General features: G+C 48.2%; 8 protein-coding genes and 2 non-coding genes across 25 annotated transcripts; 5 read left to right on the forward strand and 5 right to left on the reverse strand.

Annotated features, from left to right (window-relative positions):
• Positions 1 to 971: 971 nt before the first annotated feature.
• Positions 972 to 36,082, reverse strand: UNC45B (unc-45 myosin chaperone B). 2 transcript variants are annotated; one of them, XM_047758518.1, is made up of 20 exons: positions 35,983 to 36,082; positions 35,506 to 35,673; positions 33,984 to 34,020; positions 32,161 to 32,336; positions 30,313 to 30,402; positions 27,752 to 27,919; positions 27,044 to 27,212; positions 22,221 to 22,391; positions 18,453 to 18,624; positions 17,506 to 17,806; positions 15,820 to 15,914; positions 15,533 to 15,674; positions 14,375 to 14,515; positions 11,511 to 11,638; positions 10,553 to 10,619; positions 9,784 to 9,897; positions 9,075 to 9,190; positions 8,277 to 8,394; positions 6,124 to 6,279; positions 972 to 1,617 (listed from the first exon to the last, which is right to left on the reverse strand). In XM_047758518.1, exons 2-20 carry the CDS (start codon positions 35,671 to 35,673, stop codon positions 1,357 to 1,359), a joined length of 2,790 nt encoding a protein of 929 aa, XP_047614474.1. In that variant the 5' UTR covers positions 35,983 to 36,082; the 3' UTR covers positions 972 to 1,356. The 2 variants fall into 2 exon arrangements, with proteins under 2 accessions (XP_047614474.1, XP_047614475.1); XM_047758519.1 differs by lacking the exon at positions 35,983 to 36,082 and having other exon boundaries at positions 35,506 to 35,677.
• Positions 36,083 to 40,768: 4,686 nt separating this feature from the next.
• Positions 40,769 to 49,606, forward strand: NLE1 (notchless homolog 1). Of its 2 annotated transcripts, XM_047757995.1 has the most exons (13): positions 40,769 to 40,823; positions 40,975 to 41,118; positions 42,541 to 42,758; positions 43,338 to 43,417; positions 44,451 to 44,527; positions 44,705 to 44,802; positions 45,376 to 45,568; positions 46,074 to 46,209; positions 46,375 to 46,421; positions 47,090 to 47,292; positions 48,335 to 48,494; positions 48,595 to 48,665; positions 49,264 to 49,606. In XM_047757995.1, exons 1-13 carry the CDS (start codon positions 40,806 to 40,808, stop codon positions 49,274 to 49,276), a joined length of 1,458 nt encoding a protein of 485 aa, XP_047613951.1. In that variant the 5' UTR covers positions 40,769 to 40,805; the 3' UTR covers positions 49,277 to 49,606. The 2 variants fall into 2 exon arrangements, with proteins under 2 accessions (XP_047613951.1, XP_047613952.1); XM_047757996.1 differs by lacking the exons at positions 40,769 to 40,823; positions 40,975 to 41,118; positions 42,541 to 42,758; positions 43,338 to 43,417 and having other exon boundaries at positions 44,505 to 44,527; positions 45,376 to 45,452.
• Positions 49,607 to 51,318: 1,712 nt separating this feature from the next.
• Positions 51,319 to 57,948, reverse strand: FNDC8 (fibronectin type III domain containing 8). Its single transcript, XM_047757997.1, has 4 exons — positions 57,740 to 57,948; positions 54,426 to 54,792; positions 52,321 to 52,557; positions 51,319 to 51,471 (listed from the first exon to the last, which is right to left on the reverse strand). The coding sequence occupies exons 1-4, from the start codon at positions 57,946 to 57,948 to the stop codon at positions 51,319 to 51,321; spliced, it is 966 nt and encodes a 321-aa protein (XP_047613953.1).
• A 1,598-nt stretch (positions 57,949 to 59,546) lies between these two features.
• On the forward strand, positions 59,547 to 73,928 carry RAD51D (RAD51 paralog D). Its single transcript, XM_047758049.1, has 10 exons — positions 59,547 to 59,823; positions 60,122 to 60,183; positions 60,373 to 60,491; positions 65,149 to 65,230; positions 65,468 to 65,602; positions 66,105 to 66,200; positions 70,007 to 70,097; positions 70,222 to 70,292; positions 71,938 to 72,099; positions 72,255 to 73,928. The coding sequence occupies exons 1-10, from the start codon at positions 59,703 to 59,705 to the stop codon at positions 72,333 to 72,335; spliced, it is 1,020 nt and encodes a 339-aa protein (XP_047614005.1). The 5' UTR covers positions 59,547 to 59,702; the 3' UTR covers positions 72,336 to 73,928.
• Positions 73,929 to 81,052: 7,124 nt separating this feature from the next.
• On the forward strand, positions 81,053 to 157,726 carry RFFL (ring finger and FYVE like domain containing E3 ubiquitin protein ligase). 6 transcript variants are annotated; one of them, XM_047759260.1, is made up of 8 exons: positions 102,741 to 102,990; positions 103,974 to 104,050; positions 136,794 to 136,981; positions 146,170 to 146,580; positions 149,834 to 149,917; positions 150,839 to 151,049; positions 152,123 to 152,146; positions 155,206 to 157,726. In XM_047759260.1, the coding sequence occupies exons 3-8, from the start codon at positions 136,802 to 136,804 to the stop codon at positions 155,385 to 155,387; spliced, it is 1,092 nt and encodes a 363-aa protein (XP_047615216.1). In that variant the 5' UTR covers positions 102,741 to 102,990; positions 103,974 to 104,050; positions 136,794 to 136,801; the 3' UTR covers positions 155,388 to 157,726. The 6 variants fall into 6 exon arrangements, with proteins under 6 accessions (XP_047615220.1, XP_047615214.1, XP_047615215.1 ...); XM_047759258.1 differs by lacking the exons at positions 102,741 to 102,990; positions 103,974 to 104,050 and adding an exon at positions 81,054 to 81,264; XM_047759259.1 differs by lacking the exons at positions 102,741 to 102,990; positions 103,974 to 104,050 and adding an exon at positions 81,300 to 81,846.
• TRNAG-GCC (transfer RNA glycine (anticodon GCC)) lies at positions 113,644 to 113,714 on the reverse strand. Its single transcript has one exon. It is a non-coding gene; the product is annotated as a tRNA-Gly (tRNA).
• Positions 157,727 to 160,230: 2,504 nt separating the features above from the next.
• Positions 160,231 to 209,627, reverse strand: LIG3 (DNA ligase 3). Of its 8 annotated transcripts, none has more exons than XM_047759050.1 (20): positions 209,514 to 209,627; positions 186,449 to 186,999; positions 184,256 to 184,399; positions 181,097 to 181,294; positions 179,988 to 180,139; positions 179,142 to 179,308; positions 178,950 to 179,027; positions 178,305 to 178,473; positions 170,912 to 171,067; positions 168,873 to 169,004; positions 168,275 to 168,354; positions 167,240 to 167,327; positions 165,151 to 165,228; positions 164,821 to 164,944; positions 164,112 to 164,254; positions 163,742 to 163,816; positions 163,173 to 163,319; positions 162,482 to 162,674; positions 162,058 to 162,140; positions 160,231 to 161,052 (listed from the first exon to the last, which is right to left on the reverse strand). In XM_047759050.1, the coding sequence occupies exons 2-20, from the start codon at positions 186,993 to 186,995 to the stop codon at positions 160,819 to 160,821; spliced, it is 2,988 nt and encodes a 995-aa protein (XP_047615006.1). In that variant the 5' UTR covers positions 186,996 to 186,999; positions 209,514 to 209,627; the 3' UTR covers positions 160,231 to 160,818. The 8 variants fall into 8 exon arrangements, with proteins under 8 accessions (XP_047615006.1, XP_047615004.1, XP_047615003.1 ...); XM_047759048.1 differs by lacking the exon at positions 209,514 to 209,627 and adding an exon at positions 188,888 to 189,005; XM_047759047.1 differs by lacking the exon at positions 209,514 to 209,627 and adding an exon at positions 188,884 to 189,002.
• LOC125115397 (U6 spliceosomal RNA) lies at positions 190,230 to 190,336 on the forward strand. Its single transcript, XR_007132104.1, has one exon. It is a non-coding gene; the product is annotated as a U6 spliceosomal RNA (small nuclear RNA).
• On the reverse strand, positions 208,135 to 210,838 carry ZNF830 (zinc finger protein 830). The gene has a single exon (XM_047759057.1). The coding sequence runs from the start codon at positions 210,784 to 210,786 to the stop codon at positions 209,683 to 209,685; it is 1,104 nt and encodes a 367-aa protein (XP_047615013.1). The 5' UTR covers positions 210,787 to 210,838; the 3' UTR covers positions 208,135 to 209,682.
• Positions 210,839 to 210,864: 26 nt separating this feature from the next.
• On the forward strand, positions 210,865 to 235,956 carry CCT6B (chaperonin containing TCP1 subunit 6B). Of its 2 annotated transcripts, XM_047759054.1 has the most exons (14): positions 210,865 to 211,099; positions 213,065 to 213,128; positions 213,840 to 213,974; positions 217,651 to 217,824; positions 220,167 to 220,270; positions 222,130 to 222,240; positions 222,395 to 222,554; positions 224,378 to 224,460; positions 225,164 to 225,260; positions 225,557 to 225,704; positions 230,398 to 230,531; positions 231,598 to 231,700; positions 234,411 to 234,483; positions 235,767 to 235,956. In XM_047759054.1, the coding sequence occupies exons 1-14, from the start codon at positions 210,963 to 210,965 to the stop codon at positions 235,837 to 235,839; spliced, it is 1,596 nt and encodes a 531-aa protein (XP_047615010.1). In that variant the 5' UTR covers positions 210,865 to 210,962; the 3' UTR covers positions 235,840 to 235,956. The 2 variants fall into 2 exon arrangements, with proteins under 2 accessions (XP_047615010.1, XP_047615011.1); XM_047759055.1 differs by lacking the exons at positions 231,598 to 231,700; positions 235,767 to 235,956 and having other exon boundaries at positions 234,411 to 234,477.
• The last annotated feature ends 46,430 nt before the right edge of the window (positions 235,957 to 282,386 follow it).

The raw sequence follows: 282,386 nt of genomic DNA on the forward strand, positions 1-282,386 counted from the left end.
GTGACTTTGTATCTAAATTCACTTATTATTTCTAAGAGTTAATCTGTAGATGTATACATATACAGTCCTGTTGTATAAATAATTGGAGAGTTTTATTTCTCGATTTTTTTTTTTTATACCATACCGGCAGCCTGCAGAAGTTCCTGGGCCAGTGATCAAACCCACACCACAGTTGGGACCCAAGACGTAGCAGTGACAATGCTGGATCCTTAATCCACTGAGCCATCAGGAACTCCTACGCCTTGATTTTCAATCTTTGTGTTTTTCATTTCCTTTTCTTGTCTTATCATACTAACTCGAACCTCCAGTACAAAGCCAAATAGAATCGGTAATAGCACGTATTGTTGTCTCATTCTTTATCTCGGGGGATCATTAATCATTTGGGCTCTAGCTTTTATGTAGACAATCTTTATCAAACTAAGGAGTTCTCCTTATTTTAGTTTACTGAAAAAAAATTTTTTTTTGCCTTTTTAGGGCCGCACCTGGGGCATATGGAAGTTCCCAGGCTAGGGGCTGAATCGGAGCTGCAGCTGTCGGCCTACGCCATATCAGGGGATGAAAGAGAGATAAAGGCATTCACACAGAAAATAATATTGATGACAGCATTTGAGCCCTGGGTCTAACAATGCCAGAACTTTCCCTGCATTGACAAAATACATGAAGCAATGCTTTTTTTTTTTTTTTTTTTTGCTTAAAGTACTTTGCATTGGCTGCACCTGCAACATGCAGGAATTCCCAGGCCAGGGATTAAACCCAAGCAGTGATCCCTGGCCTCACTCAGTAGCTTAAGGATCGGGCGTTGTTGTGAACTATGGTGTATGTCACAGACGCAGCTCGGATCTGGCATTGCTGTGGCTGTGGCGTCGTAGGCCGACAGCTGTAGCTCTGATTAGACTCCTAGCCTGGGAACCTCCATATGCCGAGGGTGTGGCCCTAAAAAGAAAAAAAAGAAAACCCAGCACAGTTCCGCATCCAGAGGCACCAGCACTAGCTTTATAGTCACACACCTGTTAGGTTCTATCTTACCACACGATCCATTTTCCAAAACATAAACTTTTCAGCCCATTATCCTGGCCTTTGGAATGGGTACAGAAAGAATTATCCAATTTGTCTTCCTAATCACTGATGAAAATTACTCTAGGAATTTCTGGAGCATGACAGATATAAGGAGCAAGAGAGCTAATGAAACATCCGAACTTTCCTAGGGCAAAGGGGACAATTCACAACTCGGAGAACAATCAAGTCCTTCTTTGAAATGGAGACTTCATTGTTGCTGCTATGATCCCTGGCTGAACTGACAGCCCAGGAGTTCTCAGCTCAGAACTCAACACAGTATAGAAGCGGCCCTCTGGGCCTCTAAGACACTGGTTTAATGAAGCCATAGTCCATGCATTTGATGAGACATTCCCGAGCTGTCTGAACCACTGCTGCCTTCTTCTCATCGGGCTCCTGTTTGCCCACCACGGTCAGGATCTCCAGCAGCTCACTCTCCACCAGCTTCTTGGCCAGCTCAGCATCAGCCGCCAGCAGGTTGTAGGCAATGACCAGGCCCCGGTGTTGGACAGACAGCCGATCATGTAAGCAAAGCCGCTGGAGGATCTCCAACCACTGAGTCGTCTGGAGGTGGGAAGGAAGATAGGGAAGGTTGGAAGAATCAGTGAGGGGGTGGTGGTGGGGGAACACTGAGAATGGAGATTTGGGGCCAGATAAACAGAAGGCATTGGCCAGGCTCAGATTCTGAGCTCTGAAAGGACAAGCATACATCTGGTTTTCTGTGTGGGACCAAGCATATGCCTACTGAGCTCCTTGGGACCAGCTGGGTAACCCCCATCTCCTTCCCAGGGCGAAAGCAGGAGTTGGAGAACTAGAAGGAACTCCAAATAATCCAATCCCTTTCATTTTATAAGTGGAGGGACAGGTTCAGGGAGAAAAGAAGAACTTAGCTATGGTCACAGTAAATAGTAGAGAATAAACATCCACCCATCCATTTATTTATTTATTTTTTTAATGGGCTCAGCCTGGAATTTTGTGGTGGGTTTTTTTGTTTTGTTTTGTTTAGGGCAGCACCCCTGGCATATGGAGGTTCCCAGGCTAGAAGTCCAGTCAGAGCTGTAGCCGCCAGCCTACACCACAGCCACGGCAACTCCGGATCCTAGCTGCATCTGCAACCTATACCACAGCTCATGGCAACACCAGATCCTTAACCTACTGAGCGAGACCAGGGATCGAACCCGAGTCCTCATGGATGCTAGGATCCATGTTTGTTAACCACTGATCCACAATGGAAACGCCTTTTTTTTTTTTTAATTTTTAAAATTTTTATTAGAGTACTGTTGATTTACAGTGTTGTGTCAATTTCTCCTGCACAGCATGGTGACTCAGTCATTCATATATATACACACACACACACACACATTCTTTTTTTTTTTGTCTTTTTGCTATTTATTGGGCCGCTCCCGCGGCATATGGAGGTTCCCAGGCTAGGGGTCAAATCGGAGCTGTAGCCACCGGCCTACGCCAGAGCCACAGCAACGCAGGATCCGAGCTGCGTCTGCGACCTACACCACAGCTCACGGCAACGCTGGATCGTTAACCCACTGAGCAAGGGCAAGGACCGAACCCGCAACCTCATGGTTCCTAGTGGGATTCGTTAACCACTGCGCCACGACGGGAACTCCACACACACATTCTTTTTCTCATACTACCTTCCATCATGTTCTCTCCCCGGAGATTGGATATAGTTCCCTGTGCTATACTGTGTGTAGGACAGCTGTTTAATTTTTAAGCATCATGAGACGCAGAGGGACAGGCCCACTGCATGTCTGAGTGGAACGAAGATGGAGGGTGCTCAGAAAGAAGGATTCTGACCCTGAGCGCATGTGCACTGCCTGTTTCTGCCATCCCAGGAGTCCTTAGAGACCTGCCCTAGACATGCACTCCACCAGCTCTGACTTCAACTTGAATTAACACTGGAATCTGGGAGTTCCCCTAGTGGCTCAGTGGAAACAAATCCAACTAGCAACCATGAGGCTGTGGGTTCTATCCCTGGCCCCGCTCGGTGGGTTAAGGATCCAGCGTTGCCGTGAATTGTGGGGTAGGTCACACACGTGGCTCAGATCCCAAGTTGCTGTGGTTGTAATGTAGGCCAGCAGCTGCAACTCTAATTCAGCCTCTAGCCTGGGAACTTCCATATGCCAAAGGTGCGGCCCTAAAAAGCAGAAAAAAAAAAAAAAAAAAACCCTGGAATCTGGACTGTATCTTCTCCTCCAATCCCAGTTGTGACGCAGCCCAATCACATGTGCTAGACCCCTCTGATCACCCCAGGAGACAGAGATGGAGCTGAGAAGAGAACTAGGAGGCTTGCCACATTCAACAGACACACATGGGCAATAGAGTAGAACAGTTATCAGCATGGGTTTTGGAGTCAGAGGGCCTTAGTGCTCAGGTCCCAGCACAGCCACTTACCAACTCCATGGCCTTCGCTAGATTATTTAACCTTTCCAAGCCTCAGGAGCCTCGTCTGTCATCTGCTATGCCTACCTCCTAACACTATGATGAATTAGTGATCGGATGCATGGAAAGGGCTTAGCATGGGGCTGGAGCATAGCAAGGGCCCAGCAGTACAAGTGGACAGGAATGATACTTTTAGGCACTAATCCAACGATTTCCCCTTCCTCATACCTGTTACCCTTCACTAGTCAGTGCAGATAACCTTTTTACATGCACTGCTCTCAGATAGGGAGACAGACACAGAGAGGAAGAAAAGCAAATTATTGCTTCTGATTTTTTTTTTTTTTTTTGCTTTTTTAGGGAAGTTCCCAGGCTAGGGGTCGAATCAGAGCTGTGTAGCTGCTGGCCACAGCCACAGCCACAGCCACAGCAACTCAGGATTGGAGCCACGTCTGGAACCTACACCACAGCTCTCAGCAATGCTGGATCCTTTAACCCACTGAGCAAGGCCAGGGATCAAACCCACATCTTCATGGGTCTAGTCAGTTCATTACCGCTAGGCCACAATGGGAACTCCCCACTTCTAAACTTCTAGGCAGACTTTTATAAGCTCTGCACTGAGACTCCTACCACAAGGAAAGGAAGGGAAGGTTCAGCTAGCCGTGGCAGGGTTCAGGGAAAGATTTAACGCTGATGGATAACTGACCACTGCCTGGAATAGGAATGCAGCCAGGATTTCTGAGCCCCTTGGGAGGACAGAAGAAGTGGCCAGGTGTGGGCTGCAATCAGGAAGGATTCCAGTCCTCTCCTAACTGGCTGTGTGGCCTTGGGCTATTCTGAGCTCAGTTTCGTCTTCCTACATAAGGGTAATAAAAATCATGCCCACCGCACAGGGGTGTGGAGAGGATGGAATGATGCAATAGATGGAAACACCTGGAGCAGCGCCTGGAGCACAGTAAGAGGAGGGGTCACACAGCGCCCTGTGGGAGGCCTCATGACAGGGGTGTGTGACCAGTTACTTCAGCAGAAGCTGCTTTAGGGCAGCAGCCTTTGGTCCCTGGACTGGCAGCACCTCACCTCTGATCTGCCGAATCAGAATATCTTGGGGAAATGTTTTAGCCCGCCCTCCAAGTGACTCTTAGACACCTTACAGTTTTGAAAAGCTTGCCTTAAGGAAAATGCTGAAGGCCAAGGCCAAGGACCAAGCAGGATGAGAGAGACCCCTCCCCCAATGCCGGGGCAGCAAAAGCCCCTGTGGAACTTAGAAAATACACAGACACACACACACACACACACACACACAGAGACACACACACACACACACACAGACACACACACACACACACACACCCCTGCCTTAAGCCAGCTATCTAAAAGAGCCTGCCTTGGGAGTTCCCGTTGTGGCTCAGTGGTTAACGAATCTGACTAGGAACCAGGAGGTTGCGGGTTTGATCCCTGGCCTCACTGAGTGGGTTAAAGGATCCAGCGTTGCGAGCTGTGGTGTAGGTTCCAGACGTGGCGCCAATCCTGAGTTGCTGTGGCTCTGGCGTAGGCCAGTGGCTACAGCTCCGATTCGACCCCTAGCCTGGGAACTTCCATATGCCGCGGGTGCAGCCCTAAAAAAGACAAAAAAATAAAATGAAATAAAAGAGCCTTCCTTGGAAGCAGACCTGCTTTAATACATCAGAATCAAGATGTTTACATTTTTCACCATCAGTGAATATGTTGGCCACGAACTAAGTCCAGCTTGAGGAAATAAGGAAAATTTCATTTTGCATCCCTGTGCTTATGACTATGTCGATATCACACCCATTACACCTACTGAGATGGCCACAGTCCCACCAAAGGGTCTGCTCATCATGTTCACTTAAGAGTCTCTCCAACCTCTTTGCCAAACCCTGGAGTGCCCCAATCACATCCATGCTTCTCTTTTTTGTTGTTTTCTTTTTACATCCGCGGCATATGGAGGTTCCCAGGCTAGGGGCTGAAACCAAGCTACAGCTGCCAGCCTACGCCACAGCCACACATCCATGCTTCTCTTGGGGAGCTCAGGGGCTCCAGGGTAGTAGTTAGTGCTGTTATTATTATTGCTATTATTCTTTATTTTTATTTATTTTTTATTTTTTTATTTTTATTTTTTATTTTTTTGTCTTTTTGCCTTTTCTTGGGCCGCTCCTGCGGCATACGGAGGTTCCCAGGCTAGGGGTTGAATCGCAGCTATAGCCACTGGCCTACACCAGAGCCACAGCAGCGCAGGATCTGAGCCGCGTCTGCAACCTACACCACAGCTCACGGCAACGCCGGATCGTTAACCCACTGAGCAAGGGCAGGGATCGAACCTGCAACCTCATGGTTCCCAGTCAGATACGTTAACCACTGCGCCAGCACGGGAACTCCATATTGCTATTATTCTTAAGTGATGAGTTACAAGCACCACCAAAGGCAATGGATGATCTGAGTTAGCACCTTAGGGAGTCCAAATAATGAGGCTAAGGAGCCGAAGCATAGAGTGTCCTCTCTTTAGGTGGTAGGAATGGATGGATACCCAGGAGCTGGGAAGGGTTACCATAGAGGGCTGGCCTCCCCTCAGGAGATCTTACAGGTGTGGCCTGGGTGTAGGGAGATTCCTGAGAACCCTCCCAACCCCTCCCTGCCCCCAGGGTCCCTCCTCACCACTTGCGTCATCTTGAAGCACAGTTTCTTATGTGCTGCTGTCAGCATGGCCAAGGCCCCCGCGGCCGCATTCTGCACCTTGTCATCATCCTCCCCGCAGAGCAGCACCACCAGCTTCAGCCGGTCATTCCCATCAGCCAGGAACCTCTCCTGTACCTGTGGGAGGCAGAGAAAAAAGTCCCCAACTGCACAGGCTGCAGAGGGAAAGAGGCATCTGCAGCCATGGGCTCCGACCCAAAATCCCTCGGAGCTTTCCTTTTTTTGTGTGTGTGTTTTTGCCATTTTCTTGGGCCGCTCCCTCGGCATATGGAGGTTCCCAGGCTAGGGGTCGAATCAGAGCTGTAGCCGCCAGCCTATGCCATAGCCACAGCAACGCTGGATCCGATCCGCGTCTGCAACCTACACCACAGCTCACGGCAACGCTGGATCGTTAACCCACCGAGCAAGGCCAGGGATCGAACCCGAAACCTCATGGTTCCTAGTTGGGTTCGTTAACCACTGCGCCACAACAGGAACTCCGGAGCTTTCCTTTGAGTGCCTACCCATGACACCTCCTCCAGGAAGTCTTCTCTGATTAGCTGGATGAAGGGGCTACAAACTCCTCCAGCTAAAAGGTTAAAGGGAATACGGGACTCTCCACCCAGCATTCGCTCTCACCTCTATTTGCCTTCAGCTATCCAGCCCTGGAAGGAGGGCAGGCACAGACTCCTGAAGGATGGATGTTGCCTGAAGAGCTGTGTTTCACATCTGTTTGGGGAAGCCTGAGATGTTTCTTCCCCAACAGATGGGCCTTCAGGGTCTGCCATAAAATGAATGTGTAGCCCCTGGAGGCACAGAGGCTCGGCAAGGTCAGGGGACCTTCAGGTGGCTTATGTGGTATTCAGGAGCTGCCATACATTCACCAGGCGAGGGATGAGACTTCTCAGGACCGGAAAGCCAGGAGAAGAGACACCCAGAGCCCAGGGTGCTGACATGGCCAAGAGTGCACCAACCCTACCCCCACCCCCACCCCCCTTTAGAGTGAAAATCTGGTTGGTTAAGTATAAGGGCATTTTGTTGGGTCGGGTGTCCTAGAAGTGGAACACCAAAGGGGTCAAAGGTCACAGCTGCCCAGGTTATAAAACCTCTACCTGCCTCTCCTTGAAGCCAGAGCAGCCTTCCTCTGAGGTAAGAGCGCGGCGATGGGCAATACAGTCCCATTTCCCGGGAAGCAGCTGCCCCCAAAGACCTACATCCCCCCGCCCCCCACTCTCTAAATGTGTCCTTGACCTGGTTCTTCTCTTAGAACATGAATGGAAGTGATGTATGTCACTTCCAGGCCACCCTGGCAGAGAGCTAGTGGGCTTTCTCCCTCCCCACGCCCATCTGAATGGAGACCACTCCCGAGGCGGCAGAAAAGGAGACGGTTCTCTTTATTTTGGAGGGGGGGATAGTTACTGATGATCGAAGAAGCCTGGATCCCCACTGGATCCCCTTCATCGCTTGGAAGGGAGTCACCTGATCCCAATGTGAGTGAGAAATGAACTTCTATCCTGTTAGGACCACTGTATATATTTTCCTTTTCTTTTTAGGGTTGCACCCTCGGCCTATGGAAGTTCCCAGGCTACGGGTCGAATGGGAGCTGCAGCCACCGGCCTACATCACAGCCACAGCAACACGGGATCCAAGCTGCATCTGTGATCTATACCACAGCTCATATCAACGCCAGATCCTTAACCCACTGAGCAGGGCCAGGGATCCAACCCACATCCTCATGGATACTAATTGGGTTCTTAACCCGCTGAGCCACAACAGGGGAACCCCATAGGCTCTCTTGACTTCTCAGAGGCCCTGGCCTTGTATCCTTTTTATGAGATTCTTCAGTAAATAACTTGGGGGACATGGCACTTCCAGCCCATCCAGCCCACGCTTTGGGGTCGAAGCCCGCTCTAAGGGATGCTATTATTTTGTACATTTTCTTTTATCGCCGTTCCCATATTCTTGGGGTCCCTACAGAGAGGGAGAGCGTCATCCAGGAAAGATTCTGGATTCCCGGGTTCTCTGGCAAAACGCTACTTTAACACCATTGTAGCAGCCCCAGTGTAGTGCCAGGCCCTGACCTTGACCTGACCCTCTAAACCTCGATCACTCTGGTCCCCGTCCCGAGCCCTCACCTCCTTGATCACCACCATGTTGCACATGCACTCGGTGGCGGCCTGCCGCAGCTGGTCATGGTTCTCGAACATGTAGTTCTCGATGTCCGGCAGGGCCTTCTCCTTAAAGATCTTCTGCCTGGGGTGGGAGGGGTGGAGGAAGAAGGCACTGAGTCCTCTGTGCCGAGCAGTCGGGGTTTGTGGCCACGAGGCGCCACGCCCCATCCTCGACCAGCAGGGTTTGGATGCCATGGATCCCTCCTCAGCTCCGGGAGGGCCACACAGGGACCCAGTTCAGCACCCTGGCCATAGCAACAGGGTCTGGGATGAACACGCCCCTCCCCCCATTGGAGATTCTTTTTTTCTTTTTTTTTTTTTTGTCTTTTTAGGGCCGCATGTGCGGCATACGGAGGTTCCCAGGCTAGGGGTCAAATCAGAGCTATAGCTGCTGGCCTACACCACAGCCACAGCAACGCCAGATCCAAGCTGCATCTGTGACCTACACCACAGCCCACGGCAACGCCGGATCCTTAACCCACTGAGCGAGGCCAGGGATCGAACCCACAACCTCACGGTTCCTAGTCAGATTCGTTAACCACTGCGCCATGAATGGGAACTCCTGTATATCTTTTTTTACTACTTCAGAAGGATGTGTCTTTACAATCTCCTTTGTACATTCATTCTGGTTTTTCCAAGCACTAACTCGAATGCCTCCCACGGTCATTTCTACCCACGGATCCTGGATCCCATCCTTAGGGCCATTTCCACCACCTCATGGGACCCCTCTCTCCACCCCTGCTCCCTCCACGCCCCGCTCACCGGAGTTTGTCACTCCGTCCAGACAGGTTGGTGAGGCCTAGGAGAGCCTCGTAGTTCTGGAGCCCATCCCTCTGTGTGTCCAGGAGACGCACCAGGGGCCGCACCACCTCATACACCTGTGGGGGAGGGGTCGAGGACAGGTGGAGACTGTTCCCTAGTCTCTGCCTTTTAGGTGCCCCCAGCTCTAGAAATTTCCAAAGCACCTGCCCACCCAATGTCTAACTCAATCTTTTTTTTTTTTTTGCTTTTTAGGCCTGCACCTGCATCATTTGGAAGTTCCCAGGCTAGGGGTTGAATCAGAGCTACTGCTGCTGGCCTACACCACAGCCACAGCCACACAAAATCCAAGTTTCATCTGAGAACTACACTGCAGCTCAAGGCAATGCTGGATCCTTAACCACTGATCAGGGCCAGGGATTGAACCCGCATCCTCCTGGATACGAGTCAAGTTCATTAGCACTGAGCCACAAAGGGACCTCCCGACTCAATCTTAAGGGATGGGGTTCCTTTCTTTACTTTGCTGATGAAGTAACTGAGTTTCCAAGAGGACAGTCTTATTAGAGGCAGAGCCAGGCCTGGAACCCACACCCCCCTGATTCATTGCCCTCTTTGTGACAGCACCATGCCCCCTCCCAGGCCAGGGGTAGGGTGTCAAGGGGAAAGGCTTGACTCCTCCCATAACCACCCCCTCCCCGCACCCGTTACCCACCCGCTCCCCGGGGAAGGCGATGTCCGGATTGGAGATGGCGGCGATCTTTGCTAGGGCGTGGGCTGCCTTCACCTTGCCCACATCTGTGCCCTCCAAAGCCAGGGGAATCAGGGCCTGCAAGGAAGGGCACAGTCACTCCTCGGTCACAGACGTGCAGAGGCCTCTCTTCCCAGCCTCCCTCTGCTGCTGCCTGTTCCATTTGAAGTTCAGGAAGACTGCAATATAGTCAACGCTGGAGCATCACAGAAAAAAAAATTTTTTTTAGGGCCGCACCTGCAGCATATCCAAGTTCCCAGGCTAAGGGGCAAAGCAGACCTGCAGCTACCAGCCTACACCGCAGTCATGGCCACACCAGATCCTAGCCACATCTGCGACCTGCACGACAGCTCACAGCAATGCTGGATCCTTAACCCACTGAGCGAGGCCAGGGATCAAACCCACATCCTCATGGATACAAGTTGTGTTCATCAATCGCTGAGACACAATGGGAACTCCAAAGCCCGCTTACCTTTTTATCTGCACCAGGCTTCCTTCCAATAGCAAGGAGGATAGATGGGATTCCACAGACTTGGGCAGAAATTGGTTTTGGGCACAGACAGTACAGAAACCTGAATGACCACATTCCAGTGGTCGAACTGGGATGGGGAGTGCATTACTCCGGGGCCAGGCAAAGAGTGTGCATGCACATACACACAGACACACACACACATGGGTGTGCTCCTGCCCAGTGGAGGGCCTTCTAGGTGAGAACCTTCTCCCACCCAATTACCTTGCCACCGCCTTGAGCCACAATGGTACCTCGGTCCTTTGGGTTGTCACACAGTGCCAGGAATACCCTGGAAGGCAGAGATCAAGGACACTCAGTTCCGAGCCCACCCTTCCCGGGCATCAGGAGGCCAACTGGTCAGACCCTGTCAAAGCCTGGAAAGTGCTACCAGCGTGCACGTGCCCTGAAACTAAGCCTGGAAGTGGACAGAAGTGGCTGGGGAGGAAGTGAGGCCTCATGCAGCTGCTAAGAGCGGCCCCATCCCTGTTTAGGGAGCTAACAAACAGCTCCCGCTGCCCACCACCCAGGAGAAACCCTTCCACGTGGAGGCAGCCCAGGACCTCTGTGACCTGGCCCTTGCCTCTCTCTCTGCTCTTATCCAGCACTACTCTCTCCTGTGCGCGCCATGCTCCACGCGCATTCCAGAACCTCGTCCTCATTCACTTATTCTCCCTCCATGCTCAGTGTCTTTGCATACGCTGTTCCCTCTGCCAGGAACCCTTCCCTCCCCTGCATTGGAGTGGCTCCTTTTTGTCCTTCAGGGTGGCCGAGAGTTGTCCCATGTTCCAGAGGCCTTCGTGACCGCCCACCACCTACCCTTCAGTCTGACCAGTTGGAGGACATGGCTTGCACCCCAACCAGCCCTCTGTATGTCCCCTATCACAGCACCCCCCGCACTGTATTGTAATCGTGAGCCTGTCTGCCCCACCCCTCACATCGGCCTGCCAGAAACTGTGCCCTTCATCTCTGGAACTGCGGGACCTGAGAACCAGCTAACCCGAATGGACAGTGACCTCTTCCCTCCCAGGGCAAACTTGCACCTGGGATGGCCGGCCAGCCATGTGGGTCCCCTTCGGGCTCCTCTCCCTGCCCCCACTGGCTCATTCCCTCATTCATTCCCACGCCCAGCCTCCTGCCTCCAGGCCCCTTGGACCCCAGCCCTGGTATGCTGCAGCCGCACCTTGCCAGCAACTCTTTGGTCTGGTCGGTGAGAATGGCATTGTCTGCTTTCACCATGCAGGCCAGTGCTGAAATGACACCAGCCTTCAGAAGCCGCTTCACCCGCATGTCTACAAAGTCCTTCTTGTCCTGGGAAGATGAAAAGGCGGCGGCAAGGAAATCAGTCGCGAAATAGAGGTGACAAGGATGGAGTAGACACAGGTATTTTTAGAAACCCCAGTAGAGGACCACAGATAACAAGGGAAACTTAGGGGCCATTGGAAGATCGCTGTAAGTAAATAAATTGCTCAAAAAAGCCATCGGAATAAGGCAGGTTTGCTTCTTTAGTGGAGCCTTGAGAATCGCCTCAGGTCATTGGGTGGGGGGGTGGGATGAGGCCTGCATGCAGAGTCAGACCAAGGCCAAGAGTTTGAGGACCACCCTTCTACGGATTTGAATGCACCCCTTACCAGATACTAAGGAGGAGCTACTACTCCCAGAAAGGAAGAGGCGGGCTTTTCCCACCCCCACCCCCACTGGATGATAAAAACTGTAGCCCACCAGATCCTTGGGGCAGAGCCTCCGTGCCTGCAGGCTTGCATCTCTCACAAGCGTCCTATCTTAATAAATCTATGTCTTGCCTATCACTTTGTCTTTCTCTGAATTCCTTCCACGTGGAGACATGAAGAACCTAAACCTCAGTGAGTCCAGACACAGGGTGAGAGATTCTAATTTAAAACCTTGGGTGGGAGTTCCCGTCCTGGCCCAGTGGTGAATGAATCCAACTAGGAACCCTGAGGTTGCGGGTTCGATCCCTGGCCTTGCTCAGTGGGTTAACGATCCGGCATTGCTGTGAGCTGTGGTGTAGGTCGCAGACGTGGCTCGGGTCCCCCGTTGCTGTGGCTGTGGCCTAGGCCGGCAGCTACAGCTCTGATTCGACCCCTAGCCTGGGGACCTCCATATGCCACGGGTGCGGCCCTAGAAAAAGACAATAAAATTTAAAAATAAAAAAAATAATAAAACCTTGGGTTCAAGTCCCAATCTGGGTTCTGGCTTGGTTCAGGCTGTTAATACTGTCAGTTTCAGAGGGAAGATCACTCATAACACCAGATGACTTATATGTTACTTTTCTTGCAAAAGGCTGGCTTTCCCTTAGGCTGCACTTGGGGGCAGGGTGGGTATGGCAGGGAGTGGATTGGAGAGGGAGCAGATGAAGCTGACACAACAATGGATCGGGTTTTGCTGGAAACCCAGGTCAGCCTGGGGGTTGATGAGTCTCTGCAGGTACTCCTCAGGGTGGCTGGGAAGAGGCTGACAGTCCTGGGCAATCTTTAAAAGCCAAATTTGTCTTTTGTCTTTTGTTGTTGTTGCTATTTCTTGGGCCGCTCCGCGGCATATGGAGGTTCCCAGGCTAGGGGTCGAATCGGAGCTGTAGCCACTGGCCTACGCCAGAGCCACAGCAACGCAGGATCCGAGCCGCGTCTGCAACCTACACCACAGCTCACGGCAACGCCGGATCGTTAACCCACTGAGCAAGGGCAGCGACCGAACCCGCCACCTCATGGTTCCTAGTCGGATTCGTTAACCACTGCGCCACGATGGGAACTCCTAAAAGCCAAATTTGAACTTCACAGAAACAGAATATGCTACACACACTTGCCTGCTTGAAATCCCATGCAGCATTGAAAAACGACCCAGAGAATGACATAGCAGGGTGGGAAACACCTATTTCTGCCCAACTGGGTACAGAATGATAACTACATTCTGATTACAAGTTTTTTTTTTTTTCTTTTTCAGCCACACCTGCAGCATATGAAGTTTCTGGGTTAGGGGTCAAATCCAAGCCGCAGCGGCAACTGCAGTTTAACCTGTTGCGCCACAGCAGGAACTCCCTGATTATAACTATTAACAGAAAAAAGTGTACAGAAAAAAAGGAGCCTCTGGTAGGTAATACAACATATGAAAATGCCAACAGTGGTCAGGGGAGATAATGTTACTGCAAGTGGCTATTTCTCCCCCCTCTACTGACTAACTTTTTGTTTTGCAACATGGTTATGTTACTTTGATCATTTCTTTAAAAATTAACTATTTTATTGGCTGGAAATAGATGCATATACATTTGTAGGCAAACTACATACGAAGTATACAATTGTATGCAAGGAATCACTGGGGAGGGCCCCAGGGCAATTTGCACCATCTAGTTGGCTGACAGAGGGCCCTTCTCTTCTCATTATTCCTACTTAGCACCCATATATCCAAATCCAGATTTCCCAGAAAATAAAATCTGTATACACATTGGCAACATGAACCATAGCTGTCTGATGTCCATGAAATCAACAACGTGAACTGCAAAACGTCCATCACGGCTCCATTTGGCTTCTCAGACTATAATTTATTTTTTTGTCTTTTTGCCTTTTCTAGGGCTGCTCCACAGGATATGGAGGTTCCCAGGCTAGGGGTCGAATCGGAACTGCAGCCGCCGGCCTACGCCACAGCCACAGCCACGCCAGATCCGAGCCACGTCTGCGACCTCCACCACAGCTCACGGCAACGTCAAATCCTTAACCCACTGAGTAAGGCCAGGGATCGAACCTTCAACTTCATGCTTCCTAGTCAGATTGGTCAACCACTGCGCCACAACGAGAACTCCTCAGACTCTAATTTGTTGATTTCTCCGCCCCGCCCCCGGAGAACATCAAAACCAAAAAAAAAAAACGCGTGCCACCTAGTGGAGGAAATTGAGAATGCGCTCCTTCAATTAATCTGCATGTGACGCCACATCGTCCCGGATACACGCACAGTGCACAAGCATCCCTAACCTTCCTTCCCACCTCTCTGGAGGGCTGGTAGCATAACCCACCCCCCTCCAGCAGTCCCCTTCCCCACCTTGGGGTGTTCCTCGGGCACATGCTGCTTGGAGAACTTGGCCAGCTGCACCAGCTCGGGGATGACCTCCTTGACGTCATAGCTGTTGGTGCAGTTCACCAGGGTGGTGGCCACCGAGTACAGGATGGTCTTGTCGGGGGTCTGGAGGCAGGAGGTGGGGGATAGAAGGGCACCAGGCAGAGAGGAAACTTGAAAACAAACTGCTGCTTCTAAGAAGCTCCCTCCCAGGCAGGCTGGTGTGGGAGGTGCGTGGCTGACATGGCCCCACCGGGCGGGGGGGGGGGGGGGGGGGGGGGGGGGGGGGGGGGGGAGAAACTGACTGGGCTCGCACAGCTGTCAGGAGAAATTCCGGCCCCCTGGAATGGGGGTCCTCTGAGAGTGCTCTTTGCTTTGGGCCCCTTTGGAAGTCCAGTCCAGGGATTTCCTGTTGTGCCTCAGCGGTAGCATGTATCCTCAGTATCCATGAGGGCACAGGTTTGATCCCTGGCCTTGCTCAGTGGGTTAAGGATCTGGCATTGCTGTGAGCTGTGGCACAGGTCACAGATGAGGCTCAGATCCCATGTTGCTGTGGCTGTGGCATAGGCCCCCAGCTGCAGTTCCAATTCAACCCTCAGCCTGGGAACTTCTGTATGCCACACATGAGGCCCTAAAAGGCAAAAACAAAAAAAACAAAAACAAAAAAAGAAGAAGAAGAAGCCCAGTCCATCCCACTTTTCATCAGATTTGGGTGGGATGTGGGGGGGAGCTGGACATCCGCTGGTGGAAACTCCCTCCCACACCGCTGCTCTTTAGTGGCAGGAAAGGAGTCTGGGAGGGTGGGAGGGACTGGGAAGGGAAGAAGGGCCCAGAAGAGGCTAAGTACCTACTGCTCTCCGAGCCGTCAAGACCTCACTCCCTAGGGGGTCCCCGGAAAAAAAAAAAACAAAAACCATCCTCTTGTTCATCCTCCCACTGCCTGGAGGGCATGAAGCATTATGAGCCCGTTTTACAGTCAGGAAAGATGAGGGCCAGACAGAGGGAAATCAAGGCTCAACCCAGGTTACTTGAAGAGGAGGGGTGGAGTCAGGATGAGGAAACAACTGCCCAGGCTCCGCCAAGGACGCCGGGAGCCTGCATCCAGCCGACGTCCCTGAGGCCAGAGCCCGGGGCCCCACTTGCCTTGGCCAGCTCAAACATGGCCTGCAGGGCAGGGATGTCCTGAACAAAGTCGTCCTTCACGTCAGCATCCAGCGTGAGGTAGGCCAGGCCCTCCACTGCCCACCGCCGGGTCCGGGTGTCTATGGCCGCGTTGCACAGCCACCTGGGGGAGGGGAGGCATGGGGAAAGGTGCCGGGGCTCAGGGCGAGAGGGAGGTGATTCAAGGGGGCGGCTTTTTAGGCTCTGGCATCCACCAGGGCACATCCCGGAGAGGAGATAATGGGCCTGGGGAAATAGGACCCCCTTACTTGCGACACTGCTTGGCCAGCTTCTCGGTCGACCCTTCCGCAAACTGCCGGAGACCGTAGTCCGTGCCGCCCGCAGAGCCAAGTTTACAGAGTCCCTGAGGAGGAGGAGAGAGAGATTTGAAGGATGAGAGGCACCAAGGCTCGGGGACAAGGATTTGCCCAAACAGGTCCCTGTGGCCAGAACACTTTGCCCCTTTTTTTGCCTGCATAAACTTCTCTGCATCCCACAGAACCCAGGTCAGGTGTCACCTCTTCCAAGAGGGCTTCCTGGAGGCTTCCAGGTTAGGGTGGATCCCCGAAAAGAAAGCTGGAGGTTTTTATCCTACCCCTCTCCTCCACCATCCCCCCCCCACCGCACCGCATGTGTTTTTTTGGTCTATCGTTTTGAAAAATCAACACAAGATATCACTAACCATATCTGAAACCACAATGATAAAACCTGTGGTCCAAACAACAGGCAGTGAAATCGTATTTTGTGGGGGGCAGACTCAGATGCGCAGATTTTTCACCCAGGAAAAATTGGACTCTTGCTCGGAAAAAATATCTTCCATAAGAGAAAACTCACAAAGGCAGAAGCTAAAATCAGTTTTCTAAAAATTGATATGAACAGCAAAAAACCAACAGATCGGTGACTCAAATATTTACTGTAACTGTCGACAAGAAAAAGGTCAAGGAGGAGTTCCCATCGTGGTGCAGTGGTTAACGAATCTGACTAGGAACCATGAGGTTGCGGGTTTGATCCCTGCCCTTGCTCAGTGGGTTAACGATCCGGTGTTGCCGTGAGCTGTGGTGTAGGTTGCAGACGCGGCTCAGATCCCACGTTGCTGTGGCTCTGGTGTAGGCTGGCGGCCACAGCTTCGATTAGACCCCTAGCCTGGGAACCTCCATATGCTGCGGGAGCGGCCCTAGAAAAGGCAAAAAGACAAAAAAAAAGGTAAAGTTAAAAAAAAAAAAGAAAAAGGTCAAGGAAAGTAATTTCTGTAAAACGGAAATGGAAAAAATGCAGCAGGTTTAACGGTGCTATATGGAAACCGATTAAGGAAACGAAGGGGCTTTTTGGAGTTTGCATTGAAATGATCTACTGGACAAAAGCTGAGTATTTGCATCATTCAAAAGCAGGGAGAGGAGTTCCCATCGTGGCGCACTGGAAATGAATCCAACTAGGAACCATGAGGTTGCGGGTTCGATCCCTGCCCTTGCTCAGTGGGTTAAGAATCCGGTGTTGCCGTGAGCTGTGGTGTAGGTCGCAGATGTGGCTCTGATCTGGTGTGGCTGTGGCTGTGGTGTAGCCTGGCAGCTGTAGCTCCATTAGATCCCCTAGCCTGGGAACTTCCATATGCCGTGGGTGTGGCCCTAAAAAAAAAAAAAAAAAGGCAGGGAGAAAGAAAATTGACAGAACACTGTGAACCAGTAATAATTCAAAAATTGTTATATATAAAGTAAAATAAAAAATAAAAATAAAATAGAAAAAAAAAAGCAAGGAGAAGACCATTACCAGGGCTAAACCGAGGGTCCCTCATTCTGCATCTGTGTTCTCACAGCCTCTTGCTTATCACCCTGCTCTGCAAGGGCCTGTGGGTGCATCTGGCTGCCCCCTGTAGTGTGGTCTCCTCAAGGCCGGGGCCACGTCTCATTCATCTTGGTGTCCCTGGCACCTGCCTGGTGTCTGGTACCCAGCCCACTCACCACCAGGGTGCGGATCTTGATCTTCTCGTTCTTGGTGGTCTTGTAGATCTCTTTGAGCAGGGCCACGCCGTTGGTGATGATGAAGGTGGCACGGCTGAGCTTGGTGGAGGCATGGATGAGGGCCTCCACGGCCACCAGCTGGTCTGTCTCACGCTCCGAGCCACACAGCGCCACCATCATCTCCATCACACCTTTCAGGCCCAGCAGCTGATTGCCCAGGTCAAAGGGGCCCTGCAGGATCCCTGACACGGTCTGGATGGCAATCACATTCTTGTCCATGTCCTGGGGGTCAAACTTGCCCCTAACACAGAGGGCGAGTGTAGTCAAGGGAACTGGCTGAGGGGGGTGGGAGGAATGTGAGATGTGGGAGGAGTGGGGGCAGACAGATTTGGATTTGCATCACAGATCCACCACGCATGTGCTGTGTGACCTTGCATAATTCACTGACCCTCTCTGAGCCTCAGCTTCTTGATCTGGAAACAGGATAATAGTACAACTTCTCAGGTTTATGACAAGCTAGACTACTGAGTCATGGTGGGGGAGAGGGTCCCAGAAATGTCAATTGTTTACCAGTTTGAAGATCACTGGAATCAAGGAAGGGGGAGGCCAACTACCAGGAGTCTCCTGGGAGACTCTACATGGAGGCGAGAGGGAGGAACCATGGCCTCCCCCCAACAGCCAGCAACAACGTGCTAGCCTCATGCATGCACCATCCTGGAAGGCTGGACCGCCCTGGTACCTTCAGATGATGGCAGCCCAGCACCATGTGACTGTGATTTGTAAGCACCAAAGCCGGGACCACCCAGCCGAGCCTCTGCCACCTTGCTGTCCTACTGTGAAATAATACATGCTGTGTCTTCTTTTAAGCAGCTCAATTTTGGAGTGAGTTTTCATTGTTACACAGCTACTGATGACTGTTAGAGAGCCCACCCCTTCCGGAAACTCACGTGATGTACTCCTCGCAGATCTTACGGAAGTGATCGCGCTCCGGGTCACAGCGCAGGTCGTCGTAGAGCTTGTTGATGAGGATCGAGGCCAGCATGCGGGTGTGGTCGGTCAAGGGCAGGCAGGACGGCAGGTCTGGAACCTGCCCCACCACCTTCAAGATCTTCCTCAGGCCTGCGGCACAGACGGCCTCAAGTGTAAGATCCCTGCTGGGCTCTGTTTGCAGACACCTGCTCCTCGCTCTGTCGCTCAGTCCTGTCTTATCACGAGCTCTCTCCAGCCCGCCTTTAGGGAGCCGGTGGTTTATCCAGAGCGAACGGCACTGGGATGGGGCCGAGGGAGCCAGGTGCTACACCTGACTCTGTTCCTACCCGAGCCCCCTACCTCCTGCTAGGGGGCCTCTGATTTCACATTTACCAAGTCAAGACGAGTTGATCCCAGAGGACCCTACAAATGCTAACACTCTGTGAGTTGATGCATAATCTTCCTCAAATACTATTTTATATTCTCTTTTCCCCAGGCCTCTGTTTCTTTGTCTCTTTTTTTTGGTTGTTGTCTTTTCGCCTTTTTGCCTTTTCCAGAGCCGCTACCTCTGCATATGGAGGTTTCCAGGCTAGGGGTTTAATCAGAGCTGCAGCCGCCGGCCTATGCCACAGCTACAGCAAGGTGGGATCCGAGCTGCATCTGTGACCTACACCACAGCTCACGGCAATGCTGGATCCTTAACCCACTGAGCAAGGCCAGGGATCGAACCCTCAACCTCATGGTTCCTAGTTGGATTCGTTAACGACTGTGCCATGATGGGAACTCCTCTTCGTCTTTTTTTAATGGAATGGGAAAATACTACCTACCTTACAGAATTTGAAGACTCAACAAGATAACATATGGAAACTGCCCAGTGCCAATTCAGACACATCATGACACGCATTTATTTAGTAAATATGATATTTACTCCTTATGGTCATTATCCATTCTCTTCTCTTCTGTTGAAAAATATCTTCCATGGCTTCTTGTTACCCACCAGGCTAATTCAACCATTAAGTATTTGTTGAATGAATGCGTGAATGAGTAGACAAGCATCTTTTAGGTACTGGCTACCAAAAAAAAAAAAAAAAAAAAAAAAGGACAGCCCTGACCTCAAAAAGCTCAGAATATAATAGAGAAAAGAGTGACGTATAACGATCACAACAAAGTGTAACAAGAACAGAATAGAAACGCCGCTGATGGTATAATTCACTCGAAAAAAGCAATTTCAAGTAGTTCCCATGTGCCAAGAACTTTCTAGACATTATCTTATTTAATCCTAACATTCACCCTACTAGTTAGTAGCAATCATGATTGCCATCTTTCAGAGCAGAAAACCAAGACATGGAGAACTCAAGTAAGTTGCCCAAGATGACACAGCAAGCGAGAGAGCCAGGACCCTCTCCCAGCAACGTCCCATTTCAAAGCCCATTTCAATGTGAGCTGTTAGACTCCTTTGCCTCAGGGACAACAGCTTGATTTTTGGAGAGGTGGCTTGGAATTGGTCAGGCCTTGGGTTGGGTGGGGCAGGTAAGTGAAACAAGGCACATTCAAAGTAAACACTGGGATGGAGTTCCCATCGTGGCGCAGCAGGAACGAATCCAACTAGGAACCATGAGGTTGCCAGTTCGATCCCTAGCCTCACTCAGTGGGTTAAAGATCTAGTGTTGCCATGAGCTGTGGTGTAGGTTGCAGACGTGACTCCGTGTTGCTGTGGCTGTGGTGTAGGCCAGCAGCTACAGCTCCAATTTGACCCCTAGCCTGGGAACCTACATATGCCATGGGTGCAGCCCTAAAAAGCAAAAAAAAAAGAAAGAAAAGTCAACACTGGGAGTTATGAAACTCTGGATGTAGCAGGGAATTAAAAGGGCCTGGGGAGTTCCCGTTGTGGCGCAGTGGTTAACGAATCCGACTAGGAACCATGAGGTTGCAGGTTCGGTCCCTGCCCTTGCTCAGTGGGTTAACGATCCGGCGTTGCCGTGAGCTGTGGTGTAGGTTGCAGACGTGACTCCGCGTTGCTGTGGCTCTGGCATAGGCCGGTGGCTACAGCTCCGATTTGACCCCTAGCCTGGGAACCTCCATATGCCGTGGGAGCAGCCCAAAGAAATAGCAAAAAGACAATAAATAAATAAATAAATAAATAAATAAATAAATAAATAAATAAATAAAAAATAAATAAAAGGGCCTGGAAATAATTTTGTGCTCTGTGTATTTTACCACATGCACAGAAGCACTGGCAGGACTGGAGAGTCATTGCAAGGGGCCTGATAAACCAACCCAAACCCCCCATCCTGGCTCTCAAAGGCCTCCCTCAAATGCACCTGCTCCACCTCCTGCCATGCCCCCAGCCTCACCTCCATCCTTGGCTTCCACTCTGCCCTCGCCTTGAGCATCTCATGGCACTTCTGCCAGGACACTCTAGACGTCCTCCTTGTCCATCTCTTGCTCCTTCCAGAAGCCCAAAACTCACATCAGGCTTGACATCCCAGTGGCTCCCTTACCCAAGTCTCCCAGTCCTGTTTGCACAACCTACAGACTCCCCACTGCAGCTTTTCACAGATACCTCGATTTTTAAGTCTGTATCATTTCTACCTAAGTGCTATTCATTTGGGTGTTTAGAATGACAGATATGGCTCCCCACCCACCCTAGCCCGTAAGCCATGTGGTTGGGCCTAGGTCCTGGTGCAGACAAGAGTCTCTTGTCAATGTCCAGCCTTTGTAATCCACGCAGAGAAGACCAGAAGTGGGGCCGGGAGAGTAATTCCCGGGGCTTGAGCACTAGAGTAATTTTGTTCAAAGCTAAGCACTTGCACCTGAACTTTGCTGGGATCTGAGAAAACCAAACAAGGGAAGTGTGACATCCAAAAAGAATAAATGTCAAGCTGATAAAGGCTGACTCGAACCTTTTAGAAGAAGATATGGTCAGAGTTCCCATCATGGTGCAGCGGTTAACAAATCTGACTAGGAACCATGAAGTTGAGGGTTCAATCCCTGGCCTCACTCAGTGGGTTAAGGATCCGGCGTTGCCGTGAGCTGTGGTGTAGGTCGCAGACGAGGCTCGGATCCTGCGTTGCTGTGGCTGTGGCGTAGGCCGGCGGCTACAGCTCTGATTCGACCCCCAGCCTGGAAACCTCCATATGCCGAGGGAGCAGCCCAAGAAATGGCAAAAAGACAAAAAAAAAAGAAGAAGAAGACGAAAATATGGTCTACATGTCATTATACCTGCGGAAGGATTTATCACAGCAGATTTTAAAGCCACAGGTGTGATTCCCAAACAACTGAAGAAGGTGATTTAGGAGAGGGGTGATGCCCTAGAGCTGACAAATTTAGGGACTCTCTCCTAGAACAGTGTCACTGGGCTTCGCAGCGAGTGCACGGATGCCATTTCTCCCTTCTGGAAGGCCTGTGAAAAATGTTATCAATCGAGAGACCTCAGGAATGTTACCCCCATGGAATGTGGAATCTGGTTTGGTTTTTTTGGCACTTGCCTCAATTGTCAGGAAACTCCGCCCAGACAGGTTTGGCGGTGTCCTGGGTGTGTTCAGGCCCTGAGATCAGAGCTTTGGCTACACCGGCACCAGCCCCCTGGTGGATTCAAACATGCTAATGCCTTTTCCTGGCGTTTCAGTTGGAGATGAGGACCTCTCCCAGACAGGAGCCCCAGCCCTCCCTCTTCCTGCTGGGTGTGGGGTACCCGGTGCCCGCTGGAGAGGCTGGAGTGAGCCCCGGCCCCGGCCCCTCCTCACCGTTATCCACCACGTAGATGGTGCGGGAGTTGTCGTGAATGGCGAGGTCCTTCCGGGGGACGTTCTTATTGAGCAGGTTCAGGGCCTGATCCCTGCCCTGGCCAGACACCTTCTTACTGACCAGCATGTCGAGCAGGTGGTTGGTGATCTGCCTCAGGTCCTTCTTGGTGTCTGGGGAAGGAGAGGACAGGGGTCAACAGAGAGGACCAGGGCGTCTCAGGGATATAGGACCAGGGATGGTAGAAGCTTCTGGAAGGACTCGGGAAATTTCAAATACACTGCTTCCTAGATACTGGATTTTCCTAGGAGTGTATAGTATGGCCCATCTCACTCCACAAAAGGGAAGGAGGCATTTCCGTTGTGGCTCAGTGGCTTAAAAACCTGACTTATATCCATGAGGATTCAGGTTTGATCCCTGGCCTCGATCAGTGGGTTAAAGGCTCTGGCATGGCCGTGAGCTGTGGAGGAGGTCGCAAACATGGCTCGGGGTTGGGGTGGTTGTGGTGCAGGCCAACGGCTGCAACTCCAATTTGACCCCAAACCTGGGAACTTCCATAGGCTGCAGGTCCAGCCCTAAAAAGAAAAAAAAAAAAAGGGAGGAAATCTCTAGACAATATCCCCAGTGAGTCCTCCAGCCACTCTGAACACTGACTTTTAGGGCAGCCCATTCCATTCTTTTTTTCTTTTTTCTTTTTTTTTTTTTTGTCTTTTTGCCATTTCTTGGGCCGCTCCCGAGGCATATGGAGGTTCCCAGGCTAGGGGTCTAATCGGAGCTGTAGCCACCAGCCTACGCCAGAGCCACAGCAACGCAAGATCTGAGCCGAGTCTGTGACCTACACCACAGCTCACGGCAACGCCGGATCCTTAACCCACTGAGCAAGGCCAGGGATCGAACCCGCAACCTCAACTTTCCTAGTCGGATTCGTTAACCACTGCACCACGGCGGGAACTCCTCTTTTTTTTTAAGTGAAGTATAGTTGCTGTACAATGTCATGTTTGTTCCAGGTGCACAGCACAGTGATTCTCTTACATACACACACACACACACACACACACACAAACACACACATTTATATCTTTTTTCAGCTTCTTTTCCCTTATAGGTTATTATGAAATACTGAGTATAGTTCCCTGTGAAATACAGTAGGTCCTTGTTGGTTATCCTTTTTATTATTATTATTATTATTGATTTTTAGGGTCGCACCCACAGCATATGGAGGTCCCCAGGCTAGAGGTCTAATCAGAGCTACAGTTGCCGGCCTATGTCACAGCCACAGCAACGCCAGATCCTTCACCCACTGAGCAAGGCCAGGGATCAAATCTGCAACCTCATGGTTCCTAGTCAGATTCAGGAACTAGGGAACTCCAGTTATCCATTTTACATATAGCCGTATATATATATGATAATCCCAACCTCCTAATTTATCCCTCCACCCCTCTCCCCTCTGGTAACCATAAATTTGTTCTCTATCTGTGAATCTGTTTCTGTTTTGGAAGTTCTTTTGTATCATATTTTAGATTCCACATATAAGAGATAGCACATGACAGTTATTATTATTTGACTTACTTCACTCAGCATAATAATTTCATGTTGCTGCAAATGGCATTTTTTCATCCTTTTTTATCGTTGAGTAATATTCTGTATATATCACATCTTTTTTTTTTTTTTTTGGCTGCACCCGAGGCATGAGAACATTTTCAGGTCAGGGATTGAACCTGAGCCACAGCAGTGACAACACTGCATCCTCAAACCCCTAGGCCATCAGGGAACTCCTATATCACATTTTTTGATCCATTCACCTGTTGCTGGAGCATGTGATAGCTCAATTTTTAATTATTTAAGGAACCTCCATACTGTTTTCCATGGTGGACAATACCAATTTACATGCCCACCAACAGTACAGGAGGGCTCCTTTTTCTCCACATCTTCTCTAGTATTTATTATTATTTAATTTTATGGCCACACACACAGCATATGGAAGTTCCCAGGCCAGGGATCGCATCGAAGCTGCAGCTGCAACTTAAGCTGCAGCTCCGGCAGTGATAGATGCTTTAATCCACTGCACCAGGCCAGAGATCAAACCCGTACCTCTGCAGCAACCCAAGCCACTGCAGTGAGGTTTTTTTTTTTTTTTTTTTGTCTTTTGCATTTTCTTGAGCCTCTCCTGTGGCATATGGAGGTTCCCAGGCTAGGGGTCTAATCAGAGCTGTAGCCACCGGCCTACACCAGAGCCACAACAACATGGGACCTGAGCCGCGTCTGCCACCCACACCACAGCTCACGGCAACGCCAGATCCTTAACCCTGCAGTCAGATTCTTAACCCACTGCAGGGACTGGCAGGGACTGGCAGGAACTCCCAGTATTTGTTATTTGCAGACTTTTTGACGATGGCCATTCTGACCAGAGTGAAGCGATACTTCACTGTAGCTTTGATTTGAGCCCATTCCATTCTAGAATAGCTCTGATGCTTAGAAAGTTCTTCACTCCCAGGCTGCCCACTGGGGATTTTTTTTTTCTTCATCTTTTTAGGGCCTCACTCGTGGCATAGGGAGGTTCCCAGGCTACGGGACGAATCAGAGCTGCAGCTGCCGTCCTACACCACAGCCACAGCAACACCAAATCCGAGCGGCATCTGGGCCCTACACCACAGATGGCAACACTGGATCTTTAACCCACTGACCGAGGCCAGGAATCATGGATATTAGTCGAGTTCCTAACCTGCTGAGCCACAACAGGAATTCCAAGATCACGTTTTCTTTTTCTTTTTTTTTTTTTTGTCTTTTTGCTATTTCTTTGGGCCGCTCCCGCGGCATATGGAGGTTCCCAGGCTAGGGGTCGAATTGGAGCTGTAGCCACTGGCCTACGCCAGAGCCACAGCAACGCAGGATCCAAGCCGCGTCTGCAACCTACACCACAGCTCACAGCAACGCCGGATCGTTAACCCACTGAGCAAGGGCAGGGACCGAACCCGCAACCTCATGGTTCCTAGTCGGATTCGTTAACCACTGCGCCACGACGGGAACTCCCCAAGATCACGTTTTCTATGAGTGCACCTGCCTCTGTGACCTTCCCAGGCAAGGCAATAATGTGTAGAACCTGGATGTACAGGGAGAAGCCTGAGTTTGCACGTGCATATATGTAGGGATGAGACAAAGGCTAATAATTATTCAAGTAGAAAGGAATTCTCTTTAGGCCTATTAAATGGTATGCAATACTAATGTAACGTTCAGAAAGGAGAAAAACACAAAACTCCCCATGGCTGAATTCCAACTTTGTTGAATAGATATTTATATGGATGGAGAGCAAAAAGCCTAGAGGGAGATACATGGCACTGATAATGGTGATTATCTATAGGGGTGATTACAGGTTGGGGTTTTTTTTCATTTACTTATTTCTAAATTTTCCTGATATTTCCAATGAGTCTCTGGTACTTTTTCAAATTGTAGTAAAACATACATAAAATAAAATTTGCTCTTGTAACCACTTTAAAGTGTACAGTGTATGGAGTTCTCTTGTGGCACAGCGGGTTAAGGACCCAGCATTGTCCCTGCATCAGCTCGAGTGGCTGCTGTGGCGCGGGGTCCGTCCCTGGCCCGGAAACCTCCACATGCCACAAGTGCAGCCAAAAATAATACTCATAGAATAAAGTGTATAGTTCAGGAGTTCCCATCGTGGCTCAGTGGAAACGGATCTGACTAGCATCCATGAGGACGCAGGTTCAATCCCTGGCCTCACTCAGCGGGTTAAGGATCCAGCAGTGCTATGAACTCTGCAGTAGGTCACAAGCGTGCTTGGATCCTGCGCTGCTGTGGCCGTGGTGTAGGCCAGCAGCTACAGCTCTGATTCAACCCCTATCCTGGGAACTTCCGTATGCCGTGGGTGTGGCCCTAAAAAGACAAAAAATGAATACAAAATAAAAATAAAGTGCACGGTTCGGTGGCATGAAGTAGCTTCACATCGCCGTGCCACCATCACCACCATCCACTCACAGAACTTTTCTCCTCTTGCAAAACCGAAGAGTCAACAGCTTCTCATTTGCTCCTCCCCCTGCTCCTGGCAACTGTCATTCTTCTTTCCGTTTCTATGAGTTTGACTGTTTTAGAAACCGCGTGTTCATGGAATCACAGTATTTCTTTTTGTGACTGGCTTATTTCACTTGACATCATGTCCTCGAGGTTCATCCACGTCATGGGCATGGGTCAGAGTCTCCTTCCTTTTTAAGACTGAATGATATTCCACTGTAGGGACAGACACCACAACTTGTTTATCCGCTCAGCCATCAGTGGACACTTGGGCTGCTGCTACCTTTCGCTGTTGTAAATAATGCTGCCGTGCCTGTTACTTTTATACTCAGAAAATAGCTGTAAAAATAAAACTGGACCAGGGTTCCCATTGTGGCTCAGTGGGTTACAAACCCGGCTAGTCTCCATGAGGATGCAGGTTCGATCCCTGTGGCCTCCATCAGTGGGTTAAAGATCTGGCATTGCTGCGAGCTGTGGTGTAGATCACAGTCACGGCTCAGATCCTGTGTTGCTGTGGCTGTGGTGTAAGCTGGCAGCTGCATCTCCAGTTGACCCCCTAGCCTGGGAACTTCCATATGCCGTGGGTATGGCCATCAGAATAGAATAGAATGGAATGGAATGGAATGGAAGGGAATGGAATGGAATAGAGTAGGATAGAATAGAATGGAATAGAGTAGGATAGAGAAAATAAATAAAATAAAATAAAACCGGGCCACCTCCGGCAACACCCAGTCTAAGGTGGTAACTGACACTTCCCGGCCTCCACCCTCTGGAACCAAAACAGAAGCCTGTCTCCTACCCAGAACCAGGGCCTCCTCCTTCCCTCGGTGCTCCCGCTTGTCCTCCCCGGACAGAGCGTCAATGATGGCCTGGAGCAGGTTGCAGACGGCCAGCGACATCTCCTCGTTCTCCACGGCCATGAGGCTGCAGATTCGGTCTATCCGGACTGCGTGGAGAATCGCTGTGGCCTAGATGCCCCCGGCAAGAAGCACAGTCAGCTGCCTGCCCTTCCCTTCCAGCTGCCATGCAGGCGAGGGAACGGCGACAGCCGGCCGGTGCAGTTGGGACTTAACGCCCAGGCCTCGTGGGGCCGGTGGCCTGGGAAGGCCCCTGACACAGCCATGCCCCTTCCCAGAGGTGGAGCTGCGCTGTTCAACTCCCAGCCATTGTCACAGGGGAGGCACAGAACACGTGCAATGCGGGGAATCCACACAGAGATGCTGCCGCAATGCACACTGGATTTTGAAGACTTAGGAATGAAAGGTATAAAAGAGCATAGCCTTTGCATTCAACTCTTCCTCATAAACCACTTTCAGTCAAATTCTCAGACCCATTCCCAGCTCCAAGGTAAAACAAAAGGGTGGATCTCTGCTGAATCTGGGACTAGACCACCCAAGTCATGGGCAGGAGATACTTTATCAAGGTCTATTCATGCCAGCCCCACCCCGCCCACATGTCAAGGCCAGGTCCTCAGACTGGCAGCCAGGACCCCACCCCCTGCCCTCACCCTAGCTCGGTGGCCACTGCACATGCCCGACAGGGTCCGCACGGCCGCCAGCATCAGCTCAGGCCTCTTAGTGTCCACAAGCTGCAGCAGGAGGGCCACACCATTGTTCTGGAAGATTCTCTCGGCCCCTGCTTCCTCACGGCCTAGGACAATGAGGTTGTTGGCGGCCTGAGGGAGGGAGGAAACAAGGAAGGTCATGAGGGACGTTTGGCTCTGGAGGCCTTGGCCTTGAGCCAAGGGCAGGGGCTGGTGCAAGGACTAGGTCTTCCAAACAGCTCTCTATTTTTTTACCCCATGATCTGATCCCTGGGGACATAGTCCAAGAACATAATTCAAAGCAAGAAACAGAATAACTTGCAACAAAGGCCAACTGGGTGAAATATATGGTAGTCATTAAAGTCATAAATGAAAAGACTCAGGAGCAACTTGGAAAAAACCTTGGTAAGCAGAAACAGATGGCAAGTTCACTCTGATTGTATGTAGGCTAAAATAAAACTGTGTATATATACGCCTGTGGATAAGGTCTTTTAAAAGGGAGAGGAGTTCCCATCGTTGCTCAGTGGTAATGAACCCGACTAGTTTCCATAAGGACCCAGGTTCGATCCCTGGCCTTGCTCACAGGGCTAAGGATCTGCCATTGCCGTGAGCTGTGGTGTAGGTGGCAGAAGCAGCTCAGATCCCACGTTGCTGTGGCTGTGGCGCAGGCCGGCCACTGTACCTCCAATTCGACCCCTAGCCTGGGAACTTCCATATGCCATAGGCGAGGCCCTAAAAAGACAAAGGGGGGCGGATTTTAAATTTAAATTAATTAAACAAGGAGGGCATTAGTCTGAGGTGGTTTCAATGCCTAAGTGTCTATATAGGCAAACCCAAACCTAACCCTGCGTTGCCTCAAGGTTAAGAAGTTGAAACGTAAGGACAAACAATCACAAACAGCTAATGAGCCTTTCCCAAATAATGCAACTGCTTAAGCTCTAGCCGATCAAATAACTCCCTTGCTTTGCTTCCATTTCTTTTTTTCCCTTTTTTTCCACCAGATACAAGCCATATCTGCAAACTACACTGCAGCTTGCAGCAGTGCTGGATGCTTAACCCACTGAGTGAGGCCAAGGATCGAACCTACATCCTCACAGACACTATGCCAAATCCTTAACTCGCTGAGCCACAACAGGAACTCCTGCTTCCACCTCTGCCCTGGGTTTGAGTGCTGATTCTGCCACATGCTAGCTGTGTGGCCTTGGGCAAGTCACAGCACCTCTCTGGGCCCCAGATTCCTGTCTGTAAAAAGAGACAGTTGAGTTGGGTTTTCGAGAGTCTCCCCACCCTAAAGCCTTCCACCTTGGGGATATATATATACATATACAGTCATGCACAGGGGAGTGGTTCCAGGATCCCCTAGGATAACAAAATCTGCAAATGCTTAAGTCCCTTCTATAAAATGGTGTAGTACAGCTGGCCCTCTGTAACTGTAGCCAACCAACCATGGATGGGAATCTCTTAAAAGGGCTGGGATCCAGTGGCGCAGGGAAAACGAATCTGACTAGGAACCATGAGGTCGTGAGTTCGATCCCCGGCCTCGTTCAGTGGGTTAAGGATCCAGCGTTGCCCTGAGCTCTGGTGTGGGTCACAGATGCGTCTTGGATCTGGCGTTGCTGTGGCTCTGGCATAAGCTGGCAGCTATAGCTTTGATTAGACCCCTAGCTTGGGAACCTCCATATGCCATGGGTTTGGCCCTAAAAAGCAGAACCTGAGATCCTAGGGCTGCGGGTGAAGAAATTATGAGGCAGGAAAAGAGGTGGTGGGCAAATAGATGGGGAGAAAGATGCTGGGTGGAGGCTGATTAGAGAATTTCAGGTAAGCATCAGCAGAACCATCTTCGCTCTGTCAGTCAAGGGCTTTGTATTTTTCAAAGAGCATTTATCTATAACAACTCATTAAGTCCACATAAGAGTTTGTTATTAAAGATATTTGCATATTAGGAGAGACTTACAGACCATAAAACATAGTCAACAAAAATTCCCCATTGCCTGTCAAGTTCTTATAAATATTCAGATGTTCATTCTTTTCCTCTAAAGAAGGACTAAAAGGGACATTAAAAAATGCAACAAAAAGGCAACAAATTTGGCTAAGAAGATGATATTATGAATAAATATTTTCATATTTCAGAACGACCCTTTGCAATATTTTGAAGTGGAATAAAACAATTTGCATGTATCATTGTTTCTCAGGGCCAAAACACGGGTGAAGATCTCCCTTTGTGTGCAGAATGTACAGGGGCACCAAAAACCTCTGCAATCAAGATGAATTATATTTAATGCGATATTGTAAAATATCAAAATCAATGCAATGAAAAAAAATCCAGGATCCGACCCCGCTGCATGACTCTCCTCACTGGTCTCATCTTACTCCTGGACCTTCTACAGTTCACGCTCTTTTCTAAAGAGCTTAACGTTTGGCCCATCTTTGCCCACTTTGTCCCAAGAGCTGCCTCCAGCTCCAGCTCCTGCATAGCCATGGCCCGAGTGCGCCCTCTGCTGGCCTGCTGGTTGCTTAGCACGCACCTTCTCCAGTCGATCAGCGTCACTGTTTGGGTCCAGGAGAATCTCAAACATCTTCTGCACTCTCGAGTCTGTGGAGAACTGCACACGGAGCTGAGGAAAGAAGAGGGAGATTGTGGGGAAGGAGGCAGGGCAGGGGTCCACATTATTTCAGTCGGTTCCACATAAAGTTCATCTCAGTTAATATTTGAGTATCTAGTCTTCCTGCCTCCCTCCATCCTTCATTCATTCATTCAACAAACACTTACTGAGCAAATACTATGGGTCAGAGGCTGGGGATAGAATGGTGAACAAAATCAAGTCCCTGTCCCACACAGCTTACAGTCTAGTTACATTTGCTGTCCCTTTGGGGCTTCGCAAGTCTTGGAATGCAAAGAATCATCACCCCCAATTTTTTTAATATGTTGAATTATTTTTATGTTTTAAGGATTTTTAATTTTTCCACTATAGCTGGTTGACAGTGTTCTGTCCGTTTTCTCCTGCACAGCAAAGTGACCCAGTCACACATACATAGAGACATTCTGTTTCTCACATTCTCCTCCATCAGGCTCCATCATAAGTGACCACACATCATTCCCAGTGCTATGCAGCAGGATCTCATTGCATCACCCCAATTTTGCAGTCTGGTAAACAATTAGCTATTAGACATTTAAATAAGGGCAAAAACAGAGATATGTCTCCAGGATCAGAAATCTGTGGCAGTTTTCAAGCGCCTCTTCAAGAAAATTAAAACCATTCTTTTTGACGGTCACATCCCTCACTCTCCCTACCCCAACCCTGATGCCCTGACGCTTTCATAAAATGCCCTAACCAGTCATCAGCCCCATCCTGCCAGCTCCTCTGTACCTCCCACTGGTTTGTGCCGCTGGTCCACAGGGCCACCCAGTTCCATCCTGGGTTCATTTCCTTTTAGGGGGTGGGGTATGTCTTTCACCGCCCCTTCTCTGATCACCCTTTTTTTTTTTTTCTTTTTTTCAAGTTTAGTTGATTTACAAGGTTGTGATCATTTCTGCTGCACAACAAAGTGACTCAGGGACACACGTTCACACACCCCTTCTCTTTCAGATTCCTTTCCCACATAGAAGATCACAGAAAGCTGGATAGCGTTTTCTGTGCTACACGGCAGGTCCCCGTTGGCCAGTCACTCCATATGCCACAGGGTGCGAATGTCAGTCCCAAACCCCCAGTCTATCTCTCCCCTCCCCCGTCAGTCCCCTTTGGTAGCCATAAGTTTTTCAAAGTCTCCGAGTCTCTTTCTGTCTGATCACCCCTCAGTCTGCAGTTTGTCCGCCCTGAGGGTGCACTCCGGACAGGATGCTGTGTTTCCATCCTAGAGCTGCCGCAGGCACACAGGACCAGGACTAGGGGCAAGGAGCTGTGTGATCAATTACCTTCCTGTTCTTACAGTGGGGGAACCGATTGCCCCAAGAGACCCCTCAGAAAAGTGGGAACTAAGCCAGGACAAGGATGCAGGATTCCTCACCTCTGGTCCAAGTTCTCCAGAGCGTACTCCACTTTTCTTTTTTTTTTTTTCTTTCTCTCTCTCTCTCTTTTTTTTTTTTTTTTGCTATTTTAGGGCCACACCCGTGGCATGTGGAAGTTCCCAGGCTAGGGGTTGATCAGAGCTGCAGCCGCCAACCTACACCACAGCCACAGCAATGCAGGATCTGAGCCACGTCTGCAACCTACACTACAGCTCATGGCAACGCCAGATCCTTAACCCACTGAGTGAGGCCAAGGATTGAACCTGCATCCTCATGGGTCCTAGTTGGGTTCATTAACTGCTTCCCTAACTGCTCCTACCAGGAACCAGGAGAGGTCGCCAAGGCTTATGGAAGGGCTTCAACTCACTTTCTCCTGGATGCTGGTGTTGAGCCTCCTCAGCGTCTCCTGGAAGTTCTGGTTCCGTGGCTCCAGGGTGGCACAGCGCTGCACGTCCTTGAAGGCTTGGTCCAGCTTCCCCAGGTGCTCCAGGGCCTGGCATCGCCGATACAGAGCCTTGATATCCGAGGAGTTGATGTCGATGGCTGGTGCGGGAGACAGGCCAGGCCTCAGGGGGCCGGGCCGCAGACCCCTTTCCTCCCTCCCCCAAGGCAGCCCCCAACTCCAGGGCTTCTGTGTCTCTCCTGAAGAACATGCACCCACGTGGGGTGTCTGGTCCAAGGCTCCCCTTTGTTAGGGAGGCGGTGAGAATCACAGCCTCAAGGGAGAAGGCGAGTTTAAGGATTATCTTGTCCAACCCCAGCTGCTCCTGTCTCTGCTCTATGATCCTTGCCAAGCGCTCATCCAGCTTGCATACCTCCAGCGGTGGGGAGCTCCCTCCTTCAAGGCAGACAGCTCCTTCAGAAAGCCCTTCCCTCTTCCTCCCCAAAATAAATCTCCCCATAACTTTGCCCTGTTATCTGAAGTCCTGCCCTGGAAGCCCTGAGTTGAAATCTGATCCTTCCTCCTTGTGACAGCCTTTAGGTATTTGGACGCAGTTTCCCGGCCCACCTGGGAGTTCCTTCCCTGAGCTAAATATTGCCACCTCCCTAACTGCTCTGCACAGGACGTGCTTCCTGTCCCCTCTCCAGCTGGGTCCCTCCCTTCTGAAATCACTCCAGAGACTACCTCTGTTTCTCCTAAAAAAAAAAAAAAAGTAGTGACCAGATCAAAACCCAACACAGACCCATGCAGAAAAGAATCCCTCAATTCTGCAGTAGTATATTTCCTAAAAATGCAACCAAGGGAAGTCCCCCCCCACGCCCCCCCCAAAATTTTTTTTGGTCTTATATAGGGCCGCACCTGTGGCATTTGGAAGTTCCCAGGATAGGGTTTGAATTGGAGTTGCAGCTGCCAGCCTGCTCCACAGCTGCAGCAATGCCAGACCCGAGCCTAGTCTGCAACCTACACCACACCTCACAGCAACACCGGATCCTTAACCCACTGAGCGAGGGCAGGGATCGAACCCGCAACCTCGTGGATACTAGTCGGATTCTTAACCTGCTTATCATAGTGGGAACTCCAAAGCCTTCCCATTTTGATCATGCTCTTAAGTCTAAGTTCTCATAGAACTTCTGGCAGTCCAAGGCTGCCGTTGATGTAGGTTTATTTCTCCTAGTGTCCATGGAATGGAATAGCGCCTCCCTCTTCCCTTCAGGAAGCCCAGCCTCCCAAAGTAGACCAGGTTGCTGCCCTGGTTCTGGGGAGCCCCCACCCCAGCCCGCCTCCCATGAACATATCCTAATTTACAACAAAGTGGCTGTGTCATGACTGTGACCAAGGGCTTCTGGAAGCATCCTTCTAAGAAAAGAAACTGCCCCAGCATATCTAACATGTAGGGACTTCCCGCTGTGCTGCAGAAGAATCAGTAGGTGGTGTCTCTGCAGCACCAGGACACAAGTTTGGTCCTTGGCCTGGCATAGTGGGTTAAAGGAGCCAGTGTTGCTGCAGCTCAGATCTGATCCCTGGCTGGGAACTCCACATGCCTCAGGGTGGCCAAAAAAATTTGACTTGGGGTGGCTCATCTGGTGCTCGCCTTTCACACAAGGTTGGGGCATCTGAAGCCCCACCTACAACGGGGCAAGGACGGCATTTATACAGTTGTAATTCCTGTGGGTATCAAGAACCTCTTAGGCAAAACAGGATGTGAAGGGGGCGGGGAGGGGGGCAAGGTCAGAGCGAGGGGGGCTCACCTCTGGAGGCGTCTGAAGCTGCCTGAACATAGCTCTCCTGAGAAATGGAGAAAGAAGAAAGCTAGTTAGTGTGAGCCCAGCACAGAGACAGTTAGAGTGGGTCCCCGAGGTGAGGAGAGCGGGCTTGCTGTCGGGTGCTGCTGTCAGAGGCCAGGGTACCACCCCTCACCGGGCATGGAGAACTGGACCGGCTTGGGCATCAGGCAAACTCGGGTTTGACCCCAGCTCTGCTACTAACCACCTGCAATTTGGGTAAGTTATTGAGCCCTCCTCTGGGTCTTGAGTTATTCCTTCCTCTCTCTCTCTTTTTTTTTTTTTTTTTTGCTTTTTAGGGCCGCACCCAAAGCATATGGAGGTTCCCATGCTAGGGGTCGAATCGGAGCTACAGCTGCCGGCCTACGCCACAGCCACAGCAACGCCAGATCCTTAACCCACGGAACGAGGCCAGGGATTGAACTTGCATCTCATGGTTACTAGTCGGATTCGCTTCTGCTGCACCACAACGGGAACTCTTTTCTTTCCTTCCTTCCTTTTTTCCTTCCTTCCTTCCTTCTTTTCCTTCCCCTCTGGTCTGCAAAGTCTACTGAAAAGTCAGCCAATGGTAATGGGAGTACCTTGTACATAACTAGTTGCGTTTATTTTACTGCTTCTTTGAGTCCCTCTTTTTAATTGTTGACACATTAATGTGTCTTGGTGTGGACTTCTTTATCTTGTTTAGGACTGTGTTTCAGAGATTACATTCTCTGATAAATTTTCTGCCCCTTTCTCTTTTCTCGAGTCTTAAGTTTCTTTCTTTTCTTTTTTTTTAATTTTTTAAAAATGTTTACGGCTGCATCCACAGCATATGCAAGTTCCTGGGCCAGGGATTGAATCTGAGCTATGTAGCAAAGCTGGATCCTTTAACCCACTGCACCAGGCTGGGGATCAAACCCAAGCCTCCCAAAGCAACCCTAGCGCTAGGTCGGATTCTTAACCCAGAGCACCACGGCGGGAACTCTGGGTCTTGAGTTTCTCACCTCCGATATAGGCATGACAAAAGCAGTGAGTGGCCTCACAGTCTCTAGTTAAGATGCCACAAAATAATTATACGTTTTTTTAGGGCTATACCGGAGGCATAGGGAGGTTCCCAGGCTGGGGGTTGCATTGGAGCTGTAGGCCCAGGCCAATGCCACAGCCACACGCCACAGCCACAGCAATGCCAGATCCAAGCCACATCCAAAACCTATGCCCTAAGCCTCGGCTTGTGGCAATGCTGGATCATTACCTCACTGAGCTAGGCCAGGGATTGAACCTGCATCTCATGCATCCTAGTCAGGTTCTTAACCTACCAAGCCACAAGGAGAACTCTAAAAAGCCTCTGTCTTGATGCCGGTTCCCATTAGGCTAGTTCCCAGGGGAGTGGGTCAGGTGATGGGAACATAAACAGTGCGAGGCACCCTTCTCCAACCTGAGGGGTCCAGGGGATGGGCGTGCCTGCATCCCAGCCCCAGCCCTCAGCCCCGCGCCCCTCCCCACCCCAGACCGTTTTCAGGCCACAGGCCGCCCGGTTCCGATAGAGCGTGGCCTGCAGGGCCTTATCCTTGGTGAGCTTCAGGGCCTGGCTGTAGCTCTCTGTGGCCGCCTTGTAGTCCTGGAGCTGGAAATGCCGGTTGCCCTCCTCCTTCAGCTGCACGGCTTCCGCCTCGGCCATCTGTCAAGGGAGAGGAGCATGAGGTCTGGAGCTCCAGGGTCGCCACCCACCAGGCTGGAAGAGGAGGTTGCTGCCCCGGAGGGACCCACCCCATCCCCTGCAAACCCATTACCCCGAGGACATCCCAGCATTTGCTCGGAGCGTGGCCGGAGCTGAGAGGGGTCTCGGGGCCCCTGGGGCCTCCCTCTCTCTCCCTCCCAGCTGGACGGGTAAAGCCACCACACCAAGGGCCTGAATTCTCAATTCTCAAGGGTCTTAAAAGGGCTGGATCCCCCTCGCCACTCAGGGGAACACCCCAGGCCAGCTCACTTCTCAGGAGGAGGATGCTGTTGGTCTGTCTTCCCGGGGTGCTTCTCCTCTGAGCGCTCTGTGCACCCCCAGCCGGCCAGCGTCCGCCTGCGCCTCCCAACCCCCACCCAGGAGACTTTATCACCCCCGCCAGTGGCTCCAGACCATATTTGGCCATAGGGGCAGGTGCCCCTGGAGTCTGTCATTGATACTCAGGGCCCTCCCCCGCCCCAGACTGGACAGTCATTACCACGTGGAGGTTCTGAGTGACCTCTGCCCTGGCACCCAGCCCAGGGGCAGTCCCAGCAGCCCAGGCACTCAGACCCCACAGAGTGAGCGAAAGATCCAGAAAGACAGGAACCCCCTGGCACACACCCCCCCTCCTCAGCACAGCCATGGTGCCCCTTCTCCACCTCCCTCCCAGATAAACAACCTCCTCTCCCCTCCCCCCACCACTGCTATTTTGGGAGCAGAGTGACAGCTGAGGGGCTGACAGACCTAGACACAGAGAGCAGCTGCCCAGGTCCCAGACCCACTGGAGACTTCCAGAAATGCCCTTCTGGAAGAAGGAGGGACGGAGAGGGGGAATGTCCCTTCCCTGCTTCCCCTTGTCCACAACCGCCCTGCCCCCGGCCCCCAGCATTCACTTGCTGAAAATGTCCTTGCTTTTCAGAAAGACCCGTGGACTCGTCGCCTCATTTGAGTGGACGTGGGTTGCTTGTTTCATGCTGCATGTCTTCTCCGGCTCCTCCCCATCCATGTGGAGTGGCCTCCCCCTCCCATCAGACTGGGGGCCCCCTGAGAACGGGCTCTGCATATCCCCCACCAGACTGAGATCTTCTCCCACAACCAGAGCTGGGACAGCTGAGACCAGGGACTGTCCCCCTCCAACTGATGGGGACAAACTGAGTCCCCCTCCTCAGAAGGGGGTCTTCCTGGGATAGAAAGCATAGGTAGGATCCCTCACGCTAGACTCTGCTCTTAGCTCTGTGACCTTGAAAACCCAGCTCTGTGACCTTGGACAAGTTCTACTGCTTTGCTGGACACAAGGTCCAGCCCTGATGCACTGGTTGTTGACTGAATAAACAAGTGAATGAATGGAGGGGCGAATTCCTGCCCTCATGACGTCCCAAACCCTGGGCCCTTTTGTCTGCTCTCTGTAGCAGTGATTATTTATGCTTAAGGATCCTGCAGAAAAGAACTTCAGGTCCAAGAGATATTAGATTCAAGTTCTGATTTAGGGAGCGCCTGCCATGTGGCTCAGTGGAAATGAGTCTGACTAGTATCCATGAGGACACAGGTTCCATCCCTGGCCTCACTCAGTGGGTTAAGGATCTGGCATTGCCATGAGCTGTGGTGTAGGTCGAAGACGAGGCTCGGATCTGGCATTGCTGTGGCTGTGGTGCAGGCCAGAGGCTACAGCTCCAATTCAACCCCTAGCCTAGAAACCTCCATATGCTACAGGTGTGGCCCTAAAAAGACAAAAAGAAAGAAATATATATATAATTCAGTAATTCATTCCACAGGCATTTCTTTTTTTTTTTTGTCTTTTTGCTATTTCTTTGGGCCGCTTCCGCGGCATATGGAGGTTCCCAGGCTAGGGGTCGAATCGGAGCTGTAGCTGCCGGCCTACGCCAGAGCCACAGCAACGCAGGATCCGAGCCGTGTCTGCAACCTACACCACAGGTCACGGCAACGCCGGATCGTTAACCCACTGAGCAAGGGCAGGGACCGAACCCGCAACCTCATGGTTCCTAGTCGGATTCCTTAACCACTGCGCCACGACGGGAACTCCTCCACAGGCATTTCTTAAGCATTTGCTACACGCCAGAGACTGCAAGTGACAATGGAAGCAGAGACTACTCCGGAGGGCAAGGAGTAGTATTTGTTGAGGGAATGCATGACAGAATTCCATGGATCTGTGGTTTCTAAACATGCAGAATACCAAGATGGTTTGCAAATGCATCATCAGGAAACATGACATTATTTCAGAGGTTTCGCTGAGTGAAAGATGAGATGATTGTCTGTAGAGCTCCTGCAACAGTATTTGGCCGTGACCTTTGTTAAATGATTCAGTGAATATTTAAGGCCAGACCTGAAGAATGAGGAATGGTGCCTGCATATATTCATCAGCTCTGGCCGCTGTAACAAAAAACCACAGACTGGGTGGCTTCAGCAACGAAAATTTATTGTCTCACAATTCTGGAGGCTAGAAGTCCAGGATCAAGGTGCCATCGTTAGGGTTGGTTTCTGCTGTGTGTTCACAGAGCCTCTTCTCCGCTTCAGAACATAAAGAGGTGGGGGGAGAGCACTCTGATGTCTCCTCCTTTCTTTTTCTTTTCTTTTTTTTTGGTCTTTTTGCCTTTTCTAGGGCCGCTCCTGCAGCATATGGAGGTTCCCAGGCTAGGGGTCCAATCGGAGTTGTAGCCGCCAGCCTACACCTCAGCCACAGCAACGCGGGATCCAAACTGCATCTGCAACCTACACCACAGCTCATGGCAACACCGGATCGTTAACCCACTGAGCAAGGGCAGGGATCGAACCCGCAACCTCTTGGTTCCTAGTTGGATTCGTTAACCACTGCGCCACGACGGGAACTCCTCTCCTCCTTTTCTTTTTTTTTAAATTTTTTTTTATTTTTATTTTTTTTTTGTCTTTTTGCTATTTCTTTGGGCCGCTCCTGCGGCATGTGGAGGTTCCCAGGCTAGGGGTCGAATTGGAGCTGTAGCTGCCAGCCTATGCCAGAGCCACAGCAATGCAAGATCCGAGCCGTGTCTGCAACCTACACCACAGCTCACGGCAACGCCGGATTGTTAACCCACTGAGCAAGGGCAGGGACCGAACCCGCAACCTCATGGTTCCTAGTCAGGTTCGTTAATCACTGCGCCACGACGGGAACGCCTCTCCTCCTTTTCTTATGAGGACATCCATCCTATCAAATTAGGCTGCCATCCTCATGACCTCACTTAACCTTTCTTACTTCCTTATAGGCTCCGTCTCCAGATACAGTCACACTGGTAGGGGTTAGGGCTTCGACATAGGAATTGGGGGTGTGTATGCGAGAATCAGTCCATACCAGTTCCAGAAAACTCCATGTGCAAAAGCACTGACACAGGACGGGCCAGGCCTCTGAAGAACTCAGATCAAGCCAGGAGGGTGTGATCTTAAAGAGAGAGGAGTGGCTGGAGAGATAAAGAAGGCTGAGTGGACCATTATAAGGAGTGCAATTCTTTCCTGCCTGTCGTGGGAGCACTGCAGGGTTTTAGGGCAGAAAGTAACAGGACAGGAAATCCCTTTGTGGCTCAGTGGTTAACGAACCCGACTAGGATCCATGAGGTTTCGGGTTTGATCCCCGGTCTCGCTCAATGGGTCAAGGATCCGGTGCTGCCGTGAGCTGTGGTGGGGGTTGCAGACATGGCTCAGATCTGGCGTTGCTGTGGCTGTAGCATAGGCCGGCAGCTGTTGTTCCAATGCAGCCCCTAGCCTGGGAACCTCCATATGCCACAGAGTGCGGCAATAAAAAAAAAAAAGAAAGAAAGAAAGTAGCAGACCAGATTTTCGGTCTGAAACATCACCCTGGTTGTAGTGTGGAGAACATACAGGAGGAGGCAAAGTGGAGACTGGGACAGGAGGAGGCAAAGTGGAGACTGGGAGGCAAGTGAAGAGACTGTCGTAGGAACCGTGGTGCCTGGGACCAGGGGGTGGCCGTGGAGGTGAAGAGATCAGATAGGTTAATGAGGCAGAACTGGCAGAGCTTGCGACTGCCTGGATGCAGGGATGAGAAAGAAGGGAGAATTGACAGGAAATTCCCGAGTTTCCGGTCCGAGAGCTCATGGTCTCTGCTTTTGTTCCTCATCTCTAACGTTGGGAGGAAAGCGTTGTTATGAGGATTAAGGGCGTTAAATGTGTGAAGGACTTAGGACAAAGCCTGGCCCGTTGCTATCATTATCATTATTATTGTTATTGCTGTACACTGTTGAAAATTGTAAGAATTTTTTGTTTCTGTACTCATCAAATATTACTGATCTATTTCATCTGTTTAAAAAAGAATAATAGGAGTTCCCATGGTGGCGCAGTGGTTAACGAATCCGACTAGGAACCATGAGGTTGCGGGTTCGGTCCCTGCCCTTGCTCCGTGGGTTAAGGATCCGGCGTTGCCGTGAGCTGTGGTGTAGGTTGCAGACGCGGCTCGGATCCCGCGTTGCTGTGGCTCTGGCGTAGGCCGGCAGCTACAGCTCCGATTCGACCCCTAGCCTGGGAACCTCCATATGCCGCGGAAGCGGCCCAAAGAAATAGCAAAAAAACAAAAAAAAACAAAAAAAAAAGAAGAAGAATTTTTGCCCTCAACCCAACGGGCTCTGGGGTTTTGTTTGTTTATTTGTTTGTTTGTTTTGGCCGAGCCCACGGGAGGTGGAATTTCCCAGGCCAGGGATCCAACCAGCGCCACAGCAGTGACCACATAGGATCCTTGAACTACTAGGCCACCAGGGAACTGCTTAGGGTCCAGTTTTGTAAGATATCATTTCCGAACTTTGTGATTTGGGGGAAAGTTAACCACTCTGAGCCTTGATGTCCTCATCGATAAACTGAGGACAGGCAAAAATCCCTATTCTGAAAAGACGAAAGGTTGTGTCCTGCAAGGCACTGGGAGGGACTGAATGTGTAGGCCCAGCAACGGGGAGGATGTGGAGGCCGGTACCAGGGGAGCCCATGCCCATCCCCTGAGGCAGGCGACACTTCCCCTCCGCAACAGCAGAGGGCGATGTCGCAGACTGCGGCGCCGCAGGACCACGGGGGCGGTGCTCCGTCAGACCGGCGTTTTCCCCTCCACGTGGGGACGCGGGATGGCGGCGGCCGTGGCGGTGGGTGTGCGTGAGTGGGGGTGGGGGCGTCGCGGCTGGGCGCTCGGGCTGGGGTCCCAGAGACTAGAGTCCCAGAGGCGGGAGGGAGGCGGAAGTGGGGACCCTGCGGTCTGAGCCATGGGAATGACGCCTCCGGCGCTGGTTCACACAGGATGAGGCGGCGCCGCGCGACGTGCAGCGGCTGCTCGTGCAGTTCCAGGATGAAGGCGGGCAGTTACTGGGCTCCCCGTTCGACGTGCCGGTGGACATCACCCCGGACAAGCTGCAGCTCGTGTGCAACGCGTTGCTGGCCCAGGTGAGCGGCGGGCCCGGGGGCCCCGCGTCTCCTCCTCCGGGCGGGCGGCGCTGCCCTGTTCGGGAACGCAGGGTATCAGGAAACCTAAGGTCTTGAGTTGGGCTTCCATCCCTCACCCACAAGGATGATAACCTGGCAGTGCTGTCTACCTGGGGGAGGGTCGAAAGATGGGATCGTGTGAGATCGCTTCACACGCCCACCATCGGGGTACACCTGCGGAGAGAGACCGAGTTTTGAACGCATTGGCTGCACTGTCATAGTGATCCCTGGTCACAGCCCCTAATCATATCCCCGTTCTCATTAGAATCCCCATTTTACAGTCTTGCCTGAGGCCATTAAGTTATTTGTACGATACTGCGCAGTAGGTGGTAGATTTGAAACCCAAATAATGTCAGACTGAAAATTTTTCCTCACTTAAGCCAGCGTTTATCAAAACGCTGCTCTCTATTGGGAGGTGAGAGGGCTGCTTAAAAATACAGTACCGGCCCTCACCCCACGCAGACCCTGGAGTGAAGCAGAAAGGATGCTTTTTGGATGCTTCTTACACATTGGTGGTTTAGAAAACGCTAAATAATACTATATACTAACCCTTGGCAGTTCCCTTCATGGGTCAGCGGTAACGAACCCAACTAGTATCCAAGAGGACCCAGGTTCGATCCCTGGCCTCACTTGGTGGGTTAAGGATCTGGCATTGCCCTGAGCTGTGGTGTAGGTCGCAGGCGTGGTTCAGATCTGGTGTTGCTGTGGCTGTGGTGTAGGCTGGCATCTGCAGCTCCGATTCCACTCCTAGCCTGGGAACTTCCATATGCTGAGGGTATGCCCTAAAGAGACAAAAAAAAAGCACTGTATCCTAACCCTAATCCTGGACTTCAGGGGGGTTTTTTTGTTTTTGTTTTTTTGTGGCATATGGAAGTACCCAGGCTAGGGCTCGAATCAGAGCTACAGCTGCCAGTCTTTGCCACAGCAATGCCAGATCCAAGCCGTGCCTGTGACCCACGGCAACGCCAGATCTTTTAACCCTCTGACGAGGCCAGGGATGGAACCCACCTCCTCGTGGATACTAGTCGGGTTCTTAACGCACTGAGCCATGATGGGAACTCCTGGACTTTAGTGCTCTTTTGAAGAACCTGAATTAGTTGTTAGCAGTAGGACATTGAGCTAATCACTCAGGTGCTCTAAGCCTCAGGTTTTTTGGTCGATCAGTTTTAATGCCTACCTTCCAGGGTGGCTGTAAGATGCAGATAAAGGATTTTAAAGTGGTTTGTAGGTGTCCTGCAGTTGCTCTTCGGGGAGGAAAAGGGTCGTGCTCACTGGGGAAGGATGAGGGTGTCCCAAGCAGCTTGGGGTCAGGGGTGGGGTTCTCTGGTGGAGACAGCCTTGCCCGTCCTTTGATGGGGGGTTCCCTTTGCCGCTGTCCTCCAGGAGGATCCCTTGCCACTGGCTTTCTATGTCCATGATGCCGAGATCGTCTCCTCCCTGGGGAAGACGCTGGAGTCACAGGCAGTGGAGACAGAGAAGGTTCTCGACATCATCTACCAGCCACAGGCTGTCTTCAGGGTCCGCGCCGTGACCCGCTGCACCAGCTCCTTGGAGGGTCACAGTGAGGCGGTCATTTCCGTGGCCTTCAGCCCCACAGGAAAGTAAGGACAGCTGCAGAGGCCTGGAGGGAAGTGTGGGTGCAGCCTCTGGCTGGGGTAGGGGGTACCCCCAAGTGATGCTCGGTGGGGCTTCTGGCTGCCTACCATAGACCAAGCTCTGGACTCAAGTTGGCAAGTAAGGGACTTCCCCAGTGGAGGTTGGTCCCCAAAGGCCAAGGATACATGCCCTGGAAGAGCCCTTCCTGGACTTGACCTCGGGGTTCCTAGCTGTGTGACCTAGGCAGGTCACTTCACCTTTTAGAGTTAATTTTTCTTCTGCAAAACAGGGTTTATTTGCCTCTCACAATCCTAGGAGGATAATGGGAGGCTTTAAATCCAGTTATGGCTGTGGCCATTCTTTTTAGGAAAGACAGGGAGGGAAATGGCCTCCTGGGGTCTTCTCCCAGATGGCATCCGTGTTACATTTCTCCTTCTCGGAGGGGAGGGAAGAGTCCATTACCTGATTCTGTTCCCAGAGAGTGAGTGATTGAATAGGCAGCAGAAATGGACGCATGCAGTGTTTCGGATGGCCCTGCCCCTTGTCCTCAGTGCAGAGGTCAGGCGGCCCCTCTTCTCTCCCAGGTACCTGGCCAGTGGCTCCGGAGACACTACCGTGCGCTTCTGGGATCTCAGCACTGAGACACCACATTTCACGTGCCAGGGTCAGTACGTGCTTAGCTGCTTAGGGGGTTAATGTGATGGTGGGTGGGTGATAGCTCAGCTCTTTAGTTCCTGCAGAGGCCCAGAGCAGAGGCCAGCCCCCAACCTCCAGTTAGCAGCTGCCTGTTCCTAGGTAGGGACCTTACATGTGAGCCCCACCAGCCACTTGCAAACAAGCAGAGGAGTTCCCCCTGTGGCACAGCAGGTTAAGGATCTGGCATTGTCTCTGTGGCCATGCAGGTTCCATCCTGGCCCAGTGCAGTGAGTTAAGGATACAGCATTGCCGCACCTGTGGCATAGGTCACAGTTGCAGCTCAGATTCAGTCCCTGGCCAGGAACTTCCATATGCTGAGGGTGCAGCTAAAAAAGGAAGGGGGAAAAAAAAAAAAGAACAAGCATGAACTGGATGGAAGTGTCAGTGTGGGGTTGCAGGCAGAGACTGACTGACTGGTAGCAAGGAGATCCGGGCTTAAACCTGGCCTCTGCCACGGTGGTTCTCAAACTTGAATGTGCATCAGAACCATCTAGTGGACTTGTTAACATACAGATTTCTGGGTCCCACCCCCAGAATTTTTGTCTCTTGAGGTCTGGGGTGTGGCCTGAGAGTTTGCATGTCACGTTCTCTGGGTGGTGCTGATGCTGCTGGCCTGGAGACTTTACACTGGCTGGGGGGACCTTGTGTATAGGGCCTGCTTCCTTTCTAAGCTTCAGTTTGCTCATCTGGGAAATGGGGACGATACTTCTTGCTTTGCTCCCTACTCTTGAGCTGTCATGAAAATGACATGGGCTGCCATGTGTGAAAGCACTTTATGTCACAGAGCCCTGAGGACCCATTAGAAAGTGGTGGTATTATCTGTGCAGCAAGATGCAGGGCTCTAGCTCCTGGGGAGGGGTCTCCCTTTGCCTGGGAAGCCGCATCTCTTTTGTCATTTCTTTAGCAGCTAGCTGATGTGTTTCTGCAGTGTGTCAGGCATTGCTCGGCATGGGGGACAAGGACAGATGTGGTCCCCCTTTCTCCCTCCCCTGCTTTCTTAGGACATAGACACTGGGTCCTTAGCATATCCTGGTCCCCAGATGGCAAGAAGCTGGCTTCCGGCTGCAAGAATGGCCAGGTAGATGGTGCTCAGGGTAACTAGGCAGGCACCCTGGGGCTCCCTTCCTGGGAGGCGGGTCAGAATCAGGTTCCGGGGTGTTTGGGGGCAGGGGGGGCATCCTTGGTGGGCCAGGGTGGGCCGGGCTGGGCCGGGGGAAGGTTGGGGAGGGACGTCTGGTGAGCTTCTGTCCTTCAGATTCTCCTGTGGGACCCAAGCACAGGGAAGCAAGTGGGCAGGGCCCTTGCAGGCCACAGCAAGTGGATCACAGCCCTGAGCTGGGAGCCCCTCCATGCGTGAGTGACACTGAATGACCTGGGGCGAGGGGTGGGGGGGCTCAAAGCTGTACCCCTCCCCTGCTCGGTGCAGAGGAGTCTTAGGTGACAGTGTGTGGTCTGAGTGGCAGGCAGTGGGGAGGGTCACCTGGATGTGTGTTGCAGGGAAGGGGTGCTCATCACCAGCCTGAGAGCCGTCTTGCAGCACAGCCCGATCTTGGGGTTGAGAAGCTGTTGAGTTCCCGTTGTAGTTCGGCAGTAATGAACTCAACTAGCATCCATGAGAATGCAGGTTCAATTCCTGGCCCCACTTGGTGGGTTAAGGATCCGGCCTTGCCGTGAGCTGTGGTGTAGGTCACTGATGTGGCTCAGATCTGGCATTGCTTCGGCTGTGGTGCAGGCCGGCTGCTGCAGCTCTGATTTGATCCCTAGCCTGGGAACCTAAATATGCCTCAGATGCGACCCTAAAAAGACAAAAAATAAAGAAGAAGCTGATGAGACATCATCTCAGGCCTTGGGGCTGGGATTGGGAGGGCCGTGGGAAGACAGGCTTTGCCAGGTCAGAAGTGAGGGCGCGTCTCCCTTCCTCTCCAGGAACCCCGAGTGCCGCTACGTGGCCAGCAGCTCCAAGGACGGCAGCGTGCGGGTCTGGGACACAACCGCTGGCCGCTGTGAGCGCATCCTCACGGGGCACACGCAGTCGGTCACCTGTCTCCGGTGGGGAGGGGACGGGCTCCTCTACTCCGCCTCCCAGGACCGCACCATCAAAGTCTGGAGGGCTCATGATGTGAGAGCTGGGGGGATCCCAAACCAGCCTGGGGACATCTCCGGCCAGGGATGCTGGTGCGGCCAGGAACGCTGACCAGTGTTTCTGACCATGTTCTGGGAACTGGCCCGGGAGGCACTTCGGGAACGAGGGGTCCTGCTGGTGGTGCTGCATACAGCAGAGGTGCCAGGGGCCGTCAGCAGGCTCGGGCTCTGGGAATTCCTGCTGTAGGGAAGCCTGTTGAGGTTTATCGAACCTGCTGTATCCCACAGTTAGTAGACTAGAGCCCTTATTTTGTGACATTTCCCTTTCATGAAACATTTTCAGAAACGTCGATCTGGGCGGGTGCCCTCATTTTGCACATGAGGAGAGACTTGAGCCCTGGGGGTGGTTTGATTCGGATCCCACTGAATGAGGGCCTTCTTTGGAGTCCCACGGCGCCCGTCTTCTGGGGCTGATCTGGGGGTGCAGGTTCCCTGAGGGGAGAGTGCTGTGTGCGCGTCTGACCTGTCTCCTGCCGCCGTAGGGCGTGCTGTGCCGGACGCTGCAAGGCCACGGCCACTGGGTGAACACCATGGCCCTGAGCACGGACTACGCCCTGCGCACAGGGGCCTTTGAGCCCGCCGAGGCCTCCGTCAACGCCCAAGACCTCCGAGGGTCCTGTGAGTGAGCGGGAGGCAGCAGGGAGAGGGCCGCTTGGGAAGGAGCCAGTCCTCTAGCCTTAACGTGCAAGAGGCTGGACCTAGGCTGGGGGGGACGGGGGGCGCCTGCTGGTTGTGTTGGATTTCTGATCAGCCTTGTCCCTCCCCTTCGGTGCCTGGACACAGTGCAGGAGTTAAAGGAGAGGGCCCTGAGCCGCTACAACCTCGTGCGGGTGAGTATCCGCCAACCTCCCTAGCGCTGTGCTCGTCCTCTGCTGGTCCCTAAAACACTGCTGGCCCCAGCTCAGGATGTACCTTTTCCCGAAGGTTGTTCTGTGTAATCCTGGTTTGCAGTCCTAAAATCTTAATGTGCTGGGGATCATCTTATTTTATTTTGTTTTATTTATCTATGTACTTGCAATCTAGGGCACCTCTCTTTTGAAAATTTTATTTAGTTTCAGTAACACATGCACGTTGGTCTAAGGTTCAAAGCACACGAAAGGTAGTTGATGGAATGTCTCATCTCTGCTGCAGCATCACCCATGCCTTCTGGAAGCATCCAGTGTACCAGGATCTTAGGTCTCCTTCCAGAGAGACCACATGCATACACTACGTGTGTGTGTTTGCTACACACAGTACAGATATACACACACCCGCGTATAGAGACCCAGGTGTAAAAATCCTTCTTTTTACCGCTTTGCTTCTTTGTGTAATCATATGTCACAGAAATGGTCCCGCCCCGTGTGCGTGAAGCTGCCCTGGGACGTAAGCCGTGCAGGCTCGCACTGACCCAGCTTCTTTCTCCAGTCCCTGCCTCCGTGCTGACGTTGAGCGAGCAGGGGGGTGATTGCCGCCCGGGTCAGGCTCTCCCCCCTGAGACGCGGGCTTCTGCCTCCCCCAGGGCCGGGGCCCAGAGAGGCTGGTGTCTGGCTCAGACGACTTCACCCTGTTCCTGTGGTCCCCGGCGGAGGACAAGAAGCCCCTGGCACGGATGACGGGGCACCAGGCCCTCATCAACCAGGTGCTCTTCTCCCCAGATTCCCGCATCATCGCCAGCGCCTCCTTTGACAAGTCCATCAAGCTGTGGGATGGCAGGACGGGCAAGTGCGTGGGGGGCATGTCGGGGGAGGAGGGGCACCCTTCTCATGGAGGGACCTTGTCTCTGCTGCTTCCCAGCTGTGTGGCCTGGGCCAAGTGTTTGGATTTTTGAGCCTCATCTGAATGTGCAGACCTCCTCCTCAGCTTCGATACAAGGGTGAAATGAGCTGGCATCTTTAGCACCACCCCTGAGTGGGAGCTGCAAATGCTCGCTCATTCACATCTGAGGAGAGGAATGATCTCGAAGCTGGCCAGGGGTCTGGGAGGCAGCAGTGTAGGTTTGTGGTCCAGTCATCATCTGGCCCTCTTCACGGTGGGGCCCACAGACCAGGCAGTGCATCACCTGGGGGCTTGATAGGAACCCTGGGCCTTGGGAATCAGAATCTGCATTTTAAGGTTCCCTTTCAAGTCTGAGAAGTGCTGGTGCGACAGGCCCAGTGCCCTCAGGGTTAGTTGGGAGGAGGGGCAGAGGCAGAGCAAGGAGAGGGAAGGAGCGAGGAAACTCTTGTTGGGGCCAAAGGGCACCTGAGTCTGTCTCCTGTATTTTCACACCGCAGCCCTGGGCCCTGGGAAGTAGGTCGTTCAGATCCTTTGTGAGATAAGGAAACTGAGTCTTAGAGAGGCACAGTGACAGCCAGTTTGTCCGGGCCAGGTTCCAGGTGGGCCTGGCCTCCTATTTCTCCAGGCCACCTGTCCGCAGGCGCTGTTGGGGCTGGAGGTGGTCGGGGTTGGGTGGGGAGTGTGAGGCGTGCAGATGGGCTCAGCGGATGGTGGCATTGGATTCTGAGACTTGCCAAGCTGTGCAGGTTTGGAGGCCTGGTAAGCATCCTGGAAGCAGGCTCATGTGGAGAAGTTTTATAAAGTCATCATGACCAGCAAAGATTAAATTGGCCGGGGGTGGGACCAGGCAGTGAGACGCTGTGAACGCTGTGAAAGTGCCCGGGTACTTCTGACCTGCGGCCAGGGCTGAGAACCACCGCCGCGGGCATAGAGGACCCTTCAGACGGGTTCGAAGAGCTCCCCTCCGCCATCCTCTTCCCTGGCCCAGGTACCTGGCTTCCCTGCGCGGCCACGTGGCCGCCGTGTACCAGATCGCATGGTCGGCCGACAGCCGGCTCCTGGTCAGTGGCAGCAGTGACAGCACGTTGAAGGTGTGGGACGTGAAGGCCCAGAAGCTGGCCGCAGACCTGCCGGGCCACGCGGATGAGGTACCACGGACCCTCATGGGCAGGTTGTGGGGATGACACTGAAGCCTGGTCCTCCTCCCCCACCCTCCTCACTGTGCCACTGTCCCCCTCCTCCGTTTAGGTGTATGCTGTCGACTGGAGTCCAGATGGCCAGAGAGTGGCAAGCGGTGGGAAGGACAAGTGCCTCCGGATGTGAGTCTAGGGGAGGTGGCGGCTGGTGTGCTGGGCTCTCTCTGGCTCTTGGTGACTTTGAGTTCAAGGGCTCTCCCGGTACCCAGACTGGCCCGAGCCGGTGTGCAGAGCCAGGGGCAAGCAGGGGACCTATGGGAATGGAAGGGATTCTGGGCGGCCGTGACGGTACCCTCCAGGGCGAGGCAGTAGTTCTTAGCGTGCTAGATTGTGGAGTCCTGAGACCTAGTTCAAGTCCTGGTCCTGCCTCTCCGTGTGCAGTCGTGGTTCCCCTGTTTCCTGGAGCTCTCAGGAGACAGGAGGGTCAAAGACAGGCAAACATACTTTGGAACCTGAGCGTTGTGCACTTGTAAAGAATTGTGCTTGTGTTTGTCATTGGACAGCCTTGCTGGGCATCCGAGGGGCCAGGCCCTGGAGTGAGGTCCTGGCTGAGACGGTGGTGGGTGTCTAGCCTGGGGTTGGGTGGCTGGAGCAGAGACAGTAGCCAGGTGCTTGATGGCAGGAGGAACCACAGTTCTCCCCCGTAGTGGGCTCCTGGGATTGTATGGAACTACCCTGTCCCCAGGTGGGGTCCCCATCCTGTTCCTCCCCCTCTCCACAGATGGCGGAGATGAGAACTCCCAGGTTTTCTGGGCCCCCCATCTGGACTCAGCCTCTGGCAGTTGCCTTCCCTGATGAAAACCAAAGACTTGGGGGTGGCTGTGGCCAGCGCTCCTGGGACAGACCCAGCGGGCTCTCCCCAGAGCAGGAGAGTGAAGGTTGCAGGAGCTTATCGCTGAGCTCGGCCACGGACACCACTTGGTGCCTCACGGGTGCCGGCCAGGGTGGCGGGCGGCCAGGCCGTGACTAGCCCCTTGTTGCTGCCCGTCTCCTTTCCTAAATGCCATCCCTATTCAGGGTCAGACCCCATATTCTGTGACCAAATAAATAACTTACATTTTGTATGTTTGGGTTTTATGTGTAGATGTGTTTTTGGTTGTGTTTGCGGGAGAGGGCGAGCGCGTCCCCCTACTCTTCCGCCAGCTTTTTCCCTGTCCCTTGATTCTTTTGTGTTTGGGTTTTAATTCCTCATCCTAGATTCTCAGGGCTCCACCAAGGACTGTGCTAAATCAGTCAAGCCCCCTCTGAGCTACACCAAAACCACACTGCCCGGGAAGGTGCCTTTCCTCTCTCCCCCTGTGCCGACAAGGAGTGGCATTTGAGCCTGGGGAGGCTGGCGGAAGCCCCCGGTGGTGGCCAGAGGATGCTCTAAGGCTGTGCCGTCCCCTTCGAGGGTACCAGCCACGTGTGGCTGTTTCTGTTGAGCAGGATCCAATCCTGTTAGCACTGCAGTTGTCACACTAGCTCAGGGATAGCACAGACAGGACAGTGACCATCACAGGAACTTGTGCCAGCCGATGCTGCTCTGGGGGCGCTCTCCTCAGCCTCACAGCACCGCTGGGCTCTTGGGGTACAGAGAGGAAAGTGGCGGCTTTCCAGGAGGCGCCTTCTCACAGGCCACCCAGTGGTGAGCGCTCTGGCAGAAGTGGAGCTGGCGTGGAGGGAGGAGGGTTCTCTGCCCCGTGAGGACTTTGACATCGTGAAGGAAGCCCCCACCAGGAGGTCCTCGGACCCTTGGCCAAGGTCTTGCCCTCCACGCATCTTGCCTCTGCTTTCTCCTGTTCAGGGCCGAGGTGCATCTCCTCAAGGCTGAATTGCAGACAATCCTTGTATGGACCACAAGGGGCCACAGCAGTTCTGCCGTCTTGTTCCTTCTCACCCTCCCCCGCCCCCATCTGTGCCTTCATGGTTTTGCACGCCGCCCGGCTGTGGCTCTCGGCTTCCACCTGGCCCCCCTCTGCAGTGAGACTGCATGAGGGTCAGGGAGACACCGGGGCCTTAGGTCCTGCTCGGTGCCGGGCATCGTTCTGCTCTGCTCTAACGGGAGCCTCAGAGGTACCCTGCAGCCACGCTGGGAAGGGTCCCATGTCTGTAATTTGGCTGAGGAAATTGAGCCCAGGAAGCTTGAATGGTTTGTCTGTGTCCTCACAGCCAAGAAGAGCCAGGATTAAATCAGACCCTCCCCCCAACGCTTGTGCACTTTGCATCGTGTCCCCCAGAGCACAAGTCTGAGGCTGACCGTGCCGGCTGCCACTCCCTCTGTCTTTCCAGTGTGAGGGTTCCTCCGTCTTTGTGGACAGTCTCTTCCACCCATGGGACGAAGGTGATGTTAGCAGAGCCAGGCAGTAGGTGGGGGTAGCCTCTCATCGCCCCGTCCCCCCACCCACCTGGGCTCCGTCCAGGCAGAAGCAAGGAGGGTGGGAGGCAGCGGCCCCCTGAGGCTGTCAGTAGCGTGAAGCAGAATTGCGGGGTGCTGGGTGACCTGCAGGTTTTAATGAGGGACCTGGACCATTCCAGATCTGGGGAAGGAAGCCTAGCAGCTGCGGGCAGTGGAGGCTGGCCTGGCCTGGCCTGCGGTGGCTCAGGTGAGTGGAGCTCCCATAGCCTCGGCCCCAGCCCAGGGGTGGAGTTCTAGGACCACTGCCACCAGGCCCGGGGCCAGCAGGGTGGTCAGCGGTTGCCTGGCTTGGTGCTGGTGGTACGTTTCGTGGTTCTGGTTCCCGAGGGCCCTGGGCCGAAGCTGAAGGAGGTGAGGGGCTTCCTGGGGGTCCCCCCCTTAGTAGGGAAAGAGGTACTCCAGATCTTCCAGCCTCCGCATGTCCTCTATCCCGATGGACACGGTTTTCCGCTGGGGCTCCTTACGCTGCACCGTGATCTGGATGGGGTTGTTCTCGGGGAAGCTGTTCAAGTCAGTGGCCACGGTTGCAAACTGAAATAAAACACAAGTCTTCAGTGTGGCCCACCTGAAACTGTCACGACAGTGTCAATCAACTGTGCTCCAGTATTAAAAAAAAAAAAAAAAAAAAGTCCTCCGAATTCCTTCGCAGACCTGACCCTGACCTCACCTCTGCGACTCTGCTACCCTGTGTGCTTGCTAAATGGGGTCTCCGACAGCCTTACCGACCTCGTTGTTGTCACCAGAAAGGAACGGGCCTGGTTCAAATCTGTGCCTCCCCAGTTGTGTGCTGTTTCTAATCCCGGGGCTGTCTTTACTCAGGCTCCCCTGATCACCCCCAGGCTTTTTCCCTTCTTTGTCCCCTTTTAGCCCCTTTCCCTCAGTGCCCTGGACTTCCCCGACGCACTCACAATTATTTTTTTATTATTATTATTTTTGGTCTTTTTAGAACAGTACCCTCAGCACACGGAGGTTCCCAGGCTAGGGGTGAATTGGAGCTGCAGCCACAGCCACAGCCACAAGGAATCCGAGCTGCGTCTGTGACTTAGACCATAGCTCACAGCAATGCCAGATCCCTAACCCACTGAGTGAAGCCAGGGATTGAACCCCCACTCACAATAATTGATACTAAGTCAAAGAAGCCAAAACCAATGGCTTTGGGAGATGAAGAGTAGAGATGGATGAAGAGATCAGTTTGCATTCCCAGTGGGCTGCAGAGTGGCTCAGCAGAGGACAGCAGCCTGGGTGTGATGCTTATTTGCCCAGGGGGAAGGAAAGCCAGCAGGATGACGAATCCTGGGGGTGTAGGGGCGCTCTCATCTGCCAAAGCCCCTGGTCCAGACCTCTCCCCCACCCCGTGGGCCTCCCTTCTTCCAGGCTCACTTTGTAGGGCTTGCACCACTTCCCCACCCCAGCAGTGTTGGCTGCGCGGACGGTGAGGCAGTAACTCGTGTTAGGCTTCAGCTCCATCAGCTTGACAGTGGTGCCTAAGATCTTGTTGAAGATCCACGGGCGATTCTTGGCCTTGGGCAGTTCATCGTCATTCTTCCTGATCACCTCCTGCAGCAGGACCTGGTAGAAACTGACCTGCTGCTTGCCTGGGGCGTAGGTCCAGGAAATCTAGGGAAAGAAGCCGCCCCCCAAAGGATTCCTTAGACCAGACGTGGCCTGGCCTGACCGCCTCATCACCGCACCACCCCCAGCAACCTAGGTCAGAAGACCCCACTCCCATCCTTGCTCCTGCTGGAGCTGAGCCAGTTCTGATGGATGGGGTTAGACACCCCCAACCCACGGATCCAGAGCATTAGCTACGCTCCCTGGGCAGCCCCACTGACCTCAGAGTGGACCCCCACCCTATATTCTAGACTGAGTGACAATGAAAGAGACCTAGCAATCATCTTGTCCACCTTGCTTATTGCAGATGGGGTTACAGGTTCAGACAGCAAGTGCCTGGCCCGTGGTCACACAGCAATTGAGTGGCAGAGCCAAGGTTCAAACCAATAGCTCCAGAGTCCAACAATTTGTACTACAACAGTGGTTGCCAAGCCAGGCTAAGGATCTCAAGGGTTTTTAACAACACTGCTGATTCCTGGCCCTGCTGTCACCTGTCTTGTCTCCTACTTCCAGTTTCTCCTCTGTCCTAGCTAGTGGCTCTCCAACTTTGGTGTGCATTGGAATACCCTGATGGACTTGTTAAAACGTGGACTGCTGGCCCCTGCCCTCAGTTTCTGATTCAGGAGGCCCAAATAGGGGAAGGGGAGGGCGAGAATGAAAATTTCTAATAAGTTGCCATATGATGCTGGTGCTGGTGGTGGTCTAGGGACCACCTTTGAGAAACACTGCTCTAGGCCATGCAGCAATGGAACTTCCAGATCTACCATCCAAAACAGAGCTCAAACTGCACCAATCACCTGAGAGAAAGCTTTGCAAAAAGCTAATTCTTGGAGTTCCCACTGTGGCACAGTGGAAGCAAATCCAACTGGTAACCATGAGGTTGCAGGTTCGATTCCTGGCCTTACTCAGTGGGTTAAGAATCCGGCGTTGGAGTTCCCGTCGTGGCGCAGTGGTTAACGAATCCGACTAGGAACCAAGAGGTTGAGGGTTCGGTCCCTGCCCTTGCGCAGTGGGTTAAGGATCCGGCGTTGCCGTGAGCTGTGGTGTAGGTTGCAGACGCGGCTCGGATCCCGTGTTGCTGTGGCTCTGGCGTAGGCCGGTGGCTCCAGCTCTTCTGATTCGACCCCTAGCCTGGGAACCTCCATATGTCGCGGGAGCGGCCCAAGAAATAGCAAAAAGACAAACAAACAAACAAAAAAAAAAACAGCTAATCCTTATTGCTTACCAAAAAAATCTGTAAAGTAGCCTAACATTACAGGACCTCTGGAAAAAGACCCCAGGCTACTTCCTGCTCTGTTCCCTTCCTGTCTCCAGTACAGTGCTTCTCAGCTTGTGATCCTGTGGTCCATGGGCCACCAGCACCACTGGGAATTTGGTGGCAGCGCAGATTCTCAGCCCCACCCAGACCTACTGAATCAGAACATCTAGGGATGAGGCCCAGGAATCTTGGTGGTAACAAGATGATCAGAGCTGCAGGCACAGGAAAGTGTGAGAAGCCCTGAATCGGGACTAGGGCTCTTCCTCCCACACTTTCCACCCATGAGCCTTTGCTAGTGTCAGCCCCCCACCCGAGGCCTTTCCCCATCTGTGTCCCAGCTCAATGTCACTAAATGCCACCACACTTATTCCTACACCTGGAAGTAATGTTTCTTTCCCTCTGGATCCCCAGTGGCACTTGAGCTCAACCTTTCCCATAACACTGAGCCCTCTCTAGTTTGTGCTGGAGTTCTTTACAGACATGCCCTCTCTCCTGACCCATGAACTTGAGGTCAGGAGGCAGGCAATAAGCATCTTCACACTCCCCAGTGAGCTCAGCCTGGCACGTCAGGGGCGGCCAGTAAGCCTCTGCCAAATGCACAAGGAGGGAAACGCACCACAGCCGTGGAATCGCTGACTGTGTGCTCACAGATGAAGGGCGCCTCTGGCACATCCATGACCACGGAGGACTCTGAGGGCGTCGAGGAGGTGTCTGTGTCCACCTCGGGGTTGTCAAGGTCCAGCAGGCCCCCAGGGGCTATTTGGGACTTAGACTGGGGGCAGAGGGCCAGGTCCCCCTTTTCTGTTCTCTTGGCCATCGAGGAGAAGCTGAGTTTGTTCAGCTCGCCCTCCAGCATCCCTGCAAAGAAGCTGCTGTTGGGCTGGGTCACGGCCAATTTGATGGGATTCAATAAGGTGGATGACATGGGGGAGATGCTGGTGTCATCAGAGCTGCATTCAGAATCCTCCATTGGCATCTGCTTCCTGGAGTGGGAGGGGAGACGGGCGACAGAGATGAAAGAAGCAACCCCAGCCCTTGCTGCCTAGAAGCTCCTGGCAGGCAGGCCTTGGGCCCAACTTACCTGTGCTCTCAGCTGCTTCTGAACAGCTCAGAACTTTCTTGCTCTTGCAGCAGTGTTTCAGACTCATCAGGGCACTTACTAGTGAAAAATGCATCTTCTCTGTCCCTGGTCCCCAGTTGGGATGGGACTAGGGAAGCTGCTCAAGCATCTTTTTTTTTTTTTTTTTTTTTACTGCACCTGTGGCATGCAGAAGTTGCCAGGTCAGGGATCAAACCTGCACCACAACAGTGACCCACGCCACAGCAGTGACAACACTGGACCTTAACCCACTGAGCTACCAGGGAACTCCCTGAAGCATCTTTAATATGATCTCCAGATGATTCTGATTCAAGTGTTCTGAGAAAAACTTTTTTTTTTTTTTTTTTTTTTTTGCTTAGGCCTGTGGCATGGCGAAGTTCCTGGGACAGAGATGGAACCCATGCCACAGGAGCAACTCAAGCTGCTGCAGTGACAACACCAGATCCTTAACTTGCTGCGCCACAAGAGAACTTACAGGAAAACCTTTTTAGAAACACTGGCAATACTTTAAGTCCTTCCTTAAACACTCCAGGGAATGACCACAGTGATCTACTGGGATGTGACAAAATATCTAAAAATATCTAAAAAAAATAATTAAGCTTTATAAATATTTATTTCCTATTGTTCAATATTTAACATAATTACTAATTTATTGACTTAAATTTTATAACACTTAACGGTATTTATTAATATATGGCATGTAAAATTAACAGTACAGATAAACACATATTGAGGTGAATGCTCAAAAACATTTTTGTTCCATCTTAATTTTTTAAAATTATGAAATCGTTGGAGTTCCTGTTGTGGCTCAGCAGGTTAAGAGCACGACTAGTATCCATGAGGATGCAGGTCTGATCCCTGACTTAGCTCAGTGGGTTAAGGATCCTGCGTTGCTGTGAGCTGCAGTGTAGGTCACAGATGCCACTCAGATCTGGCCTTGCTGTGGCTGTGGTGCAGGCTGGCAGCTGCAACTCCAATTTGACCCCTAGCCTGGGAACTTCCATATGCCCTGGGTGCAGCTCTAAAAAGCAAAAAAAAAAAAAAAGAATTTCAAAACAGTGACATTTGGGAGTTCCCACTGTGGCTCAACAGAATCGGTGGCATCTTGGGAGCACTGGGACACAGGTTCACTCCCCAGCCCAGCACAGTGCATTAAGGATCTGGCGTTGCTGCAACTGTGGCTTAGGTTGCGACTCTAGCTCAGATCTGATCCGTGGCCTGAGAACTCCATATGCTGCCAGGCGGAAAAAAAGAAAAAGAAAAAAAAAAAAGAAAAAAAAAAGGACAGTGACATCTGATCATTAAACTGAGCACAGAGCCCTTCAGAGCATCAGGCTGTATGTGGCTGCACAGCTCACACACCACGATATCTCCCTGCAGATGATCCCCTTAACACCACTCTCCCTCCCCTGGCTACTTCCTCCCTCTTCCTATGAGATTCAGCTCAATTATCACCTCCTCCAAGAAGGCTCCCTTTACTTTACCCCCTCCCAAGCCATACTAAGTCCCCTCTGGTTCTTCCAGTTGTCCTGTCATATCGCAGACCATGCTATAATATTCTCGATGCTTTTTTTCTTTTTTGGCCACATGGCACATAGAGTTCCCAGGCCAGGGATCAGATCTGAGCTGTAGTTTCAACCTATGCCTGCGGCTGTGGCAACACCCAGTGCTTTAACCTGCTGTTCCAGGCCAGGGATTGAGCCTGTGTCCCAGCACTCCACAGATGCCAGTGACTCTGTTGCACCACAGCAGGAACTCCAATATTCTTTTTTTTTTTTAAGGGCCATACCCGTAGCATATGGAGGTTCCCAGGCTAGGGGTTGAAACGGAGCTGTAACTGCTGGCCGACACTACAGCCACAGCAACACAGGATCTGAGACACATCTGCAACCTACACCACAGCTCACTGCAATGTCGGATCTTTAACCCACTGAGCAAGGCCAGGGATCGAACCTGTGTCCTCATGGATGCTAGTCAGATTCATTAACTGCTGAGCCATGACGGGAACTCCTCTTCCAATATTCTTGATTCTTTCCTGACACCCCTCCCCTTCACACACACACCAGAGGCTGCGAGCTCCTTGAAAGCAGAGGTGCTTTCTGGCTCTGCATTCCCAAAACTTAACCTGGGGCCAGACATCATGCAGGTCTCAAAGAATTTTGTGAAATGAGGAGTTCCTGTTGTGGCTCGATGGTTAACGAATCCAACTAGGAACCATGAGGTTGAGGGTTCGATCCCTGCCCTTGCTCAGTGGGTTAACGATCCAGCGTTGCCGTGAGCTGTGATGTAGGTTGCAGATGCGGCTCAGATCCCGAGTTGCTGTGGCTCTTGGCATAGGCTGGTGGCTACAGCTCTGATTTGACCCCTAGTCTGGGAACCTCCATATGCTGCGGGAGCAGCCCTAGAAAAGGCAAAAAGACAAAAAAAAAAAGAATTTTGTGAAATGAAATCAGGGAAACCCAGAATCACTGCGGAGGTCCAGTAAACCTCAGTCTGAAGACAGGCAGGCCACAGGGGCTAGTGGGGCCATAACCAGGCAGGTGGAGGCACAATAAGAAAGATGGAGGGAGCAAAGCCAGTGGGAATTGAGGGGGCAGAGGTGTCATTGGCGGTGAAGACAAAGCAGAATGACCATCAGCAAATCTGACTAATCCCAGGGGGCCTCCAAGAATTGATGTGGGGTCAGAAATCCATAGCCCCCCCTGCTGTTCCAGGGGAGGGGGGGTGTCTCAACTGTGTTAATCAAGGAAGTACCCCCTCTTCAAGCCCCTCTCCACCCCACCCCCAGCGCCGGCCTTAGAAAGGAGAAAAGGACCAGACTTGTGTCTTACGGTAGATTGATGGCATCCTCCTCCAAGAAGTTAAGCAAACTTCCCCTGGAGGAAAGTGGGAGCCCTTTGGTAGTGACGGTCCTGTTCATAGACTTGGGGTTTGGAAAGGCCTTCGGCATGTGATGGAGCGCGTTCAGGACATTGAGTGTTTCCTTCCTCAGCAAGGCCTCCTCCCCGTCTCCTACTTTGTAGAGTGTCTCTGACGCCATTGTGTTGGTTTGGGACCAGCCGTCACCATGCAGGACAACCAGGCTGACAGGAAGCAGAGAGAAACTGGACGCAGCAGACACACCCTTAGTTTGGGTGGGAGGAGGTGCAATCGGCTGACTTCATAATGATCACAGTGTAACAATTAGGGGCCAGCCTCCCCCTTGATCTGAGGCTGCTGCTGCAGGGGGGCAGCGGGCAGTGTCAGAGTGGGGAGACCCGAGGAACAGACCGCACTGCTCCTTGGGTCCCTTCCAGCTCTGAGCAGCCTCGCCCTTCTCTGAAGATCTCAAAACACTTCCTGCCTGTGCCCTTGGGACCTGCCCAGAGAAGGAGGTGGATGGTGAGACAGAGGCACCTGGGCATGAAAGGAGGCTGGTGATACTGGAATGGGACTCGGGGAGTGACTTTGTCTACAGGCTCTATATCCAGAAATCCTAGGCAGCAAACCTCATATGTCTAGCTCTGCAGGCACAGGAAAAACCCAGATGGTTCATAGCTCACATATACCCAGGTTTACTGCTAAAACTCTAAATTCTACTGAGCCCTCACCCCAGTGTCATCATGTCTTGAGGGATAGTGGGTGCTTTCAGAGGAAGACAGAAATGGGCCAGATGTCGTTTCTGTTCTCAATGAAACCACTTCACAGTAGGAAAACATATACACAACTTTGGGGATGGGGGTGGGGGTGGGGAGGGGGCGCTGTTAAAACAGCACTGGCTTTGCACCAGATATAAATTTGTCTGCTCCAAGTCCAGCTCTGTCCTTACAGGCTGTGAAACCTTTGGCAAATGACTCTACTGCACTGAGCCTCAGTTTCCTCGTCTGTAAAATAGGGATAAATACAGCACCTACCTCACTGGATTGTAAGGGGATAACTTTGTAAAGTTGTTTTCTCTCTTCCAGAGGGTAAGGTTAAGAAAAGGATCTTTCAAAATACCAAATCACACGGTGTTCCTGTCGTGGTGCAGTGGTTAACGAATCCGACTAGGAACCATGAGGTTGCAGGTTTGATCCGTGGCCTCGCTCAGTGGGTTAAGGATCTGGTGTTGCCGTGAGCTGTGGTGTAGGTTGCAGATGGGGCTCGGATCCCGCGTGGCTGTGGCTGTGGCTGTGGAGCAGGCTGGTGGCTACAGCTCCAATTAGACCCTTAGCCTGGGAACCTCCGTATGCTGTGGGAGCGGCCCTAGAAAAGACAAAAAAAAAAAAAAAATTAAATCATTGTGTGTGTGTGTTCTATATACTCAGGGTTTTTACTGTTGTTCATTCAAAATTACTTTTATTTGGAAAACAGAAGCAGATGTCCTCTCTGCGCGCTGCTGCTTTCAAGCACCTATCAGACGACTGGTGAGGATCTGATTAGATTCCTTGTCACTGTCTTCCCTCACCAACAGGTAGGTCCCTGAGAGTAGGGACGGTGGGTCCCATCCAACGTTCTGGACCAGCGTTCATTATGGAAGGTGGCACCAGGGAGGCTGGTGAGGAGGCGTAATGGGGAAAAGGCAGGGGACTCAACTTCGCGCCGCCCACGCCGGGTCGCAGGAGCCCGCGCGTCCGCCCCGCGGTCGGCAGGTGGCGCCGCAGGCAAGGCCCTGGAGCCTGGAAACCGGAAGCGGCGGCGGGGCCGGGCAGGCAGGCTCCTGGGCGCCGGAGACCAGGCAGGGTCCACACCCTGTGCGCCGCCGCCTCCCGACGCCAGCCCCCAGCGTTTGGTCCGGAAGGGGGTGCTGCGGGGTGTCTGGAGAGGGCCTCGTGGATGCCCCCAGGACCAGCGGCCCCGGGGCCTCCAGGGAACATGGGCGTGCTTCGGGCCGGACTGTGTCCCGGCCTCACTCAGGACATGGTCCAGCTTCTGCGGAGCCGCGGGATCAAGACAGGTGACCGCGGGCGCGCGCCTGTGCGGGCCACATGGCTGGGCCCAGCGCGGAGGCTGGCCCCGGCCCTGGCATACCGGGTGGGGCCCCTCCCCTGCCTCCGACGCCCATAGCCTTCTGGCAGAGCTTGGGAGGGTGGGACTGGGCAAGCCCCGCTCCAGGAGGGCTAGAACCCCCCACTGTGGGCTAGGCGCCGCGCCAGCCCCTGCGGCTCCGCTAGTTCGCGTAGGCGAGGAAAAGTCACGGGCGGGAGTCTGGGGCCTCCCTTGCCGCGCATCAACTCCGCGTGTTTTGTTTTCAGTGGTGGACCTGGTTTCTGCAGACTTGGAGGAGGTAGCCCAGAAATGTGGTTTGTCTTATAAGGTGAGCTGGCGGTCTTCACACTCCAAACATGGGTGTCTCTAAATGCCCATCCCCGAGCAGAGTGTCCCCAGAGATTGATAAGGGGGGGGGGTGCTAGGAGACCCTGGATGGCCCCCTCCCTTGGCGGGTCGTTGCCGCACACTCCCGGCTGCTCCGGCAGCTTCCTGAGTTGCCCCGCCCCTTCCGCAGGCCCTGGTCGCCCTGAGGCGGGTGCTGCTGGCTCAGTTCTCCGCTTTTCCCTGCAATGGCGCTGATCTCTACGAGGAACTGAAGACGTCCACGGCCATCCTGTCCACCGGCATTAGAAGGTTTGTGTGTGTGTAGCTGGGGGAGAAGGCGAGAGGCCAGAGGCTCTGGCCGGGCTTTTGATGCCTGAGGAAGAGCAGGCTGCTTCAGCTGTGGTTGAAGGAGACACGGGAGGGGGTCAGGATTTCTGAGTTCTCTTACCCTGTAACAGAGTTTCTCTGACTCCTAACTTAGGATGCATAATTTTGGGGGGGTGGCTGTCTTGTGCATATAGTAGGATGTTTGGCAGCATCCCTGGCCTCCACCCCACTAGATGCCAGTTGCACCCCTCTCCTTCATAGGTCATGACCATCAAAAATGGCTCTAGCTGTTGCCAAACGACCCTGGGGGCCAAAATTGCTACTGGTTGAGAATCACTGTCCTGTAACACAAGATGTCAGCACTTCCACAGATATTATTCCACAGATCAGAGCAACTTTTCTCTGGCCCTTTCTGCCCTTTCACTTAAGGATGGGGCAGGGAGTTCCCGTTGTAGCTCACTGGGTTAAGAACCTGAGGTGGGTTAAGTATCCATAAGGATGCATGTTTGATCCTTGGGCTTGCTCAGTGGCTTAAAGATCTGACATTGCTGTGAGCTGTGTAGGTCACAGACCGGTCTTGGATCTGGTGTTGCTGCGGCTGTGGTATAGGCTGGCGGCAGCAGCTCCGATTTGACCCCTAGCCTGCGAACTTTCATATGCTGCAGGCACAGCCCCAAAAAGAAAAAAAACAATGGGGCAAGAGAGCACAACTGAATACCATTTATTTGAGTGCCAACTATATACCAGCCAGGGCTCCAGCCCTGGCGCACTTGATCCAGAACCTGGTTCCTTCACCGTACTTTGCAGCAGGAAGGGACAGGAGTGATTTATGTTCTGCTGTGCAGTTTGGAGAGGGAACGCGTTGGAAGAAAACAGGCAGCTTCTGGCCAAGGAAGGCTGACCTCTTTCCTGGCCTGTTTGTACAGAATTTGATAAAGAGCACTGCCACCACCAAGGTCTTTGGATTGGTTTGGCCTTTGCTCTTTCCCGTGCATATCCTCTTGGCAAGGTTCATACAGCATGGCACCTGCTTTCTGCGGCTGGGGGTCCAGATCTGTCATTCATCAAGCACTGGCCGAGTGCCTGTAGGTGACAGATGTATGCCAATGATACGAATATGGGTGAGGCAAGGCCCTCGCACTTAAGGAGTGTGGGGTCTGGTGGGTAGAGAAAAGCAAGGGACAGAAGAGAGGGGTGTGGGCACGTGTGTGTTGGGGGTGGTGACTAACAGGGAGCAGCCTTGGCCTTTGGGAATTTATAAAACCAGCCCAGGCATTCCCACTGTGGTGCCACAGGACCAGCGGCATCTTGGGAGCCCTGGGATACAGGTTCGATCCCCAACCTGGCACAGTGGGTTAAGGATCCGGTGTTGCTGCAGCTGTGGCTTAGGATATGATCCCTGGCCTGGGAACTCCATGTGCCATGGGGCGGTCAGAAAAAAAGAAGGGGGGTTCCCGTCATGGCGCAGTGGTTAACGAATCCGACTAGGAACCATGAGGTTGTGGGTTCGGTCCTTGGCCTTGCTCAGTGGGTTAATGATCTGGCGTTGCCGAGAGCTGTGGTGTAGGTTGCAGATGCGGCTCAGGATCCCGCATTGCTGTGGCTCTGGCGTAGGCCGGCGGCTACAGCTCCGATTAGACCCCTAGCCTGGGAACCTCCATATGTCACGGGAGTGGCCCTAGAAAAGCCAAAAAACAAAAAAAAAAGAAGAAGAAAAAAACCAGCATATACTGAAGCAGCATTCGGAAACAGTCAGGTGGAAAATTGGCAGAATGGCAGCTGCCATGGGTCACTGCAAGGGACTTCACCGTCTGGGAGGCTCTGTGGAGGAGGCGGGCCTTGGGCTGTCTGGAACGGAGGGGCGTTCTGAGCACTCACCAGGAACCAGACACCGTGACCTGAAATAACCGGGTACCTCCTTGCATTTATCTTCACAACCACAATGAATGTGTTCCCCCTGAAAATCACCATCCTGTAGATGAGAAAAGCGGGACTCAGGTAGTGACTTGCTCAAGATCCCCCAGCTAGTAAGTGGCAGACCAGGCCCTTGAAGTCATGCCTGTCACACTCCTAAGCCTAAGAACACAACTCCAAATAGCATGTCTGCCCTGTTGCCCCCTCTCCGGGTGGGAGGCTTTATTGTGCAAGTGGACGTACAGGTGTGGTGTCGAGGTACTCCGGTGGGTGGAGGCAGGGAGGCTGGCAGCAGAGAGCCCCGGGAGGATGTGACAGGGGAGGGCATGTGAGCTGGTTTAGGGCTGGTGATAGCAGGAGGCATGTTGAAGAAATGTGATAAGCCTGCCCGCCCGGGGGATAGAGAGGTGACTCGCCAGGAGGTCCCTTCATGGCTTAGCGGTTAATGAACCTGACTGGGATCCATGAGGATGTGGGTTCGATCCCTGGCCTCGCTCAGTGGGTTAACGATCTGGCGTTGCCGTGAGCTGTGGTAAAGGTCACAGACACGGCTTGGATCCCGAGTTGCTGTGGCTGTGGTGTAGGCTGGCAGCAGTAGCTCCAATTTGACCCCTAGCCTGGGAACCTCCATATGCTGCCAGTGCGGCCCTAAAAAGAAAAAAAAAATGACTCACTAGGTTTCTAGCCTTCCTCGAAGTGTTCTGTGGACACTGGGTGGTTGTGACTTTACTGTGGGAGGGGAGTCAATAGTGTGGGAAATGCTAGTTGACCCAAATTAAGCGGGTTTCTCTATTGCGGGCTTTCTCAGAGCCTTTAGTGCCGGTGGGCGCCATGGATCTTTACGAGGACGAGGGACTACGCACCGTGGCTGGGAAGAGCTGCGTTGACTGGGGGAGGTGGGTTGTTCCTTGAAGGCCAGAGCTATGTCTTATTCATCTGTGCCTCTGCCTTGTAAAAGGCCTTCAGGAAATGTGCTGTTTGAATGAATGACTGAAAGCCAGTTCAGAGGGAAAGGTGGGGGATAAATCCTAGAAACCCTTTGTGTTCAGAACAGGTGGTGCTGGAGTTTCCTGGTGGCTCAGTGGGTTAAGGATCTGCCATTGTCCCTGCTGTGCCGTTGTCACCCTATGGGTATGGGTTTGATTCTGGGCTGGGGAACTTCCTTGTGCCTAGGATGAGGCCAAAACAAAACAGGTGAGAAGTTCTTGTCATGGCTCAGTGGTTAACGAACCCGACCAGTATCCATGAAGACCCAGGTTCAATCTCTGGCCTTGCTCAGTGGGTTAAGGATCCGGCGTTGCCGTGAGCTGTGGTGTAGATTGCAGATGAGGCTCAGATCCCAAGTTGCCGTGGCTCTGGCGTAGGTCGGCAGCTACAGCTCCGATTGGACTCCTAGCCTGGAAACCTCCATATGCCGCGAGTGCCGCCCTAAAAAGACAAAAGATAGAAAAAAGGGGGGGGGTTCTTTAGGTGGTAAGAGACGTGGAATGTAAACAGGTGAGAAGTCAGCTGGGAGGTGGATTTGGGAATTCCTTATGCAGACTGATCCTCATGGTCAAGAATGCGACTGATTCTTTTTTTTTGGTCTTTTTAGGGCCACACCCGCAGCATATGGAGGTTCCCAGGCTTGGAATCGAATCGGAGCTGTAGCTGCCAGCCTACGCCACAGCCGCAGATCCGAGCCACGTCTGCAGCGTACACCGCAGCTCACGGCAACACTGGATCCTTAACCCACTGAGCAAGGCCAGGGATCGAACCGGCAACCTCAGGGTTCCCAGTCGGATTTGTTTCTACTGCGCTACGACGGAAACTCCTGTTCGGTGTCTTATTTCTGACCATTACATAAACCCAGGCATGTGAAGAAATGGCTAGATCTATACACACAGACACATGTGGAAGTACTGGTGGATCTGAATAAGGTCGGCGGATGGCTCCAGTGTCAGTTTGTGAGGTTGTACTGCAGCACAGTACGTCTTAGGGTGAAAGATGCTGCCATTGGGGGGAATGAGGGGAAGGATACAGGGGACCTCCCCATACATTGTTTTTGGGGTTTTTTTTTTGTCCTTTTTTGCCATTTCTTGGGCCGCTCCTGCGGCATATGGAGGTTCCCAGGCTAGGGGTCAAATCAGAGCTGGAGCCACCGGCCTACGCCAGAGCCACAGCAATGCAGGATCCGAGCCGCGTCTGCGACCTACACCACAGCTCACAGCAACACCGGATCCCGGATCGTTAACCCACTGAGCAAGGGCAGAGATGGAACCTGCAACCTCATGGTTCCTAGTCGGATTCGTTAACCACTGAGCCACGACGGCAACTCTCCCATACATTGTTTTTTGCAACTTCTTGTGAATCTGTAATTATTTCAGAGTTTTTGTTTGTTTGTTTTTAATGACAAGTTAGGGGAAGTGCTCATGCAAAGGGCTGAGATGGAGAATGAGAGGAGACCTTTGGATGGGGCGGCAAAGGCCTCTGTGGACGGGTGATCACCCAGAGGTGATCTTGAAGCCAGGAGTGAAAGGATGAGTGGCCAGAGGAGGAACATTTAGCTGTGCCCACCTTCCCTGAAGGAAACCCCACCTGGAGAAGCCTCCTGGCCAGAATGTTAGACGGTCTCTGGACAGAACAGTGCTTGGAGGGAACGTGCAGCTTTTCTTCCTGGTTCCAACCCCCTCCCTTCCCACCAGTCCCCCTTGATTGATTATTTTCCCTCTTCCTCTGCCGCCAGCCTGGACAAACTGCTCGATGCCGGTCTTTATACTGGAGAAGTGACTGAAATCGTAGGAGGCCCAGGTAGCGGCAAAACCCAGGTACACGCGTGGCTGGCAGCTGGGAGGGTTGGAGGAGGTGGGGGTGCCTAGCCCTGGATCCCTGGGGCCGCTTCTGCCGTGTGCTCGTGGTTCAGAGCTGGGAAGGGAGAAGAGGGGTGGGCCTCGAACTTGGCCCATTGGTGTCTCTGGGATCTGGGCACAATTTGGTGTTTGGAAGCTCCCTTTCTGGGCATTCCTTGAGGGTTCACGTTGACCCGATGCCCCGTCTCTACTCAGGTGTGTCTCTGTGTGGCTGCGAACGTGGCCCACAGCCTGCAGCAGAAGGTCCTGTACATTGATTCCAATGGCGGGCTCACAGCCTCCCGCATCCTCCAGCTGCTTCAGGCCAGAACCTCAGATGAGGAGGAGCAGGTAAAGGGCAGGGGGGGTGGGGTTCCTTTGAGGCTCTGATACTGTAAGACCCCGTTATCGAACATGGCAAGAACGGTGGCCGTTTGGGTAAAGAGTCGTCTCTGTCTTTGAAACGGGGTGTTCTACTAACACTTGCTGTTTGCTGCAGGCCTCCCCATTATGACATCAGCCCAGCTCAGATGCCACCTGCTCTGATCCAGGAAGCCCAACCCCAACCTCGTGCAGGGCTGCCACACACCCCACCTCTGTTTCTACCTCATTTTTTTGCCCATGGTAGACACACTCATCAGTCCTGTCACTCCTTCCCGTGGGGCTCTGACTTGGCTTTACAGCTCGGCACCCCTTGGTCGGGAACTGGCCCATCAGAGAAAGCCCATTTGCCATCATGGACCTGAGTCCTTGCATCTAAGTGCCTCTTCCTGCTCAGCGTCAAAATCCCTCTTCATCTTGCCCGACCCCCTGCTCTTCTCCAAAGCCTTCTTTCTCTTTCCCACCCCTCCAGGCGGGAGCTCTCCAGAGGATCCAGGTGGTGCGTGTGTTTGGCATCTTCCAGATGCTGGATGTGCTCCAGGACCTGCGAGGAGCTGTAGCCCAGCAGGTAAGCCTGCTTTCCACCCCTTCCTGCTTCCCCCGGCTCGCCGGTGCGGTCTGCCTGTGGGCAGGTGTCCTATGGCAGACTCTGCTTGGGAATGCAGCTGTGCAGTCTGGTGACTCCAGCTGTGCCCGCCACTCCCAGGATGGGATTCCTGAATGCTTCATTCATTCCTGAGTGCCTCCTCATTGACATGCTCATCTTCCCTACTAAACACTTAGCTCCTTGAGTGCTAGGATCATGTCATATTCATTGCTGCATTACTCTGCTGGCTCAGTTAGGATTGCTCTCAGCTGCAAGTAATAGAGTCTGTCTAATAGATGTTTGACCCTTGAGGACGTTTAATTGTCTCACATGAGCCTGGAGGTTGGCAGGTCCATAATTTGAGGGCTCCAGGTTGGTGTGCCTGGTTCTCTGCTCTTCTCCCTCGTGATTGCAAAGCGGCTGCTATAGCTCTAAGCATCATGTCTCCGCACATCCATATCACATCCATATTCAGGGCAATAAGAGATACGTGCCTCTTTTCTGTGCCTCTTCCCTTTTATAAGGGAAGAAAAATCTTTCTCTGTAACCCGCCAGTGTACTTCCCACCTCCTCTTACATCTAATTGGCCAAAACTGAGTTATATGTATGTCTTAGACCAGGGAAGGGGTTGGGCCCACCTTCCCTCTGTCAGGAGAGTTCTGCCCAGTACTTGAACATACTCAGAGTCCTGTTAACGAGGAAGAGGAATCTGGAAAGGCATTTGGGTCCATGCCCTGCTACACCTGATAGGTGCGTAGATAGGATTTGGTGCACTGGTTTATACACTCTTCGGTTTGGAAGACCTTAGAGAGAACAGTTTAATTCTATTTAATTAGTTTAATTCGTCTTAACCTTTTTTCTCACCCCAAGGCATGACGTTTTCCCAAGGGCATCCCTAGGGCGGTAGATGGAGTAAATCGTTTTTACAAACATTACACCATGTGATAGTTGAACAAACACTTGCTGTAGGAATCATAGCTGGTTATAACCCTCCTGTGTGTTAAGACATGGAGTCCAGTAGTCCTGATCGAAGCCAACCCTCTCATGCTAGAGACATGCAGTGAGCTGCTCAAGGTCACCACATGTCTAGGATAAGAACAAAGCTTATAAACCAACTATCTCAACTCAGGAGTTCCCATTGTGGTGCAGTGGTTAACGAACCCAACTGGGAACCGTGAGGTTGCAGGTTTGATCCCTGGCCTTGCTCGGTGGGTTAAGGATCCGGTGTTGCCGTGAGCTGTGGTGTTGGTCACAGACGAGGCTCAGATCTGGCGTTGCTGTGGCTCTGGAGTAGGCCGGCAGCTGTAGCTCTGACTAGACCCCCAGCCTGGGAACCTCCATATGCCATGGGTGCAGCCCTAAAAAGACAAAAAAAAAAAAATTCAACTCACTTGTCAAAGGACTTTTTTTTCTTTTTCTTTTTTTTTTACTGTAGCTTGTATATATTCTTTTTTTTTTTTTGTCTTTTTGCCTTTTCTTGAGCCGCTCCCACGGCATATGGAGGTTCCCAGGCTAGGGGTTGAATCAGAGCTGTAGCCGCCGGCCTACACCACAGCCACAGCAACGCGGGATCCCCAACCCACTGAGCAAGGCCAGGGACTGAACCTGCAACCTCATGGTTCCTAGTTGGGTTCGTTAACCACTGCGCCACGATAGGAACTCCAATATTCTATTGTTACATAACAAATTACTACAAACTTAGTGACTTAAGAGGACACGTATTTATCACCTCACAGTTTCAGGAATCTGGGCTCAGCTTAGCCTGCTCCTCTGCTTCGGAGGGTCTTATTAGGCTGGAATCAAGGTGGCAGCTGGATTGTGTTCTCATCTGGAGGCTCAACTGAAGAAGAACTGCTTACCAGTTCATTCACATTGTCAGCAGAATGCATTTCTAGAGGCTTCAGTTTCTTGCTGGCAGTTAGCCAGGGTCCACCTTGAAGTCGAGTCTGTCCATTGTTCCTGCCATATGGCCCTTTCCATAGGTGGTTCACAGCACGGCAGCCCTTGCTGCACGACAGCACAAGAGGAGTTCCCATTGTGGCTCAGGTAACGAACCTGATTAGTATCCACGAGGATGTGGGTTTGATCCCAGCCTTGCTCAGTGGGTTAAAGATCTGGCGTTGCGTGAGCTGTGGTATAGGGTGCAGATGCAGCTTGGAACTGGCGTGGCTGTGGTGAAGGCCGGCAGCTACGGCTCTGATCGACCTAGGCTGAGAACTTCCATATGCCGTGGGTACAGCCCGAAAAAGAAAAAGACAGCGAAAGAGTGAGAGCAAAATGTAACACGAGGTCTTATATAACATGATGTAATCACAGGAGTGGCAGCATATTACCTTTGCCTTATATCATAGCCCAGTCCAGAGAGTGACAGCCAACACCTTCGGCATTTTATTTTTTTCTTTTCTCTGCAATGCCGGATCCTTAACCCACGGAGCAAGGCCGGGGTTGAACCCACATCCTCATGGATACTAGTTGGGTTCATAACCTGCTGAGCCACAATGGGAACTCACCACTTTTGGCGTTATTAGAAAGCCAGACACAGGACTCCCCCACGGTCAAGGGAAAGGGATCATAGGGGGCTTGAACACCTAGAGGTGGGAATCGTGGGGTCTGTCTGGCACACGTGACCTGATAGCTCCGTAGTTACAGGCGGTGAAAGCCTTGCTGTCCCATCTTAGCCAGAGATTTCAACCTGCCCGCCCAGAGAGGAGGAAGGGAGGGCTAAGCCAATCTCTCTCTCCTCTGCCATCGCCCCTTAGACAAGACGATGACTGGTCAGAGTCAGCAACCGGGAGACAAAGGGCGAGATGTACCAAAGACCAGAGAAGCTGAACATCCAAGACTTGGCTAACATGAAGTGAAAAAAAATTTGTGGAAACAGAATTATCCAGGGCATCGGATATAAGGAGAGAGGGAGAAGAGAAGGGAGGCGTCAAGGACAGGTTAGGTGCAAGAACCTGGGAGGATGCTCGTGCTCGAGTGGGGACAAAACGTGGTTTCAGCAGGTGGCTGTCTGTATCGTCTGTATTTGGAAACTTTAGATATGGAAGATGAGGCTCGAGAGGCACCACCTAGGAGGAGTCAGTGGACTAAAGAGAAGGCTAACCTCCTTACTAGCAGAAGTTTTGAACTTGGAGAGTAAGCAGGAGAGGCAAGAGAGGAACCTGACAATGTGGCGAGGGGCTGGCCATAAGGAGAAAGATTCCACGAAGAAAATTCCTGACCAGGGGGCCCCGGGATCTGAGCACAGATTTCTTCAGTTTATTTTATTTATTTATTTTTTTTGTCTTTTTGCCATTTCTTGGTCTGCTCCCACAGCATATGGAGGTTCCCAGGCTAGGGGTCCAATCGGAGCTGTAGCGAGCCACAGCAACGCGGGATCCTAGCCGAGTCTGTGACCCACACCACAGCTCACGGCAACGCTGGATCCTTAACCCATTGAGCAAGGCCAGGTATCGAACCCGCAACCTCATGGTTCTTAGTCAGATTCGTTAATCACTGCACCACGACGGGAACTCCCTTCAGTTTAATTTTTTTAGGGTATCTGGGATGACCTGTGATTTCAACTCCCTCTGGCCACCCAAGTCTTCGGTAAACTCTGGTATACATACACATGGGGATGGGCAAGAAAGGCATTGATGCAAATCCGTCAGACCTGCACAGCTGTATTTGGGGTGGAGGAGGTTATTTCTTAGCAGTTTCTGCTACAGGAACAAGCTCGTCTTGTAATGGGCGCCCCCTAGAGGCCATATGGTTCATGGCATCCGCTTCCCATCATCCCCCTCCAGGTGAGCAGTTCTGCAGGGACTGTGAAGGTGGTGGTGGTGGACTCGGTCACTGCGGTGGTCTCCCCTCTTCTGGGAGGTCAGCAGAGGGAAGGTGAGTGGTGTGGCAGAGCCCGGGGTTGGGGTTGCGCTCTTGCCTCCTGGCTCTGGAGTCCAGTTTTCGGCCATCCTGGTCCCTGCTGCTCTGTTGCCCACCCTCTCTGCTGTTTCTCCTCCAGGCTTGGCCTTGATGATGCAGCTGGCCCGAGAGCTGAAGACCCTGGCGCGGGACCTGGGCGTGGCAGTGGTGGTAGGAAGCGGGCTTGGCCAGCCATGCTTGTCTTACCTCTGTTTCCTGGACTTCACCAAGTGGGGAGATGAACTTTCTAGTTATAGTTCTTTTTTTTTTCATTTTTGATATTTAGGGCCTCACCTGCATCCTATGGAAGTTCCCGGGCTAGGGGTCAAATCTGAGCTGCAGCTGCTGGCCTTCACCACAGCCAAAGCAACACCAGATCCAAGCCACATCTGTGATCTATGCCACAGCTCATGGCAACGCTGGATCCTTAACCCACTGAGTGAGGCCAGGGAGGTGAACCCTCACTGTCATGGGTACTAGTCAGATGCATTAGCTCCTGAGCCACAGTGGGAACTCATAGTTATGGTTCTTTACTTCCCTTAAACAGCAGCTTCTGAACCCCCAAAATGACCCTATGGAGAAGGGTCATCACCCAACTCACCTTGACATCTACAGTGCGGTACTGGGAGCGAACTGGACCATAAATAGCTAAGGGGAATTCCCTTTGTGACTCAGCAGGTAACGAATCTGACTAGCATCTATGAGGACGCGGTTTCGATTCCTGGCCTTGCTCAGTGGGTGTTGCCGTGAGCTGGTGTTGCCGTGAGCTGTGGTGTAGGTTGCAGATGTGGCTCAGATCCTGCGTTGCTGTGGCTGTGGTGTAGGCTGGCAGCTGCAGCTCTGATTAGACCCCTAGCCTGGGAACCTCCATATGCTGCTGGTGCAGCCCTAAAAAGCAAAAAAAAAATAAATAATAAATAAATAGCCAAGGAATCAGGGACAGTTTTCTTTTTTTTTTTTTAATTTTTTTTTTATTTTATCCACATAAGTGGTCAGGGATCAAAACCAGATCCTTAACCTACTGTGCAAGAGAACTCCTTCTGTGTCTTAGTTTCTTTAAGAATGCCATGTTGATGGAGTTCCTGTCGTGGCGCAGTGGTTAACGAATCCGACTAGGAACCATGAGGTTGCGGGTTCGATCCCTGGCCTTGCTCAGTGAGTTAAGGATCCGGCGTTGCCGTGAGCTGTAGTGTAAATTGCAGACACAGCTTGGAGCCCACATTGCTGTGGCTGTGGCGTAGGCCAGTGGCTATGGCTCTGATTAGACCCCTAGCCTGGGAACCTCCGTATGCTGCGGGAGTAGCCCTAGAAATGGGAAAAAGACAAAAAAAAAAAAAAACCGTGTTCAGCAGCTGCATATTATTTTGTTTAATACTTATGTTACAGGGGATGGCAAACTATTTTCCCTAAAGGACCAGATAGTAAATACAGTTGGCCTTCCTTACCCGGGTGTTCTGCATCTGTAGATTCCACCAACTGTGGACTCAAGCTGTGGTAGGTTGAATTCATGGATGCGGAACCCACAGATGCGAAGGGCCAACCAACTAAACAATACTATTTTATATAAGAGACCAGTATCCATGGTTTTGGTATCCCTGGGGGTCCTGCAACCAGTCTACTTGCAGATAATGAGGGACGGCTGTATTCGAGGCTTTATGGTCATATGGTCTCTGTTGGAACTGCTCAGCTGCTCTTTAGCATGAAAGCAACCATAGGCAATCCCTAAACAAATGGGCATTAGGACGAAGCAGCGGGAGCAGCTGTCCTCTGTCCTAGCATCCCCAGATCTACAAGCCTTTGCTTTTTCCTGCCGCAGGTGACCAACCATGTGACCCGAGACAGGGACAGCGGGAAGCACAAACCTGCCCTTGGACGCTCCTGGAGCTTTGTGCCCAGCACCCGGCTTCTCCTGGACATCAGCCAAGACGCAGGAGCAGGCAGCCGGCGTGTGGCACGTCTGACCAAGTCTCCCCGCTTGGTGAGCCGGCCCCAAGGGGAAAGCCAGGATTCTCGGCCCCTGAGGGTGGTGTCCGGGCCCACAGGTGTCTCACTGAGGAATTCTTGGATGCTGAGACCCTGCAGCCGAAGAGGGTTATGCCGCTCCTCTCACCGTCCCCTCCTGTCTCCTTCCAGCCAACAGGTTTCCAGGAGATGGTGGACATTGGGACCTGGGGGACCCCAGAGCAGAATCCGTCACAGGGCGATGACATATGACTGTGCTGGCAGGCAAAGGGCGAGGTGTTCAAGACCCAACCCTCCTGCACAGTAATGCCCGCCCTTCACTGCCAGCAGCCCTCAGGCAGCAGAGATGCTCTTGGGCTGGGCAGACACAGTCCTCAGCTCTTCTCTCTCGGAAACGCAGCACCACTGGCAAGAGAGGATGCCGTTGTGGAAAGACCCAGAAATTCACGCTGGTGCCAGGTTTTCTGCCCTTGTTTCTACCGTATATGTTTCCAAGGGGAGCCGAGTTCTCCCTGGCTTGGGCATCAGAAGAGGCATTCTAGTGACTGAAAGGGTGATCCTGTGTGTCCATATCATACCCTGGCTCCATCCTAACCCAGTGGATGAGCCTGAGGCCTCTAGCTGGCCGTTGCTCCCCTCCTTCTTCTTTTTGCCTCTGTTTTTCCGTCTGTAAGATGGGGCTCCCTTTCCCTGTGCTCTGTCTTTGAGTTACTGGATGGAAGTAACCTTGTAAATGCAAAACTCTTCTTCATGCAGGTCCTGCCCTTAAAAACATAGAAAAGGAAATTCCCTGAACCCCAGAACCCTCTAACTTCTCCCCAGAAGGTCATTTTTCAGTTTCCTCCAGAGGGGGCCGCAAAGAACAGTTATTTCTCTTTTCCGCTTGCTGATTCGGTTTCACACACACCTGCATGCATCACCGGGACCCGGTGAGACCAGGAGCTCACCGCAGTCCCAGGGATATAATTTAACTGGAAGGGAAGATGTGACCTGCGCCTGGGGCATCCAGCTACTTGTTAACATGCATGGTGCCCTGTGGGGGCCCCTCCACAGTAGAGAGTAACCAGAGGTGCTGAACCATGGCCTTGCCCGTCAACAGACAGGAGAATTTGCACAGTAAATAGATCCAGCTGGGAAAATTGATGCTGGCGTAAATAATACATGGCAAATCTAGTCCTTTATGCAGAAATTCATTGCCGGTGGCTCCAAGATGCAATATAATTACCCTTCTCTTCCTGCCAGCTGTACCACAGCCTGGTGCCCTAGTGGATGCACTAACCCCCGCTGCCTGTTACCGCCATCAAGGCCATCCATCTGCGAGCTGTAACCCTGGCTGGGGCGTAGGGAACAGCCACTGGGGACGGGGCAATAAAAGGCAAAGGAGAGAAATGATCAGGATTGTTTACTGACCACATTTTTTTAAAGGAAGCCCACCTTTCTTGGTTGGAGAGCCTGTTGGGTAATTAATTAGTTGTGTCTTGACTGCAGGAAGGGGGGTCAGAGTTGCAGGCAGAAGATACACCATGAGAGGCAATGAGCAGCAGGGGTAAAAGCAAGATGCATTGAGGATGCAAACAAGTGGCAGACAGGCCCGAGGGTATCTGCCTGAGTGAGGACAGGCTTGGTGAGCCTAAAGCTGGAGGAACCCTGGTGCTGCTGCTTTCACAGGCGCCCAGGAGAAATGAACCTTCAGCAGCCGACACCAGGAGTGGTTGGCACATATTTACAGCCATAGTAGGAAACAAAACATGAAGCTGGGAATGGCAGATCTCTGCCACTTGTACCATTTGGGCATCCTGAGCCCATGCACACGCCACCAATAAATCAGTCGTTCTTTTTTGCGGAGCCCAGAGTCCTTTGCAGTTTTTGTTTTTCTCCATATAGCACTCCGGGCAGCTGCAACCAGTCGTGGACTTGGCATTCAAGGTGGAGCCTGGTTGCCCTCTCTGCCCTGGGCAAATCTGCCGTATTTCCTGTGTGTGATGTTGCGTGCTTCGTCTGGACCCTAGGGGAGTGCGGCTTGAGAGGCCTGTCAAGATCATATGCCCCGGAGTTCCTGTTGTGGCACATGGAAACGAATCTGACTAGGAACCATGAGGTTGCAGGTTTGAGCCCTGGCCTCACTCAGTAGGTTAAGGATCTGGCGTTGCCGTGAGCTGTGGTGCAGGTCGCAGGTGTGTCTCGGATCCTGTGTTGCTGTGACTGTGGTGTAGGCCAGCAGCTGCAGCTCCGATTGGACCCCTAGCCTGGGAACCTCCATATACACAGGTGTAGTCCTAAAAAGACAAAAGACCAAAAAAAAAAAAAAAAAAGATATGAATGGGTCGGTTTTAAGGCATTTTCGAGATGGCAAAGGAGGAAGGCAGGAATATTTTTCACCTGATCAAAATAGTCATTGAGTTCCCCCCAGACCGTCTTTATTTTGTCTTTATAGGGCCATACCCACAGCATAGGGAAGTTCTCAGGCTAAGGGTAGAATCAGACCTGCAGCTACTGGCCTACACCACAGCCACAGCAATGTGGGATCCGAGACACATCTGTGGCCTACACCACACAGCTCACAGCAATGCCAGATCCTTATCCCACTGGGCAAGGCCAGGGATCGAACCCAAGACCTGGATACTAACCTGATTTGTTACTGCTGGGCCACAACAGGAACCCCCAGAGTGTCTTTTTACACATCTTTCTCCAAGAGACTGTTGTATGTGCTTGGTTTGATGTTAGACAAAAAGAATGTTGAGTCCCTTCTATGTGCTAACACCTGATGGGTTTTTTTTTTTTTTTTTCAGCTATTTCTTGGGCCGCATATGGAGGTTCCCAGGCTAGGGGTTGAATCAGAAGAGCTGGAGCCACCGGCCTACGCCAGAGCCACAGCAACGCGGGATCCGAGCCGCGTCTGCAACCTACACCCCAGCTCACGGCAATGCCAGATCCTTAACCCACTGAGCAAGGTCAGGGACCGAACCCGCAACCTCATGGTTCCTAGTCGGATTCGTTAACCACTGCGCCATGATGGGAACTCCTTTTTTGTCTTTTCTAAGGCTGCACCCTCAGAATATGGAGATTCCCAGGCTAGGGGTCTAATTGGAGCTGTAGCCACTGGCCTACACCACAACCACAGCAACACTGGATCCAAGCTGCGTCTGCGACCTACACCACAGGTCACGGCAACACCAGATCTTTAACCCACTGAGCAAGGCCAGGGATCAAACCCAAAACCTCATGGTTCCTAGTCGGATTCACTAACCACTGAGCCATGATGGGAACTCCCTTGATGGCTTTTAAGTCAGGCACTTGAACTCCCAAAGACTGACTCAGGCTAAAGGTTAGTGTATTGTTGTGGCTGCTCTCTGCTGCAAGTAACAAACCGTGGCTGAAGGAGGCTTAAACAGAAGCATTATTATCTCTAGTAATATGAAGTCCAAGATTGGCTCTTTCAGTGGCTTATCTTCAAGGAGCGTAGGGCCTTTCTATCTCTCTGCCCTGCTCTGTTCTTTTGTATTGATTTGTCTTCAGGCTCCCTCTCATCGAAACAGTCATTCTGAGCATCAGTCCAGACATGACAATATCCACAGGCAGAAATACGATTGCCTCCTTGTGTCCTTTTAAGAACGAAGAAAATGCAGAACTTTTTTCCAATCTAATCAGACTTATATCACATTAGTGCAGAACTGCTTCATGCACCCACATCTAAATCATGGCAAGGGAAATGGGACCATTGTAATTGGCTTAGATCAACTGGGAAGTAGCCCTGGAGCTGAGCCTGGGGGCATGTGGCCATCAGAAGGAAATAGGGATGCTACTAGAAAGGGGGGAGTGTGCAGGGTGGCATTGGACTTGGGTGGGCAACCACCAGTGTCTGCCAGAATCCAGGAGCCACATTATCAAGGCTCCTGTGCTTAAGTCCTCGGTGTACATGTCAGACCTCATGGAGAGTAAATGGGAGTCCAGCGAGGTTAAGGACATAACGCTTGTAAGTGAGCAGTACGAGAATCCAAACTTGGGGAGTTCCTGTTGTGACTGAGTGGGTTGAGAATCTGACTAGTATCTGTGAGGATGTGGGTTTGGTCACTTGCCTTGTTCAGTGGGTTAAGGATCTAGTGTTGCCCTGAGCTGTAGTGTAGGTCACAGATGCAGCTCGCGGGATCTCGTGTGGCTGTGGCTGTGGCGTAGGCTGGCAGCGGCAGCTCTGATTCGACCCCTAGCCCAGGAACTTCCATATGCCACAGGTTTGGCCCTAAAAAAAGAAAAACAAACAAACAAACAAACCAAACTTGAATCTGTCTGATTCCAAACCCTACTTTCCATCCTCATGCTGCCTTAAGCTGTGAATATGTAAATATTTCAATTAAATTCTTCATATTTTGCCCTCATAGCAGCCAAGGCTATCCATCTCCACCTCTTTTCATCTTTGCTCACCATAAAGATTGGATCAGAGATCTATTTTCTCAGCATTTTCCAGTTTTCCCAAGGGAAATTTATGAGAATGACACTCACTCAAAGAAGGGAGATATCGTTGGTGTCAAGGTGAACTATAAAGCTGAATAAAAGACAGCGGGGTCTGTGAATCCCTGAGATGTGAGCCAGCAGGAGATAAGGGATTTAGATGAACATTCCAACTAGGTGTTTTTATGTTTTTGTTTTTGCTTTTTAGGGCCATACCTGTGGCATATGGAGCTTCCCAGGCTAGATCTCCAGTTAGAGGTCTAATTGGAGCTGTAGCTGCTGGGCTACGCCACAGCCACAGCAACGCTGGATCTGAGCCACGTCTGCAACCTACACCACAGCTGACTGCAAGGCCGGATCCTCAACCCACTGAGCAAGGCCAGGGGTGGAATCTGCATCCTCATGGATCCTTGTTGGGTTCCTTAACTGTTGAGCCACGGAGGGAACTCCTCCAACTAGGTTTTACTGTGCTCGGGTACCGAGTTTCACACGGGGGAGAGTGAAAACTCTCCACTTGCTGGGGATAGGCACTGAAGAAGGCTTTGTGATGTATGGAGCTTAAATTAGAGCTTGGCAGTTTATCCATCCAAGCTTACCTTCAAAAAGGTGTTTCCCTCATGTTTTCCTGTCATTCTGCACTGGCTTGACTCACTTCCCGTGCTGAGTTTAACAGAAGCAGCGGGAGTCATCGTCCTCGGGTTGTTCCTGACTCCAGCGAGCCGTTTGCAATATTTCATCATTAAGCAAGATGCTGTAGGTTTCCTGTAGTTACCGATTTCCAAGGTAAAGACCTTGTGTTTCCTCTCTATCCTGGAGAAGGAGGCCAGATACTGGCCTTTCTGTTTGGCACGCAGAGAAGTCTCTGCTAGCCAGTGGAAGGTTCCATGCATCCCGGAGCTGTGTAGGTGCACTTCGGCTGCTCCACAAGCTTGACTCCTTGAGTAGCCTTTGAATCCTAGCTCTTCCCTGCCTCTCTGGTTTCTGAGTGTCACAGTCGCAATGTAAACCTGAGTTTTGCCAGAAGCCAATGAGCATATGCTGAAAAGGATACAACATCAAGCAGTAAGATTTACATCTCATCTAACCTGGCCTTTGCGCCGACACTTACTGTATGTCATTGGACAAATCAGCCTCTTTAAGCCTTAGTTTCATCCACTGGAAAATAGGGAAAATAATACCTACTGCATACAATTGCTTTAGGGTCATACAGCTTCTGTAAAACACCAAAGACTTCCCCAGGCATATAATAGGCCCCCTATTTCACATCACTGGAAGGCTCAGGATACCTGGGGACAGCTTCCTTCTGTTCAGGCCAGGCTGGCTTCACGGTAGTCTGACCAGTGCAGTTGTGCAGAGCCCATGCTCTGCTATTACCGTCCTGAAATTCCTAATACTTTTGAACAAGGGCCCCACATTTGCATTGTGCTCTTAAAACTTTGTAGCCAGGAGGGAGTGCCTGTTGTGGCTCAGTTGTAATGAACCCGACTAGTATCCATGAGGATTGGGGGTGCAATCCCTGGCCTCACTCAGTGGGTCGGTGATCCAGTGTTTCGGGGAGCTGTGGTGTAGGTCGCAGATGCAGCTCAGATCTGATGTAGCTGTGGCTGTGGCTGGCAGCTGCAGCTCTCCAATTTGACCCCTAGCCTGGGAACCTCCATATGCTGCAGGTGTGCCCTTAAAAAAAAAAAAACAAAAACCCACTGGGCCCTTTCTGGCCGCATTAGTTGGACAAGGTAATGTCTTTGTCTCTTTGGTAAAATATATGTTGCAGGGGAATTACATTTTCCTTATTGGTAAAATATATGTCTCGGGAATTAAACAGATAATTTATGTAAAGTGCCTTTCACAGAGTCTGGCACTTAGTAGGTGCTCAATCACCATTCATTCTTCCGGCTCTTGCCCAAAGTAACAAAAATCAGGGCTCTAGACTTACAAGCCATGCTGCTGCTAATAATAGAAATAATATGATTTATTTTTTCATTGCTGTTGGGAGAAAGGCATGTGCTTCATAAATATGTATTGGAAAGTACTTAGCGAATGAGTAGAAATAATAAAAATACGTCAAAGTAAACAGCGCCTATCAATGTGTCACTTGGTAGACAAATTAGTGTTTTATTACTACTAAATACTATTGCTCTCTGAAAAGGATTTCACATTACTTGTACAATGGGTACATTATTGAGTGTATCTGCGGAAGGGCACGATAAAGGTGAAAAATAGTGATTACAGATAATCCTAAAGGTGGAGAAAGGAGGAGTGTGTGTGAATATAGCTCCGAGCCTTCCTCACTTAAGTGACATGCACATTACTTAGCAGCATTCCGATGATTTTGCTGTAATATGGACCAGGGGGCCCAGAAAAAATGATTTCCACAGGATGCCATGAGTTCCAACTCCAATTATGAGGCCAATCAGTGGCTTAAGTGCCTCCCTTTCGGAACTGAGCACTCAGCTTGGAAACTAAGGGTACAAAAAGATATCTCTGGATCTCACCCCATCCTCGTTCTGGATCTGTTACCTTTCTATGATTATAATTAACATCAGGAGGAAAGATTGGGTGGAGAAAGCTGTGCCTTCTTCACGGGTCACAAATCCCTTTCAGTGCCTGTGGCTTGGAGTTCCCTTGTGGTACTGTGGGTTAAGGATCTGGCATTGCCACTGCAGTGGCTTAGGTTGCTGCTGTAGCACAGGTTTGACCCCTGGCCTGGGAACTTTAATATGCTGCAGGCATATAAAAGAGAGTATGGAGTCAGGGAAGGGAAAAGTGGAAACAGCACATGCCTTCATGGGGGAAACTAAGCCCCTGGTGAGAAACAGAGAAGACAGAGCATTGACTGCACTGAGGAAAATTTACCAAAACAGCGAGGTAGGAAAAAGATGGGCACACTTGGTTCAGGTGTGAGTGGCCTCTAGCAGGCCAGCGTTTCCATGCATTTCCGGTGGTGGAAAGACCTGGTTTCAAATTCCAGTTCGTCCTTTTCCTAACCTTATGGCTTTGGGTAAATTAATTCCTTCCAGCTTTCCTTCCGCTTCCTGCCTCCTTCCTCCCTTCCTCTCTCTCTTTCTTTTATTTTAGGGCTGCACCAGCGGCATATGGAGGTTCCCAGGCTACGGGTGGAATCGCAGCTGTAGCTGCCAGCCTATGCCACAGCCGCAGCCCTGTTAGATCCAAGCTGTGTCTGTGACCTACACTGCAGCTCACGGCAATGCCGGATCCTTAACCCACTGAGCGAGGTCAGGGATCAAACCTGTGTCCTCATGGATACTAGTCAGATTTGTTTCCGCTGAGCCACGACAGGAACTCCCTGGGTAAATTTCTTACCACACAGATCTTCATTAATTTGCTGGGCTGTGAAGGTTGGAAATAATACTTGTAAAGTGACAGTGTGCATGTATAAATGATATTGATTTTAACTCACTTTTCCTTGTGATAGTCCTTATCTTAGCCCATACTGGCTATTGATTCCCCCTCCCTATGCAACCCTAGTGCTTTATAGTTAATTAAGGACTTCTATATGTGTTAGCTTATTTAATCCTCATACAAACCTGCCTCACACAACCATACCAGTTTCTTCAGGGAGGAGGAACAAGTTCAGAAGGGTTGAATACCTGCCAAAATGTACACAGCAGCTAATGAATGGCCGAGGTGCACTCCTCCTCTCAGTCATCTTCATTCCATCAGGGCCTTCCTCTGAGCAGTTTCCTCTCTTTTTTTTATTTTTATTTTTTTGCTTTTTAGGGCCGCACCCATGGCATATGGAAGTTCCCAGGCTAGGGATCAAATCAGAGTTGCAGCTGCCAGCCTACCCCACAGCCACAGCAAGGGCAGGAACTGAGCTGCGTCTGGACCTACACCACAGCTCTTGGCAACGCTGGATCCTTAACCCACTCAGCAAGGCCAGGGATCGAATCTGCATCCTCACGGATACTTGGCAGTGTGTAACCCGCTGAGCCACTAAGGGGACGCCGCCCCCCCCCCCTTTTCCTCACTTTCTTAATGTACAAAGAGCTAACTAGAGGTGCCATAGAGTGAGCAGGACAAACATGGGTCTTGCTGTCCCCAGATCTGCCTTGTAATACCTTCCAGCTATGGGACCTTGAATGAGCTAGTGAACCCTGAGGGTCCTGGGTTTCTTCCACTGTATGTTGGGGCCCATCACCTGCCGATAGCCATTGTAGTGAGGAACGATGGAATATGCAAGCGAGGCAACGTTCAAACTTTTATTATGAAACCAGTTCTGAGATGTTATGGGACTCACTCAGGGTCCCCAAGCCGGACCGTGTACCTGGACCTTTCAGCTACTCGTGCAGAGTTCAGTGACCAAAGCAACAGGGACAGCTGAGGCCCCGACCTGGAGGGCCCGGCCTCTGGCGGCCTAGGCTCCGCCAGGGGGCGCTCGCGGAGGCCACGCTCTAGCCCGCCGCGCGCCTCGCCCCTCTCTATGGTGGCTCGGGCGCTCCAGGAGCGGAGGCGCGCTCCCGAGGGGGGGCGGGGCCAGGCCGGGGGTGGGGCCGCGCGAGGGGCGGGAGCGACCGGGCCGGGCGGCCGGGAATAGATGGGGGGGGCAACTTCCTGGGGCCGCCCGTGAGGATGTCGCGACTGCCCCCCGGTGCCCCTCAGCCCCGGAGACGCGGCCGCGGCGGAGCCCGCAGCCCCCCTGCCTGAGGCGTCTGCGGCCCGGATCCGGCCCCTCCCCTCCCCTCCCAGGTGCGGGCCGGACAGGCGGCCTCGGCAGGTGAGGAGGCGGTGGGGCTGGGATTCGCGGTGCGCCCGGTCTGGGGTGGGGTCCTGCGTGAGGCCGGGGTGAGGACCGCTGCTTGGCCTCGGGTCTCACCAGACTGTGGTCCGGGGGCGCCTCTTCTGTGCGGGGCGCGGCCTGGGACTCTCCCTCCCTACAGGGGATGAGGGAAGCCCTGCCTCGCTGAAAGTCTGCGCATTCAAGGTAGCCCGCACCTGTCCCATTAAAAGCCTCTTCAAAGGAAGCATTTCACCTGCGGGAGGCAGTAACTCAGACGTGTACCCTCAAATATCTCCAAACGCCCTCGCGTCGGCAGATTCAGTTGGCTTGTGGGGGAAAGATGCTGCTTTACAGCGGTGGAAACTGAGTCAGGTACCGGGCGGCCTGCGTCTTCATTTAAAGGAACTAGCCTGACCCTGCTTCTTGGTGCGGAAGCCCTGCGAGCATCGTGGAAGGAGGCGGCTGGAGTTTGGAGGCTTGATGGAGAAGTTTGGGGATGTGGTTCTCTCCTCTTAGAGGAGTCCCCCCGCTCAGGGTCCTGTGGTCCCTCTTCTGGGAGTTGTCTTCTGTTCATTTGAGGTAATGTGTGTGAGGTCGCCAGTGGCTAAGATGCAGAGGGAAGTGGGGCCTCTCTGCAGCTGGCTGCCCATGAGACATTTGACCAGGCACGGGGCAGTATGCTAGACCCGGGGTGCCAGAGCGTCGCAGGCATCTCTCTGCTCAGAGCTTGACTTCAGGCTGGCAGAAGATAGAAACCACAGTATATTTTCACGCCTTTTTGTTGGTCTGTCATTTGTTCTAGGGGAAAGCCTGCTTGTGTAATCAGGGAAGAGGGTACCATGTTCTCCCAGCCTACCCCAGGGAAGAATAGTTGTCAGCTTGGAAATAAGGCTTTACCCACAACTGCCGCTTTGCATCCCGGCTATAGGCCACAGTAGCCTGGTGCACAAACATCCCCAGGTCCATGTGGCCTTCTAAGGAAGTAAGTTCCTCCCTTTTACAGGTGGTTTGGGGGACAGAGACTTCCTGTCACCCTTGTCGTGCAACCGTTTGGGGAGCAGTTGTGGTTTTCCCAGCGACAGTTCAAGTTACTGAAATGAAATGTCGCTAAGGCTGTCTACTTACTGAAATATGTTTCTAGGAATGAGAGTAAGCAGGGGACATGGTGCTGGGGTGAGTTTGTATTCAGAATTCTAGGGTGGGAGCTAGCAGTAATAATTCTTTTCATTCAGGGCATTTCAGGTTTGACAACTTTTTATCCTTTTTTCCTGATTGCCTTCTTTTGCGCATTCAAGGCAACAGATGATAGCAGGCATCTCTGAAACTTTACGGTCTGTTTCCTAATAATCCTGAACTTCAGAGTACAAGTCAAAAATTACAGTTTACTTAGAAGTATTATTTTTCTTAAGTTTGAAAACCGTGTACAGCAGTTGCAGGTTGTTGTGGCAGGGCTAACTGATAAATTGATTGTGCAAGAAGAAAATTTCCATGTAACCTAGGACACACACATTTTAATGTCTATTTACTTAGGAAGATCAGCCCATTAAAACTTGTGTATTGACCAGGAAGACAGCTGTTATCCTTTGGGTGTGCTCAAGGGTTGTAAATCTTCTAAATTGACTTAATTTAACCAATTACTAAAATAATACCCACAAAGACAAAGCCGTTCTCAGGTTAGAAATTAATTTGCTTTCCAACTTTCTCATGGCCAAGCCAGTTGAACTCTTAGCACCATCTAACAGGAATGCCTCTTTAAGGACTCTTAAAATTGTGGAAAAAAGCATTTTGCAGTTACCAGCACCGAAAAAGACAAAACAAACAGCCACAATAACAAAAAGGGCAGAGTTTCTTCTCTTAAGTACATGTCCATTGTGATGTTTAATAAGAGCCACTTCCATCTGTAAGAGTGTTGTGCCCTGGGCTTGATGAAAACACCTACATAAACCTAAGGAGTGAGAGGGGGACTAATTCCACCTTGATTTTTCATTCTTAAGATAGAACCTTTAATACTGCTGTTGTTTTAAAGGTAGATTAGAGACTTTTATATTAAACTGGTACTGGCTGTAGTGTTTATATTTTGGGGAAAAGATATATAAACTCTCCATCTTGAAATGTCAAAATCCCTGCAGTACCCCTGCTGAAGTTATTTCTTTTTTCCCATGAGCGTCATATGGAAGTTCCTGGGCCAGGGATCGAACCCTCGCCACTGTAGTGACAACCCGGGATCTTTAACCGCTAGGCCACCAGGGAACTCCTGGAGTTATAATTTAGAGTTTATGAGAATGCATAGTTTAAACTGCTGTTGGTGAAGTTTCAAGGGACGAGCTGCATCCTGTTATTGTTTGGTAATGGTTCCTAGTTATTATTTTTGTTTGGTTACTGATTATTGGTAGTAGTTGTGTTTATATAAGAATGATTCTGGCAGTAATAAGGGCAATATTTTTGTATCCAAACACACAGATTTGCTTTCTTGTTTTGTGACTTTGTATTATGTACGGGGTTTTAAAATCCGAAGACCAGTTGGGCTCTTAATAGGATATCCCATTCTATCTCACATCGAAGCCAGACTAGATAGGTCGGAATCATCAGCCTTAGGTATTGAAAGATCTCCCCTCTCCCAGTTTCCAGGATTTATCAGTTGTCCCTGGCCGGGACAGTGGTTTTATCGAATCCTGTGATGCCATTCTTAGCTTAAACCTATTATCCTCCTTTATCTTCATTAAGTTCTCCTCTTTGCCTAGCTCAGGTTGAATATTCTACATTTTTGAGGCATCTGGGTCTGTTAACGTTTTGAATTGGTTAAGAGAATCTGCCTGTTTTTAAGCATTTTTTTCTTTTTCAAGGCAAGCATTCAATCCGAGTTTACTCTGGGGAAAAAACAGCTCTTAAAAAAAAAAAATCTGATGGTAAAAAGCTGGAAAAACCAGCTTACGTTTTCCTAATATGAAATCATCTTAAACTTTTCGTCCCTTCTGGTTTTGTCAGCATAGTGACTAGTTACTAGTAGTGAGAGATGAACTAGTGGCATTGGGAGATCCTGAAGTCTCCTGAATCATCAAAAGAAGGTCACATTGTATTCATGCAGCTTTAGCTTTTTTAGTGTGTTGTATTGCAAGGAGTTCTCCAAAGCCAACCACTCCTTAAAAGATTCCATACCTAGGAGTTCCCATCGTGGCACAGTGGTTAACGAATCCGACTAGGAACCATGAGGTTGCGGGTTCGATCCCTGCCCTTGCTCAGTGGGTTAAGGATCCGGTGCTGCCGTGAGCTGTGGTGTAGGTTGCAGACGCGGCTTGGATCTTGCGTTGCTGTGGCTCTGGTGTAGGCTGGTGGCTACAGCTCCGATTCGACCCCTAGCCTGGGAACCTCCATATGCCGCTGGAGCGGCCCAAGAAATGGCAAAAAGACAAAAAAAAAAAAAAAAGATTCCATACCTAGCAGTTTGCAACTGAGTTACTGAAGGGTCCATTAAAAATACAGATTTCCCAGCTCCACCTCCTGGAGTCTTCTTTTTTGAGTGGATAAGTGATGACAAAGCATCTGCATTTTAAAAGCCACTCTAGGCATCTACGTCCACAAAGCTCCCCAAGTGATTCTGATTTGCCGCCGGGTTTGGGAGCCACTGTTGTATTGCCTTGAAATTCTTTATAAATTGGTAGTCCCTTTAAAAGCATCATTATGTTATTCAGGATGCTTGATTTGCTAGAATAGCCCATTTCCTAGTCATGACAGATAACAAAGAGCTTTTATAACTTGTATGTAAATTACTTTACCGAGAGGCCCCCTCTGCTGTATTATCTATCACGAGTCATGAGGGAGGGTTGGTGAAAGTAGCTTCCTTTATTTCCTGAGTGGACAAATGAATGATAATGTGGAAACCACTGGAGGTCCGAATGGGTCATCAAATCTCGTTCTGATCCGTGTTGGCTAGGAGAGCTGCCTGGGAATTCTCTGTAGGTAGGATTTGAAAAATACAGCCAACTTGCCAGATGTTTCATTTCTCCATAGCTGATGCGCTTATTGGAAATAATGGATGCTTAATAGGCAATACAGTTTAGTCACAGGTCTTGGGCTGAGTTCTTGGAAGGCAGAAAAACTGCCGAACTATAGAACCGTCTGATTTAAAGCAGAATGGGATCGCGAAATACTAGTTAGGGAATTAAACTTGGGGAAAGTAACAGTTCAGGAAATAGATAAACGTAGTTTTGAATCCCACTGTGTTTGAATCCCACCTCCTGCCTATGCTACTTTAGACCCTTTTACTGAATCTCTGTGGGCTTCATTTTCTTCATCTGCCAGATGAAAATAATACCTGGTAGCATTGTTCTGTGGATGAAAAGAGAAAATCTGTTCTTTGTACGCTGTGCGGAACTCAATGGATGTTCTCGTCTCCCCCTTTCTCCTAGGGTTTTTTATTCCGTAGGCTTAAGATGTCTTTCGAAATCCGGCCTGGTCTTTATCTCTTTCCAGGAATATCTACTCAGTCAGCTTTTTTAGAAAACGTATGAAAGAGTGAGGACTAAAGTGAAGAAGTAGAGAAGATGGGTAAGAGGAATGAGTCATGGGGCATTTGAAAACATTTTTTTCAATGCGTGGAGTGTCAGAATTACTGTCTGCAGGAATAAATTAAAGACATTTTCCCAATTCTGCCTCAAGGATCTGGGCCCGGGCCGGCCGGGAGCTCAGATCAGGCCACCAGGCTTTGAGGGTGGCCCCTTGAAGTAGCACCTGACGTCTCTTTTTTCCCTTATCTCTTCCCCACCGCCTCTGCCCCGGGCGCTTTTGTTTCTCTTTCCCTCTCGCCTCCCTTTCCACTCGCCAATCATGCTGCAGTCATCACCGACCAGGCCCCTGGAACCCCGGGCTAAGAGAGGTTGCTGGTTGCTAACACCTGTCTCCCAGCTAAATGAATAGGCTCTTTTGTGAGCTAGATGTTAAAAAAGCTGATTAGTACAATACTGGCTTAAAGGACCTATTAATGGTACAACATATGGAAATCACGGAGAGATTAAAGCCATTGTAGAGATTTGTTTCTCATACTCTACTTTAAATTTTTTTTTTTTTTTTTAATTCTGAATTAGGGATGCTGGCTGAATTTTCCCTTGTAAACTGTGACTCTGTTTATTGCCCAGACTAATTTTTGTCATATCGATTGGGAATCATTTATATTCTAAAGAAGTTTCTACCCTTAAGGGCCTTTGTATTCTTCGGCAAATGTCAAACTAGTGTGTAATAGAATTAAAGTTTTGTTCACTGTGCTGCTGACATAATTAGTTTAATTTCTGCTCCTTATATGCTTCTCTTGGCAGCCAGGAAATTAAAATACTAGATTTTGTATAAAACTGCTTTTTTGAGGGGGTGATTTTACTGTCAGCTGAATGGATTTAGGCCCCAGGGTACATTTTTTTTGAAGATGTCTTACTCAACTTTCCTGTAATAGTCTCTTTCTCTCGACAGAATTAATGTATTAAGACACATAATTGGCTACTTAAGCATTCAGAAGAGACAATATTTGGCCTTTACCCCGTGATTATATTTTTTCCTATATCTCTTTTGAGGAAGTGTATGTAATTTTTGGAAACCCCTAAGCATATTACAGTTACACGAGCACGTGAACTTTTGCAAAGACTAGAGAATGGAGTGGTTTTCTCTGATAAGCCATAGGATTTAATTCTCTCCCCAAATCATTGCTCTGTTCCTTTTAGATCATAGCGTTTGCAGACCTGATGTGAAAGTAGAAAGGCTGTGATGCCTTGGCAAATCCTCTTCACAGGTTTTCTGTGATACGAAAGAAATGGCTCTAGTCTACAGGGACAGAAGTCGCTCTCAAGGAGACTTTACATTTAATTATCCTAATCCACACTTAATTTCCTACAGGATTCTTGGAGAGATTTTTTACCACGCTCCTGATTTCATGGAGTTATGACCTATGAAGTTTTTTTTTTTTTTAAAATCTTGGTTAAAGCTGCTAACTTTTTTTTTTTTTTTTTAAATGGAAAGTGACCTTGGTCTGGTAATTTCTCCATTGTCCTCTCTTATAAAAAGAGAAGCAAAACCTTCTTGCTCTCTCAGCAGCCTTTTTCAGTGTCTATCCCCCATGTGCTGGATTCGAACTTTACAAAAGTTGTGTTGAGCTAGTGTTACTTGACTTTTGAAAGCTGCCCCCTCCTATGCTACAGGTTAAGCCTGCACCTCCTGGTTTAACATTCAAATGCCTTTTCTGGAAGTGCATACCTGTGGTTGTGGAGTGGTCGGTTCTCCCTGGGGCGGCCCTTTCTAAGGGTAGGGGAAAGCTCACCCCTGTTTGAACTACTTGGAGCCAGTTCTGATTTGCTGAAACATTTTAACTGTCTTGATCCACTTTGAAGAAATGTTGCCTAGTCATCCTGAAACTTAACAGGAAGTTAGGCCCACTGGAGGCTCTGTTGGCCTCTGAGTGGTTAAATGTAATTTGCCAGTAATCAGTACCATTGTTTATTTGCAACTGCTGGATTATGTTAAAGGACTTGGGGAGAAAAAAGCATTTCTTAAGCAAATGGAGCAGCCTCTTCTTGTTTTTCCCTTTTCATTTACTTTGAAAAATTGGTCTAGTCTTAGTCCTGATCACATGTCTGCAGACTTAATGGCACACGATTCACTGCATTTTATGATATAGGAAGGCCTGTTGTCCCTCCAGCTATTTCTGTGAATCTTCCCTTTAAAAAAAAAAAACAAAAAAAAACAAAAACTTTCATAGTGATTAAGATGTCTACTTGAGAAATAACCAAGCTTCATCCTCAGATGACTTCCAACCTTCTCCTAGGTCCTGAGTCAGTGGGTCCATAGCCAATGAATCAAACCCCCTTTTGACCATGCTAAATTATTATTTTTTTAATGTCAGTGGTTTTTAGTAATTATTAGTAGAATTAATAAACATGGCTTGGGAGTTCCGGTTGTGGCTCAGTGGAAACGAATCTGACTAGCATCCATGAGGACTCAGGTTCATTCCCTGGCCTTGCACAGTGGGTTGGGGATGCAGTGGTCTGTGGTGTAGGTCGCGGATGCGGCTCAGATCCCACAGCATTGTGACTGTGGTGTAGGCCAGCAGCTACAGCTCCAATTCAACCCCTAGCCTGGGAACCTCCATGTTCCTCAAGTATGGCCCTAAAAAGACCAAAATAAGTAAATAAATAAACATGGCTTTTTAATTTTACTTTTTATTTTTTTTAATCTTTTTGGCTGCGTCTCAGGCACATGGAAGTGCCCAGGCCAGAGGTCATACTCCAGTCACAGCAGTGACAGCTCCAAGCCCTTAACCACTGGGCCATCAGGGAACTCCTGACCATGCAAAATTATTATCTTGCCTAGTGTGAAAGAAGATCCACCGGAGCATGAGCCTTTATTCTAAAATGCTGGACAAAAGGAGTGTTCTGATTTGGGGGAAGAGGGAGGAGTGTTTCCCAGGGCTTTAGAGGAATGAGTCAGCTGAAGTACAGCTACTTTGAGGAATCCTTAGTCAAGGATGTTTATCAGGATTGATTTTGCAGGCCAGCAGCCCAATTGTTTGGGCAATTTGGATTTTATGGAGGTGAAGAGGAACGGTTAGGGGTTAAAATGTGGGGCAAGGGGTGTGGGGTAAGAAGGAATAACTGCAGGAGTTCCCGTCAGCAAAACAATGACTAGCATCCATGAGGATGTTGGTTTGATCCCTGACCTCGCTCAGTGGGTTAAGGATCTGGTGTTGCCATGAGCTGTGGTGTATGTCGCAGACATGGCTTGGATCCCATGTTGCTGTGGCTCCGATTTGACCCCTAGCCTGGGAACCTCCATTTGCCGTGGTGTGGCCCTAAAAAAAAGACAAAAAAAAAAAAGAAGGAGTAACTGCAGGGACGGGACCAGGACTTGCCCAGCCCACTGTGGAAAATTCTTAGGCCTTCAGGTTCTCTCACTTTTGTCCACCTCTCTTTCTACCTTTTGGGCGTGACTAGATTCAGATACCCTCCTCCATCGTTTGATCATATCCTGATGGAAGAAACTGCATAACCATTCTGTGTCAGAGCCGAAGGTGACCTTAGCCAGGGTTTGCTGTAGGTCAGATGGGGAGAGGGGCGCCCAGATGTTCCCAGAGAGCTGGACAAGGGGCCCTCCGCCTTCCCTTCCACCCTCCCCACGTGGTTGGACCCAGCACTCCAGGTGACTCTGAGTCATCGCCCGCACGCCCATTGCTCTAGCTCAGTGTTTCCCAACTGTCTGGACTGTTGACACAGTTGGTGACCAGCCCTTAAGGAATCCTGATGGCGAGCCAGCAGTTAATGGGGACATAAATATGATCGTTCTGCAGCTTTACCTCCGGGTGATGGTCATCAGATCCCTAAATTGTACTTATTTGATGAAAATTTTTATTTTATTTATTTATTTTTGTCTTTTTGCCTTTTCTAGGGCTGCTCCAGTGGCATATGGAGGTTCCCAGGCCAGGGTCTAATCGGAGCTGCAGCTGCCAGCCTACACCAGAGCCATAGCAAGGCGGGATCTGAGCTGCATCTGCCACCTACACCACAGCGCATGGCAACTGAGGCCAGGGATCGAACCTGCAACCTCATGGTAATTAAAAATTTTAATACAGCTTATTGGAGTTCCCTTTGTGGCTAAGCGATAACGAACCCAACTAGTATCCATGAGGATGTGGCTTCAGTCCCTGGCCTCCCTTAGTCGGTTAAGGATCCAGCATTGCTGTGGCTGTGGTGTAGGTCTAGCAGCTGTAGCTCCGATTAAGCCCCTAGCCTCGGAACTTCCATATGCCACACATGTGGCCCTAAAAACCAAAAAAAAAAAAAATTTAATACAACATATCAATGTGTCCAAAATTAATATTAAAAATGAAAATTTGGAGTTCCCTTCGTGGCGCAGTGGTTAACGAATCCGACTAGGAACCATGAGGTTGCGGGTTCGGTCCCTGCCCTTGCTCAGTGGGTTGACGATCCGGCGTTGCCGTGAGCTGTGGTGTAGGTTGCAGACGCGGCTCGGATCCCGAGTTGCTGTGGCTCTGGCGTAGGCCGGTGGCTCCGATTCGACCCCTAGCCTGGGAACCTCCATATGCCGCAGGAGCGGCCCAAGGAATAGCAACAACAACAACAACAACAAAAAAGACAAAAGACAAAAAAATTTAAAAAAAAAATGAAAATTTGTTGCCAGTTACATCTAATTTTTTTTTTTGAGATATCAGCCATCCACACCTGCATGGTTATTTGTGGAAATGCTCACAAATAGCCACCTGAAATCCTCTTTGTTTCATCTTTTTAGAAACAGCACAGATAAAAATAAACCACTAGTTTTGTTGGGGAGGGACTTGTACAGATTCAAGAGTTCTGTATATCATGTCAAAAAAGTAGTTCTTGATGCCATAGCATGTAAAGGTTTACATGTGTTTTATTATACACATGGTGTTCCCAACCAAACATTTTTTGGAAAGGGGGAAAATTTGAAATTTGTTAGTATATATTACTAATATTATAAAAAGATATTAAAATATGCTTTCCATAAGTTTTTTTTTAATTTTTGGAGCTGAACCCATGGTATATGATGAATTTTTCATCACCATGAGGTTGTGGGTTCGATCCCTGGCCTCGCTCAGTGGGTTAAGGATCCAGTGTTGCCATGAGCTGTGGTGTAGGTCGCAGACGCGGCTCGGATCCCACATTGCTGTGGCTCTGGCATAGGCCGGCAGAGGTGTAGGCAGGCTAGGGGTCCACTTGGCGCTGCACCTGCTGGCCTACACCACAGCCATAGCCATAGCAACGCCAGGTCCAAGCGGTGTCTGCAACCTATACCACAGCTTGTGGCAACACTGGATCCTTAACCCACAGAGCGAGGCCAGGGATCTAACCTGCATCCTCATGGATACTAGTGGGATTCTTAACCCACTGAGCCACAATGGGAACTCCCAGAACCACAATTTTAGTACTTGAGGATTTGGTGAGGATACTTAGTTCTAATACATTTAAGAATATATTGACAGACCTTGCATTTGGTGCCTATATCAGGAGGGATATTTACCTCTTTTGACTAAATATTAGAAAGGAGTTTCCAGGAGTTCCCGTCGTGGCACAGTGGTTAACGAATCCGACTAGGAACCATGAAGTTGCAGGTTCGGTCCCTGCCCTTGCTCAGTGGGTTAAGGATCCGGCGTTGCCGTGAGCTGTGGTGTAGGTCGCAGACGCGGCTCGGATCCTGCGTTGCTGTGGCTGTGGCGTAGGCCGGTGGCTACAGCTCCAATTAAACCCCTAGCCTGGGAAACTCCATATGCCGTGGGAGCGGCCCAAGAAATGGCAAAAAGACAAGAAAAAAAAAAAAAGGAGTTTCCAGCTGCTTGGCCTCTAACTTTACTTATAGGTAACAAAGACGCTTAAAGGTGGGGAACAGAAAATAGAATTTGAGGGTGTGCCATTTCTTTGAGGCACCTCAGTGTGTTTGGTCTTTAGAAACTTTTTATAAGTAGCCTAGGAACAGGCATTATTAGTTTGTGTGGCTCTAATGTCAAAACTAGTGTTGGGAGTTCCCGTCGTGGCACGGTGGTTAACGAATCTGACTAGGAACCATGAAGTTGCAGGTTCGATCCCTGGCTTTGCTCAGTGGGTTAAGGATCTGGTGTTGCCATGAGCTGTGGTGTAGGTCGCAGATGCAGCTCGGATCCCACGTTGCTGTGGCTGTGGTGTAGGCCGGCAGCTATAGCTCTGATTAGACCCCTAGCCTGGGAACCTCCATATGCGACAGAAGCGGCCCTAGAAAAGGCAAAAAGACAACAACAACAAAAAAGAGTGTTGGTTTAACGCAGGGGAAAAAATCCATGCATGTGTGTTGCATCCTCGTTTAAATGGCTTAGTTGGATGATATGTCAAACTTGATAGATTATTGGAGCTGTTATTTTGGTGGTTAAACAATAATGAAACTGTTTCGATGTTTGCAAGGAACACTGCTCTCTGTGTCTGGACTTTGCCCTGGAGAAAGTTTCAATTGTTCCGAAGCAATACTAGTTGGAAAATGCAGCTTCTGTGGCTCCTAGCCCAGCTGTCTAAATTACTAGCTATATCAGGCCCTTTGGACAAGCATTGTTTGACGCTTTTGGAAACAGTTTATGTTCCCGATTCCAAAATGTCTGTGGTTGTTCCTGAAGAGTTGGGAAACCTAGAAATGGGAGAAAGGTATTGCCTGTGTCTAAGTGGTCAAGGGTTTTTTCTTTAAGCATCTCTAGAGCCAACTCCATCTTTCTAATGGGGCGGGGGGGAGGTGGGTGTTGGGCTGTGGTGAGGCTCCCTGGGCCTTTCTTTCCTAGTTAGTGACTGTTGAATAGACTAGCGTGTTCTCAGGCTGTGTGCCAACCTACAGAGGACTTTGGTCATTATAGCCTTGTGGTACTTTTTGCCTTATCTTACCTGTATAAAAATGATCGGTCGTTACTATGTGTGGTTACTATGTGCCAGAGACGTTGCTGTGTGAGCTCTCTTAACCCTCCCCAAAATTCTGTGGGTTGTAGGCACCATCTGTGTTCCGCAGATCAGGAGATGCGGCACAGAGGAGTTGAAGAACGGGCCTAAGGTCACACAGTGCTGGAACCCAAGCAGTCTGGCTGGAAAGGCCTGCTGCCAACCACCAGGCTCCAGCTGCCTCTTACCCCGTCAGCTTCTCAGAGTATGATTTCTTCTCAGAGTAAGTTTTTAGAAATAGGTTCTGTTTCATATGATGTAGGCTTAAAATAATCTTTTTATACACGGGGCCTCCTCATGTAAATTGTGATTTTAGAGTGATATCAGCAATATTTGTTACTTGCTTTACTGGTTTTAATTCTACTAGCACTGAAAAATTGTTTTATAGTTTGTTCCTCATTCTAAAATCGTACCCTTGGAGTTCCTGTGTGGCTCAGTGGGTAAGGATCCAGGGTTGTCACTGCTGTGGTTCTGTTTACATCTGTGGTGCAGGTTTGATCCCTGGCCTGGAAGCTTCATGCCTTGGGCATGACCAAAAGGAAAGAATCAAATTGTAATTGTATTTGATATATCACCCAGTCACCCTCAAAGTCATGTTTGGCTAAACAGCTAAGGCATTGGGTTCAGGGAGAATTTGTTTGTAGTTTTCTTTTTCTTTTTCTTTTGGAGTGTCTTCCTCTTTGTCACCTGTAGGTGTTAGTGCTCTGAGGGGCCCGTGTTGGACGCGAGGGCGGAGTAAATGGTGATAGACCACTTTCAGGTAAGAAGCCCTGATGAGTATAGGAGTATAACTTTGTTATCTGGGCTTGAGACAGTGTGTCTTGCTCTTGGTACATGTGAGGGCTGGCCTGGCGAATCACAGAGGAAACATCATTTGCATTTTTTCCACTGACCTCTCCCTCGCATTTTGGAGACTGCTACTGAGACTTTTGCAGGAAAAACTATTTGTAGTAAGAAGCCTGTCACATGTGAGGTGCCCCACATCTTTCACAATCTATTTGTATAATTGCTGCAGTTTTCAGATGCTTTTGATTTCAAGCAGGACACTTTGGGCTGCATGCTGAGCCGAAATTGCAGCAGGAGTTCACTCTGCATGAGTTACTTCTGTTGCCTCCTCTGGCTTATTGCTCGTGGACCTGGGAAAGCTCAGATAAAAATACTGGGAGGAATAAGGCACAGGTAATGCCTGAAATATATTTCCGGTGGCTAAAGTCAGCAACTGACCCATGCTTAAAGAATCTTTTTTTTTTTTTTTTCATTTCTAACATAGTAGGGATGGCTGAATATTATGAAATGTGCTTTGCTTTGTTCACCTTCCTAAGTTCGCCTTAGTGGTGGGACAACAGAATGAATAATACTCATTTGTGATCATGTACATCTTTCTCCCCCAAAAACCCCGCTCTCTTCTCTCGTGCTATAATTTTGTCAGTTCTGAAACGTTAGGGAAATGGAATTATAACAATACGTGGCCTTCTGAGTTTGGCATTTTTCCCTTGGAAGTAGCCGTCCATCCAAGTTGTATTCAGGATGGCCCATTCCTTTGTATTGCTAAATTGCATAAGTAGTACAGTATGGATGTACCATGTTTTTTTAACCATTCACCTATTATTGGTTGTTTCCAGTTGGGGGCTGTTACAGATAAAGCCATTATGACCATTTATGTATTAGGTGTTTGTGTGGACACAGTTTTAAGTTCTGGGTTAAGTGCCCAGAAATGTTGAATTGCTGAGTCTTAGAGCAAGGGTATCTTTAGTCTCTTAAGCAAACTACCACACTGTATTCCCAAGAGTCTGTCCCACCAGCAATGTGTGAGATCCACTTTTTCTGCATCCGTGCCGGCATTTGGTGTTGTCCCCATTTTTAGTTTTAACTTTTTTAATAGGTAGCGTATCTGGGTTTTAAGTTCCTCAGATGTGCTTGTAAAACTGATTTGACAGAGAGCAAAGATTTGTGAGTTGTGGGTGTTTAGCCCTCCATGTGGCTCTGCCTCCGGGCAGTGCTCAGGGGTCTGTTGACCTGCTTCTTTGTGTGTGAGGGGTGGGGGGGCAGGGAGGTGCCCCTACAGCATGTGGAAGTTCCCAGGCCAGGGATCGAACTCGCACCACAGTAGTGACCCAGGCCACAGCAGTGACAGCACTGGATCCTTAACCTGCTGAGCCATGAGGGAACTCCTGTTGACCTGTTTTTTTAATCCCCTGCTGTGGTGTCCTTGAGAGAGGGGAGTCTGACCAGGGCTAATCTTGGGGGAAGCAAGGACTGTGAGCCCAACACTCACCCTCCCCTTTGCCTGGTAGGACCTAGCACAGCCCTGTTTGTGGCTCGGTACTGCCAGTGATGATGAAGGAACGATGTTGTCTCAACACCGGGAATTCTGGTTAATTCTCTGTAAATTTGCTGCAATGATCGTAGCCTTGAATGTTTTGAACATTTGGCACAGAATGGCCCTAACAATGTGTTCAAGTAGTTTTGTTTCATTTTATTCGTCCACATGATCTTGGGTACTTTATTTTTGGTAATGCTAATTAGCTCACACTGCACATTAAAAAAAAATACTAAAATAGCCAAAAGTGTATGCGTAAAGCAGAAAGTAAGCGTCCATCCCTACCACAAGTACCTACTATTAAATGGTTCTAGACTTTAACTGTATGTGTTTTGTATCTTTCTGTGTATCTATGTCTGTATTGGGTGTGTATTCCCCACCTGCTATTTTGTACTGCCCCCCACCCCCGCTTTTTTTCCCAGTGCCTAATATATTATGGGCATTTTCCCCTGTGATTCTTCAAGTGCTGAATACCTGTGACGAAGCTTTGGGTTCCTTTCTCTAACCTTTTTTGTTGTCTTGTAAAAGGGACAAGAGAAACCTTTGAAAGACCTGAACAATATCTATTTTATTCCTTATTACATGGGTTTGGCTTGAAATCAGGTTGTGGCTTTATTTGCAAGTACACCAGTAGAATTCTGGGTGTTAGGGTCTATCCACTTTATTAGAAATAATGCAGGTCTGATTTTATAATGTGATCTCCTGCAGAACCTGGAGGAAAGCACGAACTGTGAGCACAGGAATCTTTAGGGATGGCGTAGTCCTCTGGGTATTTGTCTCTTCATCAGCTGCTTAGTCAGATGGAGTGTTTTCTTAAGTGCTTCTGAAATGCACAGCCCAGTTTTTATTTTGAAATCATTCCTTCCGTCTTCTCTCCCCTCTTCCATTACTTTGATTACCTTGATGGGATGTTCAAGCTGTGCAGTCTTGTCCTTTTATTCCCATAGCCTGGGAAGCCAGTTTGAAGATTAACTTTAGGTGCACAGGGAATCGTATCTGCTTGGCTAGAAGTCACCCATCAAGATGAAACACGTGTCAGCAAAGGCCCCACTAGACTTGGGCACCTGAATAAAGGTAACTGAATCTCGTGGCATCTTCAGTGGAAACTGGGGTGAAAATTTAGCAGAGCATGAGTATGAGGAGGTAGAGACAGAAAGAGAAGGGGCGGGGAGGAGAGAGCAGATGAGAATGTATCCAGAGGTATACAATAAATAAAACTCATGAATTAAGGAAATCTTCAAAGCTGAATTATAGAATCCTTGTTCCGAGAGGGTGGCTACTGGGGAATAGGACATGAGCTTACCAAGTCGCTTCATTAGGAAGCTACTAGAGTTTAGGTGATGGAATTTGATGACAAGGGCCTTTTCCCCTGCCCTTCTTCTGTATTCGCAGATCAGGGGAAAAAAAAATGAAGAAATAGTTTTGTATAGAAAATGGCAGTTGGGGAGTTCCTGTCATGGTGCAGTGGTTAATGAATCTGAATAGGAACCATGAGGTTGCAGGTTCGATCCCTGGCCTTGCTCAGTGGGTTAAGGATCCGGCGTTGCCGTGAGCTGTAGTGTAGGTTGCAGACACGGCTCGGATCCCGAGTTGCTGTGGCTCTGGTGTAGGCCAGTGCCTATGGCTCCGGTTAGACCTCTAGCCTGGGAATCTCCATATGCCACGGGAGCAGTCCTAGAAAAAGGCAAAAAAAAAAAAAAAAGAAAGAAAGAAGATGGCAGTTGGAGTTCCTGTTGTGGTACAGTGGAAACAAATCTGACTAGTATCCATGAGGATGCGGGTTCAGTCCCTAGCCTTGCTCAGTGGGTCGGGGATCCAGCGTTGCCGTGAGAGCTTGGATCCCATGTGACTGTGACTGTGGCTGTGGCTGGCAGGTGTAGTTCTGATTCGACCCCTAGCCTGGGAACTTCCACATGCCAAGGGTGCGGCCCTAAAAAGCAAAAAAAGAAAAAAAAAAGAAAGAAAATGACAATTATCCAAAGGTTCCAGGATTTCCATTGCCAGGTTTCTAAAGCCAGCTGCTTAAGATAGCAGTTTGGTCATGTCGCTGATTTCCTTTCTCCCAATCTTGTCATCAGGTCATCTGACGGTGTCCTGTCAGCTTTGGAGTCTTCCTTTTCTTATGGGCTTGCTACTTTTTCAATTCCTGACATTTAGAAATCTAGTTTTTCATTGTGCCTGAGGTAGGGATACCGGATACCTTTCTGCTCTCTGAAGTATTAATGCACAGTGGCTAGTAAAGTGCCCTGAATTACATGAGAGAACAGATTCTGGTGACTGCACCTGTGGGGACGGGCTGGGCTCACTTGCCCTCCTGCAGCTTAGGGGTGGTTTTGTAGCAGAGTGCTGTGAATCGGGTTGCGTCTCCTTCAGTGCTGGTGCCTAGATCTGAACACTAAAGTGACTCGTTAAAGTTTAAAGGGACTGCCTGGTCCTCCTGGCCCCAGATGGAATGATCCCGCCATGGTGACAGCCTCCGTCTCCCAGGAGAGGCCATCTTATACGGCAGGCCTGTGCTTCCAAATGGCACACAGGCCTGCGTTGGCTAATGCTGCGGTGATTAGCTGGCTTTTGGGCACTCGAGACGTATGAGCTGGATAGCATCCCATGGTTTGAATTTCTGGGCAAAATTGCCTCCTCAGGAAGTCAAATCCTCTGCTTTCAACAGGTGCCTTTGGCGAGGTGTCTGCCTTTGTTTTATTTGACTATAGTGCCGGGTCAAGTGAACTTTAATTTTCACAGCCGTAAAAATGCCCATTAAGCCCCTTGTACTGCATCCCAGGTGTGAAAATGTCTTAGTCTAACACGGTTGTAGGTGACAGTGAAAATCCTTAAGAGTAGTTAGGATAATTGCCTAGGAGGCTTGAGGCAAATAATGGTCCAGCCAACAAAATAAATACAGTTCAGTTGTGATATTCTTGATGGTTCTTGAAGGTGAGGGCACGAAGGTCTAAGATCTGCTCTGTGAGCCTGTTTTTTAGTTTGGGTGTCTTTGGAGGGAGGAAAAAAACTTAAAATTTTTATTAGAGTATAGTTGACTTACAGTGTTGTATTCATTTCAGGTGTACAGCAAAGTGAATCCATTCTTTTTCCCCAGACTATTGGGGAGATTTCCCTGTGCTATACAATAGGTCCTTGTCTATTTTATTTATTTTTATTTTTTAATTTAATATTTTGTCTTTTCTAGGGCCGCACCCGAGGCATATGGAAGTTCCAGGCTAGGGGTCTAATCGAAGCTGTAGCCGCTGGCCTACCCACAGCTCACGGCAATGCTGGATCCTTGACCCACTGAGCAAGGCCAGGGATCGAACCCGCAACCTCATGGTTCCTAGTCGGATTCGTTAACCACTGAGCCACGATGGGAACTCCCGGTCCTTGTCTATTTTATATACAGTAGTGTGTATATGTCATTCCCATTCTCCTAATTTACCCCCAGTCCCCCCAACACACGTGACTTCCCCTGTGGTAACTGTAAGTTTACTTTTGAAATCTGTGAGTTTCTTTCTGTTTTGTAAATAAGTTCTTTTTATCATTTAAAAAATTAGATTCCACATATCAGTGATATTAAAAAAACACTTTTCATTTTACTGTATGTAATTAGTGCTTAGGGGAATTTTCTTGTGGTGCAGCGAGTTAAGGATCTGGTGTTGTCACTGCAGTGGTTCAGGTTGCTGCTGTGGTGTAGGTTCCATCGCTGGCCTGGGAGTGTTCACTTGCTGCAGGTGTAGCCACAAAAAAAAAAAAAGTAGTTCTTAGGAAACAGCTATGACCTGTCTCTCAAAACATGATCCAAGGCCTGTCTGTATCAGAATCACTTGGGGGAGTTCCTGTTGTGGCTCAGTGGGTTAAGGACCTGACATTGTCTCTGTGAGGATGTGGGTTTCATCCTTGGCCCCACTCAGTGAGGTCAGTATCTGGTGTTGCCACAAGCTGCGGTGTAGGTCACAGACGGGGTCAGGATCCGGTGCTCCTGTGGCCGTGGCTGTAGGCCTGTAACTGTGGCTCCAGTTCAGCCCCTCGCCTGGGAACTTCATGTGCTGCGGGTGCAGCCATAAAAAGAAAAAAAAGTCCCTTGGGAGAGGGAGATGATTATTATAAATTCTGGTTCTGGGGCCTCCTTCCACTTCTGCTAATTCAGAGAGTTTGAGGGACGAGGTTGGGAAGTGATCATGTTCAGTTGGCACCCCTTGTTGATTCTTAAGTACCCCTAGAGTTGATTCTTGAGTATACTAAAGTTTACTTCGTTTTTCATGCTTAATTTCTGTGATTTATTACATGATAGGTATTTCGTTGACATTAATTGTCTTTTTTTGAAGAGTAGGTACTCTAGTTTAAAAAAAAATGTGTAAGATCCCTCAACACCCAAGATTAGAATTTGGCAGTGTCCCTAATTATCACCAAAATGAGAAGGCCACTGGTTCCTGGAAATTTGGGTTTAATCAGTTCACTGTCTTCTCAATCAGAAAAAGGATGTGGAGGGAAAAAAAGGAAAAAGATGTGGACGTAAATAAAACTAAGTTTGTTGAAAAGAGGAAATGTGTGGTATTATTTAGGATGCTGGGAATGGGGAAGTAGGTAAAAGGAAGGTGTTGAGGAAAGCGTGAGAAGGGAAAAGATGAAAGTAGTTTATAAACAGTAAAAAAAATTAAAACTAACTGAATTTTAGATTTCCAAGTAATACTTAAATAGGTGCTTGTAAAAAACATTCAAAGAGTTCCCACTGTGGCACAATGGGTTAAGAATCCGACTGCAGCTGCTGCAGAGGTGCAGGTTCAATCCCTGGTCCTGTGCAGCGGGTTAAAGGACCTGGCATTGCCACAGCTGGGGCTCAGATTCAGTCCCTGGCTCGGCAGTTTCCATATGCTGAGGATGTGGCCATTAAAAAAAAAAAAAATTCTAATACTGCTAAAGCTAAAGTACCTCCTTGCTCTGCTCCCATTGCTGTTCCTGCCCATATCTTTGCTGTTCCCTCCCGTATCTTTTTGTGTGTGTTGATAGCTTTCTGTGGATTTGGAAGACTACAGAATCCTGAGAAATGAATGTTTTAACTTCTCTTTTGATATCTGCTTATTGTTTGTAATGTTAAGATCTATCAGAAAAAAACCAAATGTGGACTATAAATGCCATCACCTACTTCTGCTCAAGTAAAACGATGGGTATTGTGTTTGCAACGTGTGTGTGTATCTACACACACCCCACACACCCGTGTACATACACACACACACATACACATGTTAGAATAACTCTTGTGACCACACAAAAGAGGTCAGCCTATATAGCTTTGGGTGCTGAATTACTTGTCTGGGTTTTAAAATAATATATTGAAAGCGCTTAAGCATAGAGCCACAATTATTTTTCTTATTTCACATACAGTCTCATATTCGTAGAGCTTTCATACAAGCTTATAACATCTCAAGTGCCTGAAGCGGTTAGTTCAAATTTAGCATCTTTTTAAAGCTCCATGTGTGTAATCCTCAGTCTTTCTCATCTCAAAGAAGGAGTTAGGCTGGAGTCTGGTTATATTTGGAGACACTGATGGGAACTGTACAGAATCCCAGGAGGGAAATGATGGTCTGAGAAGGCTCCCCTCACCTGCCGAGTGCTCTTCATCTTAGCAGAAGTGGGAAGTTCTGGTGCTTCTGACCCTCACGCAGCTCTTCGCATAATTTACATTGACTTCCTGGGCACAGTACCGACTGGATTTTCTCTTCTTTATTTAAAGTTTCCTAATGTAGAATGAGTCAGAAGCTTCTAACAATACTGTAGTTTTTTTTTTTAATCCAGAAGAGTTTCCGGATTCGTCTGTACTGTATGTACTTTGCGAGTTGCTCCATATTAGGATGTTTATGACTTATCATCAACTACAGAAATATTTTTTAAAGTGTGGTCCATGAGATAATGGTTGTCAACTGCTGTAAAGATGCCTTTTATCATTTGAAAAAGACTAATTAACACACACTGTAGGAAAACTTCTTTAAACGCGGCTATTTTCTGGGAGTTCCTGTCGTGGCACAGTGGTTAACGAATCCAACTAGGAACCATGAGGTTGAGGGTTCGATCCCTGGCCTTGCTCATTGGCTTAAGGATCTGGCATTGCTGTGAGCTGTGGTATAGGTCACAGATGCGGCTCGGATCCTGCGTTGCTGTGGCTCTGGCGTAGGCCATTGGCTACAGCTCCGATTCCACCCCTAGCCTGGGAATCTCCATATGCCATGGGAGCGGCTCTAGAAAAGACCAAAAAAAAAAAAAAAAGTGGCTATTTTCTGAAAAGGAAGGCACTGAAGGGGAGGAAAGAAAGGAGGGGCATTTTATAAAACCGTCTAAAAGCCCAGTGTGGTTATCCTGCTGGAATAATATAATTAAGGGAGATTGATTTGGATAAATAACTTAAAACTAGCCTCATGAAAAGGAATAGAATTAAATAGCATAGTTTTTTGGAGTTCATATTGTGGCTCAGTGGTTAATGAACCTGACTAGTGTCCATGAGAACTTGGGTTTGATCCCTGGCCTTGCTCAGTGGGTTAAGGCTCTGGCATTGCCGTGAGATGTGGTGTAGGTCGAGGATGTGGCTTGGATCCCTCGTTGCTGTGGCTGTGGTGTAGGCCAGCAGCTACAGTTCCATTTTGACCCCTAGCCTAGGAACTTCTATATGCTCTGGGTGCAGCCCTAGAAAGCCAAAAAAAAAAAAAAAGCATAGTTTTTTAAACTCAAAATCTGATGATCTGCATGTACATTTTAATCAATCTTAACGTTTATTAAATGACAGGCCGGATTGGCAGCTACACCCAGAATTGGTGCCTTATGAGACCTGCCTCACAGGATGGACTAGGCTAGGTGTGGCCTTGATGCCCGCACTAAGAGACAGCTGCTTACCGTGGGAAATTCTGAGCAGAGAACAGAAGGATCTGATAGGAACTGTAGTTTCTTTCTTGCAAAGTGAAAACACATAGAAAGCAAGGACTTAATATTTTGTTTTCTTTGTCTAGCACCCATGCCAGTTCTAGCCTGTCAGGGCCAATTCAATAATAATTAATACATGTTGATAAGCCAGTCATTCTAGAATTGATTTTTTAAAAAGCTGACCAATAAATGAGAATTGACATAATCGAAGGCTTTTTCTTTTGAAAGTAAGTGTTAGTGCGATTTTAGACTTCTCTATTCCTTAAACACCTAGTAGGTGTGAGGGTGAGTAATTTAGCCTTAGCAGAGAGAATGTGGCAGCTGATTAAACAAACAACCCCTCCTGTATATCTGTCTGTTCTAGAGAACATGAGTTGGCTAAGGAAACAGAGGTCAGAGGAGGCTTGGGGGTGGGGGGGAAGAGCAGTGATCTGGTCAGAGCTGACAAAATTCACCCTGATGATTTGACCAGCTAGCTGCCACTGGGCAAATCCCCCCAGCCCTCTGACCCCAACATTCTAATTCGTAAATGCTAACTTCTTTATCAGTCCCTTGGGGAAATCTTCAGAGCTTGAGAACCGCTACCTTCAGTAATCTTGCCGTCTGGAGCCCCAGGCTGTTCTCAGATGAAATTTCAGAAGGTGGCCAACCACTGGAGCTTTCTGGGTGACCAGCAGCTGCGGAATAAGATTCACCTGCCCCCTGCCACCACCCTGTAATCAGCTTTCAATTTAAAACAAAATCAGTGGAGTGCCTCCTCTTTTCTAGGTTGCAGTCGATTGCAGTTGGCTCAGGCTGAGTTGTTTGGGAAATAGAGTTTTGCCTGGCGTGAGTCAGCACTGCCCTGGGTAAACCGCCTGCTCTGTTGCAATCTTGCTTACCAAAGATACGTCCCCAGGCAGCACCATTCACTGCCTGAAAGCCGCTGCTGTTGGTTCCTGAGATGATCTCATCTGAAACGGGGCTCCAAGGACCTCAGCAGCGGCAGGAATTGGAGGCAGCCTGCTTTCTGCCCTGGCAGTGTTTTGAAACAGGCAAAATCAGGTAACATTAGCAAGACTGGGCTGCAGTAGAAACTGCCGAAGCGCCTCAGTCTTCAGAATGAGTCAGTGCTTTTTCAGTTTGGCTATCCTAAAGTTGGTCCTTCAGCTCTTTGGAGGGGATGCTAGGGGAAGTTTCATTTCCTTTGGGACCTGGATGTGGCTTTGGGCCTAGAGACCGTTTATTACATAAACTTTAGAGAAATCAGGCATGTTCCGTTGACAGCTTTATCCATCTTTTGCTCTTGTATTTTTGGTTCTTTTTGTGTCCTGTGAGAAATAGTTTATTCAGACTAAACCATTGTTAAAGGAAGAGAGAGGCAAACATATCGGCTTTTCTCCTAATTGTGTATATTGACTTGCAGAGAATACTAACTTACCAGCACGTTTCTGAGGTGCTGTGGAGACCGAGAACCTTTCATCCCTGACTCTGTTCAGGTTGCTGTTCTGTCTCCTTTCTGCTCTTCCCTAAGCTGCTGTTGCTTCTTTTGTTTTTTTGTTTTTTTTTTGCTTTTTAGGGCCGCACCTGAGGCATATGGAAGTCACCAGGCAGGGGTCTAAGATGGAGTCACAGCTGTTGGCCTACACCACAGCTCACAGCAACGTGGGATCTGAGCCATGTCTGCGACCTACACCACAGCCACAGCAACGCCGGATCCTTAACCCACTGAGTGAGGCCAGGGATCGAACCTGCGTTCTCATGGATCCTAGTTGGGTTCACTAACCACTGAGCCACGAAGGGAACGCCCATTGCTAAGCTTCTTAAGTCTTCAGCCTCATCACTAGGCAGTAGCCCCCCTTAAAGTTAACCTTTACAGTTACCCCAGATGGTTCAGGTTCTCTTTACTTCAGGCCTTTACAGACACAAGCCTCTGACACACCCTTCCGCTTAACTGGGCCAGCCGGCTTTAGCCTGAAAATCACTTCCTCCATGAGGTCTCTTCTTCGCTTTCTTCTTCTTGTTTTTAAAGTATGGTTGTTTTACAGTGTTATGTCATGAAGTCTCTTAACTCACCAAGACCGGAGGAGTACTCAGGAGAACCCCGTGTTGCCTCCATCAAAGGGTATGTTGAGAAGCAGCGCCTGTTTTGTTAGAATTGTATCCCTGGTGCTGGGCTCATAGTGGGTTCTCAGTAAGGGTAGAATAGGAAGAGCCTACGTTGTACTTCCTCAGTTCCGATCCTCTTAGTGACTCTGTTGTTTTGGCTTCTGCTCTCATTACCCTATTCCTGTTTCCCTGGAAGATGACAAGTAAACTCCTGTGTTCCAGACCCAGTGTCCTGGTCCTGGTTTCAGGCTCCATCTTACTTAATCTCTGCCTAGCATTTGGTACTATTGAGCCGTTCTTTTTTTTTTCCACAGCAACCCTCTTCCTTTGGCTTTGAGACTACCTTGTCTCAGTTTCCAGAGTATCCTTCCATCATTTATTCTCATTTTCTTTTGACTCTGCCATAAAAGCCTTGGGTTTCACTCTTCTCCCACGCCCCTTCCTCTAAGGATCTCAGCTATGCCCAGGCATTCAGTTGTCCTCAGTATGTCTTACCAGCCCGGCTGTCTCCCCCGAACTTACTTACTTACTTTCTTTCTGTCTTTTTGCCATTTCTTGGGCCGATTCTGCAGCATATGGTGGTTCCCAGGCTAGGGGTCTAATTGGAGCTGTAGCCACCGGCCTACGCCAGAGCCACAGCCATGCAGGATTCCAGCTGCATCTGCAACCTACACCACAGCTCACGGCAACGCCAGATCCTTAACCCACTGAGCAAGGGCAGGGACCGAACCCGCAACCTCATGTTTCCTAGTTGGATTCGTTAACCACTGCGCCACGACGGGAACACCTCCCCCGAACTTTAGATCCTTATTTCCAACTTGACAGATTTTGACAAGCTTTGGCCAACTTGACAGACCTGCCAGGGTTGTTCAAAAGGCATCTTAAATTCAACATGTACAAAACAACTCATTATCTCCCCTACCCAGCATCTGTTATCCGCCTGTAGTGCTGCATGAGTGTACTTTGTTAATTATATCTACCAAATCCTCCTATCATTCTTTTGATGCCTCACGTCTTCTAAATATATGCTAAATCTATGGTTACTAAACCCTCTTGATTATATTGGAGTACCGTTCGATATGTCTTTTTCTTTTTTTAAAATTAATTTTTAAAAAATTAGAGTTGATTTACAATGTTGTCCATTTCTGCTGTACAGAAAAGTAACCCAGACACAGACACACACATTTTTTTTCTCACAGTATCCTCCATCATGTTCCTTCACAAGTGACTAGATAGAGTTCCCTGTGCTATACAGCAGGATCTCATTGCTTATCCACTCCAAATGCAATAGTTTGCATCTCTTAACTCCAAACTCCCAGCCCATCCCATGATGTCTTAATTCCCACTGTGTTGCCTTATCAGAGGTCAAAAACTAGATATTTTGGGAGTTTCTGTCATGGCGCAATGGTTAATGAATCCGACTAGGAACCATGAGGTTTCAGGTTCGATCCCTGGCCTCGCTCAGTGGGTTAAGGATCCGGCGTTGCCATGAGCTGTGGTGTAGGTCGCAGACGAGGCTACAGCTCTGATTAGACCCCTAGCCTGGGAACCTCCATGTGCTATGGGAACAGCCCTAGAAAAGGCAAAAAAGACAAAAAACAAACAAACAACAACAACAAAAAAATGCTAGATATTTTGTTTAAGCAGCCCAATGGTTTAAAATTTTGTGTGTGAATACTTTTAGGCTGGGCCCACATTCTTCCCAAGATTACAGCCATCTCTGTCCTCCCAGATCTTACACAGTGAAGATGTCACAGTTTTACCTACTTTGTCTCTGAGATTTTGGGTTTGTAACTTCTTTTTCCTTCTTTCTTTTTTTTTTGGCGGGGGGGGGGCACATCTGCTGCATATGGAGGTTTCCAGGCTAGCGATTGAATTGGAGCTATAGCCACTGGTCCTACACCACAGCAACAACAATGCCAGATCTGAGCCTTGTCTGCGACCTACACCACAGCTCACGGCAACACCGGATCCTTAACCCAGTGAGTAAGGCCAGGGATGGAACCTGCAACCTCATGGTTCCTCGTCGGATTCGTTTCTGCTGTGCCACAACGGGAACTCCGGGTTTGTAATTTCTGATTCAGAGTCTTATCAAATCTTGCCTGGGAATTCCCATCGTGGCTCAGTGGAAATGAATCTGACTAGTATCCATGAGGATACAGGTTCGATCCCTGGCCTCACTCAGTGGGTCAAGGATCCGGCATTGCCGTGAGCTGTGGTGTAGGTTGCAGACTCGGCTTGGATCTGGTGTTGCTGTGGTTACGGTGTATGCTGGTAGCTGTAGCTCTGATTCAACCCCTAGCCTGGGAACCTCCATGTGCCGCAGGTGTGGCCCTAAAAAAGACCCTCCCCTCCAAAAAAAAAAATCTTGCCTAAGCTCTTGTCACTCCACCATAGGTCTTTCTCTGCTCCCAGCCCTCTGTTACTGTTTCCAGTATTGTGTTCCTGAAGGTCGAATCTTATCTTTTCATTATCAAGTTTCAGAGCGCCGATGGTTCTGTGTGTGTGTGTTTCCTACCTAGCTTTATCGGTGAAGTCCTTCACAGTTGGACTGAAGCCTACTTGTTACTATCCCTGGTTTTATCTCCCTCTCCTTTCCCCAGCTTTTCTCTCCTCCCCAGCCTCACTGAACTTAGCATTTTTCCAGTACCTGGTTATACCGTGTACTTTTAGGACACTGTGCCTTTTCCTTGTGTCCCCTCCCCCTGGCTGGCAAAGTACTCATCCCCCATGAGACTTAGTTCATATGTTAAGCCTTCCCTGACTCCCTCCAGCAGTTTTTCTTCCTTGTTGGGACTTGCACCGCATTATCTCTTCCTTTGTGTTGAGTTCCTTGACCTAGAACCTGGCACCATCAGACAGTGGCTGACGTGGGTCTTCAGGGTCAGACCACTGGTCTAAACATCTTTATTAGTCTTGGCAGTATTATAAAATCCATAAGATCTCTAGGTAAATGCATACTGTGGGTTTCTATTTGATGAACTTTAATCCCTGGTGCCTAATCTGTCTTTGTCACGTGAAACCATCCAGAGTTAATTTGAAGATTTATAAGACTTCCTGAAACCTAATTCTAGCCTATCACCTAACATGATATGGTACCTTACAAAATTATCCCTTTTATCATTTTATCTGATGCCTACAATACCCTGTGTTGGCTAGACTTTGTTATCTCTGCTTTCTCGGTGATTGCACAGCTCCTTTTGACATTGAAGTACACATTCAGGTAGGACTCAGAGAAAACATGGTTTTGTTTTGTTTTGTTTTTTGGGGGCTGCACCCATGGAAGTTCCTAGGCTAGGGGTTGAATCAGAACTATATCTGCTGGCCTATACCATAGCCACAGCAGTGAGGGATCCAAGCCGAGTCTGTGGCTTGCACTGCAGCTCTCAGCAACGCTGGATCCTTAACCCAGTGAGCGAGGCTAGGGATTGAACCCAAGTCCTCGTTGATACTAGTCGAGTTCTTTACCATTGAGCCACAACGGGAACTCCGAGAAGACGTGTTTTTACACTGCATTGAGAAACTGGTTTGTCTCTTTGTAGCTAAATATACCTCGTTGGGTTCTGCAGAAAAGTTGCCTTTGCTCAATAGGTGAGGGCTAAAGGGCTTGTCTTTCGCAAGCCTACTTTATATTCAGGGTGGAAGAAGGAGGTGCCCAGGGCCTGCCTGGCTGATGGAAAGGCCTTAACTATGGTTAGAAACCTTCACTGAAGTGAATGGTGCATGCCTTCAGCCTGTCAGGGTTTTTTTTTCCTGTTGTGCTTCAAATATCTAGAATTGTAATAAAGGCTTGGTAGCGCAGTAGTGGAGTGTCAGACCAGGTCGGTTCATGAAGAGAGTCATCGCAAGTGGAGTTAGCTGAGCGCCAAGAGCAGAAAGGTTTACAGTACTTCTAAGTTTGTAGGGTAGTTCACAACCTCTGGGGTGCTAACATGCCATGCTTGGGACTATGGAATTTGATTATAGAAAGATGAACCATAAGGAGTTCCCTTGTGGTTCAGTGGTTTAAGGATCTGGCATTGTCGCTGTTGTGGCTCGGGTTACTGCTATGGTGTGGATTTGATCCCTGGCCCAAGAACTTCCACCTGCTTGCAAAACAAAACAAACAAAAAAACCCATAAGGGCTAGGACATAACCTGTGTTAGATACTGGTATGTGGCATCCAGTTTTGGTCCCTCTGTACTTAAGAGAGGAATAAAAATGTTGAAAAAACTTTTTTTTTTTAAAAGTCCTTATCATTATAAGTTTTTTTAAAAAAAGTAACAGATTTTCTTCCAGAGAAGGAAAAGCTAAGGGATGGCTTGATTACCATCTTCAAGTATAAGAGTAGTTTTTGCCAGGGGGATTTTGATTAATTGGTCTTCCTGTACTTCAAAGATTTAGGAATAAATGGGCTAAAATTGAAGGAGGAGTAATTGTAATGACCGTGCGGAAGAGTGTCTTGATCATCAAAGTTGGGAGACATTTGAATGACTGCTAAAAGCGTGCTGCATTTCTGACGGTTTCAATCATCTATTCTTATGTAAGAGATAACCTTGCAACTTTTAGTGGCTTCAAATGACAATCATTTTGTTGCTCCTGATTCGGTGGATTAGTAATTCAGGGGAGAGGGACATACTGCTTTCCTTCACGTGATGCTGATGGGACGGAAGCATCTAGCATGGCTTCAGTCACCCATCTGGGGCCTTGGTGCTGACTGTTGGCTGGGACATTTGGGTTCTCCTCCATGAGGTCTGTTTCTCTTGGCCTCTCACCATTCATTAATATAGATTAGGCATCTTTTACATGGCTGTTGGCTTCCAAGGCAGGCCACAGCGGAGCCGTGGGGCCTCTGAAGGCGTCGGCTCTTGCCCCATTCTTTTGGTTTACGTAAGTCCCAAGTGTAGCCCACATCCAAGGGGAGGGGACATGGACTCCGCCTCTTACCGGGTAGAGTGTCAAAGTCACACTGCAAAGAGGCGTGCAGCCTGGTTGGGATTATTGCGGCCAAGTTTGGAAATAATTTCCCACACCGACCTTAGAGAGTTTACATGAGATAATCAGTACTATTTATTGAGTCAGTAGTTTGGGTGCATAGTTTACAAACTTGGCTGCATAGCAGAGTCATTGGGGAGTTCTTTGCGAGCAGAGACTCCTTGGGTACCAGATATGTGAATCAGTCTCTTCTGGGGTGTCGACACATATGAGACACTCTTGTGTCCTTTCTCTCAGGTAACTCTTGGTAAAAGGAGCAGGTGGCGGAGGGCACACAGAGCCAGGTGGAAATAAAGCATGTGGCAGAATGTAAGTGCCTTAAGGTAGGCCTGCCAGGCTCCACCTGCTTCCAGGACTTGGCTGAACCCCCTGCCAAGATACATGCCATTCAGTCAGCACATCATCAGAGGTGTGTTTCTTGGTACCTCGCTTATGTTTTCTTGTAGTTTTGGGTGCTTTTTCCTTCATAGCAGTTTTTAGTTTATAATTGAATATTTGTATGATTATTGGACTGATGTATAATAGACAAAGCTGTGTCTGCTTTGCTTTCTGTTATCTTAGCATGGTGCCTGCCTCATAGAAGATACTCAGTAAGTATTTGTTGAATGAATAAGAGGTTGATTGAAAGCACGAAGGAATGAATGAAGTGATATTTGAATTCAGTCTTAATGTGTGATTTTGGACAGGTGGAGCAAACAAATGGGAAATTCACATTTCTGGAGCAGAAAGTGTGGATTATGCTGCTCATACAATTTCAGAAGATTGGAGGAAAAGATTTGGGAAAAGATGAAGGGTTTGGTTTTGAGCATCCTTGTTGTGCTAGATTTGAGGTCTGGATATCTAGCAGGCATTTAGAAATGAGTGCTAAAACTGAGGGGTGAGCTTGATTCCAGGTACTTAGATTTGGAGTTATCTAGGGCTGAGGAATCTATTCACTTGACAGATACTCACTGAGCTTCCACTGTGTGCCAGACAATTGCGTTGTACGAAAGGTGAGCTAAAGTCTGACCGATAAGGCACCAGCTTTGTGAAAAGATCTGTGAAGGAGGCTCCTCGCAGGACAGGAACCACAAGTGTGCAGGCCTCAGGGCAGTAAGTGATTTCTTATTTTGGAGGAAGTCACAATAAAAGGAGACCACCGAGGGCCTAGAGTGGGGGTGGTGGGTGGGGGTGACGGGGGTGGCATGAAATAAAATGGGAGAGGTGGGCGGGGCCCACATCATGTGGGACCTTTGTGGGCCAACGGGCAGCCTAGACTTTACAAAGGGACGTGGTAGGAAAGCAGCAAGGGCTTTAAAGCAGGAGAGTAACAGGCAGAGCGTATTTTTTAAAAATAAAAGTCTAGGAGTTTGCTTGTACAGCAGGTTAAGGATCTGGCATTGTCACTGCAGCAGCTTGGGTTGCTGCTGTGGCTTGGATTTGATCCCTAGCCCGGGAATGTCCACATACCACAGGCACAGCCAAAAAATAGAATAGAATAGAATAGAATAAATTAAAATAGGTTTACCTTGACTACTGTGTGGAGGATAGAGAGTGGCAAAGAGGGGTCCAATAAGGAGGTGTTTGCTCTGATTGTTGAGAAAAATAATGGCATATAAGGCAAGGTTTGGCAGTGGCAGTGGACAGAGGGAGAAGGGATGTTGGCAGGATATATTTTTAAAATGGAATCAACGGGGAGTTCCCATTGCGGCTCAGCGGGTTATGAACCCAACTAGGATCCATGACGATGTGGGTTTGATCGCTGGCCTCGCTCAGCGGGTTAAGGATATGGCATTGGCATGAGCTGTAGCGTAGGTCACATACCCGGCTTGGATCCCAAGTTGCTATGGCTGTGGTGTAGGCCAGTAGCTGTGGCTCTGACTGGACCCCTAACCTGGGAACTTCCATATGACGTGGGTGTGACCCTAAAAAGGCCAAAAAAAAAAAAAGAGAACTAACAATTCACTAGCAAAGGAAAGGAAGAATGGTTAGTACAAAACCCTAGGGGATATTTAGGAGGCAAAAGGAGGAGCCAGGGAAGGACAGGGAAGAAAATTGGTTTCTAAAGTCAAAGGAGAGTCAGTTATTGCACGTTTTGTGGGAACCAGAGGAGAAAGTAGTTCATGCGTGTCCAGGAGGTCGTGAAGGTTGAGGATGTAGGAAGAAACCGTGCATTTACCCATCACAAGATGACTGGTGACCTTGGAGAACGGGCTTTCAGTAAAGTGGAGCCGAGTCCATGAACAAGTGTGTGATGCGGCAGTGAAGCTGAGTACCAGCCTCTTTGTGGGGGAAGCTGGGGATTGACGAGCAAGGGAGACCAGGCAGAGAGCTCACTTTGCGCAGACTTGTAAAGAGACGTCTGTGTGCAGAGACAGGCGTTGGAAAAACTCTGATGGGCCAGTAGTTACTGAGCCTCCTCTCTGTGCCAGTCACTGTGCTGGCAGCTATACTCAGTCTGTTCTGTTGATCTTTGTCTTTCAACAATTTCCTTAAAAGTGTAGTGACCTCTAAAATGAATTTCCAAATTCCGGGGGCATATAGGACCTTCCATTGGGGTATTGGGAAGGAGTTATTAGAACCAAGTTTTTCCATATTTTTGTCTTACTCTTTGAAATTTCTTTTTAGTGTTATGTTTCAGATAGACCACAGTATATTTGCATAGTAAAACTTGTCTGATTTGCTGTTAAGTAAATTAAACTTGTCTAATTTGCTGTCTTGGAGATATGCTTTTTTTTTTTTTTTTAACTGATGTCCAGACACGGTGGATTCTTCTGATCTAGTGAATAAAGGGGAGTTTTTAAGATGCAGATAAAAGAACAGGGAGAGAGGACGGGAAATTAACATGCCCAGGAGTCTGCACCTTGTTTTAAATCTCCTAAGAACCCTGTGAAGTTATTTTCCCCATTTTACAGCTAGGAAACTAAAGTCTGGAGAAATTAACTTGCCCGAGGTCACACAACCGATTAAGTGATGGAACTGGAATTTGAAATCGGTCTATTTTACTTGAAGGCCTTATCAGCTCACTTATTCTTCCTCCTCTTCATCTGCTTAGGGTTTTTTTTTCATATTTTTCCATTTAATTCTCACAGTGCGATTCTCCAAGGTCAGATTAAAGTAGCTGTTTTGCAGTTGAGGAATCCCAGGCACCAATGAGACAAGCAGTACGTGGTCACACATCTAGTATATGGCACCAGCTGGAATCCTGAGTAGTGGTTGCCATTTTTTGAGCACTCACTCTGTTGTTAAGTGTTTGCCTTAATTACCTTATTCAGGGACTGCATCTTACAGATTTGGAAGATAAAGTGTAGGGAAGTGAAGCACCTCGACTGAGGTCATAGAGGAAGACTTTGAGTTCTGTCTGACCCCGGGCCCCGTATCCTAAGTCCTACACAACATTGCTCTTTGGAAAGTTGCTCCGAGACATCAACTAGAGATGAATAAAAGATTTCTGAGCCCAGTGATGGCTTGGTCTCAGTTGTAAGAATTTGTTGGGAACCCTGTAACTAAAGACTTCGGACTCCTCTGTAGTACTTGGTAGCTCAGATGTGGAGGGTTGAGGAAGAGAGGGAAGGAACGTGTAGAATAAGAACTCGGTGAATCAGAAGAGGCCCTCGGGGTGCAGGAGTGGCAGATCACCATGGGTTGTGCTGTTAAGAAAAATCGTTCTGGAGTTCCCGTCGTGGCGCAGCGGTTAACGAATCCGACTAGGAACCATGAGGTTGCGGGTTCGGCCCCTGCCCTTGCTCAGTGGGTTAACGATCCGGCGTTGCCATGAGCTGTGGTGTAGGTTGCAGATGTGGCTCGGACCCCGCGTTGCTGTGGCTCTGGCGTAGGCCAGTGGCTACAGCTCCGATTCGACCCCTAGCCTGGGAACCTCCATATGCTGTGGGAGCGGCCCAAGAAATAGCAACAACAACAACAAGACAAAAGACAAAAAAAAAAGACAAAAAAAAAGAAAAGTCGTTCTGTTGGAAATTCACTCTGTCTTGGTTGTGTTTGATGCACGGTATTTGGAGTATGGGAAAAAAGAATGCAGAGATGGGTAAGATGGGATTTTTGCTGACTTCTAGAAGGTTTGACAGGGAGATGAAACATTCACTACACTGCACGACTGAAGGGTATGAGAGAGGTGGAAGGAGGGTAGAAGTGTCATCCAGGTGGGCATCGGGTAGGGCTGGCTTGCTGGGTGCCACCTCCTTCTCAGGAAGACCTCTGAGGGTTTGACTCACCATGTTTTAGGTCTGGTTCTTGGGTCAAAAAAAGGGATTTTATTTTATACCTGGAAGGGATCAGTCTTTTGGAGACCGGATTGTGTTCAGACTTGAGTGACTGTACTCAGAATGGCATGCCAGTTTGTTTTTTTGTTTGTTTGTTTGTTTTGTTTTTTGTTTTTTGCCTTTTCTAGGGCTGCTCCCACGGCACATGGAGGTTCCCAGGCTAGGGGTGGAATAGGAGCTGTAGCCACCGGCCTACGCCAGAGCCACAGCAACGTGGGATCCAAGCCACGTCTGCAACCTATACCACAGCTCACGGCAACGCCAGATCCTCAACCCACTGAGCAAGGCCAGGGATCGAACCCACAACCTCATGGTTCCTAGTCGGATTCGTTAACCACTGAGCCACGACGGGAACTCCCAAAGAGGACCGAGCTGTTGCATGGGCCAGGAATCGAACCCGGGCCTCCTGCGTGGCAGGTGAGAATTCTACCACTGAACCACCCATGCACTGCCACTTTTAATTTTATAGTGGATTCCTTTCCTGTTGACAGGATTCTGGATTTTGTTAGGGCATTGCTTTTCAATATCAAGAGATCTGAAAAATGAAATTTATGATAATACACAGTTTGCTTTAGTGAGCATGAAATACGATGTGATAGGGTCGTTGGTGGGCGAGACTGCAGTTACAGAAAAGCAAGGTTATTGATTGCTTGCTGTATGCCAGGTATTGCACCAAGTGCTTTGCAAATAGGAAGACCTTGAATTCTCCCAGTGGTCCTCCTGCAAAGTAGGCACAGTTCATCCTCAGTTTACGAGTGAAGAAACCAGAGCTCTGTCCAAGCTGGTAAGAGGCGCAACTGAGGTTGGAACCAAGTCTCCCTGACTCAAGAACCCACACCCCTCACAGTTACTGTATGCTGTTCCCATTTAAGGTTTACGACAGAACCTTGTCCCATCGCAGAGAAGATGGCATGTCACCTAGCTGCAGTGTTTCTCTGCCTTGGGTGATTCTATAGTCAGTGTGGCCACCTGTATTTTTTTCTAGATTTTTCTAAGTTTGTTTGCTGACCACATTTTGATGTGGTCACCTTCTCTGTTTAAATATATTAATGCCATCATCCAAGCCTTTTTGTCCTTTTCTTGCTTTTGGTTTGGAAGACACTGTCTCTCTCTCTCTCTCTTTTTTTTGGCTTTTGTCTTTTTTGGGGCTGCACCCGTGGCATATGGAGGTTCCCAAGCTAGGGGTCTAATCAGAGCTACAACCACAGCAACACCAGATCCGAGTCAGGTCTGCAACCTACACCACACAGCTCACGGCAACACCGGATCCTTAACCCACTGAGCGAGGCCAGGGATCCAACCTGCAACCTCATGGTTCCTAGTTGGATTGTTTCTGCTGTGCCATGATGGGAATGCCGACATTGTATCTCTTTAGAGGGACTTTGTGTATCTGTATTGATTTTGCGTTGATTTTATTATGATTTTTTTATTTTTAATTTTTTTTGGCCTCGCCCACGACATGCAGAATAGAACCCATGCCACAGCCGTGACAATGCTGGATCCTTAACCTCCTGAACCACCACGGAATTCCCTTGATTTTATTATCTTAATATTATGGGTTAAGTCACGGCATTCCTCCAGCTCCTAACTTGGCATCCTCCCCCCTCCCCTCCCCAGTGGATTTAAGTTCAAATTCTGAGTCTGATTCTGGAATATTCAGTCTGGCTCCAATATTAGCCCTGGCTCTGGATCACTAGCTGTTGTCATTACCATCTCTCCCTTTGTGCCCGCTTATGTCTCAATCAAATCTAGTTACCTCCTGAAACTCTATGTCTTTGATTTCCCACTTGCGTGTCCTTGTTCTGTTGTGTTTGGGGCCTGGAATGTCATTCTTCCTATGAAGCTTTGTCTGATCCCTGCCTGGAAGTAATCGTTTCCTCCTCTGGGTCTCATGGATTCTTTTATGTCTTCTTTATGGCACAGTACCCGTTCTGCTGTATATTTCAATTGTGTGTATACCTGCCTTTCTCTCTCTTTCTGGACCATAACCTCATTGAGCAGATCTATCTGGTTGACCTTTGTGTCTTTAGAGTTTAGTTCAGTTCCCTGCATATTAGTAGTCATTCGATAGCTGTTGGATGAATGGATAAACAGAATTTCAGATTAAAGTGTCCATTGGTTTAGTTTTTTTTTCCCCCTCTTTGTTTCTTTTCTACCTTTCCCATTTCCTTTTCTTTTGTATTAAACTTGCTGTGTTTTTCTCTTGCACTGACTCACCAAACTTGTCTCCACCACTCCCTTTTCTTACCCAGATTTGCCTCATTCTTTCCCCGTTAGTAGTCGTGGTGTGGGAGTGCCACATGTTGCCGGTAGCTTTTCTCCATCCTTTGTGGCTCTAATCTCTCCAGGAATCACATGACCAGCATGGGAACCAAGTGGTGATGACATTATGATCTTTTAGATCACGTGTAAAGAAGAGTCCTTAGCGTTTAGGTATGTTAGTAGTAGATTGCTTTCAAGTGGGAAACTTTCTGATCCACATTTCAAGAAAAAAAGGGAAAAAAAAAATGCTCGGGTACTTAGGAGGTAGATCAAGGCGTATATTCACACTGCGGGATGTGAGATGTTAGAGGCATCGTATTTGACCCAGGAAGAAATGCAGGAAGCTACAGAAGTTTCTGCTGTTATTGTGGAATCCCTGCATTTTTTCTGCAGCTGGAAGAAACATTACAGATTAGTGTGGTGCAGCCCTGTTCTCCAGGTGAGAACGCAGACTCAAAGAAGCTAAATGACTTGTCCATTCAAACTGGGCTATTCCTTGCCTAGTGTTTACTCCCAACGCTGAGTGTTCAGGCTTGGAGGAACTGCCAGCTCTTTGAAAACAGTGAGGGTTTGGCTTGAAGTGGAGGCTTCAGGTCTAAAGCGGAGGGCTTTTGCAGTGCTAAGTAGGCTAAGGTTGGTAGCAGGTTGGACTGGGGACAGTGTTCACCAGAAGGGACCTTTTAACTGTTGTGATCACTCAGCGTGGTTCCCTTCTCTGGGAATCTGCTCATTGAGGATTGGCTGACAGAAATCTATTCCGTCTACATTTGAAAAGAGACCAACGTTGAATAATGAAAACACTTCCAATTTTTTTGGCTCTTTTTCCCAACCCTCACATTCCAAGTTTTGTTTCAGGCTTAGTTTTCGTAGCACCGTTTGTGTTAAGTTTTTATTGTGGGCTCCTAGGTTAGAGGTCAGTATGAAGCATGGGAGATCCAGAAAGTGTCTTAGAGGCTCCTGATTGGTTTTTGGTTCTTTTTAATCGCATCTTTTACCTGACTCCTTGAATTATGTATTTTGTTGTCACTGAAATACTGTCTCATGAACCAGTGGCTCGCAGATAAGATAGAAAGGGTTACCTATTTGTGGCTAGGGAGCAGCCCTGTAAAGAGATCAGACAGCCTAGAACAGGAAGTTAAGTGCAAACAGGATGTGCTTGTCTTTACTGTAATTTGTGTGCCTTGGTGTTTTGAAACTTGGTGTGGTTAGTAAGTCAAGACTTCCAATGCTTGAGTTTAGCTGAAGAATTCTCTGCTTGTGGTTTGAAAAGCAGCTAAGGCAGTAAGACCTTTACTGCCCTTGCCTTTATGCAGGTGCAGGCTTTCTTCTGGGGACTGGGTCCTTCTGTCTTCCTGGCTTACACCTTATTGCACCCACATGTTTTAAAAAATGAAACCCCCACGTTGACTGCCCATGTGTTCCTTTTGGTAGATGCAGGAATTCAAGCTGTGCCTGGTTATTTATTTTTTAATAACAATAGGAAGTTTTAGCCTATAATTCACCAGCCTTTTGAATTACAGTTTCTTTTTTTGTTGAATTCCAGGGTTTCTAACATACCTTTTGAGTGTTTCTTGAGCAGAGTAGTTTACAAATGATCCCCGGGGTCTTTTTCGTCTTTGAAAACTTGCTTAAGTGTGGAGGCTGGATTTTTTTTTTTTTTTTTTTTTTTTTTTTTTGCTTTTTAGGGCTGCACTCACAGCACATGGAGGGTCCTAGGCTAGGGTCGAATTAGAGCTAAAGCTGCCAGCCACAGCCACGCAGGATCTGAGCCACGTTTTTGACCTACACCACAGCTCGCAGCAACGCTGGATCCTTAACCCACTGAGTGAGGCCAGGGATCCAACCCGAAGCCTCATGGTTCCTAGTCGGATTCATTTCTGCTGACCCATGATGGGAACTCCTGGAGGCTGAATTTAATGGCTGCTGCTGAACTGTTTTATCCCTGGGCAAATTTCTGGAAAAGAGACTAAGTAATTTGCTTGGGGGTGTCACTCAGCTTATAAACAATCTTTGGAACCCCTTTTTTCTGACCCCCCCAATTCTTCATGGCTTCCCACTGTGAAATCTGCTTTATTATGTTCATTGGGGGCTGAATTGGCTATAGAATATAACTACCTGTAGAGAGTAATCCTGGGATCTTTGAGGATTTATTATAATTGCTTGAGTTATTTCACAACAGATCCATTCTGAAAGTTTCAGACCGTAAACTCATGAGTAAGGGATAGGTAAAGTTTTGGGTGATTTTTTTTTTCTTTTCTTTTCTTTTCTTTTTTTTTTTTTGCCACACCTGTGTGGAGATCCCTAACCCACTGTGTGGGGCTGGGGATTGAACCTGCGTCCCTGCGCTCCAGAGACACTGCTGATCTCTTTGCGCCACAGCGGGAACTCCCAGGGTAATGTGCTTTGTGCACCTCTTGTATCCCTGCCACACTGCAAATGAGACTGTCCTGCCACTTTGTAATCCAGGAGCAAATGGGTGGCAGCAAGTCTCAGCATCAATGAAAACATTTCTTCTTGGGAGTTCCCATTGTGGCTTAGGGGAAACAAACCCAGCTAGTGTCCATGAGGATGGGCGTTCGATCCCTGGCCTTGTTCAGTGGGTTAAGGATCTGGCGTTGCCGTGAGCTGTGGTGTAGGCCGGCAGCTACAGCTCTGATTCGACCCCTAGCCTGGGAACATCCATGTGCCTCGGGTGCGGCCCTAAAAAGGACAAAAAACAAAACAAAAAAACACAAAAACACATTTCTTCCTGATATAAGCACAGGAGTCTTTTTTCTTAAATCTGTCTTTTTTCTTAAATCTCCATAAGGAGTTGTGGTTGTGAGGCAGTTCCTCCTTTGTTGTGGGATATATAGGCAAAGAGTAGAACCCAAAGGCCAGGCAAGCACAGGTGTTCTTCACAAGGAGATTCTATGGTGTGAATACAAAGGGTTTCTTTGTGGGACCTGGTGAACCAGAAATCTGCATTTCTGCTTCTCGGGGTAGCTACTGAGCACATCACATCCTGGCAGGAGCAGAAAACATTTCAGAAAGAGTAATTTTCAGATTGAGATCAGACATCAAACCAAGCCAGAGGTCTGTGGGAGGAAGGTGTGCGTCTGGGTTCATCCTAGATTCATCTGCAATCCCATCTGACTTCAGTGCAGTGCTGTCTGTTACGGAGCACCATGTGGGCCCAGAGGTGTATATGTTCAGGTCTCTGAATTGGGTGGACGAGGGATTGAGGAGCTAAGGGAGGAAGTCTAAGCTGTCTGGACTGTGGAGGTGGGGGTGGGGTGAGGAAAAGTGACAGATTTATTAGCAATGGGATAGAATTGAAAGGAAAGTAACAGCCTAGGGCCACACTGTGGATAAATCACTTCAGGCCACCTGGAGACAGGTCTTCAGGGATTATAAAATTCAGAGCTGGTGGAGGGGCCTAAAGCCATGTAGTTCTTGGAGGATCTTTTGAAAACCAGATTGAGCCTCATCAAAGGTATCAGCATTTTTGTTCAAGTAGGGGATAAGTTGTCACTTTAAAGAACCTTAAGTAATAATAAAATAACCTTAAAAAAGATTTTCTTTAAATTATTTCTAGCCAACTTTTATTAAACACCTATCATGTGCTAGGTTCTAGCATAAATTCTTGTTATTTTAATGCTTTCAATTATCCTTTTTTTTTTTTTAAATTCTCTTATTTTTTGGGGGGGTGTGTGGTCTTTTTGTCTTTTCTAGGGCCGTGCCCGCAGCATATGAAAGTTCCCAGGCTAGGGGCTGAATTCGATCTACAGCTGCCAGCCTACACCACAGCAACTTGGGATCCAAGCCGTGTCTGCAACCTACACCGCAGCTCACAGCAACACCGGATCCTTAACCCACTGAGCGAGGCCAGGGATTGAATCTGCGTCCTCATGGATGCTAGTCGGGTTTGCTAACTGCTGAGCCGTGATGGGAACCCCTCAATTACCCTTTCAATGCAGCAGGTTTTATTATCATTGAGGAAATTAAGGTTTAAAGGGGTTAAACAGAATCTGGCATCCTGGCTTCTTCCATGGCCTGTACATTTGGCTCCAGTGACTTCTGTCCAGTCTGCTCTGGAAAGGCAAAATACGTAATTTTGATCCTAGACAGAATCCCTGTCCTGAAATGCTGCCTTTTCCAGGGCACAGGCGTGCCAGAAACCCTCTCACCTAGTCCCTGGCTCCAGGATCGGCTTTTACCCTCCTTACCCACACTAGTCAGTCACTGTGACGGTATTTGGCGAAAGCAGCTTCTTCCATCAGAAGGTCCAGAAAAGCTTATCTGGTAAATCCTGTTTCCTGCACAAGAGTAGAGATGGATCAGAGTCTCTTTATTCTTGATAGGCTTTGTCATCAGTTTTTTTTTTCGTTGTTGTCTCTTTAGGGCCACACCCGTGGCACATGGAAGTTCCCAGGCTAAGAGTCACAGCAACACCAGATCTGAGCCACATCTGCAAGCTACACCACAGCTCACGGCAAGGCCAGATCCTTAACCCACTGAGTAAGGCCAGGGATCGAACCTGCATCTTCATGGAGCCTAGTCGGGTTCATTACCACTGAGCCATGATAGGAACTCCTGTCGTCATTTTTGATAGAAGAAGGATCCTGGGGTAATTAAACCGCAAGTCCATGTATTCTGGTTTCAGCACCGTTGGAAACTTTCACCCTGCACTGCTTTCCTCCCTGATTGACTCTCCCTTTGGGGCAGAATGCCTGGGCTGAAATTAAATGCGTGGGTTTCTCTGCTGCACTGTTCAATCTGTCATCTCTCCTAAACGCCGCACAAAGAAGCAGCCATTTAATTGGTCAGACCCCAAGGGTGATATTTTGGCACAACGCCATTGGTTAGAATTACTTTTCCCTGAACTTGAGAGCAGATGCCGAGGTCCCTCTGCAGATATTTGTCATAGACTAGTTGGAACCAGGGAGTTTCCAGGAACATTTATAACTTGTGATGATTATGTATGTTTTTCAGTTGTTTACAACAGTTATCACTTCAGAAAAAGAGCTCATTTGTTAGGGGTGGAAGGTGAACTCTCTCCCCTTTTCCCCTTCCTCGTGTTGTCATTGTGCCACTTTATGCCCAGGACCCTCTGCTGTTCTGGGTCTCACTCCCCTTTGCTGTGTTTCTCTTCCATCTGGCGTGGGCTGTGCAAGTCAGGGGTGACAGGCAAAGCTCTTCTTGGACCTGGGTGTGTCTGGTCGAGGTCTGTCTCTGATTTCTAGCATTTCTTTGCTGTGTTATCTTGCTTCTCCCTTGGTTGCTTTCACTTTTATTTGTAATCTTTGCAGTTTCATCGCAGCTCCATTCCAAACCACGGCCTCTGGCCCGGCTCTGAGGCCTTCCCTGCCTTTTGATGCAGGGGAGGAATGGAAGTGGCAGGCTTGGACATCTTCGAGGCTCTCTGTCTGGTTTTTCAGGCCATGATAACGGATAGACGTAACATTTTCCTGTCGCTTTTAGAAGGTCAGGCTGTTCCCATTCTTTTCTTGTGTTTCAAGTAACCTTAGCAGACACTTAAATTATCTTTGGCACGTGTGAGGTAGGCATACTCTGAGATCTTTCCTTAAAGGGGTTGCTGTGGTTCTGTGGGTTTAAAACCGTTAATTTGCCCGTCACCCTGGAATCATGACTGTGGAGCGTTAAAGAATGAAGTTCTGGGAGTTCCCATCGTGGCGCAGTGGTTAACAAATCCGACTAAGAACCATGAGGTTGCGGGTTCGATCCCTGCCCTTGCTCAGTGGGTTAAGGATCCGGCGTTGCCATGAGCTGTGGTTAGGTTGCAGATGTGGCTCGGATCCCTCATTGCTGTGGCTCTGGCGTAGGCTGGCAGCTACAGCTCCAATTAGACCCCTAGCCTGGGAACCTCCATATGCAGTGGGAGCGGGCCAAGAAATGGCAAAAAGACAAAAAGACAAAAAAAAAAAAGAATGAAGGTCTGTCCCTCCCCCCATTCTTTCAAGCTCTCATGGTGTTATCATTAGTAATATGTCAACAAATACCTGGTGATCGCATTTGCCTGGCACTAGGCTGGCAATAAAGCTGTAAAGTGACTCGCTCTTGTTTCCTGTTTCGCTTTCCACACCCTGACCACGGGAGAAAGTTTTAGAAAGAATTATACACATCCTTAGCCAGTTGCTTAAATGCTGTGCTGCGGGAAGGCTCATTTCCTCAGAATTTACCCTCTATGCTGCCCAGGGGCCTTGCCTGGCTCTGTTCCTTTTGGAATCGCCAGAGGCTGGAAGAGAGCCGGGCAGGTGCATGAATAACTGTTGTCAGGAGGTGTTCAAGATGCTGTGAGAGCACTGATGGGGCCCGAAAGGTTTCTCTGAGGAAGTAAGTGCCACAGGAGGGAAGTGGGGTGGGGACAGTGGTTGAGTCTGGGAGAAGGGCTGGAGGGAGGTTCCAAGGCCACGGTAAGCCTGGCAGTTGAAGGACTGAAAGACCAGCAGGGTAGGGGTTCCTGTCGTAGTGCAGCAGAAACGAATCTGACTAGGAATCATGGGTTGCAGGTTTGATCCCTGGCCTTGCTTAGTGGGTTAAGGATCCAGCATTGCCACGAGCTGTGGTGTAGATCGCAGATGCGGCTTGGATCTGGCTTTTGCTATGACTGTGGCATAGGCTGGTAGGTGTGGCTCCAGTTGGACCCCTAGCCTGGGAACCTCCATATGCCGTGGGTGCGGCTCTAAAAAGAAAAAACAAAAACAAAAACAGCATTTGAAAGACTAGCAGGGTAGCTGGAGCTGAGAACAAGGAGAGTGGGGCCCCCAAGCTCCAGTGATCCACGTTCATGACTATTTAATGGTTACTAGTGTAAACACTTATTAAAAGGAGGTTAATAGAGTACTAGTTGTACTTGAGACAATTAAGTTAGAAACCCTTCCTCTGGTGGAACAACACAGATGGGCAGGAATAGAAACTGAACCTCATCCTAAATACCGGTGAAGGGCTTTGTCTTTAGGTGGGGTCTGTTCTTAGCATTAGGGCCCTGAAGTTGTGCCAAGTAGGAAGTGCAGATGACTTCTGGGACGTGTCAGCTAAAATTCTGGCTTCCCAGGGATGGTTTTTCTCTCTGCTGTCCCTTTTGTAAGGTCCTCAAGTGTTGAAGGTTGGCTTGGTGGGTAGGTCCCCCCTTGGGTGTCCCCAGAAGGGAGTAGGAGGTGGTTCGAAGCTTCCCAGGGTCGTCTCCCAGTCAGTCTGGTCACACGGCTCTCCCAGCACACCCGCCCTTGAGTGCTGCTGAGGGTGCTGGGGGATGTGAATGGCGAAAGCAGCCGCCTCCTTCTGTGGGACCATGAGTTACTCAAAGAACTTGGATTTCCATCCTGTTACCTTCTAACCATGTGACTAAAGTTCAATTAATCCAACCCTCAGGGCCCAGCCTCTTTGTTTACAAAGCAACCATTTAAATTTTGATTTTTGTAGCATTACTGTATCCAGTGAGACAGTGGAGAGAAATGGAACAATTCACTTGTCACATGTTAAGTGTTTTGTAGTCTTTTTACTTTTTCCTTAATAAGTAAAAATTTCTGGGAGTTCACCGGTGGCCTAGAGGGTTAAGGACCCAGCATTGTCACTGCTGGGCTCAAGTCACTGCCGTGGCATGAGTTTGATCCCTGGCCTGGGAATTTCCACATGCTGGGAGTGTGGCAAAAAATAAAAAATAAAAATTTCTAGACTCATCTGAGAAGGAACTTTAGGATCCCTGAGTCTGAATAACTCTCCTAGTTCTTACCTTGCCTGCACCTGAAATAAAAGCACAGGAGATTGGGAGTTCCCATTGTTGGCACAGCGGAAACAAATCCGACTAGGAACCATGAGGTTATGGGTTCGATCCCTGGCCTCGCTTAGTGGGTTAAGGATCCGGCATTGCTGTGAGCTATAGTGTAGGTCGAAGATTTGGCTTGGATCCTGTGTTGATATGGCTGTAGCTGTGGATGGCAGCTGTAGCTCTGATTCAACCCCTAGCCTGGGAACCTCCATGTGTCATGAGTGTGGCCCTAAAAAGCTAAAAAAAAGGGGGGGGGGGCGGGGGGAGATTGTCTCTTTTACCTGAAGCTTTGATTGTAATTTTTTTTTTTTTGCTTTTTAGGGCCACACCCGCAGCATATGGAAGGCTAGAGGTCACATTGAAGCTGTAGCTGCCAACCTACATGGCTGGCAATGCAGGATCCAAGCCATGTCTGAGATCTACAGCACAGCTCATAGCAACGCTGGCTCCTTAACCCAGTGAGTGAGGCCAGGGATGGAACCCACGTCCTCATGGACACTAGTCGGGTTTGTTACCACTGAGCCACGATGGGAACTCCTGATTGTTTGTATTGAAGTGTAACTGGGGACTGCAAGAGAGAGGAGCCAGGCTCTGGACCCTCTGAAATCTACCCCCATATCTCAGTTGAAGCTGGTCTAGAGGGAGGCAAACCCTCAGTCCTCATTAGTTCCGGGTCTTATTCCAATGCCTTACCTTTACTGAATGTCTAGTACGGTCTTCCGCCCCTCAGATAAAACTGAAAAGCCCAGGGTCTGCTCCCTCTGTAGTGAGCACCTGTTTGTGTCCAGCCTTCCTGTCCCACGAAAGCTCCTTCAGTTACTCATTATTAGGGCCAGGATTGTTTTTTTGGCCACGCCTGAGACATGTGGAAGTTCCCAGGACAGGTATCAAACCTGCACCACACCAGTGACCTGAGCTGCTGCAGTTGCTAATGCCAGATCCTTAACCCACTGCACCACAAGGGAACTCCAGGGCCAAGATTTAAGGTCAGGTGTGACTGAGTGTAAAACATATTTGAGGACTTTATTTCACTAATATATTTTTTTACTGTTCTGTTTTCTAAAACTTTAGCCCTCAAGGAGTTCCCGTTGTGGTGCAGTGGTTAATGAATCTGACTAGGAACCATGAGGTTGCAGGTTCGATCCCTGGCCTCGCTCAGTGGGTTAAGGATCCGGCATTGCCATGAGCTGAGGTGTCGGTCGCAGACGTAGCTTGGATCCGGCGTGGCTGTGGCTCTGGGGCTCTGGCGTAGGTCGGCAGCCGCAGCTCCGATTCGACCCCTAGCCTGGGAACCTCCATATGCCGAGGGAGAAGCCCTTAGAAAAAACAAAAACCAAAAACTTTAGCCCTCAAATAAAATTCTTATCTAGGAAACACACCTTATCCCTCACTCACATCTCAAGGCCTGCCTTGGAGGATGGAAATTGTCCACTGGGTTTGAAAGCCTGTGGAAGTGTTGCAGCCTTGTAAAGTCTCCGCTGTTTCTCTCCAGCCCATACACCACCTCAGCGAGGCTATTCTAATTCAGACCTCGGGGAGCTCACGTTCCCCAATATACTTGTCTCCTCTGTGACTTAGGTGTTCTGAGTTCTTTATTCTAAAATAACCATCTCAGAAGTAATCTCAGCACCACGGAGAACATGCTTCCCTGCCCCACAGCCAGCCAGCGAGGCCAGTCTGTCATGCTGTCATGTGGTTGACCCCAGCAGGTGCTTACTTACAGATGCCACAGGCCCCCTCTTTTATGCTCATTGTGCTGTCACCAGCACTGAAAATTTTCTCCTTCTGAGGTGGACCCCCTCAGGCAGGTTTCCTGGAAAATTCCGGTTGTGACTCTGAGATTCCATTTTACATTAAACAGTTTCGAGGCAATTCAGGTTTCTTTCCAGACTAATTTACTTTGTAAGAAATCAACTGCCTTCTAAGTTGAGAGATGACTTTCACATTCAGGTGAGTTCTCCAGGTGGTGTCTTTATTGTGTGGGCGATGTGGTCAGCTGTGTCAGAGTCCCCACCCAGCCCTCGTCCCCGGGGGGTGGTAGGAAACTCAAGCTCTGCGTGACCAGAGAGAGGGAGGGTCATTGGGCTTTCCAGCCGAGAGCCACTATTCAGCAGCTGGGCGGTTGCCGCTGTAGAATCGCAACTTACAGTTTAACAGTAATTTCTTTAGATTGGCTATTTATGGAGCACTTACTGTAGGTTAGGTAGGTTGCTGTTTCTCATCCCCACGGTTACCGTCCCACAGGGGAGGTATTCCCCTCTTACACAGGTGAGGAAGTGGACTCAGAAAGCCAAGGTAGCTACCTTTGTGGGGTGTTTTTTTTTTTTTTTGTCATTGTTTGTTTGTTTGCTTTTTAGCGCCACATCTACGGCATATGGAGATTCCGGGCTAGGGGTCCAATTGGAGCTGCAGCTGCCGGCCTACACCACAGCCACAGCAACGCCGGATCCTCAACCCACTGAGCAAGGCCAGGGATCCAACCTGGGTCCTCATGGATACTGGTCAGGTTCGTTAACTGCTGAGCCACAACGGGAACTCCAGCTACCTTTGTTTTTGATAAAAGTCTTTTTCGTAGTCACTCTCTGTCACTAAATACTGGTAAAATGCTTGGGGCCCTAAGGAGAGATAGTACTTGCCTCATGGGCTGTGTTGATAAAGTACTGACTGCTTCTCTGACCTCAGTTTGTTCAGTCCAGAAATTATTTGGATGCCTTCTAAGAAGTGGCGCTACACTAGATGATGCTGGTAAAAAAAAAAGTGAAGGCTGGAGTTCCTGTTGTAGCCCAGCAGAAGTGAATCCGCCTAGTATCTGTGAGCATGTGCGTTCGATCCCTGGCCTTGCTTAGTGGGTTGGGGATCCAGCGTGGCCATTAGTTGTGATGTAGGTCACAGACACAGCTCAGATCCTACATTGCTGTGGCTGTGGTGTAGGCTAGCAGCTGTAGCTCCAACTGGTTCCCAATTCCTAGCCTGGGAACCTTCATATGCCGTGGGTATGGCCCTAAAAATAAAAAGCAAAAACAAAACAAAAGGAAAACAAAAAAATCAAACAAAAAAGTGAAGGCAGATGAGATTCCTGCCCTTGGAGTTTATAGCATAAACAGATAGATATAATTATAGATTATGATAGCTCTGAAGGAAACAAAGAGCCAAGAGAGCGCATGTGACTGAGGAGAACTCCTCTTGGCAGGTGAACTTGAGTTGGGACCTGAGGGCGAGAAGGAGCAGTTAGCAGGAGGGCAAGTGCCGGGACCCTGAGGCAGAAAGGAGCCTGATGTCCTTGTGAAGCTTAGTGAGTGGTTGGGAAAATTAGCAGGACCTGAATGGGGGGAGTGGGCTGGCGCCGGTGGTGCGTGCAGGGTCTTTTAACCATGTAGGGAGTGGGAATTTTTATTCTAGAATGGGATGGGAGCCCGTCAAAGAGCTTTAACTGTGCATGTTGGGGGAGGAAGGAAGTAGATGATGCCTTGTGGAGAAAAAATTGGAGAAGAGGCAAGAACGGAAGCTGGGAAACTAGTTAGGGAGATGTTGTCCAGGAAGTCATTATAGACCCTGGAAGTGCGATAGAACACAAAGTCCCTGCCCTTGGGGATTTTTTATTCTGGTTAGGGAAGGCAGTTCACAAGTAGGCAAGTAATACCAGCTAACACTAAGTGTTAGGCAGGAGATTAGAAAGTGACATTTAAAGCAAGGGTGAGTGAAAAGGAGGCAAGTGTGTGATATCTGGGGGAGGAGAGTCCAAGTGGATCCAGCAAATTCAAAGGGTCTACAGAGGGAAGGGTAAGAGGGGAGAGTCGGGGCAAGGGAAGTGGAGATTGGAACTGTCTTTTCGTCGGCTTAAGAGTGGCGTTTAAAGCCACCTGACGGGGGTCTCCTTGGGAGAGAGTGTGGATGGAAGCGGGCCCCAAAGACAGCCTGGGCATTGCCATATATGAAGGACAGAAGGAGGGGGGACAGCAGGGAGGCTTTGAGGTGGGGGGAGCCAAGGGCTCGGAGCTCTGGAAGTAAGAGATAATTAGAGGGGAGACTGTTCAAGGAGAAAGAAAGGGTTACCCTTGTCCAGCACCCCTGGAGGGTTGAGGAAGAAGAAGCTAGAGAGTGTCACTCGGACCTGGCCACTTGGAAGTCCTTGATGACCTTGCAAGGAAGAGATTCAGTGGGGGATGAGTCAAGCTTGGCTTGAGAGTATTGAAGAGTGAATTAGAGATTGAGGGAGTAGAGCCAAATATTTGGAGAAATTTTGACGTAGAGGAGAGCAGAGAAAAGGACCTCTCCTGAGGAATAGGGGATATGGAGTCATGATGGGTTTTTTGGTTATTGTCTGTTTTTTTTTTTTTTTAACAAATTACGAATATTTTATTAGCTGCTTTAAAAACTTATATAAACTTATAGCTAAGATATACCTGGAGAAGTGTACAAATTTTAAGTGTACAGTTAGATGAATTTTCACAAAGTAAATATCTGTATAACTAGCACTCAGATTAAGAAAGAGAATGTTGGCGTTCCCATCGTGGCTCAGTGGTAATGAACCCAACTAGTATCCATGAGGATGCTCGTTCCATCCCTGGCCTTACTCCGTGGGTTAAGGATTCGGCATTGCTGTGAGCTGTGGTGTAGGTTGCAGACGCGGCTCAGATCTGGTGTTGCTGTGGCTGTGGTGTAGGCCAGCAGCTATAGCTCTGATTCTGTCCCTAGCCTGGGAACTTCCATATGCCGTGGGTGTGGCCCTAAAAAGACAAAAAAAGAGAGAGAGAATGTTACCAGCAGCCACTTGTGCCCCCTTCCATTCTCTATCCAAGGATAACCCTGTCCTAATTTCTAGCACCATATATTAGTTTGCCTGTATTTGAATTTTATATAAATGGAATCACTCAATATGTATTCATTTGTGCCTATCTTCTTTCACTTAGCTTTATAAGATTCATCTGTACCATTGATTGCCTCAAGCAGTAGTTTGTTCTCATTGCTGAGTGAATATACCTTCATTTCTCCATTCAATTGTGGATGGACGTTTGGCTCTTTCCAGCTGGAGGCATTTACAGTAGTACTGTGGCAGACATTCTTGTATACTTCTTTTGGTAAACATGTGTCTGTTGGGTATATACCTGGAAATAGAATTGCAGGGTCCTGGGGGGTATGTATGTGTGTGTTTCCGAAGTGATTGTACCAATTCACATTGCTGCCAGCAGTGTTAGAGTTCCAGTTGCTCTGTAGCCTCGTCAACACTTGCTAGTGTCTAGACTTTTCCATTTTAGCCATTCCAGGGGGTGTTTGGTGGTAACATTGTGACTGTAATTTGTACTTCCCTTTTGACCAGAAGACTTTTTTTAAATCTGAGAGGTCCTGGAAGGAGCGTGTATGCTGATGGGAAAGCTCCAGTAGAGGTGGAATCTAGATACTCAGACGAGAAAGGGCTGCAGGGCAGACAGACTGGCTTGTTTTAGTTTTTGTTTTTTTTGGTGGAATGAACACTTCTCTTCGAGCCTGCAGAGCATGGGCTTCAGGTTCTAAGTAACTTAGATTTGAATCCTGGCTTTACTACCCACTAGCAATGACCTTTAGCAAGTTACTGAACTTTTCTGAACCTTGATTTTCTTGCCTGAAAATAGGAAGAACTGATGTGTCTTGCCAGGATCATCATGAGGATCATATGGGGTGATGCTAGGGCATATCTAGCGCAGTGCCTAGCAGATAAGGAGCATTCTTCCAGTAGAGAGTGGCCGCTGTCTTCTTTTTCTTCTCAAAATATGTAGTTATACTTCTGCATTTATTTCAAAGAGGCATGGCTAAGCCATATTGATAGGTTTTTTTCATAGCATTTCCTTTCAAAGCCTTTGCAGTTGTACTTTAATTGCTTTTTAAGGATAATATACAAGATGAAGCAAAGCCCATTCTGTACTAATGATCCAGAACGTGGGATACTTTTCTTGCTGCACTCACAGCATAGATGGTTTTTAACAATTTCAGCAATATAGTAGCAACAATAGGGAAACCACCCTCAATTAATGGGGGGTGATTCCATAAGGCTTTCAACTAGCCGTTTTCTGATTTGCCGTGTTGGAAAAGTACTTCTTTGAGGATTGGGGGCAATTTCATTAGATTTTTTTTAGAGGATTTTGTGTGATGTCTTATACAGTGGACATGTTAATTCCAAGATGTTGCTGTCTGTGCATCTTTCTAATGCCCGTTGTTGCAGAAGTACCTTGGCACCCAGAGCAGTTAATTAAAATCAGAACAGATTGGACGAGAACCTCAGGGCCTCAACTTTAGTGCCTCAGATCTTGGCGGTTAGCAAGGTGGTGTTGGAGTTGCCTTGCAAGCTCGCGCTCATCGTACTGGGGCACTGACCTTATGACTTTTTTTACTCCATAGATCCATCCTGACCCTTCTCTCTTTCATGGGGAAAGTCCATAACAACCACTGATCCACTAAAAATCATTTGTCTAGGGCAGGCGGACATGTGGAGAAGTGCTGGTTTAAAATTACTTAGGATTTTAGGACTTAATAGGGAGAAATCGAATTATCTGCCCTCTTGACTCTGACTATGGCTGTGCTCAGCCTACCTGGAATAGGTCATTTATCCTCCCCTGTTATTAGCGCTGTAATTTTCCCGTTCGGCAGGGTTCAGTCTCCCAAGAAATGCCAGCTTACTTATCAAGCTGGCAAAACCCCGTGTGCTAGCTAGCCGAGCTCGCCTCACACCGCAGGGCTCTTCCACAGGGAGCAGGACATTTTCTTGTTGAGCCCAGCCGTACCCTGCAGCTCCTGTCTTTTTCAGCTCTTAGGCCAAGTGGAAGAGGAGAGCCTGGCAGGTTTCAAACAAGCTCAGTAGGAGAGCAGTCAGACTCTATTTGAAAGTTAAATTGCCAAGTCTATGTTTTCTGAAGAGAGTGAGAGGAGTTGGAGAAGGAATTTTCAAGCCCTCAGCAAAAATTTGATGATAATTTTCTTTCAAGATCAGGAGTTTTGCAGATCAGAGAGGGAAGTTTTGCAACGTTGTATACATAGGGAGAATTCTTTTTATTTTTTTGTTTTTCTATTTTTTTATGGCCACACCCTCAGCACATGGAAGTTTCCAGTCCAGGGATGGAATCGGAGCCACAGCTGCCACCTTCGCTGCAGTTGCAGCAACACTGGATCCTTGAACCCATTGTGCCAGGCCCGGGATGGAACCCCCACCTCTGCAGCGACCCGAGCTGCTGCAGGGCAGATTCTTAACCGACTGGGCCACCATAGGAACTCCTGGGAGTGTTCTTTCTACACCCCACAGTTGGTTCTGCTCTCAGTCCCTAAGTAAATAATCGGATGCTACGTGTGTGTACCTGGTCAGAGCTGAAGGCGTAAAAACGTATTTCCAAGAGAAGAAGCGTTACGTGTGTATGGCAGTGTGAAAATGATAAACCCTTTCCTTTCACCCCCTGAAGTAACCCTGAATAGCATTGTTCCTTAGGCTCAGGGCTTCCAGCGGGGCAGGACCACATTAAGAAATGTGTCTTGCTGTTTAAATATGTGTCACAAAGCGTACCAGCCTAGTCTGCTGACTTCGGAGAGCCTGGTCCATTAGGCTGAGCAGGTCAAAGGTGTTCCAGCCCCGGAGGCTCATCCCCAGGAGCCCCCGGCACCCCCATCTGCATCCCCAGGGACGAGGCTTCGTCCTCCACCCTCAGGGGCCTTGTGGAGAAGCCCAGTGGCCAATTTCAAGTCTTCCCCAGAACCAAGTCCTTGACAGAGCAGCCAAATCTCCAACAGGCTGACGATGACTTTTCTTTCAGAGCCGTTCAGAGGCGGCAGATGAGCTGAGAACCCAAGTTGAGAGGGTGAGAATGGTGCTGAGGAAGGCAGCCTCTCCTGACTTCCAGTCTTAGCCCCTCTACCAGGATGGCCGAGATGAGCTAAATCTAGTGCCAGTCCGGGTATAAAAGCACTTGCACTGAGACAGGACACGGCTGGCCGGCTTTGCAGTTTCCCCTGCTCATTGTGTCTCATCGCGTGGGTCTGCCCATCCTGTGGCAAAGTCCTTACGCCTTGGGAAAAAATTGCAACATGTGGTTCCTTTGGTGGAAGAAAGTTTGTTTTCTTCTTGTGGCTGCGTATTTCATTCTTCCATCTCCTCTAATGCTGTCACCCTGTCCTTGGTTCTGTCTGTCTTCATCTCCGTTCACTCTCGGGTGTAAGAAGTGACCTTTCTCCTGCCCAGGGGTGGTCCACCCCCACATCCTATCACACTTGGTCACTTTTTTTTTTTTTTTTTTACTAGGGCTGCACCCATGGCACATGGAGGTTCCCAGGCTAGGGGTCAAACTGGAGCTGGAGCTGCCAACCTACACCACAGTGATAACGATGTGGGATCTGAGCCACATCTGTGACCTACACCACAGCTCATGGCAACACCCGATCCTTAACCCGCTGAGCGAGGCCAGGGCTTGAATCCGCATCCTCATGGATACTGTATCCACTGAGCCACAATGGGAACTCCACTCCGTCCCTTTTCTTTCTGTCCCGGCCCTCCCTCCTGTGTACTGCCAGCCTCCCTTCCTCTGTAAGCTCTTTGTCTTCAGGGGTTTCCTTTGCAATCTCTGAAATCCGTGTCTACATTTCTCTTATCTCGTGACTTTGATCCTCTTCCGCTGCTGCCCCTTCTCTTCCCTTCATCGTCAAAAGTTTCTAGAAAGAATAATTTGTCCTTAGAGTCTGGCAAGACCTCCCTTCTTGTTCCCTCTCCCAACTAGGATTATGGGTCAGCCTTTCTCTTCCCAAACTGCTCAGGCCCTGAGCACACTCACAGTTTCGTAAAACTCGGCCCATTGCATTCCTCAGCGTGTTTTATATTTGACACAATTGAAAATGTCTTTTCAATGGGAGTTACCATCATGGCTCAGTGGAAATGAATCTGACTAGTATCCATGAGGACACAGGTTCCATCCCTGGCCTCACTCAGTGGGTTAAGGATCCTGCGTTGCTGTGGCTCTGGCGTAGGCCAGTGGCTACAGCTCCGATTCGACCCCTAGCCTGGGAACCACCATATGCTGTGGATGTGGTCCTAAAAAAAACAAAACCAACAAAAAGTCTTTTTGAAATCCAAGACGCTCTTCCAGTTCTCCCACCTTTGAGCATCCTTCCCTCCTTCTTCTGTGCTGCCGGCTGAGTCGCCACATGCCCTTCAGATCCCAGGACCCCGGAGGCTCTCGCAGGCCAGCCTCTCTCTTGTGCCAGCTTCTGCCCCACTCTGGCTTTACATACTTTCCAGAAGGCGAGGGTCCCCACACCTTTATCTTCAGCCAGCGCAGTGCTGTGTATTCATCGACAGGTCCCGGAGGTACCAACCTCAGAATCTTAACCTGCCCCACGCCCTTCGCACACAGACGTGTGCTCTTCCCGAGGGCCTTACCCCAGTTGTGTGACTCTGAGAGCCACGGCTGTTTCTCTCTCCCCTCCCCATCTCTTCAGTTCATGACACACCTGCTAAGTCTGTCACAGATCTGTCCCTTTCTCTCTTGCCCACATCCTCATGTCTTGCTTCCGGCCCGCTCCTTGTAGATTTGTCCTCCACACGAGTGACTGCCACCCCCCCATGCAAGTAAGATCACAGAACCTGGTAGCCTGAACGTGTGATTATGTTCCACTACCTGCAGGATAAAGTCCAGATTCCTCACCATGGAATACAAGGCTTTTAAGCTCTCATCCACCACCCCTACCCTTAGCCTTGACCTAGCCAAGCATTTCGTAGTCTCTTTAATGCCCTGGTGCGTGCTGTTTGGGTTTTTTTTTTTTGAAGTGTCTTTGTACTCTTGACTTTCTGGTCCATTAAAGGCTCTGTCTTCTCTGGTCACTCCCTCCCCAACACTGCACAAACCTCCATTAAAGCACTGATTACCCTGAAATCTCAGTTTTTGGTTTTACATTTTTAGTTCTTCTGTTAGACCATGGATCCCATGAGGGTAGGCGTTCAACCATGCTTACCTAGAACTGGAAAGAGCAAGGTGTTGGCTTCTCTAAAGAGATTCGTGCATGAGTGAGTGGAGATTTCGAGAGGAGTTAGTGAACCACCCACAGCCTTGTTCAAGGCCGCTCTGCTACTTCCCTTCCCCACCTCATTCAGTTCATTGACACATCCTGCTCCATCTGTCAGAGATCTGTCTGTCCGTGTTTAGGACAAGCTCAGAAAGCCAAATGGTAATTGTGGTGCAATCTCTAGGTTTACATTTTACCTGTGCCTTCCTGGAGAAATTGCAGGGAAGGCATTGTGATAATGCCAGTAGCAACAGCCAAGATTTAATGAGTGTTTTACTGCCCAGAGAATGTCCAGATGAGAAAAATGAAGGATAGAAAGGCTACGATTTGTTAGAGGCAGGCGATCACCCAGGTCTTCTGATTCCAGGTCCTCTCTTGTTTGTATTATTACCCACTGTTTCAGATGCTTTGATCAAGAGATGATTAAGGAGTTCCCGTCGTGGCTCATGAGGTTGTGGGTTTGGTCCCTGGCCTCGCTCAGTGGGTTAAGGATCCGGCGTTGCCATGAGCTATGGTATAGGTCACAGACGTGGCTTGGAGCCCGAGTTGTTGCTGTGGCTGTGGTGTAGGCCGGTGGCTACAGCTCCGATTAGACCCCTAGCCTGGGAACCTCCATATGCCGCGGGTATGGCCCTAGAAAAGGCAAGAAAAAAAAATGATTTAAAGAGTTACAGGAGTTATGGTCGTGGCTCAGCGGAAAGGAATCTGACTGGCATCCATGAGGACCCAGGTCCAGTCCCTGGCCTCGCTCAGTGGGTTAAGGATCTGGCGTTGCTGTGAGCTGTGGTGTAGGTCACAGACGTGGCTTGGATCTGGCGTTGCTGCGGCTGTGGTACAGGCCAGCAACTCCAGCTCCAGTTTGACCCCTAGCCTGGGAACCTCCGTATACACAGGTGCAGCTCCCCCCGCAAAAAAAAAAAAAAAGACAAAAAAGAATTACAAAATTCCTCTTTCAAAGGGCTACTGTTCTGCTGTTGCCTCCAGTCTTTTGCCAACAAATAACTCAATTATTATTATGATTTTGGTTTGCACCCACAGCACGGCCAGGGATCAAACCTGAGCCACACCAGCAGTAACCAGAGCCACAGCGGTGACAATGCTGATCCTTAACCAGCTGAGTCATCAGGGAGCTCCTATACATTCTTTTTTATTTTCTTTTCCATTATGATGTATCTCAGGATATTGACTATAGATCCCTGTGCTATACAGTAGGACCTTGTTGATACTAACTCAGTTATTTAACTGCTCTTGGCTTCTTTATTTCATGTGAATTTGTAAAGCAGATTAGATCTTTGTTTTCTGGGAATTTAAAGTCTTCAGACAAGTAGTAGTGAGTCAGGGAGACATGTTTTTGATGTGTAGGAAACAGAGCGAATGTGTAGTTAGTTCAGCTTTAAATATTGTGTGTGATTCACTCGTTCAGTCGTCCTCATCGAGCCACCCGTCCGGACACTGTGCCTGTCACGGTCCCTGCTCCCCTGAGGTCAGAGGGAAGCAGGCGAGACAAGTGTGAATCGGACTCGCCTGTGAAAGTGAATGCGCTGTCTCAGGGTGCATTGGAGGCAGTGCTGGGAAGCTAGAAAGGCCCTGGAGTAATCTAGAGCCTTAGGTTAGAGCTGCCCGAACCAGGAAGTTCCTGCCCCCATCTGGGCCTCTTTATTTTCCTCTCAAAAAATAACCGAGGGTGAAAGCAGTTGGCTTCTTAGTTCCTTCGCGCTTACTAGATCTTTGAACTGTGGTCTAACAAAGACACTTTGAATGAGTCAGGAGACAGAGCAAAAAGTACCGTTCTTTTGTGTGGCCTGATGACTGAGTAACACACTGAATGTTTCATTTATTATATCTGTGAGCAGAGTTCAGGTTCAAAATGTCCATGCTGACTGCTTGGCCTACCAAGGAAAGCACGTCTTAACTGTATCACTGCAGACCCCCGGCATTTTAGTGGACGCCCTCAAAACCTTTCATTTATTCTGACATTTGAGAGATTGGCTCGCCTTTGTCCTGTGATCTCAAAAAATCATCAACCCCCTCGTCCCTAATTCTTGTATTTGATGTGTAAAATGGGGGTAACAACCCCAAACCCACAGAGGCACCGATTCAGCAAGGAAGCCAACATTTGTGGAGCATCTGCTGTGTCCACGACACTGCTGGGCACGGAACAGGCATACATAAGAAGTGGTCCCTGGGGAGTTCCTGTCGTGGCACAGTGGTTAACGAATCCGTCTAGGAACCATGAGGTTGCAGGTTCGATCCCTGGCCTTGCTCAGTGGGTTAAGGATCCGGCGTTGCCATGAGCTGTGGTGTAGGTCGCAGACGTGGCTCGGATCCCGAGTTGCTGTGGCCCTGGCATAGGCTGGTGGTTACAGCTCCAATTTGACCCCTAGCCTGGGAACCTCCCATATGCCACGGGAGTGGCCCAAGAAATGGCAAAAAGACAAAAAAACGAACAAACAAAATAAATAAAATTAAAAAAAAAAAAAAGTGGTCCCTGGAGTTGCTGCTGTGGTTCAGTGGTTATGAAACCCAACTAGTATCCACGAGGACGGGGGTTCGATCCCTGGCCTCGAACTCAGTGGGTCAGGGACCCGGCGTTGCCGTGAGTTGCAGTGTAGGTTGCAGACATGGCTCAGATCCCACGTTGCTGGGGCTGTGCTGCAGGCCGGCAGCTGTAGCTCCGATTAGACCCCTAGCCTGGGGACCTCCATATGTCGCAAGTATGGCCCTAAAAAGACAAAAAAATAAGAAAGAAGTGGTCCCTGCCTTCAAGGAGTGTACGGTTTAGTGGGAGGAAAAAAGCCTAACTGTTACCGGTGCCGTGGTGGAAGTTTCTGTAGGGTCAGAGGTGCAGATGTAAGAGCTCTGCTGGCTGCTGGGAGGCGAGGTCAGGAGGGCAGAGCACACCCAGCACAGACAGGGAAGGTAACGTTAGGTTTAGAGGCCGAAGGACAATCTCACTTCTCTGTATATTGGCTCTGTGACCTTGCTTCTTGAGCCTGGGTTGCCTCATCTGAAGAAATAATAACTCCTTCATCCCACGGTCAGCGTGCGTGTGGAATTGTACACGTGTGTCAGTGCGCGCGCACATGCCTGTTTGATCCAGTTCTGTTGGTCTGAGCTCTAGGGGAGAGGTCAAGTTCCTAAGCACCGTGGCTCTTAGGCCAGTCCTAATTGCGAAGACAAGAGGGTTTATTTGAGGTAGAGATCTCAGATTAGGCACAGACAGGCAGCAGCAGCAACCTTTCAAAAGTAGGTAGCGTGCAGCTCTGTCCCGGCCGATCAGGTCCGGGCTCACCTCTGTCTGTCACAGCCAGTGTGGTGGTGCAGGAGGCGGGAAGAAACCTGTGGCCCCTGAAAACCCGACCTCACCTCGACCCTGGAGCAGGTGTGTGGGTCGATAGCCCTGCTCACGCGTGCCCTGGGGAGCAGGAAGCGCCTGAGGTGTGTCTTCACTCTGACCTTTCCCCCTTTCTCCCTCGCACCAGATTTTATCATGTGGGCAACCTGCTGCAACTGGTTCTGCCTGGATGGACAGCCTGAGGAGGCCCCACCGCCCCAGGGAGCCAGGACGCAGGCCTATTCCAACCCTGGGTACAGCTCCTTCCCCTCCCCGACGGGCTCGGAACCAAGCTGCAAGGCCTGTGGGGCCCACTTCGCCAGCATGTCCAGGAAGGTGAGTGGCGGCAACTACGGCCCCAGGCCCTCGGGCACGTCTGCTGACCCTTCTCTAGGGCCTGCCCCGGCCTTTGCCAGTGGCAGCCCAGACCCATGCTTTCACAAAAGCACGGAGCCTCATCAAGCAAAAGCAAAGCATCCCAGCATAGATTTGGATTCAGACAGCAGCTTGGCCACTTCCTAGCTGTTTGATTTAACCTGTTTTGAGATCCACTTTCCCATCTATAAAGCTCCCATCTCAGAGCGTTTTGGGAGTAAGATAGCTAATCTGCCAGGGTGCCCGGCGTGGTGCCCGGAGGGCAGTGGGCCCTTGACGTTACTCCTTCATTAGCTGCCGTTGTCGAAAGCCTGGCTGCAGATTAACTTGTTCTTCTTCTTGAAAGATGTCCTTGACATCTCAGGGTCCTCAGGACCCTACCAAGGTGAAGGCTGGAGCTTATTTACTGTAGCCATTTCATTTGAAGCGCTCGGCAGCCGCATTTCCCGGGTCAGCGAGCAGGAGGTCACGGCCCTGGCTGGGTGATGCGGGGCGAGGTGCGGCCTGGCCTGGAGAAAGCACCAGTGCATCTGTCTTTTGCAGAATGAGAGGTGTGCAGCCCGGACTGTGTTGTTAAAGTGATGGTAATGGGAAATCGGAGAGGAAAAATACGTTCTAAACCATCTGCTCTATGCCAGGGACCAGCTTAAGCAATGTATAGAGTTTTTGTTTCATTTAATCCTCACAATAACTCTGTAAGGTTGGTTTTAAGGTCCCCAACCTCCTGTTCTACACATGAGAGAGTAAAGTTTAACAGTTAAAAAGGAAACTGTAACTGTCAAGCTCCCGTCAGCTTTTAAATACCCCTTCTCCCTCTGCTTAGGGAGCGCTTCAAGATCACGCGGTGATTCAGCGGCAGAGCTAGGATTCCCACATAGGGCTTTGACTCTCAGGCTCTCTCCCAGGAGACAGCAGGTCTGCAGCTTCGAGCGCTGACCGCCCATCTCTTGACCCTGTAGGATGGTGGAGGACTGGCACTTGGCCTTGTAGGTTGTGTTTTTGTCTACACTACATTGCAGGGAAGGCGGGCACGTAGCCAAGCTTTGTTTTGATTTGCTTGGCTACCCCCCCTGAGAACTCAACCAGAGAGGCTGCTGCCGGTGGGCAGAGGTAGTACCCTCCACCCCGCTTTGTGTGTTGACTGAAAGCTGAAGTCCATGGATTAAGACGGAAGGGCAGAGTCAGAGGAACTTGGCCCCACGTGGCCTCAGTCCTGCCGGTGATGGAGGCAGTGGTGGAGTTAGGATCTGAGATGAGGCGAAAGGAGGGCTCTTGGGTCCTGGTCACATGCCTGGCACTGAGCTTGGCATTTCAAATGCGTTAGCTCATTAAATCCTTACGACAGCCTGTGACATATGTAGTGTTATTTGTTGCCATTTACAGATGAAGAAATTGTTCTTTTTATCTAAGATAGTAATTTCAAGGACTCCTCAAGTACCTCAAGAGTCTGTTGGGGGAGTTCCCTTCGTGGGGCAGGGGGAACGAATCCAACTAGTATCCATGAGGATGAGGGTTCAATCGCTGGCCTCACTCAGTGGGTCGGTGATCTGGTGTTGCCATGAGCTGTGGTGTAGGTCACTCAGATCCAGTGCTGCTGTGGCTGTGGTGTAGGCTGGCGGCTGCAGCTCTGATTCGATCCCTAGCCTGGGAACTTCCATGTGCTGCAGGTGCGGCCCTAAAAAGCAAAAAAAAAAAAAAAAAAGTCTGTTGGATGGTCAAAGCTCATGCTATTTTCATTATCACATTGGGAGAAATGCTAGGAATGACCAGTAGAAGGGGCAAAGAAATTGGCAAGAATAGAAGGGGAAAACCCTTGTTTAAATGAGGCAGAGGCAGCTTGAATTCGCAATGGATTTGTTTAAATAGCACCCCCCCACACACACTCCTTTTTTATTTATTTATTTTTTGTTTGTTTTATTGGTTGGGGGTGGGGGGCAAGTGGTGGCGGTTTGGCTGTGCCCAAGGCATGCAGAGGTTCCCAGTTCAGGGATCAAACCTGAGCCACAACAGTGACAATGCCAGATCCTTAACCTGCTGAGCCATCAGGGAACTCCTCCTCCCTCCTTTTTAAAAGTCAGTTAGGAGTTCCCGTCGTGGCGCAGTGATTAACGAATCCAACTAGGAACCATGAGGTTGCGGGTTTGGTCCCTGCCCTTGCTCAGTGGGTTAACGATCCGGCGTTGCCGTGAGCTGTGGTGTAGGTTGCAGACGCGGCTCGGATCCCGCGTTGCTGTGGCTCTGGTGTAGGCTGGTGGCTGCAGCTCCGATTCAACCCCTAGCCTGGGAACCTCCATATGCCGCGGGAGCGGCCCAAGAAATAGCAACAACAATAACAACAACAACAACAAAAAAGACAGAAAGACCAAAAAAAAAAAAAAAAAGTCAGTTAAACTCAGGAGTGGAAATGGAGAGAGAAAGCACAGAGAGGACATTGGTGATGAGCCAGGCTCAGGGATCACATGTTGAGTACCAGGGGATCTAGCATGTTCTTGACACTACTCAGCTGGAAGAGAGAATGTGGATGAATGAGGAGACTGCCCCCAGAGAAAGGAGAACGATGATTGGCAGAGGGCGGGAAGATGCTCTATTTTCTTTATCGTGGTTATCACCACCCAGCATACAGGTGTCTGTGGATTGCCTGGCTTCTCAGATGGTACATAGGATAAAAGAGTTTGCCAATTCTGTTCACAGCTTTTCCCCAGAGTCATGAACAGTGACTGACACCTGGCAGGTTGGCAATAAAAATGTTAAAAATGAATGAATGAACGAGAGAACAGTTTGAAAAAGGGGAAGGAGGTCAGAGAGTTTCTATATTCATCACTTTATGGCTGACATTTCCAAGCTGAAGATTTTCACGGAGGGTGCAGTTCTGTCCCAGTAGCATCTTAGCAGCTAGAGGTTATAGATTTGCAGAGTAGGAAGACATAGGTCTTACCCATAGGGAGCTTACTGTCTGGTTAAGGAGGCCCGTGTTTACAAAGAACTAATAATAGTCAGCTGCATAAGTTAAGTTCTAGGGCATCAGGCATTGTTTGCAAACTGATAATTCTGGCCAGATAAAGGGAGGTTTATTGATTTGCAGAGCATCAGCTGAAGTAAAAGCACCAGATGTGGAGCAAGTGCAAGGTGTGTGGTAGCGGCCTGATTGGCCTGAGTGCAGGGTCCCTGGGAAGTTCGGGGAGCAAAGCTGGGGTCAGGTAGTAAAGGGCCCTGACTGCTGTAGCGTAAGGAGCTTGTAGCTACCAGACAACCAGGAGCCATCAGAAAGATTTTGAACCAAACAACAACCTGATCCGTCCTGTTTCAGGTTGCAGATGTGGCTTCGTGAGGAGGGTGGATTGATGGAGGAGCACTTAGGAAGCTCTTCACACCTGGTAAGAAGTTTCCAGCGCCTGGTCCAGGATGGTGGCCGAGAGTGATCGAGGTAGCTACCATTTAGTGAGAAACTCTTTGTGCCAGACCCTGAGAAGTAGTTGTTAACCCATTTTACAGATGAGAAATATGAGACGCAGACACAGAAGGTCCTTAGCTACTAAGAAAGGAGGGCATAAAGACAGATGAAATGGAGGAGGAGAGAGTCAAACCGAAGAAGGCAGTGTATCTGGGGGCCGAGGAGCATGGCAGTAATTAAAACAAGGAAGTTTTTTCCTACTCAGTGGAAAATAAATTATTTACTGTTTCCTGTATGTCAGGGGAGAAAATCGTCCCTGCTTAGTAGGGAGCTTGTGTCTGACAGGAAGGTGGGGGCAGATACAAAGCCACTCAAAGAGACAAGAAGGAAGCTTCTGTAGCAAGAAGAGCTTTTGTGCGAGCAAGGACAGTTTCCAATTTGGAAGGTAAAAAAGATGGTTCTTGGTACAATATTTTCTTGCCGCAAAAGGATGAAATCATTTTGCATAATTCGCAATGAATTTTGTGAATATTAAGGGTGTTTTCTCCTATGAGAATTTTGCACTTGTAATTTCATGCTTAAGTGGATCAGCATCTTATCTTAAGGGTTTGGCATTGAACAGCCGCAGGCTTTTAAAATGTCTTTTCCAGAAGTGATTGAATTGAAATGATTACCACAGATGCTACTGTCTTTTTTTTTTTTTCCTTTCTTCATTGTAGTCAGTATTTTCTTTCTTTTTTTTTTTTTTGTCTTTTTGCTATTTCTTTGGGCCGCTCCCGCAACCTCATGGTTCCTAGTCGGATTCGTTAACCACTGCGCCATGATGGGAACTCCTTTTTTTTAATTACTCGATGAATTTTATTACATTTATAGCTGTACAACGATCATCACAACCCAATTTTATAGAATTTCCATCCCCAACCCCCAGTGCATCCCGCTACCCCCCAACCTGTCTCATTTGGAAACCGTAAGTTTTTCAAAGTCTGTGAGTCAGTATCTGTTCTGCAGAGAAGTTCACTGTGTCCTTTTTTAAGATTCCACCTGTAAGTGGTAGCACATGATGTTGGTGTCTTGCTGTCTGACTGACTTCACTTAGCATGATAACTTCTAGGTCCATCCATGTTGCTGCAAATGCCATTTCTTTCCTTTTAATGGCTGAGTAGTATTCCATTGTGTATGTGTGCCGCATCTTCCTTATCCACTCCTCTGTCCATGGGCATTTAGGTTGTTTCCATGTCTTGGCTATTGCATATAGTGCTGCAATGCACATTGGAGTACATATATCTTTTCGAGTAATGGTTTTCTCTGGATAAATGCCCAGGAGTGGGATGTGGTCCGTATTTTTTCTTTCTTTCTTTTGTTCTTTTTTCTTTCCTTTTTTTGTCTTTTTAGGGCTGCACCCGCAGCATGTGGAGGTTCCCAGGCTAGGGTTGAATCGGAGCTATAGCCGCCGGCCTACACCACAGCCACAGCAACGCAGGATCCAGGTCACGTCTGTGACCTACACCACGGCTCATGGCAACGCTGGATCCCTAACACACTGAGCGAGGCCAGGGATGGAAACTGTGTCCTCATGAGCCGCAATGGGAACTCCTGGTCAGTATTTTCCGAATGCTCATCGGGTGCAAAGCCCAGATAGCATGAGGGACTTTATAGAGAGAGGACCTAAGAAAGATGGAGTCCTGGCTTCCTAGAGTTTCTAGCCTCAGAGAAATGGCAGGCTGGAACTTTGCCACAAGCCAGATATCCCATCTGTGTCGGTAGTACCTCCTTGTGGTTTAGCAGCAGCCCTGACAGTCTGGAGGGACCTCCAGTCTGTTTAGCTGGACCGGTTCGAAGAGCAGGAGGGGGGGTGGTGGTCTGGTGGGGAAACATGGAAATCTCAGAGGAGAGAGCGCGGTGGTTCCTAGCTACCAACCCAAGCCCAGGGATGAGGCACAGGGGAAAGGGAGTAAGAGGTGACAGTTCCCTGTTTGGTGAGTAGATGTCCCCGCCTCACACTCGGGGTTGATGTAGTAATCCCATGGTCCCCCGAGGTAGGCTGACCATCCGACTTCACAGGTGGGAACTTGATGCCCAGGGAGGCTGTCTGTTTAGCACAAGTTCCCTTAGCTGGCACTGGCTGGCCAGGCCCTAGTCCCGCTGTGTCACTCTCCAGGCTGCTCTTCTCCCCCCCGCTGGCCGCTGCAGGGATGCCTGTGGGAATGATGGTGGGGAGGGGGCGCTGGTGGATGAGAAGGTGGGCCTGTGCTGGGGAATATGGGGGGCAGGGGGTTGAGCAGGGAAGGGCAGATGGGCAGAGGGGAGTGACGCATGGGCGCCCCTTGGGACAGCACCCGCCGAGGTGGCCCTGCCAGCCTTCCGATGCTGAGCCCGTGCCCTCCCTCGGCATTTGTGCAGGCTCATCGGCTCTGCTAAGTCATCTTTGATGCTATCTCATGGCTCAGTCTGTTTGAACCATTTGCTAGAATTTATACATACGTGTTTCCTCTCCTCATTCTGCCCACATTTGCTAACAGCTGGTTTTTCCTTCTCCTTTGTTCACGCCCACCTCTGCAGACTGGGGTTTTAGCCTGGAGCGCCGTCTCACTCCTTTCCTTTAGGGTGTGTTTCAGATGCAGGGACTTGAGGGTCCCTGGTGAGCTGGGGGGTGTGGAGAAGCTGGGTTGCTGTCTTTGCCCTCTGGTCTTGAGTCCCGTAAGCCACACACGTTTGAAGAAGAGAATTGTTTATGGCTCTAGCTGATTGAGCAACTCGGGGCTTTTTAATTGTGTCCAGCTAGGTCTTGTCAAACCGCGTGGACTTAAGTCATGTCCCTGTCAGGACATACTCTGGCTTCACAACAAGGAAGCCTCGTCGTTTCCCTCTCGGTCATTCTAACACAGCTCAGCGCCCAACAGAAAAGCTTTAGAACACGCCTGGGCCCCCAGGGCCTCCAAAACACCCATTTTCCACTGGCGTGGTTCCTGGTCCCAGACCTGTCATCATGCTAGTGCCTCCTTTCAAGTCAGTCTCTGAACCTTTTATTGTCCGCTCATAACTGTGTAGAGGATTCGGAAGCTTGATATGTGCCCTTTCCCAGGGCCTTCCGTGTACTGATCGTCAAAACTGAATGGTAAGCGTTGTGTTCGCTTCCCTTTCTTTTTTTTTTTTTTTTTTTGCTATTTCTTGGGCCGATCCCGCGGCATATGGAGGTTCCCAGGCTAGGGGTCCAATCGGAGCCACAGCCACCAGCCTACGCCAGAGCCACAGCAACGCAGGATCTGAGCCGCGTCTGCAACCTACACCACAGCTCACAGCAACGCCAGATCATTAACCCACTGAGCAAGGGCAGGGACCGAACCTGCAACCTCATGGTTCCTAGTCGGATTCGTTAACCACTGCGCCACGACGGGAACTCCTCGCTTCCCTTTCCTACACGCATGACACTTAGACAAAACTAAATATAACCACCTCAGCCCTGCGGCCTTTGCCCTCGGCTCCACACGAGGGTGACTGTGATTGCGATTTGGAATCTGAGTCTCGTGGGCATTCTTGTAGCTTGAAGAGCTTGCTGTACTTAGAAAGAGGGAGCAGAAATACTGAGCTTGACACTTAAGTCACCGCAGGAGGACGTTTTGAATTTCTCGGGAGGATCGGGGAGTGAGCCCTGCAGACCACCCCCGCGGGCCCAGGTCTCACAACACCCCTCCTGCCCTCGGCTGGAAGGAGCTCAGGCGGACGTCCCTGTGCTCGCGCAGCTCGTGGGGCGAGAGGCTGCGGACCTGCCTCCTGGGAGCTGAGCAAGGCTTCACGTCTGTGTGTCCGGGACCATGGGGGTCGCTGCTGCCAGGCACTCCCAGCTTGCTGCAGGGCGCCGGCGGAAACGCTCCGTTCTTTCACAGATGACAGCGCCTCGTCATGTCCAGGGGGCCTCCGGTAGCTGCTCCGGTAGCTGACTAAATATTTGTCTTGGATTTGCCCGTGCGCAGCCCCAGCGAATTCCCCGCCCTCCAAGTGGGCCCTCCTGGGATGTCGGGAGCCAGGAGGTTGAGCCAGGCTCTTGACTCAGCCTGGCTGTGGGTTTGCATGGGGCTGAGTTAGGCAAGGGCCTGCTAGGAGGAGCGTGACTGGGCATTAAACTCAGACCTTTTTTTTTTTTTCTTTTTTTCTGGCCGCTGTACGCAACGGGCCACAGCCGTGAAAGCGCCTGAGTCTTGACTGCTAGACCACCAAGGAACTTCCTAAGCTCAGACCTTGAGTGTGAACCCCAGCTCCTCTCTTTGCTGCCCCCCACTTTAGGGTGCTACTTACTCTCTAGGCCTCAGATGCTTTGGAGGCATGTGAACTTTGTGGCATTGCTTTGAGAATTAAATAAGCCAGGAGCTCCCATCATGGTTCAGCAGAAATGAATCTGACTAGCACACGTGAGGACGCAGGATGGCTTGGATCTGGCGTTGCTGTGGCTGTGGTGTAGGCCTTCAGCTTTAGCTCCCATTTGACCCAGAGCCTGGGAACCCCCATATGCTGCAGGTGTGGCCCTAAAAAAAAAAAAAAAAGGGAAAGAAATGACAAGCCAAGTGTAACTCTAGCACACAGTAACCCCACAATACATTTCATTACTAACATTAATAGTAACAGCAACCTGGAGCTCAGTGGTTAACGAACCCGACTAGGAACCATGAGGTTGTGGGTTTGATCCCTGGCCTTGCTCAGTGGGTTAAGGATCTGCCATTGCCATGAGCTGTGGTGTAGGCTGCAGATGCTGCTCGGATCCCAAGTTGCTCTGGTGTAGGCCGGGGTCTACACGTCCGATTAGACCCCTAGTCTTGGAACCTCCATATGCCACAGGTGCGGCCCTAAAAGGACAAAAAGGCAAAAAAAAAAAAGTAACAGCAACCACCACCTAACCTTTATGCATTTCTTACCTCAGCAATAGGTAAGAAAGAATCAGAGTTCAGAATTTGAATCTTTTTTTTTTTGCCTTTTCTTGAGTCACTCCCGTGGCATATGGAGGTTCCCAGGCTAGGGGTCTAATCGGAGCTGCAGCTGCCAGCCTACACCAGGGCCACAGCAATGGGATCCGAGCCCCATCTGTGACCTACACCACAGCTTACGGTGATGTCAGATCCTTAACCCGCTGAGCTAGGCCTGGGATCGAACCCACAACCTCACGGTTCCTAGTCAGATTCGTTAACCACTGCGCCACGATGGGAACTCCCAGAATTTGCATCTTGACTCTCTTCATTGGCTTGCATTTCCTAGCAGTGGTAATTAAAACAGTAAACACTTATCGAAGATTAAATCAGATAGTTAGATAGATAGGCTCAATCCATTATGTCTTAACTTCACAACAATCGGCTGAGGTGGCTGTTGTCCGCACGCCCCGCTTTACAGATGAGGAGACTGAGAGCCAGAGAGGCTAAGTTACACCTCCAAGGGGACCTGTGCCCAAGGAATGGAGGAGGAAGAATTCATAAAAACGCAAGGCTTTTTTTATCCTGAAGCCGCTGGTTTTGATGGCCTCCGTTCCTCTATCAGGAAAAGGAATAAAGTCGGGCCCAGTGGAGGGAGGCGTCCCTGTGGCGTCTGTACGTGGATACGTGATACCTGCGGGGTCTGCCCCTCCCGGCGCTCCTGCGCCGCCCCCGCAGGTCGCTGCCCCGCAGCCGGAGGAGCTGGGGGGCGAGGGGTGAGAGCGGCGGCGGAGGCCTCGCCTCCCTCGCGCCGGTCTCGTTCTCAGTCTGACCTGGTTTCCTCTGCCTCTCGCTCTGAGCAGCAGACCTGCTTGGACTGTAAGAAGAACTTCTGCACGACCTGTTCGAGCCAAGTGGGCACCGGGCCCCGCCTCTGCCTTCTCTGCCAGCGCTTCCGAGCCACAGCCTTCCAGCGGGAGGAGCTCATGAAGATGAAAGTGAAGGACCTGAGGGACTATCTCAGCCTCCACGACATCTCTACCGACATGTGCCGGGAGAAGGAGGAGCTGGTGTTCTTGGTGCTTGGCCAGCAGCCCGTCATCTCCCAGGAGGGCAGGACTCGCGCCCCCACCCTGGCCCCGGACTCCCCCGAGCAGCAGGCCTTCCTGAGGCAGCCTCACACCAGCACAGTAGCTCCTACCTCACCCGGCCACCCTTCGGCACCCGTACAGGCCACCTCCGTCCCCCCGGCCCTGGCTCAGCCCCGGCAGCAGGTATGGCCCCTCTGCAGCCTCACCGTCTCTGGGGTTCAAGGCCGCCCCCTCCTCTCCCGCCTGCGGGGTTAAGTGTTGGGGTCCTGTGAGGCCTCTCTGCTTACGCATGATGGGGGTGTGTTCTGGACATCTCGCTCAGGTTTTGGCTTTTTTTCAGAGGTATGGATGCCCAGGAATGGGTTTTGTTGTTGTTGTTTGTTTGTTTTTAATACATACATATCCCAGTTAGAGAGTTAAAAAAAAAATCCATTGTTCCAGAAACATTTTGAGAAAACTCACTGTTAGTCTCTGCATTTAGTTCTGTTCAGATGGGCCTCTTACTTCCTCTCCTCTGTTGCGGTCTCTTAGCTGGGTGGGGACCTCCGTGCCTCAGCGACCATCACAGGGCGCACGGGGAGAAAAGGACCACGTGGAGGGAAGGGAGAGTGGGGACCACTGTGACTCAGATGAGGGCATGCTGCTCTTGTCAGCTGCTGTCTGGGCAGGGGGGTGCTGGGGCCGCTGGTGAATGCTAGAGCCCCCTAAGCAGCCCAGTGGGGCCTGGCCACCGTAAGCCCAGGGCAGCCCAGCCACTGAATTATGAACCAGACGTGGGGAGTGAGACATGAGCACCACGCTTCTGCCCCTGGAAAGTGCCTCGGAGAGGGAAGGGAGACATGGAAACCAACCATGGGATTAAAGTGACCTGGTGGGGAGTTCCTGTTGTGGCTCAGCAGTAATGAACCTGACTAGGATCCATGAGGACACAAGTTCAATTCCTGGCCTCGCTCAGTGGGTTAAGGATCCACTGTTGCCATGAGCTGTGGTGTAGGTCGCAGATGTGGTTGGGATCCGCTGTGGCTGTGGCTGTGGCTGTGGCTGGCAGCTGCGGCTCCTAATTGACCCCTAGCCTGGGGACTTCCATGTACCAAGGGTGCAGCCCTTTTAAAAAACAAGTGACTCGTGGAGCTCACTGTCCTGTCAGGCGTGATGGTGTCCCGTAGAGATTCTTAAGCACTCTAGTGAGCTTTTGGTTTTATGGCCTGGTCAATAGTGGGAGGATGAAGACCCAGGAGATCCGGTTTCCATTTCCAATTCGTCCCTGACTCTTGGGTCGCTTTGGGTGAGGTTGAGCCTTCAGCAGTGCAGTGGGGTCAGCAGTCCAGACCACTTCGCTCTTGCCAGGAGGTGGGCAGCCTGACTGGCGTGATCCCCGGTCTGCAGAGCTGTGAGCTGCCTGGCGTAGGCGTGTGTGCTCACGTTGTCGGCTCCCGCTCAGGCCGAGGGTGTTTATGCCTCTTGTTTATGTCACCTCCTTCGCCAGGAAGGGGCCTGATTCAGCTCTGAGGAGCAGTGAGGCATGAAGGCCAGTGTGAGAGCGGGCTTTACCTGCAGGAAGCTCGCGGGGCTCCCTCGTTGGCTGGCACATCCTTTCTCCCCAGCACGCTCTGGAGTTTAACTCTTTCCTCGGCTCTGCCTCCGTCTGCTGGGCGAGATTAACCTCCTGCGTGACTTCTGCCCTTTGCTTGGTTGAGCGCTTTGCTCAGTTTAGAGGGAGCCAGGAGAGTACCTTGATGGGATCCCCCCCCCCCCAAGAAAGAACCTTCAGGTGGGGTTTTTCAATGCAAGGAGTCAGTTTTAAGCTTCCTGTCATGAATCAGAAATTTCCAGACTGCACCCACAGGTGCCCCTGACCCCCCTGGGACCTTCTCTGATGTTGTCAGAGGGCCTTCTGTCGGCTGTCATCCCCTGTTCCGGTGAGGCCTGCCTTTTGCACGCCAGAAGAACAGGGGAGCAGAGTCACTTGTGCACGGCTGCCTGGCAGTTCTGCACTGAGCTCCACCAGGATGCAGATCTGCTCGTAGTGCTCGCCCCGCCCAGGTTCTGTCCTTTCCCTCTCACACCCTGGCAGGAGTCGCGGGGGAAGGAAGTGCGTGGAATAAGCACAGCTGTGGACACATACGCATCGAGGAGGTTGGTTTAGCCAGTGGGCAAACTGAAGACAGGACCATGCCTTGTAGTATGAGATCCAGTTTCTCTTTCTTGGGAGGGGGCATCCAGAAGCTGTCTGCTTAGGAAGAGGTTAGGCTCTGCAAGACTTTGTAACTCCAGGGTGACACCAGGAGGCCAGTGGGTACCCCTCTCTGTGAGCTCAGAGGAAGCAGCTAGAGACGTGGTTTGGGGGGCATCTCCCTCCCTGCATGTATGCTGAATCGGGAGCTGATTTCGCTGGGCTCTTTGGCGCTGCTTTCTCTTTCCCACTGCAGTTGCTCGCCTTTCCCTAATTAGCTCCCTCGCATGCATCCTAATCTGAGGTGAGTGGCTGCGAGCGACTGGTTTCCCAGGTTGTCCCTTTGCTGGTGCTCTGAAGAGTCTAGTGGAAAGGGCCTGTGAGCTCAGACCCCTCTTTGCCCTGGGCTCACAGCAGGCCCTTTGCCTGCTGAGAGCAGCGGGTGAAGAGGCTCTGTTAACGGATTTGTGGCTTAGATGGTGATAGGATTAAGAGGCTCACAGTGCCCACTGCTCTGGCAGAAGCTAAAGGAGTATCTAGGGAGGGACCTTTTGAGAAGTTAGAATTCTAAGCAGAATGAAACTGCTTCATCATAGGCACTTGTCTAGATCGTCTCAGGCTAATAAACTTGTAGAGGCATTAAAGTAATTTTTGACCAGGTTCCCAGGCAGCTCTTAGTACTTGTGTGCCCTGCTGGCTGGAGCTTATTTCTAGAACGTGAGAGCAGTGACTGGCCAGAAGAGATGGGTAGAAAACTTCGGAAACTTTGTCTCCTCCGGGCCAGACGAGGAAGCCAGGGCGATTTCGTGTGGAGGAGGAGGAGGACACGGTATGACACTGGGAAGAAAACAGTTGACACTGAGGGGCAGAACCGGGGCTGGTGGGTGGGAGCTGTAGGGAGGGCAGTTTGGGGTTAGGATCAAGAAAAAGCTTGATGGCAGTCCAGCAGAGGAGCGGACAAAGGATCCTTCAGTGAGAGTGTTCACGCTGAGACTACCCTGACGGTGAGTGGTGGTTCATGCCAGCCTGGCAGTGGGCAGAATTAACGCACTCTTGTTCTAGAGCCGAACTCTGTGTGTCCTGTTTCTTTGTCTGACGGCGTCAGTATTCGAGAGCAGGCTTTTGTATTGCTGATTTTGTCATCTGAGACTCCAGATTTCTGGGGGAGGCGGGAATATGTTTTGGAAACGAGGTGAGCTGGCAAGAGGCCCATGCTACCATGGTGACATCTCTGTGGATGTGATGGCATTTCTCTTCCCACAGGCCAATGGCCATGTGTCTCAGGACCAAGAGGAACCCGGCTACCTGGAGAGCACAGCCAGACCCCCTGCTGAGGATGAGACCCAGGTGGGGCCTCCGCTCGGGTCCGTGCCTTTGCCTCTGCTCTTGCACTGCTCTTCTCAGGCCGTTATTGGACTCCCGAGTGCAGAGAGAGAATCAGTCTGTGCTGACAGTGCTCCTGAGGTCCTGTGTTCAGGGTGGAGTTTAGTGTGAGCGTTCAGATTAGCCTTCGGAGCTGTCAGGTGCTGGTGTGGAGTTGAGGTCCCCGTGGAGGCTGGGGAGCCACCTGGTCCCTTAGTTTGCATCTGCTGACTTGCTAAGCGCTGCCAGAGGGCAGGCTCCTGGTGCGGCCGTGCGCATCTTGTTCTTTCCGTCTGCTTCCAGCACACAGTCGCCCCTGTCAGGGAAAGGAGGCCAGACAATCAGGAGGAAAGATGAGAGGGGGTTCAGGCCTCAGCTATGGCGGGCCCGGTGCCCAGGGCACAGCCATCAGGCCGTGGAACTGTGGTCGCGGTTGCGTGGAGAGGATGCTTGCCAGGGAAGCCGGCTTCTTCAGTGGGAAAGCGGAGCTCTCTCCAGGGGCAGGAACGACCAGCACCAGTCCCCGTAGTTTCTTGTGCTGCCATGTTTAGTGCTCAGGAGCCCCGTATGGTGGGACTACAGCCTCTTCCTCGTGGAGGGAGGGCAGGTGGGCTCAGGGGTGAGTGCCTTGCCCAACACGCTCCGCGTCATTAATCAGAGGAGGCGTCAGGATGCCAGATGAGAGCCATCTGCCTCAGGCTGGCGCTGCCCCTCCTGCCCGTCACCCCGCCGGGGGCGTCAGTCACCGCCTGTTTGTGGTGCCCAGCGCCAGGCAGGTACGCCTGCCTCTGTTCCCACTCTTCCCGAGGGCAGTCACCAAAAGTCCGGCTGAGGAGTGCTCAGGGGTCCGTGGGGAGAGTCCATCGAGGGGAGCTGAGCGCACCGGTCCCCTCTTTGCCTTTGCAGTCCATCGACTCCGAGGACAGCTTCGTCCCAGGCCGGAGGGCCTCTCTGTCCGACCTGACCGACCTGGAGGACATCGAAGGGCTCACCGTGCGGCAGCTCAAAGAGATCCTGGCTCGCAACTTCGTCAACTACAAGGGCTGCTGCGAGAAGTGGGAGCTGATGGAGAGGGTGACGCGGCTGTACAAGGATCAGAAGGGACTCCAGCACCTGGGTGAGGGGCTGTCTGGGGCAGCCGCGCAGAGCCCAGAGTGCTTGTTGTCTTGATTTAGAGTCGACCTTGTCCGGACTAAATGTCCACGCTTTTAGCCAAGGACAGCGTCACCTTACACGTTTGCTCCCTCTAGTAAGAGCTGTCCCTTGAGTTGAGTGCCAGGATTGGGTGAGGCATCGTGGACGTGTATTTAGTCCTTGGGGCAGCCTGTGAAATGGACATCATGAGCATCTTCCTTCCAGCGAAGAGCCCAGATTTGCACTGAGCACTTCCTGTCCCACCCGCCCCTGGCGTGCGCACTCCTGCCTCTAGCGGCACTCGGTTCTTTGCACACACAGGGCGAGAACACTGGTTTGCCTGCACTCGGGCTGTTCCTTTTGTTCATTTCCCAGAGCATTGCACACGCTGTCATTTTCAGTGATGCCCGGTAAAAGATCGAGGTCTGGGAAAAAGGCTCGATGTTATGTCCCTGCTGCCGATTCCCCGTAGCTGCTGCAACAGGAAGGCCAGAGCAGTTCTGCAGAAGGGGCGTGTGCTTGGCTGTCTGGACCCCTGCGTTTCCTGGAATGATGCCCCCAGAAATGCCCCCACATTCCCTCCCCAACTGATCCAGCTCTTGCAGGTCGTTATGTTGCTTCCTTGTCCGTGAACAGTGATTGAGTCAGATTTCAGACTCTCCTCTCTCAGGAGCACAATTTCATCAGTTATGGGACATCTGACTAGTCCCCTGACCCTTTGGGGACTGTCCCCAGAACCTCCCTAGAGTGGCGAGGACCTGGAGGAGGAGGGAACTCCATCAAGACTCCCGGCTGACTGGGGCTGATTCCCTCCTTTCTTGACTTTAACGCTGGCTTCAAAAGCAATAGAAAAGGACGCTGTGCTCATGCAGCACCCTTCCTGCTTGGCAGAGCGATGGAAGCCCTTTTTCTAAGACTAGACCAGACCCAGCAGCGGGAGCCGAGCGTGGAGTGAGTGGCGGGGGGGAGCAGTCAGGTTGGGGAGTGAAGGCAGGGTGGCTGGAGACTGTCCCCGTGCCTCGTGTACTCAGACGCCTTCTCTCTCTTGCCTTTCAGTGTGTGGTGCCGAGGACCAAAACGGTATGTAGCTGTTTCTGTTTGGGAAGGGCTTGGGCTCCTAGCCCTCTGTCCTCCCCTCCTCCTGCCCTGATTCCTGCTAACATTCTAAAACTTCTGAGCATGTTGGCTTCCAGAGAGGCTGTGTGGGCCCTCCCTGGGAACCAAGGCTTCACAGCATCCGTAGAAATTCGCGTCCCCGGGAAGGGAGAAGAGTGGCAGTACCCCGAGGGGCAGACTGAGCGGCACGCCTCTGGGTTGTTGGCGCTCAGAAGCCTGCATCTGTGAAATATTCAGCAAGGCAGGTGTTGGCACGTGGCTCCCTGTGCCCTTCCCATTCTCCCGGGGCTAAGGCGCTCTCTGCCCTGCAGTTTTCACCGGCTTTGGGCTGCAGGCTGGGGAACTGTGTGCGCCTTCAGGGAAGACACGTGAGAACTAAAGAGAAAGGGGGGTGACCTGAGAGCCTTGTAGATACAGGGCTGGGCAGTGGTGAGAGCTGCCCTGGGGACAGATGGAGAACGGTGTCAGGTAGAGTGCTCTAGGTGGCATTCAGCTGCCACCTACTCACCTGTGTGACTAGGCCTTTGCCCCCCCCCCCCACACCCGCCGGATGTGCTGCAGGAATCGGACTGGTCAGTCTCAAACATGCTAGACCTTTCTGAAAGCCTCACAGCTGTACGGTGGTGTGCTCTTCCTCAAGAGAGGATGTTCTCAAGGTGGTGCAGGGCTGCAGAGCATTTTAAAACTTTTTCAGAAGACTCTCCAAATTCGTCATTGAGTAAAAGGGCCTTTTACTCAGAAGGGAGGAGTCTTCTGGCTGAAAACTCCTCAGGACTTGAGCTCCCCAGCATCCTTTGCAGTTTTTCCAGACCCACTCCCTCACCTGATACCAAGATCTGGCCTGTCCGCCCGGGGTCTTCCTTCCTCTGACTCCCTGGGAGGATGCTGGCCCCTGAGTTGATGAGTTTATTAATCCTGAGAGAAGTAATCAGTAATGAAATGCTGTAAATTACTCCAACTCATCGTAGGTATTTTTATAATTGTCTCCAAACCTTCCTGGTTAGAGCCAGCAGCTCCTCAAAGCGCTAAATGGGTTTTTTTGTTTTGTTTTGTTTTGCTATTTCTTGGTCCGTTCCCGCGGCATATGGAGGTTCCCAGGCTAGGGGTCGAATCGGAGCTGTAGCTGCGGGTCTACGCCAGAGCCACAGCAACGCAGGATCCGAGCCGCGTCTGCGACCCACACCACAGCTCACGGCAACGCTGGATCCTTAACCCACGGAGCAAGGGCAGGGACCGAACCCGCAACCTCATGGTTCCTAGTCGGATTCGTTGACCACTGCGCCACGACGGGAACTCCTGCTAAATGGGTTTACCGCCTCTCACAGCCGGCCTACCTCAGGTGTTTGAGTTTTTGAATAATTCAGCGAACAGGAAAATAAAGCGCAGAAGCCATGGAATATGAGAGAATTCCCTGTGGGATGGTGGCGGCAGCTGATAGGCCAGTTCCCTTTTTAGGGACATGAAGGTTTTTCCTTCTTTTTTTTGTCTTTTTACGGCCGCACCTGTGGCGTATGGAGGTTCCCACCTAGGGGTCAAATTGGAGCTGCAGCTGCCAGCCTACACCAGAGCCACCAGATCCAAGCTTTATCTGTGACCTCCAGCACAGCTCACGGCAGCTGGGTCCCGGAGCCACTGAGTGAGGCCAGGGATTGAACCCATATCCTCATGGATTCTAGTCGGGTTTTTAAACCCCTGGGCCACAATGGGAACTCCAGGCCTTGAAGGTTTTTCTCTTCCTGCGGTTCAACCAGGATACTGGCTGTGCCCGCAGCGTCTTACCACACACACAGCCATTGCGTTGCTGTCGGGAACTGTGTACTGAGCAGTTGACACTGTCTTGGTGTTAGTCCTGTCCCTCAGGTCACTTGCCCAGAAGTCCGCTGCCCACCTGGATTGGAATCCTCGGGCAGGCTACTTCTTTGGTCTCAGCTGCCTCAGCTATAAAAATGAGCAACAAGAGTAACTACTTCATAGTTTTTGTGAGGATTCAGTTAAAACATGTCTGACACCTGTAAACCTACAGTAAATGGGAGTTCCTGTTGTGGCTCAGTATTAACAAACCCAACTAGCATCCATGAGGACGCAGGTTCGATCCCTGACCTCAATCAGTGGGTTAAGGATCTGGCGTCGCCCTGAGCTTCGGTGTAGGTCACAGACGCAGCTCGATGCTGTGGCTGTGGCACAGGCTGGCAGCAGCAGCTCCAATTCGACCCCTAGCCTGGGAACTTCCATATGCTGTGCATGTGGCCCTAAAAAGACAAAATAAATAAAAAAATAAATGCAAGCCGTTATCATTCTCTTGGGAGATGTTCATTTATCAGAATATCTACCGTGTAATTGGTTTCAGGGGTTCAAAGATGAGTACCAGCCCTCAGCTCGCAGCACATGCAAAGTATATAATTGTAGAAATTGAATGAGTTGAATTTAGGAGCCCATAGTGTAGTGGGGGAGACAAATAGGCAAACTCCAGAAAATGCTAATCCAGGGTGACAAGCAGTCCCGGGGGTATGAATGCAGTTGTGTGTGGGGAGCAGAGGAGAGGGCGCCGTGATCGCCACTGGGCTCTCGGCAGCAGTCCCTTCAGAGGAGGCCCGGGGTGGTCTGTGGCGTGGCGCAGGGCCCCCCGATCCTTGGCTTTGTTAAATCAGGGATGTGTTGACAGATGAGCCTCGTGATCCTTAGGGAACCATTCATTTCACTCCAATTATATCGTTTTAGCGTGTTCTGCCTCAGAACACTGAGACCCTTAGTGCCACTAACTTACTGTATTACAGCCTCTGTCGTCTGAAAATATTCGGTTCTCACGTTCTGAGATGTCTTTGGTCCACAAGCACTTTACTCTTCACATCCGTAGGCTGTCCTGTAGGGTGCAGACTAAGCGAGCAGGTGCTGGGGAGCTCGACGTGGTTCTCTTTGAGGGAAGGGTGTGGCTCAGGGGGCTGTTCAGTGTGCTGTCCCCCGACCCCGTACACTGAGTCGGTCTCCCTTGTCCCCGCCCTGCCCCCTCTCTGCTGTGTGTCCAGGGGGAGCGGTGCCGTCCAGCCTGGAGGAGAACCTGTGTCGGATCTGCATGGACTCGCCCATTGACTGTGTTCTGCTGGAGTGCGGCCACATGGTGACCTGTACCAAGTGTGGCAAGCGCATGAACGAGTGTCCCATCTGCCGGCAGTACGTGATCCGAGCCGTGCACGTCTTCCGATCCTGAGGGCTTGTGCCAGCCTCTTCAGTGCCTTACGGGGACGGAGCTCGAAGTATCTGAGCCCAGGCTTGGCCAGCTCACAGAGGGGCAGGCTAACAAGAAAACCCGCCGTGTTCCCAAGACCAGGGCAAGCAGAGATGCCGTGTCACCTCTGGGCACGCCTGTGTAGCTTCAGAGGTGGACCGCGTGGATGGCAGAGCCGGAGGCCCGCGGGAACTGGTACAGATCGCATGGGCAAGTCTCTGTGTCAATGGTTTTGGGAGATGATGGTGACTGATGAAGAGAGGACCTTCCAGAACTTGGACTATACCTTCCTCCTTCTTCCGAGACCCTAAACAGTTTCACGCTTTCTCCTGCAGCCCGCCCATCCCCCTGAGCTGCTTGCCTCTGTTTCACCCATCAGAAGTCCTGGTAGAAACGGCTTTCTTCCCAGCACATCTGGATTCACTTCTGGTCTCTGGTTTTCTGTGCTTTTAACCACCCTTTGCTAAAGTCTCTGGCTATATTACCTAAAATCCATTTATTTCTTCAGACCAAAAAGATGTCAGCTTACCAGACCAGCAAAATCCTACGACAGAATTTGGACCGGTACACTTATTTCTGGTGAGAAATGAAACACAAATGCTATTGAAAAATTTTTAAGTCCTTCAGGGTTGCTTCCTTAAGTGCTGGGATTGGAAGCTATCAGTCCAGGGAGCCAGCAAGGCATCTGGCTCTCAAAATGCTGGCAGATTCCAGTCTGTGCAAAGAGATGGCACCTGGGTCTTCTCTGCTTCGCTCTGGGGGCCTGGCTTTGTGCCACCCTTTGTTTTAACTGGGGAGAAGAGGGAAAGCGTTGGGTGCAAGCAGTGGCTTCTGCTTGGCGCTGACTTCTCCAACAGTCTTAAGCCCCTTTCCCCCGAGCATGAAGTCCTTCTTTCCCCTGGTCTCACTGAAGGCACAGAGACTCTAGGCAGAGAGCCTTACTCCTCTCTAGCCAGACTTCTCAGGAAGCTTCTGGAGACTAAGCATGTAAGACGGAGCACCTAAGAGGTGCTAGAAGGTACTGAACCAGGCCGGCTTCGGCCCTTGAGCAGACAGCTGGAAGGCCTAGCTCCCCAGGTTGGTGGGATCTCCCTACCCTCGTTCCTTTCTCAGCCTACTGATGTGGGGGCAGGTCAGGAAGCATTCTCTGGGAGCTGTAGGAGGGACCTTGTGACGAGTAGGTAACATTCTTGAGCCCTCTCAGGGTCTTTTCACCACTGGAAGAGCTTAAGGACAGTTTGCTGGAGAAGTGTAGCCACGCGCACACACACACTCTTATCAGAAGAGCCGTGCCTGCTGCCATTCCAGCTGGATGAACTATGCAAACCATGAACACCCGAGGGCCTTGGCAGTCAGCCCCACCCCAGCCCCCAGTGCAGCCACGATTTCAGACTAGGAGAACCGACCATGACTTTGGGGACCCTCAAGGGGGACCTGTGTCACGGTACACACAAACTTAAGGCTTTCTTTCCATCGTCAAACGCTGACCCCCTTTGGGGGAATGAAATAATTTCAAGTGGTTGCCAGCTGAACACTGGGCCACTTAGCTGACATTATACCAAGTCCTGCATGATTTGATTCTGGGCTGTGTGGCCTTTGTAGGAACTGGGGGGGGGGGGGGAATCAAGGGATTTCCCTGTGAACGCATTTTTCACCTTTCTGCTGGACAGTAAATACTCTAGTTTACAGTGCCTACCAGTTTCACACAGGATTCAGCTGCTCCCTTCCGCTGTGAAACAGGTCTCCCCACGTTCAGCTCAGTTACAAACACGCAATAACTTCAGGGCAGAAGCTGGCTCTGTCCCCTTACTTAAAACTTGCTTTCTCTGCTGAAGCCTTACCTCTCCCCACCACCTCCCGGTTTCCCTGATGGTTGGTTTGTACTGATGTCATTTACTTATTGTGGAGAAAGAACTTGCCTTGAAGTCTTCTAACCTCGTGGTGAAGGTTTCCACTTAGGAAAAAAGGTGTCAACCCCCCTCTCCCCTTTGTATCTTCTTTATTATTATACCAAATAAAAGCTGGGAATTCCAAGCTCCCATTTCAGTTACTGTCATCTAACCTAGGTAGAAAACTTGATTTTTATTCTTGACTGCTCTCTCATGCCCCTCATAGATCCTTGGCCTTATCATGGAAACATCTAATTCTTCCAACTATTCCATGGCTTTTGCTGTGGTGGTTCTGAGATTTCAGTTGAGACTTGTTTTAAAAGACCTGGAGCGCTGACTGGTTCATAATTCACTGGAATAGCCGGATCCAAATGAGCGAGAATAAGCTGTACAGGAATGAGTGCTCAATATATATTGTATAAATTTGTTGAACTCTTTTGGATGTGAATGTTATTTCAAGCAGCTTATATTAAGATTTTCCCAGACTGACTTGGGTGATAAGCAAATCCAAATGTGTATTTTTTGTTACAGAGCTCTGCTTTATAATTTTGTAATAAAGTTTCAATATAGATGCCTGTCCCATCTGGTGTGAGGATGCCAGAGGTCTGATAGTTAAGACCGACCTGAGCGGACAAACCACAGGCTAATCCCAGGCTGTGTGCACATGGGCATGCTCTTGAGATGCATTCTTTTTGGAGACGCTTTGTGTCATGGGGCCTTGGGTGTGGAAGAGCCTAGAAGATGGGAGCTGGGTAGGAAAAGGACCAATCCTAAGACCAAACAGGAAGAAGCATCAAGTGAGTTCAGGCACTGACCAGTGATTTAAAGATGTGGGTAGAGGAGTTCCTGTCGTGGCGCAGTGGTTAGCGAATCCGACTAGGAACCATGAGGTTGCGGGTTCGGTCCCTGCCCTTGCTCAGTGGGTTGACGATCCGGTGTTGCCGTGAGCTGTGGTGCAGGTTGCAGACGCGGCTTGGATCCCGCGTTGCTGTGGCTCTGGTGTAGGCTGGCGGCTACGGCTCCGATTAGACCCCTAGCCTGGGAGTCTCCATATGCCGTGGGAGCGGCCCAAGAAGTAGCAAAAAGACAAAAATAAATAAAGATGTGGGTAGAAAGGAGTCCGAGGACAGCAAGGGTGCCTAGTTGTTTTCAGGTGACCCAGGGAGATGGATGGTGGCTTATGGATGCGAGTGCGGCTCAGAGGTTGGGCCAGTCTCAAGGGCACGCTGCCCTGTCTGACTGTGAGGTCTATACACCTGCCTGACCAGGTGCCCAGGGGAGGGGACTGCTGAGAGCGCAGCCTTTGGGTGAGCTGGATTTAGCACAGATCTGCCCTGGGCCTGAGGAAAGAGGGAATCTTGCCAAAAGGGCATAAAGGCTCGAGGCTGAGCCACAGCACTTTGTCCTCATTGTTCTGGGCAGCTGACCCGTTCAGCATCCAGGCTGACCTCCTGTGCGCTGCCAGCCAGCAGGGAGTAAACAAAGGCTCAAAGGAGGGCAGGCCTCCAGCCCTGTGCTCAGGAGGTTCAGAGCATGTTGCTCAGGCCTGTGGAAATACCTGGGTACCAACCGTCTGTAGGGTAGTGTCAGCAGCACACGCTGTCAGAGAGACTGGAAGGAAATCAACACTTCGCACAGTGACCTGATGCCCACACACTGCGAGGCAGGGAGCGGCCGGGCGGGCTCATGACGGAGGCGCCCCCCCGCAGCTGGCAGGCGCACTGAGTGAGAGACCAGCAAGGGCAGGTAGGCATCGCCTCTAGGGGAGAGCCCGGTTCTGCTGCTCTGTCCAGTTGCTTGGCCTGAGGAGGCTGCAGAGGGGGCTGAATGTTTATGTAGGTCAGTGCTCAGAGGAGGAGCAGCTTTTGTCTCCACAGAAGCTGGAATAAAAAGAGTGTCTTATTCTCAACACTGAAGCCAGACTGAATGGTGCCTATTCAGAAACACCAAATGTCCTGGCCTGGAGTCCGGGCAGCGCCTCCCCCTCCTGCCCCCCGCCCCCAACACATTCGAACCAGCAGGTGGAAACCCAGGTCACTGGGGTCCAAGTGGTCCTTCCGCAGCCCACTGAGCACACGGGGAGAGGGCCGGGGAGGCGCCGCCCAGGCTCCGACCAGGTATGTTCCAGAGGTGGCGTCACAGTTACCTCACTCACAGGGGCTGGACGACCAAGCCGGCCAACTTGCTGACGAGAAAGAAGAAGGGACTCTCTGAAGCTGGCAGAGCTAGCTGGAAGGCAGTTCAAGGCCAGATGGTGACGTGATGTGCCTCGCGGGCACGAGGCTGCCGAAGTGCTCCCACAGGTTTCCTTTCTAGGCAAGGGTCTAGCTGGGCCCACCAATGCCCATCTTCCCAGCTCTGGATCACCGTGTGCCAGGCGTGTGCCGAGTGCTTTACGTGACACGCCTTGGGATCCTGGATTTTGTACGGCCGCTCTATGATGTGGGTGCACTTCCAACCCCGTTCCTCTAAGGTCACAGCGGGTGAGTTTCTGTCTACACCCGCACCTTCCAATGTGGTGTGGTCACGAGCCACGTGTGACCACTTCAAGTGGAACAAAAATGAACAGTTGAGTTCTGCAGTTGCGTTGGCACGGTTCGGGCGCTCAGCAGCCCAATGTGGCTGGTTCACATCAGCCAGCGGAGATTTACAGAATGTTTCTAGTGAACTGTACTCATCTATGCGGAACTGTTTTCCTTTATTCAAATAAATCAGCCTCGAGTGGCACAGGGCCCGTTCTCTGCAAGCAGCGATGTGGACTTGTCCTCAGGTGGGTTTTAAAGAGCAGTCTTGTTTCTGACTTGGAGGCCCGTGTCCTCCAGAGGAGTAGCCCCAGCGACCTCCCTTTCCTTCAGAAAGGCCCCAAGTTCCTACCTGATTCTGGTTCCCTCCCTTCAAACTGGGACCCACACCCTGTAATAGGAGAACACAGAGAATTAAGACATAAAATTCGCTCTGTTTTCTTTCAAATGAGATTTCATTCCTGGCAAAAAGGGCCAGGCTGAATACAAGTTTTGCCAAATATAAGCATTTCTGAGGACAGGTCTTTTAAATACAACTTTAAAATGAGCCTGGAAGTAGAAGGGACAGGCTAGGGAGAGAAGACTGCCACCAGGACTGGCTCTGGGGACAGAGCTTCAAGAGCCTGCCTTCCCGCCACTCCTTCATCACTAGGGGAATTGGGGGTGAAGGGGGAGGACAGAGATACTCTAAGACTGTGCATTTGTTTTTTGGTTTTTTGTTTTTTTAAAAAAGCTTATTTTTTAAAGAAGGAAAAAAAGAAGACAAAACCAGCACCCAGATCAGAAAGACCTGCGTAGAGCAGCAGGAGAGGCTAGCTTCACTGGTGGTACCGCAGCAACCAGCTCCAGTCGGGAAGAGACTGTGTGAGGTTGGTGGGTTTGGGAAGACTTGGCGCAGCCTAGAGAAGAAAGCCCATGCCCACCCTGCTGGGTCCGGTGCCTGCCTGCCCAGCCAGAGCCCAGGCCAGGGGGAGCGGCGCGGGGGCAGGGGAGGCAGCAGTCCTAGCAGGGAGCCAGCAGCCTCCGTTTCCGGATACATGCCCAAATCCACTCCGGGGACACCTGCTGGGCTGCAGGGTTCTGGTCCCTGCTACCCAGCACATGTGTGGCCGAGGCCACGTCAAATTCCTGCACCAGGTCCCCATCGAATGCCACAAAGTAGCGTCTGAGCCGGCTGAAGTCTGGCGTGGAGGGCGGCAGGTAGAGCCGCACCCCGGTGAAGATGTCCAGCAGCACCTGCAAATGCACAGCGGTCAGGCGGGCCGTGCCGGGGCGGATGGCTCTCCCCCCGGGGAGCCGAGATCAGCCAGGAAAGGGGTTACAACAGGAGCCAAGAGGGAGCCACGGGCAGGACGTGGTCAGGACACGAGCGGAAAGGGTTTACTGGAGAACAGTGTGGCAAAACATCAAAACCCCTGACCTCCAGATGACACAGGACCGACACACCCTTCCGTCCTTGCCTAGAGAAAGCAGGGCGAAGAGACGGTCCCCACTGGGGGAGGAGCGTTTGTCCTCCTGGGCTGGGGGAGGGCAGCGATGCTGCTCGGTTGCTCAGGGAGTCTACTGTGTGCACGAGCTGGACGAGGGGCCAGGAGCCCTGCCCAGGACTGCACGGATTCCAGGGCTTTGGCGGCGGAGAAGATGGAAAGCTTCTCCAGGTTCTCAGGGGCTGGGTCCAGGGCCCGAGTTGCCAGACCTCCACGCTGCTGCTTGGGCGGGGTGGGGGCTGAGGTGGCGCAGTCACCATGGAGTGACCCAGGGCCTACTTCTCCATCTGCCCTTTGGGCCATCAGCTCCCCAGGGGTGAGCAGAGTCACTGGCCTCAGTAGGGGCTCAAGAGCTGCTGTCAAACCAAAGACTGGCGAGGGGGCACGAGAGGGGAAGGACGGTCACCAAGCCAGTGCCCTCTCCCGCTCTTCGCTGGCTGGCCCTGTTCACAAACTCACACTCCCACACCCAGACTGGGCTGCCTCCCCTTTAATGTCAACTGTGACCTGGGCTGGCTGTTCTATCTCCTGCCTGCTGGCACAGCTCTCCTTCCTCTCTGCTCGCTGGCCGGCCGCCTCTGCAAGGCAACAAGAGGGCACGGGTGGAGCCGAGGCCCTGCCGGCCCAGCCCACGGCCAGGAGCAGCTGCAGGAGGGCAGGTAGTCCTGAGTAACAGCTTTGCTCATCTCTCAGAGTTCAAGTGCAGACGGTTGGGAGCCCAAGGCCCCCCGTGCAGCGCTAGTCTCACCCTCACCTTTGGCTGGCAGGGGGTCTCGTCCGGAGCCTTCCGCTTCTCCCCCACTTTCACAGGGGAAGGCTTTGCAGCCAGCCTGCCGCCTGCAGGAGAGAACTTGGGATAAGGATGCAGAAGAGGGTCGGGGAGCTGAAGTCAGAGCCAGGCCCTTCCTCTGCTCTGAGAGGGGAGGAAGGGCTGTAAGCGGAGCCTTGAGCTCACAGGTGGCGCTTCCCAGAATCACAGGCTCTCCCAGGGGCCTGTCATTCAGCTCTGCAGAGCAGGAGTGTGCCCAGAATGGCCTCTGGCCCAGGGCTGGACACACAGCAGGAATGCAGCCCATGTCAGCTGCGGTGGACAGAGTCACATGGCCCCATGGCTGGAGTGTGTCGCTGGGTCCCGCCCTCCCGCCTGCTCATCACCCCAGCACCTCCCTTCTCCTTACCGCCTTTGCTGTTGGAGCTATTCAGCTTCCCTCCCGCCTTCTTGCCATTGGGCGAGGCCCTCGGGGCTTTGTGGGACACTGCTGGCCCCAAGGGGCCCTCGTTCTCTCCACTGCTGCCCCCAGTGGTGGAGCTCCCCTCATCTCCGGCCACTAGGGCGAAGGCCGCGCGCTCCTTGGACAGCTGGTACAGTTCCTGGGGGGAGAAGGTCGGTGCATCACCCCTTCCCAGCCACTGGCCTCAGGCAGCCTGTGGGGTACGTCTTGGGCACACGTGGCTGAGGAACAACGAGGGGAGAAAGAGCGGGGAAGAGCGGCTGCTTCCTTGATACTTTTCTAGCTCTGGCCCTGTCTCTGGGAAATGGGCACAAATCACTGTTCTCTGTTCCCGGGTTCTTATCAGCACCACAGACCATAGTAGCCTGGGGCCCAGGGTCTGCGGGAGGTTGTGACAGGAGCACTCCCTCCCTGGGACCCCAGCAGGGCTCTCTACTGGGAGATGTGGGCGGAGCCCCGGTACTGCTGCCCCTGGTCCTGCAGCAGGTCCGGCCTCCCTTCCCAGCACCCGCCCGCCCTCCTCGCCCGTCTCAGTGCCATGGGCGGAGGAGAGCATGGAGGGCATGGGAGGCAGGCGCCCAGGGTTCCCAGGTTGGGACAGGGGCAGAGGTCACACATGCAGCCCAGGAGCTGGCACCTTGAGTTGGGGGAGATTAGTGGCGGACTTCCAGTCCTTATCATCACGGATCCGGGTGCAGCGAGGGAATCGGATGGAGATCCCGTCGGCTGTGTGAGCCTCGGATCTGGAGAATTCAGCCCCTGTGATCTCCCACACGGCAGCTTTCTGTCAGGAGAAGTCGGGTCACTCACCGGTTAAGGAGAAAACATCTCCCAACCAGCTAGAAGCAATGGAACCAGGGAAACCCCACAAGCCATGGCTAACAAAAGGGAGGCAGGTTCAAGTATCACTGCTGCTGCTAATGCTGTGTGACCTTAGGGCAGCCCTGGTTCTTCCCTGGGCCGTGGTTTCTCTGTGGGAGCAGGAAGGAAGCGGGCCAGGTCACTTGTAGAGCAGGTCGTTTGGGACTAGAGCATGGGCAGTCCCCTCCTCCATCTACTGAGAATGACTCCTCAGTGCTGACTGGTGGTCCCTGGGCCTGTCACTTGGCCAAACAGGCCAGGTCCCCACCCCTGGGTGGACTGTCTCCATGGCACCAAAGAACAAGCTCATTCGGGGGCTGGAGGAGCACGGGTCCAAGCTGATACCTTTGGGTCTGGGACGATGAAGTCAGGGTAGTAGATCTTATTGATTTTCAGCCAGCCAGGGATCTTGCTGGGATCCTAGAGGAGAAAGAGGCTGGACCGGGCCATTGCCCAGACACGACTTAAATCCCTTTCTGGTCCCGGGCTCGTGAGAAGAGGTGACCTGGCACTCAACGCTGCGCCTCGCCCCAGGGCGTCCTCCCTGCCCCAGAGGCTGTGGTCTGGAGAGCATGCAGGCCACCTGCCCCAAGCTGGGAGCTCAGAACCTGAAGGCCAGGGCTGCTCCTAGGCCAAGCCGCAGCTCTCCTCTCTGGGGAGACGGCTGGACAGTGCCCTCAGAGCACAGCCGTCCAAGAACGTGTCCCCTCCTCACCTTGCTGATCTTCACCATGTCCAGCTCCGTCTGCAGGCGGGCGAGTGTCGCGTCGTCATGGCCGCCTGCGCACTTGGTGACTGTGCACCACTTCTGGCTGCTTGGGTCATAGCAGCCCATGAGGAAGATGGACATCATGCCACCTGGGAGAGGAGGGCTGAGCTGTGGGTGGGGAGCCACCTCTGCCGCCCCGATGCCCAGGGCGGGCAGCCTGCTGGGCAGGAGAGGGCCCGGGCTTGGCTTCGGGGTGCCAGCGCTCGGCTCCTGGATCCACCTCTCACTAGCTGGGCGAGTGTAACCTTTATTTGCCTCGATTTGCTCGCCAGTGAATCCAGGGTCATCACACGTCACGCTGGGCTCTGGTGGAGGAGGCAGGATGCCTCCAAGCACCAGCGCCTCAGACTCCAGCCTCCCCTCCAGTCCGGAAATTGAGATTTCTTCCCCCTGAGGAGAAAGCTGCTGGGCCCTGAAAAAACAGCTGGTAGTGAGCTTCCTTGTGCCAGGCTGGCGCAGGGGAGTCTCGCCTGATCTGTCCCTGCCCGGGTCTGCAGCTCTCAGTGTCCCCACCTGAGGGAACATGGGTGAGCTTGCGGCCACTGACCCTAGAACCCTGGCCACGCTAGCAGATCAAGCCAGGAAAAAGGCCAGCTGTGCCCTGAGTGATACCTTTCTAAGAAGTACCACCCCAGGGGCCAGAGGCCACCCTGACCTTTGCTCCCTTGCCCATAGAAGGCCCCAAGGACCACCAGGTCAGCTGTGTCAGCCATGGCCCCCTCATTCAAATAGTCTTTCTTCACTTTCAGCCAATGACGCTTTCCAGGCTCATAGGTGCCCTGAGGGGAAGCAAAAGAGACCACAAACTAGAATGGAAACTCCACCTGACATACTAGCCTGTCCCAGTGCCCAGCCGCTCTGCTCCAGGCACTATAGGAAACAGACACGAGCTCATCCTCTAGAGCCAGAGCCCTCAGCGCCCGCCCCCGGCACCGCCAGTCACTGCGCCACCTCCCGGTCAGGGCGGAGCCCGCGACCCTCTTACCTTCACGTCCTTGAGCACCAGCCCTTCCAGCCCCTCTCGGATCACCCGGTTGATCATGTCCACCAAGTCGGAAGCTTTCTGAGGGCAACAGGGGAGACGCTGAGGTTGATGTGAGAACAGAGAAAGACCGTGGGAGCGAGGCGGAGGTTCTTTCTCACTCACTAGCAAAGTGCCCACTGGAAACAGCCTGACTTGAATACCAGGAACAAAAGGTCCTGCAAAGCAGCGACCAACCAGAGAGCTGCTTCAGCTTCGGGACACCGGGAGCCCTGGGAAGGACGTTTCATGCCCTGTGCTCCCAGGGGCAGACTAGCAATGAACACAAGCCGACCTGCTCTCACTGGGCTTGGCTTTATTGTACTTTGCAGACCTTGTGTGGGTTTTTTTTTTTTTCCTTTTTAACAAATCAAAGGCTGTGGCAACCCTATGTTGTCAGAAGATGGTTAGTATTTAAAACATTTTTTTTGGAGACAAAAAAAAAAAAAAAAAGGAGTTCCCGTCGTGGCACAGTGGTTAACGAATCCGACTAGGAACCATGAGGTTGCGGGTTCGGTCCCTGCCCTTGCTCAGTGGGTGAACGATCCGGTGTTGCCATGAGCTGTGGTGTAGGTTGCAGACGCGGCTCGGATCCCGTGTCGCTGTGGCTCTGGCGTAGGCCGGTGGCTACAGCTCCGATTCAACCCCTAGCCTGGGAACCTCCACATGCCGCGGGAGCGGCCCAAGAAGTAGCAAAAAGACAAAAAAAAAAAAAATTTTTTTTTTGGGAGTTCCCGTAGTGGCTCAGTGGTTAACAAAACCAACTAGGAACCGTGAGGTTGCGGGTTTGATCTCTGGCCTTGCTCAGTGGGTTAAGGATCCGGCATTGCCATGAGCTGTGGTGTAGGTTGCAAACTCTGTTCAGATCCTGTATTGCTGTGGCTGTGGTGTAGGCCGGCAGCTACAGCTCCGATTAGACCCCTAGCCTGGGAACCTCCATATGCCTCAGGAGCGGCCCAAGAAATGGCAAAAAGACAAAAAAATATAAACAAATGAACAAACAAATAAATAAATAAATATATATTTTTTATGGCCACACTCATGGTATATGGAAGTCCCCAGGCCAGGGATCAAATCCAAGCCTCAGCTGTGACCTATACCACAACTGCTAGATCTGTAACCCTCTGTGCTGGGCCAGGGGTCAAACTTGCACCTTTGCAGCCACCTGAGCCCCATTAAAGACAATGCCAGATCCTTAACCCGATGTGCCCCAGTGGGAACTCCTTTAGCAGTATTTATTTTTTGGCCTTTTTAGGGGTACACCCAAGGCATATGGAGTTTCCCAGGCTAGGGTCGAATTGGAGCTGTAGCTGCTGGCCTACGCCACAGCGGAGCCACATCTGCAACCTACACCACAGCTCACAGCAACGTCAGATCCTTAACCCACTGAGCGAGGCCAGGGATCAAACCCACGTCCTCATGGATACTAGTCAGGTTCATTAACTGCTGAGCCACAACAGGAACTCCAAGTGGTATTTTTTTTCTTCTTTTTTTTTTGTCTTTTTGCCATTTCTAGGGCCGCTCCTGTGGCATATGGAGGTTTCCAGGCTAGGGTCTAATTGGAGCTGTAGCTGCGGCCTACACCTCAGCCATAGTAACGTGGGATCCAAGCCACATCTGCAACCTACACCACAGCTCACGGCAACGCCAGATCCTTAACCCACTGAACAAGGCCAGGGATCGAACCCGCAACCTTGCGGTTCCTAGTTGGATTCGTTAACCCCTGAGCCACAACACGAACTCCCCAAGTAGTATTTTTAATTAAGGTTTATACACGATTTTTTTAGACATAATGCTTTTGCTCACTTAGAGTAAAAAACTTTTCTATGTACTGGGAAACCAAAAAAGTCACGTGACTTATCTTACTGTGATTTGCTTTATTGTGGTGATCTAGAACCAAATCTATAGCAGCTCTGAGGTCCGTCTACAGGCACATCAGCCTCCCTCACGGGAAAATCATTAAGACTCACTCTCCGCATCGCATCTGACCCAAGGAGTTCTCTGCCCTGCTTCCAAACCCCAGGACACTGCCCAGGGTGGGATCGTCCCTCACCGAGACTTGCTTCATTTCCGAGAACATGATCCGGTTGGGAATTTCAACCATGTTATCGTGAAGAAACTTGCGCCGCTCACACAGAGGCCTGAGGGGACAGGAGAGCCGAGGTCAGGCTAGGGTCCTCCCATCCCCTGGAGCAGGTCTCAGCGGGGAAGGGGCACAAGAGTAAACCGCAGCTTCAGGAGAGGGTGTGCCACGGCTCAAGGCCCTCGTGTCTAGCGGTTCTGCCTGTCCAGGGGGACAGGGCTCCGCTGGGCCCAAAGACGGACAGCAGTGGCCCACAGCACCGAGCCGCTGCATTGCTGTCACTCCTGTTTCTACCTCATCAGCCCAAACAGTCTATAAATTCTGATCCCACTTGAAAAATGACTCTCATTTTCTGCAGGCTGCCTCACCCAGGCCCAAGGCGGGCTAGGGCTGGGGTCAGCAGGCTGACAGGCCTCAGCACCGCAAGTCTAAACCCCACCTCCTACCCCCAGAGTTCTTTCTCCTTCATCTCCTTCCCCGTCCACACTCAAGGATGTGGGCTGGCATGGGCGTGGGGGCAGGCACACACGTCTACATGAGGAAGGGGCCCAAGAACTGGATGTAGCCAAGTCAGGGTGCTCGTTCTCCCTAAGATGGTCCCAACCACAGACCCTGACAACCACAAGCTTCCTGCTGTTGGTCTCTTCCAAAAATAAAACCTCTGGGCTGAAAAGCATCTGCCTTATATACCCAAAGGTGCTACTGGAACCCTACTGTGCTCACAGGCTGTATCTCATCCACAGTCTGTTTTGCTGTAGCTCAGAGACTTCAGTGGGTGGTTGGGTTTCCTCTGTGCCTTAAACCTTCAGAGCCAAGATCTAGTCAACACCTTGACTCTTCCGAATGCTGAATGGGGAGCTAACTGGGGAGCAATTGCGCACCCTTCTTGGCTCCCTCCTGCTGTAGCTCCTGGGCACAATGAGGCACATGCTCCAGCCCCTTCTCCCTCCTTTCCAATCTGAAGCCCCCACCTCCCCACCTAGGAATCAAAAAACTATTACTCACCTATCCATCAAGCTGACATCGTTGAAGTAGATACAATCAAAAACAAACAGGCAGACGTTGGCATCCTGGAAGGCAGCTTTCTGTGAGGGAGGAAGGGGTAATAGGTACAGGAGTCGAAACAAAGCTAACAGAGCATGAAAAACGAGGGGCTCCAGTCCTCTTCCAGAGGCCCTCTGAAGCACCTGACACAAAAGTCCCATTTGTGCTCTGAAACCCACTTGGCAAATGGTCCCAAATGGAGACCAACCTGATTGTAAGTCAGCTGTCACTAATAGCTTTTTTTGGCCACACTTGCGAAACATCAAAGTTCCTGGGCCAGGGATCAAACCTGTGCCACAGCAGCAACCTGAGCTGCTGCAGTGACAATGCCAGATCCTTAACCCACTGAGCCATAAGAGAACTCTGTACTAGCTCTTTTTACGCAAAACACAAAAACACAACACATCTAACCTCAGGGCTAAATTCAGAAACAGCTCAGAGACGAAGATAAGCTTGACCTAAGTAAGCAATACATTCCTCTCCATTCAGCCAGACAGCACGAGGACACACACGCACACGTGCACACGCCACTCTTGCACATTGGGTCCTGAGCTGGTACCTTGTGCACTCCCAGAGTCCCAAAGGGCAGTGGTTTGCCTGTCTTGTTGTCGATCAGAAGCACCTCAGAGTCTAAGATCATGCTGTGGCCCCCAGGGAAAGCCTGGGGGATGAAGTCCTTAAAGTGGGCCACCTGGAGGCAGAAGGGTCACTCAGGTGAGGGAGACGGGTCACAGAAGGCAAAAGCCAAGCCCCAGAAGGGACACACAACACCAACTTGTGCAAACCCAGCTAACATGCAAAACAGACCTAGGCCTCGGCAGCCACCTAGACAAGGGGTCAGCTATGTTTCAGGATCTCTGCCAAGACCCAGGAAGAGGTCAGCCTGGGCTGAGGTCACTTTCTATGGGCTGCAGAAGAGAATGTGCAGGAAAAAGGAAGGAACTGAGGAGAAAGTGCAAATGAGGGGGAGAAGGTGGGACAGACAAACAAGGAATGGCGGGAGGGAGGGTGGGCAGGCAGGGATTTGTGCAGGAGAACAGACTGGCTGGAAAAAAGATGGAAGGAAGACATGAACCCCATCAGGAGCAGCGAGGAAAGGGAGGGGGTGTTCTCCGGGTGGGACTCTGAACCCACAGCTGTCTTCAGAATGAGGAAGAAAAGGACGTCTGGAATTGGATTTTTTCCTGTTAATGGCAGAGCCCTTAACGGTCCTAGACAGGAAAAGGTCACTGTAACTCACGGCGGCCCTTGCCGAGTGATGCCACCAAGGCGGCCCAGGGAACATGACTGTGGTCCAGCCCTCCCCTGGGCAGGGCACTGAGGCCATCGCTGCCTATGGCGCTTGGAGTAGGGACAGGAAAGGCTGGAACATCCATGCCACTCTGCTTTCACCCCGGGCCCAGCCCTCCATGAACCAAAGCCCGGAAGGGAGGAGAATGAATGAAGCTTTGGTAAGGGAGGGCAGAGAAACAGCTCCCAGGCTGGAAAGCTGTGCTCAGGCTCCTTCCTGAGGAGCAGGAGGTGCCCCTGGACAAGCTGCCAGGAGCTGTGCTCTGCAGTGTGACCAAGCCATCCCCATAGAGTGGCTGAGCTACGGACCAGAGCCCCACAGCATGCCCTCCCCTGGGGCCCTGGGAAAGTGAGTCTGAGCCGGGATCCATCTGTCTCCAAGATACTGGAGCTCATACCCCCACGGCTTCTCCCTGGGCACACCCCCAGAGGCTCCCAGAGACCGTGGGAGCTGAGAAGGGCTGAGGGGTGAGGTCTCAGTGCCCCCTGATTAAGGGCAGGAGTCTGAGCTCCCAAGGTCCCCAAGGGACTGTGTTTACCTCTGAATGTAAGCTTCCGGGGGGCAGAACTTCTGTCTTGTTTTTCCTGCTGTATGTGCATTACTGGAATAGTACCCAGCACAGACTAAGCACTTGATCAACAGTTGCCGAATGAATTAATGAATGACAGCACAACAGCTCTTTGCATCTGAGCCACGGCTTAGCTAGGGGGAGCACAGAGGACACGGAAATGCCACAGACAACGCTGCGTGTTGCTGGCCAGCTGAGCTTCTGCCCTGGCATCACTGAAGGCACCATTGCCCCTGGGCTCTGTGCTGACAGCCTCAGGGTCTGTCTCTTGGCTGTCCCTGCTAAGCAGCCTCTCACTACTGGAGGACTCCAAAAGTGAACAAATTCAGGAGTTCCCGTCGTGGCGCAGTGATTAACGAATCCGACTAGGAACCATGAGGTTGCGGGTTCGGTCCCTGGCCTTGCTCAGTGGGTTAATGATCCGGCGTTGCCGTGAGCTGTGGTGTAGGTTGCAGACGCGGCTCGGATCCCGCGTTGCTGTGGCTCTGGCGTAGGCTGGTGGCTACATCTCCGATTCAACCCCTAGCCTGGGAACCTCCATATGCCGCGGGAGCGGCCCAAGAAATAGCAACAACAACAAGACATAAAAAAAAAAAAAAAGAACAAATTCATTCGTTCATTCAACAAAGACAAAGCAGGCCCTATTTGCACCAGAGCTGGAATGGCTATGGAACAATGGCTCTGAGATGCTTAGAGGCAGGAAGGGAAGGAGGCAGAGAAGAAAGGAAGGGACCTATACCTTGTGCGGCAGGACGGGCTTGAGACTGCGGCTGAAGTAGCTGAAGTGGTCCCCCTTCTTATGCACCTGGACTCGCTCCCCATCGTACTTGATCTCAGAGAACATGCCATTCGGACACTTCTTCATCGCGTACTCGATGGACTTGCAGGCCTCGGCCTTGGGGTGGGGCAGGAAAAGCCCTGAGACTTACAGGTGCCCCTCCAATGAGGGGCTGCCCAGCAAGGACAGCGCAAGCCTGGCTCCCAGGGACCAAGAGCCAGAGTGCACACTCAGGGCAGCCTGCCGAAGAGGTGATGGGAGTGGCAAAGGCTGGGCAATGTTGTATCCTGACCATAAAAGCATCGCTGGACTTGACACAGGAGCTTGCGTTCTGAGCAATATGAATGCGACTCATTTGTGGAACAAATACAATTCTATTGAAACACGACTTGTTTTTTTTCCCTTGATAATTTAGGGTCTTGCAGGGTCTCTGGCTTATTGCTAAACACATCAGATAGCTCAGCACAGGAGGCACACAGAACCCAGGGGTCAGTGAGGCTGGCAGGGAGACAGTGCTCAGGGATCCCTAGGACAGGACACGACACAGGAGTGCTTATTCCCATACCTGTGCCATCTTGACTCAAACAACAACGATTAGAATCTTAGGGGTACTTCCACATGTCAGATCACAGACATCATTTCATTTCATCCTCAATGGCGCATCTTAGGTGATAAATATCGTTCTAGCTTTATCAATGAGAAAGCTGAAGTATGCTGAGGTTGAGTGCTCATGTGAGGCTACATAGCTAGAAAAGGGCAGGAATCAGATGTGAACCTAGGCCCGGCTCCAAAGCCCGTGTGGTTAACCAGCAAACTGTACAACTCAGGACACTCTTCAAATGACAGACTGTAGAACAGACTCCAGGAAGAATTCTTATTTAAGTCAGAAAGGCCACTAATGGAGGTACCAGCCCTATCCCTGGGGTGGAGATCTCACTATTTTGGAGCTGGCTGTCCTACATACATTCCTAGAAGAATATGTCTCTGTCCCAAAGACAGAACTCCAGACCAAGGCTTCAGTTACCCACACAAGACAGTTTCATTAAAAGCACCACACACCACTGCAACAGTGCAAAGGCGCTCACGGTAGGCATGGCCGGGGGCATGGAAGGTTCTGTAGCACACGAGAAGCCAGGCCTGAGAGGAAATCCCACTTCTCATGAAATGAGCAGAGGCCAAAGAGCTGGTCTTCATTCCCTAAGCTTCCCCTCCTTCCAGAAAAAAAGGAGACCCGAGACACCCAGACATAGAGAGCCTGGCTCTGCAACCAACCCTCAGAGCTACTTGGAGGCAGATCACGTTCCTTGACACATCCACCTGACTTCAGGAAAGATGACAGATGAACCGCTCTAGGCAGATGCTCCAGAATCACTCACATAGGGAAACTAAAGACCAAGAGAGGCTAAGTAACTCGCTCAAGTTTTATAGCTTGTTGGAGGCAGAGCCGGGCCTCGACCTTGGGCTCATCCACCAGGTCATGCCGACCCCTCCTTTGCCCTGACTCCCCCATCGAGAAACATCCTCTCTATCTCTCTTCCTCCCTCTCCAACTCCTCTGGCCAAACTGCACAGGCCATCAACATCATACACTATCAGAACCCTCCTATACAGGTGCTGGGAATGTAAGGTGGGGCAGCCACTATTGAAAACAGTAGGGAGGTCCCTCAAAACACTAAAAATAGAATTGCCCCATGGTCCAGCAATCCCACTTCTGGGCATATATCCAGAAAAAACTCTAATTCTGAAGATACACGATGCACCCCTTGTTCACAGCAGCACTATTCACAATAGCCATGACATAAAACCCACCTAAATGTCCACTGACAGATGAACAGATAAAGATGTGATGCATACATACAACGGAATACTATTCAGCCATAAAAAAGAATGAAATAATGCCATTTGCAGCAACACAGATGGACCCAGAGTTTATCACACTAAGTGAAGTAAGTCAGAAAGGGACAGACAAATACCACATGATATCACTAACATGTGGAATCTAAAATATGACACAAATGGGAGTTCCAGTCGTGGCGCAGTGGTTAACGAATCCGACTAGGAACCATGAGGTTGCGGGTTCGATCCCTGCCCTTGCTCAGTGGGTTAAGGATCCAGTGTTGCCATGAGCTGTGGTGTAGGTCACAGACACGGCTTGGATCCCGTGTTGCTGTGGCTCTGGTGTAGGCCAGCGGCTAGAGCTCCGATTCAACTCCTAGCCTGGGAACCTCCATGTGCCGTGGGAGAGGCCCAAGAAATGGCAAAAAGACAAAAAGACAAAAAAAAAAAGACACAAATGACCTTATCTACGAAACAGAAAGACTCACAGACAGAGAGAACAGACTTGTGATTACCAAGAGGGAAAGGAGTAGGGGAGCGATGGAATGGGAGTTTAGGATTAGCAGATGCAAACTAGTACACAGAGGATGGCTAAAAAACAGGGTCCCATTGTACAGCACAGAGAACTATACTCAGGAGATGGGATTAAGATTGCAGAATAGAAGGACTGGAGCTCAAATTCTCTCTTAAAATCAAAAAAATTCACAACTAAAGGCTGAGCAATCTTCAATCAAATGGACAGGAAACCTTAAAAAAGATATCCTACTCCAGAAGACAAAGAGGAGGCCACATCAAGAGGTAGAAGGTGTGATTATGTGATATAAGCAACCTCATACCTCCTGGGTGGGAAGCCCCACAGACTGGAAAGTAACTGGTTCACAGAGACTCACCTACAGGAGTGAGAGTTCTGAGCCCCACATCAAAATCCCACATGTGGGGATCTGGCTCTGGGAGAAAGAGCCCCTGGAGCATCTAGTATTGAAGGCCAGTGGGGATTGTGTGCAGGAGCTCCACGAGACTGGGGGAAACGGAGACCCCATTCTTAAAAGGCGCACACAGACTTTCACGAGCACTGGGTCCCAGGGCAAAGCAAAGTCTCCAGAGGAATCTGGGTCAAACCTGACTGCAGTTCTTGGAGGACCTCCTGGGAAAACAGGGGTGAATGTTGCTTGTGGTGAGGGAAGGACATTGGAAGCAAAGCCCTGGGGAATATTCAGCAGCATGCCTTTCTCTGGAGGTGGCCATTTTGGGAAAATCTGGCCCCACCTATCAGCTGTGAGAAGCCCCAGGACAAACAACAATCCAGGTGGGATCACAGCCCCACCCCTCAGTGAACAGGCTGTCTAAAGACCCTTCAGGCACACAGCTGCCTCTAATCCCATCCAGAGACAAAGCCCCACCCACCAGAGGAATAAGAATCAGCTCCACCTACCAGTGGGCAGGCATCAGTCCCTCCCATCAGGAAGCCTAGAGCAAGCCCTGTACCAACTTCAGCCACAAGGGGGGCAGACACCAGAAGTAAGAGAGGCTACAACTCTATTACCTGTAAAAAGGTCACCACACCAAAAACCTATAAAAATGAAAAGACAGAGAACTATAACTCAGATGAGGGAGAAAGAAAAAACCTCAGAAAATCAGCTAAGCCCCACCCACCAGAGAAGATTCTCAGCTTCCAGGAAAAAGACTTTAGATTGTTGATGCTGAAGATGATGCAAGACATTAGAAATAAACTGGAGGCAAAGATGGATAATTTACAGGAAACAACGAGCAAAGAGATACAGATATAAAACTTAAACAAGAAGAGATGCAAAATACAATAACTGAAATAAAAAATTCACTAGAAGCAGCTAACAGCAGAATACAGGAAGCAGAAGAACCAATAAGCGAGGTGGAGGACAGATTAGTAGAAATTACTGATGTGGAACAGAAAAGAGAAAAATGAAAACGAATGAAAAGAGTCTCAGAGAACTCTGGGACAATGTTAAATGCACAAACATCCGTATTATAGGGGTGCCAGAAGAAGGAGAGAGAGAGAAGGGGACAGAAAAAAATATTCCAAGAGATAATAGCCAAGGAGTTCCCGTCATGGCTCAAGTGGTTGATGAATCCGACTAGGAACCATGAGGTTGCAGGTTCGATCCCTGGCCTTGCTCAGTGGGTTAAGGATCAGGCATTGCCGTGAGCTGTGGTGTAGGTCACAGATGCAGCTCGGATCCCACATTGCTGTGGCTCTGGCGTAGGCCGGTGGCTATAGCTCCCATTTGACCCCTAGCCTGGGAACCTCCATATGCCACGGTAGCGGCCCTAGAAAAGGCAAAAAGACAAAAAAAAAAAAACAAAAAACAAAAAAAACACCAAAACAAACAAGAGATAATAGCCGAAAACTTCCTTAACATGGGAAAGGAACCACTCACTCAAATCTAGGAAGCACAATGAGTACCATATAAAATAAACCCAAGGAGGAATACATTAATCAAACTGACCAAAATTAAAGACAAAGAGAAAATATTGAAAGCAGCAAGGGAAAAGAAACAAATAACATACAAAGGAACCCCAATAAGGTTATCGGTGGATTTTTCAGCAGAAACTCTGCAGGCCAGAAGGGAGTGGTATGATACACTTAACATGATGAAAGGAAAAAACCTCCAACCAAGATTACTTTACCCAGTAAGGCTCTCATTCAGATTTGAAGGAGAAATTAAAAGCTTCACAGAGAAGCAAAAGCTAAGAGAATTCAGCAACACTAAACCAGCTTTACAACAAATACTAAAGGAACTTCTCTAGGCAGAAATGAAAAGGCCACAACAGGAAACAAAAATACCACAAATGACAAGGCTCACCAGTAAAGTTATACACACAGTAAAGATACGAAATTATCCATGCACAATTATACCACCAAAATCAGAAATCATGATAAGAGGTGGGTACAAATGCAGGACACTGGAGATGAACTTGCAATTAAGAGAACAACTTAAAACAATCTCATTTATATATATAGACTCTTACATCAAAACTTCAGAATAACTGCTAACCAAAAACCTACAATTGATACACAAACAAATAAGAAAAATCATCTCAAATACAACACTGAAGACAGTCATCAAAGCAGAAGAGGAGAGAAGGGAAGAAAAAAGAGCAACAAAAACAAATCCAAAGCAATTAATAAAATGTCAATAAGAACATACATATCAATAATTACCTTAAAGGTTAATGGACTAAACGCCCTAACCAAAAGACAAACTGGCTGAATGGATACAAAAACAAGACCAATATATATGCTGTTTTCAAGAGACCCACTTCACTTCTAGGGACACATACAAACTGTAGGAGAGAGGATAGAAGAAAATATTCCATGCAAACGGGAATCAAAAAAAGCTGGAGTAGCAATACTCTTATCAGACAAAATAGACTTTAAAATGAAGAATATTCTACGGGGCAAAGAAGGTCACTACATAATGATCAAAGGATCAATCCAAGAGGAAGATATAAAAATTTTAAATACCTATGCACCCAACACAGGTTCACCACAATATATAAGGCAACTGCTAACAACCTTAAAAGGACAAATCAACAATAACACAATCATAGTGGGGGACTTTAACACCCCACTTATAGCAATGGACAGATCATCCAGACAGAAAATCAATAAGGACACATGGGCCCTGAATGAAGCATTCAGGTGGACTTAATAGATGTTTATAGGACATTCCATCCAAAAGCAACAGAATGAATACACATTCTTCTCAAGTGCACATGGAACATTCTCTTAAGACTGATCACATCCTGGGCTACAAATCCAACCTCAGTAACTTTAAGAAAATTGAAATCAGGAGTTCCCCTCATGGCGCAGTGGTTAACGAATCCGACTAGGAACCATGAGGTTGCGGGTTCGGTCCCTGCCCTTGCTCAGTGGGTTCAGGATCCAGTGTTGCCATGAGCTGTGGTGTAGGTCACAGACACGGCTTGGATCCCGTGTTGCTGTGGCTCTGGCGTAGGCCGGTGGCTACAGCTCCGATTGGACCCCTAGCCTGGGAATCTCCATATGCCGTGGGAGCGGCCCAAAGAAATAGCAAAAAGACAAAAAAAAAAAAAGAAAAAAAAAAGAAAATTGAAATCATATTAAGCATCTTTTCCAACCACAACGCTATATGACTGGAAATCAACAACAATAAAAAAACTGCAAAAGGCACAAACACATGGAGACTGAACAACATGCTACTAAACAACCAATGAATCACTGAAGAAATCAAAGAGGAAATTAAAAAATACCTAGAAGCAGGAGTTCCCATCATGGCTCAGTGGTTAACGAATCTGACTAGGAACCATGAGGTTGCGGGTTCAATCCCTGGCCTTGCTCAGTGGGTTAAGGATCCTGCATTGCCTAGAGCTGTGGTGTAGGTCACAGACATGGCTCAGATCTGGCATTGCTGTGGCTCTGGCATAGGCTGGCAGCTATAGCTCTGATTCGACCCCTAGCCTGGGAACCTCCATATGCCGCGGGTGTGGCCCTAGGAAAAAAAAAAAAAAAAGCTAGAAGCAAATGACAGCAAAGATATGACTCTCCAAAACCTATGGGATGCAGCAAAACCACTATGAAGTACCACCTTACCACCAGCCAGAATGGCCATCATCAAAATGTCTAAAAACAGTAAGTGCTGGAGAGGGGGTGAAGAAAAAGGAACCCTATTACACTGTTGGTGGGATTGTAAATTGGTGCAACCACTGTGGAAAAGAGTATGGAGATTCCTCAGAAAACTAAAAATAGAACTCCCATTTGATCCAGCAATCCCATGCCCGGGCATCTATCCAGAGAAAATCATGACTTGCAAAGACACAATACCTCTGATGTTCACTGCAGCACTATTTTCAATAGCCAAGACATGGAAACAACCTAAATGTCCATCGACAGAGGAGTGGATAAAGAAGATGTGGTACGTATACACAATGGAATATTACTCAGCCATCAAAAGCAACAAAACAGCGGCATTTTTAGCAACATGGATGGACCTAGAAATTATCACGCTAAGTGAAGTCAGCCATACAATGAGACACACCAACATCAAATGCTTTCACTGACATGTGGAATCTGAAAAGAGGACAGAATGAATTTCTTTGCAGAACAGATACTGACTCATATACTTTGAAAAACTTACTGTTTCCAAAGGATACAGTTTGGGGGGTGGGGGGATGCGCTGGGGTTGTGGGATGGAAATCCTATAAAACTGGATTGTGATGATCATTATACAACTACAGATGTAATAAATTCATTGAGTAAATGAAAAAAAAAAAAAAGAACTATATTCAGCATCCTGTGATAAACCATAATGGAAAAGAATAGGAAAAAGAATATACACGTATCGCTGAGTCACTCTGCGGTACAGCAGAAATTAACACTACATTGTAAACTGACTATGCTTCAATTCAAACAACCAAAAAGAACATCATACCCCGTCAGATCTCACAGGGAAGGAGAGTGGCCTGGCAGAGGAGTAGCGAGCAGGCCAGAGCAGCGTCCTTACCAGCATGGGCTGCACCGGGGTCATCAGTGAGGCCTGGACACTCAGGGCTCGTCTCTGGCCTGGCTCCTTCTCCACCTCCTGCTCGTTGCGGAGGACCCGCTCCACCACATCCTGCAGGTTGCGCGAGGCTTTGAAGGCTTCATAGGCATTGGGGTCTAGGGCATCTAACCTGCCGAGGTGGACAGGAGCAAGGAGACAAAACCCACTGCCTTTGACCTCATTGCTTTGGATGGCAGACTGTCCCTAGAGACAGGAGAGGCAGGATACCAGTCTACGGGGAAGGGGTTATGGTCTACTGTTTAAGGACTTTCATAGTAGAGAAAGCTCTTGGAAAACTCAGCTCTTTTGAGATACTGTGCTGCATGGATGCTGCCCTAGCAAAGAGGTGTTTGGAGTGAGCAAGTGACTTGTACTGTACCTATTGAACATGCTCCATGTGGTGGACTTTAACAACCCTGAGAAGGGTACTGTTACCTCCATGCTACATATGAGACCATGGAGGCTGAGCTAGGTCAAGTGACGGGTCCCACAGGAAGGAAGAAGCTACAATCAGGATTCAAATCCAAATCAGGACTTCAAAGTCCTGACACCAGCTGACAACAAAGGAAGTGGGTAGCTTCAGCTGTCAGAGGAGCTGGTACTTACACGTGTTTTGCGCCTGAGTTCATCTTCAGATCATGTTTGATCAGCCTGATGATGCACTTAAGGTCATTGGCTGTACACCTAGAGGGATGAGGCACATTCCACTGGGCCTTTGAAGAGCTCTGGACTCCCAAACCTTCCTTCTCAAGTGAGTCCACCTCCCCAGGCCCACCCCTCCCCCGGCAGCATGCCCACCTAGAGGCAATGTCTTGCAGGGCCTGTTGCTGCTCGTCCTCCTTGGTGAGCTTGGAGAGCCGCAGGAGGAACTCGTCCACCTCCTGGATGGTAAGGAGGCTCTTGGCGGCTGGGGGAAAAGACTTGCTCTGCTCAAAGAAGACTCTGACTGTCTCTGACACGTCACCCTGTCTCCAAAAATCAAAATGCCACTGCAGCAACCCCAAAGAGACCAAGTGTAACCCCAAACCCCCAGGACTAAAGCTGAATCAGAGATTTCAACCAGAGCTCCTGTCCCCAACCCACACATATGGACCTCACTTCTTAAGAGAATCCATCCCACCCACAGTTCCTGCAAAGGGCACCTCCATCCACTGCAGGATCTGGCCGCCTGCCATAGCTGAGAAGTGACACAAGAATAACCCAGAGCCAAGCCAATTTGAGTGGTTAGAATTTGAACTAAGAGAGAGAGAGAGTCATCAGATAAAAGGGGTGCTTTGTTAGAAACTTTCCATGGTGCCAAGGCTGGAGTCATGAACAAACCAAAACTGAATGGCAAGCCAAGTTACAGGGGGAAGAAAAGTCAGAAAAAATAGGGTCTAGAACAAGAGCCTTGGGAGAGATGGTGAGACGTCTCAGATCCTGCCTCTTGAGGTATGGCCTCTAGGCTCAGGTTTAAGTTCGGTCCTGAGACCCTCTGAAACCAACAGCTGTAGCTTCCCATTCAGCTCCTCTCATAACGAAATCTTGCTCAAGTGGGCTGCAGTCTCCTAAAACAGTACATGCCCCAACCAGAAAAAAAGATGGTACAGGTGATTGGTTCAGCAGAGGCCCATCGGAATCCACCGACCCTCCCCTTCCTCTGACCTGCTCTAGGTCTCGTGCCATATCATCTGAGTTGCAGTTAAAAATGCGGCTGAAAAGCTTCACAATCTGCTTATCATTCAAGTTGTAAACACTCTTAATAACACCCGGCAGCAGCAGCTTCACTGTTAGGTACACATCACCGCGGAAACCATCTGGAGGAGACAGAAGAAAGAAATCCTTCCTGAGAAACGGGGCCTAAACAAATAAATACACAAGCTCAAGGAACCAAGAGATGTCTACATTGCCGCCCTTGCCATCACTGGACCACAGGGTACTGAGCGTTCAGTATGCTGCAGAGGCCAAGCGCTGGGTTTATGTGTCTGCTTCTCTTTTAGCCCTGGATGAGCTCCTGCAGGGCAAAGCCATGACTTTCACTTCAGTGTCCCCAGTGGTGAGCACATTACAGATGCTTAATGATCATTTGTTAGATGAATGAAAGAAACACAGTTGGAAGATTCTATTCCAAGCTGCGCAAGTGGTTCATAAAAACCTAATCAAACATGCAGCATAGCAAATTTTCTTCTTGGTCAAAGGAGATAGGTTCATCTGGCCTCCTGGGGGACAGAAAGGAAGAAAGATGTCATCGTGCTTTGAAAAGTGGCTACACACTTTGCAGGGCCCAGGACAAAATGAGAACATGGGCTCTTTGTTGAAAAGTACTAAGAATTTCAAGGGAGTTCCTATCCTGGCTCAGTGGTTAACGAATCCGACTAGGAACCATGAGGTTGCGGGTTCGATCCCTGGCCTTACTCAGTGGGTTAAGGATCCAGCGTTGCCGTGAGCTGTGGTGTAGGTCGTAGACATGGCTCAGATCTGGCGTTGCTGTGGCTCTGGCATAGGCCAGAGGCTACAGCTCCGATTCGACCCCTAGCCTGGCAACCTCCATGTGCCGTGGGAGAGGCCCAAGAAATGGCAAAAAGACAAAAAAAAAAAAAGAAAAAGAAAAAGAAAAAAAAAAGTACTAAGAATTTCAAGACAGCAACAGCAGAGCATTAAACCAAGCATGGGGCCCTGAGCAACCATACAGTTCACCTGCCCAGCCCACAAAGTGGGCCATGACTCTGAGCTCTTTAGAAGAAAAGCCCATCCAGGATGCTCGAGGCGCCCACCTCCTCCTGAGCCTTTCTGAAGGAAGTCCTGGATGATCTGGGTCTTCGTGTTGTAGCTAGGATTTTCAGCCACCATGGCACATAACTTCCGAAACTCGCGTAGCAGACAATCCTTGTGCTTGGGGTCACATTTGCTTGAGGACAGACTTGCCTTAGGGGTAGGGCTTGAGCGGGCTTCCCCAGAGTTGTTGGGCTTGGCTGTCAAGAGAGAAAAGGGGAGAAGATTCATTTTGCCTTGCTGGGAAGAAAGAAAGGGAAACAGGTACTCTGCTGGTGCTCTTCAGGTAGTTTCACTTAATCCCCCCAAACAGTCCTTTGGGGGTAAATATTATACCCATTTTATGGGCTAAAAAATGGATGTTCAAGTAATTTCCCCAAATCTCGCAGCTATTGCTTAGTAAAGAAACAGTGGCCTCACATCAAAGCAGAGGACCAGCTGATGTGCATCTCTCTCTCTGAGCACCTCACCGAGGAATCAGGGTCTCTTTCACGCCCAGAGCAGACCAGACCTCTCAGATTGACTGCAAACTGGAACTTGAGGAGTTCCCGTCATGGCCAGTGGGTAACGAATCCGACTAAGAACCATGAGGTTGGGGGTTTGATCCCTGGCCTCGCTCAATGGGTTAAGGATCGGGCGTTGCCATGAGCTGTGGTGTAGGTTGCAGACGCAGCTCGGATCCCCCGTTGCTGTGGCTCTGGGGTAGCCCGGCAGCTACAGCTCTGATTAGACCCCTAGCCTGGGAACCTCCATGTGCTGCAGGTGTGGCCCTAAAAGGACAAAAAGACCAAAAAAAAAAAAGTGGAACTTGAGAAAGGGCGGATCAGGAAGGGGGAAGAAATCAAGGGACATGTTAGTCAGTGTGAAACCACTGCTTCTGCAGATTGTCAGAGCTGGAAGAAACCTTAAAGATTACCTAGCTCAATCTCTTCTTACTGATGAGGAGACCGAGGCTGGCGGAGGGGAGACACCTCCAGCCCCCCACCACTATCCCCCATGGCCGTTTTCTCTCTTATTGTAAAAACAAGAGGTAGCGAACAGGCAGGGCTTTCCGCCAGACACGCCCAGTAAACTGTACAATTCTAGAGTGATCCTCTCCTACCTCCTTGGGACCATTTACAAAGTAAATCATTCGGCAAGCTTGCAGCAGAGCCATTAGCAAGCTGGCTGCTGATGTAAGCATCTTCTGGTATGGACTCCGTAAATTACAAATCCATCCTCATCTCTGACCCAGGGTCTAAAGAGGATTTTAGGGGACAAAAATCTCCAAAGTATCACAGTTCAGCAGGTTGTAAGAACTAGAACACCGTGTTTCTCCTCAATTCCCTCCTTAGAACCAAGGCCCTTTCAGAAACAAGCTGCCCTTCACTATCATTTCTGGCTTACCATTAGACAAAACCCAAGCAAACCTCAGAGTTTTAAAATAATAAAAAAATTTGCAGAGTCACGCTTTGGTTTTACAACTTTATCTCCTTTATCCCTTGTGAGACACTGTGGGGTCAATGAGACAGGTGTTGCTATTCCCACTTCACAGATGAGGCCACTGAGGCTCAAGACCAGGACTCAGGTCTTCTGATCCCAAGTCTGCAGGTCTTTCACTCACTCAAAGCAGCCCCCCCAAACAACTTTTGAGTCCACGTGTTTTGACTTTCTTTCCTTTTCTTTTCTGGCCATGCCCACAGCATGCAGAAGTTCCCAGGCTAGGGATCCAACCTGCGCCACAGCAGAGACCGGGTTGCTCCAGTGACAATTCCTGATCCTTTAACCCACTGTGCCACAAGGGAACTCTGACTTTATTTTCTCTAGCTGAGTCTGTCATAAGAAACATCTCCAAATAAAGGCGGTAACAGGTTAGGGTGAAAGCACAGATATTGGAGTTAAACAGACTTCAGTGTCAACAGTAACTTCATAATGATGCTGAACACCAGCTTTCTCATTCATAACATGGGCCTTATAAAAAAGAACCTCCTTCCCAAGGTTAACTAAGAACAAATGAAACCACGTATGTAAAGGCCCCAGTCCAATGCCATCTGTCACTCAAGGCCATGCAGGACATCTCCCTTCTTCTCTACTTTAGTCTCCAGTTTGGGATGCAATTTCTCCAGATTCTTTTTTGCCATTTCTTGGGCCACTCCTGTGGCATATGGAGGTTCCCAGGCTAGGGGTCTAATCGGAGCTGTAGCTGTCGGCCTACGCCACAGCCACAGCAAGGCGGGATCTTGAGATGTGTCTTCGACCTACACCACAGCTCATGGCAATGCCAGATCCTTAACCCACTGAGTGAGGCCAGGGATCGAACCTGCAACCTCACGGTTCCTAGTTGGATTTGTTAGCCACTGAGCCACAACCGGAACTCCCTCAAGATTCTTTCATTACTAAAAAGAAGGAAGTGGGAGTTCCTGACATGGCACAGAGGAAATGAATCTGACTAGGAACCAGGAGGTTGCAGGTTTGATCCCTGGCCTCGCTCAGTGGGTTAAGGATCCGGCATTGCCATGAGCTGTGGTGTAGGTCGCAGATGCAGCTCAGATTCCGCGTTGCTGTGGCTCTGGCATAAGCTGGCAGCTACAGTTACAATTGGACCCCTAGCCTGGGAACCTCCATATGCCGCGAGTGCAGCCCTAAAAAAAAGAAGTAAAGGGCAGGTTAGAATAATCCGTCTGACCCAATTAAACTACTTCATGGGGAAAAAAATCAACAAAACAAACATCTTCTTGCAGCAATAGAGATTAAAGTATACACAGAAATGCTACACAAGTGGAGCACTAGAACTGCCCATTACCTCTCTGCTCAGATGGAAGCAAATAACATGAACAACATGGGTTTGAGCTACATGGGTCCACTTAACACGCAGATTTTTCTCAATAGGAAGTAAGTACCATATAACATGTGGTTGACTGAATCCATGGATGCAGAACTAAGGGCCTGGTGGACCTGTGAATAGGAACTCCGGATACGGAGGAGGGCAGACAGTAAATCATATTTGTATTTTTCAAAGGGTTAGATCTGCAGAAGGTTCAGAGGCCCTAACTCCTATATTGTCCAAGGGTCACCTGTATTAAGGAGGCTACGTAGCACAGAATTCTCTCTTCACCAGAGCCCCAATAGGATATCAAATTAAGAGAAGGACTGTTAACAGTTCAAGCCCTAACCTATCTTACCTGAAAAGCCAGAAAATTTCCGGGGATTGGTATTGGTGACAAATGAAGCACCTTTCACTGGAGATGTCACCTGGCCAGTGGCTGTCAACTTAGCCTGAACAACAGCTTTCTTCTTTGGTGTGCTTGCTGCCTTGGAAGACAGATCTGTAGGACCCCAAAAGAAGGGAAAACATCCCTCAGTGAAAGATTCTGGAAAAAACTTCCAAAAGAGTCTATCAACTGCTCTTACAGCCTGGCTCGGTGAGTTACTACCACTGTATTATCCCAATGTTGATGGCTGGCTGACCAGTCTTTTTGAGTGGAGACAGTGCCTAACAGGATACTGGGGAAAAAAGATCCAGTTACTCTTTACTTGTCAGTAACAAGTTTTCATCAACATTCCCCACCCCCAATCCCATATATAATAATCTCTAGATATGGAGGAAATCAGATATCACATCTCAATCGATAAAATGTGGGGACCTCAGCTTATAGAATCAGCCCCAATTTACAGATAAGCAAGGAGGTAAAATGAAAATGGATAAACAGAGCATGTCGATTTGGTATGGGCAAGGAAACTTCCAGCTGCGGATTTCTTTGAGCTATGCAACAGTTTAACTCTACCCCGTAGTTCTCTTCCTCTGAATGAGAGGGGTCAGGAATTAACAAAAGCTAAGGCCAGTGGCTAAGGCTGGGGGGGCAGGAGGGGAACATAAGAGACGGAGTAGTTTTCTCTCCTGGACATCTTTTTCCTCTCAAAGAACAAGGACAGATGCCCATTTTAGAGCCCTCTTACACTGACCAGAACTAAACTTAATTAAAGATAGGAATATTATTTTAAAGATAAAGACCCTGAGGGTCAGGAAGGACTAACTGGATTCGTAAATATCAGTATAAGATTTTTAAAATATGCACACATGTGAGCATGCGTGTATGTGCACATATATATGCATCTGTATGTATGCATATGTATATGTGTGAGTTTTTGTATATACACAAAGATACATTTTCTAGCTCTGTCTGCTGAAAGGGATTAAAAGCAAAGATACCTCAGAATTCCCGTCATGGCTCAGTGGTTAACAAACCCAACTAGCATCCATGAGGACACAGGTTCAATTGCTGGCCTCACTCAGTGGGTTGAGGATCCAGCATTGCTGTGAGTTGCGGTGCTGGTCGCAGATATGGCTCGGATCCCACGTGGCTGTGGTGGTGGTATAGGCTGGCGGCTATAGCTCCAACTCGACCCCTAGCCTGGGAATGTCCATATGCAGCAGGTACGGTCCTAAACAGACCCAAAAAAAAAAAAAAAAAAAAGGCAAGGATACCTCATGGCACCCAGGATACAGATATGGAGCATCCAGATTTGGGTCTCTAATAACCAAACAGCAACAAGGACTCTTCAAAGAAATGGCTGATTACAGGGCTATACAGGACAAAACTAGCTCAAAGGGGCTCCCAAATGGCCAAATATGGGACAATTAACTGCCAATTTAGTAAAGCACAGTACAATTACAAGCCACCAGGAACAAACTAGTCATCTGAGTTCATATAGATAAAAAATTAATAGATAAAGGGGGTAGTGGCAGGTACTCTAATCTTAAAAAATGTCACTGTCATAAAAGAAGAAAGATGGTGGAAATGTTCCAGATTAAAGGAGACCAGACATGTTAACTACATGCAATGCCTGACCTTTGATTAGGATTCTACACTGGAGGGAGAGAAAAGCTATAAAAGATATTATCTGATCAACTAATAAAACTGGAATACAGATGGTAGATTCAAGCATTATTTCAAAGATAAATTTACTGGTTGATAGTTGTATGACGGTCAAGTGAGAGAGTATTCTATTCTTAGTATATACACACTTAAGTGTTTAAAGGCAAAGGGCCATGATTACGCAACTTACACTCAAATGGTTCAGGGGGAAAAACTGGGTGTGTGGGGAGGGGGACTAGGATAGAGGAGGAGGGAAGCAGTGGGGAGAAGGAACACTGGGACGTAAATGATAAAGCAGAGAGCAAAACGTTAACAGGTAAATCTGGGTAAAGGGAATATGAGCATTCTTTATACTGTTTTTATTCTTGCAACTTTTCTGTGAGTTTGAAGTTATTAAAACAAACCCCCAAAAAGACAGACAGGAAGACACTGGCCTCTACTCTCATCCCTTTTTCTCTCAGCACCCCTAAGATGAGAAAGCAGTATTCTCCACCCCACCTGCAATGTGCTGGCTTATCTGTTCTTTCTCAGGATCTTCCAGCTCTTCCCAGCCTTCCAGCTCTGTGAGGTCCTCGATTTTTTTCGTGGTGGCTCGGGCCCGCTCCAGTTTCTCAAACATGCATTTGATGTGGTACCACTCTTTCATATCACCCCCCGACTCTGAGAAGGGATTGGGCACCACTTTGCCAATGCGACATACACCCTTTACAATCTTTTCCTTGCATTTTTTGCAGCCGGCTGTGCCACGCTTGGCATAGTCCACACAGAACCGTTGCTCTGCCATCTCACAGGGGCCACCACAGAGTCCCACATGCGACCCTGGCAAGAAAACAAGGCAGGTAGCACGTGGTCTGAGACTGCTTTCCTGGAATGACAGAACAGGCTTTCTTCTCTGGAGGAGGTGGTGTCTACGCAGACCTGTTTCTGACCACTGGCTGAACTGTCTTTTGTCAGGCCAGTGATATTGTTCTTGGAACAGGCACAGTTTTTTCCGGCTGAGCGGACGGAGAGTTGGTGGGAAGATGATCTTAAAAGCCAAATTCATACAGCTGTATAAAAGGGCGAGAGGCAGGAAAGGTGAGTTATAAAGGAAGAGCTAGGCTTCTAATTGCTTCAAAGATTGAAGTCCTAAAACAATCCATGCTGAGCAATCAACCCAAAGTATGAAAGATTTGTTGCCTATAGGACAAAGAGCTCCAATACGGGAAATTCAGCTTGTGAAAGGATGTTCAATTATCTAACATACACGTGTACCTGGTAAATCTCAATCAAGAGAATCCAAATAATGTAAAACCTTTTCTCAGGCCATCAGCAACACCTAATCCTTAAAATGGATGATGACCCTTAAGTATTATAAGGTCCTAAAGCCTTTTAATCATCAAGAAAAGCTGCATTATGCTCGTGAAGTTTTTAATGTGAAGTATAAAATATATGCCATTCTCAGAATATAATTAAGCCACGACACAGATTTGAGATTTAATCAGAAGCTCTATTTTGAGAGGCAATTAAATGAAGCCTGAAACCAGACTGCTAGGCTTCAAATCCTAGCTCATTAGCTGTGTGACCTTGGTAGGTTACTGAAGCTCTGGGTTCCTCAATTTCCTCAACTGTAAATGTGGATAATAATAGTACCTAACTCAAAGGGCTATTATTCTAAGAAAAAGCCCTTGTGATCAGTGAATACCACGTGGTATCCCTCACCTTCTTATATTTATATTTTCTAAAGTATCTTCTTAGTTCTAACTTTAAACAGACCGGGAATTATTTTCAGCCTGTAAAGGACTTTGTAGTGAAATTGCTATTTGGTGATGATGAAAAGCAGGCTTTACTTAGTGTAGTGCAACGTAAAGCAGCAGACAGAAGGTAAGTGGGAATCAGAGATGGGAGCCCAGGTGTGACTCATAGTTCACGCACTAAGTTATCCTTGAGAATTCCCTTAACTCTTTGAGTCTGTTTCCTTAGTTCTAAAACAGGGAAAGTAATACCTACCCGCAAGATGGTTGGGAAAATGAAAAATGAGTCCATGGACGGGCTGATGGGGAACGAGGCGGTGGGGAGTGGGGGGTGGGGGTGCTTTGAACTCCATGAAAAGGTAGACAAAAGGTGCACCTTCAGCCATGTACATTTCGGGGGAGGAGAAGGTCATGATTTTCGTGAAGCTCACAAAGGGTTCTAAACCCTCAGAAGCTGGAAGAACCACAAAGGCGAGGAATGTGAAATTAAGGCAGGACCAAGAAGAGCTCAGAACGAATGAGAGTTCACCACCTTTTGGAAGAGCGATTTAGGAAGCACCCCCACCCTCAACACACGCCCGGTGATCAAAGGAGCCGAAGGGAGAGCACCTCGCAGTGCAGAGGAGGCACAAAGCCGCTTGGGGGATACCCGTCTGGCTCACAGCACCCCCGCCTCCGCGCATACACACCGGCCGCTGCTTAGCATATCATCAAAGGGAGCCGAGAAGCAAACCGTTGAGGGCTGCGGGCAGCCGGTCCGGGAAATGAAAGCCCATGGGCCGCTTTTCCTAGAGGGCCTTTCTGCGACGTTTTTGGGAGTGGGCACGGGCTCCCAACCGGGAGCGGACACCGGGGGGTAGGCGGGGAAGCAAGTCCCCCGGTTAGGGCTGGAGGGGCCGCGTAGATATAGTCCGGGGCTGGGAAATGGGACGCTGCGGTTGAGCAAACCCGGCCAGAGCAGCCCTCTCGGGGGCCCGGCTGGAGGCACCCTGCCTCCCCGGCGCAGACCCGTGGGGGTCCCGGGAGTCGGGAGCCAACCCCCGCGGGCTCCCGGGGGGCCGCCACGTCACGGAGGGTGTGCCTCGGGGCTCCGCCGGCGGGCGGGAGAGGGAAGAGGCCAGGGAGCTGGCTCCCGGGCCTCGCAGAACCCTGAAACCCCTGCCGCCTCCCTCCCCGCTGCCCCACCCCGCCGCCCCTCACCTGCCTTCCCGGCTCCGGCACCACCTCAGGCCCAGGACCAGGCGCCTACAGGCCACGCGCAGCCACGACGGTTGTAGGGCCTGTCTCTTTAAATCCGGGTCCTTGAGCTGGCCGCAGTGCGCAGGCGCAGAGGCCCAGGACCCCGCCCACCGCGCCAACGCGTCCCCGCCCCTCGCCTGCCACGTCAGCGGGCGACCAGGTCTGCAGAGTGAGGCCCAGGGCTCTGTGTTGGGTAGTGGAGCCGGTTCTGGATCTGTGGTCACAGCGGAGCAAAGATGAGGTTGCTGCGATGTGGCGGCGCCCGGAGGTGCACCTCAGTCTGAACTTTTGGGGACCCCTGATTTAGCTCCTAACATTAGAGATCTAGTCGCTGTGCCTAGGATCTCTCGCTGTGCCTCAAGGGTAATCGGTCTCTTGGTAGCTTAGAGACGCGGGTTCGATCCCCAATCGGTGCGTTAAGGATCCGGCGTTGCGGCAGCTACGGCTTAGGTCGCTACTGCACCTTGGCCCGGAGCTCCATATGCCACAGGGAGGCCAAAAATGGGGGGAAAAAAAGGTACTAGTTGAGAAAGTATATTGCAGTGAGCTTGGGGAAGGCAAAGATTGCGTTTTTCAGTCTCTCTACATTCCTAGTGTCATGTGTCCCACAAAATGCCTAGCACATACTAAGTATTCAAAAATATCATTGAATTGAAAATTGCCCTAGATAGATTTGGAGGTAAAGGAGTGATGGGTACAGTAAACCCTTGATTGTGTATTGTTTATAAAGTGTATTTCTTGGAGTTAGGTAGTGGCTCAGCGGAAACTAATCTGACTCCTAACCATGAGGACACAGGTTGGCTCCCAGGCCTTGCTCAGTGGGCTAAGGATCCTGCCCTTGCGGTTAGCTGTGGTGTAGGTCATAGACCCATCTCGGATCTGGCGTTGTTGGCTCAGATGTGGCGTTGCTGTGCCTGTGGCATAGGCAGGTGGCTACAGCTTCTATTCGACTCCTAGCCTGGGAAACCTCCATATGCCACAGGCGCGGCCCTAAAAAGACAAAATAAATAAAGTATATTTCTTTTAAACCTCAGGTCAACTTTTGGAGAGATTTGGATGGACATTTTTTCAAAGGAATAGTGGACTCAGAAAAGAGGAATGAACTTGCTCAGGATGTAGGAAAGGTAAACAACTGAGCATTATTAGATAAGGAAAGGTCAGACCTGGAGGAAATTCTGTATTTTGGCTTTTGTTACACATGTAAGTTAAGACCTTTGTTATGTATGGGATGGAGAGCCAAGAAGGGCCTCATGAAGTGTTTAAGAAGGATATAGGAGAGATTGAAGCAAGGGAACCAAATAAAAGGTTTTTGTGCTGCCTTAGGCAGAACATTAATGAAAATGAAATGATACAGAGCTTAGCCTGGCCCCTGAACAAAGATGTCATGTACATTTGTGAAGAGGTTCATACTTTTAAGGAGAAAAGTTTTTTTGCTTTTTATTCTATCAAACCATTATGCTGTACGCCTTATGTATACATTTATATCTCCATAAAACTGGGAGGAAGAGGGCTCTTTGTACTGACCCATCTGAGATATGAAAGTGGAATTCAGCATAGAATTGGAGCAAAGGTCAACAGAGCAAGCTTTAGTTGATTGCTGTCAGAAGGCAATGTCAGGTGGGCAAGTTCAAGGTGGTAAGGGTGTAGATAGGAAGCCACCTTTTCATTCCACCCTCCACCTTGGGCAGGGAGGCTTAGTTCCTGCCGAACTCAAAGGTATGTTAGGTATATCCCTTGAGGAACAGGACCCTGCCCCAAACCTCCACTACTGTTTCTTGATTATTCTTCCCTGTTTTCTGCATTCCCTCCCTTAGGATCCTTAGTTAGTGAGACTTAGTTTGAATTTGTGGAAGTTCCTGGGCCAGGGATCAAATCCAAGCCACTGCAGTAACAATGCTGGATCCTTAACCCCCATGCCACAAGAGAACTCCGAGGAGTTCCCGTCATGGCTCAGTGGTTAACGAACCCAACTAGTATCCATGAGGATGTGGGCTTAACCCCTGGCCTCACTCAGTGGGTTAAAGGATCCAGTGTTGCTGTGAGCTGTGGTGTAGGTTGCAGACAAAGCTCAGATCCCACTTTGCTCTAGCTGTGGCATAGGCCAGCAGCTATAGCTTTGATTCGACCCCTAGCCTGGGAACCTCCATATGCCTCGGGTGTGGCCCTAAAAAGACAAAAACAAAAAGAGAACTGAGATGACACATGTTAATTTGCATACTGCTTGGCACTGAGATGTGTTTCAGTAAATGTACATTCCTCCCTACCCACTCCCTCCCCAGTCTAGATACATTCATGGCACTGCAGAGTTAATCATTCAGTTAGTTATCAATCAGTCAAGTATTTATTCAGTGCCTACTCTGGGTCAGGAATTGAAATATGGCGATGAAACAAAACAGACAAAAATCCCTACCCTTGAAGCTCCTGCTGTGGCATAGTGGGTTAAGAATCCTGAGTTGTCTATGTGGTGGGACAGTGGGTTAAGGATTTGGCTTTGCCACAGCTCTTGTGTAAGTCACAGATGCAGCTCAGATTCTCTCCCTGGCCTGGGAACTTAAATATGCCAAGAGTGCAGAAAAAAGGAAAAAAAAAAAAAAAAAGATGGGTGCTATGGAGAAAAGGAAAGCAGAGGAGCACAGGTGCCAAGCAGGGCAGGATGGGGTTTGCAGTTTTATTTTATTTGGCTTTGCCCAGAGCATTTCGAAATCCCTGGGCCAAGGATCAAACCTGCCCCCTGACAGGGGCCTGGACCACTGCAGTGACAACACCAGATGCTTAACCCGCTGAACTCCTGCTGGGTTTTTTTTGTTTGTTTGTTTGTTTGTTTTTTGCCTTTTAGGGCTGCACCTGCAGCATATGGAAGTTCCCAGGCTAGGGGTCAAGTCAGAGCTGCAGCTGCTGGCCTACACCACGGCAACTCCTTATCTGTAACCCACTGAATGAGGCCAGGGATTGAATCTTTAATCCTCTTGGATACTAGTTGGGTTCATAATCTGCTGAGCCACAAGAGGAACTCCCTTCTGCATTTTAAATATAGTGATGGGGAAGGCCTCACCAACAAAGTGATAATTGAGTAGACTTGAAGGAAAGAAGGAGACAGCCAGGTGCTGAGAGTTCAAATAGGCATGTATCTGTCCTACTGAGAGGTCACGGGGAGATGAGTGTGTCTAGAGCAGCAGGAGTTAAGGCCACGAAGAACTAGAGATGTCAGCAGGGTATCTGGAGACAGATCCTGTAGGGCTCTGTAAACCATTATAAAGATGTTGGAGTTTGGAGTTTCCTGACAGCTCAGTGGGTTAAGAATCCAGCATTGTCACTGCTGTGGCTCTGGATGCTGCTATGGCACAGGTTTGATCCCTGGCCAGGGAACTTCTGCATGCTTCGGGTGGCCAAAAAAAAAAAAGATCTTGAGTTTTATTGTAGGTGAAATGGGAAGCTAATGGATTATATTGAGCAGGTTAGTAACAGGATCTGACTTAGCTTTTAACAGGATTGCTGTTCCTCTGCCTTCTGTGAAGAGAAACTGGGAGATGAGTTAGTTGGCTACTATAAAAAGGGGAGAAATGAGGGCAGCTTGGGTGGGATAACAGTGAAAATGGTAAGGCCAAGGCTCATGGACTCCTAGGGGATCTGTGGATAGGTTCAAGCAGGTTCTTGAAACTCCTGACATTTTACAGAAGTATTTGTCAGTAAGTGCATTTTTGGAGGGAGATCTTCTATTGGAGTCTCGAAGCAGTTCCATGATCCAGATCAAGGACCTTGGTGAATAAGCAGGATACCTCCTGCTGTTCCTAGCTGTTCAAAGTACCATGATTAGGAAGTTCCTGTTGTCATTCAGCAGTAACAAGCCCAACTAGTATCATGAGGATGTGAGTTTGATCCCTGGCCTCGCTCAGTGGGTTAAGGATCCAGCTTTACTGTGAGCTGTGGTCTGGGTTGCAGACTCGGCTAGGATCTGGCGTTGCTGTGGCTGTCATGTAGGGCTGTGGCTGCAGCTCAGATTCGACCCCTAGCCTGGGAACTAGCATGTGCTGCCAGTGCAGCCCAAAAAAGCAAAAAACAAAACAAAACCAAACCCCCACTATTAAGCTTCCCTCTAACCTCAATCCTAGATCCTCCAGGGCACTGATCCTGTCTGGGAGCCTTTCAGAGCTTACTGATCCCCTTTAGGGCTGTAGCATTCCTGACTTCAGGTTTTCACTCATCAGGATTGTTTGAAAAAAAAAACACACAGGGAAATGGGTAGCTTCTGTTCTATTTCAGTGCTGCTATGGAAGCTTGGAAGCCACATGCAGCAATAGGGAAAAGGTTTCACACCTTCCTAGAAACAGTGTGGGGCACTCGTGAGGCTAGTTTGTACTCAGTGGATTTCTTTTCTAATAAGCTCTGGTCTGTGAATCACATAAATCTCAGCACTGAGAGCTGATTTTACGGTTTGGTTTGCTTAATAGTCACACAATTAACATAAGTTGTAAAAAATGGTGGTGATGTTTGCCAGGATAAATATTTAAAAGGGAACAGCTGTAGAAAGATGAAATAATTCACATCAGCCCGTGGCTCTTCATTCTCAATAAAGACTGTAGAGGTTGGCTGTAACTGGAGGGGTTTTTTTTTGAAAGCCTCTCCTTCAAATATCTTTGTGCTGCAGCTGCCAGGTTGAAGTAGGACAGAGCTGAGGAGTCCAGTCGGGTGTGCCTTTGGGAGTAGTTCCAAGGCACAGAGATGGGGCTTCTGGGGCAGGGATGAGGTCACAGATTCGGAGTGAGGGAGACGCAAAGTTACTACCATCCTCCCTGAATTTTTTTTTTTTTTTTTTTGGAGGCAGGTTAATAATTTTCAAAGGGGAAAAAATTATTTTATCAAGAAATGAGCCTTTTTTTTTTTTCTTTTTAGGGCTGCACCCATGGCATATGGAAATTCCCAGGCTAGGGGTCCAATCGTAGCTGCTGGCCTACGCCATAGCAACGCCAGATCCAAGCCTCATCTGTGACCTATACCACAGCTCACGGCAATGCCGGATCCCTAACCCACTGATCAGGGCCAGGGATCAAACCTGCATCCTCATGGATACTAGTCAGATTTGTTTCTGTTGCGCCACATTGGGAACTCTTGAAATGAGCCTATTTAGGAAGGAAACTTAAGTTCTGTCTTCACTGGACTATGGGCTGGTCGACAGGCAGCACTGATGACCCCTAGTTTTCCAGTTCTAGGTGAAACCCTTCCTCTCTTGTTCCTCGTGCCATTTCCTTCATACTAGGAGAGCCCCAGTGGCTCTTGGCTCTGTTTCTGGGAGATTCCATCCAAATCCTCCTACGGAAGCCTACCACTGTGCTCTCCCTCTCTGGCCTTCAGTTCCTAACTTGATCTTGGTGATTGTAAAGGAAAAACCTCTCTTGTTTTCATTTACGTTATACACAATACTTGAACACTACTTCTAACACCAGACATCAAGCAATTCTGTGACACCAGCTGGGTGTCCTTTGTGAACTAAGAATGCCCCCTGCCATGTCAGTAGAAAAAGGATGTTGCAGCCATCAAGCCACTCAGACCACCTCCCAACCCGCCCCCCCCCCAACACCAAGAGAGCCCTGAGGAAACTCAGGTTGAGAAAGCTGGGGGATACTAGCCCCAGGTAGCTGAGGCGCATATCAAAGGAAAGATTTCAGTGAGCCTAGACTCTTGCATCTTCCCATACACAGAAAAAAGTGCTAAATTCCTTGAGAAATCTGGTTCTCTTTAATTAATAGTAATTTTTTATTTATATTTTATTTTTTGGAGCCACGGTGTACCGTGGCTTGATGTGGGATCTCAGGTCCCAGGCCAGGGATTGAACCTGGACTGCAGCAGTGAAGGCACTGAGTCCTAACCACTAGACCACCAGGGAACTCCCAATGGTAATCTTTTGATATTCTTACCACCTGGTCTTTGTTGCAAAAATTCCTATATATCCTGGTCCCCCCACCCCACCCCCGCCCCGCTCTTTGGAGCAGTCTCTCAGTTATCTGATATGCTGTGTCTTGAGCATCTGTCCTCAGTTTTGTCCACTGAATAAAACATAACTCTCAGCTTTTAGGTTGTGCCTTTTCTTTTTCAGTTGACACCTGCAATTGAATTCAATTCTGACCCTATCTACCTAGAGTTAGTGTCAGACTCCACAGGTTAAATGCTCAGTCCCACAAGATTGCCCCCTGCCACCACATTGCGAATCACAAATCCAGGTGTGGGAGTTCTCTTGTGGCACAGGGGGTTAAGGATCTGGCATTGTCACTGTAATGGCCTGGGTCACTGCTGTGACTCAGGTTTGATCCCTGGCCCAGGAATTTCCATATGCTGTGGGCATGGCCAAGAAAATAATTAGGAATTCCTGTTGTGGTCGTGGCTGAGTGGCTGAGTGGAAATGAATCCCTGAGGATGCAGGTTTGATCTCTGGCCTCGATCGGTGGGTTAAGGATCCATCATTGCTGTGGCTGTGGTGTAGATAGGCAGCGTAGCTCCGATTTGACCGCTAGCCTGAGAACCTCCATATGCCACAGATGCGGCCCTAAAGACAAAAATAAAATAATTAGAAACAATAACAACAAAAAAACAAATCCAAGTTGTTACCTGTGCTCCTGACTGGCTATAGATCAGAAATTCCCATGACCTCGTCCTCGGGTTTGACGTATTTGCTAGAGCAACTGACAGAACTCAGGCAAACAATTTATTTCCTAGATCCCCAGTTTCTTAGGAAAGGATATAACTCAGGATAGGGATGCATTGGGCAAAGTATTTGGGGAGGGATGCAGAGCTTCTGTGCCCTCTGTAGGCAGCCGCCCTCCCAGCGCCTCCATTTTCACCAGCCTGGAAGCTCTCTAAAGCCACCCTTTTGGGTTTTTATGGAGGCTTCATCACATAGACGTGCTCTATTAAATCATGGGCATTTGGTGATTGAACTCAACTGGATATTGAGTCGGGGGTGAGACTGGAACTTCTAGCTCCCTAATCAGTGGTAAGTTCCCCATGAAAACAGCACTGATCATCATTCACATAAACTCAGGTGTGGTTGAAAGGGGCTTGTTTAGAATAACAAGTAACACCATTATCACGCTACACTCTCTAATCACTTAGGAAATTCCAAGGATTTTAGGAGTCAGAAATGGGGATGAAGGCCAAAGTTTATATATATATATATATATATATATATATTTTTGGTCTTTTTAGGGTCTCACCCACAGCATATGGAGGCTCCCAGGCTAGGAGTCTAATTGGAGCTACAGCTGCTGGCCTACACCACAGCCACAGCAACACCAGATCCTTAACCCACTGAGCAAGGCCAGGGATGGAACTCGAAACCTCGTGGTTCCTAGTTGGATTCATTTTTGTTGTGTCACGATAGGAACTTCCTATATTTCTTACTATATTATAAATTACAGTATAGGGAGTTCCTATTGTAGCTCGGTAGGTTAAGAATCTGACTGGTATCCATAAAGATGTGGGTTCAATCCCAGGCCTCGCTAAGTGGGTTAAGGATTTGGCGTTGCCCTGAGTTCTGGTGTAGGTCACAGACAGAGCTCCTATCAGCTGTGGCTGTGGCTGTGGCTGTGGCTGGCAGCTGCAGCTCAGATTCGACCATTAGCCTGGGAACTGCCATATGCCTCCCCTGCGGCCCTAAAAAGACAAAAACAAAACAAAAAAACCACAGTATCACACTGAGAGAGGTGAGCGGGTCCTTAGAGAACACCCAGACATCACAATACCCAGAGAGAACAAAATGAAGGCTGGGGAGTAAACTGAAGAGGGAGATACTACATAAGGAATGAGTGGGAAGACCCTGGACTTTTGATTAGGGTCCTGCCCACTATCTTCCACTGTTTACAATACAACCAGACTGCAGTTTCCTTGAAGGTTAGGGTCATGTCTTCATTTATTAAACTACTATTGAGTGTTTGTACTAAAAATATTTACAAGAATTTAACTTTTTAATCCTCTCAATAACCTCAGAAGATAGAAACTATTACTCTCCCTGGTTTTTTGCTGTTTTTGTTTTTATGGCCATGCCCATGGCCTGTGGAAGTTCTCAGCCAGAGACTGAATCAGAGCTGCAGCTGCAGCCTACAGCTGCAGCAATGCTGGGTCCTTTAACCCACTGCACAGGGGTGGACTGAACCTGTGCCTCCACAGTGACCCGAGCCACTGCAGTCGGATTCTTAACCCATTGCACCACAGTTGGAATTCCTTATTCTCCCTGTTTTGTAGTTGGAGAAAGTAAGGGTGAAGTAAATTTCCCAAGGTCACCTGGTTAAAAAGTGATGGACCATGGGCATGGTGTAACTGTTGTTTCTCATTTAGAGTGTTTGGGAACTGAAGTCATCCTAGCTCCTATCAGAAAACAAATTTATTGCTGGCGTAATGGAGGTAAGGCAGGGGAGTATGGAGGGAATCTGATTTAACGAACTTCAAAATATTTGCCTTCCCAGCCCAGCCAAGGTTTCTAAACAGCACCAGTTCCCTTAACCTTGACAGTAAACTTCTTTAATCTCTCTCCCTTTTTTTTTTGTTTTTGCTTTTTAGGGCCACACCTGAGGCATAGCCAACAGCAACACCGGATCCTTAACCCACTGAAAGAGGTCAGGGATACTGGTCAGATTCGTTTCTGCTGAGCCAGGATGGAAACTCCAGTCTTTAATCTTAATTCCTGCTATTTGGGGAGATCCTCTTCCCATTTCCCATATTTCATTCTTAAATATAGAGAGCATTGGCCTGGGAATCAAGTTACATCTACTCTTTAGCAGTTAACTTGCTGAATGACCTTGAACAAATCATTAGACATATTTTTTTTGGCCACACCCTCAGCATGCGGAAGTTCTAGGCTAAGGATGGAACCTGAGTCATAGCAACGACCTGAGCCACTGCAGACAATGCCAGATACTTAACCCACTGAGCCACCCAGTAATTCCCTAGACATCTTCATTGGTTTTTGTTTTGTTTTTTCTTTTACGGCTGCACCTGTGGGCATAAAGTTCCCAGGCTAGGGGCTGAATTGGAGCTATAGCTGCAAGCAGGCCTATGCCACAGCTACAGCAGTGCCGGATCCGAGCCACATCTGCAAACTACACCACAGGTTGTGGCAATGCTGTATCCTTAACCCACTAAGTGAGGCCAGGGATCAAACCTGTATCCTCATGGACACTTTGTCAGGTTCTTAACTCCCTGAGCCACAATGGGAACTCCACCCTAGACATCTTAAAATGGAGGCGGCAATAATTGTTTTATTTCTTTCGGGGGGTGTTGAGGAAAACTGATCTGAAATTTGGTGACTAATACTCTCACGTTATAAATCAACTACTTCAATAAAAAAATAAATAATACTCTCACTATGCAAATATGAGTTAAATAATGATGACGCAGACTACAGTAGGGGCCTTATGGGAAAGTTCCTTCACTTCTGAGAATCGGTTTTCCATCTGTAAAATGGTATTACTATATACATTACAGGGTTGTTGAGAAGATTAGAGCTGGTGTATGTCAAGGCCTAGCATTATGCCAGACTGGTAGGAATCCAGTGAATGTTAACTAATAAGAACCTGACAACCTGGTTTGATACTCTTACAACCACATTTGGCAGGACAACAAGTAAACAAACTACACTTGTAACAAAAACAATAACTCCCATCACCAACCACACAACCAGAATGGTCATCCAAACTCCTCTAAAGGTGACCATTGGCTCCCTAGTGTGCTTGAAGCCTGCCAAATGGCCAAATGCTGCAGCAAAATATTGAGTGCAGCCAGATGGAACTCGGGTCCTCCTCTGAGACTGGGAGTGCTTTCAAAGGATGATGGCTGGGTGCAAAGACTCACTTGGAATAGCTTTGACTGCCAAGTGACAGGAGTGAGCCAAATGAAACGGTGATGACAGAGAAGGGGGCTGAGCGCTCAGAGTGGCTGGGAGGCAGTGTGTACTTCTGACTTCAATCAAACTCCACTACTGAATCACTTTATTCCTCCTTTTCTCCGCTTGAAAGACCTCTAGGCAATCAGGGCTGCTACCAGCTCCTGCTGACATATGGACATCCCTCTTGCTTGTTTGGTGCCAGGAAGAATTCTTATGAGCTGCTAAATGCAGAGGTGGCCCATTACACTCAAGAGGCTATTGTGCGTATCTCCTTGCACTAGTGATCTAAGAATAGGGAGGGGCTTGATATGCCAGAGATTTCTTATCCTTTTGTTTAAGCTACTGAATTGACTTTGGTTTTGGTCTGATTCCATGAGTCAGCTTGATCTTTTTTGTCTTTTTAGGGCCATACCCATGGTATATAGAGGTTCCCAGGCTAGGGGTCGAATTGGAGCTGTAGCTGATGGCCTACATCACAGCCACAGCAACGCTGGATCCAAGCCTCATCTGCAACCTACACCACAGCTCATGGCAATGCCAGATCCTTGACCCAGTGAGCAAGGCCAGGGATAAAACCTGAGTCCTGATGGATACTGGTTGGGTTCGTTAGCCACTGAGCCGTTATGGGAACACCAGCTTGGTTTTTTTTTTTTTTTTTTTAATCACTTTTCCAAGCAACTTCCTGCTACAGGGGTATTATTCATTCAACAGTTTTTTTTTTTTTTTTTTTGGTCTTTTTTGCCATTTCTTGAGCCACTCCCGCGGCATATGGTGGTTCCCAGGCTAGGGGTTGAATCGGAGGTATGGCTGCCGGCCTACACCACAGCCACAGCAATGTGGGATCCAAGCCATGTCTGCAACCTACATCACAGCTCACGGCAACGCCGGATCCTTAACCCACTGAGCAAGGCCAGGGACTGAACCCGCAACCTCAAAGTTCCTAGTCAGATTCGTTAACCACTGCGCCAGGAGGGGAACTCCTCATTCAACAGATATTTAGCAAGCATTATGGGCCTGGTTGTGAGCAAGAAAGACAAGCTCCCTGCCCTATGGAGTTTACAAGGGCACATAACTGTCTTTCCTGGGGAGAGACAAAATTTATAAACAAGCTAATTTAAGATAGTGGTATGTTTACTGAATTCATAGAAAAACATGATAGAATGACAGAAGTTGGGGAATGGCTATTTATGTCATCTGAGAAAGGGACATTAGGGCTGAGAACTGAATGAAAAGACTGCCATGCTGTTTGAGGTCAGTTTCCAAGCAGAGGGAAGCTCAAGGTCCTGAAATGGCATGTTTGAGGAATACAGTTAGCATCTGAGACCCAAGACATAGAGAATAAAGGGGGAGAGTATAGCTCATGAAGTTAGAAGTTAGTTAATGAAGTGGGGTCCCATGGATCATATTTTTTCTTTTTTGTTTTTGTATTTTTAGGGCTGCACCCATGGCATATGGAAGTTCCCAGGCTAGGGGTCAAATCTGAACTGTAGCTGCCAGCCGACACCACAGCCATAGCAATGCCAGATCCGAGCTGCATCTGTGACCTACACTGTAGCTCAGGGCAACACTGGATCCTTAACCCACGTAGTGAGGCCGGGGATTGAACTGGCATCCTCATGGGTACTAGTTGGGTCCTTTTTTTGTTTTGTTTTGTTCTGTTTTTTGTCTTTTTGTCCTTTTAGGGCTGCACTCACAGCATATGGAGGTTCCCAGGCTAGGGGTCTAATCGGAGCTACAGCTGCTGGCCTACACCACAGCCACAGCAATGCCAGATCCGAGTCGAATCTGCGACCTACACCACAGCTCATGGCAACGCCAGACCCTTAACCCACTGAGGGAGGCCAGGGATGGAACCTGCAACATCATGGCTCCTAGTTGGATTTGTTTCTACTGCGCCACAACAGGAACGCCACTAGTTGGGTTCTTAACCCACTGAACCACAGTGGAAACTCCCTCATACGGTATTTTTGAGATTTCACTAAAACAATCCTGACTTGCAATATCTCTCAAAAATTAAAAAAACTTGGCCATGCCAGGGCACCATTCCTAACTGATAACATTTCAACATAAAGCAGTTATGTTCACCTCCTTTAATGGGGTCATGTTTAGCAGTTCATAAGCAGAAGATATTTGAACTGGTAACCACAGAACATCATGTAGGCTTGATAGAGCCTGGATTCTTTTTTTCCCTGAGTCTGATGGAAGCATATAATGAAAAGTTTTAAGTAACAGAGTGACTTGATCTAAATTTTTAAAAGATCTGCCTACTTTGTTGTGGCTGAGATGGGGACAGGCAAGAATTAATGCAGATGTTGGCAGCTAGGACCAGTGGAGACAGAAAGAAGTAGATAGATTCTGGGCATATTTTAGAGGCAGAGTTGCCAGGACTTAACTAACCCATTAGATTTGGTAAGGAAGGGAATGAAGGATGCCTGCCAAGAGAAAGGTCAAGGGAGCATATAAATTGGGAGTCATCAGTATATGGGTGATATTTAAACCCATGGCAATGAATGAGGTCACTGAAGGAGGAGATGAAGACAGGAAATAGAATGGAGAGTTATAGAAACTTTTTTTCCTGTTCAAATTTAAAGCACCCAAATTCTGAGTTCCCATCGTGACTCAGTGGTTAACGAATCCGACTAGGAACCATGAGGTTTCGGGTTCGGTCCCTGGCCTTGCTCAGTGGGTTGGGGATCCGGCATTGCTGTGAGCTGTGGTGTAGGTCGCAGATGCAGCTCAGATCCCGCATTGCTGTGGCTCTGGTGTAGGCCGGTGGCTACAGCTCCGATTCGACCCCTAGCCTGGGAACCTCAATATGCTGCAGGAGTGGCCCTAGAAATGGCAAAAAGACCAAAAAAAAAAAAAAAAAGGGCACTCAAATTCCTGGTATCATACAGGCTATTAAACTCTCAGTATTTATTCATTTTTTGCCTTTTAGGGCCGCACCTGCGGCATATGGAAGTTCCGAGGCTAGGGGTGGAATCTGAACTGCAGCTGCCAGCCTACACCACAGCCACAGCAATGTAGGATCTGAGCTGCGTCTGTGACCTATATCACAGCTCATAGTAACCCCAGACCCTTAACCCGCTGAGTGAGGCCAGAGATTGAACCCAAGACCTCATGGATACTACTCAGGTTTGTTACCGTTGAGCCATGACGGGAACTCCCTAGACTCTCAGTATTTAAAAAGCCAGGGGTTCCATGGTGGCTCATCAGATTAAGGATCCTGCTGTGACAGGGGTTTGATATCTGGCCTGAGAATTTCTGCATGCCGAGCTCCCCTGCCAAAAAAAAGCAATCTAGCGTCATCTAGCCACCCTTCCTACCCATATACATATTTACGAAATACCCCTGCACAACATTCAGCCAAGTAGCTAGCCAATTGGTGCATCCTTAGCAGGAAACATACTACTTCCATTAAGACCTTTCATTCTGTCTTCATTAGAAAGTGTTTTTTTTCTCATAGCCAATTTTTATATGTATTTATATTAAGTATTTATGTATAAAAATGAAAAATATACTTACATAAAAATATACGTAAAAAAGTATATATAAAAACACACATATAAACAAAAAGGAACAGTGTTTAGAGTGAAAGGGGGCACTACTCATAATTACACCAGACAACTGGGATTATCCTGGGCAAACCTTACAAGTAAAAGTGATGCTATTTTAGCCATCTCTGTCTCCAGAACAGTTGACAGAATGGTAAAATTAAGGATTTAGAGTTAAATCTAAAAAAAACAAAAAAACAAAAAAAAACACCTTTTGCTCTAATCCCCTTATTTTAAAGAGGGAACTAAAGAATATTAAATTAGCCTACGATTAAGTTAAGATCATGGGGCAGGGTTAGACCAGATACACTAGTAGAAATACTTTCATTGCTTTATTTTTATAAACTTCAGTTTATAACCCCCTTTCACATGCTTCATCATTAAGTCACTTGCCACATACCCTGTGGGGTCATTTTATAGTACAGCAAACTAAGTTTCAGAGAGGCGACTTGCCCAAGATCACCAGACATTAAAAAGTAGAATGGGTTTCTCTAAAAAGCAGAGTGGGAACATGAATATGTCTTTTGTTTTCTCTTGCCAATTCCCCGATCTTTCCACTACTCCATACTAATCGGTTGTTACATTACAGGTTTTCAGGTTAACTTATACTCTTTTTCCTGCAACTTTAATTCCATAGTATCTTATTTTGTTCCCTGGTGTGTAAGTACTAGTCATTACTTTCATCATTAAATGATATAAATGTGAAAGCATTTTGAAAATTGTAAGGCACTGGACAAGCAAGTATTTGAAGGCTAGTTAGGAGATGAGTAATTTTTTTCCGAGAGGGGAACTGTATTCAATTGGTAAGTGAATTGGGTGAGAAGAGTACCTTTGCAGTATTTATAATAATTCTAGTACACAGTCATACCTCATTTTATTGCACTTTGTACTGTTGCATTTTTTTTTTTTGGCCACACTCGTGGCATGTGGAAGTTCTTGGGACAGGGACTGAACCCACACCACAGCTGCAACCTGTGCCAGTGCCAGATTCTTAACCTGATGTGCCAGCTAGGAGCTCCCACTTTTATTTATTTTTAACAAATTGAAGGACTGTGGCAACCCTGCATAGAGCAAGTCTCAGGGCCATTTTTCCCAACAGCATCTGCTCACTTTGTGTCTCTGTCACATCTTGCTAATCCTCACAATATTCCAATCTTTTCCTTTATTATATTTGTTATGGTCATCTATGATCAGTGATCTTTGGTATTACTATGATTCACTGAAGGCTCTGATAATGGTTACCATTTTCTAGCAAGAATTTTTTTTTTTAGGATCGCACTTGTGGCATAATGGAAGTGCCTGGGCTAGGGGTCGAATTATCTGGCAATAATTTTTTTTTTGTCTTTTATCCTTTTAGGGCCACACTCGCAGCATATGGAGGTTCCCAGGCTAGGGGTCTAATTGGAGCTGTAGCCACCAGCCTACGCCAGAGCCACAGCAATGCGGGATCTGAGCCGCGTCTGCAACCTACACCATAGCTCACATCAATGCCGGATCCTTAACCCACTGAGCAACGCCAGGGATCGAACCTGCAACCTCATGGTTCCTAGTTGGATTTGTTTCTGCTGGGCCACAACGGGAACTCCTCTAGCAAGAATTTTTAAATTAAGGTATATACATTTTTTTTTCAAGACACAATGCTATTACACACTTAATAGACTGTAGTATAGTGTAAACATAACTTCTGTGCCCTGGAAAACCAAATTATTTGCGTGGTGTGCTGTACTGCAACATTCTCTTTATTGTAGTGCTCTGGAACAGAACCTACAATATCTTTCGAGGTGTGCCTGTAAATGTTGGCTGAACTAGGGAGGTCTCCAGAAAGAGAACAAGTGACAAGAAGAAACCCTTGGGACCAATTCTTATTGGGAACATTGCTGCTACTCACAGTCTAGTGCCAAAACCTACTTCACCCAGCTCTAAGAGGTATGAAGGAGCTCTCCAAGGTATGGATGATCAAGAAAGATCCAACAATCCCTATAGTCCTCTACACCAATCTCAAATCCAACAAAGATTCACTAGATTTTGGCCAGGGCCCCATCCTGTGGGATACAGAGCAGTGGGAGATTTTGAGAGGTTTTTGGTCCTCTTAAAAACCCAATGGGAGGAGTTCCCGTCGTGACTTAGTGGCTAATGAATCCGACTAGGAACCATGAGGTTGTGGGTTTGATCCCTGGCCTTGCTCAGTGGGTTAAGGATCCGGCGTTGCCATGAGCTGTGCTGTAGGTCACAGACGTGGCTTGGATCCCTCATTGGTGTGGCTCTGGTGTAAGCCGGCAGCTACAGCTCCGATTAGACCCCTAGCCTGGGAACCTCCATATGCTGTGGATGCGGCCCTAGAAAAGGCAGAAAATCAAAAAAAACCCAAAAAACAAAAAACCAATGGGAGGTGTTTTTGTTTTTGATCTTTTTAGGATTGCACCCAAAGCATATGGAGGTTCCCAGGCTACAGGTCAAATCAGAGTTGCAGCCTCTGTCCTACACCACAACCACACCAACTTGGGATCTGAGCTGCGTCTGTGACCTCCACCACAGCTCACAGCAATGCCAGATCCTTAACCCACTGAGCAAGACCAGGGATCGAACCTGCATCCTCATGGATACTAGTCAGATTCATTTCTGCTGAGCCACGAAGGGCATTCCAGCAGTTTTGTTTTTTTTTGGCTGCACCCAGAGAATGAGGAGGTTCCTGGGTCAGGGGCTGAATCTGCGACATAGTAGTGACAATGCCAGATCTTCAACCACTAGGCCATCAGGGAGCTCCTTTAAACTCTTTTTTTTTTTTTGGTCTTTTTGCCATTTCTTGGGCCGCTCCTGCGGCATATGGAGGTTCCCAGGCTAGGGGTCTAATCAGAGCTGTAGCCGCCGGCCTACACCAACGCCACAGCAACGCGGGACCCGAGCTGCGTCTGCAACCTCCACCACAGCCACACCAACTCAGGATCTGAGCTGCGTCTGTGACCTCCACCACAGCTCACAGCAATGCCAGATTCTTAACCCACTGAGCAAGGCCAGGGATCGATCCCGCAACCTCATGGTTCCTAGTAGGATTTGCTAACCACTGAGCCATGACGGGAACTCCTTTAAACTCTTCTTTAACTGTGTTACGATTAAGGACTCAACAACCTTAAGGATACTCAACTTAGTGAAGGTTCCAACTTCTTAGAGCATGGCATTCAAGGACCTCCACAACAGCTTGTAACCTATTGTAACGTACCCTTTCAACTGTAACTCCCGTTGTTGTCAGGAATAAACACTGCTCTAGTTAAACTGGACTGCTCACTGCTTCCTGGGCATGTTTTATTTTTCCACCTGGACACCATTTTCTTAAACCTACACTATCCTGTATGGTCGCCGCCGTTAGTCACATATGACTAGTGGGTACTTAAGATGTGGCCAGTACACATTGAGATGTGCTGTTAGATACACCCAGGTTCAAAATACATTTCCACAGGAACCCAAAACATGTAATACATTTCATTCATATTCAAATATTGGTTACATACTGAAATGTTAATATCTTTGATATACTGCATTAAAATACATTAGAACTAATTTCACATTTTTTACTTTTTCGTGTGGTTACTAGAAAATTTAAAATATGCATGAGGCTTGTATTATACATATATATATTATATATGCATATATATACACACACATACACATCTAATATATATTGTCTTTTTAGGGCTCTACCCACAGCATATAGAAGTTTCCAGGCTGATGGCCTACACCACAGCTACAGCAACACGGGATCCAAGCTACATCTGTGACCTACATCACAGCTCATGGCAACACTGGATCCTTAACCCACTGAGCAAGGCCAGGGACCGAACCCACATCCTCATGGATACTAGTTGGTTTTGCTACTGCTGAGCCACAAAAGAAACTCCTTGCATTACATTTTCAACGTACAGTGCTCCGCTAAATCATTAGCCTCGCCTCTTAGGCCCTCGTAGAAGTGGGCCCACCACTCTGGCCCTTCTCTGTACTTTCTTACATCCTGAAATAATAAAATGATAAAATAGAGAAAACTTTGTGTGAGTTCACACATTTGACGCAGACATGCCCTTCACATTATGAAGCTAAAGTTGTTGCTGTTGCAGATCAGCTGGATAGCTCAAGAAAGTGGAGGCTTTCTGCCAAAGGCCAAATAATACACTCCGTGTTAGAAAACTTTTTTCCCTCTTTTTTTGGCTGCCCCACAGCATATGGAGTTCCCCTGCAAGGGATCAGACATGAGCCACAGTTGTGACCTTTGCCACAACTTTGGCATCACTGGATCCTTTAACGCACTGTGGTTTGGGGACTGAAACTTCATCCTGGCGCTGCAGAGACAATGCCAGTTCCATTGCACCACAGGAGGAATGCCTAGGTATCTTTGAAATGCATCCACACTAGAAAAAACCCAAACTCCTGAATTCCTTGTATATCTCCGTTTTGTTTTTTTTTTGCCCATGCCTGTGGCATGTGGAGTTCCCAGGCCAGGGGTCTAACCTGTACCACAGCAGCAACCCAAGCTGCTGCCGTGACAATGCTGGATCCTTAACCTGATGGATCACAAGAGAGCTCCTCTATCTCTTGTTTTCCTTCACTTCTAATCACTAAAATGTTAGCTCTTCTGGTAAAATTCTTTCAATTCTATTACTTTTCTCTTAAGACAAATCTAATTAAAGTCCTAGTCACCCTGCTTTTAAATTCTAGTTTCCAAGTAGTCTCCCAGCTTCCTTCCTTCCCCCTACCCATGTTCATCCCATCTGTATACTGCAACTAAAATAATAATCTTCCATAATTTTTTTTTTGCTTTTTAGGGCCACACCCGAAGCATATGGAGGTTCCCAGGCTAGGGGTCTAATAGGAGCTAGAGCCCCCGGCCTACGCCAGAGCTACAGCAACTTGAGATCTGAGCCGTATCTGTGACCTACACGCCACAGCTCATGACAACGGTGGATCCTTAACCCTCTGAGTGAGGCCAGGGATTGAACCCACATCCTCATGGTTCCTGGTCAGATTCGTTTCTGCTGTGCCACGACGGGAACACCTCCATAATATTTTTTTTTTTTTGTCTTTTTGCTATTTCTTTGGGCCACTCCCGCGGCATATGGAGGTTCCCAGGCTAGGGGTCTAATCGGAGCTGTAGCCGCTGGCCTACGCCAGAGCCACAGCAATGCGGGATCGTTAACCCACTGAGCAAGGGCAGGGACCAAACCCGCAACCTCATGGTTCCTAATCGGATTCGTTAACCACTGCGCCACGACGGGAACTCCCCCATAATATTTTTTTTGCTCAAAAACGTCCATTTTTTCCCCACACTGCCTACATGGAGAATTCTTTCATTCAACATTCAAGGCTTTTTCAGACCTTATCCCTGGGCTTAAAACCTGGGCTTTAGGGAAGTTAGACTGAGTTGTAAAGCACTTAAAACTCTATCTAGGAGTTCCCGTCGTGGCGCAGTGGTTAACGAATCCAACTAGGAACCATGAGGTTGCGGGTTCGGTCCCTGCCCTTGCTCAGTGGGTTAACGATCCCGTGAGCTGTGGTGTAGGTTGCAGACGAGGCTCAGATCTGGCGTTGCTGTGGCTCTGGCGTAGGCCAGTGGCTACAGCTCCGATTGGACCCCTAGCCTGGGAACCTCCATATGCCGCGGGAGCGGCCCAAGAAAAAATGGCAAAAAGACAAAAAAAAACAAAAAAAACAAAAAAAACCACTCTATCTAGCTTATACTGTAGGAAAGTCTTAGCTATTATTACTACTGCTCATTCTTTATTCCTTTTTTTTTTTTTTTGTATTTTTAGGGCCGCACCCTCAGCATATGTTGGTTCTCAGGCTAGGGGTCGAACTGGAGCTGCAGCTGCTGGCCTACACCACAGCCACACGTTTGTGACCTACACCACAATTTGTGGCAACACTGGATCCTTAATCTACTGATTGAGGCCAGGGATCAGATTCACATCCTCATAGATACTAGTGGGGTTCTTAACCAGCTAAACAACGATAAGAACTCCTGCTCACGTTTGTTCTAATGTGCTGTATGCATGCCTACCCCTGGAACACTGCTCATTTCTTTTTCTTATTTGAATACCTCTATCTCCAAAGGGAGGAGTGATTTCAATTTCATGATCGATGATCAGCATAAGTGATTTCAATTATCAATGATCAGCACAAGTGTTACCAGAGAAACAACTTAATGCCACCTTCCTACAATTTATAAAACCTATTAATTCTGAATACTAATTTACCAAAATATGTAATCATAAAATTTAAGACTAGATGGGATACAAATAAAAGGTGGCATTTCTTTTATGCAATAGATAGTAAACTTATGAAATTGTCACTTGAAGAAAAAACAAAGCCTAGAAATATATAAATGGGTTCTGAATGTAGAGCAATGTCATGCCAACTCTGGCCTTTTTAGAATAACCTGGGAGGCCTTCAATTTGATACACATGTCTGAGCCCTGCTCCAGATTTACTCAATCTCTCCAAAGGTAGGGCTTGGGCACATGAATTTTTTAAAAAGCTTCATAGGTGATTCACCGTGCGCTTTTTTTGAGGGGGCTAGGCCTGCGGTATGTGGAAGTCCCAGAACCAGGGATCAAAGCCACGCCACAGCAGTAACCTGAGCTGATGCAGTGACATCTGCCCTATTCTTAACCCACTGCATCACAAGGGAACTCCCTCACGTGCACTTTAAAAAAAAGTTTTGTATGAGATCTACTCATGTACCTACATCTGAAAAGCACTGGTTCAATAAAGAGAAACTCCGGGTCAAGGAGGTTAGTCATATTTGGCATGTATCTTTCACCATGTTCTCCTGGAATATGGTTTTGAAACAGAATATGTGGAGAACTGATTAGACTTGAATAACATGTGTTATGAATAGTGTTCTTAAACAGTCCCCCCAACCCTCTTGAGTTAGATTTAGGGAGTCAGAAAAGAAAAAGCCATATACACCTCAGATGCCACACCTGGTTTTCATCTAAAAGCTTGTCCGTTGGTCTGACTTCTATTCATTTACAAACTTCAAAGCAGAATTAAGTAAATATATATTTAACTATGTACAGTATCTACAGCTTACAGCTTTTACAACTCAAACTTTAGATCTGTGTGTGAAAAAGTGGGCGTTTTAGTATATAATACTTTTAAAAACTTCAAAAACACTTTTACCTCAAAAATATTTTACACCAGTTTTCCAAAGCGGTATCTTCACAGGCTCCTTGTATCTCAACAACCCAGTTAGGTCACCAAATCTCTAGGCATGGAGTAAACGTTACATTGAGAGACGGCACTTTTTATACAATCGTAGAGGGTGTAGAAATCTTGCGTCTGTGAAATCCTATAACAAAGCCCCTTTCACCCGCCAATCCTGAGACAATAAATCCTGTAGTTCTCCCTCATCGTCGCTGTCAACATTCTCCTCTTCCTTTTTCTGCAATTCTTTAATGGTCAGCACCTCTTTAAGCTTATTTTTGATTTCATCCTGGCGATTCCGCAGCTTTTCCACCCGACGGTAGCACTCTATCTGCTCATCGATCTCTCCAATCTGCCGGTCCAACCGTCCCTCCTCATCCTCTTCAGCAACTATGGCTTCGGAAATAGTGTTCACCTGTCTCATGGCTTTTTGAAATTCGTCCCACTCTTTGTCCATCTGATCCTTCGGGGCATCGACCTTTCGTACCCTCGCATCTATCTCAGGGTCGTCAAAAAACCCTTCCGGTAATGCTTCCGCAGTGTTTTCTCTCCTTTCCACTACTTTTTCATGTATCTCTGCTTTCTCAATTGACCCCGAATGAGGAATTAAAGGGGCCTTGGGAGGATTTGTATCTGAGAAGCCGCTTGGCAGCCGACTACCACTTGCCTCCCGCGAGGAGGGAAGTGAGTGTTCCTTGCTCGGTACGTTGGACGGCTGCTTACTGGCATCCCCTTTCTTCCCTTCTCCTCCTCCTCCCTGCCCCTCTTCCTCCTCCTCCTCTTCCTCATCTTCATAATCAGGGAGTAAACCGAGTCCCGAAGACTTACTGAGGATCGTTCTAGTGGATTCCTTTCCGGTTTTGTCAAAGTTGGTGGGCAAGGCGGAAGTGGAGGGCTGTACCTGAGGCACCGGAGAGGCCTTCACTCTTTTGGCATCTTGGCTCTCTGCATCTGGTGCCTTCCTCTTGGCGGACGGACCCTGGGTGGCCTCCTTCGCGCCTTTCAGCTCGGCCACTTTCTCTCGGTGCTGCTTTCCGAGGACGTGAGTCTGCCACAGGAGCTCGCTCTTAACCGGGGTGTTACACAGGGCACAACTCAGCTGCCCCAAACGGTTGTACTTCGCGAATGGAGATTCTATCCGTTTCCGGTTGGTGCTCAGACGCTGCTTCTCTTTCATCAACCTCCGCAATTCGTCCTGATTCACCACTCGCTTCCCGGCCGAAGGCCGAGCAGACGCGGAGGACGCCATCTTCGCGGCCGGACCCGAGGCGATTCTGGCTTCCGTCCCGGCGATGCTTGATAACGTCACTTCCTGTTGGGTCGCGGGTTGGCTGAGGCTCCGGAGCGTGGTCCGTGGTGCACGGGTGTCCCTCAGACTCGAGGCAGAGGCAGCTTTTGTTGGCGTGTACGCTGCTGCAAGTGGCCATGGCTGCGATAAAGGCCATAAACGCCAAAGCTGAGGTGGCGCGGGCACAGGCAGCTTTAGCTGTCAATATATGCGCCGCCCGAGGGCTGCAGGATGTGCTGCGGACCAACTTAGGTCCTAAGGGCACCATGAAAATGTGAGGCGGCGGTTGGAGCGGCGGTTAGGGCGTTGGGGATTTGTTGGGTGTCGCGGCGCGCTCTGAGTTGGACGTTCCGCGAAGAGATTGGAGCGATGTGCACGCGCTTGTGGGCCTGTTTTCCCTCGTTCGGCATTTCTGCCTTGAGCTGTCTCTAGCCTGGCGGAGAAGAATTTTTGCCTGAGGAAAAGGCCCTCTAGTGAAGCTGTCATACCTCCCCCCTTCCTGCCCCCCAACTTGTTGAGGTTCATATGCAACTAGAAAGTTAGTTCATTTAGTGTCTCATATGAAACATAGGCCCTCTAACTCCCCTGTTCTTTATTATGCCCTTGGTTTGGATTTTGTTTGGCATTGTGTTGTAGTGGAGATGGCATGGGCTTTAGAGTCTGGCGGGCTTGGGTTCAGATCCAAGTTCCCCTTCTAGCTAGGCAAGATCAAGTTCTGCCAATTCTAGCTGTGAGTCCTTGAGCAAGTTGTACGCTCTGTACCAGCGCTTCATCATAGCCATCCTTTGAGCCTGTGTTTACCTAGGACCGGTATTTAGAAGAGAGAAAGAAAGTGACTGGTGAGGGCAAAAAGGTGTAAGAGGAAAGAGGTACAGTTTCAGAGGAATGAGCAAAATAAAATTAGCGGTGAAAGAGGGCATTTATTCTAACTGGGATGCTGGGAATGAGATGGTTAAGACACGGTTTCTGATCTTAAGGAGTTCTAATAGAGATGAATGTGCTAAATATATATATGGGAAGGGACTGATTACTGATGGCAGAAGGGAAAAGGAAAAGCTTCTCAAATAACAGGATTTTTCATCAGAGTCCTGCAAGATGAGTTAAGAGTTCACAGGTTGGGGAAGGGAGTAAAGGCCTTCTAGATAGAATAACTTCAGGAACAAGAAAGCCCAGTGGTGTAGATCCAACAGAAACAAAACTAAACATGTTATGTTAAGGGAACCACAAGATTTTCCCACAAGATCTCATTTGGTAGAAGAGGTAGTGAAAAATAGACATTATCCAGATTGGGAAAGGTAAACTATATCATTGCTAAATAATTTGGATTTTACCTTGAAGGTGATGGAGAACATGAAAATCATGGTAGGGGTGTTTGTTTTGTTTTGTTTTGGCCTCACCCAGTGGCATGTGGAACTTCCCAGGCCAGAGATTGAACCCATACCACCCCAGTGACCCAAGCTGCTGCACTGAAATACTGGATCCTTAATCTGCTGCACCACAAGGGAGCTCCATGGAAGCTCCTTTTTTTTTCTTTTTTTTTCTTTTTTTTCTTTTTTGGTAGCACCCACAGCATATGGAAGTTCCTGGACCAGGGATAGAATCTGAGCCACAGCCGTGGCAATGCTGGATCCTTAACCCACTGGGCCACGGTGGAACTCCTCCATGGAAGGATTTTTGATCAGGGATCTGATTGAATTACATTGCCTCCTAGAAAGATAAATGCAGTGTGGAGGGTAGATTCAAATACAGAGGTGTCAGGATGCTAAGTAGTCTAGACAAGTGATGATGATGACAGTGAAAATAAACAGAAAGGGGTAGATTCAAGAGACATTTAGGTTGTAGAATTGACAGAACTTGATCATCTAATGAATGTGAGGGATGAGGGAAAAAACTTAGTTGAGTGGATGAGTGCTAACATTTCATGAAAATAAGAAACCCGCAGAAAAGTCACAAATTTGTGGTTCATAGATTTCCAGGCATTCTTCCAAGTACCAAACCATTATTTATAACTCATCCACTACTCTTATCCTTAAACATGTAAATGTTCCATTTGAAATGAAATCACCCTAGCAGTCCATCTGGGGAGAAGTGATTCCAGGGGTTGTAAACGGTGGTATCATTGTGGTATCTATCCCCCCACCCTGTGGAATGACGTTTTACTTGTGTTAAGGGGAGTGGAGTGGCAAGCACTGGAGACTGTCTTGCCATATGATGTTAATAATCCTTGTTTTCTGAACAGGCTTGTTTCTGGTGCTGGAGACATCAAGCTCACCAAAGATGGCAATGTGCTGCTCCATGAGATGGTGAGCGGATGCTGCTGACGTAATAAACCTTAATAAGCCTTAATTGAAAACATAGTGCAAATTGTGTGTCTTTATATGTTATTTATTTATTTATTTTTGGCCGTACCTGCGGCATGGGGCAAGTTTCTGGGCTAGGGATTGAACCTGAGCCGCAGCAGTGACAATGCTGAATCCTTAACCACTAGGCAACCAGGGAACTCCCAATTTGTGTATCTTTAAACTGAGGCTGCTCGCTAAGTACTGCAGTCATGTGATATACTTGTTAGATTAAACCTTAGGGGAAAAAAAGTCTATTGGCTGTTTTCAAATCTTTGTATAGTACACATATATAATAGCTTAGGGATACTTCCAAATTAGTTACATCTTTTAAAGGCACTGTGTTATGTTCTTTGTAATCATGGGGAAAAAAATCCTTTGCAATTTTAGTAAATATATTCATCTTCCAGATTGAAGGATTTAATCTTATTTTTGAAATGTCAATGCTTTCCGAAGCAAAGACTCTTTTACAAAATGTTCAAACCTCATTAATTCTCAGTTTTTAACTTCTGGTTTTGACATTTATTATGTATGATAATATAAAGCTTATGAACTTAGAGAACGAAGCTTATTTCATTTCTTAATTTTACTTTTGACCCTTAGGTTATTTTGTTTTTGGTGGACTATATCTTTATCTCATTCTCTCCCTTATTTTAATCTGTTGCTTTTTTTCAGCAAATTCAACATCCAACAGCTTCTTTGATAGCAAAAGTAGCAACAGCCCAGGATGACATTACAGGAGATGGTACTACCTCAAATGTTCTGATTATTGGAGAGTTACTAAAACAAGCGGATCTTTACATTTCTGAGGTATTAGAACTTAGAATAGAAATCACATTCATGTGGTACTTTATTTTGAATAGCGACTTATTTTTTTTTTGCCAGTAGAATGGTTTAACTTTAGAGGGCAAAATTTAACTTTTATCAAGATATTTTTGAATGGCTAGGCAATGAGGCCTATTGTATAGCACAGGGAATTCTGTCCAGTCTCTCTCTCTCTCTCTTTTTTTTTTTTTTTGCTTTTTTGGGCTGCACCCTCGGCATATGGAAGTTCCAAGGCTAGGGGTCGAATCTGAGCTGCAACTGCCAGCCCACGCCACAGCCACGCTAGATCCAAGCCGCACCTGTGACCTATACCATGGCTCATAGCAGCTTCGGATCCTTTAACCCACTGAGCAAGGCCAGGGATCAAACCTGAGTCCTCATAGATGCTTAGTCAGATTTGTTACCCTTTAGCCATAAGGGGAACTCCCTGTCCAATCTCTTGCAATAGAGCGTGATGGAAGATAATATGAGAAAAAGAATGTGTATGTATGTATGACTGGATCACTTTGCTGTACAGCAGAAATTGGCACATTGTAAATCAACTATACTTTAATTAAAAGAGGTGTTAAAAACTTGGAAAAAAGATATTTTTGGACAGTTATAAATGGAAATAATAATGGACTTTTTTTAAACCAAAATAATAGTGTTTATTGAAATTATATACCTCTTTTTAAAACAAAATATTTGAGATATATAGAAAGTTAAAAAAATAAGCCATGTACCCATGACTAATAACCTAAAAGAAAAAGACGTCAGTGATAAAACCAGTTTACGCACCTTTTAAAAAATAACTGGAGAAAAATTATTGAAGGTCTTCCACATTGTGAATTTATCTACCTTCTTAGTTTGATTTCCCTTTATAAACTACTCTAGCCAGATTCATCTGTTCATTGGCCTCTGAAATCATTGCACATATTTCTATCTCCATGCCTTTGTTAAATCTGTGTTCTTTTTATTACTTGTCTATCTTTTCTAATTAAGTAGTTGAATTTTTGCTCTCTTTCAGAGATAATTTTAGCCAAGCATAATCTAATCAAAGTGTTAAAGTTATTACTTCTTTGTGTTTCATTTAGTATTGGGAATTATCTATTAATTCAGTCCTGCTACTTATCTCAGGATGTCTCTTTTTTTCGGCCTTGCTCATGGCATGCAGAAGTTCCTGAGCCAGGGGTGGAACCTGTGCTACAGCAGCAACCCTAGCCACTGTAGTGACAATGCCAGATCCTTAACCTACTGTGCCACAGGGGACTCCATTCTCAGGACTTTTTTTTTAATAAACAGTAGAGACTTGACTAAAAATCTCTAAACAACAGAAAAAAAATTATGTCCTACCCAGGTCCTTTCTGTCTCTTAGGTCTTCTATTTATTTATTTTTGTTCGTATGTATGTATTTTTAGGGCTGCACCTGCAGCATATGGAAGTTCCCAGGCTAGGGGTCAAATTGGAGCTGCAGCTGCCAGCCTACCCCACAGCTGTAGCAACAGCAGATCCTAGCTGCAGCTGCGACTTACACCACAGCTGTGGCAACGCTGGATCCTTAACCCACTGAGCAAGGCCAGGGATTGAACCTGAATCCTCATGGATAGTCAGGTTCTTAACCCATTGAGCCACAACGGGAACTCCAAGCTTTTCCATTTATAATGCTGTTTCATCGTGGCCTTATTTCCATCCTGAATGAAAGAGTGTCAGAAGAAAGTTAGTGCACCCCTTACTAACTCTCAGCTGGAGAGGGCAAGACAACCGTTCACCCAGCCATGGTTTATAAATCCTTCCTTTATATGATTGGCCCAACTTTGGTCCTATGTCCATTCCAAACCAATGACAGTTTTTAGGGAAACTGTCTTAATCTCATCAGGATCTGAGCTTCCTCTGAAGCACTGAGGAAGAGAGATATGTACACAAAATTAGGGTCGGGCTAGGAAGAAAGAAGTTAGGGAAGATGGAGACGCTGATAGACACTAACATAGTTATGCAAGTGTGTGGCAGGGCAGTGCAGAACTCGGCACGGCATAGGGTAGGAAGAAACACTGAGGAGGGAGTGGTGTCCTCCGCTGGCCTGAGGTGGTCAGGAAGCACTCTGGAGGAAATAAGGCCCCGGGCTAAATCTTTAGGATGAGAAGGCGTGAGCCTGATGAAGGAGGAGGGAGTAAGGAGAACGGCCTTCCAGGCAGAGGGAGGGGAATAACAGGAGCCAAGGCCCAGAGGGAAGTGTATGTGCAGAGACACAAGCAGTTTGGTGTTGGTGAAGTTTAAAGTGATGTGGATATTAGTGAATAGGCGTGTATTATACTAATCAAGAAGAATATTCCTATGAACATATTCATGAGTGAGGTGGTCAGACTGGCTTTTTTTTTTTTTTAATTATATGGTCGCACCTGCAGTGTTTTGAAGTTCCCTGGCCAGGGATTGAATCTGAGCTGCAGCTGAGACCTGCATCGCAGCTGTGGGAATACCTGATGCTTTAATCTACTGTGCCATGGCAAGAACTCCTAGATTGACCTTTTAAATATTTGGGGACGTTTTAAGGGAATCAAGACTGAATATTTTTTTTTCTTCTTTTTAAGGCCACACCTGAGGCATGTGGAAGTTTCCAGGTTGAATTGGAGCTACAGCTGCTGGCATATGCCGCAGCCACAGCAACAGGGAATCCGAGTTGTATCTAAGACCCACACTGTAGCTCAAAGCAAAGCCTGATCCTTAACCCACTGAATGAGGCCAGTAATCAAACCCGCATCCTCATGGATACTAGTTGGATTCATTTCTGCTGTGCCACAATGGTATCTCCAAGATTTTCTTTTTAAAAAATTTTTAAAATTAAATTTTTTTTCCTTTTTATGGCTGCACCTGCAGCACATGGGAGTTCCCAGGCTAGGGATCAATCAGAGCTTCGAGTCTTCATCCTCACACAGACAACGTCAGGTGTCTTAACCTGCTGAGCCACAGCTTGAACTCCAGGACTGAAGATTTTCATAGCAGTCTGGGTGAGAAGGTGTGAGGTCCTAGTCTGAGGAAATGCTTTGAAGATGGTTAATAACATAGGCTCTGGCATCTAGCCTTGTGGGTTTAAATCCTCACTCCACCTTTTATTAGCCTGGTGATCTGAGCATTTAAGCCCAGTTGCCTCATCTGTGAAACAGGAATGATAACACCCACTTCATTTTGTTGAGAGAACTAAAATAATAGATGTAAAGCCCTTAGAATAGTGCCTGGCACAAATGCTCAGTAAACGTCAACTTTATTTATTTATTTATTTATTTATATATTTACTTACTTTTACGGCCCCACCTGTGGCATACAGAGGTTCCCAGGCTAGAGGTATAAGGGCAGGTACAGTTGCCAACCTGCACCACAGCCACAGCAACGCAAGATCTGAGCTGCATCTGCCACCTACACCACAGCTCATGGCCACACTGGATCCTTAACCCACTGAGCAAGGCCAGGGATCGAACCTACATCCTCATGGATACTAGTCAGGTTCTTAACCCCCTCAGCAACAATGGTAACTCCCAGATTACTGTTATAAATTACATATACTTGTATATAGTGACATTGATGTGGGTAATACTACTTTTTTTTGGACATACCTATTAATAGGAAAGGATGATTATTTTCACTTTGAATGACTTACTTTATAATTTATAGATTTATGTTGCTATATTAGGGCCTGCACCCTAGGATAATAGCTGAAGGATTTGAAGCTGCAAAAATAAAGGCACTTGAAGTTTTGGACGAAGTTAAAATTAAAAAAGAGATGAAAAGAGAAATCCTCTTTGATGTGGCTAGAACATCTCTGCAAACTAAAGTTCATCCTGAACTGGCTAATGTATTAACAGAGGTATGTGGTTAAACTTTTGTATAACAAGTACAGCCTAATACATGGTGATCTTTTTTTTCCTATAAGATGATCAGCTATTGCATATGGTTATTTTGAACACATAATAAAATATAGAAAACATATGCGTATAGGCTTATTTGTAAAGTAGATTTGATTCTTTAGAATAGTATATGAAATTTCACAAAAGTGTAATATTAAACCTTCTTCTAAGGCTCAGGGTTTTTTTTTTTTTTTTTTTTTGGCTGGCCTGTGGCATATGGATCTCCTGGGCCAGGGATCAGATCTGAACTGAGGTGTAAGCTAAGCCTCAGCGTGGCAATGCCGATCCTTAGCCCACTGTGCCGGACAGGGGAACGAAGCTGCATCCTAGCACTCCTGAGTTGCTACTGATCCCATTGCACCACAGTGGGAGCTCCTTTAAGGCTTTTTTGACTTGAAAGTTGAGAGGGACTTGGCTGCCTGTGGATCATCCCCTGTGGAAGCCCTTGTGGTGATGTACTGGTGTCTTAAAGGTCCATATTTATTACATGAGGTTGGAGATGTTGTTTTGGCCGAGTGCCTTATAGTTATGGTTACCACTTTAATGAACATGATTGGTTGATCTGATAGATAATATTCACCTCTGCAAAATGTATGCTCATTTACTTCTAAAGGTAGAAGAAATATCAGGATAAGATTGGGTATTTGGGGAAGGTTTTTATCAGGTAGCTATAGTTTGATGATATCATCATTCCTCAGCTTTGGAATTTCTGAAATTCGACTGTATTAGTTTATAAGGAATGATGAGTTCATCACAACCAAATTCACAAGATACTGACCTGTAAGTCAGAATGTTATCTTACTAATTTACTTCGAGAAATATAAATACCAAATGGACGGGAACACCTAAGTTGTTTCTGCTCAATTTTCCATACCAGTAGGAAAAGCTACTTGGAAAATCAGATTAAAATTAAGAAATTAAGATAGTTTCTTGTTGAGCAGAGGCCAAGTAAAGGCTCTACTTAATTTCTATTTTTAAGAGTACATATATTTAGTAGACCATAATCCTCCTGCTATCTGTTAGGGGCCCCATTCTCTTTTGGAGTTATAGAAACACTAATACTCTTATTTTCCAGTGGTTTGTCATTATTCCCTTTAGGCACCCAACCCCAAAATCATATTATCGCAGTAAACTTTTCCTAAGATAGCATTTTTTTTTTTTTGCTTTGCTTATATTTTAGGGTGGTTATACTATAGCGCTTAATTTTTTTTTTGCTATTTCTTGGGCCGATCCCGTGGCATATGGAGGTTCCCAGGCTAGGGGTCGAATTGGAGCTGTAGCCACTGGCCTACGCCAGAGCCACAGCTACTCGGGATCCAAGCCGCGTCTGCAACCTACACCACAGCTCACAGCAACGCCAGATCATTAATCCACTGAGCAAGGCCAGGGATCGAACCTGCAACCTCATCGTTCCTAGTCGGATTCGTTAACCACTGCGCCACAACGGGAACTCCAGCACTTAATTTTTATAGTCAGTTATTTTCATATTTTCTTTTCTCTTTTGGGTGCCCAGTGGCATATGGAGTTCCCAAGCCAGGGATCATATCCAATCCCTGGGATCCTTAACCCACTGTGCTGGGCCGGGGATTGAACCTCCATCCTGGTGCTGCAGAGACACTGCCAATCCCATTGTGCCACAGCAAGAACTCCTTATAATTACTTTCTGAGCTAAGCAATAGGCTGAGTTGTGCTGTGCTTCTCAAGTTGCATATCCCTGGGGATATTTGGCAGAATAAACGAGACGTGTATTTCTGGAGTATCAATTTTAGCTTTATGGTTTTGGGGAAAGCATTATTTTCACATTAAAGCAAACATGTGTATGTTATGGCATGACATGGAGACTTTTCATAGAAAACACAAAACTTTAAAATTTCCTGTTGTTATAGCCAGCAGATTTGAGGTCTTTCCTTAGAGTACATTTCCTCCTTTTCCATTAAGGTGTCCTTTGGTGGAAAAGTTTGGGTAGTGTTGGTATAGTAGGCTTGGCAACTAAAGATACCTGATTCCTATTCCTGACTCTGCTACCTGTTAGACCTTGTTTTAAGACCATAACTTCTTAAAGTCTTAATTTCCTTATCTGTAAAATAAAATGTTTGGGCCTGATAATCTCTGAAACTCCTGTAGGCTCTCAAGTATTCTTTGGTTATTATTAATGTCCTTGACAAAGTGGCACTTTTTGGCCTTGCCTGTATCTTGGAGCCTGAAGAACTTTTATCTGCTTAGTCTGGTGATAGACTACTTGGGCCACTGGTTTCTTTAAGTGGACCAAATAATTTACTGTTCTTGTTCATTTTTCTTTCAGACTGTGGTGGAGTCTGTTTTGGCTGTTAGAAGACCGGGTTATCCTATTGATCTCTTCATGGTGGAAATCATGGAGATGAAGCATAAATCAGAAACAGATACAAAGTAAATGGCATAAACTTTGGCGATATTTAAATTACAGGATACTTGTTTATCTTCACACTCTTTTATTAATTTCATTAATTACTTTTATTCAATATCAGTCTATTCACTCAATATATGTTACCAGGAGCCACTCACTGTTTTAGGTACTAGGAATGAAGAATAAACAAAACAGGATTTCTTTCTTTAAGAATCTTAGATTTCTAAGGAGTTCCTGTTGTGGCCTAGTTGTGACGAATTTGGCTAGCATCCATGAGGATGCAGGTTCAATCCCTGGCTTTGCTCAGTGCGTTAAGGATCCAGCATTGCTGTGAGCTGTGGTGTAGGTCGCAGATGTGGCTTGGATCTTCCAGCATTGCTGTGGCCCTAAAAAGTAAAAAAAAAAAAAAAAAAAAAAGGAGAGAGAGAAAACAATCAGCTATGTCATATGCTGCTGAATGTTTGAGCAAGTTGTGAGCTGAGAACCATTAGATTTGGAGAACGTTTAGTTTTTTGGTGGCTTTGATTAAAGCTGATTCAATCAAGGGGTGAGTGAAAGTCAGATTGAAAGTGGGCTCAGGGGAGACTGTTTAGAAGTGAGTATGCAAGTGTAGACAACTCAGAGGAGTTTAGCTATAAAGGGGAGCAAAGAAGTGGGGCAGCAGCTAGAAGGGAAAATTGGAATGGGGTTAAAGGAGAAGAATTTTTTGTTTTAAAGATGAAAATTACTTTGGCAAGTTTGTATCCTAAGGAGGATGCTCCTGTAGACAGGGAGAGTTGATGTAGGGGAAGAGGGGACAATTACAGAAGCAGAGGGGGAAATGGAATACAGAACACAAGGGAAGGGGTAAACCTTAGGGGCATGGGCAGTTCATTCCTAGTTACAGGACGTTCAGGATCAAGGGCCAGTGGATTAGTAGAGGTAGTGATGGGACAGTGTTTTTATTTTCTCAAGGAAGCAAGGTCATGTGCTGAGAGTGGGAAGCTGGGGAAAGAGTGAAAGAGACTTGAAGAGCAAAAAATATTGGACATATAGTTTGTCTCTTCCTAAATAAAATATCTTCACCTGCAGTTAGGAGTTGGAGTAATCTAGTTAGATTAACATTTTGAAAACTTCTGTATAATTATGTTTAACTATTGTAAAAATTATTTCCTTTCCATAGTATATAATAAATATTGGTTATAAAAGACTTGTAAGTGGAAATGCCATTCCCTAATAGGGTGTAAATGAATTTTTTAAAGTTATAAAAATATATGCTCTTAAAAGATCATTTGGAAAACAAGAAGCCTGCCCCTCTAGGTTATCTCTATTCCTACATAACTCAAACAAAATTCTACTCTTAGTTTCCTTCCACTTTTCCTTTTCAGCCAAGGTGCTTATTTAAAAAAAATTAGTTATAATCATTCTTTATATGCAATTTGTCACTCCCTGCTTATTAACTACCCTAAATATTTTTCCATGTTATTACATAGTTTTCATGACTAGGACATATATGAGTCATTACCTACTGAACAGTGCCCTATTGTTGGACATTTAGGTTAACAATTTTTAGTTGTTCCATATAATTATTTTGAACAAATGTTCCTAAGAAACTCATTGTGTGCCTACCTTTCATTACTTGATCAGCCATGTCACATGTTTGAGCCACATAATTTAGAGAATAATTCTGGTGTGACTTTTCATTGTGACTTCACAGTCACACTGTGTTAAAATAGGTTCTCTTTCCTAATTTTACTAATTATGTATTAGGCAATAATTCACTGGCTCAAGGAAACAATGTGTGCCCTGGTGGTTCTGTTACAACTTTAAGAGTATAATTTTAATCTTACACCAAATTGGAGAGAGTATATTCAAAGTAAGAAGCATTATGTGTTTTTAATAGGTTGATCAGAGGACTGGTTTTGGATCATGGTGCCCGTCATCCAGATATGAAGAAGCGAGTAGAAGATGCATTTATCCTTACGTGTAATGTATCACTAGAATATGAAAAAACGTACGTATGTCAGTCACTCTTTGTATTCTTTGAAATTGTTTTTTTCTAAATGTCTTTTTTAATCCCTTTGTTACCTCCCAAGTATTTAGTATAAACTCTACCTTTTCCTCTTCCCTGCCTTGCCTTTACTCGTTTGTTTTTATTGATCTTTTAGTGAGGTGAGCTCTGGTTTCTTTTATAAGACTGCGGAAGAGAAAGAGAAATTGGTAAAAGCTGAAAGAAAATTTATTGATGACAGAGTACAAAAAATAATAGACCTAAAAGACAAAGTCTGTGCTCAGTCCAATAAAGGATTTGTTGTCATTAATCAAAAGGTAAGAAGGAAAGTTTAGATTTTAACTGTGTGGAAATGTTCTTCAGTGCTTTGCAAAGTGGTTTGTTGACCCCCTTTCAAGGGCCAGGCACGTTTGTGAGGTCAAAACTATTTTCATAATATTAACAGTGCCTTTTATATTGTGTTGACATCTGCAATGATGATGCAAAAGCAGCAATAGGTAAAGCTGCTGGTGCCTTATTAGTACAGATCAAAGCAGTAGCACCAAACTGTACCAGCCATCATGTTCTTTATTGTCACATCACCTTTTACACAGAAAGGCCAGTTTCATTTAAGAATGTCTTGAAGTGGTAAAATTTATTAATTTTATTAAATTTTGACCCTTAAATATGCATCCGTTTCTTTATTTTTTAAATTGAAGTATAGTTGATTTACAATATTGTGTTAGTTTCAGGTGTGCAGCATAGTGATTCATTATTTTTGCAGATTATATTCCATTATAGCTTATTGTAAGATAATGATTCCTTGGACACTATGTTGGGCTCTTTACCTGCTAAGTCACAAGAGGAACTCCTGAAATGCCATTTTTATTTGAAAGAATGACTGACAGAATGGTTTTTAGATGTGGGTATTTGGTAGGTTTTCCTCAAAAATGAAAAGACCAGATTTTCTTCATATACTTTTTTTTTGTCTTTTTGTCTTTTGTCTTTTTAGCGCCACACCCGAGGCATATGGAGGTTCCCAGTCTAGGGGTCGAATCAGAGCTGTAGCCACCGGCCTACATCAGAGCCACAGCAACGCCAGATCCAAGCCAAGTCTGTGACCTACACCACAGCTCACGGCAATGCCGGATCCTTAACCCACTGAGCAAGGCCAGGGATCGAACCCGAAACCTCATGGTTCCTAGTCAGACTCGTTTCTGCTATGCTGCGATGGGAACGCCCCCTTCATATACTTTAAACAAAATGATGTATCACACCAAATTGAATACAGAAGCAGATATGAGAATTAATTTTCTATCAAGATAGACATTAAAAAGATTTGCAGGAGTTCCTGTTGCGGCTCAGTGTTAATGAACCCGACAGATGTCCATGAGGTTGCGGTTTTGATCCCTGGCCTTGCTCAGTGCGTTAAGGATCCAGCATTGCCAGTAGCTGTGGTGTAGGTTGCAGATGTGGCTCGGATTCCACGTTGCTGTGGCTGTGGCATAGACTGGCAGCTGCAGCTCTGTTTCAGCATCCCCTAGCCTGGGAACTTGCATATGCTGCAGGTGCGGCCCTAAAAAGCAAAAAAAAAAAAGATTTACAAAAATGTGAAACAGTGCCACTACTCCACCATATATATGTATGTTGTTGTTGTTGTTGTTTAGGGAGTTAAAATAAATTTTCCTTAAAAATGTTGTTTATGTTAATGTAAATGTGTTATTATTTTTAATAGATTAATAAATATTTCAAAAATGTCATATTTTATTTTATTTTATAAGGCTGGACCTGCAGCCTATGGAACTTCCCTGGCTAGGGGTATAATTGAAGCTGCAGCTGCCAGCCTACACCATAACTGCAGCAACTCAGGGTCGAACTGCATCTGTGCCCTATGGCACAGCTTGTAGCAACACCCCATCCTTAACCCACTGAGCAAGGCCAGGAATTGAACTTGCATCCTCATGGGTTCTTAACTTACTGAGCCACAATCAGAATTCCAAAAAATGTCTTAATTTTAATTTATAATGTGGTTAAATATTATAGATACAGCTCTTTGGGTTCTTGATAATTTTTAAGTTTCTGAAGCAGTACTGAGACCAAAAAGTTTGAGAACTACTGGCTTAAAACATGCTTGTTAACTTTTATGCTAATTTGATTATAGGGAATTGATCCATTTTCCTTAGATGCTCTTGCAAAACATGGCATAGTAGCTCTTCGCAGAGCAAAAAGAAGAAACATGGAAAGGTAGGTATCCTAATTTTTTTGACAGGTTAAATTGAAATTATCCCATGTGTATTTCTTTAGCTTATATGTAAATGTTGAGCAAAATGGTAGCATACAAATTCCAAATTATGTTCAGACTTTCAGTAAATAATGAAACTGTTAAAATCAAGATTGTTAACTGACTTCAGAACTTTTTCTCATTAGAACCTCAGCAAGTTTCCATCTTCTTAAAACAGGTTTGTTTTTGTTTTTTGTTTTGGCCATGCCTGTAGCATATGGAACTTCCCAGGCCAGGGATCAAACCTGAGCCATAGCAGTGACCTGGGCTGCTGCAGTGACAACGCTGGATCCTTAACCCACTGTGCCATGAGGGAACTCCCTAAAACAGGTTTAAAAAGCAATAGGAGTTCCTGTCTTGGTGCAGCAGAAACGAATCCGACTAGGAACCATGAGGTTGGGGGTTCAGTCCCTGGCCTCACTCAGTGGGTTAAGGATCCGGGGTTGCCATGAGCTGTGGTGTAGGTCATAGATACGGCTTGGATCTGGCGTTGCTGTGGCTCTGGTGTAGGCCGGCAGCAACAACTCCATCCAATTAGACCCCTAGTGTGGGAACCTCCATATGCCATGGGTGAGGTCCTAAAAAAAAGACAAAAAAAACAAAAGAAAGGAATTAGTCTCTATGTTTTCCATAACCAAAGCTATGGTGCCATGTATGTGATTTCAGACTTTCTCTTGCTTGTGGTGGAGTGGCTGTGAATTCTCTTGAAGATCTCAGTATAGATTGCTTGGGACATGCCGGTCTTGTACATGAGTATACATTAGTGAGTATTTCTTTGGGCAATGGTTATAAAATGAATAGTAACCCTTTTTTGTAAAAAAATGTGAATTTTTTAAATTCAGGTTTTATATTTTGAGAATTCCCAGGAGGGATTTTACAATTTATTTACCTAAATGTTTGTTAAGAGTTCAAATATAACCTAATTGCTTTTTAACATATATTTAGTTATGCTTGATAAGAAAAATTCACATGAAGATTGGATTCTAATATTATAAACTAGGTCTTGATTTCATAATGACATTACACATTAAAGTTATATCTTCTTGTATTATCCTTTAGGGTGAGGAAAAGTTCACTTTTATTGAGGACTGTGTTAACCCTCGCTCTGTCACCTTGTTGGTTAAGGGACCAAATAAGCATACTCTCACACAAATCAAGGATGCCGTAAGAGATGGACTTCGTGCCATCAAAAATGCCATTGAAGATGGTAAGCTCTTTTCTGTGATAGATATGAACCTCATGTTTTTTTCTTTTTTCTTTTCTTTTTAGCTGCACTGTGGTATGTGGAAGTTCCCAGGCCAGGAATCAAACCTGTGCCACAGCAGCAACCTGAGCCACAGCAGTGCAACGCCAGATCCCCAACCCGCTGGGCCACAGGGAACTCCAGGGCCTTCTTATCCTAGTCACTTTTTTTTTTTTCCTTTGGTCTTTTTAGGGCTGCACTTGCAGCATATGGAGGTTCCCAGGCTAGGGGTCCAATTGGAGCTGTAGCCGCTAGCCTACGCCAGAGCCACAGCAATGTGGGATCCGAGCCACGTCTTTGACCTCCACCACAGCTCACGGCAATGCCAGATCCACTGAGCAAGGCCAGGATCAAACAGCAACCTCATGGTTCCTAGTTGGATTCGTTTCCCCTGTGCCATGACGGGAACTCCTCCTAGTCACTTTTGATAAAAGCTAGTAGCATTTTTTTCAGGAAGATAATGTGTATGATTCAGGAATATGTCTTTGGTAGTCAATTCTTAAAATTTAGAATATAAAGGAAAATGGACTATTTTTCTATATCACTTAAACCTCTTAATTTTTTAAGAATTAATTTATCAATATATAATTGACATATAATGAACTACACACATTTACAGTGTAGAGCCATTGGTGTTTCTGCTGTGGCTCTGACTGCAATGGCTTGAGTTGCTGTGGAGGTGCAGGTTCGAACCCCCAGCTCAGCCTGCGTAGGTTGTAGCTGTGGCTTGGATTCAATCCCTGGCCCAGGAACTTCCATATGCCTTGGGTGTGGCCATGAAGAAAAAAAAAGTGTGGCCATGAAAAAAAAAAAAAAAAAAAGCCATGAAACTATCCCCCGAGTCAAGGTAATGAACATATTTATAACCCCTAAAAGTTACTTCATTGTCCCTTGGTAATCCTTCCCTCCTGCCTCTCCCTGGGTCACCCTACCCTCAGACAACTTTTCTGTTGCTATAGGTGAGCTTGCATTTTCTAGAATTTTGTATGAATGGAATAGTGTAGTATGTATGCTTTTTTTGTTTGGCTTCTTTTACTCAATATAATTATTATTACTCTTACTAGTTTTTATGGCAGCACCAGCAGTGACCCTAGCTGCTGCAATCAGATTCTTTTTATTTATTTATTTATTTTTAATTAATTTTTTTCCCACTGTACAGCAAGGGGATCAAGTTATCCTTACATGTACACATTTTTTCCCCCACCCTTTGTTCTGTTGCAATATGAGTATCTAGACATAGTTCTCAATGCTACTCAGCTGGATCTCCTTGTAAATCTATTCTAAGTTGTGTCTGATAAACCCAAGCTCCCTGCAATCAGATCCTTTTTTTTTTTTTTTTTTGTCTTTTTGCTATTTCTTTGGGCCGCTCCTGTGGCATATGGAGGTTCCCAGGCTAGAGGTCGAATCGGAGCTGTAGCCACTGGCCTACGCCAGAGCCACAGCAAAGCGGGATCCGAGCCGCGTCTCCAACCTACACCACAGCTCACGGCAACGCCGGATCGGACGGGAACTCCCTGCAATCAGATTCTTAACTCAGGAGTTCCCTTCGTGGTGCAGTGGTTAACAAATCTGACTAGAAACCATGAGGTTGCAGGTTCGATCCCTGGCCTTGCTCAGTGGGTTAAGGATCCGGTGTTGCCGTGAGCTGTGGTGTAGGTTGCAGACGCGGCTCGGATCCCACGTTGCTGTGGCTCTGGCGTAGGCTGGTGGCTACCGCTCCGATTAGACCCCTAGCCTGGGAACCTCCATATGTCTTGGAAGCAGCCCTAGAAAAGGCAAAAAGACAAAAAAAAAAAAAAAAGATTCTTAACTCATTGCTCTTTGGTGGGAACTCAAAGCAGTATAATTATTTTTAGATTAATTGATGTTATTTTATTGCTAGATAGTATTCCGTTATATGAATATGCTCCAGTTTGTTTTATCACATTGACCTATTGGTGGACATTTGGTTGTTTACAGTTCTTGACTACTGCAAATAAAGTTGCTGCGAACATTTGTGTACAGGTCTTTGTATGGAACGTACACTTTGAATGCAGTGCTATGGAAGGTGTACCTTTAACTTTTTAGAAACTGCTGAACTGTTTTACCAAGTACCATTTTACATTCCTGGCAGCCATTTATGAGCATTCCAGATGTTCTGCATCTTCACCAATACTAGATATGGTCAGTTGTTTTAATTTTAGTCATCTTAAAATTAAAACAAATTTTTTTTTCTCTTTAAGGCTATACCTGTGGTATATGGAAGTTCCTAGGCTAAGGACTGAATCAAAGCTGCAGCTGTAGGTCTTTGCCACAGCCACAGCAACCTGGGATCTGAGCCGAATCTGCAACCTACACCACAGTTACTGGCAATGTAGGATCCTTAACCCACTGAATGAGGCCAGGGATCGAACCTGCATCCTCATGGATACTAGTTGGGTTCACTGCTGCTGAGCTTTGATGGGAACTCCCAAACTGTGGTTTTAATTTGCATTTTCCCAATGATCATTGATATCGAACATATCTTTGGTGAAGTTTCTGTTCAAATCTTTTGCCCTTTTAAAAATTGGTTGTTTTTTTTTTCATTGTTGAGTTTGAGAGTTGTCTGTATATTCTGGATACAAATAGTTTTCAAATAGATGCCCTACAAATATTTTCTTCTACTCTGTAGCTTGTTCTTTTATTCTCTTAACAGTGTCTTTCAAAGAAGAATTCTTATTTCAATGAAGTCTAATTTATCAGTTTTTTTCTTTCATGGATTATACTTTTGGGTGGTATCTGAAAAATCTTTACCTAACCTAGGATCACAAAATTTTTTTTCTGTATTTTCTTTTTTAAAATTTTATAATGATTTATATTTTTTCCATTATAGCTGGTTTACAGTGTTCTGTCAGTTTTCTACTGTACAGCATGGTGACCCAGTTACACATACGTGTACACATTCTTTTTTGTCACATTATCATGCTCTATCATAAGTGACTAGATATAGTTCCCAGTGCTATACAGCAGGATCTCATTGCTTATTCATTCCAAAGGCAATAGTTTGCATCTCTTAACCCCAAATTCCCAATCAGTCCCACTCCCTCCAAATATTTTCTTTAAAAAGTGCTGTAGTCTTAGGTTTTACATTTAAATCTATGATTCATTTTAAGTTAGGTTTTTTTTTTTTTTTTTTTTTTTTGCTATTTCTTGGGCCGCTCCTGTGGCATATGGAGGTTCCCAGGCTAGGGGTCGAATCGGAGCTGTAGCCACTGGCCTACGCCAGGGTCACAGCAACGCGGGATCCGAGCCGTGTCTGCAACCTACACCTCAGCTCACGGTAACGCCGGATCGTTAACCCACTGAGCAAGGGCAGGGACCGAACCCGCAACCTCATGGTTCCTAGTCGGATTCGTTAACCACTGTGCCATGACAGGAACTCCTAAATCTATGATTCATTTTAAATTAGTTTTTGTACATGGTGCAAAGTATGGATCTGAGTTCATTTTGTGTGTGTGTGTAGGTATCAAATTGTTTCAGCTCCATTTAATGAAAAGACTATCCTTTCACCACTGAGTTGCCTTTGCATCTTTGTTGAAAATCACTTAGTTGTCCACATTTATGTGTTGTTGCTGTTTTTTTTTTTTTGACCGCAACCATAGCATGCGGAATTTGCCAGACCAGGGATCAAACCTGTGCTACGGCTATATCTAGAGCCATAGCAGTGACAGAGCCAGAAGCTTAACATGCTGAGCCACGAGGGAACTCCATATTTATCTGTTCTATTTCTGGATTCTTTATTCAGTTTCACTGATCTCTTTATTTATCATGAGGTTAATATCATACTATCTTGATTACAATAAATTTATAACAGGTCTTGAAATCACTAGCGTTAATTCTCCCATTTTGTTCCTTTTCAAGTTATTTTGGTTATTTTAAAGCTTTTGCATTTCATATCAGTTTTTTTTTTTTGTCTTTTGTTGTTGTTGTTATTGTTGTTGTTGTTGCTATTTCTTTGGCCGCTCCCTCGGTATATGGAGGTCCCCAGGCTAGGGGTTGAATCGGAGCTGTAGCCACCGGCCTGCGCCAGAGCCACAGCAACGCGGGATCCGAGCCACGTCTGCAACCTACACCACAGCTCACGGCAACGCCGGATCGTTAACCCACTGAGCAAGGGCAGGGACCGAACCCGCAACCTCATGGTTCCTAGTCGGATTCGTTAACTACTGCGCCACGACGGGAACTCCTATTTTTTTCTTTTTAGGGCTGTGCCTATGGCATATGGAAGTTCCCAGGCCAGGGGTTGAATTGGAGCTGCAGCTGCAGGCCTACCCGACAGCCACATCAACACGCGATCCGAGCCATGTCTGTGACCTACACCACAGCTCACGGCAGTGCCCAATCCGTAACCCACTGAGTGAGGCCAGGGATCACACTCGCATCCTCATGGATACTGGTCGGGTTTGTAACCCTTTAAGCCACAATGGGAATTCCCTCAGCTCACTTTCCTGGTACTGTAGAGACTGCCCACCCACAGCAGGAACTCCTTTTCTTTTTCTTTTTCTTTTTTTTTTTTTTACATTATTTTAAAATATGTTTTAGATGCAGGCAAGGTAATAGAACATGAATTCCTAGTTGCTTTTTTCTCTGTTCTTCTATGTGGCATGTCTTGTCAATCATTTTTTTTCCCCTCCAATAGGTTGTGTGGTTCCAGGAGCAGGTGCAGTTGAAGTAGCAATAGCTGAAGCTCTAGCTGCATACAAGCACAGTATAAAAGGAAGAGCTCGTCTTGGGGTCCAGGCTTTTGCTGATGCTTTACTTATTATCCCTAAGGTACGGCGCATATTATCTAACAGCAGAGTAGAAAGATAGGTATTTATTTGTATTTCTTCACACTTTTTTTTTTTTGGCTGCTTCTACAGCATGCAGAAATTCTTGGGCCGGGGATTGAACCTGTGCCACAGCAGTGACCCAAGCCACTGCAGTGTCAATGCTGGGTCTTTAACCTGCTGTGTCATGGGAGAACTCCCTCTCCACACAGTTTAATCTAAGATATTTTACAGCTGTAGCAGGGAATCTTTTGGGATAACAGCTCTGCGTCCTTGTAGAGAACTACCTTTTTAATTTCCTTTGCCTTAATCTGGTTGTGAACCACTTGGAAACAAAAACTTTCAAATGTGCTATTACCATGAATTAAAACATTACTAAAAATGCCAGCAAAGTCTCTTTGGTAATGGTTTTAAAGTTGTTCATAATTTGTGGAATATTCATGAGTTAGACATCTATTTTTTCTTCCCCTAGAGCAGCAAAGTCAGTTAAGTAATGATCCTGTGGTTGGCGCACATTGGCAAATCCGGTACACATTTGGTGGTACCTTTTCACTCATCAGCTGTTGGTTTAAGACCACTTGGAAATAAACCTGACTTGGAGTATAGGTATCTCCATTCCCGTTGCCACAGCTCATGATGCTCCTTATGTGAATGAGGGGTACAGATATGTTGCAGATAGGCAGATTTCCTTTAGCAAGTGCCCAGGAAAAACTGAAAAACATGTGGCTAGATGAACTAGAGGAAATGAGAACACCATTCTACTTCTTTCCATTAAAAAATAAATCTTCTGCAAGGAGTGAAATTAATATAGTGGGGTGGGTAGGGAAACTCTAATGTCTTCCTCAAATTTAGTGTGATGTGTATAAGGAAAATGATTAAATAAATATGAAAAGTACTGGATACACATAATACTAATGACTTAGATGAAGAATGGAATTCTTCTAAAGGAGATGATTATTATGGATATGTTTTCACAAGGCTGGAGAGCAGTGCTTTATTTTTGAATATGATACTCAAATATATATGAAGGCATTCCATACATATATTTATTATTATTTTTATTCTTAAAGGTTCTTGCTCAGAATTCTGGTTATGACCTGCAGGAAACACTAGTAAAAGTTCAGACTGAGCATTCAGAATCAAAACAACTTGTTGGTATTGATTTGAATACAGGTAAGAAAGTTAAAAAAAAAAAAAAAACAGGGAGTTCCCGTCGTGGCGCAGTGGTAACGAATCCGACTAGGAACCATGAGGTTGCGGGTTCGGTCCCTGCCCTTGCTCAGTGGGTTAACGATCCGGCGTTGCCGTGAGCTGTGGTGTAGGTTGCAGACGTGGCTCGGATCCCGCGTTGCTGTGGCTCTGGTGTAGGCCGGTGGCTACAGCTCCGATTCGACCCCTAGCCTGGGAACCTCCATAGCTGCGGGAGCGGCCCAAGAAATAGCAAAAAGGCAAAAAAAAAAAAAAAGAAAAAAAACCCAACTAGCTGTTTAATAAAAAAAAGAGGTTATACTACAGTGATCCAGAACCTATAGTAAGGGGGTGGAGATTTGGATGATTTAAATTTTGTGTGCTTTTGGTTTACTTTTGAACTTCTTAAAAGCACATATTCATTCATTTAAGAAATAGTTACTGAGTGCTTGTTATGTGACTCTTGGGAGTCACATAGAACAAAACAGGCAAAAATCCCTGCTCTGGTAAGCTTATGTTATAGCAGGGAAGAATAGGCAGTAAATAATTACCTTAATAAGTTGCTTTTGCATTTTTTTTTTCTTTTCATAGCTGCGTCTGCGGCATATGGAAATTCCTGGGCTAGGGGTTGAGTCAGAGCTGCAGTTTCCGGCCTACACCACAGCTATGGCAACACCAGATCCAAGCTGAATCTGCAATCTACACTGCAGCTTGCAGCAGCGTCGCATCCTTAACCCACTGCGTGAGGCCAGGGATCAAACTTGCATCCTCACGGATACTATATCGGGTTCTTGAGCCTCTGAACCACAATGGGAACTCCCTCCTTTAGTATTTTTAAAGGTAATAAATTCTTTGAAAAAAGTAGGAGTTCCTGCTCTGGTGCAGTGGGTTAAGAATCCAACTGCAGTAGCTTAGGTCACTGCGGAGGTGTGGGTTTGATCTCTGCCTTGGTGTAGTGGATTAAAGGATCCCACATTGCTGCAGCTATGGTGTAGGTTGGAGCTGTGGCTCAGATTCATTCCCTGGTCCAGGAACTTCCATATGCCTTGGGTGCTGCCATAAAAAATAAGGGAAATTATAAGGATGATTGTGAATGCTGGCACAGGAGCGTGGGGAGGGGGTTTCAGTTTAAAGAGGGTGATCAGGGTAGGCCTCACTAAGAAGGTCCTTTGAACAAATCAAAGGAGGAAGGAAGTTAGCCATGTGGGCACTAGGTAAGTAATGTCCTAGATAGAGGGAACAACCAGTGGAAAAGCCATTGTCTGATGTTTTTGAGGAGCGAGGATATGAGAGAGGTGATAGAAGGTCAGATCATGCAGGGATGTGTGGGGCAGTCTACAGATTTTGAGTTTTTCTGCAGCAGCATTTTGAACAGAGGTGTGACATGGTTTAATTATGTTTAAAAGGATCACTGTTAAATGAATTCAACTAGTATCCATGAGGATACAGGTTTGATCCCTGGCCTCACTTAGTGGGTTGGGGGTCTGGCATTATGAGCTGTTGCAGATGCGGCTCGGATCCTGAGTTGCTGTGCCTGTAGTGTAGGCCGGCAGCTGCAGCTCTGATTTGACACCTAGCCTGGAAATTTCCATATGCTGTGGGTGCAGCCCTAAAAAAAAAGATCATTCTTGCAGCCGCATAGAGAGGAGTCAGCTGAAAACTGGAATTGCCATTAACTGCTTTGGAGAAGTCTGTAGAGCAGGTTGTAGTGGCTGGAGGTCAGCATTGAATTTTGAAAAATTTAAGTGTTTGAAGTATCTGTAGATAGTTGGATGTATGAATCTGGCGCTCAGGAAAGTGGTCCACCTTGAAGATAAAACCTTTTTTTTTTTTTTTTTTGGCTTTTTAGGGCTGCACCTGTGGCATATGGAAGTTCCCAGGCTAGGGGTTGAATCAGAGCTGCAGCTCCCAGCCCATGCCGCAGCTATAGCCACGCGGGATCTGAGCTGTGTCTGTGACCTACACTGTAGCTCATGGCAACACTGGATCCCTGACCCACTGAATGAGGCCAGGGATTGAACCTGCATCCTCATGGAAAATAGATTTGTTTCCACTGTGCCATAATGGGAACTCCAGAGATAAAACTTGAGAGTTATCAGAGTGTATATGTTTTCTCTTCTTTTGGTCACACCTGTGACCTATGAAAGTTCCTGTGACAGGGATTGATTCCAAGCTGCAGCTGCAACCTACACCACAGCTGTGGCAACACTGGATCCTTAACCCACTCCACCACAGTGGGAACTCATGTCAGAGTGTATATGTTTTCAATCCAGAAGACTGGCCAAGATCACCTAGAGAGTGAGTGTAGAGAGAGAAGAGAAGAATCCAAGACGGAGCCTTTGGGTGCTCCAACTTTACGAGCTCAGGAGGAACAGGAAGAACCAAAAAGGTAGACGGAAAAGGAGCCACTAGTGCAAAAGCAAAAAAGCAGGCAACGGTAGTGGGAGACAAGTCTTCCACTTGTCTTGGAAGACCGGTCAAGAGAAAGTGGCCAGGAGGGTGTAATCAGCTGTGTTAACAAGTGCTGCCTTTAGATGAAGCATGAGAGTCGACCATTGGATTTGACAGCATGGAGGTCACTAGTGACCTTGTCAATAGTAGCTTTGGTGGTATAGGAAATATTGTTAGAATATACAACCAATATTAACAGTATAGCAAGATTGCAGTATTGAAATAGTTTGTTTTTACTTTGCAGGTGAGCCAATGGTAGCAGCAGATGCAGGAGTTTGGGATAATTACTGTGTGAAAAAACAACTTCTTCACTCGTGGTAAGTTGATATTAATAAAAGAGAGTTTTAGGCATATAATTGATAACATTAAGATTTTACTATTTTTTTCCACGTTACAGGGAAAAATGGTTAAGTGTATGAAAAGGCATGGTATCCAGTTTTTGGTTTTTTTTTTTGTCTTTTTGCCTTTTCTTGAGCTGCTCTCACGGCATATGGAAGTTCCCAGGTTAGGGGTCCAATCAGGGCTGTAGCCACCGGCCTACACCACAGCCACAGCAACATGGGATCCGAGCCGCATCTGCGACCTACGCCACAGCTCACGGCAATGCCGGATCTGCAACCCACTGAGCAAGGGCAGGGACTGAACCCATAACCTCATGGTTCCCAGTCGGATTCGTTAACCACTGCACCACGATTGGAACTCCAGTATCCAGTTTTTTAAGACTAGTATCTGGGGAGTTCCTGCTATGGCTCAGTGGTCATGAACCCGACTAGTATCCATGAGGATGTGGGTTAGATTCCTGGCCTCGCTTAGTGGGTTAAGTATCTAGCATTGCCATGAGCTGTGGTATTAGGTAGCAGATGTGGCTCAGATCCCACATTGCTGTGGCTGGGGCTGTGGCCGGCAGCTACAGCTCAGATTTGACCCCTAGCCTGGGAACTTCCATATGCTGTGGGTGCGGCTCTAAAATGCAAAAAAAAAAAAAAAAAAGGACTAGCTTCTGTCATTATTATTATTATTTTTTTGGCCATACCCATGGCATATGGAAGTTCCTGGGCCAGGGCTTAAATCTGAGCTGCAGCTGCGACCTACGCCACAGCTACAGCAACGCCAATTCTTTTAACACACTGTGCTGGGCTGGAGATGGAAGCTGCACCTCTGGAGTGACCTGAGCTTCTGCAGTTGGATTCTTAATCCACTGTGCCACAGTGGAAGCTCCAAAGACTAGTTTCTGTCATTTTTGTCCCTTTAACATTTTAGTTCTAGCCGTGTAAGTTATAGGAAATGTTAATTTTTACTGTTTGTCTGAGGGGGAAGGGAAAGAAGGAAGTACTACCCATAGTACCATATGCATAGTAGAAAAAAATCAAATGGTGTGCTAAAAATGAGCTCTCTTGTGCTGGAATATAAAATTAGGCTTCCACTTAATCAGCAAAGGAATTGAAATTATAATACGAGGGGTGATATTTGTATTTATAATAGCTTTGTCTTATCTCACACCAACATCACTGTAGAACAAAATGCCTTTGGTAGCTGAAGATTGCTGGGAGGAAAGATAAGTGTTGGTTAGCTTTACTCACCCTGTCATCTTTTTCCTCAGCACAGTGATTGCCACCAACATTCTCCTGGTTGACGAAATTATGCGAGCTGGTATGTCTTCTTTCAAAGGGTGATTGAGTTCAAAATCAACTCTTCTAGAAGCTGAGACTTAGCATATCTAACATCCAATTCCCATTATAGAGCCTGAGCCAGTCTTAATTTTTACACAATAAATGCAGATTATATTTGTTGGCCTTAGAAGTCTCAAAAATATTTTATCAAAGTATAAAGAATGCTAGAAATATTTTCACAGTAAAGAAATAATAATGAGGAGTTCCCATGGTGGGTCGGTGGTTAATGAACCTGACTAGGAACCATGAGGTTGCAGGTTCGATCCCTGGCCTCGCTCAGTGGGTTAAGGGCCTGGCATTGCCGTGAACTGTGGTGTAGGTCGCAGATGCGGCTTGGATCTGGTGTTGCTGTGGCTGTGGCGTAGGCCGGTGGCTCCAGCTCCTATTAGACCCCTAGCCTGGGAACCTCCATATGCCGTGGGTGTGGCCCTAGAAAAAGACAAAAAAAAGAAATAATAAAGTATTTCCCCCTAGGAGTTCTAACTCCTTACCCTTTATCTCGTGTGTGATATTATCATGTAAGAAATGTATATTTGGTTTTTATTCCCAGTTTCTGGTGTAAGAGCTACTAAAACCTTTGTACTTTCCTGAGTAATAGGGGTGATAGGAATATTTTTTATTATAGTATTTAGTTTTAGTCCCTGGTTCCTGATGTAAGAGCTTCTAAGACCCTTGAAATTTCTGGAATTAATAAGAGTATCTTTTTGTATGCTAATGTGCTAACTCTTGGTGGGTCCCTAGATAGCTTTAGGCTAGGGGCTGGTTGCCAGAGGAACCAACTATGTGATTAGAGGGTTAGACCTTTAAGTCTCCCCTGCCCCATCTCCAGGGAAGGGAAAGGGACTGGAGATTGAGTTACTAGTCGAGTAAACCTACATAATGAAGCCTCCATAAAAATCTCTAAACGGTGGGGTTTGAAAGCCTCCAGGTTGGTGCCTACATCCAGGAGGTGATGCACTCCAGCTCCATGGGGACAGAGGATTTGTGCTCACAACTCTTATGGACCTTGTCCTATAAACCTGTGCATCTGGTTGGTTGTCTCTATTCTTTATAATATCCTTTGTAGTAAACTGGAAAGTGTGTTTCCCTGAGTCCTCTGAGCTGATATAGCAAGTTATCAAACATGAGGAGGGGGTTTATGGGCACCGAAGTTGGACAGATGTGTGGGTAACATGGAGACCCACTACTTGTGATTGGTGTCTGAAGGGAGGGGCAGTCTTGTGGGACTGAGCCCTTAATCTGTGGGGCCTGTGCTAACTCCTGGTGTTTAGTGTCAGAATTGAATTGTAGGATACCCAGTTGGTTTATGGATAGTTGGAGAATTGGTTGGTGTGGGAAAACCTGCACACAGTTGGTATCAAAAGTTGTGAGGAAAGAGTTGTCCTTTATGCCATTGTGGTTTTCATAAAATAGAATGTATTATGGAGTCCCCCTTGTGGCTCAGCAGAAATGAATCTGACTAGAAACCATGAGATGGTGGGTTCGATCCCTGGCCTCACTCAGTGGGTTAAGGATCCTGCGTTGCCGTGAGCTGTGGTGTAGGTCACAGGTGTGGCTTGGATCTACTGCTAGCCTGGGAACCTCCATGTGCTGCAGATACGGCCCTAAAAGGCAAAAAAAAAAAAAAAGGAATGTATATGATTCTTAGATCTTTTTAAAAAATTTTTTATTATAGTTGATTTACAGTGTTCTGTCAATTTATGCTGTACAGAAATGATTCTAAGATTTTTGAATAACTTTTTTTCTTGTCTGTTTAGGGCCACACCCCGTAGCATATAGAGGTTCCCAGGCTATCGGTAGAATCAGAGCTGTCGTGGCTGGCCTATGCCACAGCCACAGCAAAGCAGGATCATCCAAGCCACGTCTTCGACTGATACCACAGCTTGTGGTAACACTGAATCCTTAACCAACTGAGCAAGGCCAGGGATCAAACCCAGGTCCTCATGGATACCAGTCCGGTTTGTTAACCACTGAGCCACGTGGGAACTCTTTTTTTTTTTTTTTTTACTCCTGGATAACTTTTAATGAATAGCATATGGGATACAGGTTTTAGAGCATCCAAGTCAATTTTCCAATTTATCAGAGGGTATAAATTAACAGGGCAAAAATGTTTTAGTCTCTCAGAATTCCTTCAGTTACTTCCTGCTGCCGCTCTTTCCCCTAATAAACATGACATCACTTTGAGTATAGCTTTGAGTTTCATTGGTACCTGACAGTTTTTACCTGTCTTTTTGGTATGATCAGCAGCTTACACTACTGAGCTAGCTCTGGTAGCTCTCTGACTGCATGGTTAGATAGAACAGTTATCATCTGGGAAGACTGGGATTGTTGGAACCAACACTGGGACTTGTTTTTTTTTTTTTTTTTGGCTTTGAGTGCAGCTGTTTTATATCAGTATTATAGCAATAGCTTTCTTGCTCAAAACACTAGAATTTATCTCTTGTACTTTCTATTATTATTAGGCTCTTTGTAGTTAACTTCTTTCCATGGATGCAAGTTGATGAGATTAAAATATAGTAAGTGCATTAATGGAACTACAGCCTAGTGCATGTGGGAGAAAGTTCATTTAACCACTTAAGGCCTTAGTTGAAAACCTGTAGTCTTACAGTGTGGTTTTTTTTTTTTTTCCATTTAATGTGTTGTCAGCATCTTTCCAAGTTAATAACTTCGCTTCTGACCTATAATTTTTTTGTGGTTATGTGACATTTCATTGTATGGCTGTTCTGTAGCTTATTTAGCTAATTCTGTTTTCAATTTTTTCCCTTTATAAACAAACATCTTTTAAAGCCTCTATCCTTATTTTATAGGATAGACCTTTTAAAATGAGTATGTCATACATATTGCCAGACCTTTTCTGTATAAAATGTTTGAATAATGAAATATTTAAAATATACTGAAAAGACAGAAAAAATATCTTTGTACCCTCCACCTAGCTTTAACAAATATGAACCCTTTTGCCATGTTTGCTTCAGATTTTCATGAAGAACTAAGAAAGTACAGATGTTGTTAATTTACCACTCCTCCTCTTACTCCCTCCCTATCAGATACTTTTCCTACTCTTTTTCCTTAGGAGAAAGACTAACTAGAGGTATTTATTGATGTATAACATCCCCATGGACTTAAAAAAACTTTTAATATATTTGCATATGTCTGTAACAGTATAAGATTTATTATGTTTGAGTTTTAAATGTATTGAAAGTATATACTTTTTCTGCTTTTATTTCATGCTTAACGTATGGGCTTTGAAATTTATCTGTTCACTCATTTTAGCTGTTGGCAAGTATTCCAGTATATTTGTATGCTATAATATATTTAACCATCAATGGATCTTTTTTTTTTTTTTTTTGGCTGCATCAGTGGCACACAGAAGTCCCAGGCTAGGGATAAAACCCATGCCCAGCAACAGTCTAAGCTGCTGCAATTAAGGCCTGATCCTTAACCCACTGTGCTACAAGGAAATTCCTCTTTTGGTTATTTCTAATTTTACATCCTTCAAACATCACAGCACTGAATTTCTGTATCTGTGTCTCCTTATGTGGTACATATGTGAGAGTGTTTTTAGAGATTATACCTAGAAATGGAATTGCTGGGTTTTGAGTCTCCTCATCTTTGTATTTACTAAATGGTTATACCAGTTTAAATTCTCCCTTGTATAATAGTCCCATGTCTCTACAACCTTGCCTAGTCTTGGTATTTATTTGTTTGTTTTGTTTTGTTTTGGCTGTGCTTGCATGTGGAAGTTCGGGGGTCAAGGATTGAACCTGGGTCAGAACAACGACCCAGGCCGATGCAGTGACAGCACCAGATCCTTAACCCACTGTACCACAAGAGAACTCCCCAAGTCTTAGTATTTTTTTCTTCTCTTTTCTTTTCTTTTTAGGGTTGCACCTGCAACATGTGGAAGTTCCTGGGCTAGGGGTTGAATCAGAGCTGCAGCTTCTGGCTACACCACTGCCATAGTGATGCCAGATCTGAGGCTCATCTGTGACGTAAGCTGCAGCTGTGACAACACCAGATCCTTAACCCACTGAGTGAAGTCAGTGGGTTACCTCACAGATGCTATGTCAGGTTCTTAACCTGCTGAGCCACAACGGGAACTCCTCCCAGGTCTTGGTATTTTTTTTTTGTCTTTTTTTTTTGCCGTTTCTAGGGCCACACCCACGGCATATGGAGGTTCCCAGGCGGGGGGTTTAATTGGAACTGTTGCTGCCAAGCCTACGCCAGAGCCACAGCAACTCAGGATCTGAGCCGAGTCTGCAACCTACACCACAGCTCACGGCAACGCCGGATCCTTAACCCACTGAGCAAGGCCAGGGATCGAACCTGCAACCTCATGGTTCTTAGTCGGATTCGTTAACCACTGAGCCACGACGGGAACTCCAGGTCTTGGTATTTTTTTTTGTCTTTTTTTGTTGTTGTTATTGTTGTTGTTGTTGCTATTTCTTGGGCCGATCCCGCGGCATATGGAGGTTCCCAGGCTAGGGGTTGAATCGGAGATGTAGCCACCGGCTTACGCCAGAGCCACAGCAACTCGGGATCCGAGCCACGTCTGCAACCTACACCACAGCTCACGGCAACGCTGGATCGTTAACCCACTGAGCAAGGGCAGGGACCGAACCCACAACCTCATGGTTCCTAGTCGGATTCGTTAACCACTGTGCCATGACGGGAACTCCTTTGGTATTTTTTAAACTTGAAAATTTTGCAAATCTGAGGGATATAAAATTATATTGCCTCTTTGGAGTTCCTGTTGTGGCACAGGGGAAACGAATCCAACTGGTATCCACGAGGATGCGGGTTCAATCCCTGGCCTTGCTCAGTGGGTTGGGGATCCAGCATTGCTGTGAGCTGTGGTATAGTTTGTGGATGCAGCTTGGATTCTGAGTTGCTGTGGCTGTGGTGTAGGCAGGCAGCTGTAGCTCCGATTTAACCCCTAGCCTGGAAACTTCCATATGCTGCAGGTGTGGCCCCAAAAAGCAAAAAAATAGAGAAAAATAAAATAAAATTTTACCGCCTTTTAATAATAATTGCTTTGATTACTAGTGAAATTGAATATATTTTTGTAAATCTCTTGCCCATTTTTGGTTTTATGAAATTGTCTATTCATATTGTTACCCATTTTATTTCATTGGATTTGTTTCTTTGATTGGTATTAGGTATCTATATCTATCTATCTATAATATTTTCTCCCAGATTGAAGCTTTTTCACGTCTATAAAAATTTTTTAAAATCATAGTTGATTTACAATGTTCTGTCAATTTCTGCTGTAGAGCAGTGACACAGTCATACATATGTACACTTTTCTTCTCACATTGTCTTCCATCATGTTCTATCACAAGTGATTGGATACAGTTCCCTGTGCTATACAGCAGAACTTCATTGGTTATCCATTCTAAATGTAATAGTTTGCATCTAGTAACCCCAAACTCCCAATCCATCCCCATTCCCTCCCCCTCCCTCTTGACAACCACAGGTTTGCCTGTGGGACTGTTTCTGTTCTGTAGATAGGTTCATCTGTGCCATTTTTTAGATTTCACAAATAAATGATATCTTATGTTATTTGTCTTTTTCTGACTTCACTTAGTATGAGAATCTCTAGTTCCATCTGTGTTCCTGCAAATGGCATTATTTTGTTCTTTTTAATGGCTGAGTAGTATTCCATTGTGTATATGGACCACATCTTTTTTTTTTGTCTTTTGTCATTTTAGGGCTGCACCTGTGGCATATGGAGGTTCCCAGGCTAGGGGTCTAATTGGAGCTGTAGCTGCTGGCCTACACCACAGCCACAGCAATGCAGGATCCAAGCCACAACTGCAGCCTACACCACAGCTCTTGGCAATGCTGGATCCTTAACCCACTGAGTGAGGCCAGGGATGGAACCTGTGTCCTTATGGATGCTAGTCAGGTTCATTAACCATTGATTCATGATGGGAACTCCTGGACCACATCTTCATAATCCATTTGTTGATTAATTTAGGATGTTTAGGTTGTTTCCATGTCTTGGCTATTGTGAATAATGCTGCAGTGAACATAGGGGTGCATGTATCTTTTTGTCTTTTTTTTTTGTTGTTGTTGTTGTTGTTCTTGCTATTTCTTGGGCTGCTCCCGCGGCATATGGAGATTCCCAGGCTAGGGGTCTAATTGGAGCTGCAGCCACCGGCCTACGCCAGAGCCACAGCAACGCGGGATCCGAGCCGCGTCTGCAACCTACACCACAGCTCATGGCAACGCCAGATCGTTAACCCACTGAGCAGGGCCAGGGACCGAACCCGCAACCTCATGGTTCCTAGTCGGATTCGTTAACCACTGCGCCACGACGGGAACTCCCATGTATCTTTTTGAATGAAAGTTTTGTCTGGATGTATGCCAAGGAGTAGGATTGCAGGATCATATAGTTGTTCTATATTTAGTTTTCTGAGGAACCTCCGTACTGTTCTCCATTGTGGTTGTACCAATGTACATTCCCACCAACAGTGTGGGAGAGTTCCCTTTTTTCTACATCCTCTCCAGGATTTGTTATTTTTACTCTTATTAATGATAGCTGTTCTGACCAGCGTGAGGTGGTACCTCATTGTAGTTTTGATTTGCATTTCTCTAATAATTAGTGATGTTGAGCATATTTTTCATGTGCCTGTTAGCCATCTGTATGTCTTCTTTGGAGAAATGTCTATTTAGGTCTTCTGCCCCTTTTTTCAATTGGGTGGTTTGTTTTTTTGCTGTTGAGTTGTATGAGTTGTTTGTATATGTTGGAGATTAAGCCCTTGTCGGTTGTATCACTTGCAGCTATTTTCTCCTATTCTGTAAGTTGTCTTTTCATTTTTAAAAAATAATTGTTGGAGTCCCCATCATGGCTCAGTGGTTAATGAATTCGACTAGGAACCATGAGGTTCCAGGTTCGATCCCTGGCCTTGCTCAGTGGGTTAAGGATCTGGCATTGCCATGAACTGTGGTGTAGGTTGCAGACGTGGCTCAGATCCCATGTTGCTGTGTCTCTGGGGTAGGATGGCAACTACAGCCTAGCCTGGGAACCTCCATATGCTGAGGGAGTAGCCCAAGAAATGGCAAAAAGACAAAAAAATTTAAAAAAAATTTGGGGGGTGGGGGGATGTGCCTGGGCTGTGGGATGGAAATCCTGTGAAATCAGATTGTTATGATCATTATACAACTACAGGTGTGATAAATTCATTTGTGTAATAAAAAAAAGGAAAAAAATAAAATGCGGCATTTATAACTCAGAAAAAAAAATTGTTTCCTTTGCTGTGCAAAAACTTGTAAGTTTGACTAGGTCCAATTGGTTTACTTTCTTTCTTTTTTTTTCTTTTTTTCATTTTTGGCTGCTCTACAGCATATGGAGTTCCCAGACCAGGGATCAGATCCCAGCGAAGTCATAGCTGCAACAACACTGGATCCTTAACTTACTGTGCTTGGCTGGGGAGCGAACCTGTGACCCAGTGCTCCCAAGACCTTGCCAATCCCATTGTGCCACAGCAGGAACTCCTTCATTTTTATTTCTAGTGCTTTGGGAGACTGACCTAAGAAAGCATTTGTACAGTTGATGTCAGAATGTTTTGTCTATATCCTCTTCTAGGAGTTTTATGGTATCTTGTCTTATATTTAAATCTTTAGGCTGTTTTGAGTTTACTTTTGTGCATGGTGTGAGGGTGTGTTTTAGTTTCATTGATTTACATACAGCTGTCCAATTTTCCCAGCTCCACATGCTGATGAGACTGTCTTTTTCCCATTTTATATTCTTGCCTCCTTTGTCAAAGATTAATTGACCATAGGTGTCTGGGTTTATTTCTGGGTTCTCTGTTCTGTTCCATTGGTCTGTATGCCTGTTTTTGTACCAGTATTACACTGTCTTGATTACTGTAGCTTTGTAGTATTGTCTGAAGTCTGGGAGAATTATGCCTCATGCTTGTTTTTTTCCTCCTCAGGGTTGCTTTGGCAATTCTTGGACTTTTATGGTTCCATATACATTTTTGGATTGATTGTTCTAGTTCTGTGAAAAATGTCATGGGTAATTTGATAGGGATTGCATTAAATCTGTAGATTGCTTTGGGTAGTATGGCCATTTTAATGATATTAATTCTTCCAATCCAGGAGCATGGGATATCTTTTCATTTCTGTGAATCCTCTTTAATTCCCTTGATTAATATTTTATAGTTCTCAGCATATATGTCTTTTCCCTCCTTGGATAGGTTTATTCCTAGGTATTTGATTTTTTTGGGGGTACACTTTTTCACTTTTGGAAAGTATTCAAAAGATTTGAGATATATATATATTTCTTGGGCCGCTCCCGTGGCATATGGAGGTTCCCAGCCTAGGGGTCGAATTGGAGCTGTACCCACCGGCCTACGCCACAGCCACAGCAACCCGGGATCCTTAACCCATTGAGCAAGGCCAGGGATCGAACCCGCAACCTCATGGATTCGTTACGAATCCTAGTTGGATTCGTTAACCACTGAGCCATGACGAGAACTCCTACATTTTTTTTTATGTACTGAAATTTATCATTTTTTAGCTTATGTTTTTTATGCCTCTATAAGAAATTCTTTCCTGTTTCAATAGTATTTTCTTATATTTCAGGAATTTAAAAATTTTATATTTAGCCTTTTAATTCATCTGGAATTTATTTTTGTATAATATGGTGTATATTGTGGATCATTTTTTTTCCCATGCTTCTAACCCAGTGTTCTTACACCTACCTACTTGTGATACATCCTCTGTCACAAATAGACATTCCATTTGATTGATTGAATTTACTAGAGTTTGTTTCTGGTTTAAATATTTTGTTCTATTGGTCTGATAGATTGTTTTGTATCCATACCACATTGCTTTAATTCTTAAAACTTTATAAAAAGTCTTGATGCCTGGTAGGATGAATTCCCTAACACCTCCTCCTTTTTAACACCTTCTTTTTTTTTTTTTTGGTCTTTTTATGGCCATACCCGTGACATACGGAGGTTCCCAGGCTAGAGGTACAATTGGAGCTGTAGCCGCCGGCCTGTGCCACAGCCACAGCAATGTGGGATCTGAGCCGTGTCTGTGACTACACCACAGCGGATGGCAATATTGGATCCTTAACCCACTAAATGAGGCCAGGGATCAAACCTGCATCCTCATGGATGTTAGTTGGGTTCCCTAACCACTGAGCCGTGACGGGAACTCCCCCCAACACCTTCTTTATATGTATATATATTTTTGGTCTTTTTGCTATTTCGTGGGCCGCTCTCGCGGCATATGGAGGTTCCCAGGCTAGGGGTCGAATCGGAGCTATAGCTGCCAGCCTATGCCAGAGCCACAGCAATGCAGGATCCGAGCCGCGTCTGCGACCTACACCACAGCTCACGGCAACGCTGGATCCTTAACCCACTGAGCAAGGGCAGGGATCGAACCTGCAACCTCATGGTTCCTAGTCGGATTCGTTAACCACTGCACCACGACGGGAACTCCTTTATATTCTTTAAAATTGTTTTGGCTACTCCTGGATCTCATCTTTGCCCTCTTCCATACAGGTTTTAGGATTAGTTTGTTGAGTTACAAGTTTTGATTAGAATTTTAGAATTTCAGTGGTTTCATAGATTATTTTAGGTAGAAATATATATATATATATACATATATACACACACACACACACACACACATATATATTCCTCCCACTTGAAAATATTTTATATCACTTCATTTATAGCTTATTAAGTGCTTCAGTTTTTGTTTTTTGTTTTTTGTTTTTGGTCTTTTTGCCTTTTCTAGGACCGCTCCTGTGGCATATGGAGGTTCCCAGGCTAGGAGTCTAATCAGAGCTGTAGCCACCGGCCTACTCCAGAGCCACAGCAACTCGGGATCCAAGCTGTGTCTGCAAAGTACACCACAGCTCACGGCAACACCGGATCCTTGACCCACTGAGCAAGGCCAGCCATTGAACCTGCAACCTCATGGTTCCTAGTCAGATTCGTTAACCACTAAGCCATGACGGGAACTCCTTCAGTTTTTTTAAATTAGTAAATGTTTTGTTTTCAGTGAAGCTTTAAGTGTTTCCTATAAAAACACATTATATCTTTGGTTAGCTTTATTCCTATGTATTTTGTTTTTGAAGCCGCTATAAATATCATCTTGTACAAAAATTGTATTTTTTAATTATTCACTGCTTGTAGGCCTTCTATGGACTTTTGTATATTGGCTTTTTGTACTTCATAACCTTGCTGAACTCTCTTATTAGTGCAGTAGTTTGTAATTTATTTTGGATTATCTGGGTTGATAATTATAGGTTAGTTCTTTTTTTTGTTTCCACTTCTTATACTACCTCTACTGTTTTCCTGTTTTATTGAGCTACCTGAGACCTTTTGTATAATATTGAGTAGAAGCAATGATGGCAGTCATCTTTATCCTGTTCTTGCCTTTAAGGGGATATTTCTAACATTTTGCTGCTTTTGTTGTTATTGTTTTTGCTATGAAATTTTGGCAGGTAGTCAGTTATATAAGGTTAAGTCTGTTCCTTTGTTTCTCTTTTGCTGAGAGGTTTTTAAAAAAAGTTGTGGTAGTTGAATTTTATCAAATGCTTTTCTGCATACACTTGAGTTTTTTTCCTTTAATGTGGTGACCTACTTTAATAAATTTCCTGTGTTAAACTATTCTTGATTTCTTGAGATAAATTCTCTTTGATTGTGATGTACCATATTTGTTGATTCTGAGATGTAGATTGTTCACATTTTCACATTTCTGTGATTAGAATATGTTTTACAGGCAGTGGCATCTTCTAATTGCTCTTGCTTAAACTTGATTACTTGTGATTTCTTAGTGTTTTAGTCAACAACCATTTAAGGACTATTTGAGGAAGGAATAGGGGTCTTGATTGTTGTCTGAAAATTTTCTGTTTTTATCCTCTGGTAAAGTAAATTTCAGCATCAAAACTCTCCTACTATGTGTCAGTGGCTTAGAAGAAAATGCTGGAGAGAATGGTACAGACTCTTTTCTGAAAATGTTACACACTACCCCCTCTTGATGGCAAGACTTAGTTGAATAGTGATTTAGAAGAGTTGGACTCCAGTATGAAGATCTTACCTTATTTATTTTGCTATGTTTTCCTCATTATGAATGTGTAAGAATGATAGATGGTAAAAATAAGGGTAAATAAGTTGGAAAACCTCCTTCAACGAGTATAAAATAAAATGTGTAGTGAAAAGAAAGCATTATGTTATTGTTGAAGAGACAGCATTTTTCCTTCTTAGTATAAAAGTAATGGTTATCTTACAATCAGTGACATTTTTGATTCAGTGAAATATTGTATCAAAATTTTATATATTGCTGGACTTGATGCAATTTATTTATTTAGGTTTTTGTATGTGTTCATAACAGGATTGGTCTGTAATTTTACTTGTTCACTATCTGTGTCCAATTTTGGTATCAATGACATACTAGCTTCATAAAATAAGTTGGGGAATTACTCTTCTTTTTCTTTTCTTTGAAGCAGTTTGAGTCATAAGATGGAAGGTTATCTCTTTCTTGACAGCATGGTTTAGGCCTAATATTTTTTTAAATGGGAAGGATAGATTTTTGACTACTGATATAATTTACTTCATGATTTTGGTCCTGAGTTTTCTATTTCTTTGAAAACTGTTTTGATAATTTATATTTTTATGGAAAACTTCTATAAAATGATGCTTTTCTGCTTAAAGTCTTATTTTGTTGTGTATTACTCTAGAGATGCTATCTCTTTTTGTTGTAGTGGGACTGGTGGGTGAAGATTGAGAGGGGATAATATTTTTCTAAAATCCATTTAATTTCTTTGTTTTTAGAAGTGTGTCTCTAAAAAGAGCCTATAGCTAGATTTTTATTATTTAAAAAAAATTCAGTCTGACATTTCTTTTAACTGGTAACTTTAGTTAATATTTTATGATTACTGATATATTGGATGTATTTCTACTATATAATTTTGATACTTTCTATTTATCCTTCTTTTTTATGCTTTTTCTCCTTTACTACCTTCTATTGGATTGATCCAATTTTTAAATTTATTTAATTACCCTCTTTCCCCTCTGCTGGTTTGGAAATGATACATCTTATTGTTACTTTAAATATATATATATATTTTTTTGTCTTTTTGCCATTTCTTGGGCCGCTCCCGCAGCATATGGAGGTTCCCAGGCTAGGGGTCGAATCAGAGCTGTAGCCCCTGGCCTACGCCAGAGCCACAGCAACGCAGGATCCGAGCCGCGTCTGCAACCTACACCACAGCTCACGGCAACGCCGGATCGTTAACCCACTGAGCAAGGGCAGGGATCGAACCTGCAACCTCATGGTTCCTAGTCAGATTCGTTAACCACTGCGCCACGACGGGAACTCCTACTTTAAACATTTTAACTTGCTTACTTAATATAGTTAATAACTCTGTTTTTCTCTAATAGTACAAAGACCTTAAAACATCTTAAGTATAGTCATCCTCTCTTGTTTTACATGTGTGTTCTTATTCAATAATTCCATTTTGTCTTTTAAATCCCCTAGTCATAGTAGTAATAATAATAATAATAATAATAATAATAATTTTGTCTTTTTAGGGCTGTACCCACGGCATATGGAGGTTCCCAGACTAGGGTCAAATTGAAGCTATAGCCACAGGCCTACGCCACAGCCACAGCGACACCAGGTCCAAGCCTTGTCTGCAACCTGCACCACAGCTCACAGCAATGCTAGATCCTTAACCCACTGAGCAAGGCCAGGGATTAAACCTGAAACTTCATGGTTACTAGCTGGATTTGTTTCCACTAATCCACGACGGGAACTCCTACAGTCAGATTCTTAATCCACTGCACCACAACAGGAATTCCCTTTCTTTGCTTGCTTGCTTGCTTGCTTGCTTGCTTGCTTGCTTGCTTGCTTGCTTTCTTTCTTTCTTTCTTTCTTTCTTTCTTTCTTTCTTTCTTTCTTTCTTTCTTTCTTTCTTTCTTTCTTTCTTTCTTCCTTCTTTCTTTTCTTTCTTATTTTCTTTTTAGGACCGAACCTTCCTTCCTTCCTTTTTTTTTTTTTTCCGGGTCACACCTGTGGCATATGGAAGATCCCAGGCTACGGGTTGAATTGGAGCTGGGGGACACCTCACTTCCTTTCTTTCCCATGTCTATCCTAGTCCTAGTGCAAGTCTGGTAGTAATACTCAGTTTTGCTTCCCTCTAAAAGGTCTTTATTACCCTCTGCTATTGAGTGATAATTTACATATAATATTTATCCTTTTGTGTCTGGCTTATTTCACTGATCATAATGACTTCAAGGTTTGTTGTACCGGGGCAAGTGTTAGAATCTCCCCCTTTCTAAGACTAATATTCCCATATATGTATATAGCACATTTCCTTTATCTAGTAATCTGTTGATGGGTACTTAGGTTGCTTCTCCCTTTTGGTTATTGTGACTAATACTGCTATGAACATGTGTATATGAATGTCTGTTCATATCCCTACTTTCAGGTTTTTTAATGTATACCTAGAAGTGAAATTTTTGGATCATTTGGGAGGTAATTTGTGTTTAATTTTTTGAAGAACCACTGTACATTTTACATACCTACCAACAATGTACAAGGGTTTGTTTCTTTACATCCACGCCAACACTTGTTATCTTCTGTTTTTTTTTTTTATAACAGTCATCCTAATGAGTATGAAGTGGTCTCTCATCATGAACCATGTAGTTTTAAATACACTGCATTTTATCTGGTGTTTTTCTGTGTTTGTAAATTGAAGGTGAGGTGGAAGTTTGTCCATATTAGCTAAATCTGCTATGTTCTATAACTGCTAAACTTACCTATTTTTTTTTCTCTTTAGGGCCGCACCCTTGGCATATGGAAATTCCCAGGTTAGGGGTTGAATTGGAGTTACGGCTGCCAGCCTATACCACAGCCACAGCAATGCGGAGCCATGTCTGCAACTTACACCATGCGCAGCTCATAGCAACACTGGATCCCTGACCCACTGAGTGAGACCAGGGATCGAACCTGCATCCTCATGGATACTAGTTGATTCATTTCTTCTGTGCCACCATGGGAACTCCTAGACTTAACCTGTTTTTAATGCAAATTGTTTTATTTCCTCTCTTGTAGGGTAGCCAACTTCTGAGTACATAAATTCATGACAGTTCCATTAAAAATAAAAAAGACTTTATCCTAAGTTTGTTTCATAAATCTCTCAGTTTCAGTTAAAGAATCATGAGCCAAGAATTGTTATCTCCCTTCTGCCATTCTCCCCCTAACAGTTTGTTTCTTACCTATATATTTTTTTATAGTCCTTTCCATGACAATAACTATTTCCTTGAGATCACTTTATTGGTGCCATCACTATTGCTTTATGTTTTGATCCTGTCCGATAGGCATACATTACTGTCCTCCCTGCCTCCCACTGTACCACTGTCATCTCAGGGTTTTGGCCCGTGATCATAATTCAGTTTAATATTGCTAAGTATTAAGGGCTTGTAACAACCCATTCACTTCTTTCTTTACAGCTGCCCATATAATTGTCAGTGAGATCTAGGGGAACAAGGGTATAATCATTAAGGACATCCCCAGCGACCCTGTAAACAGCCTTGCTTTCCTTGTCCTAGTCTAGATCGAGGTCGTTAGGCTTATCAACTAGGAAATCAAGTGTCTCATGAATTAGGTTTAATCTTCAGTCATACTTTGCCTGGCCAGATGTTTAGGTTATATAGGAAAGGGACAGAGATGGGAAACTGGGCAACTGGAAGATCAGTGTTTTAGTTTAGAAGATCAGTGATTTAGTGCTTTAGTGAAAAACAAACACATGCTGCTGAGCTATTTATACAGGTTGCCTTGCTTCGTGGACTTGATTGTGGATTTCCGACTTATGCTGCTCTTCATTTATTTCATAAACATTAGCCTTTCTTTAAAAAGGAGACTCAGGGACCTGAGCTGGAGCCTTTACAGGGGGCATTATGTTTGAGGACAGAGAGAGAAGGGAAGTGCCAGGGTGCTGGTATTTCCCCAGAGCCCACAGATGGTAGGAATTGTTTTCCCATGACCTGGCCTGCCACCTTCTCCATGCTCAGCAGAGTCCTTGACAGTACAGAACTGAGCTGATGACGGTCACAATGAGCAATGACCGCAGTCTCCTTCCTTCTGAGAGTTTCTCAACATTTCTCAATTGCTTAGTCCAAGAATCAGCTGGCATAGCCCTGTGTCTGCTCATTGCCTGAGCCAGGATGGAGCCAAGTGTCTTGTTGGACAAATATCCTGTGGGCCTGGCTTCTGTCCATGCCTTGGAGATAAATCTTGATGTGGAGGTTGAGGAACAGGTTTGGACCATATGCTTGCCTGGCAGGTGCTTCACCGAAGCTCAAGATGCATAAGGTAAACCTTCAAAAGCAGATCTTTCCTATTGCCTCTTTCTTCTGTCTCCCTGGAGCGGTATACAGGGCTGGTTTGCTGTGCTGTGTTTGTTAGTGGGAGTGCTGTTGACATCTGAGAGGCACCATTTATTGTGCTGACTGTTCTATTCACCATAGAAAGTTTCACATTCCTGGCACCTGGGCACTAATGGCCAGTCTACCCCATTCCTTGTGATAGCCGAGAATGCCCCTGCATTTCCAGATGTCCTCTAGAAGATGGTACCACTGAAGGAAACTTTAATGGTTCGTGATCCACCCACTTGTGTATCATTGTTTGCATTCTTCGTCATCACTAAACTTCAGCCTCAAGTTAGTGCTCTCTCTACCTCACCCCAGTTCATGTCAGAGAATGTGACAGGCTATCTTGTGGTGAGGACAATGCCGGAAACTCGCTTAATCCTGACATTGTCTTTGCAAAGCTGGGTTATGCTGGCGGTTAAGAATGCCGGCTTGGCAGCTGCAGTGTATGAATCAAATTCCATCTCTGCCAAGTATCAGCTGTGTGACCTGGGGCCAGTTACTTAACCTCAGTTTTCCCATCTTTACAAGGGGGATAATATTGTACCCATCTAACAGGATTGTTGTGGGATAAGTTAGTATGTGCACATTGCATCACATAGTGCTTTATTCATACTTTGTGCTTAACAACTGTTTAGCTATTATTATTATTTTTTTTTTTGCTTTTTAGGGCTGCACCTGCATATGGGGTTGAATCAGAGCTACAGCTGCTGGCCTACGCCACAGCCACAGCAACACCAGATCTGAGCTGTTTCTGCGACTTACACCACAGCTCACGGCAACACCAGATCCTTAACCCACTGAGCGAGGCCAGGGATCACACCCGCAACCTCATGGTTCCTAGTTGGATTCATTTCCGTTGTGCCATGCCGGGAACTCCAGCTTTTTTTTTTTTTTTTTTTGATTATTATCAATGGTATACATCATAGAAGGGTTAGGAGTGCAGTTTGTGACATAAGTTGAGTAAAGTCAACTAGTGCAGAGTAACTCTGCAAGAGCCTGACTCTATCTAGGGAAGCTCCATAAGTGTCAACATTGCTTTGTCTGTAGAACCAGGATTATGCTGCCTGGAGGAGGTTTCATGCTTGAGAATGTGCCAAAGGGGTGCCAAATGAGTGTTTGCTCTCTTGCTTCCCCTTTGGCACACCTTAGTCTCTACCCAGACTGTGACTGATGAAACTTGGGCAGTTTGGGGCGGGAGTAGGGGCTAAAATTACCAAAAGGCCGCAAGGCCTGTAAAGCCATTTTCCTTGTAAGTGCTGGGAAAGTATTTCTGTCCGAGCCTTCTACAGCATGAACTGAGAGGCTTTTTACAACATCGTGGATGAACTGTCTAGAGGCACAGGCTTGACCTTTTGTACATATTCGGCTAAGCTAAAAGAGTGTGGTTTCAAGGCACGGAGAACATCCTAACACTCAACCTTCCCTGCCTCCTTGGGCTAAAGTTCCAGCATTAGCATTGAATTCTTTCGTATTAAGCATTATCTACTTTCTGGGTTTTTGTTTTAAATGCAAGTGTGCAGAAAAGAGTTAACATGGCAGGCCCAATTCCTGTCCTTTAAAAGGCCTGCTTCCGTGGCTGGTGCTTGGTTGCTCTCTGGTAATTTGGATTTCAGGAGTGTTCCCACTGCCCTAACTATCAGTGGCTCACTGCGTGGAAGCTTGTCAACAATATGACTTATGCTGAATGTTTGTCTTCCTTTGGGGAGTCTGAAATTAGGGTACATCAGGCACCGAGTGCCTATGTGACCAGCATCTGATAAAAACCTTGGGTGCCGAGTCCCTAATGAGCTTCCCTGGTTGGCAACATTTCATACATATTGTAACAATTGCTTGTTAGGGAAATTAAGAGGATCCTGTCTGAATCCACTGAGATGGTCCTTGAAAACTTGCACTTGGCCTTTTCTGGACTTAATTCTGTATACCTTTTCCTTTGCTGATTTTTCTTGGTCCTCTTTTTCTGTATTATAGCCATGAGCATGACCATTTGCCAAGTCCTTTGAGTTTCCCTAGTGAATCATTGAACCTGGAGGTGGTCTTGGGGCCCTCTAACACAACAATATTCCTGAAGCCAAGAAAACTACAGAACAATATCTGAGCAGAAATCCTCAATAAAAAGTTAGTGAGCCAAATTCGTCATCGCATAAAGAAGATGATACACCATGACCAAGTGGGATTTATCCCAGGAGCAAAAGGTTGTTTTAACATCCTCAGATCAATTTATGTAATACACCATATTAATAGGTTAAGGATAAAATCCCACAATCATCTCAATATGCACACAAAAAATCATTTTCAAAATTCATGATACAATTCAGTAAACTTAGAGAAGAAAACTTCCTTAACCTGATAAAGGGCATCTGTTAAAAAAACCCCAACAGGAAACATGCTTAATGGTGAAAACCTGAATGCTTTTCATCTATGATCAGGAACAAGCAAAGCAAGGATGTCCGCTTTTACCTCTTGGATTCATCCTAAACTAGCAGTTAAGCTAGTGCATGTAGACAAGGAAAGGAAACGAAAGGTATCCAGATTTGAAAGGAAGAAGAACTATATTTATTCACAGACAACATTATTCTGGTATCTATTAAATTCTAAGAAATTAACATATACAAGCTGTCCTTGAAATACAAAGTAGATCACAATGTCAGGTTTGCACAAGAACGAGTTTAGGGGATTTTCATCCAGGATTCCCGAAAGAGCCTGGTGACTTGGGACCTGGAGGCAGAGGAGAAGTTAAATGGGAGATAAAAAAAATCTGCCCACCGTAAAAAAAAAGACAAGACAACCTACAGAACAGAAGAAAATAGTTTCAAATGATACAACTGACAAGGGCTTCATCTCCTACATAAACGAACAACTCATACAACTCAACAGCAAAAAAACCACAAACAACGCAATTGAAAAATGGGCAGAAGACCTAAATAGATATTTCTCTAAAGAAAACATAGGGATGGCCAACAGTCTTGTGAAAAAATCCTCAGCATCACTAATTAGAGAAATGCAAATAAAACAACAATGGGTTACTACCTCACATTGGTCAGAAAGGCTATCATTAATATGGCTAACAGCAAACGGTGGAGAGGGTGTGGAGAAAGGAGAACCCTCCTACACTGTTGGTGAGAATGTAAATTGGACAACCACAATGGAAAACAGTATGGGGGTTCCTCAGAAAACTAAATATAGAACTCTTTATGATCTAGCAATCCCACTCCTGGGCATATATCCAGACAAAAAACTTTCATTCAAAAAGATGCATGCACCCCTATGTTCATTGCAGCACTATTCCCAATAGCCAAGACATGGAAACAACGTAAATGTCCTAAGTTGATCAATGAATGGATTAAGAAGGTGTGGTCCATATACACAGGGGAATACTACTCAGCCATAAAAAAGAACAAAATAATGCCATTTGCAGACAACGTGGATGGAACTCGAAATTCTCATACTAAGTGAAGTCAGAGAAAGACAAATACCGTAAGATAATCACTTATTTGTGAATCTAAAATATGGCACAGAAGAACCTATCTACAAAACAGAAACAGACTCCTAGACATGGAGAGCAGACTGGTGGTTGTCAAGGGGGAGGGGAAAGGAGTGGGATGGTTTGGGGGTTTGGGGTTAATAGATGCAAACTATGACGTTGAGAATGGATAGGCTGGAGTTCCCGTCGTGGCTCAGTGGAAGTGAATCTGACAGTATCCATGAGGATGCAGGTTCAGTCTCTGGCCTTGCTCAGTGGGTTAAGGATCCAGTGTTGCTGTGAGTTGTGGTATGGGTTGCAGATGTGGCTTGGATCCTGTTGCTGTGGTGTAGGCCAGCAGCTGCAGGATGCCGCAGGTGTGGCCCTAAAAAAAAAAAAAACAAAACCTAAAAACCCTTAAAACAATGGATAGGCTGACTAGGATTTGTGAGGATGTAGGTTTGATCCTAGGCCTTGTTCATTGTGTTCAGGATCTGACATTTCTGTGGCTGTGGTGTGGGCCAGCAGCCGTAGTTCTGATTTAACCCCTAGCCTGGGAACTTCCATATGCCAAAAGTACAGCCATAAAAGGAAAAAAAAAAAAAAAAAAAAGAATGGCTAGGCAATGTGGTCCTGCTGTATAGCACAGGGAACTATGTCCAATCCCTTGTGATGGAACATGATGAAAGATAATATGAGAAAAAGAATGTATGTATATACATATGACTAGGGTCACTTTTTTGTATAACAGTAATTGACAACAATGTAAATCAACTATAATAAAAATTGTTCTTAAAAATCTGCCAGGAGTTCCCGTCGTGGCTTGGTGGTTAATGAATCCGACTTAGGAACCATGAGGTTGCGGGTTCGATCCCTGACCTTGCTCAGTGGGTTGAGGATCTGGCGTTGCCATGGGCTGCGGTGTAGGTCACAGACACGGCTCGGATCCCGCGTTGCTGTGGCTCTGGTGTAAGCTGGTGGCTACATCTCCGATTGGACCCCTAGCCTGGGAGCCTCCATATGCCATGGGAGCGGCCCTAGAAAAGGTAGAAAGACAAAAAAAAAAAAAAAATCTGCCAGCTGTCTGGTATATAGTTAACTGATCTACTAGCGTGCACAGGTCGGGAGGAAAACAGTCTGCTCTGATGTGCATCCTTAAGACCAGAGCCGGGGATGTAGGGGTTGCTGGCTATTTAAAACTCTAGTGCCTGTGCCTTCGGATGAATTACTGAGCGTGAACAAGGCTCTTAAAGGGAGGAGAGGATCATGGCTTTTGGAACCAGGCAGATTCAAGTTTGAAGCCTGCTTCTTTCCCTTACTCAGCTGTGGGATTTGGGGCAAATTGTCAGCCTTAGTTTCCAAATGGGAATGATGGTAATTTCTACTCTATCTGTTAAGACATGCATTTGACTTCCAGCAACTGAAATACGTAGCTTATGCAATGCAGAAGTTTATTTCTCAGAAGCAGGGAGATCAAGGCTTATATAGTGATTCCCTAGTAGCATCTGGGACCCAGGACCCTAACCTTTTTTGTTCCACTAGTCTAAGCACATATTTCCATTTGTAAAGTTGCCTTTATGATCCATGATGTTGGCTGGCACTTCAGCCATCATAACTGAGTTTCTGGCAGGAAACAGGAGAAAAGGAGAAAGGGCCCAAGGAGCCCACCTCAAGAGTCTGCCTTTGTTTTAAAGAGCTTCTCCAGAAGTCTCATACAATGATTTTCTTTATATTTCATTAGCCATGGCTTAGTCTTACAGCTGCACCTAATTGCAATAGAGCCTTTGAAAGTAGTTGTTAGTGGAGTTCCTGCTGTGGCACCACAGGTTAAGAACCTGACTGCAGTGGCTCAGGTCGCTTTGGAGGAGCAGGTTCAATCCCCTGCCCAGGGTGGTGGGTTAAAGGATCTGATGTTGCCGCATCTGCAGTGTAGGTAGCAGCTATGGCTGGGATTCAGTCCCTGGCCCAGGAACCTCTTATGCTGAAGGTATGGCCATTAAAAAAAAAAAAAAAAAGGTAGTCTTTAGTTAGGCAGATTGGCACTCTAGATAAAACCAGGGTTCTCATCCTGCTGCGGTAAGGAAGCATGACTGACACCAGAAAGGCAAAGCAGTCTCAGCCACATCTTACCCTGCTGAGCTGATAGAGAGGCTGAGTGATAGAATCCCGAAAATGCAAGCAGAGAGTGGGAGCTCATGAGTGTTCTTCTCCCTCCCCTTGGCTCTTTAGACAGGAGTAAGATGAATTGGGCCTGAATTTAGGAGACAGGGTCACTACCCAAGGGATCCTTCCAAGGGTGGTGTCTTTCCCATGTTTGAGTCCTTGGTTCAGGGCCTACCACTCTGTTGCGCCCATAAGCACTTTTTGGATGATTGAAAGAGTGAGATTTGAAGTCAGGCAAACCTTGTTTTTGAATTTTGTCTTTACCACTTCCTGGAAAGGTTACTTAACCTCTTATGTCTCAGAGTCCTTATCTATAAATTGGGGATGATGTTAGTACCTACTTCATAGTCATTGTTTTGTTTTGGGGTTTTTCATTTGTTTTGCTTTTTAGGGCCATACTTGTAGCATATGGAAGTTCCCAGGCTTGGGGTTGTATTGGAGCTGCAGCTGCCAGCCTGTACCACAGCCACAGCAATGAGGGATCCAAGCTGTGACCTGCACCACAGCTCATGGCAACGCCAGATCCCTGACCCACTGAGTGAGGCCAGGGATCAAACCCAAGTCCTCATGGATAATAATTGGGTTCTTAACCCAGTGAGCCACAATGGGAACTCCTACCTAGTCATTTTGGATCAAATAGGGAGGCACTTTGTAAACTTCCCAAGCACTGAATGGGTAGTATCACTGTTGAATTTTACAGAGAGAGAATAGTATGGGAAGCAAAATCTGTCCCCTGAGGTTCCCTCCCTCTTGCTCAGATTGCTTCTCTTCAGGCCATCTTTGTCCAATTCCAATCTGGAGCATCCTGCAGAGCTGGGAGTGTGGACTCCAAAGCCAGCTTGCCTGGGTCAAGTCTCAGCTCTTGTCATTTGACGACTGGTTGATGCTCAGTAACTTAGCTGAACTATGCCTTAGTTTTCTCATCTATAAAATGGGAGTCATAAAATAGTGCCTCATAGGGTTGTTTGGAAGATGAAAAGACTTCAGAAAGTTTTTGGAGTTCTTGTTGTGGCTCAGCAGAAATGAATCTGACTAGTATCCATGAGGACGCAGGTTCAATCCCTGGCTTCACTCAGTGCCTTAAGGATATGGTGTTGCTGTGAGCTGTGGTGTAGGTTGCAGATGCGGCTTGGATCCCGAGTTGCTGTGGCTGTGGTGTAGGCCAGCAGCTGCAGCTCCGGCTCCGATTCGACCCCTAGCCTGGGAACCTCCATATACTGCGGGTGCGGCCCTAGAAAGACAAAAAAAAAAAAAAAAGACTTCATAAAGTTTTAAGAACAGCTTCTGGCACATGGTGTTAGCTGCTATTATTATTTGGCATTCTCTTTCTCTCTGCCTACTTTGTCTACATTTTATGTTCTTTTCCCTTCCCCACTGAAATTTACATTCTCTTGTCTCTCATGAATAATGAAGCACCTGTTTCTCGGTCCTTGTAGCCATCCAATCCCCTCCCTTACCATCCTGCTTCTCTTTGGTGACGCCTCAGCAGATGACATAGTTTGTTCCCTCCTTGTCCTCGAAGAACCTTAAGCAGCAGCAGAGTGTGAGCTTGGGAGTAGGGGCGTCGCTGTGGTATGAAGGCTCCTACTGGGGAGGGTCTCCTGTATCCCCACCCCCACCCATCACAGTAGCCTTAGGGGTCTTATGTTACATGGCCCCACCTGCCTCTCCTGCCTCAGCTCTCTCCCTCCCCGCCCCTTTCACACTCCGGCCACAATGGCCTCGTTGCTGCTGCTTCTATGGGGATTGTTTCTGTCTTGGAGACTGCTTTTTCTCTGCCTAGAGCACTCTACCCCCCCCCCCCACCCCTTGTGTGGCTTACTCCCTCACTTAATTTAATTACACTTCCCTTTTAAAGAAGTAGCCTCCCTCCTGCCGTGTTCTGTATTGTCTGCTTTATTTTTTTCAGCTACTCATCACCACCTGAGATTTAAACAAAATGCTGATTTTACCTGCCTTGCTCTGGAATGGAAGATGCTTTCTGATCCCTAGTGATGGCTAGTTGATGCTGAGCTAGGCATACTTTATCCAACCATTTTTTCCTTGTTGAGCCCTAGAGGCGGGGTGGACTTTTGGGTGGGATAGGGTGGTGGGCTTCAGTAGCCTGGCTTGGGATGCTGTTCTGGGATCCTGTATGGGCTGACCCCTACTTCCTCCTTTTCTGGCCCTAGATCATCTGTTCCCGTAATTAAAGATAGTTGCAATCAGCTTACAAAGCACCTTCACCTGGATTTTCTCCTTCTTAATTTATGTAACAATCATAGTTAACTCAGGGAGGCAGAGTTGACTGCAATTAAAACCGGTTACTGTGTGACTGTTGGAGGAAGTAAGGCCTTAGAGACCAGGCCACTTTGTGGCGGGAGAGTTTTGCTAAGTATTCAAGCCCTGATGGTTGAATAGTATGGACTTTATGATCCTTTTAAGCTTCCAGGTTTATTATTTTCCGGTCCTTATCTTCACCATGAGACTGGCAAGGCTCAGACACATTAAAAGACTTGCTTAAGATGGAGATCTGGGGAGAGGGGGTGTTCAGATGAGAGAGACATAAAATATCCTAAAGCAAGCTGTGCAGAGGCCCTTCAGGCCCAGCTAATAGTACAGAGCAGCTTGCCCTTCCACACGCCTTCCTTTCCTGCATGCTGTGCAGGGCAGAGAACCTAGGGCGCAAGGCTTTCTCATCCTCAGGGCTGGCCAGGGCTGGCCATGGAGAGACAGGGCTGAAGGGCAGGGCTCCCTTTGCCAACCCAGGCAGCATCCCCTGGCTCAGAGCCTACTTGGGGCTAACTCAGCTCCACCCCTGCCCAGCCTCTACGTTTTGCTGCAGGCTATTAAGGGTCTCCATCTGCATACCTCTCGTTAATTAAAGATGCTACAAACCATCTGTTTGAGAGGAAGCCTCAGAGAGGGGCTGCCTTCCTGAGGCAACGTTCTCTTACACCTCTCAACTTTAATTGAAAACTTATTTTTAGATTAAAACCCAGGCCCATAAATCCTTCTTGCTGCTGGTGGCAGGGATGGTGGAGGCGGTAGGGGCGTGGAGAGCCCTTAGGTGACAGAGGTTCTAGAGTTAGGTATTGGGCAGAATTTAGGACACTTGGCGTTAGCTTGTCAAGGTAAAGACACAGATGCTGTGATGCATAGGGAGCAAAGAGAGGAACACAGATGGAAGCTGGAAGCTAGTGGAAGCTTTGACAAGAGCTCAAATGCAAGGGAGACCCAGCTCAGAGAGATACCCGTTGAGTATGGGGGGAGCCAAGATGCCTAAGTCGTCTCCTAGCTCTGCCCAGCTGGGTGTGGGCCAGGGCCACTTCCTCAGGCTGGCTACTTCCCCTCGCCGGCATCCTGGAGTTGGAATGGGCCCTTGCTTTCCACAATGGGGTGGTTTAGAGATGGGGATACACTCAAGGATCCAGCCCTCCAGATCCACAGGGAGTGGGCGGACCTCTGGCATTTATCCTGACTCTGACTCTGCTTCCCACTACTCTGGCTGCATTTTCCCATTGGCTCTGCCCTGTGTATCTCCCTGGGAATATTTTAAAGGCTTTGCAGTCACTATCACTCATGAGGTGGGGATAGGGTGGGAGGAGTAGAGATTTCAGCCAAGGCCCGGGCCCCTGGATACTCTGCCCCGTGGCTGGATTTCTTGGAGATGGGCAGGGCAGCTCCCTGCTTACTGAATACATGACGGTCCTTCTCTCCCACTCACGCACAAAAGATCCTTGGGTTCCCTAATGACATTTTTGTCACCTACCCCTAGCAAGATGGAAAAGGAATTATTATCCACATTCCCCATAATCCAGAGAAGAAAACTCTGGAAATAGAGTGACTTGCCTAAGGTCATACAGCGATTAGAGCCAGAGCTGACTCCAGAACCCAGAACCCTGGTCCCTATTCTCTTTCCACCCCATCTCACTGCCTCTTTTGGTCCTCTGCCTCCTCCAGATCTTGGAGCAGAGGGAATGATGGAGGCAGGGCTGGCCCAGTCTATGATGAGCACTGCTTGCTTTTGGGTTTCCCAAGGGTCAGTATGCCAGCTTCTAACTCACATCTCTGTCCCCAGTGCCTACTGCAGAGCCTCATATGGTCCTCAGTTGTGTGTATTGAGGCGAGTGAATGAATGGATGAGAGAAAGAAGCTCATTCCCTTTAAGGCAAGCCATTCTGACAGCTTCTGAGACTCAGAAATCAGAGCCGTGCAAGCCAGGAGAAATTGTTGGTGAACCTAGGCTAGGCCTACTAGCTCACTTTAAAGAAGAGGTTCAGACAGGAAGTGACAGGCCCTAGCCACAAGCCCACTGTAGGAGAGCCAAGCCTGGAACCCAGGTCTCCTGATGCCTATTCTTTCCCCTTGCCCTGGACAGGGATCAAGGGCAGGAGGATCTGAGCCGCTTAGAATGGGCGTCACGTCAAGTCACGCCAGCCTCTCTCCACCTAATCTCCCCAAATCAATTTGCAAAACTTCCATTAATACTGTCAGGAAATCTGCAAGCTGTTTAAAGCCAGGGCACCACGGTAACTACTGGCATAACAGCTACCTGGAGGGGAGACAGACATTAACGGTGTAATTAAAGATTAGTGTGGCCTTGGGCAGTTCAACAAAATTTACCTTTCTCTGCAGCTGGTGGCGGAAGACCTTTAAGTGGTGGGAGAGCCTCGCAGACACTAAGGGCTAGGCCAGGTAGCTTTGCACCCCTTCTGTCAACACTGTGCTTGCCTGCGGGAGGTGGGGGTTTTCTGGGGAAAGAGCTGCAACCTATTTTGCCAGGTAGAGTGAGGCTGATTCAAAGTAATACAGTAGAGCCAGGCTTCTCAAACTCTGGTGGACAGCCACGTTATGGGGACGTCTGTTTATTCAAGTTCTCATTCAGAAAGTCTGGGATGGGGCCCTGAGACACTGAATTTCTAACAAGCTCCCAGGTGATGCCCAGGCTGCTAGTCCTTGGAACACACAGTAAGAAGCAGAGCTATAGAGGTAATTTTGAAGATGAGGATGGGAGCTATGGCTCAACCACCAGTGAACTCAGGAAGAAGAGGCCAGCCACTAGGCTGTTGGTGTTTTCAGGCCAGTCCTGAGAGGGGGAACTTGTGGTACAGGGATTAAGAGAGATGGCTCTGAAATTCCAGTTGCCCCCATCAAGAATCCTGACTCCCACATTCAGTGCCCAGAGATGGAGATAATTATAGTACCTCCTTTATAGGGCCGTTTTAAGGGCTGAGATCATTCATTTACAGCATTAGCTCTGAGCTCGGAGGAAATACTCTATGTCGATGTGAGATTCCACTTCGATCCTCAAAGGCAGTTTGTATGCACAGAAAAAATATCCAGAAGATCCTTTGGGTTTTGGAAGGAATATTTAATAAAGTTATAAATTTCATAAAATCTAAATCACAAATCTGACTGTTATTAAATTACATTATAGATTGGAAGTAAAGGTTAACTGGCTACTCAGGCCACATTCTCCAGCATTACACATACTTAAGATACCCATATGCACAGACTCTTCAACATCTAAAAATACTCATCCTGTGGGTTTGGGTTTCTCAAACATTTCTATATTTGAGGACCAAAGATCTTTATGCGCTAAGGAGATAATTATGCCTTCCCAAATAGTTTTGGGGGTCACCTTCTCAGATGGTTGAAGTTGTATAATAGAGTTGCTGGCCACAGTGCTGACTGCATTCTTATCAGTGGCATTGACGGAACCCCCTAAGCTCCACGTCTAGATGCTTTGTCAAGGACTTGCTGAACTAAAGAAGCAGGTGGTCGTGCACCCCACGCCTCAGGCAGGATTGAGTCTCTTCATCACTCAGTTCTTCAATCCACTGCTGAATGGCAGCCCCCTCCCAGGCCACCACCACCCGTGATCAGACTTTGCATTTGTTGCCCTCTGGAGATATTGAAATCTCCTCCTGTCTCCAGGCTCCAGAAACCTTTGACCTTAAGGAAATTTTGCAGTTCTGTTTTTATTCCGTTTCTTAGGGTCACACTTTCCCTTGATGTGATAATGGCATCCTTTGGAATTCCAGTTCTCTCGCCTGGTGTGGTTTAACTTTGTGGTCACAAATGCTAGGGTCATGCTCTGATCAATCAATGTTAGCATTAAATTAGTATTATTGACACCGATTGTCTTGAAATGATGATGAAGGACTCTCTGCAGACCTCTGGGCTATCCAGGCGGATGCTGGGGAGTGACCCTCAGGTTACTCGGGTCCCGATGACCTCTGGTTGCTCCTTTTCTGGACATTGATGGTGCAAAGGAGTAAGCAGTGACTCAGGGGTTGGTACAGAGACCTTGGCAGTAGCTTCACCTCTCTGAGACTAGACTCAGTTTCCTCATTTATATAGTGGGGATTGGGTATTTCCCTTGAGAGGGTTCTTGGGGGAGCCAACGAGATGGCAGTTTAACATACATCGTGCCTGGTACATTGTAAGTGCTACAAAAAGTTATGTCCTTATTTTTTGTCCTTCAATCCATTTTCAAAATAGCAGCTGATTCCATGTATATATAGAGAGAGAGCCATAATTACAAGGCAAGAGCAGATCTAAGCCAACACACCAGACATCCTTTACTTCAAAACACTGACCATGCTCACTGTCGCTCTGGCTGCCCGGCTAAGTGTGAATGTCACGCCGAGGGCAGGGGCTTCCTCACCTCAGACCTGGCTGTGTGTGTAGATGACTGGTTTCAGGGAGCCCATGGCCTTTTGTCCATAGCTCTCCTTAACCCTACCTTGGCCCCACTCTACCCTGCTGCCTCCCCTGCAGCATCCTTCTCCGGGAAACAAACTGGCATTGCTGGGGTTGTAGAGTCAGATAAGCCTGAGCTTGAATTCTAGCTCTGCTGACTGACTGTGGAGACCCAGAAAAACCATTTCTCCTCTGTTTTCTCCTCTGCAGAATGGATGTGAAAGAATTATCCCTGCTTCACAGGGGTGCATGAGAATAAATGAGATGATGGCAATAGCACTTTGCAAACTGTAAAGCCCTGTACACATGCTTACTATAAGGACCGTTGCAGTATTAGAGTGCCACTATTAAAATGACATTTTCCCTCCCCAGGTCACCTACCTGGTAAATTTCTGAGAAGCAGCACAAATGCCCCATCCACTGCAAACCTTCCATAGCCAGAGTGAAGCCTTGCCTTGTCCTTGCTCTCTCAGAGCCTTGAACTTGATCCTGTCAGAGTTCACGGGATCCTGTAATATACTTAGTGGCTTATAGGTCAGTGTCTCCCAATACATGGTGAATCTTGGCCTGTATCTTTCTCTTTTCTGTCTGTTCAGCGTACAACAGGGCTGCCTCAGTGGATACTATTTGAGTGAAAGAATGATTAATTCAGAGTTCCCGTCGTGGCACAGTGGCAACGAATCCGACTAGTAACCATGAGGTTGCAGGTTTGATCCCTGGCCCCGCTGAGGGGGTTAAGGATCCGGTGTTGCCATGAGCTAAGATTAATTCACTAAGGGCGTAGTAGAGCAAGAATTTCATTTTGAGCTGTCTTCCCCTCTGCGTCTTTTCCTGGTCTCCACCCACCCTTCCACTGCCCCTCTCTGGCCCCTCTCCTTCCCTCCTCATTACATGTACAGAACCAGATGCGAGGCTCCTTTTGCCTGCCTGAAGGATTAAATGCAGTGATGAGAAATGTGTTTTCTTATTGTTTTAGGAAGCCAAGAAGGGTGGGGGTGAGGGAGGAAGAAATTGAATCAGAGGCAACAATTTATCTTGTGCTAAAGGGACTACAGGGATTCTGGGAAGCCGGGCTCTTACTGGGCATCCTCCCCCACTGCCGACCCCTCCTTTATTGGGAAGGTAATTAGCCGGGGCAGCTGGCAGCCCATGTGTGTGAGGGAACGGGGGCTCCATGGCTTTGAATGGAATTCTAGTTATGCTCAGGGACTCCTTGTCATTTGGGGAGCATGTGGGGGACTTCATTTCATCCTGCCTGCCGTCACAGCCTTTGCCCAGCTTTCTTAGGCATTGAGGGGCCATGGAGAGATGCGCTAGGAAGGGGCGAAGGTGACCCAGCTCTGCCAATGCTGGGTGTGCCACCTCGAGACCATTTTTCTCTCTGAAAATAGGGATAAGGACAGAGGTACGTGTCCCATGTGGGCTGGATGGGTCCCGAGATCTGGCCCACACCTCCTAAGCGCCAAACCTGGGTTTTGTTCTTGTGCTCAGAGAGGTTCTGCCTTTGGGGCTGATTCACACTGACAGATACATAGAAGAAGCAGATGCATACAAACCAAGATGATACCTGGTGGCTTATATAGAGAAATACAATGAAATTCCCACTTTGGGAAGTCTGATGCAACAGAGACCCAGGCCCAAATATGGGGTCTGCCCTTTACTGGCTGTGTGAATCTCTCTGAGCTGGAGCCCTAGTTTCCTTTTCTATAAAATGGGAAGAATAATAAAACCTGCTGGATAGAGTGGTATGTGGAATAACAAACTATCGTAGGTTAATGCTTAGCTTTGTGTGGTGTTTAGAAAACATACCACTAAATATTAGCAGTTACTGTCAGTGTGAGTTGGCGTTAAGTAGGCAGGGCTTTCACACATCTCTGGGGTAGATTTTCCAAGAAGGGAGGAATGGTTCAGTCCACTTAGCCAAAATGTTTTCTCCCGAGATGAGAGCGGGGCTAGGCACTTGTCAGGGTTTTTTCTGGGAAAACCATATTTTCTGTTTATACTGCTGACCAAGCTTCCAAACACATTGGCCGCAATACAAAGACTGGGTTTCTCTTTACTCAACTGCAGTTGCAGTCTCACTTTGCCTCCCTGAGATTCCTCCTTAAAGGAAGATGACGGGTGGCTCCCAAGCTCCTTACTCACACCATCAAAGCCAGTCTCTAGGTGGTGTTCCACTGGTGACGACACTCGTTATAGTAGTGACATGAACGGTACTCTTTGCTGAGCACTTACTGCACCACAGGTGACGTTCGAGGGGCTTTATGTACATGTTTGACAACGATCTCCGAGGCAGGTGCTATTATTATCTGCATCTTACAGATGAGGAAACTGAGGCCCACGTTTGGTTAATTATCCCCAATGGTGTGAATTTATGATGCACGGATACCCTCGTACATAAGTCATTTTGCACATGTAGAAAGAAATCTGATGAATTCCTAGAAGTGCCAGGTCAAATTTTGCCAGATGGCCTTTCATGTACATTTTGTCAATTCAAAGTGTGAGATTTCCCATTTCTCCAAAAGACCTTTATCAAACTTTAAAATTAAAAAAAAAAAAAAAAAAACTTTCCAGGGAGTTCCTGTCGTGGCTTAGTGGTTAACAAATCTGATTAGGAACCATGAGGTTGCGGGTGTGATCCCTGGCCTTGCTCAGTGGGTTAAGGATCTGGCGTTGCCGTGAGCTGTGGTGTAGGTTGCAAACATGGCTCGGATCCCGCTTTGCTGTGGCTCTGGTGTAGCCTGGCAGCTGTAGCTTGATTAGACCCCTAGCCTGGAAACCTCCATATGCTGCGGGAAGCAGCCCTAGAAAAGGCAAAAAGGCAAAAAGACAAAAAAAAAAAAAAAAAGACAGATGAAAAGTCATAGCTATCCTGCTCCAGATTTTGTGTTTCCTTGTTAATGAGGTTGAGGATCTTATATGCCTGAAAGCTGTTTTTTGTTTCTTTATCTGTGAATTATCTTATTGTGTTCTTTAACCCCCCCAGCTTTTTTTTGTCTTTTTAGGACTACACCCACAGCATATGAGGTTCCTAGGCTAGGGGTCGAATCAGAGCTGTAGCTGCTGGTCTACCCCACAGCCACAGCAACGCCAGATCTGAGCTGAGTCAGCGACCTACACCACAGCTCACGGCAGCACTGAATCCTTAACCCACTGAGCGAGGCCAGGGGTTGAACCTGTGTTCCTCATGGATGCTAGTCAGATTTGTTTCCGCTGGGCCGGTATGGGAACTCCTGAAATATATTTTAAAGTGTATTTTCCTTGACCTTATCATTTGTCTTTTAATTTTGTTTATAATTTTTTCATGTGAAAGCAATTTTATGTGGTTGAATTTATTCATCTTTTACAGTTTCTAGGTTTCGTGTCCTACTTATAAAGGTATTTTGCCCACTTTAAGATTCTTTTTTTTTTTTTAAGCACATTTATGGTTTCATTATTTATGTTTAAATAAGTCTGAGATCCATCTGGGATTTATTTTGGTGTGTGGAATAAGGTAAAGATCTAACTTAAAAGTGTCCCAGATGGCTAGTTCCTTAAACACGAAAAAACAGAAGTCCTTCGTATTTGAAATCAAACCCAAACAAACCAGAGGCTATGATTTATTTGAATTTGTTTGCATTGGACCCAAACAAATCAGAGGTTGTGATTTGTTTGGATTCTCACAGATCCTAGGATACACATTAATCTGGGTCATCCTGGCCATCTAGAGGCTGCAGTAAAGTAACGTGTCCCCAGAAGGATCTCCCAGGACCCAGCGAAGACACAGGCCTTGCTACAGGAATTTCCTTTGGAGCAGGCAAATGATGACTGTGACTAAACGTCCCTCGAACCTAATAGAGTTAACACTTTCTGAGTGCTGAGGGCCAGGTGGCATTCTAGGTGTTTTATAGGTATTTATTCATTTCATCTTTCCAGCACCACTAGGAACCAGTATTGTTTTTCCCAATTAACAGACTGAGGTTTAGCGAGAAGCGATTTGCCCAGAGTCCCCCAGCAGAGGGGTGCTCCTAACTAAGGCTCTGCTGCCTGTCTTTGGGTGTGAACAATGGTGGCACCCAAGAGACTGAGCCCAGAACTCCCCACCCCAGTGCAGTGGGGCAGCGATGGAGGCCCAGTCCTCCTGCTGTGCACATCCAGTCTCCTGGGAGCAGGGAGGATAGCACATGAAAGAGCAAATTCAGGGTTACGATCTTTGGAAATAGATCTTTCCTTTGGAGAGCAGCATTTTTGTTATGGAAAACAAACCCACACCCCTATATTTTTCATAATACAGATCACAGAAAGGTTATGACATTTTAATGTTACTTAAACAAGGACATACATTTTAAAAAGCATTTTAAGAAACACGGTTCCAGACTAATTTGCAGAAGAGAAAAACTTGGGTTGAAAGAGGTGCCCAAGGTCATGGGATGGTGGTTGGGAAGAATGCCAGCTTTGGAGTCAGGGAGGGGAGAGGTTCAGTGTCATGTGCTACTAACTGCTTGGCTTTGGGCCAGTGCCACAGACCCTCGGAGGCCAACCCTCTCCTGTAAAATGGACCATCCAACTCTTGTAAGTGAAGTAGGTGGTCCAATTTGCAACACATGGTGGGCTCTGTTATTGTTGTTATTGGTTTTGTTTTGTTTTGTTTTTGCCATGCCCATGGCATGTGAAAGTTCCCAGATCAGGGATTGAACCTGTGCTATAGCAGTGACAACACTCTTGATCCTTAACTCACTAGGCCACCAGGGAACTCTGTGGTTATTCTTATTTTTACTTTTATTTTGGCTGCCCAGCTGCACATGGAGTTCCCAGGCCAGGGATCATATCTGAATCTGCAGTTGCAGTTGTGGCAGCGCCGGATCATTTAACCCACTGCACTGGGTGGGGATAGAACCTGCATCCTGGTGCTGCAGAGATGCTGATCCTCCATCTGTTGATATTGCTTATTGGAGGTAGATCCCTTACAAACAAGCCCATCTCAGGATGCTCTGTTTGACCTTGGCTGAACAGGTGTGGCTGAGTGAACCTCAAGGGACCTGCCGCCTGGCTCTCACCTCCTTCTCCTGCCCTTCCTCTAACCCATCCCATCTGTAGCACCCCTACCCTCAAAGTGAGGTTTCAGGGTGCCCTTCCTCTGCAGGGATGGAAAGGGAGCGGAGTGGGGGGTGGGCGCTGTGCCTGGGGAGAGTTGGTCAGTGGGGGCAGGGAACCTAACCTGCCTTGGAGCCACTCAGGAGCTGCAGCTCCTGTTTGGAAATACAAACTGCAGCAAATTTGTCATCTCTGGAGAGGAATTGCATTTGGCAATTTCAATGTTTTTCTCGCTTTGATGCTCCCGTCTGTTTAAGGGGAGGGGAGAGAGCGGGGAGGGAATCGAACTGGGTCTCAATATGCAAGAAATGGAGGCTGAAAAATGAGTTGAAAAAACAACCGAGGGGCTATAGTGTCTGTGATGTTTTGAAAAAAGGCTCTCCTGCTGATTTTGGTGGGGTGGGTCTGGATTCTGGGGCTGAGATGTACTGTACGGGCCATCCGCCAGCCTGGTGGTGGCTGGGAAACAGCCTGGGCACACCTCTGCTGTATTTACAGAAACATCACCAGACCCAACCAAGGCCAACTGGCAGAAGTCCAGGCCTGTCACTGTCCCTTGTTGGTGGTCTTGTGCACAGGCTTGGGCAGACGACGTAGTAAAGTAATGCATCAGGCTTGAAAGGCCTCAAGCCTGGTGGTTTCTGGTCTCTCAGTTGGTAGATAGAAAGTTAACAAACACCTTGATAATAGCACTTACTCTGTACCTGGTGCTACTCTAAGGCCTTACTGTTAACTCAGTAATACAGCAACTCTGTGAGGAAGGAACTATTATTTCCCCCATTTTATAGATGGGCAACCTGAGACCCAGAGAGGTTGAGTGACTGGCCCAGGGCCATACAGGAAGTTGGTGGCAGAAACTCAGGTCTCTGGGCTCCCTAGTCCTGGGTTCGTTGCCAGCTGTCACCTGTGAGGTCAGTTCAGCACAGGCCCTCCAAGACCAGGTGTAGGGGAAAGTGATGGGAAAGTAAGCAGGTATTCTAAATCCAGGAGGGTTGTTGGGATCTACCTGGTTAATCCCAGGGGCTTTCTAGAGCAGGAGAGACTTAAGGAGCAGTTAGAATGATCTGAGCAGTTTACCCAGGTTGGTGTGGTGGGCACCCCAGGCATGTGACCCTCCCTGGGCAAAGGCTGGACAGCTGGAATGAGATGATTCAGCACAGGGGACTTCAGGCAGCTTAGCAGTCTGGGAGACTTGCCTGAGAAAGAAGGGGAAGAGACGTTGGTGAGCAGAGCATTAGCACCTGGGCTCGTTCGCTCATTCATTCATTCAGTCCTTCATTCATTCATCAAACATTTCTGAAGCCTCTTCTTCATAGCAGATCCTGCTGGGAATAAGACCCGGTTCTGGCCCTGGAGTTGATTGCAGTCTTTGCAAGACAGACTTGTAATAAAGTCTATTAAAGTATTACGTGATAAAGCTCTTGGTAGTTGGAGGTATCAGGGAACCTGGGCGCTCAGAGGAGAGGCATTCAGCCCAGGCTGAGGGTGGAGGGGTGGTTAGGGAAGGCTTCCCAGAAGAGCTGACTTCTGAGCTGAGGTCTGATAAAAAGCAGCAGTTCCTCAAGTTGGCCCAGAAGAATCCCCTAGTGAGCCTTTAAAAAATACTGATGCCCAGGCCTTACCCAGACCTATTGAATCAGAATCTCCCCTGGTGATTCCAGTGTGCAGCCAAGAGTGAGACCGCTGAGGTGCAGGAAGAAAGGAGGAGCTGTTGGGGAAGGGATGAAATTGGAATGGCCTGAAGGTGGGAGAGAGGGTGCGAGGCAGTGGACAGAAGGATGAATGCAAAGAGAGCTAGGAGGGCTGCAGAGGTGGGAGGGCGGGCACACCCCCAACAACCCAGGTTCTGGGCAGACGCTGCCCATGCTGCTAGGCACCTCCCCCCGATGCTCTGTATCTGTCCTGAGGCTACTGGCCACCTTGTGAGGGGCAGACATTAAGCTAATACTTTCATTTCCAGCTCTGCCTCTCCATGGAGCTCCCAGCCGCCCTGCCAGCTGTGTGCAGAGCCCACCTCTCAGAATGGCACTGGCCCAGTACTAAAGAGCCCTGGGCTCTCAGAGGCAGCTCATCGCTGCCAGGAGGGCATGGAGGTCTCATGGGGTGGATGGCCATTGAATCTTAAGAGACTCTGGGACCTGGGGAACCCCTTGGAGGGGCCCGATGACTGACCATGGCAGCCCAGAGTCCAGAGCTACTGGGAATTGGAGGCCATAGCCCTTGGAGAGGAGAGGAGGGGAAGGGCTCACTGACTAGCTTGTGTCCTGGCAGGCATTCTCATGTGGCAGTGGCCCTGTGGCCACTCTGTGAAGGCCTGTCTTCAAGCTGGCTTTGTCTCACAGACTTCTGGCACTAGCCCTGACATTCCATTGCTTTAGGGTCAGACAGGTTTGAGTTCCGACCCCAGGGTTGCTGTACATTTGTTTTCTGACCAAAGGCAAGGGGCTGCTCTTCTTGGGCCTTTGGCTACTTTATTGCTAAAGTGGGGTTCATTGTTCTGACCTCACAGGCTTGTGGATTGAGACTGTGTGTGTGTGTGAGAGAGAGAGAGAGACAGAGAGAGACAGAGAGAGACAGAGAGACAGAGAGAGAGAGAGGGAATGCTTAGCACACAGTGTAAGCTCAGCAAATGCTTCCTCTTACTTTTCCCTGCTCCACTCTGGTTTTCTCCAAACACTGGTCCCCGGCATCAAACAGCTCTGGGTTTTCACAGCTGTGCCTTCTGAAATGCGATCTCTGATGGCTTGGGATCCCGTCCTTTCCCCTTTCTCAGAGTAAGGCTGTGGGACCCCTCCTGGGCCCCTGATCCTGACCATCCCAGGCTGGCTGCACCTCCCCTCCACATGGAACACCCAGATATTCATCCTCCACCCCTAGCTCCTTCCCACTGAGGTTCCTTCCTGCAGTTCTCCTGGCCCTGGGAGGTGGGCCCGAAGGACGTGTGAGGTGTGGATTTGCAAGGGAGGCAGCTCATGCCTGTAGGAAGGGTGATGGGAAGTTATGAAGGGCATTGATGAACAGAAGGCTTTCAGTGATTTGGGAAGGATTCTGGAGAGATGCTTGTTGCTAGGTGACCAGCAGGGGCCGGAGGAGAGGCGAGGAGGACTGCCTCTCCCCTGTCCCTTTTACTATTAGCTTCTGGGTGAATTCCTGCCCCTCTCAGGTCCTTTCCTCCTGCTTCCTCTTCTCCCTCTTCTCTGTCTCTCCCTATCTAGTAACATCAAAAGCAAATGGGTGCAGGGATGGGACAAAGACCCAGTTGTTGGCTTTTTCTTTTCTTCTCTTGTATTAATATTTGCAGTATGTGTTGTGTGTGTATATGTTTGAGTGGGCATGTTTGTGTATGTGGGGTATATACATGCATGTGCACACACGTGTGTGCGTGTGTGTGTTTGGGTGTGCACATGTGTATGTGTGAAAATAAGAAGATGGTTTATAGAGGGGTGGCTGTGGCAACTGCCTCCCCATATTGCATGCTCATCATGTACCAGGCACTTGCTACATCCTTGCCCTGAACCTGTCTCCATCATTTCCCCGAATCCTCACAGCCTCCCTGGGAAGTAAGCAGTTGTGCCTTCATTTGACAGATGAAAAATAGAGGCTCAGAGATCTTAAGTGGGTTTGTCTGAGGTGCCCCAACCAGGAAGTAGAAGAAGCAGGATTTGAACTCAGATCTGCCTGTGCACTTCCATTGCTGAGTAATCTTCTGCAGAGGAGGGATCCCCAGCTCAGTGAAGTATTTCTAGTCTCAGGAGAAAGGGATTGAGCAGGCCTGGGGTCTTCTCAGGTTTGTCACTGATGACTCATTGTCCTGACCTGTGAGTGGTCCTGTCAAGTTGATGCCCATGGCTCTCCCCTCAGAGGCAGTCAGGTCCCCAGCTGTGACCTGACTCCTGGAGACCCAGGGGCTCAGAAGGCTTCCCTTAACCCAAGAGCAGTTCAGCTCTGGGGGATTCCAGGGCCAATCTCTGAGCAGAGCCAGGCAGAAGCTTGCCCCTTCCTCTTGGCAGTTCCTGGGCTCAAACAGACAAACGTGGAGTACAGTTGATGCCAGGGGTCTCAGAGCTGGGGCGTGGGGTGAGCCCAGTCCTATGTGAAGGGTCTGAGATGCAGCCAGGGAGCTGACTTGTCCACATGATACTGGGGGGACCCATGGGGACCACCACCAGTGTGTAGGCACATCTTGCTTCTTTCCTGATTCCCTGATGAAGGGTCAGGGATTCTGACCCTGGAATCTAGGGCCCTGAAGCATGACGGATCTGACTGTTTGGATGAGGGAAATTCAGAATTGGAGGGACCAGTAGGAAACTTCTCAGCTGGCTTCAGAATTCCTCCTGAAATGTCAGGGTTCCCTGCTCTGGTGAATAATTGGTTGACGGCGTCTGGTTAGTGATAATTCTGATTTGGCACAGACCTTTTATGTGCCAGGGGCTCTTCCACATGCTGCCTTATTTAAATGTAATTGCAGCCCTGTGGTGGGTATTGTTAATCCCTCTTCTATAGATGAGGAGTGTGAGGCACAGGGAGGGTAAGCAGTTTACCCAAGAATCATTGGATTAGTTGGCTGAGATGGCTTGGAACCCAGTTGGGCCGTCCCTAGAAGAACTTGCTCTTGAATGTGTGTGGAACACCGCGTGTGTCTCTGGCTTTGTGTTGAAACCTCCCGAAGTGATACCACATTGACATCTTTTCAAACACCAGATAAGGCAAGAATTATTCCTCCCCTTTAACAGATGAAGAAACTGTGACTCAGAGAGGAAGTGGTGGAGCTGGGATTGGGACCAGGCCTTGCCAAGAAGAAAGGGCTTCATTAAAGCCCTGTCCTTGGTCAGTGGGGTAGGCACACGCCGGCCACTGCTCTCACCAGCTTTTTACAAGCTGCTTAGCGGTGGTTCCTGTTGGCGCGGGCAGGTGCTCCTCGCCAATTAGGTGAAAGAGCAGAGAGGATAATGCTTTATGCAAATAGAGCTTTGAGCTGAAGGCAGTGGAGACATTTGTCTTGAGATGCTTTGCTCTCCACTTTGCTGCCCTTGGTCCGATTTCCCCTGGGGCTCCTCCCACCCCCACTGGCTTCCTTCCAAAACTTGCTCTGCCCTCTTCTCCATTCCAGGCAGCCCTGAGGGTGTGACACTGTGCCCACTCACTTATCTCCCCTACCCTGACCAGCCAGGACCAGAGCATTTGGACCTGGGCTTCAGCTGTAGCAGGAGGGATTCTGGTTAGATCCCAGGAAGCACTCTAAAATGAGGGGTTGTGGGATGGTGCATGTAGGATGGGAGCTTTAAGGTCCAGAGTCAGCAGTAGGGACAGTGAAGGGGTTGGAGGTTGAGGGGGGAGTGGCCCATGCCCTCTGACCCTGCGCTGCGGGGTGGGGTTCTGACTCGAGGTTATATGCTGGGTTTGGAACCACTCCACTCACACCCCGACTCTGAGCTTGCTCCTAATATCCTCTAGGTGGATTTCTTCCAGCCTCAGGGTTTGAGGCTCAAGCTCCCAGAGACAGTCCAACAAAGAGATTCTGACACCTCCTCTCCCTAGCTCCTTGCTTACAAAGAGATATCAGGTTTTCTAAGCAAAGCAATCTCCTCCCCTGACTGCCTGTGGGGGGCAGCCTTACCCCACGCACCCTCTGCAGAGCCAGTGGAGCCTAGCAGCTCTAAGGGTTAGGTGAGGGCTCCAGGAGGAAGAGGCAGAAGAGCTGGAGCCCTTCCTTCCGTCCCTGTGGAGGGGAGAGGAGGAAAAATCATGGCCTGAGGGTAGCTAGGGGTCCAGCTGGCTGTGTGGGTAGGGGCATCTGGGGATTCTGAGGGCCAGGCTAGTTTGGGCAGGGGGTGGTCCTCCCTGCATTCCAAAGCTTCCCAGTGCCTGGCTGTGGCCATGCTAGTCCCCGTCTGCAGGGCCCTACTGCGTGTCTTGGATAGGCAGTTTGGGTGTGCAGTAGGGAGGGGCTGGGGAGCTGGGCAAGCTGGCTTTGGGGGCAGGGAGAGATGGGAGCCCTGTGTCTGGGAGTGTAAGGCAGGGTGTGACCCGTGTCCAGACTCTGGTCACCTCACTGCCCATGCCCCAGGATGTTCAGTCCCCAGCACCTAGAAATGCAGGGGTGGGGGTGGGGGTGGCAGGGGCTTTGGGCTCAGGAAGACGAGGCTGGTATGGACTGGAAGTAGCAGGGAAAGGGAAATGAGAAGACACCATTCAAGTCCCTACCAACCAAGAGACCTTGGGCTTGCAGCCCTCAGTCTCCCTGGTGTGCTGATGGGACCGAGGACGACTGCCTCCACCCTGTCCTTCACCACTTGGGTGCTTAATTGAGAGGTGAGGAGAGGGCTTGACACATGGTAGGTGCTCACCCAGGGGCAGCTTCCTCCCATCTGGTTCAGAGAGGCCAACTCTCTGACCTCCTTTCTCCTCATCAGACCACAGCTCGAGAGAGGCAGATGGTCCAAGGGTTGGAGCAGACCTAGTGCTGCCACAGCCACATGCTAGCTAGGTGTCCTTGGGTAACTTATTTAACCTCCCTGGATCTCACTTTTTCCATCTCTAAAATGGGATAAAAACTGTTCCCACTTTAGAGGGTTACTCTGAGGATAAAATGAGTTAATACACATTAAAGCATTTAGAATAGTGCCTGCCCCACGTGAGCCCTCTGTAAGGGTGTTAACTGTCCCAGCCCCGTGCTTCTGCATGACCCTCGGGTTCTTGCAAAGCTTTCCCCCAAATGTGCTGCTTGAATTCCTTGCAGCAGCCTCTGGGACAGGCCCTCTAGGAGTCCCGCCCATTTTTACAGGTGAGCAGACAAAGACCCAGAAGCTGAAGTGACTTTCTCGTGATCACACCATCCCTTTCTTTTATTTATTTATTTATTTATTTATTTATTTATTTGGTGGCACTGGTGGTGTGTGGAAGTTCCTGGGCCAGGGATTGAGCCTGTGCCACAGCAGTGACAATGCCAGATCCTTTAACTGCTAGGCCACCAGGGAACTCCCTGTCCCTTTCTTTCAAAAGTGATTCTTACATTCTTTGCCGTGTGTGTGGGGCCCTGAATACCCTCTAGCTCACCTCCAGCCTGGGACCTCCGGCCAGCCAGGCCTTGAGTCCTAGGCCCCTGAAGATGGCTCCTCTTCCTCTGGATTGCTCAGGGATGGGGCCGTCAGTGCCTGTGGGTTTGGGGAAACGGGGAGTCAGGTTCAAGGCCTCCGGTTCAGAAAGGAGTCAGGACCTGATGGCTGGAGCCAAGGGAAGGCAGGATGAGGTTTGCCTGCGGGGCCCAGTTAGGAGTTTCAGCTGTCTCTGAGGCCCTCAGCTCCTCTTTATTTCCCTTTAATTATCATTTGCAGGTGGCTGGGTGCCCAGGGTAAGGCTTTCATCTGACAGGTGAGGCTTATCTCCTGGAGCTGGAGAATTGACTCTGTAATTGACCAGGATATTTTACCTTTGATGGTGTCCCCTGGCAGTCTGAGTCCCTGCCTGGGGGGCAGGGGTGGCACTGTCGGTCTCAGCCGAGCCTCTGGTCCTTTTAGTCATGGACTCACATGGAGCCTCCAACCCAAACAACAAGGGGAACACTGCACAGTGGAGGTGGGTGTGACTGCCCGGGGGACAGGTGACTCCAGAGTCAGACCTGATTCGAGTATCAGCTCTACCACTGAGCAGCTGTGTCCCCGTGGTCAGCTTAATTAACTCCTCTGATCTTCCATTTCCTCATCTGAAAATGGGCCTAATGGTGTCCATGTGACATAGTTATTGTGTGGAGTGAATAGGATAATGGGTGTAAAGTGCTTAGCGCAGCACCCAGCACCCTTGTAAGTGCCCAATTAAGTGCTGTCTTTCGTCACAGGCTATGAATGTGCTGCTCTGAGTGCCCACGCGGTGCCTGCCTCTAGGTGGACTCTGCCCTTGTCCCTGTGGCAGTGCTGGATCGATAAAGCCTTAAGGACCACCCTGCCTGGCTCTCACCCCAGGGAAACCACTCTTCCACCTGACTTTTATTGAGCTCCTACTTTGTGCTGGCCCTGTGTGTGCCATGCGTAGTCAGACCTTGCCCTACTGTCAAGGAGCTCAGGCTCTTGGGTCCACAGTTGTATCAAAGGGTGATGCAGATGGTACAAGGGGGAGATTGTCGAGGGCACTGAGTCGGGAAAAGTGAACCTTCATGCACAAGTAAGATTTTGGGGCAGGGTAGGCGAAGTGGTTTGCCCTAAGCAAAACAGCATTTACAAAGGCCTGGAGGTAGAGAGCTTAGGCAGCTCCCCCTCTCTTCCAAGAACACTGAGAAGGGCTCCAGCTACAGCAGAGGGCACATCCCAGGCTGGGGGATGCAGAGTTGCAAGAGGCAGTGGGAGGCCAGGCTTGACAAGCCTGGCTGCAGGATCAGGGAGCTCAGGAGGGGGCTCTTCTGCCTGGCAGAGGGAAGTTCTTTAAACAAAACAGAAGCCGGGGGCGGGGGGGGGGTAGAGGCTGGAGGAGGAAAGCAAGGCCAGTCTGTGCTTTCGCTCTCCTCCCGCGCTGGGTCAGGGGATAAGGGTTAAGGGGAGGTTCCCAGCCCCTCTTCAGCTGGGGGCTGCAGCCCTGAGGATGAGGGTGCAGGGATTGCATCCGAGCTGCAGCTGCTACCTACGCTGCAGCTGTGGCAGTGCTGGATCCTTGAACCTACCGTGCCAGGCCAGTGATTGAAACTGTGTTTCTGCAGTGACCTGAGCTGCTGCAGTGCCACAGCAAGAACCCCCAGTCTTCAGCTTTGACACACAGTGGCCCAGATGGTGTCTAGGAGAGGTGTGAGGTGAGGGGTTGGCCTTGATGAGGTCTCTTAGCAGGTGGTTTGGTAACTAGATGAGACCATCCATCAGCCTTTGGGGTACATGCCTCTGCTTGCAAATCTGTAAAATGGGGGTGATAATAGTACTTACCTCACAAGGTTATGTGAAGATGCAATGAATTGTAGTTAACAGTGTTTGGCTCTGTTAATAAATAGTGCTTAATAAATATTAGTCATTATTACTAATTTTATTATTGCTTTTAGTTAGCTACCGAGGCAAGCTCTCAAGCCCAAGGATTTGGGTGCAGATATCAAAATGGGGGCCTAGAATGGGGGGGGGCTTGGCCTCAAGAAGGAGGCAGGAGGCCACAGAAACCAGGGTCCAGGTGGAAGTTGGAAGCTCTAGGTCATGCCCAGACCTGGATGGGCTGTCAGGTCTGGGGTAACCTGAGACTGCCTGGGCCTCACCGAGACCCTCCCACCCCTTCAGAATTCTCTCAACATGTATCCTGCTCACCTTGGGTTCCAGCTGGAGGGGCCAGATTAAGGTGTCCATGCCAAGGATACTTGCAGCCCAGGCAGCTCTCCACTGGCCTGCCACATGGCCAGGCTCAGAAGGGAGCAGGCCCCACTCTCTGGAGAGAAACGATGCCAGAGAAGTGTGCCTTTCATCCATTTAGGGCTTCAGTGGCCGTCTCCCACTCGAGGCTGCTCCCTTTCTCACAGGAGCAGCTGTGCTGGGAGAGGTCCTGGGCGCTGCCAGTCAGGACTGGGGAGGGAGACGGCAGCCTCCAGGGTGGCAGACACTCTGATCTAGATGGCCTAGGTGCCAGTGACGCTTCCTGCCTCAAGCATCTGTTTGCATCCAGTGTAAGACTTTGTTGGGGGTGAGGGGACCCAAACCTTTAACTCTGTCCCTAGCTGGGCTTATATATTCAGAATTGTGTCTGCTGGACCAATGATAGGGGCCATGGAAGCCAGGGTGCAGGGAGAAAGAGGGGTCCCTGAGAGAATTCTTTGTAAGGGGCTGAAGAGTTCTTTCGAGAGGTCTGGCTGCCGTAGCAGGCCTGAGGCCTGGGGCGGGGGCAGTGGTTCTGGGAACAGGTATGTGGCTGGTCATTAAACCCCTCGGAACCCAATGATATCGGCAGCCTGTGTGTCCACAGAGGGGAAAACACTGTGTTGACTGACTCATTTCATTTAGTCTCTAGCCCTTTGGGAACCAAGCAACGCTGTGGTGGGACCCCTCCTGCCTGCACCTGAACGCAATGCCGATTGAGGAAAAGTTCTTCTCACCCTGTGGGAGAATGCTGAGTACTTAGCACAGTGCCTGCTTCAAAGTAGGTGCTCCGAAATACTTGGGTAGAGTGATAATAAGATTTAAAAAAAACAACAACAAAAAAACCCACCTTATTTAGTGAAGGGTTTTGTCATAGCAAATTTGCAGAGCAGTCGAGAGAGTGGAAAGGCAGAACTATTCAAGGGGGAGATGCTCCCAGACACCGGGAGGAAGTTTGCAAAAGGCTTGGATCCCTGAGTTGGCAGATATGTGCTTGGAGCTAGCAATATTTGGGTGTTGTTAGTACCATTCGCATCCACAGGCTGGTGAAGAGAGGGCTATTTCCGTGCTTTCTGTGAAGGAAGAATGGTTTGCCACCTGGAGAGATAGGATCTAAGCAGGGGAAAGGGAAGTCATTTGGCAACGCTGGTAAAGTGTCATCACATCTTTGTGGCTCACAGGCCTGTTCACTTTTCCTTTCTCTTTTCTGCTAGGCTTACTGATACCCTGGCCCAAACGTGTTCATGTGACTCTTGATGTCTGGTGCCTGGTCCCCCAGTGAGGAGCATCAGCAGGCCTGGCAGCATCTAGACTCTGGGGATTTTCTCTGAGGAGACTTGACAATCCAGATAGGCCACAAAGGGTTAAACTATTTGCTGTCCTCCTTTCTCATTTCCTGCTTCCCAAGGCCCTTCTTCCCGATGGTCTTCTCCCTCTCCTTCTCCTCGGCAATATAAAATCAAAGACTGTAAATTATTCATTCACAGCTGAGTGGAGCGCATTTCAAAGTCAGGGCTGCTGGGCTTCTCCGTCTCAAGAGTTGCCAAAGGCGAAGACCCACATTTTGGGGTCCGGCAGCTCTGTCAAGTAAGAGCCCTGAGCTCTGGAGCCAGCCCTCCTGAGCCCTGCCTTCCCACCTGTCTGATTTCCTCCCTGACTTCTGTCTGTCTGGATTTCCCTGCCCCGCCAAAGCCGAAGCCCAGAGGAAGCCCTCCATCAGGGTTGCCAGCCTCCTGGCCGTGCGGGTGTGGCTCTGGGCTCCAGGGCTGTCCCTTCAGGTGGGAGCAGGGAGCCCACCTCTTTGAGAAGAGTCCTAAGATGTGCCCAGCACGGGACTGTCGTTGTGCTACCAGCCACGACCGCAAATATTTGCTGCGCGTGCCCTGTGTGTCAGGCATTCCTTTGAGTGCTTCTTATGTAACATCCCTATTGTGCCTGCAGCAGCCCTAGGCGATAGGTACTGTTTCTATTCTGATTTCACAGATGGGGCAACTGAAGCTCGTAGAGGTCAAATGACTTGTCTAAGGCCACCTGGCCTGCAAGTAGCCAAGCTGAGATTTGAATCCAAGCATTTGATTGATACAAGAGTCTGCATAATGTGCCACTCCTTTAAAGCATATGCTAGTTCATTTGTCCTTACGTTGTCCTCACTTACAGATGGGGAAACTAAGGTCTTGAGAAGATAAGTGAGTCATTTTAGGTCGTGTAAGTAATGGGTGGCAGAGCCAAGATTTGAATCCAAGACATTCTAATTCAGAATCTATGTCCTTTGTACCATCCTCCCTGAGACTGATGGGTGAGCTGACATAGTTACTCTTAAGAAGAGGGGGAGAGAAGAGACACACTTGAAGACCTGGGTGGGGTAGGGGCAGCAGAGAGCCCTGGCTGATGGATCCAGGGTCTGGAATTTCCTGAGAATGAATTTTAGCGTATGTGCCCGTGATAATGGATTCAGTCTAATGCCAGTAGCATTCAGAGATTCGGAAGACCTGACGAAGGAGAAAAACATAAGCGCTTCCTATCTGAGCTGCTGCTTACCAATGAGATTTTATCTCCAAGTAGCAGAATAATCATAGCACACAGCACCCACGTGTGGCTGATTAGCTTTGTTGTTAAGTTTCATTTGATTACAACGTGAAAGTCTGTTCCTGACTTCGGTCGCAGCTCTATGGCTGCTTGCTTACAACCGAAATATAGAAGTAGAGGGACAGTAGGGCCCAGGAGCGTCAGGTAACGATGCTGCTGTTTAAGAGCACGTTCATCAACAGAGACCATTTGCGCGGCCCCATCCAGGGTGCAGTCACTCTGCACGTCATCTTAATGGATCATCGCGGCAACCTGGGGCTTTCTTCCCATGGGGCAGTGGTTAGTAGTTTTGGCCATTCTCAGAGGGTGGGGAGGAAAGGGAGTAGGATGGAAGGCGGTGTTCACTTTATACAGAAACTGAGTGTGCGGATTGGAGGGTATGTGTTTCATTTTTAAGACAAATTAAAAACCCAATCTTGTCTTGTGTCTGAACGTGAATAGTACTAATCTTATTTATGGGTTTTTTTTTTGGGGTGCTTCCTATTTGCTGGGCACTGTGCCAGGTATCTACAGCGAAACCTTATTAAATAGGGAACAGCCTTAACCTCATTTCACAGGTGAGGAGAGTGAGGCTAGGCCAGGTGACGTGAGCTCCGGCAGCAGTACAACTAGCAAGGGAAGGAGCTGGGATGCGAAGCCATACAGTCTGATTCTGGAGCCTGTACTTTTCTTGCTGGGCTGTTGCGCAGGGGAGTGTCTTTTAGGGACCCCAGCTTCCCTGCAAGGAGCCCAGTGGGTGGTGGGAATGAAGGATCCTCTGTCTGTGGGAGCCTCAACCATCTTGTTGGGCTTCTCTGGGGCCTTCGTGTGGGCTCCAAGTGGGGAGGGCTGGCTTGTCACAGACTGTGTCCCTCAAGGTCTCTAAGCCGCACTCCCTCATCTCTAAAATACCATTTCCTAACCCATCTCACAGGCTGACTGAGGGCAAGTCCTCGTTAGCTGGGAAGGACGGTTTGCCTGTTTGTGGGTAGGAGGCAGGGGTGAGCAGGGCAGAGGGACCCCCTCACCAGGAAGAGTCAGACTCGGACAAGGGGGCGCAGGCAGCCTGAGACCAGCTTGGGGCCTTAGCACATGCTTTCCCCTCTGCTGGGAATGCGTCCCCTCCCCTTCTCAGGACTGGGTCTTTTAAAACTTCCAGCTGTCAGCTTAATGTCATCTCAGAGAGATGTTCTCCCTCCCCACCCCTGGTAGACTGGCTTGAGCCCCTACTTCAGCCAGCCCTGGGGTGGGGGCGCTTCCCCCGTTCTTCCACTTCATCCCAAGCCTCCCTACAAGACCCAGCCCTACCTGTGTGTGAATTATTCAGGCAGAGGCTGAGGGCCCATCATGGGAACAAATATTACAGCAAAAGGCGTCTGGCTGGAGCAGAGAGAAAGTAGGGTGGTGTTTATTGGCAGGAAGCTATTTCCCATGGTAATTAAATGCTCACACTCGTGTGTGTGTGTGTGTGTTGGGGAGATGTATTTTACCACTGTATTATCCCTCTCCTGGGGTTTAATCTAGTATGTGTCACACCAAAGTCCTGGGTCTAAACAGCACCATCTTTCCCCTGACTTGGGGGAGGAGGAGTGGTGTCGATTGATGTTTTCGATTAAAAAAAAAAGAATCAGAGCCTCAGTGAGGTTTCATGAGAAATGGTGGGAGCAGCAGGGTCGAGGGGAGCTGATTATGTAGATGTGTTTAAGCTCTCAGCTGTGGATGGATGGCTTCCATAAACCCGCCAGGGGCTGAGACCCCTGCAGTGTTTGCTGGCTCAGATGCAGCTGGGGCCATTTCTCAAGTTCTCCGAGGAATGGGATGAGCAGGTGCAGTGGAGGAGGGGCTTCCAGTCAGGTGGGGGCCCTGTAGGGCGGGGAAGAGTTGTGGGAG

This window comes from Phacochoerus africanus, chromosome 14 (genome assembly GCF_016906955.1).
Source record: "Phacochoerus africanus isolate WHEZ1 chromosome 14, ROS_Pafr_v1, whole genome shotgun sequence".
Taxonomy (NCBI): domain Eukaryota; kingdom Metazoa; phylum Chordata; class Mammalia; order Artiodactyla; family Suidae; genus Phacochoerus; species Phacochoerus africanus.

Bases quoted from the DNA above. Each gene is read 5' to 3' on its own strand.
- UNC45B (XM_047758518.1), bottom strand. From the start codon at position 35,673: ATGGCCGAGGCGGAAGCCGTGCAGCTGAAGGAGGAGGGCAACCGGCAT. The intron at 30,403-32,160 runs GTGAGTTGAAGC...TTCTTTCCTCAG, and splicing joins ACACCAGCATCCAGGAGAAA to CTCCGTGTGCAGTTCTCCAC. The intron at 27,213-27,751 runs GTGAGGGCAGGG...GGGGGCATCTAG, and splicing joins GCAGTGGCCACCGAGCTAGG to GCCACAGCGATTCTCCACGC.
- NLE1 (XM_047757995.1), top strand. The intron at 41,119-42,540 runs GTGAGCGGCGGG...GCTGTCCTCCAG, and splicing joins GCAACGCGTTGCTGGCCCAG to GAGGATCCCTTGCCACTGGC. The intron at 43,418-44,450 runs GTCAGTACGTGC...CTGCTTTCTTAG, and splicing joins ACCACATTTCACGTGCCAGG to GACATAGACACTGGGTCCTT.
- FNDC8 (XM_047757997.1), bottom strand. From the start codon at position 57,948: ATGGCGTCAGAGACACTCTACAAAGTAGGAGACGGGGAGGAGGCCTTG. The intron at 52,558-54,425 runs GTGCGTTTCCCT...TTCTTTCCCTAG, and splicing joins TCAGCGATTCCACGGCTGTG to ATTTCCTGGACCTACGCCCC. The intron at 51,472-52,320 runs GTGAGCCTGGAA...GTTTTATTTCAG, and splicing joins AGTGGTGCAAGCCCTACAAA to TTTGCAACCGTGGCCACTGA.
- RAD51D (XM_047758049.1), top strand. From the start codon at position 59,703: ATGCCCCCAGGACCAGCGGCCCCGGGGCCTCCAGGGAACATGGGCGTG. The intron at 60,492-65,148 runs GTTTGTGTGTGT...CTCTGCCGCCAG, and splicing joins CTGTCCACCGGCATTAGAAG to CCTGGACAAACTGCTCGATG. The intron at 72,100-72,254 runs GTGAGCCGGCCC...GTCTCCTTCCAG, and splicing joins TGACCAAGTCTCCCCGCTTG to CCAACAGGTTTCCAGGAGAT.
- RFFL (XM_047759258.1), top strand. From the start codon at position 136,802: ATGTGGGCAACCTGCTGCAACTGGTTCTGCCTGGATGGACAGCCTGAG. The intron at 149,918-150,838 runs GTGGGGCCTCCG...TTGCCTTTGCAG, and splicing joins CTGCTGAGGATGAGACCCAG to TCCATCGACTCCGAGGACAG. The intron at 151,050-152,122 runs GTGAGGGGCTGT...CTTGCCTTTCAG, and splicing joins GAAGGGACTCCAGCACCTGG to TGTGTGGTGCCGAGGACCAA.
- LIG3 (XM_047759046.1), bottom strand. The intron at 179,028-179,141 runs GTGGGCATGCTG...TCATCCCTCTAG, and splicing joins CTGCAAGACATTGCCTCTAG to GTGTACAGCCAATGACCTTA. The intron at 164,255-164,820 runs GTCAGGGTGGCC...CTCCTCTCCCAG, and splicing joins CTATGGGCAAGGGAGCAAAG to GTGGCATGATGTCCATCTTC.
- ZNF830 (XM_047759057.1), bottom strand. From the start codon at position 210,786: ATGGCGTCCTCCGCGTCTGCTCGGCCTTCGGCCGGGAAGCGAGTGGTG.
- CCT6B (XM_047759054.1), top strand. From the start codon at position 210,963: ATGGCTGCGATAAAGGCCATAAACGCCAAAGCTGAGGTGGCGCGGGCA. The intron at 213,129-213,839 runs GTGAGCGGATGC...GCTTTTTTTCAG, and splicing joins ATGTGCTGCTCCATGAGATG to CAAATTCAACATCCAACAGC. The intron at 217,825-220,166 runs GTATGTGGTTAA...TTTTTCTTTCAG, and splicing joins TGGCTAATGTATTAACAGAG to ACTGTGGTGGAGTCTGTTTT.